The following is a 262,387-nucleotide window of genomic DNA, read 5'->3' as shown; positions in this document are numbered from 1 at the left end:
ATGTACATATGTATATGTGTATATATATATATATATATATATATATATATATGTATATATATATATATATATATATATATATATATATATATATATGTGTGTATATGTGTATACATATATGTGTATAAATAAATGTAACAGGAACTTTGCATAGACTTTCCAGGACAAAGTATACAATAACATTGTTTCTGAAAATAATTTATATTTAAAATTGTGTTGACTTTCTATGACTCAGGTTTGTTTTCAAAGATGCACCTCATTATATTCACAGTTAGATCTATTTAAACAAGCGTTTATAATCCGTACAGTCACTTTATTCATATTTTATTGTTGCTGGATATTTTTATGAAGTGTAAAAAATGGTGTACTTAAAGTGATATTTATATTAGTTATACACACACACACAGGAGCTAAGTGAAGTTTCTCAGTTTGTGTCACTTAAACCTGAATAAACTTTACAGTTTATTGACATCAAACGTGCTCTACTTTATACTTTACACTCGTCCTAATGACAAAAGCAACTTTAAACTTGAACAATCAGTGACCAAACAGAGTTTAAATGTTAAAAGTCCAATACTAAATGGGGGAAACCAGACGTGTGTGTCTGACGTGAAGCATCGTACAGGTAACAACCGACGTTTGTGGGGTTAAAGGTCACAGCCCAACTTTGATCACAGTGAAGTAAAACTCACCAACTCATCTATTTATGCTTGATTTTTATTCATCATCATCATCATCATCATCATCCTCCTCATCATGTGTGCTCAGCTGCCTCCTCCGTCTTCACCTTCCTGATGAAGTTGTCATTAAGTTTCTGTAAGTGCTTGTTACGGTTCTCCAGACGCACCAGCCACTCGTCTCTCAGCCTGAAAACACACACACAAATAATCCTGATCAACAGGAAGTTTGGCACACACACAGAGAGCTTTTTTTAAACCTGCATTTACACAGGACCATGTGCTCGCTCTGATGGTTAAAATATAGCCCGGTGCCTTTCAGCTTTGTCCACAAGCACAAGGTGTATTTAAAAATATCTCCAGTCTCTGGGAACAAACAGTGAAGCCAATGTGGAAGTGCTGTGGAAAACCTGTATTGTCTTAAAGACACAAAGATATTTTATAACGACACGCGGAAACACATGATGTCACTCACTCTGACAGCTGACGTCTATTTTAAAAGGATTTAGAGTAAAACAGATCATAAAGCAGGGCAGCTGTGCTGTGATTGGCTCCATCACACCAGGTGATATACTGGTTATATACTCGTTATATACTGTAATACTGGTTATATACTGGTTATATACTGGTTATACTGGTTAGATACTGGTTATATACTGATTATACACTGTTATACTGGTTATATATTGGTTGTATACTGATTATATACTGGTTATATACGTTATACTGGTTATATATTGGTTGTATACTGATTATATACTGGTTATATACTGTTATACTGGTTATATATTGTTGTATACTGATTATATACTGGTTATATACATTATACTGGTTATATATTGGTTGTATACTAATTATATACTGGTTATAACGTTATACTGGTTACATATTGGTTATATACTGATTATATACTGGTTATATACGTTATACTGGTTACATATTGGTTATATACTGATTATATACTGGTTATATATTGGTTATATATTGGTTATACTGGTTATATACTGGTTATATACTGATTATATACTGGTTATATATTAGTTATATACTGGTTATATACTGGTTATACTGCTCCATTAATATTTGACAAATATAAATGTTGTGCTGATCTCTCTGACCACAGCTTCTCATCCTCTGGTCTCAGTGAAAGTATAAAATCTCAGCTGGTCGTCTGAAGGTGACCGTGTGTGTGTGTGTGTGTGTGTGTGTGTGTGTGTGTAATGTAATATTTAGTGTTTAATAAAGTGTCTACTTGTGGACTTTGAGTCAGCAGCAGATCTGGTATCTTGCTGACAGCTGCTGCGTTATCACTGTCACAGCAGCATTTATTTCGCCCACAAATCAAACATCAGCGCACGCACGCGTGTTTGTCTGTGGGGTGGAAAAATGTCAACGTGCACCAGTGAGCACAGAAGACAATAAGACAGAGTGGACACGAGTGTTTACGCGTAACCCGACGCTCACTGTGTTCGCGCCACCTTCCTGTCGAGTTTTCTGGATTATACCATTTGTCCTCTCAGCTGCTGATAATCCTCCTGACCACACACACATATATAGACGGACAGAGAGAGGTTTTTGTTTAGTGTTTTTCTGTTACTTGTCCCCTGTTTGATCAAATATGTGCTGCTGTAAAGGCAAAGCCTCTGAAATCCACCACATCTGACCTAAAACAACACATGAACGACTGTAAAATCACAGGTTTTCCCCTAAACTTCAGTTAAAGCAGCAAACGTATTCTTAAGAAATCGACCATGTTCCCCGTGTGCTTGTATCTCATACAATCACACTGGAAATAACCTCAAGTATCACTGTAATATAAAGGAATTTCAGTCTCATGTCTTTGTTTTTCCCGCCTTACATTAACGGTCTGCGAGCTGACTGATCGTTTCTGTGGATTTTAGACACTGACAGCACGGTGGATTAGTGGTTCTGTTCAGTTATAAACCTGACACTTACTAAATGACATAAACATCTAAAGAGTGAGATGAAGCCTGATCATTTTATCCTGGACATTTTAAACCTACGCCGACTGCTTCAAGACAGGAACTCCGAAATGTTAATGAGCAGCTGATAATCCCAACATCAAAGGGAACGACAAAGGCCACATGACTTAATTAAGCCTAACCCTAACCCGGAGCTGGAGCCAATCCCAGCCAACATGGGGTGACATTTGAAGTTCACCCTGGACAGATCACCAGCCCACAGAGAGCTCAGTCCTGAGAACCAACAGAGAACTCAGTTATGAGAACCCACAGAGAGCTCAGTCCTGAGAATCCACAGAGAACTCAGTTATGAGAACCAACAGAGAGCTCAGTCCTGAGAACCCACAGAGAACTCAGTTATGAGAACCCACAGAGAGCTCAGTCCTGAGAACCCACAGAGAAATCAGTCCTGAGAACCCACAGAGAGCTCAGTCCTGAGAACCCACAGAGAACTCAGTCCTGAGAACCAACAGAGCGCTCATTCCTGAGAACCCAAAGAGAACTCATTCCTGAGAACCCACAGAGAACTCAGTCCTGAGAACCAACAGAGAGCTCATTCCTGAGAACCCAAAGAGAACTCATTCCTGAGAACCAACAGAGAACTCAGTCCTGAGAACCCACAGAGAAATCAGTCCTGAGAACCCACAGAGAACTCAGTCCTGAGAACCCACAGAGAGCTCAGTCCTCAAACCACAAACCTTTCTCTGTGAGACGTTTTTCTTCAAACAAATTTCTCCTACAAATGAAGTGATTTCTTTCTTCACTAAAGTAACTAAGTATAACACTAAAATATAAATCTTTGACGTGACCGACTGAAGACGTCATGAAGTAAATTTGTTTTCTAATTTCAGCCTGTGTGTATCTGTGTTTTCTATCAGTGTGTCAGTCGCCTCCATCACTCACCACGCTGTGATTATCACCTCCGCCCTCCTGCAGCACTCTGCAGATAGTTGTGCGGCGGTGGGGCACAGGATCACACATAGCCGGGGATTAAGACAGACATGGTATCGATGGGCAGGGGATTAGGGCTGAGAGGTAATGGATAGCCGAGGGATTAGCTGTGATGGGCCGAGGAGTTGGTGTGAGGTTAAAGTGCGATAAAGGAGGAAGAGGCTGGAGTTAGGAGGGATCCAACATAATGCTGGAGGTCTAAACACAGCATAACGTGAGTGAGATGATCGCAGTGATAACACACAAATCAAAGAACCACAGGTTTGACTTTATATTGTTATCAAGCTGGATTAGATAGTTTCCTACATGAGGCATCAAGTGTGCTGCAACCACGATGAGATTCAAACCCACACGTGCAGAAGACGATGGATTAGTCCACATCATCCGTTTCAAAGTAACCACCTCATGTGTTTTTCTACAGCCACGTTCCAAACTGGAAAGATGTGATAAAGTACAGTCAAAGGACTGAGACGTGAAATGAAACCTCAGGTTTTGAACGGACCACATTACGCCGAGTGACATTCACTTCCACATAAAACATAAATGTCTTCACATACGACTGAAGCAGACACATCTGCACAGCTCCGAGGTCCTGAAAGACTGAACATATTTAACAAAAGTCTGACATGAAATCATCAGACAGCGTGAACATCTACTCACAGCTCACTGATGTCTCTGGTTTATGTTTCAGTGCAGTGATGGCGTGAGGTGAGGTTCAGGTTCAGGTTACAGCTCAGCTGATGTTTCAGCTCATTAATGAGCATCAGACCTTTAACAAGCAGACTGTGTGTGAGGGTCAAGTGCGACGCTTGTCCTGGTATGTGATCCACCTCCCTGGGACATGATTCTCTTGGTGTTGAGACGCTGTTTTTAGACGAGTCTGTGAGCCAGACTCTCAACTCCACCACAACTGAGACTAATCATTGTCCCGTTGGTCTCACATCATCATTCTCACATAACATGGAGAAAGGTGAGAACCTGTAACTTTTCCATGATACAGTTCTAACACTACTGAACTGAAATACCACTGAACGCGGTCGTAATTGGGTTTGAGTTCAGCGTTGTTCTTGGATTTGCTGAGGCTGGTTCTGACTGACAGGTACCAGGTTCTATCACTGATGGAGAAAAAGAAAAACAGCAGGTACCCGGTTCTATCACTGATGGAGAAGAAGAAAAACAGCAGGTACCAGGTTCTATCGTTGATGGAGAAGAAGAAAAACAGCAGGTACCCGGTTCTATCACTGATGGAGAAGAAGAAAAACAGCAGGTACCAGATTCTATCACTGATGGAGAAGAAGAAAAACAGCAGGTACCAGGTTCTATCACTGATGGAGAAGAAGAAAAACAGCAGGTACCAGGTTCTATCAGTGATGTAGAAGAAAAACACCAGGCACTAGGTTCTGTCATTGATGGAGAAGAAGAAAAACAGCAGGTACCAGGTTCTATCATTGATGGAGAAGAAGAAAAACAGCAGGTACCAGGTTCTATCACTGATGTAGAAGAAAAACAGCAGGTACCAGGTTCTGTCATTGATGGAAATGAACAAAAACAGCAGGTACCAGGTTCTATCATTGATGAGAAGAAGAAAAACAGCAGGTACCAGGTTCTATCAGTGATGTAGAAGAAAAACAGCAGGTACCAGGTTCTATCACTGATGGAGAAGAAGAAAAACAGCAGGTACCAGGTTCTATCAGTGATGTAGAAGAAGAACAAAAACAACGGTACCAGGTTCTATCACTGATGGAGAAGAAGAAAAACATCAGGTACTAGGTTCTATCACTGATGGACACGAGTAGATTGGAGTAGTGCTAGAACTTTTGAAGTTTTAAAAAGGTAAAGTGGTCAGGGTCCAGGTCAGGGTCAGGGTCAGGGTCAGGGTCAGGGTCCGGGTCCAGGTCAGGGTTATTTAAGTGTGGACTGTGTTGTGTGTGATGATGACGAGCAGGTGTTTGACTGACTTTTTGAGCGCACTCTTGTTCCTCCTCTGCTCCTCGTTCTCAGCATCCTGACCCTCACAGTGAATCTTCTTCTCCCAGAACGTCTTAATGTGCAGTCTGTCATGGATCAGAGCCAGGTTCATCTGCAACGACACAAAACTCACGTCCGTACTTCTGACTCTGACTCTGTGGACATTCATACAACATATCAAGAAGAGTTACCCATAACATAAATATACATCTATAATATAATAAGTTCATTCACACAGATACTGACGGCGTGTGTCCAGATAAAGAAGAGATTCTTTAGATTCAGAGCCTGAAACTTCACACAGTGCCTGATTATGGCGTCGCCCCTCAGTACAGTACATACATTATTATGCTTTGTTTGCCTGAACAAAGACTTTAGTCTGTGCTCGGCTGAAGTGTCGCAGCTGTTTTAGGATTGTGATGATCGGCTGTAACGATTTTTACATGAAACATTTTTAAATGATTTCTGTTCAATAAAGGAAACACAAACCTTTCTTTAGTCTTTCAGCGTCCGTCCGTCCGTCTGTCAGGGATCAGCTGAGCGTCTGTCAGTCAGTCAGGGTGGATGAGTGTGTGTGAGTACCCAGAACCCCCCCCCCCACAGATGAATGTATGACATTATTAATCTACTCAGTAAATGTGTTACTGTAACACCTCCCTCTCTCTCTCTCTCTCTCTCTCTGTTCAGTGTGCTGCTCTCTCATCCATGAGTGAGTGAGTGAGTGAGTGAGTGAGTGAGAGACAGAGGTGTGATCAAGGTGTGAACTTATCTATTTATAGATACACTTGCCAAGTAAACTTTCATATTTGCCTGGGTTTTTTTCAACATAACAGACACTGGTCGTTTTTGTAAAGACGCTAAATGTGATTAATGTAAAAGAATAATAAGAATATAGTCACCACTTTATCATGAGTAAAAATAATAAACCAAGTTGATTGATTATAATTCAAATGTGTGATTTTCACCTGCAGAGAAACAGGAGATTATGGTCTGTGTTTGTCACTAATCTAATCGAATTAAGGCTGCCGCGATTATTCGATGAATCAATTATTAATCGATTACTAAATTAATCGGCAACTATTTTGATTTCTCGATTTATCAGTTTGAGTGTTTTTTTCAATAATTATAACAACCTTTCTGATTTTCCAGCTTCTTAAATGTAAATATTTTCTAGTTTCTGTCATTTTTAGTTTCTTAAATGTGAATATTTTCTATTTTCTCTCATTTTTCAGCTTCTTAAATGTGAATATTTTCTACTTTCTGTCATTTTTCAGCTTCCTAAATGTGGATATTTTCTACTTTCTGTCATTTTTCAGCTCCTTAAATGTGAATATTTTCTATTTTCTGTCATTTTTCAGCTTCTTAAATGTGGATATTTTCTACTTTCTGTCATTTTTCAGCTTCTTAAATGTGGATATGTTCTACTTTCTGTCATTTTTCAGCTTCTTAAATGTGGATATTTTCTATTTTCTGTCATTTTTCAGCTTCTTAAATGTAAATATTTTCTACTTTCTGTCATTTTTCAGCTTCTTAAATGTGAATATTTTCTATTTTCTGTCATTTTTCAGCTTCTTAAATGTGGATATTTTCTACTTTCTGTCATTTTTCAGCTTCTTAAATGTGGATATTTTCTACTTTCTGTCATTTTTTATCTTATTAAATGTGGATATTTTCTACTTTCTGTCATTTTTCAGCTTCTTAAATGTGGATATGTTCTACTTTCTGTCATTTTTCAGCTTCTTAAATGTGGATATTTTCTATTTTCTGTCATTTTTCAGCTTCTTAAATGTAAATATTTTCTACTTTCTGTCATTTTTCAGCTTCTTAAATGTGAATATTTTCTATTTTCTGTCATTTTTCAGCTTCTTAAATGTGGATCTTTTCTACTTTCTGTCATTTTTTAGCTTCTTATTACAGAAACTAGAACATATTCACATTTATGTCCAATGTTATGTCCTCTGAAGACATGGAGACCAGACTGTGTGTGTGTGTGTGTGTGTGTTGTGGACATATATATCCTGTAGAAGTATGACGGCAGCTGACTGTGTCCTAACAGAAAATGATCTGCTGTGACAGTGATGTCATGAAATTCAGAGCACATTTTACGAGAGAAGTGTGTGTGTGTGTGTGATTGTGTGAGTGTGTGTGTGTTTAACAGCCTTGGAGAGCATCAGATCACGCCCCAAGAGGTTTTGAAATGTCAAACATTATCACCCAACTGACCAGGACACGCAGTGTTATAATTCCAGTGTGGTGCCAGCGTCAACAGTCAGGCTGAGGATGTTAAAAATAAATACATACATGTTGATAGACGTCTTAATCCACCTTTGTTTTTGTTTTGTTTCTCTTTAATCCTAATCTCACCATTAATGATTGTTTCCATAGTGAGGCATTATTTTCTTACTACAGCCCATAATCTGAAGACCAGAGGCCAGAACAGGATTATATTATATATGGTACCCCGCCCCACACAGACGCAGACACACAGACGTACTATTATTATTATGATAATAATAACAACATTATGTGATATTATATAATCATATTTTAATAATAATAATTATACTACTACTACTACTAATAATAATAATAATACAAATGAATATGATGCTCTTGTTTTCATCAGAATTCACTTTATTTTATAGAAATTAAAGTCAAACATCAATGACTGTAACTCAGAAGCAGAATTGTCAATAGATCGATTTTGAATAAAATCAGAAAATAAAGATTTAACATCAGAAAAAGACTTCACTTGGATTCTGTCTCGCTTTAACACTTTTTTTTAAATGATTGAACAAGTGATTTCACAGAATTCTTAAAGGATTCACTGAAATATAATAAAGTCAAATTTAAATAGAGTCGGACAAGTGAACAAGGGTTTGTGCAGCTATGATTTGTTTGGTCTAAAGTTATATTATTATTATTATTATTGTTGTTATTATAATATTATGAAGCTTTGGTGGTAAATCCTACGACACACTGGACCTTTAACACATCAACATTTATTCTTCATATAATCCAGAATTAAGATAAAAATCCATTCTTCCATTTTTAACAGGACAAATAATCATCTGAATAATCCTGAGGTTTTACTTCAACATTTTTCTGATCATAAAATATAGATATTTTTGAGCTGCTGCACTAACCCATCAAACTGTAATTTAAGACATTTAAAAAAATCCCTGAGATAAAACTCAATTTCAAGATCAGGATCCTCAGGAGAGGTTAAGTACAAATATAGATATTTCTAAGACCATTTTTCTTTCGGCTGTTCCCTGGACATTATGGGATGTTCAGATGTCACTCCTCCACGCAAGGTCCAAGTGCTGCTGAACAGCGCTCTCTGCTGTCTCCACTGAGACACACACACACACACACACACACACAAAGACACATGGACAAGTTCAACGACCTTTTTCACTGCGATGGCGTCACTTGTACGGGGGAAGATGTGTGTGTGTGTGTGTGTGTGTGTGTGTGTTACCTTGAATGTCGATGTAGAGAGCAGCGAGCCTCGTCACCACGTCCTCCTCTTCCTCTGCGAGGACGTTGGCATAATGGACGCCGTCGTAACCTCCTCTGTCGCTGCAGTACTGGATGAAGCTGTAGACACACACACACACACACACACACACACACACACACACAAACAGACACTTTATGAACATTAAACTAAAGTTGTGTGTGTGTGTGTGTGTGTGTGTGTGTGTGTGTGTGTGTGTGTGTGTGTGACACCCACCGAGCCCAGGTAGGATCTGTGTTCAGCACTCTGGGGTTTCCCACCACAATCATCAGGGCTTTGGCTCGAGTCAGAGCCACATTGAATCTCTGGAGAAGTAAAGTGTGTGTGAGAGAGCAGCACGAATGTACACACGCACACATGCACACACACACACACACACACATGCACGCACACACACACACACACACACACACACAGAGCAGCAGGTACCTTCTCATTCTTGACAAAGCCCAGGTTGAAGTGTTTGTCTATGTCCGTGTATTCAGGGCTGCTGCGGACTGTGGACACCAGGATGACTCTCCGCTCCTGACCCTGGAACTCCTCCACAGAACCAACCTGACACACAATCACACACACACACACACACACACACACACATCATGTGACATCATGTGACCTCATGGACAACGTGCTCTTTTGTGACTTTGGTGGTAATTTAAATCATTCATCAAACTGCCCAACACTGCACTTTCAGATACTCCACTTTGTGGCCAAAAGAAGAAAGCACACCTCTCTGTATGTGACATAAAAAAACTAACTAAACTTAACATTTGAAATGAAATAACTTGAAAAATATATAGGAAGGGGGGTGTGGCTTATGTAGTCATGTTTCCATCATCTGTTTTTCTTTCTTTTCTTTTTAAAAATAACAGTTTGCAGTGCAGTTGCAGTAAATACAGTTTCATCGTTGCGTCGTCCATTTGAGTCAGGAGGCTACTTTTAGTTATTCATACCTTCAGTGCGCCCATGTGCTTAAATTTGAGCTCTTTCCCGACTTTGTCCAGGGCCTGACGGATCTTCTGCACCTGTGCAAACGTGCAGGAAAAACATATGGTTAGTGTACAGTGTGTATGTGTGTGTGCGCGCTGAACTGAACTGGTTTCCTGCCTGTTTCCTGTAGGGGGCGATGATGCCTATGTCCTTGGGCGAGATGGTTGCCAGGCCCTTCTTGCCGTGTGTCTGCAGCAGCTTCTTCACGTAATTCATGAGCTCCTCCACCTCGGCTCTGTTGAAGAAGGACGGGCTGCTGGCCTCGCGCTCGTCCACGCCGGTGATACCGTGGAAGATCAACGGAAAGCCCTTAAAGGTTCAAATAAAGACAAAGGGACATGATGGACCGATGTTTTCTTCTTCTACTGTCAAACATTCATCAGTTAGCATAAACAAAGTGGCATTTAAAAAGTAACATTTGAGCACTTGTTTGTGTAGCTGACGTAAACTTGAAGCAGTTAGCAGGGAGTTAAGCTAACCAACTGGAGGTAAACACAGCAGATTTCCTCGTTTTATTTCCTGACAGTCGCAGGACGTGTATTAGCTAACAGCTAGTTAGCAATACTGTCACCCATTACTCCTAACCCTGTTAGCGTCAGGCCTGTCTCCACCCACACCTGCACCGCCACTGAACACAAACGAGGACTGTCGATACGTTCTGGCTCCACTCAAATTCTGCCGTGTAAATTTCATACAGTCTATGGTTCATTTTATCAGGAGGAAAGTACCAAGTGCTAATGGATTAGCCCAACCCACTAGAGACAGATCGATTAAAGAACGTCCGCTACAGTCAGTCGTCCTCTAACATCCGTGTCAAAGACATCGACAGTGTGGCAGCATTTCACAAAAACAGATGGCGGGAAAAAAGTTTTCATTATCACAGCTCGACTACAAACATGGCATATCGTATAAAAACAGTAAGCTAACGTGTCTGCGTTAGGCTGCTCCGTCTGTTTTCAGTATATGAACATATCAGAATATCAGAATTGGCATATTGCAAATGTTTTAGTCTAATAATCGTTGATTTGACGAATTTTTGTCGAAATTTCAGGGCTTCAGTCGACCAAGAATTTCTTCGCTTACTTACTTTGTTTGAGATGAAGCACGCGGCATCAGAATACTAATATATATACTAATAATAACGTCAACAAACGTCTCAAAAAGTTACGCACCGCAGCTTTAAGAGTAAGGCAGCAGTGTTGTGAGATACCATGCAGCATGACATCGATTATTATATCATTAAAGTACACAACTGTGTCTTGATCATGGCGAACCAAAGGGTGGGCTGAGTTATTACCGGGTAACCAAAAATAATGATCAGTCATGCGTCTGTAAAGGTGTAGTGAAATATGAGGTGCTTACACTCTTTGGTAGATATTGCCAACTGCAGTAGGAGTTTCTTAGATATTCATCTGCGCAACACTGAAGTTCCCCATCGTAGAAGAGCTCATTGGGGACGTGAAGGATGTCCGGATGGGACCTTAGAAAGGACACGTGTCAAGGAAACGGACGAGAGCAATGACAGAACAATCCGATACATGGAGTAGAGCGATGACATCGCACCTGTAGTTACGCAGCAGTTTGGTGACAAAGCGACTGTCGAACGCGTTCTCCTGTTTCCGGTACAGAGGGCACTCCTTCATCAAGCGCTCCAGGAGAGAAACCTCTGCAGAGACACATGCGACAGCGTTATACACACACACACACACACACACACACACATGATCATGCATCTTAAGTGTGACCGGGTCTGCACGCACCCATGCCGTATTTCAGAGCAAAAGGAGATCTAAGAATTGGTCCGAGCTGCTCGGGGTCTCCGGCGAGAACAACCTGACCGGTCTGTGCGTCTAACAGCCCTTTGTTTCCGTGGGTAAAGACAGAGAAATACACAAAGTTAGTTTAGTACAAGTTACAAACTCACTGATACTCAGTGAAGACAGAAATGGTTCAGATAGATACGGATTGATGACATAAAGTTTTCACCGCAGCTGAATTATGTTACACACAGAAGATTGTGAACATTCTCCAGAGTTTGTTCTGGACGAGTTTCAGCGGGAGAATCTCCAGGAGTGATGCCCGGCTCGAGCAGGGGATTATCCAGAGATTCTCCTGCTGCATTCTCACATCAGCTCACTTACTAAACTAACAATTATATTCATAATCGATTAATCTGTCGAATATTTTCTCAATTGGTCCATAAAATATCCCTGTTCGTCAAACCTTTTATGGACCAAGCGATTCATTGAGAAAATATTCATCGATGATGAAAATAACCGTTAGTTGCAGCTCTACTGCAGTCTATTCCCGAAACCCTGGACTTTGATCCCATTACCTGCCAGCGGGACTAAACACTCAGTCTCGACAGCGTGTCCTGCCTCGTCCACAAACACATGCGTGAAATGACCGACAGGAAGTCCTCCCGAGACCAACCTGGAGAGAACGGAGACAAGGTGCGTGGTGACGGGGGAATTCCTACGTCAGCTCTCCGGAGGAAACGAGAAAACAAATAAAGAGGAAGTACTGCACCTTCCAGCAGTTATCAGGGTGGTGACGATGACTCTGAACTCCATCAGCTCCTCTTTAGGAGGAAAGACGTAGCAGTTGCCCACCAGGTTCGAGCTCTCCTGAAAGCACCACAGATCCCATTCATACTAGACCTTGGCGAGACTACAACCCAGCAGAACTGACACTGACCTTCAGGTCTTCAGGGATCAATCTCGGGTCCCGGCTGGTGGCGTACATGCGGAACACCTTTCGTTTCTCCACGTGCTCCACAATCTTGGAACAGAGCAGGTCAGCGGCGCTGTTGGACGGAGCGCAGGCCAGGATGTGGCAGGAGGCCTGGGTCTTCTCGATTTGCTTGATGGCCTCAACCATAGTCACAGTTTTACCTGCGCAGAGAAGCAACAGAATTCCATGTTTGGTTTTTGTCAGATACAGGCAGGATAATCACAGCGTATTTTATAGTTCTATAGTGCTGTGTGCACCTGTTCCAGGTGGACCAAAGATCAGGTATGGGGCAGGTTTGGACGAGCCAGCTACAATGTGTCCAACTGCTTGAGACTGTTCAGAGTTGCTCTCCAACTTCCGGTCAAAAAGGCTGTCAACAATAACAACACAAAATAATCGCAGGTAAATTAAGCACCTGGTCTGGCTGAGGACGTTTTAATTAAAGATTAAGAGAAAAATCGTATTTTTTAAATAAAATTACAGCCAGTGAATGAAATACACTTACATTACAGTTCTACATGTGAAATGCTTTGTTATTACATTGTAGATTTTTGTCATGATGGGAGACAAGTGTTTATTACAGAGATTTGATTATTAGGTGAGCCGACCAAGGATGGAGTTTCTGGAGTCAGAAGGTGAAAAGCTTGAGTGGAAGCAGCTCAGATCTGAGGAGAACGCCCTCTCTCAGTCTGCCTGTGAGTCCCAGAGTTCTGCTGATACATGGAGCTGACCTTCGGGAGGACTGCACAGCTGAGTTATCAGTCCTAAACAGGCACATTTTGTACATAAATGACTGGTACCAGTGCTTCTCCGAGGCCTTGGTGATTAGAGAGTTGCAGCTGTTGTTGTTGAGGTTTGTGCTTAGGAATGTAATCAGCTAGTTTTAGAATAATACGTTTTTCTCTTACAATTAGAGTCGGTGGCTCTTCATCATGTTACCGGGATCTGTATCAAATACTTTGGGTTAGGGTTCCAATCGTTGATCATTGGAACGTGTTTCACCTGTTTATTATTCTACTCTCTGACGTTTTTCCTTTTAAAATGTTGCTTTTCCAGCACAGGCAGTTGTGCACCTGTCTGAGTATGAGCTGTACACTGTAAAAAAATATCCGTAGATTTTACAGTGAAAAACTGTCAAACCATGACAGAAAAAGACTGTAAACTTAAAAAGAGTTTATTACAGTTTTTGTAACAGGGAAATACCGTAAATATATATAGTTGCCGAAACAGTAATTTTTGCATATTTTTTGCTGTAAAAATTACATTAATCTACTATTAAATAACTGCACCATATTAATTATGGATATATCCCAAACCTGTATCTTTTTTGTAAAAAATACATTTTCTTACTGTTAACCTTATTAACCATTGTGTTAATTACATAAAAAATACCATAATATTTATAAGAGCCAAAACTTCTGGCAACCACAGCTGCCAGTTTTACCGTAAAAACAAGGTTTTTTTTTTTACAGAATAAAGTAGAATTTTATGTTAATAAATGCTGTTTTATTTCATGGAGAAATCCTTTACTTATCCTTAACTAATACTTTTACTTTCAATTAAAAAACAATGTAATTTATATGATAGAATATAAACCTCCAACCTTTACCGTAAAAACAGCAATACTCATATCCTTTTACCGCAATGTAAGAAAAAGTTCTACCCTATTTATTACGGTAGAATTCTGGCAACCACAGTAAAAGCAACAGTTGTTGGAACACTGCAGACATCACTGACCTGAGGTTGGGCAGCTGCGTGTGTTGAGCGGCTGCGTCAGGGAACAGAACCTTCTCCAGCCCGTGGTCCACTGCCAGCTCCGCTGCTCGATGCTGAAGACGCACGACGAGACGGTTGATGGTGAACTCCACGCTGAACTTCATGCCGTCGACGAAGCGACTCAGCAATCTGTGAGGAACCATGTTTTCCTTGTTAAATGTCACTGACGACAACAATGTTGTTATGATGCTGTGTTGTGTGGATCGTACTCGGAGCTGAAGCCCAGTTTGACTCTGTCCAGCTCCACACTGTGAACATAGCCTCGGTACTTGACGCCCGTTTCTCCCGCCGGACGAACCAGCAGCTGATCTCCCCGCAGCACGGACGGCCGGTTCTCCGACACGCCGGGCACCTGACAGGTGAGCGGAGATGAGCAGAGGTGATTCCATGATTTGAACTCATAATAGATTAGATCCCATCATGTGCAGGTGTGACACTAGTGTCACATGTACATTATTTACCTCAAGGACGAGCAGTTTTGTGTTGACGGTGTCTCTGAACATGGGGGCGTGTTCTTTTGTCTCACTGTTGGGGATGTTGTACCTCCTGATATCCACCTCCATCTGCAGCTCCTCCAGATACAGCAGCAGCTGAAACTTCTCAGCATAGTTGTCCCAGCTTAACGGACTCTTCAGCAAAGTCCTTCTGAACACAGTGGATATAAGGTTGTTTCATGTAAACCATTCACGAGAACACGGGTTTCAGACACTTCCACACTCCAGACCAAGTGATGATCGTTCTAGTTCAAGTTTTTTTGTTTTTCCTTTCAAAGTAAACGTGTAAAATGTCCATATTTAACAGAGGAGTCTGGTGTGTCTGTGCTACGGTCATGCAGGAAGTACTGTGGACAAATCTGTCTAATAAACTCATTCTAATGATTCAGTTAAGACCCAAAAGAACTGCTTTGCCGGTCACTAACGGCCTTTTTCCACCTTATGGTCCCGCCTCGTCTCGCCTCGCCTCACCACGGTTTAGGTTGCTTTTCCACTACTCAATGTGGGCGGAGTCATCACTGCTCGGCTGCATGAAACTGCCGTGACTTTCACAGACTCAGTCTCTTTGTGTCTTCCTCTGACACATGTTACAGATGAACTGTGTGTGCAACAAGAGTGTGAGAATTACCTCCTGTCACAGACCGGTGCAGGCTGCTTCAGTGACTCGATGAGCTGGTTCATGTACGGTGGGATACGATACTCATGGAGTGGAATCACGTACTGCAGGCGCATCACTGACATCCTGGTGCGAGGAGAAGAAACATTTCAGTTGTTGTGTATTTACTGTATTAAATGAAAGGTCTTTGCGGGCGTGGTGGAGCAGCGTTACCCTTCTGGTCGCTGCCCGTCCACGATGGTGCACTGATCTTGAGGCGTCCAGGCAGGGAGGGAGCGAGGGGCGTAGGGAGCTACAGGTGCCAGCTCTCGTCCTAAGGAAGTTACGCGCTCAGCCTTGATATAGCGCACAATATGGAAGGCGGCTGAGGACGGCTGCAGGTCCGGTTTGAATTCAAAAGCCAGCGTGGCGGGATAAATACCAACCCAACCACAATGGATGTTAACCTGGACTTCATAGCTGTCGCCTGAGAAGAGAAGACAACAGATGACAGTGGTGCATATACAGCAGATGCTGGGTCTGTGTGAGTCCTGTGTGTTACCTGCTTGAAGCGTCAGAGGGTTTGCTTTGGTCACTTTGCGCTCGTCGGTCAGAGTTAAATATCGGAGCCACTGCAGTGGAGTGTAGTAGGTGAAATACACCGGCTCTGCTCCAGTGTTGGTCACGCTCAGCTTCACCTCGCACTGTTCACAACAGGAACAAAACAACAGTACGTCACGAACGCAGCGGCGGCTGCGACGCGCTGTGTGCAACAACCCAGTCACATACCTCATGTGTGTCTTCCACACACAGGTGAATCTTCCCATCGTCAAACTGGTGGTCGGCGGTGATGCTGACATTATGTTTGTCTGAGATGAAATCAGCTCTGAGGAGGTGGAAAGAACCACAGTGAGACCCGGGAACTGAGGTCGAGCTGAGGACAATGTCATCAGGACCCATCAGGACCCATCAGGACCCATCAGGACCCCCATGTGTGGTGGTCTTGTTACCTGTCTGTTTTCAGTCTCGTCATCAGACAACTGGCCAGCTTCCTGCGAGCTCGAACACCCGTCTCTGCTTCGTCAGGAGAAGTCGCGGTCTGGACTGGACCAGGTCTACCCAGTGTGCCCGGGGCAGCCTGTGGCTGACGGGTCCTCGGTGTGTGCCACTGGTCCACATACAGAGCCTGGACCTGTGCATATGATCAGCAGCAGTGTTTGTGTCTGTGTTTCTCATGTTCATCTCATTATCATATCTGTTCACCCCACAAATACATTTCAGACGATGTAAAACAATAAAATGCAGAAATAATTCAATGTTTTCAACAAAAAGCTGACATTTTATCCCAGTTTTCACCAATTCTGAGCTTTTACACAACGGAAATAAAGACTTTCTTTTCTTTTCAACTACAGCGTCGATATCATTCAAATGTATGACTGAAGACTCCCTGTTGGGATGTTTCATTTACACACCGGGACGTGTCTATATTCAGGAGAAAAACAAACCGTCGCATTGAAGCGGATCTTATCTTTTCTTCTTGTTATGTTGCCGCTGGTTTTCAGGGAGTAAAGAATCGAACCGAAGTTCGGGTCTTTGGACCCAGAGTTCCTGAAACAAAAAACAATGTTGACACATTACGAGGATGAGGAGGAGGAGGAAGAGGAGGGGGATGACGATGAAGACTCACCTGCTCCTGAACTCGATGTTGTAAATGTCTCTCAGTTCAAGTCTTTCAGTGATCGATGTTCGACCAGTTTCCCTCAAAAACTCGAAGAAGTCGAGTCCGACCTGGATCCGCTGACTAAACTTCATATCGATCACGATCAAAAATCCCGATAATCGGTGAGCGGAGCGATGACACCGTCAGAGGCGAGCGCCAGTGTGGACGCAGTGTCACGGCTTGTCACGGCTTGTCACGGTTTGTCAGGTGTTTCATCCGGACTTCGTCTTCAGGAGAAACCCAGAACAACACTTTCTTCACTTTGTACTGAGGCGCGGTCCGCGTGGGCGGTGTCTGTGAGTGTGTACGGCACGGAGCGTCACACTGAGCCCGGGGGTTGAAAACAAACGAAACCACAGAACAACTCCCTTTCAGCAGAAACGAAACTCAGGCCCCGGTAGTGGACAGTGGACAGTGGACACTTCATCATCCGTCCATTATCTACCGCTCTGTCCTCCACCGGGAGGTGCTGTGCATTTATATAAAGATGATTCATCTATATATTCATAAATAATGATAGAATTAATAATAATTACAACAACAATAAATCTAGTTATAATAGTATTAGTATTAGTAGAAGTAGTAGAGGAGGTAGTAGTAGTAGTAGCACTAGTAGTAGTAGTAGTAGTAGTAGAAGTATTATTGTTATTAGTAGTAGTAGTAGTAGTAGTAGTAGAAGTATTATTATTATTATTAGTAGTAGTAGTAGAAGTATTATTATTATTATTATTAGTAGAAGTATTATTATTAGTAGTAGTAGTAGAAGTATCATTATTATTATTATTAGTAGTAGAAGTTTTATTATTACTATTATTATTATTAGTAGTAGTAGAAGTAGTAGCAGCAGCTTTTCATCATCCATCAGTTGTTTCAAAAGGCACAGGTTGTGTTGTAGTACACATGTTACTCCACATGGGAGCGCTGTGACACAGACAAACTCAGACCACTCAGTTTCCCAGTGTCACCAAAAAATAAAAAAATACAAAATATCATAAACAATGTTTTACACTTTAGAAGCAAATAAGTGACTTCCAACCAGCAGGGCCCACTAAGAAGTGGGTGGGGTCAGTAGGGGCCACTGAGCAGTGGGTGTGGTCAGGAGGGTTATTGTTTTAAGTACAATATCTTTAATGAATTTTAAAACAAAAGCAATGATATGGAACAATATATAACTATAATATATATATATGTGTGTGTGTGTGTGTGTGTGTATAAATATATGTGCGTATATATGTATGTGTGTATATACATATGTTTATTTATTTATATGTTTATTTCAGTCATGTCAGTTAGATCACTCATCAACACACATCATCTTAGTGTAGTTCACACAATACACATAACCGAAAGGGAAAGCGGGAGAAGCAAAAGCTTATCTAGTCCCGCCCCTATTATCCACAGAATACATATTTTCATCATACAATACATAATTATTCTTTTTCTTATGACATTTTGATAAAAACATGTTTCAGCATCAGGTAGCACTCAGAGATGTAGTCTAGCTCTAGACAGTCAATCAGACTCCTTGTGTGTCTGTATATATATATATATATATATGTATTGCATGGAGGGCCACATGTGTGAGGGTTTTACAGATGTCTGGGTCCTGTCTTTGTGTTTGTATCCTCACAACTGTTAAAATGTGTCATGGTGATAATGAGACAAATGTCACTGCTATCATGTGACAAACACACACACACACACACACCAGGGGTCACATCACTAGTGGTAAAAATAGCATGTTGTGTCACTGGCACCCACACACACACTCACACACGGCTCATAGTTTGATTTGTGTTTTAGTCTCAGTAAACAAGCTGCTGGACGTGAACAGTCAGGGCGACGGAAGCAGGTAAGAACACACACACACAGAATATTTAATCATAATTAACATGCTAGTATTTGCTCTCATTTAACCTCAGGTGAAGTCAGGTCGCACTAGAGCATTCATTATCACTGTCACAGGATTGTTCCTCTGGGGATCATGAATACATGAAGCGTCATTCATGTCCTGTAAAACACAGATCTCTGCAGGCCTACAGCTGACATTCTGCCCTCACGTTACTCTGAAAGTGAACGGTGATGTTGGCAGGTGCGTCATCGACAGCCTCTACCAGCAATCATGTTTTATTTTAATATCCTGTTGAGTGATGGCACTCGCTGCTCAATGTAGGTCAGCACCAATATCACTGAGACCAAAGAGCAGGAACAACTTTGACCTTAGACCCACAGCTCACATGACCGTTAGCCTCACCCAAACACCAGCGTCACTGACTGTGTGGATGTATGAGGTGCTGACACATATCAAGAGAACCAGAACCTGGAGAAACAAGGAAACCTAAGAAACTCTACACCACTTTAAGATTCACTATCTTATGAAGACAGTTCCACTCACTCAGCTCCACTGTGCACTCAAGTTCTTCAAGACTTATAGTCTAGTCTTTGTCCAAAATGTCTGAAGCGTTCACTTGGCCATTGCAGCAGAGATGGGTTTGGAGAAGAAGTTGGACGTCCCGGTCTACGAGCTGTCTCTGATCCGAGGAATGTGGGAAACACGGGCGAAGAAACACAGACAGAAACAAAAGAAGGAGCAAGAAAGGATTGAGAAGAGTGCCCTGGCCAGGTCAGTGTGGTTACCACATCCATCTTGAGATGAGTTTGTTTTTATAAACCCAGGTCAGAGAGGTCACGTGATCAACGATGTGTGTGATATGTAATCAGTGCGATGCTGTGACGTCTGTCCATGTAGGATCGACCAGGAGTGGCAGTACCGCATATACTGTAAGACTCTGAGTTGTAAAGAACGCAACCTGCTGCACCAGTACCTGGAGAGATCTACGCTGACTAATAAACAGCTGTACACAAGTGAATACATCACAGGTAAATACAGGTGTGCACAAGTAAATACAGGTAAATACAGGTGTGCACAGGTAAATACAGGTGTGCACAGGTAAATACAGGTGTTCACATGTAAATATAGGTGTGCACACATAAATATAGGTGTGCACAGGTAAATATAGGTGTGCACAGGTGTGCACCGGTAAATATAGGTGTGCACAGGTAAATACAGGTGTGCACAGGTGTGCACCGGTAAATATAGGTGTGCACAGGTAAATACAGGTGTGCACAGGTAAATATAAGTGTGCACAGGTAAATACAGGTGTGCACAGGTAAATATAGGTGTGCACAGGTAAATACAGATGTGCACAGGTAAATACAGGTGTTCACAGGTAAATACAGGTGTTCACAGGTAAATATAGGTGTGCACACATAAATATAGGTGTGCACAGGTAAATACAGGTGTGCACAGGTAAATATAGGTGTGCACAGGTAAATACAGGTGTTCACAGGTAAATATAGGTGTGCACAGGTAAATACAGGTAATACAGGTGTGCACAGGTAAATACAGGTATGCACAGGTAAATACAGACATAAATAGGTAAATACAGGTATAAACAGGTAAATAAAGGTGTGCACAGGTAAATCAGAATCAGAATCACAATCAGAATCACAATCAGGTAAATACAGGTAGATACAGACATAAATAGGTAGATATAGGTATAAGCAGATAAATACAGGTAAATACAGGCGTGCACTGGTAAATACAGACATAAATAGGTAAATACGGGTATAAACTGGTACATACAAGTAAATACAGGTGTGCACAGGTAAATACAGGCAAATACAGGTAAAAACAGGTTACAAACACAGATATTATATTAATGTTCTGCTGAATGCAGTATTTTTGTGTCTCTATCGTTGTTGTGTTGTTGTTGTTGTTGTTGTTGTGGTGTTTGTTGCCGACTGTTACCTGTTGATGTTTGTGACGTTACCACTTATTCGTCAGAACCAGAGGAGCAGCAGCAGAACCACAACCAGCAGGATCATCAGGATAATCAGGATAATCAGGATCAGGGCAAACTCCACTTTCAGCTGGAGGGAGATCATTGGACGGTGAGATGGTTCCTGATGGTTCTGGAGGAAAAAAGAGGTCAGAACATCTGTGATAACACACTAGTGTTTTTCAGGACTTTCCCAAGGAGCTGCAGTGGATGACGTACCTGAAGGAGTGGCATATCAGAGGTACAAAGATCCGGCAGCTGCCTGATTACCTGGCTCTGTTCACCCAGCTCACTGTGCTCGACATGCCCAAAAATGCCATCACTCAGCTGCCGCCTGAGATTGGTGAGGCTGAGACGAGATTCAAAATCCATAATCCAGCTTCTGGACCAAATGACATCTGGTTTTTTCGATGTTGTTTCTAATCCCATCTCAAGTTTTCTGCCATTAGCAGTTTGTCTTTGACCTATAGAGTGTATTTGTTAATTCTGCAGACATCTGTCACCTGTCCCCTCAGGTAAACTGACCGGCTTAAAGGAGTTAAATGTCAGCTACAACCGTCTGTTCAAAGTTCCTCCAGAGCTTGGAAACTGTGAGAATCTGGAGAGACTTGAACTGGCAGGAAACTTCAACCTGTCGGAGCTGCCATTTGAGGTGAAACACTGAGGGGATTGATCATCCTCTGCTTTAAGTCCAAAATGATGCTAGGCTGACAAATACCAAATATCATCAAACAGAGGTCGCATAAGGTCACATCACTACTCTACTGTACATATATCTAGGTAATATGTGTTTCCTGGCTTGTTGTCAGGCTGAATGTTGCATGATTAAAGAAAGACACGTCTTCTGTACTTCTAACACGTCAGTGGTAAAAATAAAAAAGTGATTGTTAAAAATGACAACTGTGGAGACGAGATGTTAATCTTATGATGTTATGGCCCCAGTGAAGTCACCCTGCGACTTGTGTCTGCAGCTGAGCAGCTTGAAGCGACTGACTCACCTGGACATCGCAGAGAACCGCTTTGTGTCGATCCCCATCTGTGCTCTGAGGATGAGCAGCCTGCAGCAGCTGGACCTGAGCAACAACAGTCTGAGCGACCTGCCGCAGGACATGGACAGGTAACTGTTGTTAATCCATCATCTGATCTGCCACAGCTGATATCTGAAGCAATCCTCCTTAAAGACCATTTGAACTATGTCATACTTGCATCCTGTCTTGTCTTCATCCATTTATCTGACGCTGGTTGAAAGTTTCAGCAGGGACTCCTAGATACTCATACTCCGAGGCCACATCCACTGACTCCTCAGAGGGGATTACTGAGGCAGCCAAGATGTAATCCCTCCAGTTTGTCTTGGGTCTACCCCAGGGTTTCCTTCCAGATGGGGCATCCTCCCCAGACCAGATACTCAAAACACCTCAGCTGACTCTTCTTGACGTGGAGGAGGAGCAGTTTCACTTCGAGCCCCTAGGTATCTCAGCTGCTGCTCTGAGTCACCTCTGTGTGTTTGTCTCAGGTTGGAGCAGCTCGTCACACTGTTCGTTCACAAGAACCAGCTGTCTTACCTCCCTCACTGTCTCACCAACATCTCTACGCTCAAGATGATCGTCGTCAGTGGTGACGAGCTCACCTGCATCCCGACCAAACTGTGCAGGAACCCTGAAATCAAGTAACAACCCGCTCCTCCTACACCACACCTTACCTGGTGCTCATTTATGTTCAATGTAATCCACACACAGAGATTAAATTCATGACAGGTGACTTTTGTTTCTGTTGTCGCCGTGCAGATTCATCCGACTGTGCGACAACGCGGCAAACTCAGAGAAGAAGAAGAAGAAGAAAGAGAAGAGCAAGAGAAGGAGGTGGAGAGCGCCTGCAGAGGAGGAGGAGGAGGTGAAGAAGGACAGTCGAGAGAAAGAGTTCATACAGGCGTACATCGACACGCTGACGGACAGAGGTGAGACTCCGCCTCCGCCTTAACTTAGCCTTCATGATTATGATGATGGTGAAGATGATGGTGATGATTGTGATGATGATGACGATGATGGTGGTAGTAACGATGATGCTGATGATGATGAAGGTAAAGATGATGGTGATGAGGGTTATGATGATGGTGATGATGATGATGATGATGATGATGATGATGATGATGACGATGACGATGATGATGGTGATGATGATGATGAAGATGCTGATGGTGAAGATAATGATGATGCTGATGGTGAAGATGATGATGATGATGATGTGATGGTGGTGATGGTGACGATGCTGATGATGGCGATGGTAACGATGATGGTGGTGGTAACGATGATGCTGATGATGATGAAGGTAAAGATGATGGTGATGATGGTGATAAATGACGACGATGATGATGATGAAGATGCTGATGGTGAAGGTGGTGATGATGATGAGTGATGGTGGTGATGGTGACGAGGAAGATGCTGATGATGATGATGGTGAAGATGACGATGATGATCATGATGAAGATGGTGATGAAGATGAAGACGATGGTGGTGATGATGAAGATGAAGACGATGGTGGTGGTGACGATGATGATGATGAAGACGAAGGTGGTAGTAATGATGATGATGATGAAGATGAAGACGATGGTGATGAAGATGATGGTGATGATGATGAAGATGCTGATGGTGAAGATGATGATGACGGTGATAATGGTGACGATGATGATGATGATGATGGTGAAGATGACGATGATGATCATGATGATGATGGTGATGATGATGATGATGAAGACGATGGTGGTGGTAATGATGATGGTGATGATGAAGATGGTGATGATGATGATGAAGACGATGGTGGTGGTAATGATGATGGTGATGATGAAGATGAAGACGATGGTGATGATGAAGATGACGATGATGGTGATGATGATGATGGTGCAGTCAGTCTCCTGTGATCACCAGTCTTTGCCATGGACCGACATGTTTTTGTCTCCGGGTAAATGACCTGCTTTGTTTCCTCAGACAAACCTGCTAATATGTCGTTTGTCCCTCACCAGACACCGTCCCATTCTCCACCACCAAGGTGTCCATTTCCTGTGAGCTGTGAGGATAAAGACCATGAAAGTCTGACACCATGTGAGTGACAGGAAGATGCTTTGATTCAACGCTCTAAGACAATAAAAGATTTTTAAAAGTCAAATTCATAGTAATAATTACAAAAATGACACAATTCTAATCTAAAACTCATGGTATTTCATGGGCAATTAAAATGAGATTAAATCAAATATTTATTATTAGATATTTATTAGAAATGTTGACAATGAAATAATATTTTCCTCTACATTTCAAAGCTTTTGAATGTTGTGATTTGAATATATCAGGAGCTTTTTTAGTTTTCCAGTGTATTTAAAACATAGATTGTCATTCCATATAAAAAACTACTTTTTTTTTTATGTAAATCAAAAATCAAAGAATCTTTTTACATCTATAATTGAACTATTTCATATTTTACACACTGATGAAGGACTCGGGCTCAGAGTCACTTTCACCTGTTGTGACCGTTTTCTTCATCATGATTAAGTTGAAATGATATTTGACATAAAGTGGATTTATGACCAAACAGACGGCTAAATTTATTATTATTTTTTAAAACTTTAAAATGTAATTGTTCCATTGGTTCATAATTCAGTGCAAACCGACTTAGTTCATGCATTATATTTATTTTTTTTAGTCTGGATTATAAAGATTACAGCAACTAAATGTCAATACAATACAGTAAAGACCTTTTTTGATTACTCTGATTATTTTCTTTTCCATATTCAACCACGCCAGTATTTTCCAAATGTAACAAAGGGTTTGACTTTTGTTTAAATGCCGTGGCTGCTTTGATACTGAAATGTGTGTTTTTAACATTTTGTGATAGAATAAATGTTTGTGAAATATGAAATGTTCCCTTTTGAATTTCTTAAATGGAATATATTTGTTTTTTTTATGCCAAACAAAAACCGGTGTTACAAATAATCTACAGTTCTTTATGAATAAAAACAAATATGAGGTCAATTAACTCAACATGTGAAATTCCATACATTTCTCTTTATTGTCATTATTATAATAGATATTAATCAACATTATGTTCTTAAGATAAAAGCAAATGCACACAAACGTCTCTTGGTTTCTATAGAAAACAGATATGAACATGAGAATGATTAGAGGCACATGTTCAGAGAAATTAAAGTGCAGCATCAGCAAATACTCTGCATCATGTCGTGTTGTGTTCGTGTCTGCATCAGTTCTTTCTCATCATCAGATGAAATAAAAGCTTCGGAAACCTCCTCAGTAATCTTTTCAAAGCTCAAGTGTAAAATCCGTGTGAAGATTTGATAAAATTCAAGGTGTTTTCTCAGTAAAATGTTACATACACAAGCTGCTGGATGACAACTTAACAACTTAACTTCCAATAAAAGTGAAGTCAAATGAAGCCGATCGACAAAATATTCTCTCACAACATTTGGATCAAGTAACTCCGAGTGTGAAGACAACTTTTTCAAGGCCTAAAGATTCATGCTAATGGTGCGTTCACACCAAATGCAACATCATCATTATTAATCTTATTATTATGGGATGATATTGCATATAAAGTTAATACAAAGGGGGGGAAAAAAAGCGTTAGTTGTGCTGTGTGACACGTGAAGATGTGAAGATCTGTGCGGTTCATGTTAATGTCCAGAGGAAACTGGAGTGAGTGACTTCCTTTAAGCTGCGGTTGGTTCTCAGATGTGAACCCTGAGCGAGAAGTCGCCGAGTAACGCACGTAAAAGACAGGGAAAAATAACTTTAGTACGGATGAAAACGCCATAAAAGTGTGTGTTATGTTTGAATCTGGGTTGAATATTCAGTCAGACGCGTTTCTTTGTTTTCTTACAGGAAAACTGCAGAGATTGACGTTTAAAAAAGAATAAAAACAGGGAGTATTGCTGAGAGAAGTGAGTGTGAATGTTTGAGAGTAAAAACACACTGTGCAGACATTAAACGTGAACACAGTTTCCTGGTGAATACGATGAAGCACAGATCTTCCACACTTGAGCATCAATGAATTTCTCTCTTTTTTTTGGAATGTGATGTTTGAACTTTGTAAACAAAGAAAAAAAAAGAAGAAGAAAAATGTCAAAAACAAACATGGCACCATTTGGTTTTTTAACACCTACTGATTGTAAAAGGTTTACACTCAAACTGACCGTTCACACCATGTGACCTGGACTGGATTCTACATCAGTAACACTTCTTGTATCTGACAGGCTGGTCAGAGGGAGAGGAGCATTTATTTGAATGTATTTAAAACAGAAGAGGGAAGAAGAGACGTTGACAGATGAGACTGTGAAAATAATCTCTCGGAATAATGGGAGGAGTCAGTTCAAATCTGTGTTAAATAGAGTGACATCATTCCCACGTATAAATCGTCTAAATTAGAGATTGAAGTAACTGGATCTCAAACTTTAGTGACCAAACTGAAAGGTGACAGTGTGAGTGAGACGAGACAAAAAAGTCTACTAATCGATAAACCTGGAGGCTTGATTGTCTGAATCAGGACCCACTGTCACACGTGTGATCACAGTCTCGTCTCAACGCGTCTAAAACCCCGTCAAACTGTTTAAATTCATTCTCTCCTCCGCCTCAGACACCAAACAACAAACAAACGAACAAAGCTTCACGTGTGAGGAGGAGAAATAAAACAGAACCTGTCGATGTGACCTGACTTTACCTGACTCTGGAGTGAACAGTCTGAAATCTGAAGGGGAAATAAATTTATTTTTGAAATTGGTGGAACCTGCAGAGCGGAGCTCAGGCCACAGCGCTGCGATTGGCCGGGCTGGCCGTCAGTCACATGCTGCTGTCCTGTAGGAGTGGCTCAATGTCCTCTGTGTCACTGGTGGGCGAGGCCAGGGGGCCGGCGCTCTGTGCGTGTGTGGCCGCCGCGGCGCCGCTGGACTTGCGCGCGGAGCAGGTCTTGATGTCGACCAGGTGGTGGTGGTGGTTGTCGGGAATGAAGACGGCAACAAGGAGGGCCAAGAAGACGGCGCACGCTCCGAACAGGAAGGGAGGGCCAGGGATGACGGACTTCTGCAGAGAAAAATTCAAATCATCCTTTGAATGTTTGACAGTTTTACCAAATACTGTCAATGAAAAGTAACTAAAGTCTGAAAAGACACTGGACGTGACGAGAACACGTCCTTCTTTAGAGATTTCACCCAAGTGTTGAATCTAAAATAAACGAAGGAGAAAACCAAACCTATTTTTACTTGAATAAACAAAACAGTCTGCTGCACATCTACAGCTCGTTCTTAACCATTTATGTAGCACGGAGCTTCTCTCTGCGTGTGTGTGTGTGTGTGTGTGTGTGTGTCTGACTCTCTGCTCGCAGTAAATAGTGTGTTAGATGGCTCTCACTCATTTTGTGCATGACCTTCTTGTTTGTAGGTTTATGACAGAAAGTTGCTAGTCGCTTTTTTAAAAAAAACTTAAAAAGTCTGTGAAGTCGTTAAATATGCACTCGGAAACGGCACAAAATGTTATTTCCCTTTCTTTTCCATTTTCAGTTATTAGATCTAATGTTTACAACGTCTTCTCCGTCTTTTGGTGTAATATTACTGCTCAACTTACAGTCCTGGCATATTTTAGATTTCCTGAAACGATGCCGTCTTTACGGGGAACAAAAAAGAAGAAGAAAGGAGAGCGTTTAAGTTTTGTGCCGTTTCCGTCTGGATATCTAAGAATACTGTATGTGCGGCATTAAATATGCATGGCTGGAATTGGGTCGTCAAACATATTTTCTAGTGTAAACTCTGGCTGTCACATCACATATATGTACACACACACGTTTGTGTTTGAGTCACGTCACGTTTTAACATGTGTATTAAAAAAGAAAACACATTTGAATAGTAACTACAGCATTCGATTATTATTCGAATGACACTCGACTCCCTAGTGTGTACCTCTACGTTGGCCGTGGGTCGTCCTGCCCCTGGGTCTATGTCGTCCAGCTCCACATTGAAGAGGAAGAATATGAAGCCGTAGAGAGCTGGACCAAGACCGTTACAGAGACCTCGGATACCCGTGATCATGCCCTGAGCCACACCTGAACACACACACAGAACATGACAACAAGTTACAACGATGTTTGTTTCCCTATCATCTTCCCTCCTTCCCTCTTTCCTTCAGACAGACAGACAGACAGACCTTGTTGGTCAGGTGACGCGCTGTGTGACACCAGAGCAGAGACTGCTGGGAAGGTGATGGAGGACAAGGCTGCTACTGTTCCTGCTGCCCACATCATCCTGAAACAGAAGACAGGTATAATATATATAATCAATAGCTTCTTTATTAATCAATTTGGTGTAAAAACATTTTTAACAACGTGTAAAGTTTAAATCAGTGACATCACAGGTGTGGACTCACCAGGGCTCGGAGCCAAAGCCGTACCAGGCCAGCTGGAAGAGCTGAAAGCCCAGACCCAGGAGAACTGTGTTCTTATTACCAATGGTCCTCATTAAAACACTAAGGAGGAGAGTCTGACACACACACACACACACACACAGAGTCAGATTATAGGACATTATAGCTAAATAGATAAATGTGGACATAAATGTGTCTCTTGGAGCTAGAGCAGACTAAAGATCAGACAAGATCTTCATCTTCACAGGACCGTCTGAGCGACACCAGCAAGTTGTTTCAGTACCTGAGCAATGATGGAGAGGATTCCCACCATGGCGATGAAGGCAGCGATGGCTGCAGGAGAAAACTCGATCACCTGAGGCAGAAACATGAGTGTGAGAAGAGACTGGGTATTCCAATAACATGTAAAGAGCGTGTGTGTGTGTGTGTGTCTCACCTGTTTCAGGTAGAGGAAGAAGCTGGAGTACTGTCCAGCCTCAGGCAAGTAGGACAGGAACACTGTGACACATATGAGCAGCACTGTGGTGTCTTTGCCCACGCGACGCAGAGACTGAACACACGACACACATACACCTGTGAGTTCTTGACACGTGCTGCACACATTTCTACAAAAGCACCTGACAGTGAACTTTGAACTCACAGCAAAGGGGTCAGCTTGTTCCCAGGAGATGGGGAAGCCCCAGGACGTCAGCCTCATCTTGTCCGGCAACGACTCCGGGACGATGAAGAACACGAAGGCGATGTCTGCCACTGCAATCACTGTGGCAATCAGGACCACCAGGCTGTTGCCGTACTGGGCTGACAGGTAGGCCCCGATGGCAGGGCTCGTCACCAGACTGGCTGCGAAGGTCGCAGAGACCTGATGAGTGAAAGAAGACGTGTGAATGAAGAGACAGACTGACAGTTTCTGTTTCAGCTGCTGGAGCATGAAGAACCCTGAATAACGAAGCAGGGCCAGACACCTGTGACATGATCTCCAGTGACCTCTGAACCTCAACATAAACCATGCACCAACAACTCAAGATCCATTTGGTCTTGTACTTCCTGTTTGGGCTGTGACCACGCCTCACTGTAGATGTTTACACCGACAAGAAACTGCTGTGTCTCCATCAGGCTGTTCACCAAGAGGCTAAACGCTGCCCTCTACAGTTCAAAGTCCTGAATCACAGACTGTTGATTTAAGACAAAACATCTGCTATATTTAGACATATCTTATGTTAAATAAACACATTTAAAACATATTTTATGTTTGAACACAGTTGAATAAAATAATAGAAGAACTTGGTGATTTTCGTGATTATTAGTTTTGATGGAGCCTCCAGTTAATATTATTTTTGTAAATGTGACGTGGACAAACTATTGTCCTTAAATGTCACAAACCTGGAATATGATTTCCATTTGTACAGAGGTTTGTTAACGCTTGTCTTTAATCAACCAATAATAATATTAATAACTCACTAATATTAAGAATCATCCGAAATAACTTACTCGAAATGTCCAGATATCTAATTAAATCATGATTGTAACTTATTTTTCTAATGCTATTATTTCATTTATTGAATCTTTTTTTTTTTGCATTTGTTTGGTTTATAATTATCCGTGCTCCACCGAACGCATGTTTGTGTTTTTTTTAATAAAGTTTTACAAAAACAAACAAACAAAAAGCCTCTGCCGCGCATGTATCCTTCAAAAACATCGGCCGCAGGAGAAGCATGAGACGCGGCTACTATGAGAAAGCTCAGTGAGTGAGTAACTGTGTGTGTTTCCTGCCACTCTGTGGTCTGCAGTGCTCATCAGTTTGTTCAAAGATGCATGACTCTTCCACACTCTGTTGTCAGACTCCACTTACCAGGCCGTAGGCCGTGCTCCTCTCTTGTTCCTCCGTGATGTCGGCGACATAGGCAAAGATCACCGAAAAGGTCACGGAAAAAATCCCGGAGACTGAGATCAGAGCAAAATACCACCTACGGGCAGGAAAAAAAACATTTTATGATGTTGTAACTTCTTTACATTTGATACATTTTATTATTTATTATTTTTGATGTGAACACAATCTTCTTATTTTAGATTCCTTATTAAAAAAATCTACTACTAATTTCACAGTGACCTTGAGCCCTGACCAAAGTCAATTCATTGTCGAGTCCAAGTGAAGAATGGAAAGACTGAACAACCTGAGAACATGACAACGCAATGACAACAAAACAGTTTATTCAGCACTGATTGAAGTCAATAATAAAAGTTCAGCCATCTTGATCAGTTAGTTTACGTAAGCAGTGACCCAGACAAAGTTAGCTGGAGGGCTGGAGAAACTTTATGCACAAACCACGACGTGACCAATCTTAGCTCTGAAACATCTGATATGAGCTGATCAAGAAGAGCCTCAAACACAGAATCTTCAAACATTAGTCTGAGGCGACATCTGGGGGGTGAAAAAGATTCCCTTTCTAAAGTTAACCTGAACTGTGACCTAGATTTCACACGTCATCTTTCGCTGTAACCCAGAATCAAACGGATGATCAGCATCTGCACCATGAACCTTCTACAAAGACGACAAACACCACTGCTCTCAGACAGGAACCAGATGGTCCTTAAACGAACAGGCAATGTTTGAGGTATTCAGCAAAGCTTGCCGTCTACATTTCTATTTCAACTTTCTTACTTTTGCACACAAACCAGACTCTCCTCAGCTCCACTGAGTGAGTCATGTGGCATCAACAGTCACACAACTTAATTTAACTCCAGCAAAGATCCATAAAAGGACACAAGAATGCATCATAATCTCAACCGATGGAATTAAAGATAAATCTGTATTATTTACAGCTTAATGATCATATCACCTCTTTTTTTCTTTTGTTTTACCGATTTATCACATTCCCGTAACAGTTCTCAGTTTTTTGTGATATGACAACGCTGCCGGACGAGACTATAGTGAAGTAAAACTCAGTTGGAGCCTCGGGGGACTGAAGCTGTAGCTGGTTTTTGGTTTAACACATTTGTGGCCTGACCGGCTATTTTCTGATCCTCGGCTGCTCACATGAACAACATGTGACTGGTCAAACTCCATCAGGATCCAAAAGACTGCTGCAGAACACTGGCACCTGATGTAGCCCTTTTCTACCAGAGTAAAGCTGGTTCTCCTGCCGGTTCAGAGCTGGTTTAACCTGCACTGACCCCAATTGTTCACTGCACTCTTCCCTCAATATTTTATATTTTGTATCCCTCATTGCCCCATGGTTATAAATGACATTTTCTGAATCTGAATCCACATTGCTTTTCCATCGGCTCCAGCCACCACAAAGCCTCATTACATCATTATTCTATATGTGCCAAGGACAACAACAGCAGACTACACACTGCACAAGAATTGTGTGCACACACAAAAGCTCCACATCGTCTATTTTATTTTTATAGACAGCAACAGTTGAAGATATATATATATATATATATATATATATATATATATATATATATATATATATATATATATATATATATACATATAATGTCCAGTGTAACGAAGATATTTGCTACAGCATAAAGTTAAGGTTAATGTTGCTGCTTGACGTGTTGGCCACGATTAACTCCACCGCCACTCAGCAATGCAAGTGGTTCTTACTTTAGACCGGCAAAGAGTGGAACATGGAACTGGTTTTTCTGGCCTGAAGCCTTTTCTTTGGCAGTCAGAAAACAAAAGAACTCATTCCAAATGAGACACCAGGAGAGAACTTGCCCTGGAACCACCTCAATGCATAAGAGGAAAGAGTAAACCCACCAACCAACAAAGAATTTTCAAACACTTTAGTCACAAAATAACACGTTTGACCTCACTGATGGAGGTGGCATTGGACCGACAGCTCCTTTACGTTGTGATATAAAACTGCTGATTCATAAGTGTTGCCTGTTGTGGTAGAAACCTTGTGAGTTGGACGAATGAGGTTCCAGAAAATAAATGATATCGTTTGCAAAAGCATTTATTTCAGGTTTCATATGTCAAGTAGAGAAATGACACAGACGTTAACAGTAGTAATTAAATGCCACTTCAACATGGAGTAACTTTTCCTGAACGACAACAAGGGCTGTCACTTTCACATTCAAGCTTTAATGACCTGTTCAAAAGTTATGCTGTTGTCTCACAGACCATTTGAAGTAGTGCCCTTCACGAGGGCACTCATAAGGTTTCCTATCATATCATATGACATTGACTGTGCACAAGAGGGACCTGTACAAACCAAGTGACCAGCCGCAGCAGTGCCAGCACGTTGGAGACGCAAGCCTACATGAAGGAGACTCAACAAGTGACCACAAGTCTCTTTGCTGGCTCATAAATATCATTGTGTTATTACATTTTAGCAAGAAGCTATTGGAGCTTCCCCCTGTTGTCAGTGATTTCCTGTTCAGGGAGTGTTTATTCCACCCCTACTCTGTTGTATACTAACTGTAGCAGCATTGTAAATAAAGTAAAACATCCAAATTGTTACAGCCCTAATGCCAACTCACACTGACTCAAATGTTGGACAGAAAAGACTCAAAACTTTGACATTTTCCTTCAAAGACAAAGACAGAAAATGATCATCTCACCAGGGGCTGATCCTCATGAAGGGAATGGGCGCACACGTGAAAAACACTGTCATAAGCAGGAAGGACTTTCGGCCCCAGATGTCTGACAGAGCACCAATCAGAGGAGCTGACAGGAACGACAAAAAGCCCTGTGAAGGAGGACAGACAATTAAGACACAGACACAGTCTTTTGACTTTTGATGATAACTGAAGGCTATATTGCTTCTCCAACACATTTAGAAGGGAAGGGTGAGGTGAGGCATATTCAGCTACAACATCCAACCCCACCAGCGGATGTTGATAGATTTTGCACACTACTACTACTACTTCAAAACACTCAACACTGAGTTTCTTTTGCGACATTTGCCTGAAGTTTAAACTCAAGGGACTGAAGCAAACAATGTGAATTTCGTGACTAGGCCAAGAAGGAAAGGGAGGAGCAGAGAGTCTTTACTTTTGGTGCTTGGACAATTCATTTGAGTAAACACTCACTCACTGTTAATCTTCAATGCTCATTCTTTCGTGGGAAAGAAAAATAACAAAGGCATTGTGCTGCTTCCAACTTTCCATCTGATCGGTTTACAAGCAAATATAGCCAAAAGAATAACCATAAGATACCTTCCAACAGGGCAATATGCAAATATACGGTGATGTCACAAATGTGCAAATGAATGTATGACGTGTTCTGGCAACATCTAGCTACTTTCCACTGAAAGTAGTTGGCAACACTGTGGTCTGCAGCTCTCCATCATTCCATGCATGTGTACTTGATTTAACAAACCATTCCAGTAGTGGCAGAAACTTTGCTAGGATTTTTCCCTCATTTCTATTTCTCTTTGCATTGTTTGAGTACCAGGTTGAACCAAGGTGTGTGGGCACCAGCGGACCTCTGTGCATAATCTCAAGCAAGTTCCCAATGGTTATCATCTTCTTCATTGTCTCTTTTGACCAAAAAAAGATTGGGCCACCAACTGGACTATAAAGTGTTATGTTAACCGAGACCATGCCCAATACGTTTCAGTGAGGTCATAAAGTGTGGAGGTGCTCGCATTAATCCACCGATGATAACATTTAGGCCTCACAGACCAGAGTAGACCTCTGCAGACCCGCGGACATGGAAAGTGCTGAGCGATCAGATCTTAAAATGTTGTCACATCTTAACTCAGAGCTGTCCTATGCTGGTGAAATGAATGTGACGGAGTTCTCACCTTCACTCCCTGAACCAGGCCGTTCATCAGGAAGGTGTGCTGAGGAAATGTCTCACGGAGGACCTGAAACAACAACATGTCACTGAGGTAACTCATTTTGCTCAATGACCGGTTGACTGGAGGAAGTCCACCTTAAAGCTGACACAATAGCGCATCTTACTGTACAAAACAAGGACTGACCCAATACGATACTAAGTATTGGGCCAAAATTGGTCAACATCACTAGATCTTATGTTAGAAAAAGAAAAATGTTAAATCTATTACAATGCAAAAAAACTTCCACAAGACTGTAAAAATGTGTGTTTACTTCTTTTTTGTGTACATTGATGTATTTGTCTATAGTGTGTTTACTTACAGTGAGCATGGGTGTAGTCAGAAGTCCCCAGGCAAAGAACTCCAGGAAGATCACCACCACAGCGTGGGTGACTCTGGCTCGGCCTCGGCCAGGCTGTGATGAAAAGAGAGGGAACAATAACAACTGAACTATGGGATGAATAATGCGGTGTTCTATCCCTTGTTACATCAGTGGGTCCATCACACGGGGACATGGAAAATGTGGACATTTTTTAAGATTTAACAAAACAAGTAGAGTCTGTCCTTGATTATTGTGAACACAAAATGACTCCACGTCTGGATTGTTTGATTATTTTCAATATGGAATATTTTTCAGCCTTCCAAGTTATCTGACACATACTGTATGAAAACTGATTTTCTCCATTTTCATAATTACTTCTACACTGCAGTATAAGTACATGTAATAAAGTGCTTTTACACTGCAGTATAAGTACATGTAATAAAGTGCTTCTACACTGTAGTATTAGCAGTGAAGTATTTCTACACTGCTGTGGAAGTATTTATAATTAAGTACATGTTTTACATGGTGGTAGTAGCAGTGACATACTTTTACACTACAGTATTAGTACTTGTAATGTACTTCTGCACTGTGGTATTACAACTTCTAATGAAATTCATCTATACTAAGGTATAACTTGTAATGAAGTACATCTACACTGAGGTATAACTTGTAATGAAGTACATCTACACTGGAGTATAAATTGTAATGACGCACATCTACACTGAGGGTATAACTTGTAATGAAGTACATCTACACTGAGGTATAACTTGTAATGAAGTACATCTACACTGAGGTATAACTTGTAATGAAGTACATCTACACTGAGGTATAACTTGTAATGAAGTACATCTATACTGAGGTATAACTTGTAATGAAGTACATCTACACTGGAGTATAAATTGTAATGACGTACATCTACACTGAGGGTATAACTTGTAATGAAGTACATCTACACTGGAGTATAAATTGTAATGACGTACATCTACACTGAGGGTATAACTTGTAATGAAGTACATCTATACTAAGGTATAACTTGTAATGAAGTACATCTACACTGGGGTATAACTTGTAATGAAGTACATCTACACTGAGGTATAACTTGTAATGAAGTACATCTACACTGAGGTATAACTTGTAATGAAGTACATCTACACTGAGGGTATAACTTGTAATGAAGTACATCTACACTGAGGTATAACTTGTAATGAAGTACATCTACACTGGAGTATAAATTGTAATGACGTACATCTACACTGAGGGTATAACTTGTAATGAAGTACATCTACACTGAGGTATAACTTGTAATGAAGTACATCTACACTGGAGTATAAATTGTAATGACATACATCTACACTGAGGGTATAACTTGTAATGAAGTACATCTACACTGAGGTATAACTTGTAATGAAGTACATCTACACTGAGGTATAACTTGTAATGAAGTACATCTACACTGAGGTATAACTTGTAATGAAGTACATCTACACTGAGGTATAACTTGTAATGAAGTACATCTATACTGAGGTATAACTTGTAATGAAGTACATCTACACTGAGGTATAACTTGTAATGAAGTACATCTACATTGAGGTATAACTTGTAATGAATTACATATATACTGAGGTATAACTTGTAATGAAGTACATCTATACTGAGGTATAACTTGTAATGAAGTACATCTACACTGAGGTATAACTTGTAATGAAGTACATCTACACTGAGGTATAACTTGTTTTGATGTACTTCTACACTAGTGTATAACTTGTAATGTTGTGACATTATAACTTGTAATAAAGTAATTCTACACAGTGGTATTAATAGATGTAATTAAGTTCTATTATACAATATCTACATGTTATTATATTTGTAATGTAGTGACATGAGTACTTTTACTTCATCACTGATAAACTTGCCTCCAGGAAACGTCAGTACTTTTGATTGACACAGGACAAACAACTGACGCACGAAACTGACCGACTATTTAACTGTTAAACTGTGGTTTACCTATAGTCGTTACCCTGTGGTTAACCTATGGTCGCTAACCTGTGGTTAACCTATGGTCGTTAACCTGTGGTTAACTTTAACTAAGTGAATGACGACAGAGCGACTTAGCTAGTTTGACTTACCAATGACATCACACGAAAGCTGTCTAAATTAGCTGCTAGCTGAGGCTAACGACGTTAAACCGTGGTTGTTGCCCCACAGCAGCTGCCGATGTTTTCACTTTAGTTTAAACAGACGTTTTAAGCCGTTGGTGCTAAACCAGGCCAGCTAGCGCTCCACTCACCGAGCCCCGGACCAACATGGTGTCGTTGGCCTCGGTCGCTGTTTTCTCCCGGTCCATCTCACATATTGCCGCAACGATTCTCACATCGAAGCCGCGTTGTCCGGCATCCTCCTGCTGTTTCTCCGTCTGTTCCAGGGTGTCCCGCCGTGTGGATTAAAGCTACGTCTCTGTTGCGCTACCATGGACCTGTGTTAAGTCACCCACAGAGGTAAAAAGCGGCGGACTCTCGGCTCTCGTTTTCTCCTAAATTCCTCTGCTCTGATTGTAATTCAAGGCTGACACCTCAGTTTAGTCATCTGTATCTCCCGAGTGAGCGGCACCGTCGCCTCGTGTAGATCAAAGAAGCTTAAATTGGTAAACACCGCCCGGATGTAACGCCTTTGTGAATAAATCGAATGCACGTTCCCTAGGCGCTCTGTGTTGGCAGGTTCCAGATCAGCTTTTATCCAGCTTTAAACGTCCACCACACCGTTAAGGGCGAAAACATCGGACTCTGGATCAGCACAGACATTACCACTCATTCTTTCTCTCTGTGTATGAAGTGCGCCACCTTCTGAGCCGTCGTGTGAACTACAACACAACGAGTCTTTTATTTAACATCGTCTGAGACGCAAGGTGTCATTTACGTTTAACATCTGCGCTCAAAATAACCTTCACATTCGAACAAGTAAAAGATCGCGTCGTCACCGCTGAGCCGCTGAACAAGAAGATAATCAACCGAAAGGCTCAGTATTTGGCAGGAAGTCACATAGGCAAATCTTGCGGCCGACATTCGCTGGATGACTATATAGCAAGAGCAAGAAAGGCGGGACTCGGCGGTGCAAGAATTTTCTGCAACAAGCAGCGTCAAAAAAATCATTGTAACATGTCACACATCCGGCCAAGGTTTTTCAAAATAAAACCCAAACTGACTTCTGCCAAAACATGATTTACATTATTAACATTATTTATTTTTATTACACGTCGAATGTATTTTTAGATTCGTCTTACTTTTGTCATGGCACTTTAAAAGCAGAATGGATATTATGGCCTTGTCTTGTATAAAAACCTGTTGGACAATGATTTAATTTAATCTCAATTTTGATTATTTTCAAAAGAAATGCGTTCATCTTTTTTACGTTGGAATCAATCATTTGAGATGTATGCTTCGCTACTGATTATTTCTGTGTTTCACTCTAGTTTTTTCCATTTCATTCACACTTTGAAGGCCGCGTCGCTTGGTTTCCGGTCGCCCTCCGCCTTGGCACGGTTAACTTGACGCAGCGGTAGACCAAAAGAAGGCAGAACGGATCAATTTGGAGCCTCGGCTGTTGATCAGGATTGTGTAGCGACGCTGATTGATTTATCGGTAAGTAACTGCGGCCTCTGCCGCCGTCGAACGACCCGTTTATCGGAGCATTTGTCCGCTTATACGCGTTAGCGCAGAGCCGCTGGCTGTGCGCCAGTGTTTCTCTGCTCACACAGCTCCCTGCTCTCTTTGTTCGTTTGCGCCTTTTCGCAGTGATGCGGGATTGTAAATACCGGCGCAATATGGCCGCTGTCTGCGGACTGAGACGTCTTACCTGGACACATAGACCAGAGTAGGCAGAGGGACAGGTGATCGTGTAGTGACGAGGGTAAGCTTTGACCTCTGGCTGCTCATCATCATCATCCTCCTCCTCATCATCACTCACCTGAACAACAACCAGCAACTCACCTGAGGACACTGGAGTGGGTGTGTGTGCGTGCGTGCGTGAGTGAGTGAGAGAGAGAGAGTTGCTCTTGGACATGTGTTCACCTGGTAATGTGTCTCTCAGTCTCTGAGTCTGTCCGTCTGTCCGTCTGTCTCTCTCTGTGTGTGTGTGTGTGTGTGTGTGTGTGTGTGAGAGAGACAGTAACCCTTGGACATGTGTTAACCTGACAGGGACACATTATTTGTCTGTCTGCATGTGTGTGTGTGTGTGTGTGTCTGTCCCTGTCTCTGTGTCCGTCTCTATCTCCCTCTGTCCGTCTGGGTGTATTTGACAGTTGCCTGGACATGTGTTGACATGACATGGACACATTGTGTGACTCTGCTGCTACCCCACTGTGTCTCTCTCTCTTTCTGTCTCTTGTCTCTATGTGTGTGTGTGTTTGACAGTTGTGCTTGGACATGTGTTGACCTGCTGACACACCCTGGACATGGACACAACGTGTGTTTTTGTTGTTGTGCAGTGCAGTGATGCAGTAACAATAACTGCGGTTGTTTTGTCACGTGGTTGACTATTGATCATATTCATAACTGATCCACTTTGTACATGACGATTATTCGTCGTTTCAGGATTCAGTCAACGAACAATCGAGTTGCAACGATTCAACCATTGTTTCATCCATCACTGCTTCATCGATTGTCAAGTCAACTATTTTGATAATGGATCAATCAATTTGAGTCTGTGATTTCAGCGTGAAAGTGAACAGGTTGTGGTTTGTTGCTCTGTGACCGTAAGTTAGAGTTTTCATCATTTTCTAACATTTTGACACAATCTGTTAGTAAAGTGAAGTGATTGAGTTATTCAGCTCTAAATGCAGTGAGAAAATACAGTTAAAAAGCAGAAATCACAGAGCTGAAAATGTCAATATATCAATGAATGCATTGTTGCAGCTTTAGTAAATTCACACTTTATTCTCTAATGTGCAAAAGGAAAGTACGTTTCTAAAATCCAATTTTATAGGTGGAGATGGTTAAATTCATCCATCTCTTAGTTTGTGCAAATATAAAACTTGGTATACCGAGGAGACGCACTACGTCACCATTTACACGGAGATTCTGTAATGTGAGATATCAAATATTAGTCTTTCTTATGACTCAGATTGCTGCGGCTCTATTGGAAACAGATTTGATTGTGGATTAAAACATCAAACAGCATCTGGTCTTTGTGATCATGGTGTCTAATGTGTTCGGGCTGAACTGCGGTGTTGTTGTCGATCGTGCGGCAGATAGAGCGACACTGAACTGCTCTGGTGAGGAAAAAGTTCAGGATCAGCTGATGTCACAAGTTCAGAGACGTGGAAACAATACCAACGGTGGTTTTAGTTTGAATGATCCCAGGATTGTGTTTTAGTGGGAGTGATTGTTTAATAAATACATTTGGATGTGTCCTCCCAATACGCCACAAACATCAGTTTTCAAGGCTTTTTAAAACCTAAGCATAGAACACAGATGGAATAAACCTGTGGTTGTAAAAATAGTTAAAATGCTCACGTTATTGTTCCAAATGTAACATGAATTCACATGAAGGTGAAATCATGAGGCTGATTGTCGATCATCGATCGTGAGTATAACACGAGCGGCAGGTGTGACTCATGTTTTCCCTCCTCAGGCTCAACACATCATTCCATCATCGAGTCCATCAGGTGCAGCTTCAGTCTCCAGGGCTTTCGTCTGTATCCAGCCTGTATGCAGCCTGTCCAGGGCCCGGCCTGATTCCTGGTGCTCCTTCATTCCCACCACCTCCTCCCTCCTCCTCTCCCCACCCTTTCCCCTCCCCTCCCCCTCCCTGCCCCCTCCCTCCGTCCTCCGTCCATCCTTTCGAAAACACTCAGCGATCAGCCTGAACAGGCAGCGTAGGCTGCCCTCTACAGGTGGATGAATGAAGACTCCATTCAAGAGCCCAGCGGCCCCCCGGCCACGAGCGGATGGCGGTGAGTTCACTCTGACCAGAGGAAACGTCTTTTAGGTGCATTTTACTTCAAATGTGAAAACTAGCATCAAACCAGCGCTGTTGTGTTTCAGGACATTCAGGCGTGTCTGCAAACATGATGAAGAAGAAGAACTCGCACAAGTAAGTCATCTTTGAACTTCATTTTCATTCCTTCTTTTCTTTTCATCTCTTCTGCTTCTGCACAATCTTCTTCTCTGCCTTGTTCCTTTCAGGAAACAGAGGACCAGTGTTGGTCCTAGTAAGACTCTGGCTCCACCCAAGAGGAGCATAGTCGGCTACAGGATCCAGCACATTTGGAAGGAGGGCAGTAAGTTGCATTGATCCGTCTGTTCATCCGTCTTGTCGACTCATTAGCAATTATACGAACCATCCAGTTGCTCGCTTGCACACAAACATCTGATCAAACCTTTTAGGTTTTCTTTGTTTTTGTTCCCGTGTCTCATCTGGAGGCTCAACCAATGTTCCTTTTCAGGAAGAAGAAGTCTCAGATTTTACCCTTTTGCTTCCTCTTAGGTAAGTCATCTCAGTGGAAGGGGACAGTCCTGGACCAAGTCCCCGTTAACCCCTCCCTCTTTCTCATCAAATACGATGGCTTTGATTGTGTCTACGGCCTGGAGCTGTACAGAGATGAGCGGGTGGTGGGGCTGGAGGTGCTGCCCGACAGAGTGGGTGAGTTTCATCTGGTGAAAGTGAGAAGTTTGGATTTATTTTCTCAATTTAATCTACAGTCTGTACATTTGCATGCGCAGTTTAATTGAGCTATGGTCATAGTCCGACTAAGTGTGTACATGCAGGAGTAATCTGAGCTATGGTCATAGTCCAACTAAGTGTGTACATGCAGGAGTAATCTCAGCTATTGTCATAGTCCGACTAAGTGTATATCTGAGCTATGGTCCTAGTCCGACTAAGTGTGCACATGCGGGAGTAATCTGAGCTATGGTCCTAGTCCGACTAAGTGTGCACATGCAGGAGTAATCTGAGCTATGGTCATAGTTCAACTAAGTGTGTACATGCAGGAGTAATCTCAGCTATTGTCATAGTCCGACTAAGTGTATATCTGAGCTATGGTCCTAGTCCGACTAAGTGTGCACATGCGGGAGTAATCTGAGCTATGGTCCTAGTCCGACTAAGTGTGCACATGCAGGAGTAATCTGAGCTATGGTCATAGTTCAACTAAGTGTGTACATGCAGGAGTAATCTCAGCTATTGTCATAGTCCGACTAAGTGTATATCTGAGCTATGGTCCTAGTCCGACTAAGTGTGCACATGCGGGAGTAATCTGAGCTATGGTCCTAGTCCGACTAAGTGTGCACATGCAGGAGTAATCTGAGCTATGGTCATAGTCCAACTAAGTGTGCACATGCGGGAGTAATCTGAGCTATGGTCGTAGTCCGACTGAGTGTGCACATGCGGGAGTAATCTGAGCTATGGTCGTAGTCCGACTAAGTGTATACATGCGGGAGTAATCTGAGCTATGGTCATAGTCTGACTAAACGGTACATGCAGGACTAATCTGAGCTATGGTCATAGTCTGACTAAGTGTGTACATGCAGAAGTCATCTGAGCTATGGTCATAGTCCGACTAAATGTGTACACGCGGAGTAATCTGAGCTATGGTCATAGTCCGACTAAGTGTATACATGCGGGAGTAATCTGAGCTATGGTCGTAGTCCGACTAAGTGTACATGCAGGAGTAATCTGAGCTATGGTCATAGTCCGACTAAGTGTGCACATGCGGGAGTAATCTGAGCTATGGTCATAGTCCGACTAAGTGTGCACATGCGGGAGTAATCTGAGCTATGGTCCTAGTCCGACTAAGTGTGCACATGCAGGAGTAATCTGAGCTATGGTCATAGTCCAACTACAGGATACGGTCGGGCACTCTTTCAGTAATATAACTGACCACACATGATGAAAACCTGTACGTGTAAACTGTTGTGGAATATAAATAAATGTCACCTCCACATGTGTCTGGTCCAGCTCCAGCCCTCGTCAGCGACTCACTGCTGGCCGACACGATGATCGGTAAAGCGGTGGAGCACATGTTTGAGACGGAGGACGGGCCGAAGGAGGAGTGGAGGGGCATGGTTCTGGCCCGGGCTCCCATCATGACGTGCTGGTTCTACATCACCTACGAGAAAGACCCGGTTCTCTACATGTACCAGCTGCTGGACGACTACAAGGAAGGAGACCTGCGCATCATGCCCGACTCAAGTGAGTCATTGTGACATGATGCCTTTGCTTATATTGCAGAGGAGAAGGTCACTCAATAGAACAATGCTTACACACATTAGGGTTTCAATGTTGCTCTTGGTTAAATTGTTCTTTTTCAGCGTGTAAATGCTGGGACTAAAGTCAAAAGCACACATAAACATATGACGGAGTATTAGGGTCACATTGAGAGAACAGATTTTCACAGACTTTGAGAATAAAGTCTTAATTAACGAGAATAAAGCCGTAATATTCTAACCTGTTGTTTTACAAGAGGAGAGTTGTTCAAATGAGGGCCGTGGAGCATTTCGTGGATTTGTACTTTAGAATAAGTTTCACAAATGAGGAGATACTTCATCTTCTGGCACATATATGCAAGAAAATGCATTTTCTCTGCAGAAAGAACCAGGCAGACCTGGAGGAAATGGCTGCTTTTGTGGAGGGGGAAATGGCAGGATTATTGGTGGATGCATCAGTGGGCCATTCAGAGGGGTTTTTGTGGTTTCTTAAAGAAACAATCCGACTGATAATTAAGATTTTGGATCCAGGAGGAGTCGAGGTCTGGCGAGCACCTGTAGAGGCCCAAACACCTTATAGAATAAGGATTCATATGATAAACTAGAGAAACCACAAAACCCCTCTGAATGGCCCACTGATGCATCCACCGATGACCGGTTAGAATATTCCGACTTTATTCTCGTTAATTTACCACTTTATATACCACTTTAAGTCTGTGAATTGTTGTTCCCCTCAGTGTAGCCCCAATACTCCGTCCTCTGCAGCAAAGGCCACTAACCCGCTCTTCTCTGTCTGTAGACGACAACGTGCCGACGGAGCGGGAGCCCGGCGAGGTGGTCGACAGTCTGGTGGGCAAACAGGTGGAGTATGCCAAAGAAGATGGCGGCAAGCGCTCTGGGATGGTCATCCACCAGGTGGAGGCCAAGCCCTCCGTCTACTTCATCAAGTTTGACGACGACTTCCACATTTACGTCTACGACCTGGTCAAGACCTCCTAAGACCGAGAACTCCAGAAAAAACGTTCACATCCTGCCCAGATCCACCATAAACACAACCCCGCCCCCTCCTCTCTCCCCCCCCTCCTCCCCCTCGACCTGTGGAGACAGATAATATCACAGGAGAAGATGCCAACTGTTCCCAAAACAACAAGTAAAAGCTGTTACAGTTCGATCCTGAGACCAAATGAATAATAAAAAAAAAAAACTCATCTGAAAGCAGGAAGAACGACAGAAGGACGTCGCTCCCCTTTTCCTGAAACCCTGTCGGACTGTTTGAAACCTCCATCGTGTGTGTGCGGGGGGGAGGGGCTCTGCTGAGGTCAATGAAGGAACACAGACGTAGATTTGGACCTGGTCTCCATCGTGCATCTGCTTTTTCATTCAAGGCGTGAACAGACGTTGAAAACCTGGAGAAACCGTCGGACGTCGACTCTTATCGTTTCTCTTTCTCATGTGTCGGTTCCTACATCATTTCCCGTCATTAGCTGATTTATACGTTCATTTTAAAGCAGCGTTCTCTGTTCTTTCCTTCCTTTCTTTTTTTCTTTTATTGGAGTTGTTGTTTGTTGCTTGACCTTGTTTCCGATGCTGCGTTGCCTCCCTAAATTTCAACCTGAAGGTTCGACCGATAACTTGTTTTATAAGGTTTTAAACTTTTTTATATTGGTGCCAAAAAGATTCCAGAAAAGTATTGACAGGAAGCAGAATCGCTCGCTGAGATGACGAAGTGAAAAATATTGAATCTTTCCCTGTTTTATAAACATGTTCTGTTTAATATAATACAAGGCAGTTTACTATCATTTAATAGCACTTAGGTGAAAACAAGGTTAACGGGAAAAATAACAAATAGAAAGAAAAGAAATAGGAAAAATCAAAGTGTTGAAATTCAGTTTTATTGAATTTCAGTCTGCATTTTATTTTCTCATCTGTTTTGGATCCGATTTTAAAGGGATAGTTCAGGTTTTTTTGAAGGTACTGAAGTTTATAAACCTCTCACTCCCCCACACCAAAGTCGTCCCTGTCACTAAGTTAAAATGTATGAAGTTCTTTGTTCACATTTAACTTTTAAAGACACAAACTTACTGAAGAGAGACAGTAGTGGACTTTGGTGCTTTTATATCAGTTTTCCTTGGTGTATAAGTTTCAGTTTCCTGTCGACAGCAAACCTAAAGATATCATAGACTTAATTGGACATTAACCTTCTGTTTTCCTTGTGTTAAACAGAAGGTCTGTGTGATTAAAAAACCCTTAAATATCCCTTTAATATCAGAACGAGACACATGATGTTGTTCATAAGTGTTTATTAATGTTCATTATTTGTTTTGCATCGTTGCCTTGTTTCACTGTGTTGTTCAGTTTCCGCCTCAGTTGTTTGTTTCGCTTTAATAAACACTTAGACGTCATTAATATCAATTATTATTCAAAGAGCTGCCTGAAAATGTAAACTACGGGGGTTAAAGTCAAGTTGCCATCACATGGAGGGTGTCGCACCTTATTTTCTCCCATCGTCGTCTCTCCTTTGTTTGTTTCTCCTCTTCTGTCCAGTGGAGACTGCACGCTCTCCGTCGTGAGGAAGTTTTAAAGTCAAAATATCCTCTTCGTTGCTCTGACCACCAAACATCTGAATCTAAATGTTTTAAGAGGCGTGGCTGTCTCTGTCCACATCACATTCCCAGTGTGAGTCCGTGTAGCGCTGAACTTGTACAGTTGGAGCAGCTTCTTCCATATTTTTGTTCCTTTTTTTAAGTAAAACTCGCTGATTGTAGCGTCTTGATTCCCTTAAAATGTCGACTTAAGATTCTAGAACCTAATTTTGAAGACAAACATTTGACTTCCATTGTGATGAATCTCTGTTCCCACATCTTTTGTGTGTTCTCCAGAGCTTTCAAGATCCTGTTTTTTTCTTCTTTGTTCAAAACACAAAATTCACAGCTTCGGGTTCTGGAACGATAAGGATTTTGTATGGAAAAAAAAAAAAATACGAGCGTTGTTTGTGATTGAATTAAAGAGTGTGGTGTCGTCGTAGAATTCATCCCATTCCGACGTCGTTTGTTGTTCCACAGGGTTCTGAACGTGCGGAGACGAGAACGTCGTGGAACCCTCACATTGTGATTCTAGAATCATCTCTTCTCGACAGAATCTGTTTGGTTTTCTACAATACATTTTTTTTTCCTCCATAAAAAGACACCACAATGCATCACAGCTTTGGATTCTATATATACATATGTATATATATGTATATATAGAATATACATATGTATATATCTATCCAGAGTAGAAATCACCACCTACTTCGTCACAAACTCGATGACCAATCGATGAGTTGAGTATGTGGTTGTGTGACAAGGCAGGTTCAATATGACCCGGGTGTTTCCCACAATGCATCTCTTCAGGGTGAGAATGGCAGGATGTTAGGGTTGTGACGAGCCTCCTGGTGTTTGGTGGGAAATCAGGGTGAAATCAAACTGACCTTTGCCTCTATGATGTGGACATGAGTCGTTGTATGTTCAGGAGGCGAAATGGCGTTAGTGACCATGGGTGTGTGTGTGCGTGCGTGTGCGTGTGCGTGTGTGTGTGTGAACCAGCCCCTGTTCACAGCTGTGTTGTTTTTGCATGCCTATATAGCTCAGTGTAAATCGATGTGCGTTGCATGTCTGTGTAGCTTTCAGTTCTTCAGCTGGTTCTGTCCTCTGTGGCTTCTGGTGCCTTTCATTTGGTTCCCTTGTCTTTTATTTCTCCGGTTCTATTTAACGTTTCTATCTCCGGTCAGAGGCTGCTGGTGCTTCTGGTATTTTAGGGTTATATTAAAGGACAAAACATGACATCATGGTGCCTGTGATTTCTGTTTTTGGGTGGAGTGTCCCTCGAGTGCCAACTAGAGATGCCAGTGTTGTACAGCAGTGAAATGCTCATACTATTTACTAAAATAAAAATGTATGTTGTTTTTCACCAGTGAGTCTCGCTTGTTTTTTTTGTTTTTTTTGCTTCATCTGCATAAAAACAAGAATCAGTTTTAAAATCAAAGTCAGGCTGAAGTTTCTGACAGACGAGACAAATCACAAATCAACCACAATTACTACTGACCCTAACCTTACCATAACCCTAACCACAACCTAACCTTAAAACATATTTTCACCTTAAAATGTAGTCATTTACGTTACGTCATTTACCCCATAATGTGACTGTAAACAGGTTTAGGTCCCCACAACATGAGTAATACCTGGACACACATTACACACACACACACACACACTTGGCGGTAGTGTTGCAGTTCCCCTCCTGACCACCAGATGTTCTCGGTTCCCTCGTATTCACAGCAGATACTCCCAAAATGCACCTCTTTCCTTGTGAGAGGAATCTTAAACTCTGTTTTAGTCAAACAGGCATTTTCTAAAGTGTGGTTATTTGGGTTTAGTTGTTTAGTTGTTAAGTTTTACTTATGTTTTGTCGTCACTTGAATAAAAACAGCACGTGGTCGATGAAGTTTAGTCACCGTCACTGACTGAGCTGAGGAGCTCGTACAAAGTGTTTGAGCGCCTGGTGTCAGGTCTGATCCTTCGGTTCATGAATGTGATGATCGGATTAATCACGGACTGATCCGTGATAGGTGCTGCCTCACTTGTTACGCTGTGCGCCTCAGCCGTTCTGATCCTGAATCGATAACAGATTAATATTGACTCAGTTTAAAACAAAAAATAAACTAAATAAATTTTAAAGTTTAACTGTTAATATTAGTGACGTGTGTGTGTGTGCAGATCATCACCAGTGGAACAACAAACACTGTAATTGTGAAGTGAATATTGAATTTGTTCTTGTGAAACAAACTTCAGATAGAGCGACCTCTCCTGGCAAAGTGCAAGGCTGCAGTCAAATTAGGCAGACTGTAACAAAAGCGGTTTTATTTTACTAATAAATTCGAATTTACATAAAAACAACATAATAAGTACAAGTGAATCCTTAATTAAATCAGCATTATTAAGTGAAACATTCCCTCAAAAGGCAATACTGTGATTGTGTGTGATTTACCGCTATCGCGATATTTCCACACGCTGACTCGCGACCTCGGTAGGGGGAGGGGCCAGTGTTGGAAAGAAAGATGGCAGCTCTGTGAGGAAGTGCACATGTGGCGTCACAGACACAAAAAACACTTTATATCTTTATGTTGAGATAGTTTAACCTTTTTAAAACCAACAACACTTTCCGCTGTGACTGAGATTATCTCTACGAAGAAGCGAAAATGCAACACGACGACGTAAGTGTGATATATGAGTACGAACGTGCTAAGTCTGATGTTAGGTAGCGTTAGCTTCCCGGTACAAACCATTAATAATACACTTACTTCTGATTTCCCTCCGATAGTTCGATCTACAGGGGAACGAGTAACCGACCATAATCGCAGTTATCTCTATGCAGTAACCGTGGATTGTATGATATAACAACTGGTTATATAGTTTAAAGTGTAATGCTAAATGAAATGAACACGTGTTGTCTTGTTAATCGTCTCACTACGTCAGAAGTTTTCACTTTTCAACACATGTGCTCACTTACTGTGTTCATGGCTTCATCAAAGATATTAATAATAATTCATATACGAGTTAACTTCTGCAACATTTGTCTAACGATCATTTGTTAATTGTTAATGTATTCAGGCTTGATATAACATTATATATAATATATATATTAGGGATGCACCGATATGACTATTTCCACCGATACCGATATCCGATATTAATATTGCTGCTATGGCCGATAACCGATATTTACCGATATCGATATATGTTTTTTAAAAAAAGTTTCTGAGATGATAAAAGTTTGTACAGAATGAAAATCATGCAAGCTGAATTTTTGAATGTCTTTCTTTATTTTCAAAACATGTTTTACCTCCAAATAACAAGGTCACATAAGACACAAGTAACCAACTACAAGTAAAGGTTTTTAGAAACCTTTACCACTTGTAGCAAGTGTGTAACTAAATTAAAGTACAGTTTAACTCCCTCAACTCACTAAACTCCTGTGAGAAAGTTTGGATCATAAATTACAAACATGAACATAAATAAAAATAATACCCTGCCAAAGTTACTGTAACCGAGATAAGGGCGTCTATACTGGGTACGTAAATAAAGTCAACAACCCTTCCTCCCGGCAACAACAACCGCGCCACTTCCCTTCACAATAAAACTACACAACAGATATGAGAAACAATACCTGACAAGCTCTACTAAGAGCTGCCATAATTAAAAAAAATCATGTTAAAATACTTTATCAAACGTGCCAGTATTCATGGCAACCAGATATTTATTCAATTGCAAAACATCGGAAAAGTAGCGCCGACTTGGCAGGTTGTTGCGGGGTTCAATATGCGCTATCAACCGTCGGAACCCTCGGCTGGTCGTCAAGAGCAATCATTTCCATTACCTTGATCGTTATTGCCCTGGCCACTGTCTTCCTTTGGTCGAGTCCCAGCTGCGCTGCTTTCTTTTTGTCTGCTGCCTAATGTTACTAGCGTTAGCTTCCTGCCGTTGTTTGTGTACTTCTGGGTGGCGGTTTTTCAAATGACATGATCAAATTTGTGGTATTGAATGACTTGACGCGGAACCCTCCTCGACTTTGCAAGTGTTGCATAATGCTTTTCGCGTATCTTCTATTGACACCCTGAAAAATCGCCCACACCGCTGACATTCTCTCTCCTCCACACACACACACACACACACACACCTTGTGCTGCGCTTGCGTCACTGACGCTGTCCCCTTCCCGACACACATACACAAACAGCAATTAGACGGGTATAAACATCGGTTGTTAAAATCGGCGCAGTTTTACTCATTGCACCGATGCCGATATGTTAAAAAATGACGAACATCGGCCGATACCAATATTAATGCCGATATATCGTGCATCCCTAATATATATATATAACATGTCTTGCAATTATCATTATGGAATAGAATAGATTCTTTATTGTCGTTGCATTGGTGGACAGTACAACACAACTCAGATAGCAGCTTCAGAACACTAGTAATAATTATATATTATATGATATTTTGACCCACCCCTAATCTCTATTCCCTCTCCATCATGTGGACACTTGATTTAGTTGTCGCTTATTAATCGTTTGTTCTCAGTACTATTGTAAGATCGGTGAACATTAAACAGCTTGTTCAACAGCAGAAAATAAAGGGAATGTCCTCCAGTGTCGTAAACTGTATCGCCGTGTGGAACACCTTGTTTTTGTGTGTGGCTAAACTGAAAAAGCAAAACAACAGTTTCTTTATTCCGCCTCCTGCAGGTTATCTGGGACATTATTGGAAACAAACAGTTCTGCTCCCACAAAGTCAAGTAAGTTGCAGATGGAATCGACATCATTGTTTTAATGTACAATTATTGATTATGTATTAATAACATATTTACTCTCTGCCTTAGGACGAAGAGTCAGAACTTCTGTCGTAATGAATACAACGTCACAGGGTTGTGTAACCGCTCGGCCTGTCCACTCGCCAACAGTCAGTACGCCACCATCAGAGAGGAGAAAGGTACCAAAACCTACAACCTGAAATGACACAGAGGATGAAAGTTTCATGAATAGAAGAAATTAAATTAGGACATGGACATTACATTTTAATAAAAAAGTGATAGTGATCAAAAAAAGGAGAAAAGATGAATGTAAATGGTGTTTTATGTGCAGGTCAGATTTTCCTCTACATGAAGGTGATTGAGAGAGCTGCTTTTCCTGCCAGGATGTGGGAGAAGGTGAGTTTGAACTAACTGGGACACAGGGATACACCTTTTTTGTATATTTTTAATTTATTGTTCCATGTTCGTCCTCAAACCTGCAGCTGTAACTCGACAGTGAAGCCTTTTTGAATAAACTCTGTACTAATGGCATGTTTCTTTTATTGTGTGTGTGTGTGTGTGTGTGCAGGTGAAGCTCAGTAAGAACTATGAGAAAGCTCTGGAACAGATAGACGAGAATCTGATTTACTGGCCTCGATTCCTGCGACACAAATGTAAACAGAGATTCACCAAAATCACCCAGTATCTGATCCGTATGCGCAAACTGGTCCTCAAGAGACAGTAAGTTGATCAAAATGAGATGAAAAGAGTTTGAATTACAAAAAAAAACACACACGCCCTGAGACTTCACTTTGACTAAACGTTGTCTTGACTGATTTTTAGGAGGAAGTTGGTTCCTCTGAGCAGGAAGGTGGAGCAGCGGGAGAAGAGGAAAGAGGTAAGTCGATGCCACCAAATGTCTCCCGAGTCTGAACCTGTGGTCGACTTCCAACTTTCACAAAGTTCTCGTCCTCTTTGTCCCGCGTTTGTAGGAGAAAGCTCTGATTGCTGCTCAGCTGGACAACGCCATCGAGAAGGAGTTGCTGGAGAGACTCAAACAGGGAACGGTGAGTTTGTGTTAATTACGCTGTCAAAAAAAACAAAAAAATCAATCAATCTACATTTCCCTCATTCTGATTTTCACTTGTGTGTGTGTGTGTGTGTGTTTTCAGTACGGTGACATCTACAATTTCCCCGTCCACGCCTTCGACAAAGCTCTGGATCAGCAGAATGAAGAGAGCGAGTCAGAGTCCGAGTCTGAGGAGGAGGAAGAGGACGAGGTAGCGGACGGTTCTCAGTTTGTTTGTTAGTCAAAAATGTTTAAAGTCGTCCCTCTGATGCTTCACGTCTTTTGTCCGCAGGATGTTGGGAAGAGAGAGTTTGTGGCAGAAGAAGAAGTGGAGGAGAGTGACCTGAGCGACTTTGAGGTAAATCAGCGACGTTGAAATGCACTCAGGGTTCAGGGCTTTGTGAATTTTTAGATCATAAACAAATCTGGACTGGGTGGTGTTTTGGTTTCAGGACATGAACAAGCTGAGGACGAGCAGCGACGAAGAGGAAGAGGATGAGTCGAGTGACGAAGATGAGGAGGAGATGGAGGCGGAGACCAAGGCCTCTAAGATAAAAGGCAAATCTCCGGCCAACGGCGCAGTGGCGAGGAAGAAGCGGGCTTACGTGGAGATCGAGTACGAGCAGGAGACGGAGCCTCAATCCAAGAACAGAGCGACGTAACGACGACGACGATTTCTAGCACAGACTCAGCGGAGGACTTGCTCCTGTACGTACCACCAACACACTCACAGGAAAAAAACAGTGACCCTCAGGTTGTTCTGTCCATGTTTGGAGAGACACGTTACGTTTTCTTCTTTCTTCCATGAGCGTTGTCGTTCGCTCAGATCCTTGAACCAGCGTCCACTCGGAATGAGATTTGACCCAAAAATGCTTTTTAACTTGGTTTCTTTTCCTTTGGATCTGAATAATTAAATGACAAAATGTTTGAAGTCGCAAGAACGCAATGGAAGCAAGACTCGTGTCTCAGCTGGAATCCTGATTATGTTTCAATATAACAATAATAATCCTTTTATTATTATAATAATAAAATCTTAATGGACATTTTATTTCCTTGCAGCTGTTTTGCTGTTTCTGATTGTCACGTTTTTGCTCAGTTTGATTCCAAATATTTTTGTCCTTTTATTAAAATGATCTTCCTGGAAAATGAAATACTTGTAACATTCTCAGACGACGCTGCGGTGATGAAACCACAGGGACTCGAACAAGAGTTTCTTTCTGTTCTTGATTCTGAACTGCTTGCCTAACACAGTTATATGATGAACTGATGAATTAAATCTTTACAGTATACACTCTATGTTCCTGATAAATCTAAATACTTATCCGTTTGCAATGTTTAGGCCAAAGACACAGAAAACAGACCTTAAATAAGTCCAAGTGTGTGGACAGTCTCTGTGCCTCAGTAGCAGTACTTCAGAACACCACCAGTGGGCAGTTTCAGCCTGTGGTTCATCTACAACTACACAGTAGTTTATGTTCATGTTTATTTTGGTTTGTACAGATTCCTGTAAACATTCTCAAGAATAAACTGTGAGCACAAAGGTTACACAACTCTGCGCAACTGCTTTAATAAATTAAATATGAATTATAGACAACATATGCTGTATTTTTCTTTAATTTCTTTTGACAGAATAAATGTTTTTGTTCAGTGGTTAAATTATCTACACAAAGGATGAAGAGCACAGAATAAAAGGAAATGGCAAACGCTTGAATGGCTATTCAAGGAAGTAGGTCGCACTCAGTTTATATTATTATATATTTGCTAGACGAGGATTTAATATGTGTACAAATAGCAAAGTGTCACAGAATTAAAAAGAGATGGAAGAGGACAGAATAGCAGTGATTCTTTAAACAACATCCCATCATTCACTCCTCCTCACTGGCCTTGTTTGATGATGATATCCGACATGTCATCAACCTTCACCGACTCCAAATTCTGTTGAGGGAAAAACAAAAAGAAGAAAACACTCACATGGAACTACAATAGCAGGGTTCCCACACCTTGGTTGACCGCAATCTCAAGGATTTTTCAATGACTTTCCAGGACTAATTCTCTCAAATTCAAGGAACAAAAACAATCCAGATGTAAATACCTGGAAGTAAAAGCTAAAATGTTCATCCAAATGTTTTGAGTCAATTGCAAAAATAAAGGAATTTGCCTCGCTGTTCTAATATGTACCTCTGGAGGGCACTGCACAATAATAATCCTGTCATTTAGAGTTCAACACCAGCAGCGGGTTGTGGGATCCAGCCAAAGGTGTTAAAACACATTTGAAGTTCATTAATGCCGTGTGATGGCAGTTGTGGTCGGGGGTCTGATGGCACCTTTGAAGCAGCGTCTTTGTAGTTTGACTGAACACCTCGGGTTCCTCCCCAGTCTCCACCTCCTGCGGAGAACATGAAGGCACAGTTAATGACACGGACACAAAATCAAAGAGAACGCAAGCAGACCACGGGCGAAAGGCCTTTTCAAAACCAAATTGCTGAATCTAATATCTATATTTCTCGTTTCAGGTAACTTGCTCCTTCCCCTTGTGTTTTCCTGTCAGTGTGATTGTCTGCCGCGCCCTGATTGTTTCCACCTGTTCCCCATGACTGTGCATATTATGGTCTGTGTCTCCATTTTGTCTGTTGCCACTTCGTCTTGTCTTGTGAACCAGGGAACCAGCGTAACTCCCGTGCCTGTGAATGATCTTGTTTTTTTCTAGTAGTTTTTCTAGATGTTTTTTTGTTCCGCTTTGAAAATAAAAGTTTGTTTTATTTTTCACTTTGTCTCCCGAGTCGTGCAATTGGGTCCAAGTCCTTGTCCCGGTGTGACAGTAGCCTGCTATTGCAACCTTTTAACTTAAGTGTTTGGTGGGTATGTGATCAAAGAGAAATTCAACCATTTGTTGAAAAGTGGATACCAAAATGTCCAAGGGCAGCTAAATACAGAGTCTTTATAAAAAAAAAAGGTTGATATAGTCTTTTGGTTTGCAGGGTTAGAATCGGGGTCTATGGGAAAATAAGCCAATTCTCACTTGACCTAAAATCAGTCTCAATTACTAGTTTCAGCTCTTCAACAGAACATGATGTCAATTTTATAAATGATGTTCCCATTTAGAGTGCACCCCGTGACTGACCGCTGGTATTGTCCGAGTATTGTCCAAATCGTCTAATCCCTCATGGGTGGCGTCACACCCAGTTGTGTTGTGTTTGGGTGATTCCATAAACAAATACCTGCAGGAAAACTAAAACATGGGCAAACATCACCAGGGAATATTCAAGTTATCTTATGATATTGAAAAAGTTGAAAAGTTCAGTCACTTTCACTGAAGGATTTCTCACAGCGTGTTAAAAATGCATGCGTATCTGTTCCTTTCATTTTCAAAGTCAAACCTCTGGGAACCAGATATTTAAAGGGCGAGATCTCCCATCAAGTTCAACAACATCAGATTAAAACTTTAAAAAAAGGCCATTTGAAGTGGAATCCATCACTTTTATTAGAGCCGAAGGACTAAAGTAACTTATTTAGTACGGATAATGTCTGTAGACATAAAAGCTGATACAAGGCCAATCTGTCAGTGTAACTTTACATCTGAGGGTTTTTCTGGGCTTTCTGTGAGAAGACTCCATATGCTGTTCTCCAGCCTCTTCATATTCATTTTCTTTGCAGTCTTCTTTGCATAGTCGATCTTAATGTTGTTGACCTACGGGAGGAAGAAGCACAACTGAATATCATCTGCTTATTCACCACGAGTACAATCTGTTTTTATAAAATGAGCTTGTAGCCTTGAGGCTTCCTGCACGTCGTGTTCTTTGAGAGCTACTGACTGCAACTCATGTCATTTACTTGGCTTGCTACGTTTGAAGGATCTTGTGGCTCATTATAAGATCATAAAACAACTTTATTTATAGATTGTGACTTAACCCTTTTCAGCACTCAAGCAGTTCAAGTCTGATGACCTGTTTCATATTTTTAATATTTAGTTTTACATACATATATATATCTATCTATCTATATATATATATATATATATATATATATATATATATATATATATATAACATATAAGTAATAACACCACTTATGGTCTATATATATATATATATAGACCATAAGTGGTGTTATTACGTATATGTTATCAGATGGAGGAGGAAAGTGACCCGCCACTGCAAAATTAGCAGAATAAGAAACAAGTCGTCCCAGCGCAAAGCCAAAAAAAACCACAAAGAAAAGGAGATTTTTGAGGTTGAAGTTGAAGTTTCGAAGAAGCCAAATATTGTGGCTATTAAAACCATACACTTTGTAGGTGAATTAGTGTCGTTATCACATTCCAGTGCTTTAATTGTTGATTTTTTCGGCCAATCAGCTGCGCCTCACAGACGAAACACATGGCTAATTAATATGCAGCAGCTGCAGCTGCGCTACTTCAGAAGTTGCACGTGTTTCCACCGTTGAACGAAACTGGACAAGGACAAACAAACCGCAGAAGAACTAAATTGTCGCTGTTACAGCGCAAGTATTTACTTGTCTGTCCTTCTTAACGAAGGTCATGCCAACGCCAATCTCACTTCTGCTAGCGGACTTTATGCTAACACGTTAGCGGACTTTATTCGTACGCATTAGCATTTAAAGTAGCTCCACTAGTAAACTTCTCCAGAGTTTAAACACAAAAGAAGTATTTAGCGGCCAAAAGAGAGTGGCAGGACCCGAGAATAACTGGACACCTCGAGGCAAACAGACGCAGAAGTTACTTCTGAGACGACGACGTGACGCCAGCGATGAAGATACAGCACCGCGAACCGCGTATGAACCTTCTATCTTCTTATGGGTGAGTTTTTATTAACTTTAATGTTAGTATTAAAGTTATTAGTATTCATTCGAAGTCTCATACAGGGATTAAAAAAATGTTTTTTCATGCTGGACGCTGTCTTTTAATAATTCACTGTGCTTCATAACGTTGTGTGGCTACATTATTTCTGCATTCAGCTCAGTATTGTTGTTTTAATGCTAATGTGACGCACATTGAAACTTGTGTTGTTATTATAAACATTATAAAGGAAACCAAAAACAAAATAATGTGTGAATGACACAGCTTTGTGTATGAAGTTATGACTGTGATACTAATGACATGAATTACAGACTCAACCGTCCACACCAACACAGAGCCATTTAAATTTTGTATTTTGGATTATGGAAATTGGATTATGCAACGATGAAACTGTATTTTAACTGTATTTTTTGCAAACCATGGAAATATGACTACACTCAAGCCCCCCCCCCCCCACCCCCATATACTTTTAATCTCATAATTTCGACTTTTTTTTCATTTCACACACAAATGCCTTCAATTAATAAAATAAGAAATAAAAATAAGACTGACCGGTTTTGGTTACGACACATTCTCACCAGGATATTCATTATGTTCTTATTAATTAATTAAATATTTACTCTCCTGGTGAACAAAACATTACATTCACCAGTGTGAATATGTGAAGCATATCTTAGTGTAACACTTCAATAGGTATTAACGAGAAGAGACTCGTTCCTGAGTAGAGCTTAATGAAGGCCTTCCTCTCATCGTAAATAAGGGTCTTAGCTTTTAAGAATACAAGGAAGGGAAAAGTGTGGAACATACACACAGAGAAGCACTAGAAGCTTTTGCCCATTTGCCTCCTTAATCACAAGGTCGGCATTAAAAGGCTAAATTGTTGCGTCCTTCTGAAGAAAAATTAAATTCCCTCTTCAAATGCACATTCATTACAGTCACCGGGTCCGTCCTCACAGTAAGCGTCAAAGTCAGGGACAGTCGTCCTCTTCTGGTTCAGACTCATGCTCAGCTTTCTTCATCTTCTCCAGGAGCTAATTCATAGTCTGAGAAAAGATGCGCAGAATAGAATCAAATAGAAATGAATTGTGTTTAATAATATATGTAAATACAAACAATAAATATGATAAGATTGTGGATTGGATCATTGGATCCATCAGTCCAGTCTTATAGCGTTCCTCAGCAAAGCCTGTTTTCAGACGAAGGATGCAGGACAACAGCTTCTGCACTGCAAGTGCAAGTTCCTCACACAATTAAACTGAATTGTGAATGAGAGAGGTGGCAGACATGAGCATGGAAATGAGGATGATTGTATAACCATTACTTTGTTACTGCGGCCACATGTGGTAGATTTTAATTGGTAGGAACACCACGATAAGATGCCCTCTTATACTATAAGATCTGTTTGATGAAGGCTTGAGACCTAGATATGTCAGCATGTGCATGTACTTTAAAGAGTTGAACTTAATAGTTTAAAAGAGTGCATCAGAGTTTGTTTCTGTAAACAATGTTTTTATGAACTTTCTTGCATATTTCGTGCAATTTGCCAAAAATATGGCCGTTTGGGGAGAAAAATAATAATATTAGTGGAGGCAAAATCCACTGAACCTCGGTGTTCATGCCCTAATTAACATGTGTATGAATATGATGGTACTTATTACTTAGATTAGAATTGATTATTGATTTGAGTGGCTCATTGATTTCAACTACTGATGTTTTAATCCATATTAGCAAAGCCATAACAGCAACAGTTGATTGGCATTTAGACAATGTGTACATGTTTGTCTGTGCTCTGCTCGGCTCTTAGTCAAGGACGTATAACACATGCACAAGGAGAAGATGAAAGAAGACAGGGAAGGAAATGGAGGCATGGGCAGAGTGACAGGACGTTCAAACTATTTATAACGACATGGAAAGCAAAAGGAGATTGAAGGGCTGGGGGAGGGGGTTTGAAGAGGTGAGGCACGAGATGACAAAAAGAAAAAAGAGAGACAAGAAGGAGTAAAAATTGAAAGAAGAGGTCATGCAGCTGGAGGACAGAGCGAGGGTACAAAATCCCTGCTGCCACAATAGCGACAAATTCTTGTCAATTACACATTGTTAGTGTTCAAAAAGACAAATTAGAGGCAGAACAATAACAACAACGATCGCCAGAAGTTACGCACTGCACGCATTTAAGGCTCTTAACTTTATCAATGCCCAAAAGGGAAATTAAATTGTCATGTTTCATCAATTTATTTCAAAAGTAAATGACTGTATATCTAAAAAAAACACAGGGCGAGAAGGAGTCAAAAAGAAGAGTGCAAGAGCACATCCTAATGACAATACACGACACTTACATTCTCAGTGGAGAGTTTTATGCTCCGAGATCTGTGCATTCGACAACTTGGGCACGGCAGCAGGAGTCCCTGTGGCGCTGCATACAAACATGAGATTATCCTCAGGCTTTCAGGAGGAATATGACATGGCAGCAAGGAGTCATGATTTAACAGGTTATCAGGAATCAAAGTCAACTCTTCCTCTGTTATATGTTGCAAAGAAAGCAGAACATAACCTGATTCATGATTCATTTAGCCATTCATTAATAATGTGTGAATAGTTAGAATTAAGGTGGGAATTATGGTTCAGTTAAAGTTAGGGTTAGGAGTTCAGAGGTTATCACCCAGGTTAGCGATAAAGCTTTGGAGAGGTAGTCATGGAATGAAAGTGCAGTATCTCAACAATAATAGCTGTGCAAATCTGTGTGTGTCATTATTATTATTATTATTATTATTATTATTATTATTATTATTAGTGAGTGCATAATCATATGATTTGTAAAAATAAATTAAATAACAGTGATCAGCCCCTACATTAAAACCAGTTGTCTTTAATGCTGTGGCTAATCTGTGATTATCTGGGTCCTGTTTTGAAAGATGACGATGATGAAGAAGAAGATGAAGATAAGTGCCCATATCACCGATTGTGTGGTGTCAAACTTAGTTTTTTCAGTTATTCTCCACATCTTTATGGCTCGAGTATAAACAAATGTGCTGCAGCAGTAAAAGCAGCTGTAATGTGGCGGCTGTTTGGTGTTTATTGTAATGAGAAGTATGATTGCCTCTCTGACTGTTGGATCTGTTCTTCCACCAGAGCAAGTGCTGGAACATATTTGAGTGTTTTTCTTGCGCGCACACGGCTGCTTCACTCGAGCAGTGCTTGTTGTAATCCTGCAGGATCAGACACAGCAGTAGTTGCCTGAGGTTGGAGAAGAACACTCAGCTGTGACTCAGTAAAATGGATTAATGAAAGTGGAATTAGTGTCTTGGAGCTTCCTGCCTCTCTATAAATTCATACACAAGTGGGGAGATCTGATGCTCATCTTTGAGGGAACTGATGCGTTGCTGTTTCTCTATCTGTTGTATATGAAAGTACACACATTTAATCTTTTGCAAAGTGGGAAAGAATGCTATAACAATTACAGCCTGGAATGATGGTACATTATTTTCCTGCCAAGCAGTGATAAAATCTGATGAAACGGAGGTTGGTAGCTGAGCGTGGGTCCATTAGTCCTACTTTGTGGAAAGGAATTGTGTGAAATTAGAGTGGAGCGGATGAGCTGACGACAATCATTAACAGCTGCCCACTAGATGGCAGTAAAAACAAGGCTCCAATACTGAGAAGTCCTGCAACCTTGTCATTCAACAGGTACTTTTGTATTTGTTGCAGTTTTCCCTGTGGTAAGCAAAATTTAAGAGATACTAAGTCATAATTATGAGATACTAAATCATATTTATGAGATACTAAGTCATAATTATGAGATACTAAATCATATTTATGACCTACGTTCTCATAATTATGACTTACTAATATATTTTTTTATATTTTCTTTAGTGCTGTCAGTTATTAATGGCGTTATCACAAACCCATTTTAGCGGCGTAATTTTTTTTTATCGCAAGATTAACGTTCTTTTTGGCCTAGCAAACTGTAGTTTTTTTCACCTGCCGTTGCAACAACTAGTAACGTTACTTCTGAAGGTCTGCCACATCCGATTATTTCAATAATCGAATAGTCACCGATTATTTTTGCGATCAGTCGACTCATTGGATCATGCGTTAATTGCAGCTTATCGCACCAGCATGCAGCTGCACTTATATAACCATCATTAGCTTCCAGCTTGAAGTGTTTAAGGTGTGTGCTAACTAAAATAAAGACAATTAAGATGATAGCTCATTCAACTTTTAATGAACTTTGCAGCTAGTAGCAGCATTTTGGTAAAATGCTCCCAAACTTTCGAGCTCCGTTGCCGGCTAGCCATGATACTGTTAGGGCATAACTTTTCCGGTGTCATCATATTTGCACAAAGCAAGCCGATCCACTTTTCTATGTTGATAAGAGCATTAAAATGAGAAAAATAATGGGACAAAAAGAAATCAAGGGACGTTTAGAATAGTTATAAATGTGTGATTAATTGCGAGTTAACTATGACATTAATGCAATTAAAAAAAGTAAATTGAATAAATCATAGAGTAAAGTAGTCAAATAAAACGCACATAAGATGAAGAGGTAAACCAGCAAAGCCTTTCAGAATATAAAAACAAAACAATTGTTTCTGTTTAATTGACAGTGAGAATAAAGAGTGAGTGTTAGATAATTTGGGGGCAACAGTCTGAATCCCTCTGTACCTCTAGCTTCACAACAGGCCCTTGTAATATAGACTGGGTGATGTGAAGGGCAGATTTAATGTGTAGAGGACAAGGAGTTGAAAAGTTAAAACAAGATGAGTAATGAACTGTTTGCTTGTGTAAAGGAGGATAAAATCAGCATAATATTGGCTCTTTTATTTGAGTGAGTGTGTGTGTGTGTGTGTGTGGTGTGTGTGTGTGTGTGTGTGTGTGTGTGTGTGTGTGTGTGTGTGTGGTGTGAAACGTGTGCTGCCCCCCCCCCCCCCCAAAGACAAGCACTTCAGTATGATGTATGATTATGGCATTAAAACTGAAATGACAATATACGTATGTATTATATATGTGCATGAATTATATTTAAATATATTATATTAAAACCGTTGTGTGTGCATAAACACACACACACACACACACACACACACACACACACATTTGCATGTATGTTAATGTAAGCATGCAGCCATGCCTAACAAATGAAAATCATTTATCTCTCCGGCAGAAGCTCCCGTTTGTTGAAACTCTCCAGGACCTTTTGATTAATTTCTTTCCCGTCTGGTCACTGATTGGAGATGATGAGTTTTAACAAATGACTGTATTTGTCTGTCTCTGCGCTCTCTGCTCCTCACTCATCCTAATTCTCTCCATCTGTACTTGTTAACTCCGAAGTTACTTTCTAAACAAATGCTGCCTTGAACACATTTTGGTCAGGTTACTTTGACTCTATGCTCTGGTTAGTTCTGGATTAATGATGCCTTTAATGTCCAGGCACAGGGAGGAACTTTGGCAGAGGATGATGAAGATGGGCTTCCGTCCAAGTCAGTAAAGGAGATACGATTGTATAAATATAAATACCGTACTGATCCAACACTTTTACTGGAATTACAAAGCTGAGTTGGGCTGTGAATGTGTAGACAGGGCTGTTAAAATCTGACTCCACTGAAGCAATATGGAACAAGGTCAAAGACTGGAGTACGGGTCGTTAGATTTGACATGCCGGGGAGGACAGAAGGACCAGGGTCAGGACGAGAGTGAATCACAATAAGTAATTCGTTATGATTATTCTGCCAAAGCTGCAACAGCAATTGCCCATTTCATGATGTAAGACACTAACAGGGAATTGTTGCTTGCTCTGTGGTGGCGTGAGATTCTAATTCCTCACCTCCACTGTGGTCTGTGTCTCACATTTCATCACCTTTTCACCTCCTCCAGCTCAGACCTGTGACTGTCACAGAACCAGAGGAAAGTTGTTGACCCGGTGAAATGAAATCATATGTGACAGAAACACTTTTTTTTTTCTTCTTTACCTTTGGACCGCTTGCAAGAATATTTCTCTCTGTCTCTCTCTTGCACAGGGAGCCACATGTGACCCACACTCAAACCTTTCAGACTCTTTGCCTAGTTTCATGCGGCTCTTGCGTTCATATCAAATGATGCGTTTTTGTTTATTTTTTTATTCATGTTCCAGAAAAGCTCTTATATGGCGGAAAACAGAAGTTGCCCTGCATTAACCAATAGACGAGCGAGCTTTCGTGTTCTTCGCTTGTCTTGTCTTCTCCTACAGTAAGTCTCGATGCAGCAGAATCCGTTATTCCAAGGGTTCGGTTGGGTTCGTTTTCACTAAAGTGAAGACGACCTGAGTTGCAGCAGTGTGAGGTTCTTAGTGAGACAAGCTTCTGAATCACTCACACCGCGCTTGGAGAGAGAAAGGCAAATTCATTCAGAACACATCCTTTCAAGTATCTAAAGTAAACACGTATATTTCAAATACAAAATATTATTTTTCCACTTCTATTTTATGAGAAATACTTTCATATTGTGTATCAAAATACTTCATTGTCATGTATTTGTGTATTATTATTATTATTATTATTATTATTATTTTTTTTTAATACTTTAAAATACTTTGACAGAAGAATACAATACCTGAGGTTGTGCTGCAGATTGGACGTCATGGTGTTTGGTGCCTACTTTAATTTGCCTGGATTTATTAGCTTTCAGAGCCACACTTGAGTTATTTATTTATTTTTTTGTTCTCCATTTAGTGATTGGAGTTGTAATAATTGATCTCTCCTAGACTTCGAACTTGTGTATGCTCGCAATCCTTCAGCAAGTGCTCATGTCGTGATTATTGGCTTCTCAGTGATTGTTGTATTGGATGGTAATACTGTTCTGATTTTTTTGTTTTTGTTTTTAATAGACTTGAATAGAGGTTGTGGACACACCAATGACAGTTTCAACTGTAGATTAAATGATGATCAGTGTAGTCCGATCATCCGTTTGGATTGTATGCTGATCCATTGTGGGCCTCATCTGTTACTGCACAGTATTTTATTTTGATACCTGTGTAGCTGCTGTATTTTGTATTTTATTCTGATACATTTATTAGTTGGGTGTTTGTTATTTTATTTTAAACTACATTTGGATGGTGTAGAAGGGATTCGGTGAATACTGACGGCTCACATCAGGGAGAGCAGGTGGCTGTAATCCTGGATTATGGATTTCACTTCTCACTTTATTGATTAGCCGTAAAACGTGACCGGAGCTTATTTACACTTCATCCTCGGATTCTCTTTTATAGACTTCCCTACAGCTGATCACGCGGTCGTTTTGTATGCCGCACATAAACGTGAGGATCGATGACACATTTGTGTGCCTCGTAGAACTCATTAACAAAAAATCTGAGCGGTGCTGCCTGGAATTTATCGATGATGTGATCGACATATCTGACAGAGAACATGTGTCCGTCGTCACAGGTGCCTATTGGGAATGTGCAAAAACAGGCTTTTTCTATTGTTGCTGTTACACAAAGGGAGGGTATTTGAAAAGATATAAGAGGTATGGGCCTCAAGCCTAAAATTAAATAAAGGTAAATTACCTCTCCTATAGAGGACTTCGCCAAATCCAGTGCGTAACAGAGAGTTTTAGTTCCCAGGCAACGGAGACATCCAATTGTCTTGAGTGTGTGTGGGACAGACCAGTAATGGAGCATCCACAATTTCACATCAGAGGAGGAAGGTGGGAGATAAAGAAAAGCCCTATAGGCACTGACTGGGATGTAATGATGCAGAGAAAGAGAGAGACAGAATGGTGTGCAGCTTCTCACCACAGGAAGCGCTTCAAAACCTGCCGTCCCCAAGGAATAACATCAGCCCCGTGGTGCAGTCCTTTTAATTAAAGTACAATGAGACACGTCAAAACAACAACATCATCAACAACAAAAGTCAAGCACACATTAGATTACCCAGGTGTGACCGCATCAGCGAGTCTGGCCGCTGCTGGGAGCAGGCATTGGCATGTTGTAGGCACAGAAAAGATCGACAGGTTCGTTTATGGATGGGTGGAAAAACATTGGCAGAATCTGAAAGGTCCATGGTACAGGAAACAACAAAGGCCCAGTGACAGGAACACTATGAGCAGCCACAGCATCAACTCGACCTATATTTCTACAACGCTGTCAATCAAAAATGGTTCCTCCAATCGTCGTGCGTCACTCCATCATCCCACTGCTCCGTTGACTCTCAGACACACTGAGCCTCCCTGGAAGTGACGATGTTGCCACATTTATATGACATATTCTGTGCCATATCATAGAGATCAATTGAAGCTTGCTTTCTTAGAGAAATCTCCTCTAGTCCACACAAATATAACCCTAACCCTAACCCTACGACCCTTGAAAGAAGGTGATATCATAATCCCACCTCTTTGTTGTGCTTGCATTTGCTGTCACTTTGTCGTCTTCCTCGTCTTATACTTGAATATTGTCTGTTTTCTTCATGATGTGTGTCTCCTCTTTCCTTGGTTACGTTCATTCGTCAGTGTTGAACGGCTCAGCGTCTTCTCCAGGTTTTTGGCGACATACAGGCCTGATATATGTACTACAGCGTTTACAGTTTACAGAGGAATAACAACAGAAAAAAAACAGAATAATATAAAAAAAGTTCCTTATGACTAATTGAAGCTAATGGAAAGCACATTTATAAAATTGTTTTCAAGAGTAGTTTAAAAGGAAAGGAGGATGTGATGTCTGCTGATGTTCTGACCAGGTTCTCACAGCATTTTCCGTCTATTTTATATACTTTATATACTTTAACCAGAATAATCATCCATCATCTAACCTTTTTCTCCACCCCATAGTTTCAGATTCAAAGGTCGAAAACCTGTAAGAAAAAAATATTCTTCTGCTTGCTTTGAATGTTGCCGATGCTGAGGTGAATGACTCTCTCGCCTTCATTAAGAAAAACAAGCTTTGTGTGTCACAGTGTGAGGATGCCCTGTATTTAAATTTAATCGGTGTGATGTTGATAATTACACCAGACTACATAGATGCAGGATTAATTGAAGCATTTGGGGTTTTTTTGCGCAGCGAGAAAATATTATATTACGCATCAATTTGTGTCAATCACTCATTCCCCACTGACTGGGAGGCTCAGTGCTAATGAACCACACTCCCTGCTATATTCACCTGCCCAGCTGACACCTCCACCGTGCCAGTGTGCTCACTTATCTTCTGAAAAGACATCTCCCAGTGCTGTTCAGAGCTGTTCAGTGCTGTCATTTCCCCAGAATCAAATGCATGTAGTCAGGATAATGGTATGTCGGAGGCAGCGATTTTCTGTCTTAAAAATCAATTGAGGAAAATCATCACATCCCCGTCAGGCTGGCCTTCGCCACGCTTGGCCAATCAGCTGTCTATAAAAAGGCTCTCAGAAGACCGAGGGAGCACCGTGAAAAAAAGAAATCATGCGTGGCACTGTATATACTTTTGAGTGCAGTGTGAAGTGGATTATCCTCTTTATATTTCACTATGAGGAGGAGAACTCTTTATGTCAGGTTTAACAGTGATCTTTATCAACTCTCCAGGTAACATCAGACGAGGGCCCAGTCCCAATTCTCACTTTTAGCCCTACTTGTGACGTAGGCCTGGGTCATAGCCCGTTGCCGTGGTTTCCATTGAAGTGGACGTTTGTGAGCAGTTTAAGACCCCCTCCACACAGAAATAAAAAGGAAATAATATTGTCATTTCGAAAAGTGAAAACCCAGTCCAGCTTTTTGTGAAATGAAATAATAATATTTATTGGATGATATTTCACTTCATTTCAAATAAAAATTGTTGAATTTTATATGCCGGAATATGCAGAACTATAAGTTAACAGAAGAAAAACTTGCTTTATTTTATTAAAAAATGGTGGAATTTGCAGAAAATAGGTTTAAAGGTTCATCAATTTTCTTCAAGTCAGAGACTCTTTCATTGAATTTAATCTTTGCTTGATGCAATGTGCATAAAGTTAAAAGATTGAAACTAATAAAACAAGTTTGGTTTTATTTGATTCACTTTTATATGATGGAATATGCAGAAAGAATAGAATTAGGCTCAAGGCTGTTTTGCTCTACAGCGTATCCAGGTTTTCATAAGTAACATAATTAGTAAAGTAACTAGTTACTTTTCAAAATAAGTAATCAGTAAAGTAATGCCCTTATGTTTTTCATTAAAATACTTCAATGTTGTGTATTTTTGTTGAAGTTATAACAACTGAACCCTCAGCAAGTGCTATGGTGTGTAACTTAGAACATATTGGCAACCCGTGCAGGGTGTACCCCACCTTTCGCCCTATGTCAGCTGGGATTGGCACCAGCGCCCCTGTGACCCTCGTGTGGAGGGTAAAACGGTCGAAAGAAGTCCTGAATCACAGGTCTTCCCGCCCCCTTGAAACCTAACTGTTGGTTTCACCCCTAATCAGCCGAAACATCCTAAAAATCAGATATATTTAAACGTCAGCCTTTGACGACTGAGACACAGCTACTCTCGCTCCATCTCTCACACACACACACACACACACACAAACACAAACAAACAAACAAACAAACAAACACGCTGCACGGCCTGTTCCTAGCACATTTAAAACAGCCTACATGCTCCACACACCGGGACAATTAAGACAGAGCAAAATAAATATTTCAGCACTGCATAATAATTATCTTGAATGCTTGAAAGGGCAAGCATCTTAACATGAACTAAACACACAGCTTATCTTCAGAACGGCTGCAGGCTCTTGTGTCCATTTTGTTTACCGCTTATTTTGATCAACTCAGAAGGTCGTAGGTTAGACCAATCCACACCAATGTGTTTTTTTTATGACAATTATTTTATTTCATTTAGCAAAACTGTTTTCATTTGACCTTTTAATGTGATAAATGAATGCATGAAATACAAAATGGGCGGTTGGTGCATGACCCATGAATGCCCATGAAGCAGACTCCAAGTGACAGGAGAGATGAGAAAAACTGCCTCGGGGTGTGAAAGTATATTTAGTATTTTGAAAATACAATACTACTGTATTTTATTTTTGATACACAGTGTGGCTACTGTGTTTTGTCGCTTATTTGGTTACATTTAGTAGTTGGACATGTGGTTTTTTATTTTAATTTGTATGTATTTTTAGCCATGGGTGCAAACGCCATTAGTGTAGAAAAGAAAAAATCACTCTAATGTGCGTCCGTCACCACTTTTATCTTAAGAGCAGTGAGAGACTGAGACACAGTCTCATCACCTGCTACTCAAGTCTGCACAAAGAGCACTGACTGACTGTCTGTCTGACTGTCTGTCTGTCTGTGGAGCTGCTGTGGCAAAACTCCCATGTGCCTACAATAATGTTATGTATGTATATAAATGGAAAAGCTTTTAGCTAAATGCTCTGTGTGTAAACATATTACATTTAAACGTACAGCATATACATATAGAGTGTTTTAAATCCTTTTTTTCAGCACAACCCAGGCAATCTGATGAAAAAACTATACTATCAACTATACTTAAAAACACCTGAGCAAAAAGTTCTCGAAATGTTTAACGTCGGATTGAATTATTTAAAAAATTGGAAATATGTCGCAGTTCAAAGTTCTCTTGGCCTCGTTTTTATGAACGAAAAGAAAAGAAAAATTTCTTTTTTGTGACTTCTTCTGCACAGTTATTGCAACTTTATATCCTGCGATATAAAATGAATCATAACTTTAACTCAACGACACATAAGAAGACGAAAGGGTTAAAGTTGGGATGGGAGATTATTTTCTGGAGCATTTTTTAACTGTGTTGCTTAACATCCCCTTCACACCCCAATTGTAACCAATTAATGAATGCATTTGTCACAGAAATAAACAAATCAATCACCTGTGGAGCGGACAGGCCTGTAAAAACACCATCCAATAATAAATGCAATTCCTTAAATCATCTGTATAATAACCTATATATGTGCAATAACTCAAATTACAACCGTCTCCAGATTATTCATTCAATACTGTATATAGTGTCATCTCTCCTGCATACGTTATGCATATTGACACTTTATTTTAATTTTTACATAAGAGTGCATATGTTTACTCTTGTTTGGTTTAGTTAGTTTTTTTATTTTATTATTCTCATATTTTTCTGTCCTTTTTTTCATGCTCTTTGAACGGGTGCAGCGATAACTCAGCTACTGCCATGAAAAAGACCAGAGTGAACATCGGTGCTGCTGCGTTTTGAACGGTGGCGGCAAAATGATGCCACGGTGGCTCTGCTTCTACTGGACCGGTAGGTTCACTTTGTCTTTGTGACCTTTTGAGCGTATTTGTTGTTTTTCTGCATCACGTTTGTCATTTGAACAAGTGTCCATAAAAGCTAGCGTCCCCGGAAAGAACCGAAAGTCAGCGATGCTGCGCACTGCTCGTGAATCTGTGTTCGTTTGCACGTTCCTGTGCTCTGGAGGTGTAGCTTCGGAGGTCTGAATTAAAGGGGCTGGATCTCCAACCCCACCTTTAATAAGCATGACAACATATTACTGAAATTGTTGATTTGTTTATTATTGCTTCCTCTCTCCCACCATCCTCCCTGCCCTTTAACTGCCTCTTGTTGTCTGTCCTGTCCTTCATTTATCAAAGTGTTTTGCAGACACACACCATGCCCCTGTTATTAATTGGAGGATATTCAGCCCCTCCCTTCTGACATTTAAGCAGCCTTTGTTAAAGAAAAAATAATTATCCATGAATTTCCCTCATCTGCCCTCGATCCTTCGTCAGTCAAACCTCAGCACACACACACACACACACAGTCTCTCACTATAAAATGAAGTAGCCCACTTGTATCTGTAATGATGGAGTATCACAGAAACGTGTTCCGACTCTTGTTCATCAATCTTTATGTGTCTCTACAGATATATATCTATGGTTTTAAGGTGTTATCCGGCTGGTCTTGACCTTTTCATTGTAAAAAAAAAAGGTAAAAAAAAAAGGCAACTACAAAAGCCTGCAATAAAACCTGAAGCTGCTATTTTCATTAGTGTTAGTAAAAAAAAAAAGATTCCTTGGACAAAAATGAATTCCTTCATTGAAAACACTGTAGAAGTCTTAACACTGCAGAAAAACTAGATGGTATTGATATCACCTTGTGTGTGTGTGAGGGAGGAGAAGGTCTGAAAAAAAGTTATCCTCCACACGAGGGCCGTGGGTTGCTGGAGCCAATCCCAGCTGACAGGTCGCCAGTGCATCGCACCCTAACCCTAACCCCCACAGAGATGAACAACCATTCACTCTCACATTCACCACACCACGTAGAGAAACCCAGCTGTGACACTCGCTCCCATAATCCTTTGAACCGCGCTGAATTACTTTGATTGGATTGACGGTGTGACACGTCCTCCTACACGACGAACAACTAAATCCCGCCGCAGTCAAACGGGGCCAAGTGGTGTTGTGCTCCATTTCAGTGAGGTCTGGATTTGAAAAAGCTGTTTTTCCGTTAGCCTCCTAGACCAGTCAATGGCATCGACATGTCCTGTGCTCTTTGTGCTGCCGGGGTGACGTAATTAAGATGTAATTAACAGGCGTCTCATTTCATGACCTACGTGATCTGCTCTGAATGTGCTAAATGCAACGGCGAGAATGTGCACAGCTTGACAAGTGCTCCATTTTTGTAGAAACCTGGCAGGAAAGTGACAAGGTTTTAATATTGTATACAGTACTGTGCTAAAAGGGATAGGGCACTGTTCCACTGTAATGCTTTTGCTTTAATAATCATATGTAATTATTCCCCTATCTCTTCCTTAGAATACAACCAGGAAATACAGGAAATATGTGTGTCGTATTACAATAACAGAACATTGTCAGTAAATAACAGCTTCTTCAGACTTACACTTCACAGTCACAGAACATCTGGCTCATTCTGTCGTTGGTAACACCTGCATTTGCACCTGCTGTTGTGGAAAAGGTCATCTATTCCAGGTCCATTTGACACATTTTTTACATTTTACATACATATGTTGTATATTCTAATTGGAAGCTTTTCATAACCCTCTTATGACTTTATGAATGAAGCTGAAGGATATCTACATCCGGTTTTCAAAATAAAAGAGCACTGTTTCTCTTTGTCAGCTGTCATAGATGTCCTGAACACAACCTAGTCTTGTCCAGAACTTATGGAAAACGTAGTTTTTATTACATCTTAAAATGTACATTATGTTCGGTTTAAAAAGTGTGGGCCAATGTGGGACTTTTAACTTGAAATTTCTTTAAAACTGTAGTGTAAAATATCTATTTTAGTAGATATCAATGTGCTGAATGCAACTTTATCCATCTTGTTCAGAACTTAAAGAGAACTCTCTTTATTCAGTTGCTCAAAGTCCAGTTATTAAGTGTGAGGATTGTCATTATTTTTCCATTCAAAGATGTGTTTTAAACTCAGACCTTGTAAGGAAGGCATTAAAATCAGTAATATCAAGAAGCTCCTGGTGGTGGGAGAGATAAAGTCAAGGGATGAGTCAAAGTCGATAGGATTTATTCTCTGGGTAACATGAATGTCTGTGACGCCATTATAGAATAATTCCTATGATAGATGGCAATGATGCTGATGAGACATGAGAATATGATACCTTACAGATCAGCATCTGCTGTTTCCCCCTCATTGTGCTGTCTCATACACTATCTATCAGTTGAAGTGTCTTCTTTAAATGTTGTCTCTGACATGTTCAAATATAAAATGAATGAAAAAATCAGTCTGTCCCTCTGGGAAGTATTTGAAGAAAAGTCAATAGAGACAGAAAATCGACACAGGCAGGGAAAGATTTTCATTTGAGTGTCCAGAAAACAGCCATCACATTTCTCACTACATAATTGATCTCCACCCTCCGATCCCTCTGGAGATGTGCACGCCTCATCTCTACTTTCACCTTCAAATAGGATATCAAGTAAACCTTCATTTAAAATGTTCTCTCATCACTTTACGTGAATAACATGTCATCAAACTCTGGGAAAATCAATTTGAAGTCTGAACAGATGATGTTAAATGTACATTTATTTTTGTAGCTGTAGACACAGAATACAGTGTCTACAAGTGTAAAAAATGCATTCACCTCCATTCATGTTTCATAGGCTTCACCTCCACCTGGTCAGCTGACCTGATGGTCCACAAGAGCCTGTGGAGCCTCCCCTCATTAAGCAGACGCCTGACTGATAATGACTGGCAGCATGATGGTGATGCATGTGTGTGTGTGTATGTGTTTTATTTATATCTGTTTGAGGTCCAACAAAACATACTTTTTGTTAGTCTTTGTGGGGACATTTTAAAGTGCTTTTTTTCAGGGTTAAGACCTGGTTTGCGGTTAGGGTGAGGGTAAGATTTAGGGTTTGGCACTTAGTTGTGATGGTTAGGGTAAAGGGTCAGGGAATGTAAGGTGTCCTCACTCGAATATAAAAAAAAGGTTTGTGTTTGTGTGTGTGCACGTGAACTCAAATTTGTTGTCCTTTTTAGGACCTTTTCTGGCATAAACACTGACTTTGCCAGGACCAGTTGTCCTCGTGGAGACCAAAACCTGGTCCTAATGAGGCAGAATGAAATTTCTGAGAAACTGGTTAAGTTTTGGCCTCGGATTTAAATTTTAGACAAGTTTAGAGTTACATATTAACTGGTTAAGGTTAGGGTTAATTCTTTGTTTAGGCTGACTTCCAAATGAAAGGAAGTCAGTGCTGTGTGTGTGTGTGTGTGTGTGTGTGTGTTCTTCCTTTTCTATAAAACGATCCTTGTAACACACTAACCAGCAGCAGTGATAATCACAGGTGCAGTCAATGCCATGGAGCGCGATCCCCACAATACTGGAGGTAATAGTTATGCTCTGTATTGCAGCATGATGCTTTCCATTTAGCACTGAGGAGCAAGAAAGGAGGAAATCCCTGAGCAGCCGTTTTAGGAAGAGACTTTAATGAGTGTGAACTGTCCTGCGGTGATGTGGCACTTTAAGAGGCAAAGTTTCTTGGTGTTTGCTATCGTCACTGCAAAGACGGAGGCTCCAGGGCTTTGAGGGTCATTATTATCTACTGAAAGTTGAGCATACTGTATGTCGTAGCGGAGGGTCGCACAGATAAGCCCCATTTACACACTTGGATGCAGTTTGCTTAGATTTCACAAATAACTGCGTTGCGGTTGTCAGACGTTGTGGAGGGCTGATGAGTGTATTGCATTTAAGAAAAGAAAGGAGAAACCCGAGGCTAGTGGCGCAATGGATACCGCGTCTGACTACGGATCAGAAGACTCTAGGTTCGACTCCTGGCTAGCTCGTGTTCCCTCTAACATGGCAGGTGAACTTTGTCTTCAACTTTCTACTGTGAACATTGTCAACACTTTCCAGCTAATAGTAGTCAAATGACCAAATCATGCTTGTGACAAACCACAATCCAAAACTGATCGTATATCAAGTCACTGTGTATCTTGTCAAAAAACATCCACCCTTTCTTAAAAGGGCTTTTGTGGAAACATCTCAATCGATTGCTTCATATCAGCCACAGGTATTTGTGAGCCTGTTGTTTTGCTGATATTCACAGCGGGAAGAGGACAAACAGTCAGCCGTGATCGTATAGTGGTTAGTACTCTGCGTTGTGGCCGCAGCAACCCCGGTTTGAATCCGGGTCACGGCAATGAGAAATGCAGGATAAACTTTGGATGATACACCAAATGCCTTTTTCCACAAAAACTTGATAAAATGTAATTTTTGACAGAATTGAGGTGCACTAGAAAGTAGCAATCCAGGGCTAGTGGCACAATGGATAACGCGTCTGACTACGGATCAGAAGATTCTAGGTTCGACTCCTGGCTAGCTTGTGTTCCCTTTAACATGGCAGGTGAACTTTGTCTTCAACTTTCTACTGTGAACATTGTCAACACTTTCCAGCTAATAGTAGTCAAATGACCAAATCATACTTGTGACAAACCACAATCCAAAACTGATCGTATATCAAGTCACTGTGTATCTTGTCAAAAAACATCCACCCTTTCTTAAAAGGCCTTTTTTGGAAACATCTCAATCGATTGCTTCATATCAGCCACAGGTATTTGTGAGCCTGTTGTTTTGCTGATATTCACAGCGGGAAGAGGACAAACAGTCAGCCGTGATCGTATAGTGGTTAGTACTCTGCGTTGTGGCCGCAGCAACCCCGGTTTGAATCCGGGTCACGGCAATGAGAAATGCAGGATAAACTTTGGATGATACACCAAATGCCTTTTTCCACAAAAACTTGATAAAATGTAATTTTTGACAGAATTGAGGTGCACTAGAAAGTAGCAATCCAGGGCTAGTGGCACAATGGATAACGCGTCTGACTACGGATCAGAAGATTCTAGGTTCGACTCCTGGCTAGCTTGTGTTCCCTTTAACATGGCAGGTGAACTTTGTCTTCAACTTTCTACTGTGAACATTGTCAACACTTTCCAGCTAATAGTAGTCAAATGACCAAATCATACTTGTGAAAAAACACAATCCAAAACCGACAGTATATCACATCACTGTGTATCTTGTCAAAAAAACCCCACCCTTTCTTAAAAGGTTTTTTTTGGAAACATCTCAATCATTTGCTTTATATCAGCCACAGGTATTTGTGAGCCTGTTTTGCTGATATTCACAGTTTGTGCCATTCACTCCTGATGGCACAAATGTTATGCCATACCCTTACTGTAGTAAACTGAGTGGCTTTGGTGGAGGTTTGGGCTTTCTGAGCGCTTTCTCTAGTTTCTGCGTGTTTACATTTTAGTGTAACTTGAATTATTTTGATGATGCACAGAGTGGGAATGTGGTTTTAGGATAACTGGAAACATGCTGGGCTGAGATAAAAGTCCCAGCGTGAAATGGATTAGACAGTCTCACACACACACACACACACACACACACACACACACTCACACACTGCCCTACCCTGCCTGATGATAAAATTCATATATGAAAAAGTCTTTAAAGAATCTGTGAGGGGAGCTTGTGGAAGAGTCATTTCATTTATGACAAACATGAAATTAATACCTTCTAAAAATACAAGTGAGAAATTAAAGATATTCTCATGAGATCAATTCCCTTCTGTTATGTGTAAAAGTGAATGAAGTAGAATGATCACTGAAGCAAGACTACTCTTTACAGGCTACTTTATTCGCTGTTCACACGCCTTGAACATCTTGCTGCTCTTCTTCTTCTCTTCTCCTTGTCAGGCCACACTCAGCAATACTATGCCACCTAGTGGCAGACACAACACCTTCCTGCTAGAAAGGAAATGGGATGTTTTGTGTCCCACATCTGACTTGACTTGATTTTGACAAACTACAACTAATTGAGGAGAAACTGACTTGCAGAAACATAAGGATCCTGAGACTGTTACCAAGGAACATATAACTGGTTTTGTACAAGGGTTACACTGTTGGAAATTGTTGCACTAATGCATTAATTGCATATGTTAATTGTATTTTAGTATAACTTGTTATTCACACCTTGTGGCTCCAGTTACATTTGTGTGTCCTTTTCCCTAACCCCTCCTTTGGATCTAGACACTGGTCCAATGCATTTCTCTTTCGGTTACATTTGCTTATCTTTCTGGTCTTATTATTATATACATTATTAATGATGACATTATATAGATAGAAACAAGATGCTGAATTCTACACGTTCCAAGAAAGATGCTATTTTTTTAATAGTTATTAAGTATAACTGTCAGTGTTCAGTTTGCAGGGGCAGACTTAAACATGACGCTAAAATTAATGATTTTGGGGGGAATAAATGTGCTTAGATGAAAAGTGAGAATTTTGTGTCCAAAAAAAGAGCAGCTTTCATGAGACCACACTCTGACAGAGACAGATTGTTAGCTATTAGTGAGCTAATTGGTGAAAAAGTTGAAAGGAGGATTTGTTAAAGTCGCCTGGAAGTACGCAGGCAAAGTCAAAGTGCCAGTTAGTGTTAAAAAAACTACAGAAAGAAGATTACAGAGAAGACATTTAAAAATGTCTTCTCTGGCCTGTGATGATGATTCATCATCATCCTCATCATCGTCACTACCATCTGACATAGATATCTTGCCAAAGAGAAATCGTACCAGCCAAGGAGCTTATTGTGATATACGAGTCCAATAATATATTATGTCCCTCAAAGGATTTTATGTCTCTTGACAAGGACCAGGTTCTCAACCCCTGAATACTCACTGGCTGACTGCCAGTCTGGTAACAGAGATGATTTACACTCAGTCTCTGACCACCTATCTATCTGACTCATTACTAATTGCAGACTTTGCCTCAGTGTGTCAACAGGTACTTGTTTTCTATACGTTTGACATGTGTAACGACTCAATGATGCTCCTAATATATGACAACTTCATTCACTATTAAAACCTCACAGCATTATCATGAAAACAGAAGAGAAGAGTCCACAGAGCATGGATAATATTCAAGGTCCTGATCCAAGCAGCAACAAACGGAGTTTGACATGAGGCCAATGTCAAAATCCAAAAGTGTCACAAGGCTGAATGGAAATAGGATTATAGAGGCACCAGTTGGAGTAAGATTATGATCAAATAATTCTGAAAGAGTCGTAGAAGTTAATGAGAAGAGAAGCAAGCATGCAGAGGGTCAGTACTTTCTTACTGCTGTGAAACTAACAAAGCATGACATCACATCATTTTTAAGCCATAATACACATATCTATGTCTTGCGGATCTACGTAATACTTATACCCTAATTTAACCACTTGAGAGTCATAGCGATGGTTAAATGTCTTGTCGTGGGGAGATTGGGGGCTGTCTCCACTCCACCTACACTGTAACAAATTTCTGTAATTTCTACAGTAAAAAATTACAGAAGCTTGTTGTCCTATCCTTTTACAAGGTGTAACTGTAAATTGCAATGTATTATGGGTAAAAAACAATTACAGTAATTTAAAGCTGTAACACATTTTAAAATTACAGCATGGTTATGTCTTCACTTGGTTCTGACTGTAAATGATACATTTACAGTTAAACACTGTTAGGCTAATATTGGCAGTTTGCAAGAGGATAGGCATTTGATGGCGGGAGGAGGAGAGCGAACCCAGCATTCATCCACTCAATAAAGAGTAAGTAAGTATTATGTTATTAGTCTAAACTATTAAAGAGAAACTAGGCAAGATTGTATGCATGGTTATGTTACATTTTACCCGAATTAAACAGTAATTATTTTAGTTTTTAACAATATGACTTTAGTAACCTTTTTTGAGGCTATGCCTTTCACCTGGCATATCATGGCTGGAAACCAACCTTGCTAGTTTCTCTTCAAAATGTGATTCAAGTAATAACATGCAATATGATTTAATCGTGTGTCAGCCTGGTTTGCACTTGCCTAACTAAAAATAAAGTTAGCTCAAGAATATTTTTCAAACGAGTGTAATCCCAGGCTCTGCAGTTTAATGGAAGGCTAAAATGTTAGGCTAACATGCCGCTAGCTAAGGTAGTTAGGTGCTACTGTACGTTGTCGAAACTCGGTGTGAGAAAGTTACGTGTGTCGCCGACAGGATCGAATCAACCTTGAAGTGAGGTGAGGAGAGAAAGCTGCAAAAACAACATTTTGGTAAGAATAATGTTTCCTTATTTATTTGTGTGACTAACAGCATTTGGCATCATTTTATTCGCCTTAGTTGGAATATACGGGGTGTGGGACTCAAAACTGCACTGTTTTTTGAAGATGTTAACCAGCAAAAACCACAGAACAGCAAGATACACTAGAGTGTTGTAACTGCTGGATTGTATTATGAAGATTTGTGTGGTACAATTTAGTATTATGGGAATTATTATTACGATTCTTTGTCGCGAACTAGTTCTCCTCGTTCAGTTCATTAAAAGGACTTGCGAATCACGAATGAGCCATTCTCTGACTGCTTCGTCTGGTTCACTTCTGTAACTACTTTCAGACCAAGAATACATCAGATGTTTCAGTGCAGTAGGCTTTGGAGCAGTGTGTTATGTGCACAAAACATTTTTTTTTCACAGTAATATCGACCACTATCATCATTTATCTGGTGAAGGTAGTTAGTCAGAAACTTCCTATCGTTCACGAATCGTCCATGAACTCAGGGTGGCCGCAGGTCCTTAAAAAGTCGTAAATCAATTTTCCTAAAAATAAGGCCTTAAAAAGTATTAAATTGTCTTAAATTCAGATGGCATGGGTCTTAAATATTTGTGTGTCATGTCACCGCGAAAATGCAGTCAATCTGTTCTGCTATTTCGATTTTTTTTTTTCCGGTAGCCGCTGCGTTGTCTATGGGCTGGTTCAGAGGCTGTAATGCTACGCACCGTTGGGTGACAAGTGAAAGACGAGACCCAATCACTACCGCTGATAGAGTCTGGGTCTCGTCTTAAACTCGTCTCTAGCCTAGCCTGCACAGCTTTTGATGACTTAAGCTAAAGCGGTGGTCGGGGAACGCAGGGGAGATCTATGGGTTTTGTCTTTTGTAAACAATGTATTTCATTAAGTGTCTTTTTCCTGATTTTGTGACTTCAGATGCTTCCTGGGGATCAACCCAACGTCTGGCACAAAGGCCACAAAGTGGATCAGTCCAAGAAGTGGGAAGGTGCAAGAGAAGTGGAACAGCAATGTCAACCTTCATGTCTCTGCACTTCTAAAAAGGTTAATGGACTTTGAATGGCTTTGAGCCCATTTGCAAAAGAAACAATAATGGCACACTGTTTTGTATAAAAAAAACAAAAAAACAATGGTTCCAAGATGTGGTTATTTTTTACACATTTGACTTTGTTGCTGCAAATTACAGTAGTTAATTTAAAGTTACACTGTGTGGCTGCAAGTCTTGTGCAGTCTGGTGTATGTTTATGTGAGTTTGTTCATGTCTGTGTGAGTTTGAAAATATACACATCGGGTATTGAGTGTTAATAAATGTTTTGTATTGTTGCAGCACTGACTCTTGTTTTATTATTATTGTTAATAGCTGAAAATAATTACAATTACAAAAAAATGACCGTGCTTAATTTGCAAAACATGACAAGCAAACCTATATTAGCTGTAAAAACATTCTACAATAAAATAATGAATTATGAACAAGTAACAGCTATTTAGTGGCAAAAATAGTTGGCAGGTAACTCATGTAATTTGAATGGGATACAAGATAATATTGTAAATTAAAATACAATAAATGGTTGTTTATCATATAAAACAATACATTGTTGTGTTTTATATACGGCAAAAACCTGTAAAACGTATCCAGTAATATGTTGTAATTAATGTTTACAGTAATTAACAACACTTTTACAGCACTTTATGGGCAACTTTTTTGCCTGTTCTTTACTGTAAATTCTACAGGAAATTTGTTACAGTGTACTGTCTGTTAGTGGAAGACCAGCCTTGCAAGATCAGGGCTGCCGACCCGGAGTCCTCAGAATCTGTAGGGTCTCATGAGTATTGTTTTATGGCACTAAACACATACACACACACCTTAACCAAGTACCAGCTACAGCTAGCTCAGATTTACAAAAGTATGAACCCCAAAAGAGTGTGTGAGGGATAGCACAGTTCTGCTAAAGACAGTATGGTTGCTGGTGCCGGACAGGCTGGCCTGAGTATTTCAGAAACTGTTCTACTATCTACTGGGATTTTTCACGTACATCTCTACAGAGAATGTTTACAGAGAATGATCTGAAAAAGAGAAAAGCAGCCAGTGATCTGCAGGAGAAAATTGTTGACACCAGAGGTCAGATGAGAATGACCAGACTGCTTCAATAATGATAGAAAAGCAACAGAAACTCAAATAACCACACATTCAAACCAACAAGTCCATCGTATTGCAAACCTTGAAACAGATGGGTTGACAGCAGCAGAAGAACCACAGTGAGTGCCACTCCCACCACTTTATTAGGTGCTGTGTGTACCTGCTAAATTGGCCAGTGAGTGTATTTTTTTAGCTATGTTAGCAGCAATTTGAAAAAGTCAGTTTTTTTTGGAACATCTCAAAAGTCTCAAAAAGTATTGAATAGATTTCCACAGCCATGCTGCCAAAAAGAAGGGTAACACTTTATTTTAATAGTCCATTGTTGACTCTCCATCTGTCATAAGCAGATATTTCATATTTCAAGCAGATACAAAATATGTGCAGTGTAGATTGTGTCTTTGTGCTCATCTCATTAGTTGACGAACTACTTCTAATTAGTAGATAATCTGTCACTTGAAAGTTATGTTTATTTTCAAGTAAACATCAAATCATAGACTATCCTATAGTTGACAGATTACCAGATTACCTGTTGATTACTTGTAGAGAGTCAGAAATGACTATCAAACTAAAGTGACACCAAAAGAACAAATGTCTTGTTTTTCTGTTTATTAGTTTGGACTGAATTGTGTGAGCGTGAGGTGTCTTGTGATACATAAGCATCATTGGCCACTTTGAATCCCTGAACTCATCTTTAATACGATCGTGAGTAATATAGATCTTTCTTTCAAAACAAGCTCTGCTAAAGCGCCCTTGAGCATGATGCTCAAACCCTGGCACGCCTGCTGCTGCTGGCTTGAGGCCAACAGTTAATGTGATTAAATTGTTCCACTGTTACGTGAACTTGAGAAAAATCAAGGCAAAGCTCATCTTCTCATACTGTAAAATGACAGACTTGAAGGTATTTTTATTTAGTGCGTAACTTCACTTCAAACCTTAAGTGCTTTTCTATATCATGAAATATTGATGAGATCTTGAACATTTCCTGTCCCCATGTGCGTTTGATTATCTGCCTCATTCTGAATAGATTCACTTGTATCACCTTAGCTACTTCTTCTTCTTCTCATATATATATTTTTGCTGCTTCTTGTTTTATGTTCTACGTTACCTCTTGTTTGTAGCTCATGGTGCTTTTGGGACTTTTGATTTTTGACTTCACCTTGTCGACCCTGCATCTAGCGGAATGATTTTGTACATTTGGCTCGCTGGATTAGATTTTGTGTATCGACTTTTGCCTGCATTAAAGATCTAGTGTGGAGGCTTTATTGGCAGAAACAGTCTGAGTAGTAGTAGCAGTAGTAAAATATTGCTGCTACCTATACTTGTATAAGTATATAATCACTCTAAAAGAAAGAAAGTTTGGTTTTCATAACCTTAGAATAAGGCTCTTATATGTACTTTAGGCCAGGCTTGTGCTTTAATGAAGTCCACCCTCTTGCGGCCTCATAAATAGAAACATATTTATGGATAGTATATTCAATTTCTGGCAATAAACCTAAACCTTTAACATAAAGAATTAATATGGGTGTGGCACTGTGAGTCTCTTCCTCATCTTAGTTGCTGGTCGTTTGTAACACGAGATCTGCAAATTAGAAGACCAGATTAAATGGCTTTAATGAATTAATGAGCATCATTAGTATTACTGTAATTATACCGACGGGATTTTCAATTGCAGCATGAAACAACATTACAAACTGATTGAAGAGGATAATAGAATACTCAAGTCTTTGTTGGAATACGTTAAGAGCCAAGAGTTAAGAGTTTTATTTCACTTTGGTGTGCGTTAAAATGGGATGGGAAACACCGTTGTTGTTATGATTGAATGGTCCACTTGTGTCCAGAACAGTTTACACAATGCCAAGGTTCCTTCTTGTATGAAAATGACTCTCTGCCTCTAAATATAAGGAGCTAATCTGTCCAGGTATCAAAGAAGATTATTGTGGGCGAGACAAAAAGAATAATTGAGAAAAGAGAGAGAAAAGAGTGGGCGTGTGATTACGAGGTGTGAAAGGAAGCTGCTGGAAATCACTCGAGCAAATGTGCGAAAACCTCCTTGAGAAATCACTGTTCTGCGAATCTAAAAACAGACGATGTTTCAAAAGTTGTTTTGACTGTTATCTCCGTGTGGTTTGTGTTTCAGCTTCACCGAGCAGCTTTTCTATCGACACAGCCTTGGTAAATGTTTTTCCACATTAAGAAGCATTTTGACTTTGAGTCTTTTGTACTGGATGTAGCAGCTCGCTGCATTTGTAATTGCGGTTGCTTTAAAGCTGTGAAAATGAAGGTCAGCCTGTAAGAAGCCTGCTTTGAAGTTCAATGTGTTCAGAAATGGTTTTTCATCACACTGAGGTCGTAACCAGTGGTTATTTGAGTTACTGTTGCCTTTCTAACATTTTGAAGCTGGCTGCTCATTCTCCTCTAACCCGCGGCATCAGCATGGTGTTTTCTCCCAGAGAACTGCTGCTTGGTAGATATTTTCCTTTTTGTCCATCCTGGAGATGGTTGTGTGTGAACATCCCAGTAGATGAACAGTTTCTGAAATACTCAGACCTGCAACTGTGCCACATCCAAATTTGTTTAAATCAAGTTTCTTCCAAAGTCTGATACTCATTTGTTTATAATAAATGATTTTTAATTATGCTAAAAACTGATCAAGGGTTATGGATTTCCCTCACAATGACCTAGGATTCAATAAGTGGCATCGTACAGTCTGCATGCATCATTCTTGATGCTAGGTTCATTAGATCCATGTTGCACAGTGTGATTTATAATAATCTTTTCAGGTTACTGAAATTTCAGTCTGTAGGAGGCATAAGATAAGATAAAATAGTCCTTTATTAGTCCCACAGTGGGGAAATTTACATAGATAAAGAAAATACATTATAGAAAGATATTAACAATAAGACTATAAAAAGTAAAAAAAGAATCTACATTATAGACAGTTTCCAGAATATATCCAGTACTTTTTTACAGTGCATCTTTCAACATTTACATGAACCTCTCAAGAAATAATGAAGAGATTATTATAAAAGCAGGCATGCTGTATGCTGTGCTAATATCTGAAGAGGTAAAACATTGTTGCAGATCTAGGTAATGATTTAAATTTTTATGAGCACAATGAACACTTTCCTCCTGTTGCTTTTGTTGTTGTTGGCGCACAATCATGAGCCACAGGTTGCCTCACAGTGTGTAGAGCAGATTAGTTGCTCCCGCGACTGAAGTGATGCTGGCTAATCTGTTGGATAGCGTTGGCATAAAGAGGAGGGGAGCGAGCCCTTTAGCTTTGTTAGCAGTGTGCGTGCTCTGTATGAGAATATGAGTAGTAGTAGCTCAAACTGAAAGAACACAAAATGCGTTTAAAGCCACATCATTATAACACGCACACACGCTTACTTTAAAGCCTAAATGATGCATCACTCTCCACACATTTAAAATGCTTCTTCTCGATTAGTTTAATGCATATGTTTACGACTGCAGGGCAGATTTTAATCTCAACCCTTCAGTGTGTGACCTCTGACTTGATCATTATCTTTAACTTTCATTCATTTAACCACACACTTTGAGTCTATTTAGCACAATTTATTCCCTCATTGCGCTCATTTGGGTGCACACATTAGGCCAACTTAATGTCAGTTTGCAGGGTTTTTTGTCAAAAGACCTGAGGTCTTAGGAGACGCCCTTATATGACTGCATGTAGGAAGTGGAAAGAGCCAAGCCACAGGCAGACACAATTCATTTTTAATTATTTATTTAATTATGAATTTTCTTGGTTTGATAGATGCTTGAGTAGATATAATGTGCATTCACACCTAATAGTCTGCTTCGTTGGTTTACAGCTGATTTGAAATTGGATGCATTGGTTCAGTTCACATTCACAAATCCCTTTCAAGTTTTACGTCATAGAGCATCGGCAATCGTTCATTTGCCCTGCTGCTCTGGTGATGAGCAGCGCTCCAAAGGTCAATAAAGACAACAGTGCTAGCCACGTGTGCCATTGTGTGGCTCGGTTTGAGGACCAAAAAATGTAGCTGAGCGGCATGAGATTTGCTGACAGGCTGATTCAGCACTTCTGTTTCAAAACTCTGAAAGGTTTAATTGTGGAAATAAATTACCTGTAAACACTTACTAATATACTATTAATTGCTTTTCTTGACTCAATTAAATAGATTTATTGGGAGTGAGGACAAAAAAAGCAGCCCATTTTCCTCTCAATGGCTCATAACACCTAGGTGTCTATGTTTTTATGGCTTCAGTGATCGATAAATGCAAAACAGGATTTATCATGTTTGTTTGTTTGTATCTCATTATGTGCGAAATTAATATTGACTCTCGGGAAATGACCTTTAACTTTTTAAGATGCTAATTAATTACAATTACACACTTGATCTCACCTTCTCTACCTGCATTTCACACAGTCTGCTTCTCACGGCTAGTCCAGTTCAATAGGGGGCGCAAGGGAGCCACCCCACCTGTTCTACATACATATGAAGAAGAATCACAGACCTGAAGTTTTAAGATAAATATTTTTTTAAATGTAGTGTAGTCATGGAGATCAGAGCAAAGTGTGATTGAGTGGCTAAAACAAGAAAGAAAGAAATCTTATGTTATGCACAAATGTTTCATTGGGTCAGATAGATTGTCATGTTTGGGTCCCGGTATTAAAAGTGTGAAAAGTTGGGCTCCAAACATTGTTCCAGAGTATGAGAGTATAATATTGGTTTACGGCACATCTGAAAACTGACTTTTACACGCTGCGTCCACCCCAAATAAAATCTCGTCAGCCCCCACTGGTGTGGTCGTGTTCAGTGTATGAAAGGCACAAAAAGCCCAGGCTCATTTGTGTATTTCTGATGAGATGATACGTGTGTTTGCTGAAGCAAATCAGCTCTTGATGTGTGGGTGATAATGGTAATAATAGGCAAACACACAAAAGGCATTTGAATGACTCTGAATTAATAAACTCTTATTTGATTTGGCAGGTTGAACGGAACACATTCTCATTTACACACAAAAAAAAAGCAGTGAGGGAGGTGTGTGTGTGTGTGTGTGTCAGCTTTAACTCGATAAATTAAGTCATAACACTAAATTATACATGAGTGATGTTCATTTGCTATAATGGTTTGATGATAAAAAGTCAATCATTGGGGAAAACTCCATAATGAGGGAAAGATCATCCATTCATCCGTCTCATTTTCAAATCCAACATTTTTACTCCTGCTATGCAATGACAAGAAGGCTGATCCCTCCATTAGTGACAACGTCGTTCATCTCGGTAGAAGACAGCTCTCGAAACAAATTTGTTTCACAAAGCAGTCAAAATAACGCCTCAGATCATAGATCATGACATTCAGCAAACAACATGTTATATGGAGGGAGGAGAGGAAAACAAGTAAGAGGAATGGAGGTTCCTTTCATTATGTTTTTATTCGATTAATATTTTTCTTCTTGCACCACAGTTGTGAAATAGTAAAATCTTTTTTTCAACATTTAAAGAAGTTTCTCCTCGTAGTCCTTTATTGTTAATAAAAGACATTTACATTTTACAAAAGCAATAAACTCAGTGCTGCCCTGTGGTTATTTTTTATTCTCTCATTAAGAAATATTATTCTATAGTTTAAATCATTTAACTCTTCATTTGAGACAATGTTTCTAACTTTAGATATTTAATTATTTATTTTTATTTAATATGTGGAACGCTGGAACCGGAGTCTGAATGGATTCCTGTGAAAACTGAACGCTTTTTTTTGCACATCTCAGTTTTTCCAACTTAAAGCAAATCAGAGCAGTTTGTGCAGCAACGTTGGCTCTAGTCTGCATCAACAAGAGACCGATCGACAGCTTTACGGCTGGTTCAGCCATCGTTCAGGTGGAATCATTGATAATTACCCTCATTCTCATTCAAAGCTGCAGTGCGTAACTTTTGGTTTTTGTTGACGTTATTATTCTGCCTCTGTTTGGTCTTCGTTCACAGAAATGGTTGTAAATGGTCTGTATTTATAGCACTTTTCTAGTCTCATCAGTCTCATTACTCATCAGCTGCTATAAGGTAGTTGCTATAATTATTGTGGTGTGTCATCACTGGTCACATTTCTTTGCCGTCGACCAAGTGTCCTGCACTTGAGGTCCATATGTGGGGTAAAAGTAAACCGGACGACCTGATAAAGTCTTACTATTTCCATAAAATGACAAAAATCTAAGAGAAACATTTATGTTTTTCTTATTTTTTTTGACATGAAAGTGAAGCAATTTACTGAATTGGGAGGTTGGGCAGACGCTAACCGTGCTGAGAGCCAGCTGCTGCTGTGCATTTGTAATTAAATGTGATGGAAAATAGAAATAATCTCCTCACACATTGCTTTGTATTTGCAGCGTCTGCCTTGTTTGTGTGGTGTAGAAATTGCTGGGCTGTATGGAACTCCACAAAGGAACTCAGATGACACTGATGTTCCGCACCAATGCAGATTTTTCTGCATTAAGGTTGCTGTATAGTGGTGATAATAGTCAAAATAGGAGACTTACTGTAATGCTCCTGTGTGCCAGTACCTCATAATGAATAATCACTCATTGTCTATTACTTTATCCACCACATGAGGGTCACAGGGGGAGCTGGAACCAATCCGGGTACTGCGTGTTTTGTGTCTGCGGGAGGAAGAACTCGAAGGTCCTTCTTGCTTTGCGGCAATAGTGTATGTAGCATCAAATGTATTAATAATAATAATAATAATAATAATAATGATAATATATATAATATGTTAAAAAAAGTGGCCTTTTCATTGTATTTAGCATGAACACTACAACTTCACCCTCTGCTCATGTGCTCTTTCTGATTAACTGAAGGCTAAATCTGTCTGACCTGTTTCTTGTTGGAAGTTGTAGACGTTTACAGTCAACTGCTCATCTGTTGGTGAGTAAATCTGGTACCAAGGAAATTACTTTTACGAGAAATAATAAAAACCATCCTTTTCTTGGACAAAGCCTCCATATAAGCTTTGACTTACTGTGCAGCAAAGGAGACCAGTGTTTTCAGCAGACGCTCTTTGAATGAAGGAGTCTGAAACAGCCTCCCCTGACAATAGGCTGAAGAAGAAAGAAAAGAAATTGCATCGGTCCTTTTGGACTACAGTCTGCAGACAGAGGCCAACTGTGTTCTAATCTCTGCATGTAAGGTGTTGGGAGGATGTGAGGAAAACAAATGGATGACAGGAGGACGTGTGATGTGTTCAGTCAGAATTCACTCGCTCTGTCTCTCTCCATTTTATTCCCTTTATTTTTTTTAAAGGGATTCTATTTGGCTTTGTGTCTGCCTTCCTCATGTCACAGCAGAGAGTCAGTGCTAAACTGTCATTTTTGTTTTCTAAGAAAAAGATTGTCTCTCAAAGCTTGGCAGCATTAATACATCTTTGATTTCTTTAGTTGAGCAAAACTTTTAACAGAGCACTTGGTGAGTGAGTTTAGTCAACAGCCAGCAAACGTTATCAAATATAAGACCTCCATTTTTACGACAGTGATAGTTAAGGTTTATAAAGTCTGGTTGTATAAGTTATTGACGTTATGATCAACGAATGACTTAGTTGATCTGGAAACTTGCTCTGATTAACAACATGGCTGCTTGAAGCGATGTATTTTATGTATGTATGTATTTTAGCAAGTTTAACAAAAAGCTTAACCACTAAAATCCACTAAAGCCTCCTTATCATAAATATATGATATCTTGAGAATGTGTTTGCTGCTTTTCGTCATTGTCAGACAGCTTTTGTCCGTCTGGAAACTGACATTTGTAAACCACTCAGAGATTTTACATCAGTGCACACAGGAGTTGTTAATCCACTTCTGCTTCTGTCAGTTCAGTGTGTTGTTTTTTGACTTTGGTGTTTGAAATTCTTTGTTTGGATTTACCTAAGAGACACAAACATACCAAATGAGGCAGCAGAATTCCAGCAAATACTGTGCAAAGCTGCTTTTCTTTTTGGACTTTGGTGCATTTATAGCTTAAAAATATTGTCTAACTGTGACATAAATTGTCAAACATATTCCTAGACTTAAGCCTTTTGACAACTTAAACCCTAAAGTCCCTATTGACTCTTAGCAAGGCCCACCTTTATCAGTGTTGTGTTACTGTCTGTCACGCTTTGTTTGTGCTTAGCACATAATGTACTTGGAATTCTCAAAATCCAGTCTAATAATATCACAGCTGATGCAAAAACTAAGTATTTGAAAACTGTTCATAGGTTAAGGTGAATTTGCCCAATGAGGAAATTTGTCCTCTGCATTTTACCCATCCTGTATCGGGGACCTTCCTAGAACTAGGGGCAGTGGGCAGCACCCAGGGACCAGCTCAGGATAGAATGTCAGTGCCTTGGTCGTGGGCTCTGGCAGCATTATTACTCTAACACATATGTTGATGGTCTGAGGAAACCAGAGTACCCAGAGAAAACCCACTCAAACACAGACAGAACAGAAAGAAAATAGATAAAACATGAAGGGAAAGTCATGATTTACCATCCGTCCCCAGTAAAACCTGATGGTACTGAACTACAAGATGTCAACTCAAATAATTCAGATAATCTTCCTTTGAACAAAAAGTCCTGTGTCAAATCAGGCATCCTCCTCAAAAGGTCGTCTTTATAAATAGATCTGTGCAAATTAATATGCAGAAATTGGAGCCACACGGTTGGTGTAGTGGTTAACACTTTGCAGCAAGAAGACCTGCGTTCACGTGGAGTTTGCACATTCTCCTGTGTATGTGTGTGTGTGTGTTTGCTCTCGTTTCCTCCCACTGTCCAAAAACATGCAGATTTGGGGATTAGGCAAATTAGACACTCAATATGTAACTGTAGGTGTGAGTTTGAGAGTGGATTGTCTGTTGCTTTGTGGCCTTAGGATAAGGCAGGAGAAGATGAATGAATGAATATGCAGAACTTTGCATTGTGCAGGCTTTGGCTGCACGATGATAAGACAGTCCGCACAGAAAGCTCCAGATGTGGAACACACAACAGACTGAAATGCATGTGTTATTGGCTTGCTTTGGATCTACCTTTACGTGCAGATAACTGAGATTAGCCAAACACTCACTAGTTGCGAGAACAGCTTTCTTTCCAGCCAGGTGCATGTACGTGCTGGTTCCTCATTGGCTGCAGCTGATGCTGTGTGTGCAAAGTAGCACATGTGACGTGTGTGGTACTTGGTGGTCCACAAAGGAATAGAGACAACACTGATGTTCTGCACCACTGAAGACTTCAGAGATCAAAGATCTGGAAAACCCAGATTGAAGTACATTAACTATTGGCAGAGCCGGCCCAAGGCATAAGCAAACAAAGGGCTCTGTGGCCACCAGGAGGCCCCCTAGAGCATTTCATTATATATATATATTTTTTTTACATGAAAAGCCATGGCATTGTTGAAAAATAGAAAAAACTCAATAGGCCAGATAATGTTATTCATTGACTTTCATGTGCATGTGCACACTGAGCTGCACATCAGTGCTTGTATCTGATAAGAGGGAGGAGCATGCAAAATGTCTTGGTTAAAGAGATAAAGGTGTGTTTGAATCATAGAATTCATCTTGTAATTTACTGCTTTATTACTGGCGTTGATAAAGGGCCCCAAAATCAAATTTTGCTTAGCACCCCATAAAGGCTTGGGCTGGCCCAGGGTATCAGATCTCTATAATAGAGTTTATTCAAACACTAGCTCGTTGGAAAGAAACAAACTGCTGTAGATGTGGTTGCTTATCTACTATTCTACTCTCGTGTCTTGTGTAATCATTACACAGCAAATGGAAAACTCAAGTTTTTGCCAGTGTTATTTCCACCAAAAGCCCCCAAATATTAGATTGCTTGACTTATAACCTATGACTCATAACCTTAAAACTTTTGTAACTTTTAAAACACAGGCCACCTAATAAATGTTCAGGAATAGCACACAGTGTGGTCTTTCGCTGATGTAGCCAGTCTGCTTCAACGTTTTAAATCATCCACAGATGGTTTTCTTTGTATCTTGGTTGTAAGTAGCATTTTTTTTAGCTGTTGTTGCCTTTCCATCAATTTGAACCAGCATGGTCATTCTCCTCTGACCTCTGGCATCAACATGGACTGCTGTTCATTGGATATTTCACTTTTTTTTGTCGGACCATTCTCTGTAAATCCTGGAGATGGTTGTGTATTAAAAAAAATCCCAGCACATCAGACCATGCATTCCTTCTGGCACATTTAAATCTCCTCTGACCTCTGGCATCAGCAACACATTTTCTCCCAGAGAACTGCTGCTCGCTGATTATTTTTTTGATTCATTCTGGAAATCCCTGAGATGTTTGTGCCTGAAAACCCCATTACATCAGCAATTTGTGAAATACTCAAACCAGCCTTTCGGGTTCAAAGTCACATAAATCCGCTTTCTTGGTCTGTCTGAACTTCAGCAGGTTATGTTGACCATGTCTACAGATCTAAATGCATTAAATGGCTGATTAGATATTGGAATTTTTGAGCAAATAACATAGAGTACATTTATATAAATTCACTATATTGACACATGTAATGAGCCTAATGTGGACACAAAAGCTTTACTGTTTATCTTGGATGGAAATAACAGTTATGAGGCATAAACTGGATATTTTACTGCGGCATTATTCTCGGCACACACTTTCAGGAGTGTGGCCAAATGTTTGAATAAAGGCCAACGTAAAAATATGTACATGAGGAGATTATCAATCGTGTGTTTGTTTGATATTATTACCTGGCTGACTGGCAAAGCCTCTCAAACAATGAAAGAAATGTTTTCATGGGCGACACGTTGTGAAATGAATAATGGAGCCTTGGCTCCACACTCTCCCTCAGTCGCTGAGTACTTCTTCCTTGACTTGACTTGTGTATAATAGGGTTGAGCTTTGTGGGAAGGCGGTGCAGGTGGAGGAGGCTGATATCCAAATTGAATTCAGTTTCATTTAATCGAAACAATTCTAGAGAGAGAACATTGCATTACAGACACAACTGTCTGTAATAAGTGAATTGTTTCAGCTCCAAAAAACTATTCAACCTAAAAACTGATCCCAGGTTATCATAGAGCTCTTTTGCATTTATATTTGTAATCAACAGCACAATGGAAACTGCAAAACCCCCACCAAATGTTCATACTTTATTTCATCATATCTTTTTGGTTTTATCAGCACAGACTGAACATATGTGGATATGTCTGATTTAAAGTACAACACATTGTTGTATATCAACAAATACTTTTCTATATTTGAAAAAAAAACACCACATTTTATTACCTAAAGTTCCATTTTTTTCTTAACCGTTTTTATGCAGGAATCTCATTGAGACCCAGGGTCTGAATTCAAAAGAGAGACCTGTTTTAAACAGACGTGGAACAGCATTTTCTTAGATAGACTTTAAAGCTGAAAAACGACTTAAAAACAAGTTAATGTTTCCAAAGAGTCTCTCTCTCTCTCTCTCTCTCTCTCTCTCTTCCCATTGATCTTAGAATGAGTTTAAAATCCCAGAGTGGGATCAATTAGTGACCTCTAATGGTGAGACTGCAGAGACGGCTCCTCTCTCCTCTCTTTCCTAAACATTTTGGCACACTATGGTTGCCTTTGCAACCAAACAATCGTCTATCAGCTGACTGTTCCCACAGAATCTCAGAGGCCTGTTGCGTGAATGGGGTGACGTCTGCCATCTCTGATTGCCTTGTTTTTATTTATAAATAATACAACAATAAAACTTTATTTATAAAGCACTTTTCAAAACAAAGTTACAAAGTTTCAGATCTTAGGCAAACAAAATCAGGCATCTTATGTAAAACAGAAATTACATGGGGGAAAAAAACCAAACAAACAAAAAATAAATAAATAAAATCCAATGAAGTTTTGAGAAGTGATTTAAAAGATGTCACCGATTCTATTTGTTTACATCGGCAAAGTTTTAAATGTCCCATTGTATTTTAATGCACCACTCAGTTCACGTAACCCCACGTGGGCGGTACCGAGCCTCAACAGCCAATCAGGGGCTACGCAGGCCAGGTCAGCTCAGAGGTGAAGTGCAGGTGCGATGATAACCGTTCTTTTCCAATCTCAGTTACTGACGAAGGATGAAAAGAAGGAGAAAAACCCAGAGTTGAACTGTGATAGGAGAAAGAAAAGGCCAGTGCACGAGTGACTAAATTAGAGGAGTTACGTCGGTGAGACGAGATGTTTATCGGCTGAGCGCGAAATTATTTTTTATTTTGTAAATACAAGCTATTGAAGGGATTTAATTCATTTCAATTGTGAGTTCAAAGTAGGTGGGTGATTTTTTGTGCAGTTTAAGTGCAGAGCACTTAAGCACATTTTTTTGATACCTCTGAACACAACTCAGTGTATTTACTGTTATTTTATTTGCATGTTATGTTATCCTGGTTTTGATATGGATATGATATATTTTGAATGTTAAGGGCTACTCACCGTAAGTATTATTGAAACACGTTACAATACATGTTTACACTTTACACTAAGGGTCCAAAAAACATTCACTAATGTCTAACTACGGTTAATTAATGCTTATGAGGCACTTATTAAGGGTTAGGTCAGGTTACTCATGTTAATACCGTACGTAAGGTTAGTTAAGGGCTACCTGATAACATACACAGCACAGCATTAGTGAATGATGAATTAAGACTTTAAGAAGATTAATTGTTTATTAATGCTCATCCAGGTAACATGTACACCATACAGCGAATGATTAGTAGATGCATTAGTTAGCTGTTACTTAATATTCTTCACACAATACTTCAATATTATTCACTCCAAACACCATTAGTAAATGATTACTAGAGACATTAACGGCTTACTAATATATTAACTAATATGTTAATTAATGCTGAGTAATGCATACATAATAATAACTAATTACATTGAACTTGTATTAATGCTTAATAATTTATTAACTTTGATATTAAATTGAGTAGTAACTATTAATTAACTGCTTATTAATGCATTACCTAATATGTTAACTAATGCTAAATAATGCATGATAATGATTGTTAATATATTATTAAACAGTTAATTCATGCTTAATAAAATACTAACTAACGTTAATTAAGGGACCCTTGGGTTGTTTTTTGTATGGTCTGACTGGGGTGTTGATGTGGTATTTTTTCATAGTGGAGAGAATCTGACGGGAAGATCACGCCTCTGCAGCTGATGAGACACGTCATCACCGAACGTCAGGGGACAGCTCTGAGGAGGGCGGAAGACACACGCTGAAACTGGTTAACAAGGTAAAGGAAAACTTCCAGTTCTCTAAAAAAACAAACCAAAAAAACAAGTTCAATCAGTAGACAGAATGAATTTTCACAACATAACATAACAACCAGCACAGGGAAGAGTGGCCCGAACAAATGAGTATTAGGAGCAGGTGTGTGGCTGACAGTGAGCAGTGATTGGAGGGCAACCATGGGTGCAAAACCAATCAGGCAAAGGGCAGAGCAGGCACACATGAGTTGCAGCCACAGGGGCCTGACCAATCAAGGGTGAAGCTGTGGAGATCTACAAGGGAAGGATCCACACCAGAGAGCACACTGATCCACACTGCTTTGCATAATGTACAGCAGAAGTAAACAGAAGTGTGTTCCACTTCTGCTAATAAACCCTCCTAAATGTTAATACTGGACCTTTAAAGCTTACTCACTCGTTCATTTTCTACCACTTTATCCTCCGGTGTCGGGGGGTGAGGGAACTGGAGCCATGTTTTTGGACTGAGGGAGGCAACCAGTGTAATAGAAAATATTTCTAGTATAAACTTTCAAACACACCTGCAGCAGCGTGTGTCTTAACTTTCCTTCCCGGGGTTCTTCTGTCTTTGTCTCTGTGCCTGATATCAGCAGGTTCACACACTCTGTCTCACCAACTGCTGTCCATAGAAATGTTGGGGGCTGTTCCAGGCGATAAAAACCCAAACACTGACAGCCTTGATCCTCTGTCTGTTCCTCTTGCAAGAAGAATAAATTTCACACAGACAGCTTATAGCCTTTATTTCTACACTCACCACAGTATAATGAAGGTACTTCAGTCAAACTTTTTGTGGTTGTTTAATGTCTGTTTTTACTCTTTACGCCGTCGTTGTAAAACAAGTTAAAGGTCAAACTGACAACAACGGTGAAACTGAATCTGAAAGGTTGCAGTTGAATGTTGTTTGTTTTGTGGATTTGAGTGTTTGTGTGTCTTTCAATAGACTCTTTATCTCTTCATTTGATGTGGGAGTAGGTGGCGGCTAGGGATGTCACAAAAAACGATACTTGCGAGACCTTTCCATTCTAAAATTTAAAAAACACAGACGATGCCTATTATTTTGAGGCACCGAGGAAGTTTTAGTGCTGTGACTCTTCTGGAACAAATGGGGGCAGTAGAAGGCTTCAGAGTGTTTCAGTTAATACTTGCATTCCGAAGAGGTCACGAAGAAGTAGAACTCCCATGTCATAACAAACCCGATGTGAAAGATTATCAATTATCAATCCACTGAAGCCAATATGTGAACGTTGCTACCGTGGTCTTCAGACCGAGGGATGCAATACTTCCAATTTAGCGAAGCATCTCCGAGCCCGGCATCCGGATTTGTTGAAAGAATTCAAGGTAAGTTTTTATTTCATATTATAACAACATCCAAACATTTGAACGAGTTTTTAACGAGTTATCGTTTTCTTTTTTAATATGCCATACTGAAATACGTGTTACACGATGTTTGGGATGGCTCGCGGGCACATCTGTTGCAATGTCTTATGTAGCGCCTTCGTTGAGGAGCAGAATAGAAAAAATAAAATTTATATTATAATATTTTAATTAGTAATTAGTATCCCATATTTTAATGAGATTTACGGATCGACGAACTGCAACCCGCACTGTTTTTTCTGTCTTTCTTTGTCAGCAAATCTTTATTTAAAATTAAGTTGAGGATTTTTTGTGAAATAGTTCATGATTTCTTTATTCTCTTTATCTTCTATCTATTTAAATCTGAAAATGTATAAATTATTTTTATATGCACATATCTTCATGTTTATTTAACAGATGTTTTTGGTTATCTTTATTTCTAAATTGTTCAAGAGAGATAAAGTCACCGCAGTCACTGTGTTTTTTTTAATTTTTTTTTTTTACCCCCAGCCAAAAGTGCTTTGCGTTGGTTAGGGGGTATGACTGGAAAAAACTTTGATTAGCACTGGTCTAGAGAAAACATCCAGTGAGCAGCAGTTCTCTGGGAGAAAATGCTTTGTTGATGCCTGAGGTCAGATAAAATGATAGAAAGGCAACAGTAACTCAAATAACCACTTGTTACAACCAAGGTATGAAGACGGATTATCTTCGAAAACCACATCATCTAAGTCATTACAAATAAGTCATAACAACACCCACATAATGGGCTTAGGTGTGACGCCTCATTTTATTTCTCTCCACACAGACATCTGCAGACGTGGGTGCTGATAACACAGAAGAAAATGCTTTACAGCAAACTCTCTCATGGAGTTACCTGTTTTAAAATGAATGTCACATCTCTGACAGAAGTGACACAGTTTTGATTCACTTTATATTCGCTATAAAATGCAATGCTGAGCGAACAGTTTGAATATTTTAAATTTGGTAAACAGCACTGAAAAGTAAACAAAATAACCCAATAACTTCTGCATCGTACAAAGAAAAGAACGGAAATGCTGACTACAACATGTTTTTGAGATCAGATATATTCTAGTCTGTCTGCCCTTACATTTTGGACGTCAGCAGTATTCTAGCAGACTCACACAAAACTGGAACTGTAGCTGAGGAGCTGGGTAGCAGAGTCAGAATCTCACAGAAAAGCAGTGTAAGCGCGACGTCGCACCGGTGCGACGACAGCTAACGATGGCGATTGAATAAGAAGTAACAGACAACAATGGAGGACATCCAGCTGCTCTTACTTGCTGCTCAGTTTGTGGCTGTTTGTCTCAAGAAGGCGTCAAGGTTTGAATGAGAATAGACTTTGGATGTACCATTGTTCTGTGGTACTCTCAAGGGAAGGGCCCCCAGAAAATGGACTAATGGTCTAAATAAATTGGTTATAAATGGAAGGGTTGCATCAGCAAGCACATACGGCATTAAAAGACAGGTGATCTGCTATGGCAATCCTCCAGAAAAGGAAGAAGCTGCAAAAGACCCTGGAGGGCACATTTGAGCAGTGAAAAGACCACACATTTCAGCAAAACCAAAGACAACATGAAAAAACAACCATTTTCCTTTTCCCTACCTTTTTAAAGGTTTAATAAAAACAATCAAGAATGTTCTCTGGCAGCCGGGCTGTGAGCGGCTCAAGGGAGGTCCACCTACCTTTGCCAGCAGATTCTGGCTGGCCTCTTGTACTAAAACCTGCCAGTCATCCCCCAGGATTCACTGAAACACACACACACAGTCAATCAAACATGCACACCTGCAGCCACACACACAGAGAGAGACACACACAAGGAAAGGGCGAGTACAACGGTGATCAAATAACAGTCATTGTGAATTGTTCAACAGAACAGTGGAGTTCTTAGGTTCTGATTAGTGCAAAAATAACTCTAAACATGCAGCGAATCAGAGGACATCAGCTGACGAGCTGTGTCCTGAGGATGGATCGCGTTCATGCACCTCAGGAATGTGTCCTCAAACCATCACCAACGTGGAGCTAAAGTTTCAGGATGCACTGGGAGTATTCAGACCTGTATCTAGAGCGGTCTTCATGAGATCGGATCACTCAGGACGGATATTAATACCAGGTGTGAACAGAGTGTGAAGATAATATGTTGCTTTTTTACCTGACGACTTGAAATCAAGATGACAGAAACAGAAGATGCTGTTGTGACGTGCACAGTCTTGTTGCCTGGCAACATGACGTCAGCTACCAGAGCTCTATATTTCTCTATAATACTCTATTACTTTCCTTTGACTGAGTCTTTGAAAACTGGGTTGAAATTTGACATAATGGAAACCTTGTATTGATCTACAGTTTCTTGCATTCTCCCTTGTCCACAAGCTGGGTCCTTAACTGGATTCATTTGAAGCTTTTTCCTGAGATCCTACTTTTTGTGGGTTCAGCAATCCGTCTGAATCTGGATGTCAAGGGTGACAGCACCACTTCCTCCTGGTTGCAGACTGTCACATTTTTTGACAACTGTATTGATTCAGCATGTCAGGATCCTCGCTCATTAGTGAAATCCCTCCTCTCTTTGAGGTAGTTTGGTTGTCAGGGTGAACTGGCGACTGTGACCGGCTCTCTCCTGCAGTGGTCAAGACTGATCATCAATACAAATGATGACACAATGCCATTTCCAGCAGGCACCTGTGAATAACAGTCTCAGGAACTCCAAATGAAAAACACAGTCAATGAACATGCAGTAATTAATCAAGCATTATCAACATACTGATGTTGATGCATGATTAAATGCATGATTGATGATTAAATGAACAGTTTTTAATGCATAATGTAAATGATAGATCTGACATTTGGAAACACAAGAAACCACAACACCAGCCATGACCTCTCTGCTAAAATAAGACCGTAGTTCTGTTCATATGTGCAAAATTTCTTCATTTTGCATATGTGGGAGGAAACTGGAGAACATAAACAGAAAAACCTGGACCGGCCCACAAACCAGCAACCTTCTTGCCATGAGGCAACAGTACTAGCCATGTGTGCCAGTGTGTGGCCTGAATCCAGCACCCACCCGGTCAATTCCGTGGCATCTGGAGCTCTATTGGTAAGAGACGTTCGCAAAGCAGCCGCCCACAAGATTTGTTGTGGTGACAATCCTGTGTTTTTAATAGCAGATGCTGCAACGTTATGCAACGTGCCACTGGTTTTAATGCACTGTGCTGCTACGGGAATGCATGAGAAGAAATTTGCTTCAGGTGATCTGTGATAACCAGCTGATTCTGAACAAACTAGTCATAGTTGATCACAATCGTTTATTTCATTTTAAAGGAAGCAGAGCTTCCCTTGCTGTCTTACAGTCGCCTCTGCTCCAGACTGTTTCCTGCTTCCCACACTAACGCGCTCTGAGAATTTTGTGTCATTTGCAATGAACCGTACAGTATCCTGTGCATGCTGATAGCAGCACACATTTCCACAGTCTCTTTTCTGGAGCATTAATGGGGTTTGTTTGCTCTCAGTTGTACATGTGGAAAGTGAGATATACAGTACGCTTGAAGACAGAGAAGAGTGGAAAAAAAGTGAGAACCCGGCCTCCTCTCGGACATCTACATGTCAGGCCAGACGCTACGTGAAGTGGATGTGTCATGTCGGTCATGTTGTCTGTTTTGGGAAGTTATGAAACTTGGCAAAATCCTTTTTGCCCTGCCAGAAAATGAGGTTTCAGACAATGTTAGATGATCCGCCAAGCACTTCATATAAGGCACAGTTGGACCCTAAAAGGCTCTTGTTAGTGTTTGCTGCCTGCAAAAAGATATGCTGTGGAGAGCCTGGATATTTGTGTGCCTGAAGGCTTTTCAGCAGAAAATACTCCACATTTTATGACTTGTATTTGTAATTATTTGCAAGCAGTGTCTCAAAATTCTTGTTTCATTCGCAGTAAGTCCACAGTCAAAATCCACAATATCACTCCGTATGTTTACATGCACAGTTTAATCGATAAGGCTGTAGTCTGACTAAGACAGTAAATTGTGTCAAAATTTATGCATACTTGAACTTAAACTTAAAGCTGCAGTGTATAATTTTTAAATATAAACAAAAATGTAGCAGTGTTAAGCTCTTGTGTCGCTCAGCAACATTACCACAATGCACACAGGAAGTGATTTGTTTCATATCAAGACTGACGGAGGCAGCAGCAACATTACAGTAGTAAGAGTAAGGCAAGACGACTGAAAACAGGTGAAAACCTAGTTTTTCAGTAATTGGACAGGATAAATGCTTCTTGCCTCCATCCACGCCTGCCTGGCTGCTGTATACAGTCAAGGCTGATAGTTTTGCTTCACAGAGCCCATTTTCAGACGAAGGACAAAGCATACAAATAATGTTACATTGTTTCAAACAGGCAGAATAATAACCTAAAAGGATACATTTGAAAGTTAATTGATCTGTATTTAGAGAGCTTTTCTGGTCTTGCACTCAAACCTGCTTTACAGTACTTTCACCCATTCATACCATTTCATCTCATTCATACAGTGCATCTGTATGCTTTTTCTATTAAACATCTATCATGCCCATTTATGTGTTGCCAGGACAGCCATGGGGAGCGATGACAAAAAAATCACCAAACATTACACACTACAGCTTTAACATTTGTTTAGGTTTTATTTTGTTCATTTGTTGGAACCTGTAAATGAATATGGAGAAAAAGAAGGATGCTTATTTGTTTGTTCAGGGTATATTTTTAATGTGTAAAGACATATAATACAACAAACACAGCCACAGTATCAGATCAAGACAACACCTGTGTGTGTTCATGTGCCCTGCAGGTCCTGAAGTGTCTTTGAGTCTACAGTGAGTAGAGCAGATCAAATGCAAGTGATGCTGCTGACTCTGTGATTGATGTGTGTGCAGATTCAACATCATACATCTGCTGGATGTCAGGAGTTCAGTAAGAGGTGTGTTAAAAGTGGGGTTTCTGTTGGTCTCTGTGTTGAATCTTTTTTTTTTATTATTTGGTAGAGTCAAGATAAAGAAGCACCATACCATCCAGCCCTCTCACTCAAGTGTGCGATACACTGGACTAGAAAACTGAGGAGGAGGGCAGAAAAAACTACAAATACAAACACAAAACAAACAGGGGATAAATAAAGACATCACAAAAGGAATATGTACAAATATTGCTCATATGCACATAAATACCCGACTGGTTTCTGATTTGGTGGCAGCTCAACAGTCTCTCCTTCCCTGGTTTTATTAATTGTTATTTGCACGTGGACATTCAGGATCACATTAAATTAAGTCAATAATTCCTTGATCTTTTGAAAAAAAGTCATATTCAGTAAAACTCAGTTTTCTGTTTGAAAAGGCTGCTGTAAGGTAATGCAGTTTTATACAAGAAAGCAGACAGATTTTCTTTTTTATCAGGTAATCACTTTTGACACATAGAACACGACTGCACAGTTGTACTGTTACTTTAACTCAAGGATCTGAGAAGGTTTATTTTTGTAGAAAACCTTTAATGCATGCCCCACTTTTCCGCCATTTATTTCTCCCATTTAATGCATCTGATTTGACCTTTTTGATCTTGATTCTTTACTTTAACATACACTATATGGACAAAAGCTTTAAAAAACAGCTTTTATCGGTTGAGGTTCTGTCTAGTGTGGACTTTGAAAGGCTTTTTCATGACCTGTCTGGACTATTGTAATGCCCTTTTTGTTGGGGTTAGCCTGGCCTCCCTTTCATGCCTTCAGCTTGTCCAGAATGCACAGGAAACACATACGTGAGCACATCTCCCCCATTCTGGCCTCCCTCCATTGGCTCCCAGTATGGTACAGGATAGATTTTCACCCTACCGCTCTGATTTGCTGCAGCCATTTGTCCCTCTTACAAAGTTGGAAGCATAGCATTGTCCAAAATGTCTTGGTATACTAAAGTGTGGTCCTTCATTGGAGATGAGGGGCCTAGCCTAAAGCCTGAATTCAATACATTGCATGTCATTTAGCAGACACTTCCAATTCAATCCAAAGCACCTTACAAGGGAATTGAACCTGCCAGAGGTGGTGTTGAACCGGTGACCATGATGTCTCTGCACACAGGGGTAGCGGTCTTAACCACTCCACCCCCCTCAATACTTTACAGGCGTGTCCAAATACTTTAATCCATATAGTGCCGATACACACTCTTGTCTCACACACGACTTACCATGCTGCTTAAGGGCTTATCCACACAGAAACAGAAACAAAACCTGTACACTGTAGTATACAGTATATGCCAGGCCTGTATGTGGCGCTGTAATGCTGCCACAAAATACATCAAAAATGGAGAAGATGATATGGGGCATATTGGTTGTATACATGCAAGCACAAGGGTGACAATTTGATGATTTATTTTTCATTCTTGCACCAATTTTTCTGAAAATAGTGATTTAGGGCTCCCTAAATGCTGGTTCGGTGTGGATTAAAAGCCGCTACGACAGAAAACATTTTGCTCATTCTCCTAAACCTTTTGTTTTGTGTTTGGCTGATAAATCTTCATGAGGCCATTTTGTTAAGCACCTAATATCTTCAAGTGGCTTTATAAACACAGGCCTGTTCATGTCTCTCATGCTCCCAGGCACAGTGTATGCAAATGAACAAAAGAAAGAGCAGAATAAGAGGCAGATCACCTCCTCTCAGGCAGGTTCTGCACAGCCGAGTGTGTTGCATTAGTCTCAGTGGTAACTGTCAGCAGGCACAATGCATTTCCATAAACTCACTGAAAGCTTTTGATTAAAGTAATTGGCTTAGCTTCAGTCACTTCACTTTTATGAATTTACAGTTGTATCAAGGGGACAGCTGCTGTTTGACACATTTCTTTACCAGCCTTTATCGTGGGTGATTTAATGTATACAATTGTCTCCATAATGATGTATTTAATGGGTCTCTTGTACAATAAGCAATAGATCATCAGGATGTATGTGTGGGTAGATGGTACCCACATCAAAAGGCAAGAATCTAAATATAGCTCCACTTATTGCAGTTATTTATTCAACAAAATTTGAACTGGAAGATTGATAGTGCTCTTGTGGCTAATGAAGCTATGATTAGCATAGCATTGCTAGGAAGATGGAAGCAGGGAGGAGGGGACTGTTGACCAAATGTGACTCACTGTAAGAAATAGATTAATACATGTACATAAAAGAATTTCATTATTAAATATACAAGTTTCTAGTCTTAAGGCTGAGCTGAGACTGTGGGTTAGCTCAGTGGTTACGACTGGTACCCTGTGTGCAGGGACATCATGGTCACAAGTTCAATGCCACCCCTGGCAACTTGTGCTTAATCCCTTATAAGATGCTTTGGATAAAAGTGTCTGCTAAAATGACATGTAATGTAATGATTTAAATGTCCAGTTTTTAAGAATGAGGGATGTCTAATGGTTAAACTACAGAACTACAAAATTCTGCAGCAAATCTTTGATCTTGCCTGCTCTTTGCTGCCAATTAAGGTAGACTGAACCTTTAAAACTTGAAGTATTTAGACGTAGTATTTTTGTGGAAAACATGCACACTAATAACTAAGTCCACACACGTATGAAATTTTAGTTTGTTCAGACTTGAGAGGGAGAATGAGCAGAGGATGGTAATGGTGTGCATGTCAGCGATGCTGCTGACAGTGAAGTGAAATGATAATCCTGCAGTTTGTCTCGGGAGACACGCCTTCCAGGATCTCAAGACTACACTTAGCTGTCCACCTGCCACCTGCCTCTGCTCACAACACACATGCTTGCATGCGCACGCAAAAAACACACACGGGATTCAAGACAGAAATGATCCATCTCATTCTGACACCCACGTGTGCTGGTAAGGGAGTGATCCAACACGTGAAATTTGATAAATTGTCTTGAGTGAAAAGCTCATCTTTTGTCCCCCTCTCTTCCTCCTGCTACATTTCCGCCAAACCTCTCTTTTCACTTCACCCCATGGAGTAATCAATTGCACGTCGGCCACTGTCCTCCCATGATTTTATGCAAAGATGTGAACATAATGTGCCCCGTGTGAGGATTGAACTCACGGCCTTCAGATTATGAGACTGACGCGCTGCCAACTGCGCTAACGAGGCCTCCTCCCCTGTAGAGCACGCACATGCATAGGACACAATGGACCCAGCTTCGCACTGGGTTCAAAACAAAATTTTGAACATTTAAAACAAGCTGACAACAAGATTCATGAAGAACCTCCAAATGAATTTCCAACTGAGCTCGCTCCAGAATTAAAATAATGATAGAGGGTCGGAAGCACATCCTGACTAAAACACCACAATGACATGTAGGGAGAAGCGGAGGAAAAGCTAAGCTGCATTGGCCGGGAATCGGACCCGGGTCTCCCGCGTGGCAGGCGAGAATTCTACCACTGAACCACCAATGCCCACGTTGTCTCAGTTTTGAGCCACTCGGCTGACAGCGCCCACTTACGGAAACCAATATTGTGTCTGGGCTGATTGTCTCATGGTCATAGCACTTCAAAGATCCTCCACGCTTTTCAGACCTTAGCTTGAGAGGCAGGCTTGTCACCACTTTTCAGCTGTACTGTCATGATTGTTCTGTTGAAAGACGCCATCGACCTGGAGAAACCATCACTCAACGGAGGAGGTGGTCGAAGACACCAACTATCAGCCACCTACAATGCTGCCCTGAGCTATAGCATACGCACGCACCCATGACAGGGCTAAAAGCCCAGCTTGCCCCGGCCAGCTTCGCACTGGATTCAAAACAAAATATTTGAACATTTAAAACAGGCTGACTGCAAGAGTCATGCAAGAACCTCCAGATGAATTTCCAACTGAGCTCGCTCCAGAATTAAAATAATGATAGAGGGTCGGAAGCACATCCTGACTAAAACACCACAATGACATGTAGGGAGGAGTGCTGGAAAATTTTGATGCATTGGCCGGGAATCGGACCCGGGTCTCCCGCGTGGCAGGCGAGAATTCTACCACTGAACCACCAATGCCCACGTTGTCTCAGTTTTGAGCCACTCGGCTCAGACCGCCCACTTACGGAAACCAATATTGTGTCTGGGCTGATTGTCTCATGGTCATAGCACTTCAAAGATCCTCCACACTTTTCAGACCTTCAGCCGAACTGTCATGATTGTTCTGTTGAAAGACGCCATCGACCTGGAGAAACCATCACTCAACAGAGGAGGTGGTCGAAGACACCAACTATCAGCCACCTACATTGCTGTCCTGAGCTCTCTTCCAAAAAGGATGGACAGTCCAACAAAGATGAACTCCAACACTCGCAGCCGGCTTATCATCATCATTGACCCTAACCATGCCCTTTCACACCTCGACTCAGGTAAAACCAACAAGGTTAAACTGGCTAAGGTGTGAACGACCTGCATTGTTTGACATAGTGACTCTCTCAACAAGTATTTTGCCAACATGGGCTAAAGACCAGGATTATCCCACCTGTCTTGCCGAAGTGAAGAAGCCTCTTGGATGAGAAGTTGAAGTACCCTCAACTAACCACAAGCAAGTGCCGCTGCAGCGAACAACTGAAGGAACTTCACAGACACTGTTAGCCATTGCTCGTCCACCACTTTCCTCCCATGATTTTATGCAAATGTGTGATGAATGTAACAATATAGGTTTTGCCCCGTGTGAGGATTGAACTCACGGCCTTCAGATTATGAGACTGACGCGCTGCCAACTGCGCTAACGAGGCCTCCTCCCCTGTAGAGCACGCACATGCATAGGACACAATGGACCCAGCTTCGCACTGGGTTCAAAACTAAATTTTGAACATTTAAAACAAGCTGACAACAAGATTCATGAAGAACCTCCAAATGAATTTCCAACTGAGCTCGCTCCAGAATTAAAATAATGATAGCGGGTCGGAAGCACATCCTGACTAAAACACCACAATGACATGTAGGGAGAAGCGGAGGAAAAGCTAAGCTGCATTGGCCGGGAATCGGACCCGGGTCTCCCGCGTGGCAGGCGAGAATTCTACCACTGAACCACCAATGCCCACGTTGTCTCAGTTTTGAGCCACTCGGCTGACAGCGCCCACTTACGGAAACCAATATTGTGTCTGGGCTGATTGTCTCATGGTCATAGCACTTCAAAGATCCTCCACGCTTTTCAGACCTTAGCTTGAGAGGCAGGCTTGTCACCACTTTTCAGCTGTACTGTCATGATTGTTCTGTTGAAAGACGCCATCGACCTGGAGAAACCATCACTCAACGGAGGAGGTGGTCGAAGACACCAACTATCAGCCACCTACAATGCTGCCCTGAGCTATAGCATACGCACGCACCCATGACAGGGCTAAAAGCCCAGCTTGCCCCGGCCAGCTTCGCACTGGATTCAAAACAAAATATTTGAACATTTAAAACAGGCTGACTGCAAGAGTCATGCAAGAACCTCCAGATGAATTTCCAACTGAGCTCGCTCCAGAATTAAAATAATGATAGAGGGTCGGAAGCACATCCTGACTAAAACACCACAATGACATGTAGGGAGGAGCGCTGGAAAATTTTGATGCATTGGCCGGGAATCGGACCCGGGTCTCCCGCGTGGCAGGCGAGAATTCTACCACTGAACCACCAATGCCCACGTTGTCTCAGTTTTGAGCCACTCGGCTCAGACCGCCCACTTACGGAAACCAATATTGTGTCTGGGCTGATTGTCTCATGGTCATAGCACTTCAAAGATCCTCCACACTTTTCAGACCTTCAGCCGAACTGTCATGATTGTTCTGTTGAAAGACGCCATCGACCTGGAGAAACCATCACTCAACAGAGGAGGTGGTCGAAGACACCAACTATCAGCCACCTACATTGCTGTCCTGAGCTCTCTTCCAAAAAGGATGGACAGTCCAACAAAGATGAACTCCAACACTCGCAGCCGGCTTATCATCATCATTGACCCTAACCATGCCCTTTCACACCTCGACTCAGGTAAAACCAACAAGGTTAAACTGGCTAAGGTGTGAACGACCTGCATTGTTTGACATAGTGACTCTCTCAACAAGTATTTCGCCAACATGGGCTAAAGACCAGGATTATCCCACCTGTCTTGCCGAAGTGAAGAAGCCTCTTGGATGAGAAGTTGAAGTACCCTCAACTAACCACAAGCAAGTGCCGCTGCAGCGAACAACTGAAGGAACTTCACAGACACTGTTAGCCATTGCTCGTCCACCACTTTCCTCCCATGGTTTTATGCAAATGTGTGATGAATGTAACAATATAGGTTTTGCCCCGTGTGAGGATTGAACTCACGGCCTTCAGATTATGAGACTGACGCGCTGCCAACTGCGCTAACGAGGCCTCCTCCCCTGTAGAGCACGCACATGCATAGGACACAATGGACCCAGCTTCGCACTGGGTTCAAAACAAAATTTTGAACATTTAAAACAAGCTGACAACAAGATTCATGAAAAACCTCCAAATGAATTTCCAACTGAGCTCGCTCCAGAATTAAAATAATGATAGAGGGTCGGAAGCACATCCTGACTATAACACCACAATGACATGTAGGGAGAAGCGGAGGAAAAGCTAAGCTGCATTGGCCGGGAATCGGACCCGGGTCTCCCGCGTGGCAGGCGAGAATTCTACCACTGAACCACCAATGCCCACGTTGTCTCAGTTTTGAGCCACTCGGCTGACAGCGCCCACTTACGGAAACCAATATTGTGTCTGGGCTGATTGTCTCATGGTCATAGCACTTCAAAGATCCTCCACGCTTTTCAGACCTTAGCTTGAGAGGCAGGCTTGTCACCACTTTTCAGCTGTACTGTCATGATTGTTCTGTTGAAAGACGCCATCGACCTGGAGAAACCATCACTCAACGGAGGAGGTGGTAGAAGACACCAACTATCAGCCACCTACAATGCTGCCCTGAGCTATAGCATACGCACGCACCCATGACAGGGCTAAAAGCCCAGCTTGCCCCGGCCAGCTTCGCACTGGATTCAAAACAAAATATTTGAACATTTAAAACAGGCTGACTGCAAGAGTCATGCAAGAACCTCCAGATGAATTTCCAACTGAGCTCGCTCCAGAATTAAAATAATGATAGAGGGTCGGAAGCACATCCTGACTAAAACACCACAATGACATGTAGGGAGGAGCGCTGGAAAATTTTGATGCATTGGCCGGGAATCGGACCCGGGTCTCCCGCGTGGCAGGCGAGAATTCTACCACTGAACCACCAATGCCCACGTTGTCTCAGTTTTGAGCCACTCGGCTCAGACCGCCCACTTACGGAAACCAATATTGTGTCTGGGCTGATTGTCTCATGGTCATAGCACTTCAAAGATCCTCCACACTTTTCAGACCTTCAGCCGAACTGTCATGATTGTTCTGTTGAAAGACGCCATCGACCTGGAGAAACCATCACTCAACAGAGGAGGTGGTCGAAGACACCAACTATCAGCCACCTACATTGCTGTCCTGAGCTCTCTTCCAAAAAGGATGGACAGTCCAACAAAGATGAACTCCAACACTCGCAGCCGGCTTATCATCATCATTGACCCTAACCATGCCCTTTCACACCTCGACTCAGGTAAAACCAACAAGGTTAAACTGGCTAAGGTGTGAACGACCTGCATTGTTTGACATAGTGACTCTCTCAACAAGTATTTTGCCAACATGGGCTAAAGACCAGGATTATCCCACCTGTCTTGCCGAAGTGAAGAAGCCTCTTGGATGAGAAGTTGAAGTACCCTCAACTAACCACAAGCAAGTGCCGCTGCAGCGAACAACTGAAGGAACTTCACAGACACTGTTAGCCATTACTCGTCCACCACTTTCCTCCCATGATTTTATGCAAATGTGTGATGAATGTAACAATATAGGTTTTGCCCCGTGTGAGGATTGAACTCACGGCCTTCAGATTATGAGACTGACGCGCTGCCAACTGCGCTAACGAGGCCTCCTCCCCTGTAGAGCACGCACATGCATAGGACACAATGGACCCAGCTTCGCACTGGGTTCAAAACAAAATTTTGAACATTTAAAACAAGCTGACAACAAGATTCATGAAGAACCTCCAAATGAATTTCCAACTGAGCTCGCTCCAGAATTAAAATAATGATAGAGGGTCGGAAGCACATCCTGACTAAAACACCACAATGACATGTAGGGAGAAGCGGAGGAAAAGCTAAGCTGCATTGGCCGGGAATCGGACCCGGGTCTCCCGCGTGGCAGGCGAGAATTCTACCACTGAACCACCAATGCCCACGTTGTCTCAGTTTTGAGCCACTCGGCTGACAGCGCCCACTTACGGAAACCAATATTGTGTCTGGGCTGATTGTCTCATGGTCATAGCACTTCAAAGATCCTCCACGCTTTTCAGACCTTAGCTTGAGAGGCAGGCTTGTCACCACTTTTCAGCTGTACTGTCATGATTGTTCTGTTGAAAGACGCCATCGACCTGGAGAAACCATCACTCAACGGAGGAGGTGGTCGAAGACACCAACTATCAGCCACCTACAATGCTGCCCTGAGCTATAGCATACGCACGCACCCATGACAGGGCTAAAAGCCCAGCTTGCCCCGGCCAGCTTCGCACTGGATTCAAAACAAAATATTTGAACATTTAAAACAGGCTGACTGCAAGAGTCATGCAAGAACCTCCAGATGAATTTCCAACTGAGCTCGCTCCAGAATTAAAATAATGATAGAGGGTCGGAAGCACATCCTGACTAAAACACCACAATGACATGTAGGGAGGAGCGCTGGAAAATTTTGATGCATTGGCCGGGAATCGGACCCGGGTCTCCCGCGTGGCAGGCGAGAATTCTACCACTGAACCACCAATGCCCACGTTGTCTCAGTTTTGAGCCACTCGGCTCAGACCGCCCACTTACGGAAACCAATATTGTGTCTGGGCTGATTGTCTCATGGTCATAGCACTTCAAAGATCCTCCACACTTTTCAGACCTTCAGCCGAACTGTCATGATTGTTCTGTTGAAAGACGCCATCGACCTGGAGAAACCATCACTCAACAGAGGAGGTGGTCGAAGACACCAACTATCAGCCACCTACATTGCTGTCCTGAGCTCTCTTCCAAAAAGGATGGACAGTCCAACAAAGATGAACTCCAACACTCGCAGCCGGCTTATCATCATCATTGACCCTAACCATGCCCTTTCACACCTCGACTCAGGTAAAACCAACAAGGTTAAACTGGCTAAGGTGTGAACGACCTGCATTGTTTGACATAGTGACTCTCTCAACAAGTATTTTGCCAACATGGGCTAAAGACCAGGATTATCCCACCTGTCTTGCCGAAGTGAAGAAGCCTCTTGGATGAGAAGTTGAAGTACCCTCAACTAACCACAAGCAAGTGCCGCTGCAGCGAACAACTGAAGGAACTTCACAGACACTGTTAGCCATTGCTCGTCCACCACTTTCCTCCCATGATTTTATGCAAATGTGTGATGAATGTAACAATATAGGTTTTGCCCCGTGTGAGGATTGAACTCACGGCCTTCAGATTATGAGACTGACGCGCTGCCAACTGCGCTAACGAGGCCTCCTCCCCTTTAGAGCATGCACATGCATAGGACACAATGGACCCAGCTTCGCACTGGGTTCAAAACAAAATTTTGAACATTTAAAACAAGCTGACAACAAGATTCATGAAGAACCTCCAAATGAATTTCCAACTGAGCTCGCTCCAGAATTAAAATAATGATAGAGGGTCGGAAGCACATCCTGACTAAAACACCACAATGACATGTAGGGAGGAGCGCTGGAAAATTTTGATGCATTGGCCGGGAATCGGACCCGGGTCTCCCGCGTGGCAGGCGAGAATTCTACCACTGAACCACCAATGCCCACGTTGTCTCAGTTTTGAGCCACTCGGCTCAGACCGCCCACTTACGGAAACCAATATTGTGTCTGGGCTGATTGTCTCATGGTCATAGCACTTCAAAGATCCTCCACACTTTTCAGACCTTCAGCCGAACTGTCATGATTGTTCTGTTGAAAGACGCCATCGACCTGGAGAAACCATCACTCAACAGAGGAGGTGGTCGAAGACACCAACTATCAGCCACCTACATTGCTGTCCTGAGCTCTCTTCCAAAAAGGATGGACAGTCCAAAAAAGATGAACTCCAACACTCGCAGCCGGCTTATCATCATCATTGACCCTAACCATGCCCTTTCACACCTCGACTCAGGTAAAACCAACAAGGTTAAACTGGCTAAGGTGTGAACGACCTGCATTGTTTGACATAGTGACTCTCTCAACAAGTATTTTGCCAACATGGGCTAAAGACCAGGATTATCCCACCTGTCTTGCCGAAGTGAAGAAGCCTCTTGGATGAGAAGTTGAAGTACCCTCAACTAACCACAAGCAAGTGCCGCTGCAGCGAACAACTGAAGGAACTTCACAGACACTGTTAGCCATTACTCGTCCACCACTTTCCTCCCATGATTTTATGCAAATGTGTGATGAATGTAACAATATAGGTTTTGCCCCGTGTGAGGATTGAACTCACGGCCTTCAGATTATGAGACTGACGCGCTGCCAACTGCGCTAACGAGGCCTCCTCCCCTGTAGAGCACGCACATGCATAGGACACAATGGACCCAGCTTCGCACTGGGTTCAAAACAAAATTTTGAACATTTAAAACAAGCTGACAACAAGATTCATGAAGAACCTCCAAATGAATTTCCAACTGAGCTCGCTCCAGAATTAAAATAATGATAGAGGGTCGGAAGCACATCCTGACTAAAACACCACAATGACATGTAGGGAGAAGCGGAGGAAAAGCTAAGCTGCATTGGCCGGGAATCGGACCCGGGTCTCCCGCGTGGCAGGCGAGAATTCTACCACTGAACCACCAATGCCCACGTTGTCTCAGTTTTGAGCCACTCGGCTGACAGCGCCCACTTACGGAAACCAATATTGTGTCTGGGCTGATTGTCTCATGGTCATAGCACTTCAAAGATCCTCCACGCTTTTCAGACCTTAGCTTGAGAGGCAGGCTTGTCACCACTTTTCAGCTGTACTGTCATGATTGTTCTGTTGAAAGACGCCATCGACCTGGAGAAACCATCACTCAACGGAGGAGGTGGTCGAAGACACCAACTATCAGCCACCTACAATGCTGCCCTGAGCTATAGCATACGCACGCACCCATGACAGGGCTAAAAGCCCAGCTTGCCCCGGCCAGCTTCGCACTGGATTCAAAACAAAATATTTGAACATTTAAAACAGGCTGACTGCAAGAGTCATGCAAGAACCTCCAGATGAATTTCCAACTGAGCTCGCTCCAGAATTAAAATAATGATAGAGGGTCGGAAGCACATCCTGACTAAAACACCACAATGACATGTAGGGAGGAGCGCTGGAAAATTTTGATGCATTGGCCGGGAATCGGACCCGGGTCTCCCGCGTGGCAGGCGAGAATTCTACCACTGAACCACCAATGCCCACGTTGTCTCAGTTTTGAGCCACTCGGCTCAGACCGCCCACTTACGGAAACCAATATTGTGTCTGGGCTGATTGTCTCATGGTCATAGCACTTCAAAGATCCTCCACACTTTTCAGACCTTCAGCCGAACTGTCATGATTGTTCTGTTGAAAGACGCCATCGACCTGGAGAAACCATCACTCAACAGAGGAGGTGGTCGAAGACACCAACTATCAGCCACCTACATTGCTGTCCTGAGCTCTCTTCCAAAAAGGATGGACAGTCCAACAAAGATGAACTCCAACACTCGCAGCCGGCTTATCATCATCATTGACCCTAACCATGCCCTTTCACACCTCGACTCAGGTAAAACCAACAAGGTTAAACTGGCTAAGGTGTGAACGACCTGCATTGTTTGACATAGTGACTCTCTCAACAAGTATTTTGCCAACATGGGCTAAAGACCAGGATTATCCCACCTGTCTTGCCCAAGTGAAGAAGCCTCTTGGATGAGAAGTTGAAGTACCCTCAACTAACCACAAGCAAGTGCCGCTGCAGCGAACAACTGAAGGAACTTCACAGACACTGTTAGCCATTGCTCGTCCACCACTTTCCTCCCATGGTTTTATGCAAATGTGTGATGAATGTAACAATATAGGTTTTGCCCCGTGTGAGGATTGAACTCACGGCCTTCAGATTATGAGACTGACGCGCTGCCAACTGCGCTAACGAAGCCTCCTCCCCTGTAGAGCACGCACATGCATAGGACACAATGGACCCAGCTTCGCACTGGGTTCAAAACTAAATTTTGAACATTTAAAACAAGCTGACAACAAGATTCATGAAGAACCTCCAAATGAATTTCCAACTGAGCTCGCTCCAGAATTAAAATAATGATAGAGGGTCGGAAGCACATCCTGACTATAACACCACAATGACATGTAGGGAGAAGCGGAGGAAAAGCTAAGCTGCATTGGCCGGGAATCGGACCCGGGTCTCCCGCGTGGCAGGCGAGAATTCTACCACTGAACCACCAATGCCCACGTTGTCTCAGTTTTGAGCCACTCGGCTGACAGCGCCCACTTACGGAAACCAATATTGTGTCTGGGCTGATTGTCTCATGGTCATAGCACTTCAAAGATCCTCCACGCTTTTCAGACCTTAGCTTGAGAGGCAGGCTTGTCACCACTTTTCAGCTGTACTGTCATGATCGTTCTGTTGAAAGACGCCATCGACCTGGAGAAACCATCACTCAACGGAGGAGGTGGTAGAAGACACCAACTATCAGCCACCTACAATGCTGCCCTGAGCTATAGCATACGCACGCACCCATGACAGGGCTAAAAGCCCAGCTTGCCCCGGCCAGCTTCGCACTGGATTCAAAACAAAATATTTGAACATTTAAAACAGGCTGACTGCAAGAGTCATGCAAGAACCTCCAGATGAATTTCCAACTGAGCTCGCTCCAGAATTAAAATAATGATAGAGGGTCGGAAGCACATCCTGACTAAAACACCACAATGACATGTAGGGAGGAGCGCTGGAAAATTTTGATGCATTGGCCGGGAATCGGACCCGGGTCTCCCGCGTGGCAGGCGAGAATTCTACCACTGAACCACCAATGCCCACGTTGTCTCAGTTTTGAGCCACTCGGCTCAGACCGCCCACTTACGGAAACCAATATTGTGTCTGGGCTGATTGTCTCATGGTCATAGCACTTCAAAGATCCTCCACACTTTTCAGACCTTCAGCCGAACTGTCATGATTGTTCTGTTGAAAGACGCCATCGACCTGGAGAAACCATCACTCAACAGAGGAGGTGGTCGAAGACACCAACTATCAGCCACCTACATTGCTGTCCTGAGCTCTCTTCCAAAAAGGATGGACAGTCCAACAAAGATGAACTCCAACACTCGCAGCCGGCTTATCATCATCATTGACCCTAACCATGCCCTTTCACACCTCGACTCAGGTAAAACCAACAAGGTTAAACTGGCTAAGGTGTGAACGACCTGCATTGTTTGACATAGTGACTCTCTCAACAAGTATTTTGCCAACATGGGCTAAAGACCAGGATTATCCCACCTGTCTTGCCGAAGTGAAGAAGCCTCTTGGATGAGAAGTTGAAGTACCCTCAACTAACCACAAGCAAGTGCCGCTGCAGCGAACAACTGAAGGAACTTCACAGACACTGTTAGCCATTGCTCGTCCACCACTTTCCTCCCATGATTTTATGCAAATGTAACAATATAGGTTTTGCCCCGTGTGAGGATTGAACTCACGGCCTTCAGATTATGAGACTGACGCGCTGCCAACTGCGCTAACGAGGCCTCCTCCCCTTTAGAGCATGCACATGCATAGGACACAATGGACCCAGCTTCGCACTGGGTTCAAAACAAAATTTTGAACATTTAAAACAAGCTGACAACAAGATTCATGAAGAACCTCCAAATGAATTTCCAACTGAGCTCGCTCCAGAATTAAAATAATGATAGAGGGTCGGAAGCACATCCTGACTAAAACACCACAATGACATGTAGGGAGGAGCGCTGGTAAATTTTGATGCATTGGCCGGGAATCGGACCAGGGTCTCCCGCGTGGCAGGCGAGAATTCTACCACTGAACCACCAATGCCCACGTTGTCTCAGTTTTGAGCCACTCGGCTCAGACCGCCCACTTACGGAAACCAATATTGTGTCTGGGCTGATTGTCTCATGGTCATAGCACTTCAAAGATCCTCCACACTTTTCAGACCTTCAGCCGAACTGTCATGATTGTTCTGTTGAAAGACGCCATCGACCTGGAGAAACCATCACTCAACAGAGGAGGTGGTCGAAGACACCAACTATCAGCCACCTACATTGCTGTCCTGAGCTCTCTTCCAAAAAGGATGGACAGTCCAACAAAGATGAACTCCAACACTCGCAGCCGGCTTATCATCATCATTGACCCTAACCATGCCCTTTCACACCTCGACTCAGGTAAAACCAACAAGGTTAAACTGGCTAAGGTGTGAACGACCTGCATTGTTTGACATAGTGACTCTCTCAACAAGTATTTTGCCAACATGGGCTAAAGACCAGGATTATCCCACCTGTCTTGCCGAAGTGAAGAAGCCTCTTGGATGAGAAGTTGAAGTACCCTCAACTAACCACAAGCAAGTGCCGCTGCAGCGAACAACTGAAGGAACTTCACAGACACTGTTAGCCATTACTCGTCCACCACTTTCCTCCCATGATTTTATGCAAATGTGTGATGAATGTAACAATATAGGTTTTGCCCCGTGTGAGGATTGAACTCACGGCCTTCAGATTATGAGACTGACGCGCTGCCAACTGCGCTAACGAGGCCTCCTCCCCTGTAGAGCACGCACATGCATAGGACACAATGGACCCAGCTTCGCACTGGGTTCAAAACAAAATTTTGAACATTTAAAACAAGCTGACAACAAGATTCATGAAGAACCTCCAAATGAATTTCCAACTGAGCTCGCTCCAGAATTAAAATAATGATAGAGGGTCGGAAGCACATCCTGACTAAAACACCACAATGACATGTAGGGAGAAGCGGAGGAAAAGCTAAGCTGCATTGGCCGGGAATCGGACCCGGGTCTCCCGCGTGGCAGGCGAGAATTCTACCACTGAACCACCAATGCCCACGTTGTCTCAGTTTTGAGCCACTCGGCTGACAGCGCCCACTTACGGAAACCAATATTGTGTCTGGGCTGATTGTCTCATGGTCATAGCACTTCAAAGATCCTCCACGCTTTTCAGACCTTAGCTTGAGAGGCAGGCTTGTCACCACTTTTCAGCTGTACTGTCATGATTGTTCTGTTGAAAGACGCCATCGACCTGGAGAAACCATCACTCAACGGAGGAGGTGGTCGAAGACACCAACTATCAGCCACCTACAATGCTGCCCTGAGCTATAGCATACGCACGCACCCATGACAGGGCTAAAAGCCCAGCTTGCCCCGGCCAGCTTCGCACTGGATTCAAAACAAAATATTTGAACATTTAAAACAGGCTGACTGCAAGAGTCATGCAAGAACCTCCAGATGAATTTCCAACTGAGCTCGCTCCAGAATTAAAATAATGATAGAGGGTCGGAAGCACATCCTGACTAAAACACCACAATGACATGTAGGGAGGAGCGCTGGAAAATTTTGATGCATTGGCCGGGAATCGGACCCGGGTCTCCCGCGTGGCAGGCGAGAATTCTACCACTGAACCACCAATGCCCACGTTGTCTCAGTTTTGAGCCACTCGGCTCAGACCGCCCACTTACGGAAACCAATATTGTGTCTGGGCTGATTGTCTCATGGTCATAGCACTTCAAAGATCCTCCACACTTTTCAGACCTTCAGCCGAACTGTCATGATTGTTCTGTTGAAAGACGCCATCGACCTGGAGAAACCATCACTCAACAGAGGAGGTGGTCGAAGACACCAACTATCAGCCACCTACATTGCTGTCCTGAGCTCTCTTCCAAAAAGGATGGACAGTCCAACAAAGATGAACTCCAACACTCGCAGCCGGCTTATCATCATCATTGACCCTAACCATGCCCTTTCACACCTCGACTCAGGTAAAACCAACAAGGTTAAACTGGCTAAGGTGTGAACGACCTGCATTGTTTGACATAGTGACTCTCTCAACAAGTATTTCGCCAACATGGGCTAAAGACCAGGATTATCCCACCTGTCTTGCCGAAGTGAAGAAGCCTCTTGGATGAGAAGTTGAAGTACCCTCAACTAACCACAAGCAAGTGCCGCTGCAGCGAACAACTGAAGAAACTTCACAGACACTGTTAGCCATTACTCGTCCACCACTTTCCTCCCATGATTTTATGCAAATGTGTGATGAATGTAACAATATAGGTTTTGCCCCGTGTGAGGATTGAACTCACGGCCTTCAGATTATGAGACTGACGCGCTGCCAACTGCGCCAAGGAAATAGCTCGTTTGTCGCGGTCCTAGAGCTAGAAGTGTCAACACCCTACCATGATATGCCGTTGCGGTTACCGGTTCGCGTCCCGTGTCTCCCGTCACTTTCGAAGCGAACTGAATTGTAAATTGGTTATGGTATTAATTAATTAAGCCGTTTTTGGTGTTTGTAAACATTTCAGTATCTAGTTTATCACAATTAATGACTGTTAACGTTATAATACAACATGTATAAGCTTACCAACATTGTGTGCTGTATGTTAACATTGAAATATCGTTTAGCACAATTATTGACTACTATTACCAGTAATATGAGAGGTATACGGTTACCATTTTCTTTTTATGTAAAACTTATATATTGTCTATCACAAGCATTTGCTGTAAAATAAAAATGTGTATACTTACCATTATGATTAAGCAATAGACAATCATCAAGTAATTAAATGATGAATGTCATATAACTTGATTTTGATGAGTGAAGCAATATTACACACACGTCTGTTGCAGAATTACAATAACTTGCAACTTGGCCCTTTGATATGATCGATAATGGCTAAATTATTATCTCTGGTGTGATAATACCCCCCCCATGTGGTGTGTGCGAACATTTCCTGTGCATAGGACTAATAAAGGATTATCTTATATTATAATGTATATTGTATTTGAATGCAAAATAACACTTGATGGACAAAGCCATCTGAATACAAATTTATTACAAACAAATAAAAACAACCAGTGCAGTAATAAAATCAGTAAAAAAAAGAGTGAGCATTCTAATAAATATATACACATGTAAACAATAATGCAACTCCAGTGAAACAGTGTATATAACAGATAACAAATAGCAATATACAATAATATATACATATAAAACAGAACAGAATACCTTATATACACACACATAGTACCACAACAGAATATAATCGAAAAAATAGAATAGCTTATTATTTACACAGCAAACTAGAATAGAATATATATAATATTAGATAAGTGAAACAATAAATAAATATAAAATAAAATACAATAAAATACAAGTACAAAATTATTGTGGTGGCGCATCTTTCTTTTTGCCATAACCCCGGGCTTCAAATGAGGCCTTCCACTCAGCCAGAGTTGTAGTGGCTGTGGCTTGGCAGTACCAATTTCCGAAGTACTGCTGGTGGGTGGCAGGTTCCCGCTCTCTCTTGCACTGCTTGCAAATGATGGCGTCACTCTTTTTAGTGTACTTCCGCTTTTTAACACCACTCTCCTCTTGCTGCATCTTCTTTTTATGGTACTGCTGTGTGGTGTATGGCACATCAGCTGCCGGTTTGGTAATAACCACAGGGAGCAGAGGTTGTGGTGCAGGCAGGAGAGGTTGTGGTGCAAGCAGAAGAGGTTGCGGTGCAGGCAGGAGAGGTTGCGGAGCAGGCAGGAGAGGTTGCGGTGCAAGCAGGAGAGGCTGCGGTGCAAGCAGGAGAGGTTGTGGTACAGGCTGGGGAGGATGAAGAGGTTGATCGAGAGCTGCAAGGAATGGTGGCAGAATTGCAGCTGGAGCCACTGGCAGGTTCCGTCGCTGTTTCAGCTGCGCCGTCCCTGCCGTGTTAGGAGGCAGGACAAAGATGTGGGGATTTGCCACACTGCTGGTCGGGACACAGGGTCTGTCTTTACTCAGAACTGCAAGAGGCAAGCTCTCTGGGCTCACATTAGTGTTCTTTGGAGTAGAGAGGCCTTGCTCCAGCATGCTCTTCTCCTGTTTTTTTTGAAGTTTACAGTACCTAAAAATATTCAAAGTATACATTTGTTTGTATACCATAGTGTATCATATATATGCAATATATCTACACAGAACAGAGCACAGATACTATGTTATTCCCTTTTATTAACTCACCAACTAGCGATGGTTGCAGTATTCATCACCGGGAGCTGGATGGTGGTCTTCTCCATCACCATGGCATTATTTAGAATGACTTGGCGGATGTGAAGATATGCCTTGGTGACAAGGCTCCAACGCTCTTTCCTGACTCCATCGATGCGCCTGGGTCCACGATACTCCTCGCAGAGCTGAACAAAAAGTGCCTCACACACACGATTGCAGTCAGGCCACTGCGCTGGGCTTTTCCCTCCTGCAAAGCATCTGCAAAGGTATGGGCAGCATTAGTGTTCATAAAAGACATTATATAATAGTATTTAGCATTGTCATACGTACCGCTTTGTACTCTCCACACCAGGTGCAACATTTTTTTTTGTGGCCCTGAATCTCCCTTTGGGGATTGTGTCTTGATAGCGTGGAGGGTAGACTGTTTTTTTTTTGTCATACTCTGACAAACACTCCCATAGGGCAATAATATGTGCAGCCTCCTCTCTTGACAGGGCAAGACTGTGGTCTTTTAATTTGAACAAGTGTCCCGTCAAGTCCTGGACAGCTTGGAAGCCCTCAATGTTGTCTGGTCCAACAGAGTCCTACATTAAACAAAATAGTGATAAAAAATATATATATATTTTCAAATATTACACCTATTTGATTTTATTACAGATGTAACCCGACAGAAGTTAAAAACATCATCAAAATGTTAACCTACATCATGACTGGTGGAGCATGATGATGTGGAAGGCTGTTCCTCTGCCACACTGGGAGCATCTTGCTGGGGAGCTAATTTAGAACACATTTAAGCAAAGAGCAATTTTTATGATGGATAAAACAAGTATGCACTAACAATGTGTTTTAGACTGCTATGCATCTGTCTTTTAAGTATGCAACAGTTTGATTAGGACATGCTTTGACCTCTGACCTTGATGAGTGCAGAGCATTGCCGCATCCTGAGAGGTTTGAGGAGTGTCGGTTTGGAGCTGGGGACCAAGGCTGGGATTAGATCCAGCAGGTCTCCCACTGTCCTCACAAACTGGGGGGCACACAGGTACAGCTGCTATGGGAAGGTACACAGATAAACAGTGTAATGAACAGTGTTGTTGCCTCTATAGTGAGACAGCCTCCAATCTAAACATGTTTTATGTAAGTCATTATTATTGGAAACTTTACACTTAACAATTAAAAACTTACCACTCTGCATAGTGGCAACAGTGACGGAAGCAGAAGGTTCGCTGAGTGGTGCGCTAGGCAGTGCAGCCCCAGTTGCAGTAGGTGCAGCTGTTGTGGCACTGTCGCTAACTGCTCCAGCTGCAGCTGGAGGTGCATTTGATGCAGGAGCTGATGGAGTGGGCTGTTGTGGAGGCCAAATTGTGTCCAGGGTGGTAACAGTTGGATCCTCCACATCAAATTGCTCCAAAAGAGAGTCTCCCTCGGCCACAGTGATGTCCTCAGTTTCAAGGGTTGCCAGGGCCAACTTATAGTCCTCCATGGCAACATTGTTTTGGCTGTATAGGTATTCAATACCTATAAGCTCTCCTGAAACAATAAAATAAGCCTCATTAGATACTGACAAAGATATGTACCTGCCTGAAGTGTATTACAAATAATGAATTACGTTCATACCTGTGTATTTCCGGGGGGCTTTGTACTCCACCAGTTTTTTCCCAAGCACCTCCTCTGACAGCTGGTTGGCTGCATGCCTAAGTAGGCCACTGTATGAGTGTGGCCCTGCTGTCCCCTCTGCTGTCATGGTCCTATCCTCATTCCACCTGGCAAGACCATCAACCAGATATGCCTGGAAAAAGGTGTCACTTGCGAGGGTTCCTTTAAAAAAATTTGAAATATTGACATTGTGTTTCCAAGCATACAAACGTTATATTAAACAAATTAATAAATATCATTCTACACCTAACATGGAAACCTAACAATGTGTACTGTTTACCTGGGATGAATCTGTTCATGTGCAGATGGAAATTCTCCAGTGAGGTCGAACCTCTGGCACACCGGAAAGTTTGCAGCACATGACCACCCTTCTTCATTGTCCCAGTCTGTGTGTACAGCTGGAAACCTGGAGGGTCCTGGAGGCAGGGGATATGTTTGCACTGGGCCTTCCAGATTTCTGCCATCCTTGCAGAGTTGATCAGAGGCACACCGAGCGTGTTGCAGCCTCTCTCTCCATCATATGCCTCAATCAACTCCTTCAGCATGGCTTCCATCTCCCTGCTTTCCCGGACGGTCCTCCGACAATGAAGCTGCATCTCTGCCTTGCTTATATGGCGTATCACATCTCCCTCTGTGGGACGCATGAGACTTGCCTCCAGCTCTGCTCGCTTGGCTGCCTTGAGTCGCTGCAGGTCACTCTCATCCCACACGAAAATGCACCGGGTTAGCTGGGCCATGAAGCTGGTGTATAGAGAATGAGAATCAGTTGTGCACCCGGTCGCAAACCTCCTCATAAAGTGCCAGATATCCAACTGAATCCTCATGCCCGGCCATGCTCCAAAGATTTTTTTAAGGTGCGAGTTCCCACAGCAGTCACGGTCCACATATAGGATCTCGGGAGGTGGCACCTCTGCGTCCTTGTAGCGCCTCACAAGACCCTCTGCCATCTTCATTAGGCCCCAGCCCTCACTCGCTGTGAGAACGGACATGATCACATGCCCATGTTCATTTCCGATGTTGGTGGCCCGAGCAGCTGTGGACCGGGCCTCACCTGCCAGCTTCCTCACAATCTTTTTGGTCGAGTCCATCTTCAGTACCTGGCCAAAGAGTGAGGTGATGGAGGCCTTCACTTCATCCAGCCTGCTGAGGACATCCTGGGCATAAACCTGCATCAGCCAGCGATGTTTAGCCACTGCAGGCATAGCTGGCAAGTCCCCCAGCGGGACAGGAGTAATCAGGCCAGAGGAGATGGCACGTGCAACTCCTCTGTACTCAGTGAGAAACTGAATTTGTCTCCCAAGCCAGCTCTCCGCATGCTGCTCTTCCAGCTGCTTCTGAAGCTGGCTGCTGCTGTTGCCCAAGCCCCGCTGACGCATGAGGCGCACGACCTGCATGTCGCATCCCAGCTTGAAAGTCAGGAGACATGGGAACTGGATGCGGTGGCCTATGTCTAGCTGGGAGACGATGGCATGGCTCCAACCGATCACCTTTCGTTTGCAGCTTTTACAGGCAAGATATTCAGATGCCAAGAAGTAAGAGCTGCTGACTCCAAACACCTGCCTGACTCTCTGATGTAGTCCAGCAGAGGTAAGCTCTGACTTGCCACAGTCTGGATGTGGACAGAGCAACCGCACACGCCAAAGCTTCCTTGGCATCCACAGGAACAGGGGGTGACCGAAGAACTGCTCCAATGTTGGTGTACAAAAGATCATACATGTCAGCATGCTTTGTTAATCACCGTGCGTGGAAATTCCCACCCTGCTGATGTCCTTGAACGCACCGTCAGTGCTGCTCGTCTGAGAGCGATCGTCGTCTAAACGATCTGTGGTGTGTGCGTCTATGAAGCCGTGAGTTGCAATGTTTTGCTTGTGTATTGCACTTTGTTGGTGTTTGTGTTTATTCATGTGTCTTTTGATGACCTGGAAGTTGTGTTTTTTCCATCAGTTATGTGATGTAATGACTAATTAGTCCCTAATTAGTGACGTGAAGCTAGCTGCTAACTGGTGATCAGAGACGTTTATGTTGCGGTATTGATCATCTGCATTGCTGGTCCCTGTTGCTTGTGAGTTGATGATTGATTAATGACTGTCTGTCCATCCATCTTATGTTTTTATGTTGCATAGAAACCAATCGATGACAGTTCATTTAGTTTATTTGAGTAATGTTGACGCTACATTCACTACTTATCTGAAGCTGTATTTTCCTTTGTTACCTTTGGATAGCTCAGTGTATTTCTATGTTAGTTTTGTTATTTTCTAATCAGACAGTATTGTGTTGTGCTTGTATTGCAGCAACCACACACCCTCACGCAAAAATTGATAAACAGCTTGAACCTTATTAAAGGACTCCGCCTCTTTTTCATGCACTCAGAAGAACTGTACAAAAGTGTCCTGACCCGACACCCTGTAGTGATTGCTACCACCTAAGATCCCTATAGTCTACCGTACAGTTGGAATACCACTGGAGTTTAGTGATGGCCGAGGTGGATACCACCACATTCTGTCCACCTTTTCAAGGTCCAGCTCAGGTTGGTTAAACCGTGACCACCGGAACAGGGCCTTAGAAATCCAGCGCTGGTCAACTTCTGGCAGGGCAGGGATCCAACCAGCGGGCAGGCAAATTCTGTTCTCTGTTAAACAGATATGAGAGAATGAAGGAATTAAGGAATATATAAATAAAACCACAGTCTCTTAAGTTTGAAGAGAATAGTGTTGTGGGGAAAGATATGCCCATCCGTCATATTCTTTCCTGTCCATAACTAAAAACTTTTGTAGATGACATATATAAAGAAATAAGTATAATAACGGTATGATAAATGGTTATAATTGTTTACTTTTTATGAAAATGCCAAGAGAATTTGTGGATGAAAGAGACTAATAGCATTTAAGAAGTTAAGAGTGATGGCTCCTCAATTACAAAAACGTAGTTACAAAAGACACAGCCACAATTTCCAAAATGGATAGAAAAGAAAGCAAATCTGTATGTATGTATGTATGTATGCTAAGGTCAAATTCTATTCACGACTGTTATCATGTCCTCATGTATTGACACACTTAGCATTAATTTAAAAACAAGTATACTAAATAAACATATAATAATAACTTTATTTATATAGGACTTTTCAAAATCGAGCTACAAAGTGCTTTACAATAAAACAGATAACATAATGAGTTAAAAATCCAAACAAAGATAGAACATATAAAATAATATATAGAGAAGAGGAGAGTGTGTGTAAGTATTTCTTAAAAATACATACGTGGCATTTGTGACTCCATCTCTTGAACTGACAGCAGAAGTTCGCTGTCAGTGGGCTCATGCTCACTGGGAGCTAAATCTGCTGGCACCGTGTCTGTGGGCTCTGTTTTCATGGTGGATCCAGCAGGGGACACAGTAGGAGCAGCTGAAAAAAACATACACATCAGAATACATTACAAATATGAAAACATCTACAACTCCATGTTACACAGAAGGCTTTTTCTAGTTGTATACTTACATGGATGAAACTTTGGTGGCATAAACAGCCTCTTGACAGACTTGTGGATGCTCTGCTGGGACACGCCTTTCCCTGTCAACAATGACCGCAGGGAGGATACAGGCACTGAGGATGGTCGCGGTGAGGTGGATGGTCGTGATGAGGTGGATGGATGTGATGAGGTGGATGGTCGTGGTGAGGTGGATGGTTGTGATGAGGTGGATGGATGTGATGAGGTGGAGGGCTGTGATGAGGTGGAGGGCTGTGTGGAGGTGGCTGGTTTACGCTGACTTGTGGATCTCGCCTCCATCTTAAACTGAATGGCATAACGTCCCTCCGGATACAGCGAAATATACTTCAGCAAGGCTCTTTTATTGACGAGGTGGTTATGAGAATCAGAGCTTCCTGATTCCTCCGACATTGATGCCACCACATATCCAGCATAGCCCAGCGCATTCTCAGCCAACCACTGAAACGTTTGACCCCGGAAAATTCCAAACTGCAGCTGATATTGGCCCAGGAGATGCTTCTCATTGTTGGTGTCTCCACCACGACTCAGAACAGCCACCCTTGCTGCCTCTTTCACGCGATCTGGGGACAAAGCTCGGGCCCATGGCCTTTTCTCTCCCTTAATTTTCTTGGCATCATCTGTATCACAGAGGCTGGCAAGACCGTCTCCCCTCTTCCTAAATTTAGGATCCATTCTCTATGGTTGAAAAACAAACAACAGTTAAAATAAGCTTGGTCTGATCTCTTACTGCAAATACATTTATAGAATTTTCACTCAGTCTTCTTCAGTAATGCATAGATGGAAGCATGCATGCATGCATATGTGTGAAAGTAGAAGTAGGCCTATGCATATATGAATGTGTGGGGACATGAATGTATGTTTGTGTATTCACTGTTGCCCATAAAGTTGGAATAAAATATTTGTTACCTCTTCTCATGAAATGACAATGTGACAATGTGATTTATTCTTCATAGATAAAGTGTATATCTATTCAAAACTTTATTGATCAATCTCTTATAAACATATCAGTGAAGATTCAAGCACATATAAATAAAATTAAAAGATCAATGTGTCTGAATACAAAATCATTCCAACTTTAACAGTGTATCTGTCTTAAAAATATATTTTTCTTACATTATATATTATATTTTAAATGCTTTATCTTCTTTTTTAATTTAATAATTCAATTCTTAGCTGTTTGTATACTTAATACAGAATATAATAAGTTACCATAACACTCAAACTATATTGACTTATCTATACATATCTGTTTTGGCCTCTTTTTGATCCAAATAAGCAATAAAAGCAAATATTACGTTGGTAAACTGTGTGATACGTCGCCAGCCCGTTATTAACAGTGTAGTAGCGTTACACGATTTCCTATGCAAACAAGCATACAGTTGTGACTGTTGTAAGCGTACTGAAGTAAATGACAGTCATTATCGGTAGCTGAAAAAGTTAAAAAAAATGGAGAATTGTCCGTCTGTTAGCGCGTTACAGTCGTTCGTATGTTGTCACTGTCAGCTAGGTTACATGCAACGCAAATAAATGAAATGTTCATCATTAACGTTAGGGGGTGCTAGCTAACTGGCACCGGAAGTATACTTTTATTTGTATAATAAATATATATATATAACAATGTGATATAAACACTTTGAAACGTTAGAGTGGCACGGTTCTTACTGTAAATGCAGCAAAAGATGACGGTCTGGACGAAATAGCGTCTCTCAAATCTCGGTAGCGATACCGATTGCGATTGGTCAAATCTTGGTAGTCCATGACGAGAGGTGATTGGTTCTCGCAATTTTTGGTAGTAGGACGCCACCCGATTGGTCAATTCTTGGTAGAATTCTTGGTAGCGAGGAGCGATTTCATTGGCTCTCACATGACGGCCGGAGTTCGACTGACAGGTGACAGGGAGCGCCAACGAGGCCTCCTCCCCTGTAGAGCACGCACATGCATAGGACACAATGGACCCAGCTTCGCACTGGGTTCAAAACAAAATTTTGAACATTTAAAACAAGCTGACAACAAGATTCATGAAGAACCTCCAAATGAATTTCCAACTGAGCTCGCTCCAGAATTAAAATAATGATAGAGGGTCGGAAGCACATCCTGACTAAAACACCACAATGACATGTAGGGAGGAGCGCTGGAAAATTTTGATGCATTGGCCGGGAATCGGACCCGGGTCTCCCGCGTGGCAGGCGAGAATTCTACCACTGAACCACCAATGCCCACGTTGTCTCAGTTTTGAGCCACTCGGCTCAGACCGCCCACTTACGGAAACCAATATTGTGTCTGGGCTGATTGTCTCATGGTCATAGCACTTCAAAGATCCTCCACACTTTTCAGACCTTCAGCCGAACTGTCATGATTGTTCTGTTGAAAGACGCCATCGACCTGGAGAAACCATCACTCAACAGAGGAGGTGGTCGAAGACACCAACTATCAGCCACCTACATTGCTGTCCTGAGCTCTCTTCCAAAAAGGATGGACAGTCCAACAAAGATGAACTCCAACACTCGCAGCCGGCTTATCATCATCATTGACCCTAACCATGCCCTTTCACACCTCGACTCAGGTAAAACCAACAAGGTTAAACTGGCTAAGGTGTGAACGACCTGCATTGTTTGACATAGTGACTCTCTCAACAAGTATTTTGCCAACATGGGCTAAAGACCAGGATTATCCCACCTGTCTTGCCGAAGTGAAGAAGCCTCTTGGATGAGAAGTTGAAGTACCCTCAACTAACCACAAGCAAGTGCCGCTGCAGCGAACAACTGAAGGAACTTCACAGACACTGTTAGCCATTGCTCGTCCACCACTTTCCTCCCATGATTTTATGCAAATGTGTGATGAATGTAACAATATAGGTTTTGCCCCGTGTGAGGATTGAACTCACGGCCTTCAGATTATGAGACTGACGCGCTGCCAACTGCGCTAACGAGGCCTCCTCCCCTGTAGAGCACGCACATGCATAGGACACAATGGACCCAGCTTCGCACTGGGTTCAAAACAAAATTTTGAACATTTAAAACAAGCTGACAACAAGATTCATGAAGAACCTCCAAATGAATTTCCAACTGAGCTCGCTCCAGAATTAAAATAATGATAGAGGGTCGGAAGCACATCCTGACTAAAACACCACAATGACATGTAGGGAGAAGCGGAGGAAAAGCTAAGCTGCATTGGCCGGGAATCGGACCCGGGTCTCCCACGTGGCAGGCGAGAATTCTACCACTGAACCACCAATGCCCACGTTGTTTCAGTTTTGAGCCACTCGGCTGACAGCGCCCACTTACGGAAACCAATATTGTGTCTGGGCTGATTGTCTCATGGTCATAGCACTTCAAAGATCCTCCACGCTTTTCAGACCTTAGCTTGAGAGGCAGGCTTGTCACCACTTTTCAGCTGTACTGTCATGATTGTTCTGTTGAAAGACGCCATCGACCTGGAGAAACCATCACTCAACGGAGGAGGTGGTCGAAGACACCAACTATCAGCCACCTACAATGCTGCCCTGAGCTATAGCATACGCACGCACCCATGACAGGGCTAAAAGCCCAGCTTGCCCCGGCCAGCTTCGCACTGGATTCAAAACAAAATATTTGAACATTTAAAACAGGCTGACTGCAAGAGTCATGCAAGAACCTCCAGATGAATTTCCAACTGAGCTCGCTCCAGAATTAAAATAATGATAGAGGGTCGGAAGCACATCCTGACTAAAACACCACAATGACATGTAGGGAGGAGCGCTGGAAAATTTTGATGCATTGGCCGGGAATCGGACCCGGGTCTCCCGCGTGGCAGGCGAGAATTCTACCACTGAACCACCAATGCCCACGTTGTCTCAGTTTTGAGCCACTCGGCTCAGACCGTCCACTTACGGAAACCAATATTGTGTCTGGGCTGATTGTCTCATGGTCATAGCACTTCAAAGATCCTCCACACTTTTCAGACCTTCAGCCGAACTGTCATGATTGTTCTGTTGAAAGACGCCATCGACCTGGAGAAACCATCACTCAACAGAGGAGGTGGTCGAAGACACCAACTATCAGCCACCTACATTGCTGTCCTGAGCTCTCTTCCAAAAAGGATGGACAGTCCAACAAAGATGAACTCCAACACTCGCAGCCGGCTTATCATCATCATTGACCCTAACCATGCCCTTTCACACCTCGACTCAGGTAAAACCAACAAGGTTAAACTGGCTAAGGTGTGAACGACCTGCATTGTTTGACATAGTGACTCTCTCAACAAGTATTTTGCCAACATGGGCTAAAGACCAGGATTATCCCACCTGTCTTGCCGAAGTGAAGAAGCCTCTTGGATGAGAAGTTGAAGTACCCTCAACTAACCACAAGCAAGTGCCGCTGCAGCGAACAACTGAAGGAACTTCACAGACACTGTTAGCCATTGCTCGTCCACCACTTTCCTCCCATGATTTTATGCAAATGTGTGATGAATGTAACAATATAGGTTTTGCCCCGTGTGAGGATTGAACTCACGGCCTTCAGATTATGAGACTGACGCGCTGCCAACTGCGCTAACGAGGCCTCCTCCCCTGTAGAGCACGCACATGCATAGGAGACAATGGACCCAGCTTCGCACTGGGTTCAAAACAAAATTTTGAACATTTAAAACAAGCTGACAACAAGATTCATGAAGAACCTCCAAATGAATTTCCAACTGAGCTCGCTCCAGAATTAAAATAATGATAGAGGGTCGGAAGCACATCCTGACTAAAACACCACAATGACATGTAGGGAGAAGCGGAGGAAAAGCTAAGCTGCATTGGCCGGGAATCGGACCCGGGTCTCCCACGTGGCAGGCGAGAATTCTACCACTGAACCACCAATGCCCACGTTGTCTCAGTTTTGAGCCACTCGGCTGACAGCGCCCACTTACGGAAACCAATATTGTGTCTGGGCTGATTGTCTCATGGTCATAGCACTTCAAAGATCCTCCACGCTTTTCAGACCTTAGCTTGAGAGGCAGGCTTGTCACCACTTTTCAGCTGTACTGTCATGATTGTTCTGTTGAAAGACGCCATCGACCTGGAGAAACCATCACTCAACGGAGGAGGTGGTCGAAGACACCAACTATCAGCCACCTACAATGCTGCCCTGAGCTATAGCATACGCACGCACCCATGACAGGGCTAAAAGCCCAGCTTGCCCCGGCCAGCTTCGCACTGGATTCAAAACAAAATATTTGAACATTTAAAACAGGCTGACTGCAAGAGTCATGCAAGAACCTCCAGATGAATTTCCAACTGAGCTCGCTCCAGAATTAAAATAATGATAGAGGGTCGGAAGCACATCCTGACTAAAACACCACAATGACATGTAGGGAGGAGCGCTGGAAAATTTTGATGCATTGGCCGGGAATCGGACCCGGGTCTCCCGCGTGGCAGGCGAGAATTCTACCACTGAACCACCAATGCCCACGTTGTCTCAGTTTTGAGCCACTCGGCTCAGACCGTCCACTTACGGAAACCAATATTGTGTCTGGGCTGATTGTCTCATGGTCATAGCACTTCAAAGATCCTCCACACTTTTCAGACCTTCAGCCGAACTGTCATGATTGTTCTGTTGAAAGACGCCATCGACCTGGAGAAACCATCACTCAACAGAGGAGGTGGTCGAAGACACCAACTATCAGCCACCTACATTGCTGTCCTGAGCTCTCTTCCAAAAAGGATGGACAGTCCAACAAAGATGAACTCCAACACTCGCAGCCGGCTTATCATCATCATTGACCCTAACCATGCCCTTTCACACCTCGACTCAGGTAAAACCAACAAGGTTAAACTGGCTAAGGTGTGAACGACCTGCATTGTTTGACATAGTGACTCTCTCAACAAGTATTTTGCCAACATGGGCTAAAGACTAGGATTATCCCACCTGTCTTGCCGAAGTGAAGAAGCCTCTTGGATGAGAAGTTGAAGTACCCTCAACTAACCACAAGCAAGTGCCGCTGCAGCGAACAACTGAAGGAACTTCACAGACACTGTTAGCCATTGCTCGTCCACCACTTTCCTCCCATGATTTTATGCAAATGTGTGATGAATGTAACAATATAGGTTTTGCCCCGTGTGAGGATTGAACTCACGGCCTTCAGATTATGAGACTGACGCGCTGCCAACTGCGCTAACGAGGCCTCCTCCCCTGTAGAGCACGCACATGCATAGGACACAATGGACCCAGCTTCGCACTGGGTTCAAAACAAAATTTTGAACATTTAAAACAAGCTGACAACAAGATTCATGAAGAACCTCCAAATGAATTTCCAACTGAGCTCGCTCCAGAATTAAAATAATGATAGAGGGTCGGAAGCACATCCTGACTAAAACACCACAATGACATGTAGGGAGAAGCGGAGGAAAGGCTAAGCTGCATTGGCCGGGAATCGGACCCGGGTCTCCCGCGTGGCAGGCGAGAATTCTACCACTGAACCACCAATGCCCACGTTGTCTCAGTTTTGAGCCACTCGGCTGACAGCGCCCACTTACGGAAACCAATATTGTGTCTGGGCTGATTGTCTCATGGTCATAGCACTTCAAAGATCCTCCACGCTTTTCAGACCTTAGCTTGAGAGGCAGGCTTGTCACCACTTTTCAGCTGTACTGTCATGATTGTTCTGTTGAAAGACGCCATCGACCTGGAGAAACCATCACTCAACGGAGGAGGTGGTCGAAGACACCAACTATCAGCCACCTACAATGCTGCCCTGAGCTATAGCATACGCACGCACCCATGACAGGGCTAAAAGCCCAGCTTGCCCCGGCCAGCTTCGCACTGGATTCAAAACAAAATATTTGAACATTTAAAACAGGCTGACTGCAAGAGTCATGCAAGAACCTCCAGATGAATTTCCAACTGAGCTCGCTCCAGAATTAAAATAATGATAGAGGGTCGGAAGCACATCCTGACTAAAACACCACAATGACATGTAGGGAGGAGCGCTGGAAAATTTTGATGCATTGGCCGGGAATCGGACCCGGGTCTCCCGCGTGGCAGGCGAGAATTCTACCACTGAACCACCAATGCCCACGTTGTCTCAGTTTTGAGCCACTCGGCTCAGACCGCCCACTTACGGAAACCAATATTGTGTCTGGGCTGATTGTCTCATGGTCATAGCACTTCAAAGATCCTCCACACTTTTCAGACCTTCAGCCGAACTGTCATGATTGTTCTGTTGAAAGACGCCATCGACCTGGAGAAACCATCACTCAACAGAGGAGGTGGTCGAAGACACCAACTATCAGCCACCTACATTGCTGTCCTGAGCTCTCTTCCAAAAAGGATGGACAGTCCAACAAAGATGAACTCCAACACTCGCAGCCGGCTTATCATCATCATTGACCCTAACCATGCCCTTTCACACCTCGACTCAGGTAAAACCAACAAGGTTAAACTGGCTAAGGTGTGAACGACCTGCATTGTTTGACATAGTGACTCTCTCAACAAGTATTTTGCCAACATGGGCTAAAGACCAGGATTATCCCACCTGTCTTGCCGAAGTGAAGAAGCCTCTTGGATGAGAAGTTGAAGTACCCTCAACTAACCACAAGCAAGTGCCGCTGCAGCGAACAACTGAAGGAACTTCACAGACACTGTTAGCCATTGCTCGTCCACCACTTTCCTCCCATGGTTTTATGCAAATGTGTGATGAATGTAACAATATAGGTTTTGCCCCGTGTGAGGATTGAACTCACGGCCTTCAGATTATGAGACTGACGCGCTGCCAACTGCGCTAACGAGGCCTCCTCCCCTGTAGAGCACGCACATGGATAGGACACAATGGACCCAGCTTCGCACTGGGTTCAAAACAAAATTTTGAACATTTAAAACAAGCTGACAACAAGATTCATGAAGAACCTCCAAATGAATTTCCAACTGAGCTCGCTCCAGAATTAAAATAATGATAGAGGGTCGGAAGCACATCCTGACTAAAACACCACAATGACATGTAGGGAGAAGCGGAGGAAAAGCTAAGCTGCATTGGCCGGGAATCGGACCCGGGTCTCCCGCGTGGCAGGCGAGAATTCTACCACTGAACCACCAATGCCCACGTTGTCTCAGTTTTGAGCCACTCGGCTGACAGCGCCCACTTACGGAAACCAATATTGTGTCTGGGCTGATTGTCTCATGGTCATAGCACTTCAAAGATCCTCCACGCTTTTCAGACCTTAGCTTGAGAGGCAGGCTTGTCACCACTTTTCAGCTGTACTGTCATGATTGTTCTGTTGAAAGACGCCATCGACCTGGAGAAACCATCACTCAACGGAGGAGGTGGTCGAAGACACCAACTATCAGCCACCTACAATGCTGCCCTGAGCTATAGCATACGCACGCACCCATGACAGGGCTAAAAGCCCAGCTTGCCCCGGCCAGCTTCGCACTGGATTCAAAACAAAATATTTGAACATTTAAAACAGGCTGACTGCAAGAGTCATGCAAGAACCTCCAGATGAATTTCCAACTGAGCTCGCTCCAGAATTAAAATAATGATAGAGGGTCGGAAGCACATCCTGACTAAAACACCACAATGACATGTAGGGAGGAGCGCTGGAAAATTTTGATGCATTGGCCGGGAATCGGACCCCGGTCTCCCGCGTGGCAGGCGAGAATTCTACCACTGAACCACCAATGCCCACGTTGTCTCAGTTTTGAGCCACTCGGCTCAGACCGCCCACTTACGGAAACCAATATTGTGTCTGGGCTGATTGTCTCATGGTCATAGCACTTCAAAGATCCTCCACACTTTTCAGACCTTCAGCCGAACTGTCATGATTGTTCTGTTGAAAGACGCCATCGACCTGGAGAAACCATCACTCAACAGAGGAGGTGGTCGAAGACACCAACTATCAGCCACCTACATTGCTGTCCTGAGCTCTCTTCCAAAAAGGATGGACAGTCCAACAAAGATGAACTCCAACACTCGCAGCCGGCTTATCATCATCATTGACCCTAACCATGCCCTTTCACACCTCGACTCAGGTAAAACCAACAAGGTTAAACTGGCTAAGGTGTGAACGACCTGCATTGTTTGACATAGTGACTCTCTCAACAAGTATTTTGCCAACATGGGCTAAAGACCAGGATTATCCCACCTGTCTTGCCGAAGTGAAGAAGCCTCTTGGATGAGAAGTTGAAGTACCCTCAACTAACCACAAGCAAGTGCCGCTGCAGCGAACAACTGAAGGAACTTCACAGACACTGTTAGCCATTACTCGTCCACCACTTTCCTCCCATGGTTTTATGCAAATGTGTGATGAATGTAACAATATAGGTTTTGCCCCGTGTGAGGATTGAACTCACGGCCTTCAGATTATGAGACTGACGCGCTGCCAACTGCGCTAACGAGGCCTCCTCCCCTGTAGAGCACGCACATGCATAGGACACAATGGACCCAGCTTCGCACTGGGTTCAAAACAAAATTTTGAACATTTAAAACAAGCTGACAACAAGATTCATGAAGAACCTCCAAATGAATTTCCAACTGAGCTCGCTCCAGAATTAAAATAATGATAGAGGGTCGGAAGCACATCCTGACTAAAACACCACAATGACATGTAGGGAGAAGCGGAGGAAAAGCTAAGCTGCATTGGCCGGGAATCGGACCCGGGTCTCCCGCGTGGCAGGCGAGAATTCTACCACTGAACCACCAATGCCCACGTTGTCTCAGTTTTGAGCCACTCGGCTGACAGCGCCCACTTACGGAAACCAATATTGTGTCTGGGCTGATTGTCTCATGGTCATAGCACTTCAAAGATCCTCCACGCTTTTCAGACCTTAGCTTGAGAGGCAGGCTTGTCACCACTTTTCAGCTGTACTGTCATGATTGTTCTGTTGAAAGACGCCATCGACCTGGAGAAACCATCACTCAACGGAGGAGGTGGTCGAAGACACCAACTATCAGCCACCTACAATGCTGCCCTGAGCTATAGCATACGCACGCACCCATGACAGGGCTAAAAGCCCAGCTTGCCCCGGCCAGCTTCGCACTGGATTCAAAACAAAATATTTGAACATTTAAAACAGGCTGACTGCAAGAGTCATGCAAGAACCTCCAGATGAATTTCCAACTGAGCTCGCTCCAGAATTAAAATAATGATAGAGGGTCGGAAGCACATCCTGACTAAAACACCACAATGACATGTAGGGAGGAGCGCTGGAAAATTTTGATGCATTGGCCGGGAATCGGACCCGGGTCTCCCGCGTGGCAGGCGAGAATTCTACCACTGAACCACCAATGCCCACGTTGTCTCAGTTTTGAGCCACTCGGCTCAGACCGCCCACTTACGGAAACCAATATTGTGTCTGGGCTGATTGTCTCATGGTCATAGCACTTCAAAGATCCTCCACACTTTTCAGACCTTCAGCCGAACTGTCATGATTGTTCTGTTGAAAGACGCCATCGACCTGGAGAAACCATCACTCAACAGAGGAGGTGGTCGAAGACACCAACTATCAGCCACCTACATTGCTGTCCTGAGCTCTCTTCCAAAAAGGATGGACAGTCCAACAAAGATGAACTCCAACACTCGCAGCCGGCTTATCATCATCATTGACCCTAACCATGCCCTTTCACACCTCGACTCAGGTAAAACCAACAAGGTTAAACTGGCTAAGGTGTGAACGACCTGCATTGTTTGACATAGTGACTCTCTCAACAAGTATTTTGCCAACATGGGCTAAAGACCAGGATTATCCCACCTGTCTTGCCGAAGTGAAGAAGCCTCTTGGATGAGAAGTTGAAGTACCCTCAACTAACCACAAGCAAGTGCCGCTGCAGCGAACAACTGAAGGAACTTCACAGACACTGTTAGCCATTGCTCGTCCACCACTTTCCTCCCATGATTTTATGCAAATGTGTGATGAATGTAACAATATAGGTTTTGCCCCGTGTGAGGATTGAACTCACGGCCTTCAGATTATGAGACTGACGCGCTGCCAACTGCGCTAACGAGGCCTCCTCCCCTGTAGAGCACGCACATGGATAGGACACAATGGACCCAGCTTCGCACTGGCTTCAAAACTAAATTTTGAACATTTAAAACAAGCTGACAACAAGATTCATGAAGAACCTCCAAATGAATTTCCAACTGAGCTCGCTCCAGAATTAAAATAATGATAGAGGGTCGGAAGCACATCCTGACTAAAACACCACAATGACATGTAGGGAGAAGCGGAGGAAAAGCTAAGCTGCATTGGCCGGGAATCGGACCCGGGTCTCCCGCGTGGCAGGCGAGAATTCTACCACTGAACCACCAATGCCCACGTTGTCTCAGTTTTGAGCCACTCGGCTGACAGCGCCCACTTACGGAAACCAATAGTGTGTCTGGGCTGATTGTCTCATGGTCATAGCACTTCAAAGATCCTCCACGCTTTTCAGACCTTAGCTTGAGAGGCAGGCTTGTCACCACTTTTCAGCTGTACTGTCATGATCGTTCTGTTGAAAGACGCCATCGACCTGGAGAAACCATCACTCAACGGAGGAGGTGGTCGAAGACACCAACTATCAGCCACCTACAATGCTGCCCTGAGCTATAGCATACGCACGCACCCATGACAGGGCTAAAAGCCCAGCTTGCCCCGGCCAGCTTCGCACTGGATTCAAAACAAAATATTTGAACATTTAAAACAGGCTGACTGCAAGAGTCATGCAAGAACCTCCAGATGAATTTCCAACTGAGCTCGCTCCAGAATTAAAATAATGATAGAGGGTCGGAAGCACATCCTGACTAAAACACCACAATGACATGTAGGGAGGAGCGCTGGAAAATTTTGATGCATTGGCCGGGAATCGGACCCGGGTCTCCCGCGTGGCAGGCGAGAATTCTACCACTGAACCACCAATGCCCACGTTGTCTCAGTTTTGAGCCACTCGGCTCAGACCGCCCACTTACGGAAACCAATATTGTGTCTGGGCTGATTGTCTCATGGTCATAGCACTTCAAAGATCCTCCACACTTTTCAGACCTTCAGCCGAACTGTCATGATTGTTCTGTTGAAAGACGCCATCGACCTGGAGAAACCATCACTCAACAGAGGAGGTGGTCGAAGACACCAACTATCAGCCACCTACATTGCTGTCCTGAGCTCTCTTCCAAAAAGGATGGACAGTCCAACAAAGATGAACTCCAACACTCGCAGCCGGCTTATCATCATCATTGACCCTAACCATGCCCTTTCACACCTCGACTCAGGTAAAACCAACAAGGTTAAACTGGCTAAGGTGTGAACGACCTGCATTGTTTGACATAGTGACTCTCTCAACAAGTATTTTGCCAACATGGGCTAAAGACCAGGATTATCCCACCTGTCTTGCCGAAGTGAAGAAGCCTCTTGGATGAGAAGTTGAAGTACCCTCAACTAACCACAAGCAAGTGCCGCTGCAGCGAACAACTGAAGGAACTTCACAGACACTGTTAGCCATTGCTCGTCCACCACTTTCCTCCCATGATTTTATGCAAATGTGTGATGAATGTAACAATATAGGTTTTGCCCCGTGTGAGGATTGAACTCACGGCCTTCAGATTATGAGACTGACGCGCTGCCAACTGCGCTAACGAGGCCTCCTCCCCTGTAGAGCACGCACATGGATAGGACACAATGGACCCAGCTTCGCACTGGCTTCAAAACTAAATTTTGAACATTTAAAACAAGCTGACAACAAGATTCATGAAGAACCTCCAAATGAATTTCCAACTGAGCTCGCTCCAGAATTAAAATAATGATAGAGGGTCGGAAGCACATCCTGACTAAAACACCACAATGACATGTAGGGAGAAGCGGAGGAAAAGCTAAGCTGCATTGGCCGGGAATCGGACCCGGGCGAGAATTCTACCACTGAACCACCAATGCCCACGTTGTCTCAGTTTTGAGCCACTCGGCTGACAGCGCCCACTTACGGAAACCAATAGTGTGTCTGGGCTGATTGTCTCATGGTCATAGCACTTCAAAGATCCTCCACGCTTTTCAGACCTTAGCTTGAGAGGCAGGCTTGTCACCACTTTTCAGCTGTACTGTCATGATCGTTCTGTTGAAAGACGCCATCGACCTGGAGAAACCATCACTCAACGGAGGAGGTGGTCGAAGACACCAACTATCAGCCACCTACAATGCTGCCCTGAGCTATAGCATACGCACGCACCCATGACAGGGCTAAAAGCCCAGCTTGCCCCGGCCAGCTTCGCACTGGATTCAAAACAAAATATTTGAACATTTAAAACAGGCTGACTGCAAGAGTCATGCAAGAACCTCCAGATGAATTTCCAACTGAGCTCGCTCCAGAATTAAAATAATGATAGAGGGTCGGAAGCACATCCTGACTAAAACACCACAATGACATGTAGGGAGGAGCGCTGGAAAATTTTGATGCATTGGCCGGGAATCGGACCCGGGTCTCCCGCGTGGCAGGCGAGAATTCTACCACTGAACCACCAATGCCCACGTTGTCTCAGTTTTGAGCCACTCGGCTCAGACCGCCCACTTACGGAAACCAATATTGTGTCTGGGCTGATTGTCTCATGGTCATAGCACTTCAAAGATCCTCCACACTTTTCAGACCTTCAGCCGAACTGTCATGATTGTTCTGTTGAAAGACGCCATCGACCTGGAGAAACCATCACTCAACAGAGGAGGTGGTCGAAGACACCAACTATCAGCCACCTACATTGCTGTCCTGAGCTCTCTTCCAAAAAGGATGGACAGTCCAACAAAGATGAACTCCAACACTCGCAGCCGGCTTATCATCATCATTGACCCTAACCATGCCCTTTCACACCTCGACTCAGGTAAAACCAACAAGGTTAAACTGGCTAAGGTGTGAACGACCTGCATTGTTTGACATAGTGACTCTCTCAACAAGTATTTTGCCAACATGGGCTAAAGACCAGGATTATCCCACCTGTCTTGCCGAAGTGAAGAAGCCTCTTGGATGAGAAGTTGAAGTACCCTCAACTAACCACAAGCAAGTGCCGCTGCAGCGAACAACTGAAGGAACTTCACAGACACTGTTAGCCATTGCTCGTCCACCACTTTCCTCCCATGATTTTATGCAAATGTGTGATGAATGTAACAATATAGGTTTTGCCCCGTGTGAGGATTGAACTCACGGCCTTCAGATTATGAGACTGACGCGCTGCCAACTGCGCTAACGAGGCCTCCTCCCCTGTAGAGCACGCACATGGATAGGACACAATGGACCCAGCTTCGCACTGGCTTCAAAACTAAATTTTGAACATTTAAAACAAGCTGACAACAAGATTCATGAAGAACCTCCAAATGAATTTCCAACTGAGCTCGCTCCAGAATTAAAATAATGATAGAGGGTCGGAAGCACATCCTGACTAAAACACCACAATGACATGTAGGGAGAAGCGGAGGAAAAGCTAAGCTGCATTGGCCGGGAATCGGACCCGGGTCTCCCGCGTGGCAGGCGAGAATTCTACCACTGAACCACCAATGCCCACGTTGTCTCAGTTTTGAGCCACTCGGCTGACAGCGCCCACTTACGGAAACCAATAGTGTGTCTGGGCTGATTGTCTCATGGTCATAGCACTTCAAAGATCCTCCACGCTTTTCAGACCTTAGCTTGAGAGGCAGGCTTGTCACCACTTTTCAGCTGTACTGTCATGATCGTTCTGTTGAAAGACGCCATCGACCTGGAGAAACCATCACTCAACGGAGGAGGTGGTCGAAGACACCAACTATCAGCCACCTACAATGCTGCCCTGAGCTATAGCATACGCACGCACCCATGACAGGGCTAAAAGCCCAGCTTGCCCCGGCCAGCTTCGCACTGGATTCAAAACAAAATATTTGAACATTTAAAACAGGCTGACTGCAAGAGTCATGCAAGAACCTCCAGATGAATTTCCAACTGAGCTCGCTCCAGAATTAAAATAATGATAGAGGGTCGGAAGCACATCCTGACTAAAACACCACAATGACATGTAGGGAGGAGCGCTGGAAAATTTTGATGCATTGGCCGGGAATCGGACCCGGGTCTCCCGCGTGGCAGGCGAGAATTCTACCACTGAACCACCAATGCCCACGTTGTCTCAGTTTTGAGCCACTCGGCTCAGACCGCCCACTTACGGAAACCAATATTGTGTCTGGGCTGATTGTCTCATGGTCATAGCACTTCAAAGATCCTCCACACTTTTCAGACCTTCAGCCGAACTGTCATGATTGTTCTGTTGAAAGACGCCATCGACCTGGAGAAACCATCACTCAACAGAGGAGGTGGTCGAAGACACCAACTATCAGCCACCTACATTGCTGTCCTGAGCTCTCTTCCAAAAAGGATGGACAGTCCAACAAAGATGAACTCCAACACTCGCAGCCGGCTTATCATCATCATTGACCCTAACCATGCCCTTTCACACCTCGACTCAGGTAAAACCAACAAGGTTAAACTGGCTAAGGTGTGAAAGACCTGCATTGTTTGACATAGTGACTCTCTCAACAAGTATTTTGCCAACATGGGCTAAAGACCAGGATTATCCCACCTGTCTTGCCGAAGTGAAGAAGCCTCTTGGATGAGAAGTTGAAGTACCCTCAACTAACCACAAGCAAGTGCCGCTGCAGCGAACAACTGAAGGAACTTCACAGACACTGTTAGCCATTGCTCGTCCACCACTTTCCTCCCATGATTTTATGCAAATGTGTGATGAATGTAACAATATAGGTTTTGCCCCGTGTGAGGATTGAACTCACGGCCTTCAGATTATGAGACTGACGCGCTGCCAACTGCGCTAACGAGGCCTCCTCCCCTGTAGAGCACGCACATGGATAGGACACAATGGACCCAGCTTCGCACTGGCTTCAAAACTAAATTTTGAACATTTAAAACAAGCTGACAACAAGATTCATGAAGAACCTCCAAATGAATTTCCAACTGAGCTCGCTCCAGAATTAAAATAATGATAGAGGGTCGGAAGCACATCCTGACTAAAACACCACAATGACATGTAGGGAGAAGCGGAGGAAAAGCTAAGCTGCATTGGCCGGGAATCGGACCCGGGTCTCCCGCGTGGCAGGCGAGAATTCTACCACTGAACCACCAATGCCCACGTTGTCTCAGTTTTGAGCCACTCGGCTGACAGCGCCCACTTACGGAAACCAATAGTGTGTCTGGGCTGATTGTCTCATGGTCATAGCACTTCAAAGATCCTCCACGCTTTTCAGACCTTAGCTTGAGAGGCAGGCTTGTCACCACTTTTCAGCTGTACTGTCATGATCGTTCTGTTGAAAGACGCCATCGACCTGGAGAAACCATCACTCAACGGAGGAGGTGGTCGAAGACACCAACTATCAGCCACCTACAATGCTGCCCTGAGCTATAGCATACGCACGCACCCATGACAGGGCTAAAAGCCCAGCTTGCCCCGGCCAGCTTCGCACTGGATTCAAAACAAAATATTTGAACATTTAAAACAGGCTGACTGCAAGAGTCATGCAAGAACCTCCAGATGAATTTCCAACTGAGCTCGCTCCAGAATTAAAATAATGATAGAGGGTCGGAAGCACATCCTGACTAAAACACCACAATGACATGTAGGGAGGAGCGCTGGAAAATTTTGATGCATTGGCCGGGAATCGGACCCGGGTCTCCCGCGTGGCAGGCGAGAATTCTACCACTGAACCACCAATGCCCACGTTGTCTCAGTTTTGAGCCACTCGGCTCAGACCGCCCACTTACGGAAACCAATATTGTGTCTGGGCTGATTGTCTCATGGTCATAGCACTTCAAAGATCCTCCACACTTTTCAGACCTTCAGCCGAACTGTCATGATTGTTCTGTTGAAAGACGCCATCGACCTGGAGAAACCATCACTCAACAGAGGAGGTGGTCGAAGACACCAACTATCAGCCACCTACATTGCTGTCCTGAGCTCTCTTCCAAAAAGGATGGACAGTCCAACAAAGATGAACTCCAACACTCGCAGCCGGCTTATCATCATCATTGACCCTAACCATGCCCTTTCACACCTCGACTCAGGTAAAACCAACAAGGTTAAACTGGCTAAGGTGTGAACGACCTGCATTGTTTGACATAGTGACTCTCTCAACAAGTATTTTGCCAACATGGGCTAAAGACCAGGATTATCCCACCTGTCTTGCCGAAGTGAAGAAGCCTCTTGGATGAGAAGTTGAAGTACCCTCAACTAACCACAAGCAAGTGCCGCTGCAGCGAACAACTGAAGGAACTTCACAGACACTGTTAGCCATTGCTCGTCCACCACTTTCCTCCCATGGTTTTATGCAAATGTGTGATGAATGTAACAATATAGGTTTTGCCCCGTGTGAGGATTGAACTCACGGCCTTCAGATTATGAGACTGACGCGCTGCCAACTGCGCTAACGAGGCCTCCTCCCCTGTAGAGCACGCACATGCATAGGACACAATGGACCCAGCTTCGCACTGGGTTCAAAACAAAATTTTGAACATTTAAAACAAGCTGACAACAAGATTCATGAAGAACCTCCAAATGAATTTCCAACTGAGCTCGCTCCAGAATTAAAATAATGATAGAGGGTCGGAAGCACATCCTGACTAAAACACCACAATGACATGTAGGGAGAAGCGGAGGAAAAGCTAAGCTGCATTGGCCGGGAATCGGACCCGGGTCTCCCGCGTGGCAGGCGAGAATTCTACCACTGAACCACCAATGCCCACGTTGTCTCAGTTTTGAGCCACTCGGCTGACAGCGCCCACTTACGGAAACCAATATTGTGTCTGGGCTGATTGTCTCATGGTCATAGCACTTCAAAGATCCTCCACGCTTTTCAGACCTTAGCTTGAGAGGCAGGCTTGTCACCACTTTTCAGCTGTACTGTCATGATTGTTCTGTTGAAAGACGCCATCGACCTGGAGAAACCATCACTCAACGGAGGAGGTGGTCGAAGACACCAACTATCAGCCACCTACAATGCTGCCCTGAGCTATAGCATACGCACGCACCCATGACAGGGCTAAAAGCCCAGCTTGCCCCGGCCAGCTTCGCACTGGATTCAAAACAAAATATTTGAACATTTAAAACAGGCTGACTGCAAGAGTCATGCAAGAACCTCCAGATGAATTTCCAACTGAGCTCGCTCCAGAATTAAAATAATGATAGAGGGTCGGAAGCACATCCTGACTAAAACACCACAATGACATGTAGGGAGGAGCGCTGGAAAATTTTGATGCATTGGCCGGGAATCGGACCCGGGTCTCCCGCGTGGCAGGCGAGAATTCTACCACTGAACCACCAATGCCCACGTTGTCTCAGTTTTGAGCCACTCGGCTCAGACCGCCCACTTACGGAAACCAATATTGTGTCTGGGCTGATTGTCTCATGGTCATAGCACTTCAAAGATCCTCCACACTTTTCAGACCTTCAGCCGAACTGTCATGATTGTTCTGTTGAAAGACGCCATCGACCTGGAGAAACCATCACTCAACAGAGGAGGTGGTCGAAGACACCAACTATCAGCCACCTACATTGCTGTCCTGAGCTCTCTTCCAAAAAGGATGGACAGTCCAACAAAGATGAACTCCAACACTCGCAGCCGGCTTATCATCATCATTGACCCTAACCATGCCCTTTCACACCTCGACTCAGGTAAAACCAACAAGGTTAAACTGGCTAAGGTGTGAACGACCTGCATTGTTTGACATAGTGACTCTCTCAACAAGTATTTTGCCAACATGGGCTAAAGACCAGGATTATCCCACCTGTCTTGCCGAAGTGAAGAAGCCTCTTGGATGAGAAGTTGAAGTACCCTCAACTAACCACAAGCAAGTGCCGCTGCAGCGAACAACTGAAGGAACTTCACAGACACTGTTAGCCATTACTTCCACCACTTTCCTCCCATGGTTTTATGCAAATGTGTGATGAATGTAACAATATAGGTTTTGCCCCGTGTGAGGATTGAACTCACGGCCTTCAGATTATGAGACTGACGCGCTGCCAACTGCGCTAACGAGGCCTCCTCCCCTGTAGAGCACGCACATGCATAGGACACAATGGACCCAGCTTCGCACTGGGTTCAAAACAAAATTTTGAACATTTAAAACAAGCTGACAACAAGATTCATGAAGAACCTCCAAATGAATTTCCAACTGAGCTCGCTCCAGAATTAAAATAATGATAGAGGGTCGGAAGCACATCCTGACTAAAACACCACAATGACATGTAGGGAGAAGCGGAGGAAAAGCTAAGCTGCATTGGCCGGGAATCGGACCCGGGTCTCCCGCGTGGCAGGCGAGAATTCTACCACTGAACCACCAATGCCCACGTTGTCTCAGTTTTGAGCCACTCGGCTGACAGCGCCCACTTACGGAAACCAATAGTGTGTCTGGGCTGATTGTCTCATGGTCATAGCACTTCAAAGATCCTCCACGCTTTTCAGACCTTAGCTTGAGAGGCAGGCTTGTCACCACTTTTCAGCTGTACTGTCATGATCGTTCTGTTGAAAGACGCCATCGACCTGGAGAAACCATCACTCAACGGAGGAGGTGGTCGAAGACACCAACTATCAGCCACCTACAATGCTGCCCTGAGCTATAGCATACGCACGCACCCATGACAGGGCTAAAAGCCCAGCTTGCCCCGGCCAGCTTCGCACTGGATTCAAAACAAAATATTTGAACATTTAAAACAGGCTGACTGCAAGAGTCATGCAAGAACCTCCAGATGAATTTCCAACTGAGCTCGCTCCAGAATTAAAATAATGATAGAGGGTCGGAAGCACATCCTGACTAAAACACCACAATGACATGTAGGGAGGAGCGCTGGAAAATTTTGATGCATTGGCCGGGAATCGGACCCGGGTCTCCCGCGTGGCAGGCGAGAATTCTACCACTGAACCACCAATGCCCACGTTGTCTCAGTTTTGAGCCACTCGGCTCAGACCGCCCACTTACGGAAACCAATATTGTGTCTGGGCTGATTGTCTCATGGTCATAGCACTTCAAAGATCCTCCACACTTTTCAGACCTTCAGCCGAACTGTCATGATTGTTCTGTTGAAAGACGCCATCGACCTGGAGAAACCATCACTCAACAGAGGAGGTGGTCGAAGACACCAACTATCAGCCACCTACATTGCTGTCCTGAGCTCTCTTCCAAAAAGGATGGACAGTCCAACAAAGATGAACTCCAACACTCGCAGCCGGCTTATCATCATCATTGACCCTAACCATGCCCTTTCACACCTCGACTCAGGTAAAACCAACAAGGTTAAACTGGCTAAGGTGTGAACGACCTGCATTGTTTGACATAGTGACTCTCTCAACAAGTATTTTGCCAACATGGGCTAAAGACCAGGATTATCCCACCTGTCTTGCCGAAGTGAAGAAGCCTCTTGGATGAGAAGTTGAAGTACCCTCAACTAACCACAAGCAAGTGCCGCTGCAGCGAACAACTGAAGGAACTTCACAGACACTGTTAGCCATTGCTCGTCCACCACTTTCCTCCCATGGTTTTATGCAAATGTGTGATGAATGTAACAATATAGGTTTTGCCCCGTGTGAGGATTGAACTCACGGCCTTCAGATTATGAGACTGACGCGCTGCCAACTGCGCTAACGAGGCCTCCTCCCCTGTAGAGCACGCACATGCATAGGACACAATGGACCCAGCTTCGCACTGGGTTCAAAACAAAATTTTGAACATTTAAAACAAGCTGACAACAAGATTCATGAAGAACCTCCAAATGAATTTCCAACTGAGCTCGCTCCAGAATTAAAATAATGATAGAGGGTCGGAAGCACATCCTGACTAAAACACCACAATGACATGTAGGGAGAAGCGGAGGAAAAGCTAAGCTGCATTGGCCGGGAATCGGACCCGGGTCTCCCGCGTGGCAGGCGAGAATTCTACCACTGAACCACCAATGCCCACGTTGTCTCAGTTTTGAGCCACTCGGCTGACAGCGCCCACTTACGGAAACCAATATTGTGTCTGGGCTGATTGTCTCATGGTCATAGCACTTCAAAGATCCTCCACGCTTTTCAGACCTTAGCTTGAGAGGCAGGCTTGTCACCACTTTTCAGCTGTACTGTCATGATTGTTCTGTTGAAAGACGCCATCGACCTGGAGAAACCATCACTCAACGGAGGAGGTGGTCGAAGACACCAACTATCAGCCACCTACAATGCTGCCCTGAGCTATAGCATACGCACGCACCCATGACAGGGCTAAAAGCCCAGCTTGCCCCGGCCAGCTTCGCACTGGATTCAAAACAAAATATTTGAACATTTAAAACAGGCTGACTGCAAGAGTCATGCAAGAACCTCCAGATGAATTTCCAACTGAGCTCGCTCCAGAATTAAAATAATGATAGAGGGTCGGAAGCACATCCTGACTAAAACACCACAATGACATGTAGGGAGGAGCGCTGGAAAATTTTGATGCATTGGCCGGGAATCGGACCCGGGTCTCCCGCGTGGCAGGCGAGAATTCTACCACTGAACCACCAATGCCCACGTTGTCTCAGTTTTGAGCCACTCGGCTCAGACCGCCCACTTACGGAAACCAATATTGTGTCTGGGCTGATTGTCTCATGGTCATAGCACTTCAAAGATCCTCCACACTTTTCAGACCTTCAGCCGAACTGTCATGATTGTTCTGTTGAAAGACGCCATCGACCTGGAGAAACCATCACTCAACAGAGGAGGTGGTCGAAGACACCAACTATCAGCCACCTACATTGCTGTCCTGAGCTCTCTTCCAAAAAGGATGGACAGTCCAACAAAGATGAACTCCAACACTCGCAGCCGGCTTATCATCATCATTGACCCTAACCATGCCCTTTCACACCTCGACTCAGGTAAAACCAACAAGGTTAAACTGGCTAAGGTGTGAACGACCTGCATTGTTTGACATAGTGACTCTCTCAACAAGTATTTTGCCAACATGGGCTAAAGACCAGGATTATCCCACCTGTCTTGCCGAAGTGAAGAAGCCTCTTGGATGAGAAGTTGAAGTACCCTCAACTAACCACAAGCAAGTGCCGCTGCAGCGAACAACTGAAGGAACTTCACAGACACTGTTAGCCATTGCTCGTCCACCACTTTCCTCCCATGATTTTATGCAAATGTGTGATGAATGTAACAATATAGGTTTTGCCCCGTGTGAGGATTGAACTCACGGCCTTCAGATTATGAGACTGACGCGCTGCCAACTGCGCTAACGAGGCCTCCTCCCCTGTAGAGCACGCACATGGATAGGACACAATGGACCCAGCTTCGCACTGGCTTCAAAACTAAATTTTGAACATTTAAAACAAGCTGACAACAAGATTCATGAAGAACCTCCAAATGAATTTCCAACTGAGCTCGCTCCAGAATTAAAATAATGATAGAGGGTCGGAAGCACATCCTGACTAAAACACCACAATGACATGTAGGGAGAAGCGGAGGAAAAGCTAAGCTGCATTGGCCGGGAATCGGACCCGGGTCTCCCGCGTGGCAGGCGAGAATTCTACCACTGAACCACCAATGCCCACGTTGTCTCAGTTTTGAGCCACTCGGCTGACAGCGCCCACTTACGGAAACCAATAGTGTGTCTGGGCTGATTGTCTCATGGTCATAGCACTTCAAAGATCCTCCACGCTTTTCAGACCTTAGCTTGAGAGGCAGGCTTGTCACCACTTTTCAGCTGTACTGTCATGATTGTTCTGTTGAAAGACGCCATCGACCTGGAGAAACCATCACTCAACGGAGGAGGTGATCGAAGACACCAACTATCAGCCACCTACAATGCTGCCCTGAGCTATAGCATACGCACGCACCCATGACAGGGCTAAAAGCCCAGCTTGCCCCGGCCAGCTTCGCACTGGATTCAAAACAAAATATTTGAACATTTAAAACAGGCTGACTGCAAGAGTCATGCAAGAACCTCCAGATGAATTTCCAACTGAGCTCGCTCCAGAATTAAAATAATGATAGAGGGTCGGAAGCACATCCTGACTAAAACACCACAATGACATGTAGGGAGGAGCGCTGGAAAATTTTGATGCATTGGCCGGGAATCGGACCCGGGTCTCCCGCGTGGCAGGCGAGAATTCTACCACTGAACCACCAATGCCCACGTTGTCTCAGTTTTGAGCCACTCGGCTCAGACCGCCCACTTACGGAAACCAATATTGTGTCTGGGCTGATTGTCTCATGGTCATAGCACTTCAAAGATCCTCCACACTTTTCAGACCTTCAGCCGAACTGTCATGATTGTTCTGTTGAAAGACGCCATCGACCTGGAGAAACCATCACTCAACAGAGGAGGTGGTCGAAGACACCAACTATCAGCCACCTACATTGCTGTCCTGAGCTCTCTTCCAAAAAGGATGGACAGTCCAACAAAGATGAACTCCAACACTCGCAGCCGGCTTATCATCATCATTGACCCTAACCATGCCCTTTCACACCTCGACTCAGGTAAAACCAACAAGGTTAAACTGGCTAAGGTGTGAACGACGTGCATTGTTTGACATAGTGACTCTCTCAACAAGTATTTTGCCAACATGGGCTAAAGACCAGGATTATCCCACCTGTCTTGCCGAAGTGAAGAAGCCTCTTGGATGAGAAGTTGAAGTACCCTCAACTAACCACAAGCAAGTGCCGCTGCAGCGAACAACTGAAGGAACTTCACAGACACTGTTAGCCATTGCTCGTCCACCACGTTCCTCCCATGATTTTATGCAAATGTGTGATGAATGTAACAACATAGGTTTTGCCCCGTGTGAGGATTGAACTCACGGCCTTCAGATTATGAGACTGACGCGCTGCCAACTGCGCTAACGAGGCCTCCTCCCCTGTAGAGCACGCACATGCATAGGACACAATGGACCCAGCTTCGCACTGGGTTCAAAACAAAATTTTGAACATTTAAAACAAGCTGACAACAAGATTCATGAAGAACCTCCAAATGAATTTCCAACTGAGCTCGCTCCAGAATTAAAATAATGATAGAGGGTCGGAAGCACATCCTGACTAAAACACCACAATGACATGTAGGGAGAAGCGGAGGAAAAGCTAAGCTGCATTGGCCGGGAATCGGACCCGGGTCTCCCGCGTGGCAGGCGAGAATTCTACCACTGAACCACCAATGCCCACGTTGTCTCAGTTTTGAGCCACTCGGCTGACAGCGCCCACTTACGGAAACCAATATTGTGTCTGGGCTGATTGTCTCATGGTCATAGCACTTCAAAGATCCTCCACGCTTTTCAGACCTTAGCTTGAGAGGCAGGCTTGTCACCACTTTTCAGCTGTACTGTCATGATTGTTCTGTTGAAAGACGCCATCGACCTGGAGAAACCATCACTCAACGGAGGAGGTGGTCGAAGACACCAACTATCAGCCACCTACAATGCTGCCCTGAGCTATAGCATACGCACGCACCCATGACAGGGCTAAAAGCCCAGCTTGCCCCGGCCAGCTTCGCACTGGATTCAAAACAAAATATTTGAACATTTAAAACAGGCTGACTGCAAGAGTCATGCAAGAACCTCCAGATGAATTTCCAACTGAGCTCGCTCCAGAATTAAAATAATGATAGAGGGTCGGAAGCACATCCTGACTAAAACACCACAATGACATGTAGGGAGGAGCGCTGGAAAATTTTGATGCATTGGCCGGGAATCGGACCCGGGTCTCCCGCGTGGCAGGCGAGAATTCTACCACTGAACCACCAATGCCCACGTTGTCTCAGTTTTGAGCCACTCGGCTCAGACCGCCCACTTACGGAAACCAATATTGTGTCTGGGCTGATTGTCTCATGGTCATAGCACTTCAAAGATCCTCCACACTTTTCAGACCTTCAGCCGAACTGTCATGATTGTTCTGTTGAAAGACGCCATCGACCTGGAGAAACCATCACTCAACAGAGGAGGTGGTCGAAGACACCAACTATCAGCCACCTACATTGCTGTCCTGAGCTCTCTTCCAAAAAGGATGGACAGTCCAACAAAGATGAACTCCAACACTCGCAGCCGGCTTATCATCATCATTGACCCTAACCATGCCCTTTCACACCTCGACTCAGGTAAAACCAACAAGGTTAAACTGGCTAAGGTGTGAACGACCTGCATTGTTTGACATAGTGACTCTCTCAACAAGTATTTTGCCAACATGGGCTAAAGACCAGGATTATCCCACCTGTCTTGCCGAAGTGAAGAAGCCTCTTGGATGAGAAGTTGAAGTACCCTCAACTAACCACAAGCAAGTGCCGCTGCAGCGAACAACTGAAGGAACTTCACAGACACTGTTAGCCATTGCTCGTCCACCACTTTCCTCCCATGATTTTATGCAAATGTGTGATGAATGTAACAACATAGGTTTTGCCCCGTGTGAGGATTGAACTCACGGCCTTCAGATTATGAGACTGACGCGCTGCCAACTGCGCTAACGAGGCCTCCTCCCCTGTAGAGCACGCACATGCATAGGACACAATGGACCCAGCTTCGCACTGGGTTCAAAACAAAATTTTGAACATTTAAAACAAGCTGACAACAAGATTCATGAAGAACCTCCAAATGAATTTCCAACTGAGCTCGCTCCAGAATTAAAATAATGATAGAGGGTCGGAAGCACATCCTGACTAAAACACCACAATGACATGTAGGGAGAAGCGGAGGAAAAGCTAAGCTGCATTGGCCGGGAATCGGACCCGGGTCTCCCGCGTGGCAGGCGAGAATTCTACCACTGAACCACCAATGCCCACGTTGTCTCAGTTTTGAGCCACTCGGCTGACAGCGCCCACTTACGGAAACCAATATTGTGTCTGGGCTGATTGTCTCATGGTCATAGCACTTCAAAGATCCTCCACGCTTTTCAGACCTTAGCTTGAGAGGCAGGCTTGTCACCACTTTTCAGCTGTACTGTCATGATTGTTCTGTTGAAAGACGCCATCGACCTGGAGAAACCATCACTCAACGGAGGAGGTGGTCGAAGACACCAACTATCAGCCACCTACAATGCTGCCCTGAGCTATAGCATACGCACGCACCCATGACAGGGCTAAAAGCCCAGCTTGCCCCGGCCAGCTTCGCACTGGATTCAAAACAAAATATTTGAACATTTAAAACAGGCTGACTGCAAGAGTCATGCAAGAACCTCCAGATGAATTTCCAACTGAGCTCGCTCCAGAATTAAAATAATGATAGAGGGTCGGAAGCACATCCTGACTAAAACACCACAATGACATGTAGGGAGGAGCGCTGGAAAATTTTGATGCATTGGCCGGGAATCGGACCCGGGTCTCCCGCGTGGCAGGCGAGAATTCTACCACTGAACCACCAATGCCCACGTTGTCTCAGTTTTGAGCCACTCGGCTCAGACCGCCCACTTACGGAAACCAATATTGTGTCTGGGCTGATTGTCTCATGGTCATAGCACTTCAAAGATCCTCCACACTTTTCAGACCTTCAGCCGAACTGTCATGATTGTTCTGTTGAAAGACGCCATCGACCTGGAGAAACCATCACTCAACAGAGGAGGTGGTCGAAGACACCAACTATCAGCCACCTACATTGCTGTCCTGAGCTCTCTTCCAAAAAGGATGGACAGTCCAACAAAGATGAACTCCAACACTCGCAGCCGGCTTATCATCATCATTGACCCTAACCATGCCCTTTCACACCTCGACTCAGGTAAAACCAACAAGGTTAAACTGGCTAAGGTGTGAACGACCTGCATTGTTTGACATAGTGACTCTCTCAACAAGTATTTTGCCAACATGGGCTAAAGACCAGGATTATCCCACCTGTCTTGCCGAAGTGAAGAAGCCTCTTGGATGAGAAGTTGAAGTACCCTCAACTAACCACAAGCAAGTGCCGCTGCAGCGAACAACTGAAGGAACTTCACAGACACTGTTAGCCATTGCTCGTCCACCACTTTCCTCCCATGATTTTATGCAAATGTGTGATGAATGTAACAACATAGGTTTTGCCCCGTGTGAGGATTGAACTCACGGCCTTCAGATTATGAGACTGACGCGCTGCCAACTGCGCTAACGAGGCCTCCTCCCCTGTAGAGCACGCACATGCATAGGACACAATGGACCCAGCTTCGCACTGGGTTCAAAACAAAATTTTGAACATTTAAAACAAGCTGACAACAAGATTCATGAAGAACCTCCAAATGAATTTCCAACTGAGCTCGCTCCAGAATTAAAATAATGATAGAGGGTCGGAAGCACATCCTGACTAAAACACCACAATGACATGTAGGGAGAAGCGGAGGTAAAGCTAAGCTGCATTGGCCGGGAATCGGACCCGGGTCTCCCGCGTGGCAGGCGAGAATTCTACCACTGAACCACCAATGCCCACGTTGTCTCAGTTTTGAGCCACTCGGCTGACAGCGCCCACTTACGGAAACCAATATTGTGTCTGGGCTGATTGTCTCATGGTCATAGTACTTCAAAGATCCTCCACGCTTTTCAGACCTTAGCTTGAGAGGCAGGCTTGTCACCACTTTTCAGCTGTACTGTCATGATTGTTCTGTTGAAAGACGCCATCGACCTGGAGAAACCATCACTCAACGGAGGAGGTGGTCGAAGACACCAACTATCAGCCACCTACAATGCTGCCCTGAGCTATAGCATACGCACGCACCCATGACAGGGCTAAAAGCCCAGCTTGCCCCGGCCAGCTTCGCACTGGATTCAAAACAAAATATTTGAACATTTAAAACAGGCTGACTGCAAGAGTCATGCAAGAACCTCCAGATGAATTTCCAACTGAGCTCGCTCCAGAATTAAAATAATGATAGAGGGTCGGAAGCACATCCTGACTAAAACACCACAATGACATGTAGGGAGGAGCGCTGGAAAATTTTGATGCATTGGCCGGGAATCGGACCCGGGTCTCCCGCGTGGCAGGCGAGAATTCTACCACTGAACCACCAATGCCCACGTTGTCTCAGTTTTGAGCCACTCGGCTCAGACCGCCCACTTACGGAAACCAATATTGTGTCTGGGCTGATTGTCTCATGGTCATAGCACTTCAAAGATCCTCCACACTTTTCAGACCTTCAGCCGAACTGTCATGATTGTTCTGTTGAAAGACGCCATCGACCTGGAGAAACCATCACTCAACAGAGGAGGTGGTCGAAGACACCAACTATCAGCCACCTACATTGCTGTCCTGAGCTCTCTTCCAAAAAGGATGGACAGTCCAAAAAAGATGAACTCCAACACTCGCAGCCGGCTTATCATCATCATTGACCCTAACCATGCCCTTTCACACCTCGACTCAGGTAAAACCAACAAGGTTAAACTGGCTAAGGTGTGAACGACGTGCATTGTTTGACATAGTGACTCTCTCAACAAGTATTTTGCCAACATGGGCTAAAGACCAGGATTATCCCACCTGTCTTGCCGAAGTGAAGAAGCCTCTTGGATGAGAAGTTGAAGTACCCTCAACTAACCACAAGCAAGTGCCGCTGCAGCGAACAACTGAAGGAACTTCACAGACACTGTTAGCCATTGCTCGTCCACCACTTTCCTCCCATGATTTTATGCAAATGTGTGATGAATGTAACAATATAGGTTTTGCCCCGTGTGAGGATTGAACTCACGGCCTTCAGATTATGAGACTGACGCGCTGCCAACTGCGCCAAGGAAATAGCTCGTTTGTCGCGGTCCTAGAGCTAGAAGTGTCAACACCCTACCATGATATGCCGTTGCGGTTACCGGTTCGCGTCCCGTGTCTCCCGTCACTTTCGAAGCGAACTGAATTGTAAATTGGTTATGGTATTAATTAATTAAGCCGTTTTTGGTGTTTGTAAACATTTCAGTATCTAGTTTATCACAATTAATGACTGTTAACGTTATAATACAACATGTATAAGCTTACCAACATTGTGTGCTGTATGTTAACATTGAAATATCGTTTAGCACAATTATTGACTACTATTACCAGTAATATGAGAGGTATACGGTTACCATTTTCTTTTTATGTAAAACTTATATATTGTCTATCACAAGCATTTGCTGTAAAATAAAAATGTGTATACTTACCATTATGATTAAGCAATAGACAATCATCAAGTAATTAAATGATGAATGTCATATAACTTGATTTTGATGAGTGAAGCAATATTACACACACGTCTGTTGCAGAATTACAATAACTTGCAACTTGGCCCTTTGATATGATCGATAATGGCTAAATTATTATCTCTGGTGTGATAATACCCCCCCCATGTGGTGTGTGCGAACATTTCCTGTGCATAGGACTAATAAAGGATTATCTTATATTATAATGTATATTGTATTTGAATGCAAAATAACACTTGATGGACAAAGCCATCTGAATACAAATTTATTACAAACAAATAAAAACAACCAGTGCAGTAATAAAATCAGTAAAAAAAAGAGTGAGCATTCTAATAAATATATACACATGTAAACAATAATGCAACTCCAGTGAAACAGTGTATATAACAGATAACAAATAGCAATATACAATAATATATACATATAAAACAGAACAGAATACCTTATATACACACACATAGTACCACAACAGAATATAATCGAAAAAATAGAATAGCTTATTATTTACACAGCAAACTAGAATAGAATATATATAATATTAGATAAGTGAAACAATAAATAAATATAAAATAAAATACAATAAAATACAAGTACAAAATTATTGTGGTGGCGCATCTTTCTTTTTGCCATAACCCCGGGCTTCAAATGAGGCCTTCCACTCAGCCAGAGTTGTAGTGGCTGTGGCTTGGCAGTACCAATTTCCGAAGTACTGCTGGTGGGTGGCAGGGTCCCGCTCTCTCTTGCACTGCTTGCAAATGATGGCGTCACTCTTTTTAGTGTACTTCCGCTTTTTAACACCACTCTCCTCTTGCTGCATCTTCTTTTTATGGTACTGCTGTGTGGTGTATGGCACATCAGCTGCCGGTTTGGTAATAACCACAGGGAGCAGAGGTTGTGGTGCAGGCAGGAGAGGTTGTGGTGCAAGCAGAAGAGGTTGTGGTGCAAGCAGAAGAGGTTGCGGTGCAAGCAGGAGAGGCTGCGGTGCAAGCAGGAGAGGTTGTGGTACAGGCTGGGGAGGATGAAGAGGTTGATTGAGAGCTGCAAGGAATGGTGGCAGAATTGCAGCTGGAGCCACTGGCAGGTTCCGTCGCTGTTTCAGCTGCGCCGTCCCTGCCGTGTTAGGAGGCAGGACAAAGATGTGGGGATTTGCCACACTGCTGGTCGGGACACAGGGTCTGTCTTTACTCAGAACTGCAAGAGGCAAGCTCTCTGGGCTCACATTAGTGTTCTTTGGAGTAGAGAGGCCTTGCTCCAGCATGCTCTTCTCCTGTTTTTTTTGAAGTTTACAGTACCTAAAAATATTCAAAGTATACATTTGTTTGTATACCATAGTGTATCATATATATGCAATATATCTACACAGAACAGAGCACAGATACTATGTTATTCCCTTTTATTAACTCACCAACTAGCGATGGTTGCAGTATTCATCACCGGGAGCTGGATGGTGGTCTTCTCCATCACCATGGCATTATTTAGAATGACTTGGCGGATGTGAAGATATGCCTTGGTGACAAGGCTCCAACGCTCTTTCCTGACTCCATCGATGCGCCTGGGTCCACGATACTCCTCGCAGAGCTGAACAAAAAGTGCCTCACACACACGATTGCAGTCAGGCCACTGCGCTGGGCTTTTCCCTCCTGCAAAGCATCTGCAAAGGTATGGGCAGCATTAGTGTTCATAAAAGACATTATATAATAGTATTTAGCATTGTCATACGTACCGCTTTGTACTCTCCACACCAGGTGCAACATTTTTTTTTGTGGCCCTGAATCTCCCTTTGGGGATTGTGTCTTGATAGCGTGGAGGGTAGACTGTTTTTTTTTTGTCATACTCTGACAAACACTCCCATAGGGCAATAATATGTGCAGCCTCCTCTCTTGACAGGGCAAGACTGTGGTCTTTTAATTTGAACAAGTGTCCCGTCAAGTCCTGGACAGCTTGGAAGCCCTCAATGTTGTCTGGTCCAACAGAGTCCTACATTAAACAAAATAGTGATAAAAAATATATATATATTTTCAAATATTACACCTATTTGATTTTATTACAGATGTAACCCGACAGAAGTTAAAAACATCATCAAAATGTTAACCTACATCATGACTGGTGGAGCATGATGATGTGGAAGGCTGTTCCTCTGCCACACTGGGAGCATCTTGCTGGGGAGCTAATTTAGAACACATTTAAGCAAAGAGCAATTTTTATGATGGATAAAACAAGTATGCACTAACAATGTGTTTTAGACTGCTATGCATCTGTCTTTTAAGTATGCAACAGTTTGATTAGGACATGCTTTGACCTCTGACCTTGATGAGTGCAGAGCATTGCCGCATCCTGAGAGGTTTGAGGAGTGTCGGTTTGGAGCTGGGGACCAAGGCTGGGATTAGATCCAGCAGGTCTCCCACTGTCCTCACAAACTGGGGGGCACACAGGTACAGCTGCTATGGGAAGGTACACAGATAAACAGTGTAATGAACAGTGTTGTTGCCTCTATAGTGAGACAGCCTCCAATCTAAACATGTTTTATGTAAGTCATTATTATTGGAAACTTTACACTTAACAATTAAAAACTTACCACTCTGCATAGTGGCAACAGTGACGGAAGCAGAAGGTTCGCTGAGTGGTGCGCTAGGCAGTGCAGCCCCAGTTGCAGTAGGTGCAGCTGTTGTGGCACTGTCGCTAACTGCTCCAGCTGCAGCTGGAGGTGCATTTGATGCAGGAGCTGATGGAGTGGGCTGTTGTGGAGGCCAAATTGTGTCCAGGGTGGTAACAGTTGGATCCTCCACATCAAATTGCTCCAAAAGAGAGTCTCCCTCGGCCACAGTGATGTCCTCAGTTTCAAGGGTTGCCAGGGCCAACTTATAGTCCTCCATGGCAACATTGTTTTGGCTGTATAGGTATTCAATACCTATAAGCTCTCCTGAAACAATAAAATAAGCCTCATTAGATACTGACAAAGATATGTACCTGCCTGAAGTGTATTACAAATAATGAATTACGTTCATACCTGTGTATTTCCGGGGGGCTTTGTACTCCACCAGTTTTTTCCCAAGCACCTCCTCTGACAGCTGGTTGGCTGCATGCCTAAGTAGGCCACTGTATGAGTGTGGCCCTGCTGTCCCCTCTGCTGTCATGGTCCTATCCTCATTCCACCTGGCAAGACCATCAACCAGATATGCCTGGAAAAAGGTGTCACTTGCGAGGGTTCCTTTAAAAAAATTTGAAATATTGACATTGTGTTTCCAAGCATACAAACGTTATATTAAACAAATTAATAAATATCATTCTACACCTAACATGGAAACCTAACAATGTGTACTGTTTACCTGGGATGAATCTGTTCATGTGCAGATGGAAATTCTCCAGTGAGGTCGAACCTCTGGCACACCGGAAAGTTTGCAGCACATGACCACCCTTCTTCATTGTCCCAGTCTGTGTGTACAGCTGGAAACCTGGAGGGTCCTGGAGGCAGGGGATATGTTTGCACTGGGCCTTCCAGATTTCTGCCATCCTTGCAGAGTTGATCAGAGGCACACCGAGCGTGTTGCAGCCTCTCTCTCCATCATATGCCTCAATCAACTCCTTCAGCATGGCTTCCATCTCCCTGCTTTCCCGGACGGTCCTCCGACAATGAAGCTGCATCTCTGCCTTGCTTATATGGCGTATCACATCTCCCTCTGTGGGACGCATGAGACTTGCCTCCAGCTCTGCTCGCTTGGCTGCCTTGAGTCGCTGCAGGTCACTCTCATCCCACACGAAAATGCACCGGGTTAGCTGGGCCATGAAGCTGGTGTATAGAGAATGAGAATCAGTTGTGCACCCGGTCGCAAACCTCCTCATAAAGTGCCAGATATCCAACTGAATCCTCATGCCCGGCCATGCTCCAAAGATTTTTTTAAGGTGCGAGTTCCCACAGCAGTCACGGTCCACATATAGGATCTCGGGAGGTGGCACCTCTGCGTCCTTGTAGCGCCTCACAAGACCCTCTGCCATCTTCATTAGGCCCCAGCCCTCGCTCGCTGTGAGAACGGACATGATCACATGCCCATGTTCATTTCCGATGTTGGTGGCCCAAGCAGCTGTGGACCGGGCCTCACCTGCCAGCTTCCTCACAATCTTTTTGGTCGAGTCCATCTTCAGTACCTGGCCAAAGAGTGAGGTGATGGAGGCCTTCACTTCATCCAGCCTGCTGAGGACATCCTGGGCATAAACCTGCATCAGCCAGCGATGTTTAGCCACTGCAGGCATAGCTGGCAAGTCCCCCAGCGGGACAGGAGTAATCAGGCCAGAGGAGATGGCACGTGCAACTCCTCTGTACTCAGTGAGAAACTGAATTTGTCTCCCAAGCCAGCTCTCCGCATGCTGCTCTTCCAGCTGCTTCTGAAGCTGGCTGCTGCTGTTGCCCAAGCCCCGCTGACGCATGAGGCGCACGACCTGCATGTCGCATCCCAGCTTGAAAGTCAGGAGACATGGGAACTGGATGCGGTGGCCTATGTCTAGCTGGGAGACGATGGCATGGCTCCAACCGATCACCTTTCGTTTGCAGCTTTTACAGGCAAGATATTCAGATGCCAAGAAGTAAGAGCTGCTGACTCCAATCACCTGCCTGACTCTCTGATGTAGTCCAGCAGAGGTAAGCTCTGACTTGCCACAGTCTGGATGTGGACAGAGCAACCGCACACGCCAAAGCTTCCTTGGCATCCACAGGAACAGGGGGTGACCGAAGAACTGCTCCAATGTTGGAATACCACTGGAGTTTAGTGATGGCCGAGGTGGATACCACCACATTCTGTCCACCTTTTCAAGGTCCAGCTCAGGTTGGTTAAACCGTGACCACCGGAACAGGGCCTTAGAAATCCAGCGCTGGTCAACTTCTGGCAGGGCAGGGATCCAACCAGCGGGCAGGCAAATTCTGTTCTCTGTTAAACAGATATGAGAGAATGAAGGAATTAAGGAATATATAAATAAAACCACAGTCTCTTAAGTTTGAAGAGAATAGTGTTGTGGGGAAAGATATGCCCATCCGTCATATTCTTTCCTGTCCATAACTAAAAACTTTTGTAGATGACATATATAAAGAAATAAGTATAATAACGGTATGATAAATGGTTATAATTGTTTACTTTTTATGAAAATGCCAAGAGAATTTGTGGATGAAAGAGACTAATAGCATTTAAGAAGTTAAGAGTGATGGCTCCTCAATTACAAAAACGTAGTTACAAAAGACACAGCCACAATTTCCAAAATGGATAGAAAAGAAAGCAAATCTGTATGTATGTATGTATGTATGCTAAGGTCAAATTCTATTCACGACTGTTATCATGTCCTCATGTATTGACACACTTAGCATTAATTTAAAAACAAGTATACTAAATAAACATATAATAATAACTTTATTTATATAGCACTTTTCAAAATCGAGCTACAAAGTGCTTTACAATAAAACAGATAACATAATGAGTTAAAAATCCAAACAAAGATAGAACATATAAAATAATATATAGAGAAGAGGAGAGTGTGTGTAAGTATTTCTTAAAAATACATACGTGGCATTTGTGACTCCATCTCTTGAACTGACAGCAGAAGTTCGCTGTCAGTGGGCTCATGCTCACTGGGAGCTAAATCTGCTGGCACCGTGTCTGTGGGCTCTGTTTTCATGGTGGATCCAGCAGGGGACACAGTAGGAGCAGCTGAAAAAAACATACACATCAGAATACATTACAAATATGAAAACATCTACAACTCCATGTTACACAGAAGGCTTTTTCTAGTTGTATACTTACATGGATGAAACTTTGGTGGCATAAACAGCCTCTTGACAGACTTGTGGATGCTCTGCTGGGACACGCCTTTCCCTGTCAACAATGACCGCAGGGAGGATACAGGCACTGAGGATGGTCGCGGTGAGGTGGATGGTCGTGATGAGGTGGATGGATGTGATGAGGTGGATGGTCGTGGTGAGGTGGATGGTTGTGATGAGGTGGATGGATGTGATGAGGTGGAGGGCTGTGATGAGGTGGAGGGCTGTGTGGAGGTGGCTGGTTTACGCTGACTTGTGGATCTCGCCTCCATCTTAAACTGAATGGCATAACGTCCCTCCGGATACAGCGAAATATACTTCAGCAAGGCTCTTTTATTGACGAGGTGGTTATGAGAATCAGAGCTTCCTGATTCCTCCGACATTGATGCCACCACATATCCAGCATAGCCCAGCGCATTCTCAGCCAACCACTGAAACGTTTGACCCCGGAAAATTCCAAACTGCAGCTGATATTGGCCCAGGAGATGCTTCTCATTGTTGGTGTCTCCACCACGACTCAGAACAGCCACCCTTGCTGCCTCTTTCACGCGATCTGGGGACAAAGCTCGGGCCCATGGCCTTTTCTCTCCCTTAATTTTCTTGGCATCATCTGTATCACAGAGGCTGGCAAGACCGTCTCCCCTCTTCCTAAATTTAGGATCCATTCTCTATGGTTGAAAAACAAACAACAGTTAAAATAAGCTTGGTCTGATCTCTTACTGCAAATACATTTATAGAATTTTCACTCAGTCTTCTTCAGTAATGCATAGATGGAAGCATGCATGCATGCATATGTGTGAAAGTAGAAGTAGGCCTATGCATATATGAATGTGTGGGGACATGAATGTATGTTTGTGTATTCACTGTTGCCCATAAAGTTGGAATAAAATATTTGTTACCTCTTCTCATGAAATGACAATGTGACAATGTGATTTATTCTTCATAGATAAAGTGTATATCTATTCAAAACTTTATTGATCAATCTCTTATAAACATATCAGTGAAGATTCAAGCACATATAAATAAAATTAAAAGATCAATGTGTCTGAATACAAAATCATTCCAACTTTAACAGTGTATCTGTCTTAAAAATATATTTTTCTTACATTATATATTATATTTTAAATGCTTTATCTTCTTTTTTAATTTAATAATTCAATTCTTAGCTGTTTGTATACTTAATACAGAATATAATAAGTTACCTTAACACTCAAACTATATTGACTTATCTATACATATCTGTTTTGGCCTCTTTTTGATCCAAATAAGCAATAAAAGCAAATATTACGTTGGTAAACTGTGTGATACGTCGCCAGCCCGTTATTAACAGTGTAGTAGCGTTACACGATTTCCTATGCAAACAAGCATACAGTTGTGACTGTTGTAAGCGTACTGAAGTAAATGACAGTCATTATCGGTAGCTGAAAAAGTTAAAAAAAATGGAGAATTGTCCGTCTGTTAGCGCGTTACAGTCGTTCGTATGTTGTCACTGTCAGCTAGGTTACATGCACCGCAAATAAATGAAATGTTCATCATTAACGTTAGGGGGTGCTAGCTAACTGGCACCGGAAGTATACTTTTATTTGTATAATAAATATATATATATAACAATGTGATATAAACACTTTGAAACGTTAGAGTGGCACGGTACTTACTGTAAATGCAGCAAAAGATGACGGTCTGGACGAAATAGCGTCTCTCAAATCTCGGTAGCGATACCGATTGCGATTGGTCAAATCTTGGTAGTCCATGACGAGAGGTGATTGGTTCTCGCAATTCTTGGTAGTAGGACGCCACCCGATTGGTCAATTCTTGGTAGAATTCTTGGTAGCGAGGAGCGATTTCATTGGCTCTCACATGACGGCCGGAGTTCGACTGACAGGTGACAGGGAGCGCCAACGAGGCCTCCTCCCCTGTAGAGCACGCACATGCATAGGACACAATGGACCCAGCTTCGCACTGGGTTCAAAACAAAATTTTGAACATTTAAAACAAGCTGACAACAAGATTCATGAAGAACCTCCAAATGAATTTCCAACTGAGCTCGCTCCAGAATTAAAATAATGATAGAGGGTCGGAAGCACATCCTGACTAAAACACCACAATGACATGTAGGGAGAAGCGGAGGAAAAGCTAAGCTGCATTGGCCGGGAATCGGACCAGGGTCTCCCGCGTGGCAGGCGAGAATTCTACCACTGAACCACCAATGCCCACGTTGTCTCAGTTTTGAGCCACTCGGCTGACAGCGCCCACTTACGGAAACCAATATTGTGTCTGGGCTGATTGTCTCATGGTCATAGCACTTCAAAGATCCTCCACGCTTTTCAGACCTTAGCTTGAGAGGCAGGCTTGTCACCACTTTTCAGCTGTACTGTCATGATTGTTCTGTTGAAAGACGCCATCGACCTGGAGAAACCATCACTCAACGGAGGAGGTGGTCGAAGACACCAACTATCAGCCACCTACAATGCTGCCCTGAGCTATAGCATACGCACGCACCCATGACAGGGCTAAAAGCCCAGCTTTCCCCGGCCAGCTTCGCACTGGATTCAAAACAAAATATTTGAACATTTAAAACAGGCTGACTGCAAGAGTCATGCAAGAACCTCCAGATGAATTTCCAACTGAGCTCGCTCCAGAATTAAAATAATGATAGAGGGTCGGAAGCACATCCTGACTAAAACACCACAATGACATGTAGGGAGGAGCGCTGGAAAATTTTGATGCATTGGCCGGGAATCGGACCCGGGTCTCCCGCGTGGCAGGCGAGAATTCTACCACTGAACCACCAATGCCCACGTTGTCTCAGTTTTGAGCCACTCGGCTCAGACCGCCCACTTACGGAAACCAATATTGTGTCTGGGCTGATTGTCTCATGGTCATAGCACTTCAAAGATCCTCCACACTTTTCAGACCTTCAGCCGAACTGTCATGATTGTTCTGTTGAAAGACGCCATCGACCTGGAGAAACCATCACTCAACAGAGGAGGTGGTCGAAGACACCAACTATCAGCCACCTACATTGCTGTCCTGAGCTCTCTTCCAAAAAGGATGGACAGTCCAACAAAGATGAACTCCAACACTCGCAGCCGGCTTATCATCATCATTGACCCTAACCATGCCCTTTCACACCTCGACTCAGGTAAAACCAACAAGGTTAAACTGGCTAAGGTGTGAACGACCTGCATTGTTTGACATAGTGACTCTCTCAACAAGTATTTTGCCAACATGGGCTAAAGACCAGGATTATCCCACCTGTCTTGCCGAAGTGAAGAAGCCTCTTGGATGAGAAGTTGAAGTACCCTCAACTAACCACAAGCAAGTGCCGCTGCAGCGAACAACTGAAGGAACTTCACAGACACTGTTAGCCATTGCTCGTCCACCACTTTCCTCCCATGGTTTTATGCAAATGTGTGATGAATGTAACAATATAGGTTTTGCCCCGTGTGAGGATTGAACTCACGGCCTTCAGATTATGAGACTGACGCGCTGCCAACTGCGCCAAGGAAATAGCTCGTTTGTCGCGGTCCTAGAGCTAGAAGTGTCAACACCCTACCATGATATGCCGTTGCGGTTACCGGTTCGCGTCCCGTGTCTCCCGTCACTTTCGAAGCGAACTGAATTGTAAATTGGTTATGGTATTAATTAATTAAGCCGTTTTTGGTGTTTGTAAACATTTCAGTATCTAGTTTATCACAATTAATGACTGTTAACGTTATAATACAACATGTATAAGCTTACCAACATTGTGTGCTGTATGTTAACATTGAAATATCGTTTAGCACAATTATTGACTACTATTACCAGTAATATGAGAGGTATACGGTTACCATTTTCTTTTTATGTAAAACTTATATATTGTCTATCACAAGCATTTGCTGTAAAATAAAAATGTGTATACTTACCATTATGATTAAGCAATAGACAATCATCAAGTAATTAAATGATGAATGTCATATAACTTGATTTTGATGAGTGAAGCAATATTACACACACGTCTGTTGCAGAATTACAATAACTTGCAACTTGGCCCTTTGATATGATCGATAATGGCTAAATTATTATCTCTGGTGTGATAATACCCCCCCCATGTGGTGTGTGCGAACATTTCCTGTGCATAGGACTAATAAAGGATTATCTTATATTATAATGTATATTGTATTTGAATGCAAAATAACACTTGATGGACAAAGCCATCTGAATACAAATTTATTACAAACAAATAAAAACAACCAGTGCAGTAATAAAATCAGTAAAAAAAAGAGTGAGCATTCTAATAAATATATACACATGTAAACAATAATGCAACTCCAGTGAAACAGTGTATATAACAGATAACAAATAGCAATATACAATAATATATACATATAAAACAGAACAGAATACCTTATATACACACACATAGTACCACAACAGAATATAATCGAAAAAATAGAATAGCTTATTATTTACACAGCAAACTAGAATAGAATATATATAATATTAGATAAGTGAAACAATAAATAAATATAAAATAAAATACAATAAAATACAAGTACAAAATTATTGTGGTGGCGCATCTTTCTTTTTGCCATAACCCCGGGCTTCAAATGAGGCCTTCCACTCAGCCAGAGTTGTAGTGGCTGTGGCTTGGCAGTACCAATTTCCGAAGTACTGCTGGTGGGTGGCAGGGTCCCGCTCTCTCTTGCACTGCTTGCAAATGATGGCGTCACTCTTTTTAGTGTACTTCCGCTTTTTAACACCACTCTCCTCTTGCTGCATCTTCTTTTTATGGTACTGCTGTGTGGTGTATGGCACATCAGCTGCCGGTTTGGTAATAACCACAGGGAGCAGAGGTTGTGGTGCAGGCAGGAGAGGTTGTGGTGCAAGCAGAAGAGGTTGCGGTGCAGGCAGGAGAGGTTGCGGAGCAGGCAGGAGAGGTTGCGGTGCAAGCAGGAGAGGCTGCGGTGCAAGCAGGAGAGGTTGTGGTACAGGCTGGGGAGGATGAAGAGGTTGATTGAGAGCTGCAAGGAATGGTGGCAGAATTGCAGCTGGAGCCACTGGCAGGTTCCGTCGCTGTTTCAGCTGCGCCGTCCCTGCCGTGTTAGGAGGCAGGACAAAGATGTGGGGATTTGCCACACTGCTGGTCGGGACACAGGGTCTGTCTTTACTCAGAACTGCAAGAGGCAAGCTCTCTGGGCTCACATTAGTGTTCTTTGGAGTAGAGAGGCCTTGCTCCAGCATGCTCTTCTCCTGTTTTTTTTGAAGTTTACAGTACCTAAAAATATTCAAAGTATACATTTGTTTGTATACCATAGTGTATCATATATATGCAATATATCTACACAGAACAGAGCACAGATACTATGTTATTCCCTTTTATTAACTCACCAACTAGCGATGGTTGCAGTATTCATCACCGGGAGCTGGATGGTGGTCTTCTCCATCACCATGGCATTATTTAGAATGACTTGGCGGATGTGAAGATATGCCTTGGTGACAAGGCTCCAACGCTCTTTCCTGACTCCATCGATGCGCCTGGGTCCACGATACTCCTCGCAGAGCTGAACAAAAAGTGCCTCACACACACGATTGCAGTCAGGCCACTGCGCTGGGCTTTTCCCTCCTGCAAAGCATCTGCAAAGGTATGGGCAGCATTAGTGTTCATAAAAGACATTATATAATAGTATTTAGCATTGTCATACGTACCGCTTTGTACTCTCCACACCAGGTGCAACATTTTTTTTTGTGGCCCTGAATCTCCCTTTGGGGATTGTGTCTTGATAGCGTGGAGGGTAGACTGTTTTTTTTTTGTCATACTCTGACAAACACTCCCATAGGGCAATAATATGTGCAGCCTCCTCTCTTGACAGGGCAAGACTGTGGTCTTTTAATTTGAACAAGTGTCCCGTCAAGTCCTGGACAGCTTGGAAGCCCTCAATGTTGTCTGGTCCAACAGAGTCCTACATTAAACAAAATAGTGATAAAAAATATATATATATTTTCAAATATTACACCTATTTGATTTTATTACAGATGTAACCCGACAGAAGTTAAAAACATCATCAAAATGTTAACCTACATCATGACTGGTGGAGCATGATGATGTGGAAGGCTGTTCCTCTGCCACACTGGGAGCATCTTGCTGGGGAGCTAATTTAGAACACATTTAAGCAAAGAGCAATTTTTATGATGGATAAAACAAGTATGCACTAACAATGTGTTTTAGACTGCTATGCATCTGTCTTTTAAGTATGCAACAGTTTGATTAGGACATGCTTTGACCTCTGACCTTGATGAGTGCAGAGCATTGCCGCATCCTGAGAGGTTTGAGGAGTGTCGGTTTGGAGCTGGGGACCAAGGCTGGGATTAGATCCAGCAGGTCTCCCACTGTCCTCACAAACTGGGGGGCACACAGGTACAGCTGCTATGGGAAGGTACACAGATAAACAGTGTAATGAACAGTGTTGTTGCCTCTATAGTGAGACAGCCTCCAATCTAAACATGTTTTATGTAAGTCATTATTATTGGAAACTTTACACTTAACAATTAAAAACTTACCACTCTGCATAGTGGCAACAGTGACGGAAGCAGAAGGTTCGCTGAGTGGTGCGCTAGGCAGTGCAGCCCCAGTTGCAGTAGGTGCAGCTGTTGTGGCACTGTCGCTAACTGCTCCAGCTGCAGCTGGAGGTGCATTTGATGCAGGAGCTGATGGAGTGGGCTGTTGTGGAGGCCAAATTGTGTCCAGGGTGGTAACAGTTGGATCCTCCACATCAAATTGCTCCAAAAGAGAGTCTCCCTCGGCCACAGTGATGTCCTCAGTTTCAAGGGTTGCCAGGGCCAACTTATAGTCCTCCATGGCAACATTGTTTTGGCTGTATAGGTATTCAATACCTATAAGCTCTCCTGAAACAATAAAATAAGCCTCATTAGATACTGACAAAGATATGTACCTGCCTGAAGTGTATTACAAATAATGAATTACGTTCATACCTGTGTATTTCCGGGGGGCTTTGTACTCCACCAGTTTTTTCCCAAGCACCTCCTCTGACAGCTGGTTGGCTGCATGCCTAAGTAGGCCACTGTATGAGTGTGGCCCTGCTGTCCCCTCTGCTGTCATGGTCCTATCCTCATTCCACCTGGCAAGACCATCAACCAGATATGCCTGGAAAAAGGTGTCACTTGCGAGGGTTCCTTTAAAAAAATTTGAAATATTGACATTGTGTTTCCAAGCATACAAACGTTATATTAAACAAATTAATAAATATCATTCTACACCTAACATGGAAACCTAACAATGTGTACTGTTTACCTGGGATGAATCTGTTCATGTGCAGATGGAAATTCTCCAGTGAGGTCGAACCTCTGGCACACCGGAAAGTTTGCAGCACATGACCACCCTTCTTCATTGTCCCAGTCTGTGTGTACAGCTGGAAACCTGGAGGGTCCTGGAGGCAGGGGATATGTTTGCACTGGGCCTTCCAGATTTCTGCCATCCTTGCAGAGTTGATCAGAGGCACACCGAGCGTGTTGCAGCCTCTCTCTCCATCATATGCCTCAATCAACTCCTTCAGCATGGCTTCCATCTCCCTGCTTTCCCGGACGGTCCTCCGACAATGAAGCTGCATCTCTGCCTTGCTTATATGGCGTATCACATCTCCCTCTGTGGGACGCATGAGACTTGCCTCCAGCTCTGCTCGCTTGGCTGCCTTGAGTCGCTGCAGGTCACTCTCATCCCACACGAAAATGCACCGGGTTAGCTGGGCCATGAAGCTGGTGTATAGAGAATGAGAATCAGTTGTGCACCCGGTCGCAAACCTCCTCATAAAGTGCCAGATATCCAACTGAATCCTCATGCCCGGCCATGCTCCAAAGATTTTTTTAAGGTGCGAGTTCCCACAGCAGTCACGGTCCACATATAGGATCTCGGGAGGTGGCACCTCTGCGTCCTTGTAGCGCCTCACAAGACCCTCTGCCATCTTCATTAGGCCCCAGCCCTCGCTCGCTGTGAGAACGGACATGATCACATGCCCATGTTCATTTCCGATGTTGGTGGCCCAAGCAGCTGTGGACCGGGCCTCACCTGCCAGCTTCCTCACAATCTTTTTGGTCGAGTCCATCTTCAGTACCTGGCCAAAGAGTGAGGTGATGGAGGCCTTCACTTCATCCAGCCTGCTGAGGACATCCTGGGCATAAACCTGCATCAGCCAGCGATGTTTAGCCACTGCAGGCATAGCTGGCAAGTCCCCCAGCGGGACAGGAGTAATCAGGCCAGAGGAGATGGCACGTGCAACTCCTCTGTACTCAGTGAGAAACTGAATTTGTCTCCCAAGCCAGCTCTCCGCATGCTGCTCTTCCAGCTGCTTCTGAAGCTGGCTGCTGCTGTTGCCCAAGCCCCGCTGACGCATGAGGCGCACGACCTGCATGTCGCATCCCAGCTTGAAAGTCAGGAGACATGGGAACTGGATGCGGTGGCCTATGTCTAGCTGGGAGACGATGGCATGGCTCCAACCGATCACCTTTCGTTTGCAGCTTTTACAGGCAAGATATTCAGATGCCAAGAAGTAAGAGCTGCTGACTCCAATCACCTGCCTGACTCTCTGATGTAGTCCAGCAGAGGTAAGCTCTGACTTGCCACAGTCTGGATGTGGACAGAGCAACCGCACACGCCAAAGCTTCCTTGGCATCCACAGGAACAGGGGGTGACCGAAGAACTGCTCCAATGTTGGAATACCACTGGAGTTTAGTGATGGCCGAGGTGGATACCACCACATTCTGTCCACCTTTTCAAGGTCCAGCTCAGGTTGGTTAAACCGTGACCACCGGAACAGGGCCTTAGAAATCCAGCGCTGGTCAACTTCTGGCAGGGCAGGGATCCAACCAGCGGGCAGGCAAATTCTGTTCTCTGTTAAACAGATATGAGAGAATGAAGGAATTAAGGAATATATAAATAAAACCACAGTCTCTTAAGTTTGAAGAGAATAGTGTTGTGGGGAAAGATATGCCCATCCGTCATATTCTTTCCTGTCCATAACTAAAAACTTTTGTAGATGACATATATAAAGAAATAAGTATAATAACGGTATGATAAATGGTTATAATTGTTTACTTTTTATGAAAATGCCAAGAGAATTTGTGGATGAAAGAGACTAATAGCATTTAAGAAGTTAAGAGTGATGGCTCCTCAATTACAAAAACGTAGTTACAAAAGACACAGCCACAATTTCCAAAATGGATAGAAAAGAAAGCAAATCTGTATGTATGTATGTATGTATGCTAAGGTCAAATTCTATTCACGACTGTTATCATGTCCTCATGTATTGACACACTTAGCATTAATTTAAAAACAAGTATACTAAATAAACATATAATAATAACTTTATTTATATAGCACTTTTCAAAATCGAGCTACAAAGTGCTTTACAATAAAACAGATAACATAATGAGTTAAAAATCCAAACAAAGATAGAACATATAAAATAATATATAGAGAAGAGGAGAGTGTGTGTAAGTATTTCTTAAAAATACATACGTGGCATTTGTGACTCCATCTCTTGAACTGACAGCAGAAGTTCGCTGTCAGTGGGCTCATGCTCACTGGGAGCTAAATCTGCTGGCACCGTGTCTGTGGGCTCTGTTTTCATGGTGGATCCAGCAGGGGACACAGTAGGAGCAGCTGAAAAAAACATACACATCAGAATACATTACAAATATGAAAACATCTACAACTCCATGTTACACAGAAGGCTTTTTCTAGTTGTATACTTACATGGATGAAACTTTGGTGGCATAAACAGCCTCTTGACAGACTTGTGGATGCTCTGCTGGGACACGCCTTTCCCTGTCAACAATGACCGCAGGGAGGATACAGGCACTGAGGATGGTCGCGGTGAGGTGGATGGTCGTGATGAGGTGGATGGATGTGATGAGGTGGATGGTCGTGGTGAGGTGGATGGTTGTGATGAGGTGGATGGATGTGATGAGGTGGAGGGCTGTGATGAGGTGGAGGGCTGTGTGGAGGTGGCTGGTTTACGCTGACTTGTGGATCTCGCCTCCATCTTAAACTGAATGGCATAACGTCCCTCCGGATACAGCGAAATATACTTCAGCAAGGCTCTTTTATTGACGAGGTGGTTATGAGAATCAGAGCTTCCTGATTCCTCCGACATTGATGCCACCACATATCCAGCATAGCCCAGCGCATTCTCAGCCAACCACTGAAACGTTTGACCCCGGAAAATTCCAAACTGCAGCTGATATTGGCCCAGGAGATGCTTCTCATTGTTGGTGTCTCCACCACGACTCAGAACAGCCACCCTTGCTGCCTCTTTCACGCGATCTGGGGACAAAGCTCGGGCCCATGGCCTTTTCTCTCCCTTAATTTTCTTGGCATCATCTGTATCACAGAGGCTGGCAAGACCGTCTCCCCTCTTCCTAAATTTAGGATCCATTCTCTATGGTTGAAAAACAAACAACAGTTAAAATAAGCTTGGTCTGATCTCTTACTGCAAATACATTTATAGAATTTTCACTCAGTCTTCTTCAGTAATGCATAGATGGAAGCATGCATGCATGCATATGTGTGAAAGTAGAAGTAGGCCTATGCATATATGAATGTGTGGGGACATGAATGTATGTTTGTGTATTCACTGTTGCCCATAAAGTTGGAATAAAATATTTGTTACCTCTTCTCATGAAATGACAATGTGACAATGTGATTTATTCTTCATAGATAAAGTGTATATCTATTCAAAACTTTATTGATCAATCTCTTATAAACATATCAGTGAAGATTCAAGCACATATAAATAAAATTAAAAGATCAATGTGTCTGAATACAAAATCATTCCAACTTTAACAGTGTATCTGTCTTAAAAATATATTTTTCTTACATTATATATTATATTTTAAATGCTTTATCTTCTTTTTTAATTTAATAATTCAATTCTTAGCTGTTTGTATACTTAATACAGAATATAATAAGTTACCATAACACTCAAACTATATTGACTTATCTATACATATCTGTTTTGGCCTCTTTTTGATCCAAATAAGCAATAAAAGCAAATATTACGTTGGTAAACTGTGTGATACGTCGCCAGCCCGTTATTAACAGTGTAGTAGCGTTACACGATTTACTATGCAAACAAGCATACAGTTGTGACTGTTGTAAGCGTACTGAAGTAAATGACAGTCATTATCGGTAGCTGAAAAAGTTAAAAAAAATGGAGAATTGTCCGTCTGTTAGCGCGTTACAGTCGTTCGTATGTTGTCACTGTCAGCTAGGTTACATGCAACGCAAATAAATGAAATGTTCATCATTAACGTTAGGGGGTGCTAGCTAACTGGCACCGGAAGTATACTTTTATTTGTATAATAAATATATATATATAACAATGTGATATAAACACTTTGAAACGTTAGAGTGGCACGGTACTTACTGTAAATGCAGCAAAAGATGACGGTCTGGACGAAATAGCGTCTCTCAAATCTCGGTAGCGATACCGATTGCGATTGGTCAAATCTTGGTAGTCCATGACGAGAGGTGATTGGTTCTCGCAATTCTTGGTAGTAGGACGCCACCCGATTGGTCAATTCTTGGTAGAATTCTTGGTAGCGAGGAGCGATTTCATTGGCTCTCACATGACGGCCGGAGTTCGACTGACAGGTGACAGGGAGCGCTAACGAGGCCTCCTCCCCTGTAGAGCACGCACATGCATAGGACACAATGGACCCAGCTTCGCACTGGGTTCAAAACAAAATTTTGAACATTTAAAACAAGCTGACAACAAGATTCATGAAGAACCTCCAAATGAATTTCCAACTGAGCTCGCTCCAGAATTAAAATAATGATAGAGGGTCGGAAGCACATCCTGACTAAAACACCACAATGACATGTAGGGAGAAGCGGAGGAAAAGCTAAGCTGCATTGGCCGGGAATCGGACCAGGGTCTCCCGCGTGGCAGGCGAGAATTCTACCACTGAACCACCAATGCCCACGTTGTCTCAGTTTTGAGCCACTCGGCTGACAGCGCCCACTTACGGAAACCAATATTGTGTCTGGGCTGATTGTCTCATGGTCATAGCACTTCAAAGATCCTCCACGCTTTTCAGACCTTAGCTTGAGAGGCAGGCTTGTCACCACTTTTCAGCTGTACTGTCATGATTGTTCTGTTGAAAGACGCCATCGACCTGGAGAAACCATCACTCAACGGAGGAGGTGGTCGAAGACACCAACTATCAGCCACCTACAATGCTGCCCTGAGCTATAGCATACGCACGCACCCATGACAGGGCTAAAAGCCCAGCTTTCCCCGGCCAGCTTCGCACTGGATTCAAAACAAAATATTTGAACATTTAAAACAGGCTGACTGCAAGAGTCATGCAAGAACCTCCAGATGAATTTCCAACTGAGCTCGCTCCAGAATTAAAATAATGATAGAGGGTCGGAAGCACATCCTGACTAAAACACCACAATGACATGTAGGGAGGAGCGCTGGAAAATTTTGATGCATTGGCCGGGAATCGGACCCGGGTCTCCCGCGTGGCAGGCGAGAATTCTACCACTGAACCACCAATGCCCACGTTGTCTCAGTTTTGAGCCACTCGGCTCAGACCGCCCACTTACGGAAACCAATATTGTGTCTGGGCTGATTGTCTCATGGTCATAGCACTTCAAAGATCCTCCACACTTTTCAGACCTTCAGCCGAACTGTCATGATTGTTCTGTTGAAAGACGCCATCGACCTGGAGAAACCATCACTCAACAGAGGAGGTGGTCGAAGACACCAACTATCAGCCACCTACATTGCTGTCCTGAGCTCTCTTCCAAAAAGGATGGACAGTCCAACAAAGATGAACTCCAACACTCGCAGCCGGCTTATCATCATCATTGACCCTAACCATGCCCTTTCACACCTCGACTCAGGTAAAACCAACAAGGTTAAACTGGCTAAGGTGTGAACGACCTGCATTGTTTGACATAGTGACTCTCTCAACAAGTATTTTGCCAACATGGGCTAAAGACCAGGATTATCCCACCTGTCTTGCCGAAGTGAAGAAGCCTCTTGGATGAGAAGTTGAAGTACCCTCAACTAACCACAAGCAAGTGCCGCTGCAGCGAACAACTGAAGGAACTTCACAGACACTGTTAGCCATTGCTCGTCCACCCTCCCATGGTTTTATGCAAATGTGTGATGAATGTAACAATATAGGTTTTGCCCCGTGTGAGGATTGAACTCACGGCCTTCAGATTATGAGACTGACGCGCTGCCAACTGCGCTAACGAGGCCTCCTCCCCTGTAGAGCACGCACATGCATAGGACACAATGGACCCAGCTTCGCACTGGGTTCAAAACAAAATTTTGAACATTTAAAACAAGCTGACAACAAGATTCATGAAGAACCTCCAAATGAATTTCCAACTGAGCTCGCTCCAGAATTAAAATAATGATAGAGGGTCGGAAGCACATCCTGACTAAAACACCACAATGACATGTAGGGAGAAGCGGAGGAAAAGCTAAGCTGCATTGGCCGGGAATCGGACCCGGGTCTCCCGCGTGGCAGGCGAGAATTCTACCACTGAACCACCAATGCCCACGTTGTCTCAGTTTTGAGCCACTCGGCTGACAGCGCCCACTTACGGAAACCAATATTGTGTCTGGGCTGATTGTCTCATGGTCATAGCACTTCAAAGATCCTCCACGCTTTTCAGACCTTAGCTTGAGAGGCAGGCTTGTCACCACTTTTCAGCTGTACTGTCATGATTGTTCTGTTGAAAGACGCCATCGACCTGGAGAAACCATCACTCAACGGAGGAGGTGGTCGAAGACACCAACTATCAGCCACCTACAATGCTGCCCTGAGCTATAGCATACGCACGCACCCATGACAGGGCTAAAAGCCCAGCTTGCCCCGGCCAGCTTCGCACTGGATTCAAAACAAAATATTTGAACATTTAAAACAGGCTGACTGCAAGAGTCATGCAAGAACCTCCAGATGAATTTCCAACTGAGCTCGCTCCAGAATTAAAATAATGATAGAGGGTCGGAAGCACATCCTGACTAAAACACCACAATGACATGTAGGGAGGAGCGCTGGAAAATTTTGATGCATTGGCCGGGAATCGGACCCGGGTCTCCCGCGTGGCAGGCGAGAATTCTACCACTGAACCACCAATGCCCACGTTGTCTCAGTTTTGAGCCACTCGGCTCAGACCGCCCACTTACGGAAACCAATATTGTGTCTGGGCTGATTGTCTCATGGTCATAGCACTTCAAAGATCCTCCACACTTTTCAGACCTTCAGCCGAACTGTCATGATTGTTCTGTTGAAAGACGCCATCGACCTGGAGAAACCATCACTCAACAGAGGAGGTGGTCGAAGACACCAACTATCAGCCACCTACATTGCTGTCCTGAGCTCTCTTCCAAAAAGGATGGACAGTCCAACAAAGATGAACTCCAACACTCGCAGCCGGCTTATCATCATCATTGACCCTAACCATGCCCTTTCACACCTCGACTCAGGTAAAACCAACAAGGTTAAACTGGCTAAGGTGTGAACGACCTGCATTGTTTGACATAGTGACTCTCTCAACAAGTATTTCGCCAACATGGGCTAAAGACCAGGATTATCCCACCTGTCTTGCCCAAGTGAAGAAGCCTCTTGGATGAGAAGTTGAAGTACCCTCAACTAACCACAAGCAAGTGCCGCTGCAGCGAACAACTGAAGGAACTTCACAGACACTGTTAGCCATTGCTCGTCCACCACTTTCCTCCCATGGTTTTATGCAAATGTGTGATGAATGTAACAATATAGGTTTTGCCCCGTGTGAGGATTGAACTCACGGCCTTCAGATTATGAGACTGACGCGCTGCCAACTGCGCTAACGAGGCCTCCTCCCCTGTAGAGCACGCACATGCATAGGACACAATGGACCCAGCTTCGCACTGGGTTCAAAACAAAATTTTGAACATTTAAAACAAGCTGACAACAAGATTCATGAAGAACCTCCAAATGAATTTCCAACTGAGCTCGCTCCAGAATTAAAATAATGATAGAGGGTCGGAAGCACATCCTGACTAAAACACCACAATGACATGTAGGGAGAAGCGGAGGAAAAGCTAAGCTGCATTGGCCGGGAATCGGACCCGGGTCTCCCGCGTGGCAGGCGAGAATTCTACCACTGAACCACCAATGCCCACGTTGTCTCAGTTTTGAGCCACTCGGCTGACAGCGCCCACTTACGGAAACCAATATTGTGTCTGGGCTGATTGTCTCATGGTCATAGCACTTCAAAGATCCTCCACGCTTTTCAGACCTTAGCTTGAGAGGCAGGCTTGTCACCACTTTTCAGCTGTACTGTCATGATTGTTCTGTTGAAAGACGCCATCGACCTGGAGAAACCATCACTCAACGGAGGAGGTGGTCGAAGACACCAACTATCAGCCACCTACAATGCTGCCCTGAGCTATAGCATACGCACGCACCCATGACAGGGCTAAAAGCCCAGCTTGCCCCGGCCAGCTTCGCACTGGATTCAAAACAAAATATTTGAACATTTAAAACAGGCTGACTGCAAGAGTCATGCAAGAACCTCCAGATGAATTTCCAACTGAGCTCGCTCCAGAATTAAAATAATGATAGAGGGTCGGAAGCACATCCTGACTAAAACACCACAATGACATGTAGGGAGGAGCGCTGGAAAATTTTGATGCATTGGCCGGGAATCGGACCCGGGTCTCCCGCGTGGCAGGCGAGAATTCTACCACTGAACCACCAATGCCCACGTTGTCTCAGTTTTGAGCCACTCGGCTCAGACCGCCCACTTACGGAAACCAATATTGTGTCTGGGCTGATTGTCTCATGGTCATAGCACTTCAAAGATCCTCCACACTTTTCAGACCTTCAGCCGAACTGTCATGATTGTTCTGTTGAAAGACGCCATCGACCTGGAGAAACCATCACTCAACAGAGGAGGTGGTCGAAGACACCAACTATCAGCCACCTACATTGCTGTCCTGAGCTCTCTTCCAAAAAGGATGGACAGTCCAACAAAGATGAACTCCAACACTCGCAGCCGGCTTATCATCATCATTGACCCTAACCATGCCCTTTCACACCTCGACTCAGGTAAAACCAACAAGGTTAAACTGGCTAAGGTGTGAACGACCTGCATTGTTTGACATAGTGACTCTCTCAACAAGTATTTCGCCAACATGGGCTAAAGACCAGGATTATCCCACCTGTCTTGCCCAAGTGAAGAAGCCTCTTGGATGAGAAGTTGAAGTACCCTCAACTAACCACAAGCAAGTGCCGCTGCAGCGAACAACTGAAGGAACTTCACAGACACTGTTAGCCATTGCTCGTCCACCACTTTCCTCCCATGGTTTTATGCAAATGTGTGATGAATGTAACAATATAGGTTTTGCCCCGTGTGAGGATTGAACTCACGGCCTTCAGATTATGAGACTGACGCGCTGCCAACTGCGCTAACGAGGCCTCCTCCCCTGTAGAGCACGCACATGCATAGGACACAATGGACCCAGCTTCGCACTGGGTTCAAAACAAAATTTTGAACATTTAAAACAAGCTGACAACAAGATTCATGAAGAACCTCCAAATGAATTTCCAACTGAGCTCGCTCCAGAATTAAAATAATGATAGAGGGTCGGAAGCACATCCTGACTAAAACACCACAATGACATGTAGGGAGAAGCGGAGGAAAAGCTAAGCTGCATTGGCCGGGAATCGGACCCGGGTCTCCCGCGTGGCAGGCGAGAATTCTACCACTGAACCACCAATGCCCACGTTGTCTCAGTTTTGAGCCACTCGGCTGACAGCGCCCACTTACGGAAACCAATATTGTGTCTGGGCTGATTGTCTCATGGTCATAGCACTTCAAAGATCCTCCACGCTTTTCAGACCTTAGCTTGAGAGGCAGGCTTGTCACCACTTTTCAGCTGTACTGTCATGATTGTTCTGTTGAAAGACGCCATCGACCTGGAGAAACCATCACTCAACGGAGGAGGTGGTCGAAGACACCAACTATCAGCCACCTACAATGCTGCCCTGAGCTATAGCATACGCACGCACCCATGACAGGGCTAAAAGCCCAGCTTGCCCCGGCCAGCTTCGCACTGGATTCAAAACAAAATATTTGAACATTTAAAACAGGCTGACTGCAAGAGTCATGCAAGAACCTCCAGATGAATTTCCAACTGAGCTCGCTCCAGAATTAAAATAATGATAGAGGGTCGGAAGCACATCCTGACTAAAACACCACAATGACATGTAGGGAGGAGCGCTGGAAAATTTTGATGCATTGGCCGGGAATCGGACCCGGGTCTCCCGCGTGGCAGGCGAGAATTCTACCACTGAACCACCAATGCCCACGTTGTCTCAGTTTTGAGCCACTCGGCTCAGACCGCCCACTTACGGAAACCAATATTGTGTCTGGGCTGATTGTCTCATGGTCATAGCACTTCAAAGATCCTCCACACTTTTCAGACCTTCAGCCGAACTGTCATGATTGTTCTGTTGAAAGACGCCATCGACCTGGAGAAACCATCACTCAACAGAGGAGGTGGTCGAAGACACCAACTATCAGCCACCTACATTGCTGTCCTGAGCTCTCTTCCAAAAAGGATGGACAGTCCAACAAAGATGAACTCCAACACTCGCAGCCGGCTTATCATCATCATTGACCCTAACCATGCCCTTTCACACCTCGACTCAGGTAAAACCAACAAGGTTAAACTGGCTAAGGTGTGAACGACCTGCATTGTTTGACATAGTGACTCTCTCAACAAGTATTTCGCCAACATGGGCTAAAGACCAGGATTATCCCACCTGTCTTGCCCAAGTGAAGAAGCCTCTTGGATGAGAAGTTGAAGTACCCTCAACTAACCACAAGCAAGTGCCGCTGCAGCGAACAACTGAAGGAACTTCACAGACACTGTTAGCCATTGCTCGTCCACCACTTTCCTCCCATGGTTTTATGCAAATGTGTGATGAATGTAACAATATAGGTTTTGCCCCGTGTGAGGATTGAACTCACGGCCTTCAGATTATGAGACTGACGCGCTGCCAACTGCGCTAACGAGGCCTCCTCCCCTGTAGAGCACGCACATGCATAGGACACAATGGACCCAGCTTCGCACTGGGTTCAAAACAAAATTTTGAACATTTAAAACAAGCTGACAACAAGATTCATGAAGAACCTCCAAATGAATTTCCAACTGAGCTCGCTCCAGAATTAAAATAATGATAGAGGGTCGGAAGCACATCCTGACTAAAACACCACAATGACATGTAGGGAGAAGCGGAGGAAAAGCTAAGCTGCATTGGCCGGGAATCGGACCCGGGTCTCCCGCGTGGCAGGCGAGAATTCTACCACTGAACCACCAATGCCCACGTTGTCTCAGTTTTGAGCCACTCGGCTGACAGCGCCCACTTACGGAAACCAATATTGTGTCTGGGCTGATTGTCTCATGGTCATAGCACTTCAAAGATCCTCCACGCTTTTCAGACCTTAGCTTGAGAGGCAGGCTTGTCACCACTTTTCAGCTGTACTGTCATGATTGTTCTGTTGAAAGACGCCATCGACCTGGAGAAACCATCACTCAACGGAGGAGGTGGTCGAAGACACCAACTATCAGCCACCTACAATGCTGCCCTGAGCTATAGCATACGCACGCACCCATGACAGGGCTAAAAGCCCAGCTTGCCCCGGCCAGCTTCGCACTGGATTCAAAACAAAATATTTGAACATTTAAAACAGGCTGACTGCAAGAGTCATGCAAGAACCTCCAGATGAATTTCCAACTGAGCTCGCTCCAGAATTAAAATAATGATAGAGGGTCGGAAGCACATCCTGACTAAAACACCACAATGACATGTAGGGAGGAGCGCTGGAAAATTTTGATGCATTGGCCGGGAATCGGACCCGGGTCTCCCGCGTGGCAGGCGAGAATTCTACCACTGAACCACCAATGCCCACGTTGTCTCAGTTTTGAGCCACTCGGCTCAGACCGCCCACTTACGGAAACCAATATTGTGTCTGGGCTGATTGTCTCATGGTCATAGCACTTCAAAGATCCTCCACACTTTTCAGACCTTCAGCCGAACTGTCATGATTGTTCTGTTGAAAGACGCCATCGACCTGGAGAAACCATCACTCAACAGAGGAGGTGGTCGAAGACACCAACTATCAGCCACCTACATTGCTGTCCTGAGCTCTCTTCCAAAAAGGATGGACAGTCCAACAAAGATGAACTCCAACACTCGCAGCCGGCTTATCATCATCATTGACCCTAACCATGCCCTTTCACACCTCGACTCAGGTAAAACCAACAAGGTTAAACTGGCTAAGGTGTGAACGACCTGCATTGTTTGACATAGTGACTCTCTCAACAAGTATTTTGCCAACATGGGCTAAAGACCAGGATTATCCCACCTGTCTTGCCGAAGTGAAGAAGCCTCTTGGATGAGAAGTTGAAGTACCCTCAACTAACCACAAGCAAGTGCCGCTGCAGCGAACAACTGAAGGAACTTCACAGACACTGTTAGCCATTACTTCCACCACTTTCCTCCCATGGTTTTATGCAAATGTGTGATGAATGTAACAATATAGGTTTTGCCCCGTGTGAGGATTGAACTCACGGCCTTCAGATTATGAGACTGACGCGCTGCCAACTGCGCTAACGAGGCCTCCTCCCCTGTAGAGCACGCACATGCATAGGACACAATGGACCCAGCTTCGCACTGGGTTCAAAACAAAATTTTGAACATTTAAAACAAGCTGACAACAAGATTCATGAAGAACCTCCAAATGAATTTCCAACTGAGCTCGCTCCAGAATTAAAATAATGATAGAGGGTCGGAAGCACATCCTGACTAAAACACCACAATGACATGTAGGGAGAAGCGGAGGAAAAGCTAAGCTGCATTGGCCGGGAATCGGACCCGGGTCTCCCGCGTGGCAGGCGAGAATTCTACCACTGAACCACCAATGCCCACGTTGTCTCAGTTTTGAGCCACTCGGCTGACAGCGCCCACTTACGGAAACCAATAGTGTGTCTGGGCTGATTGTCTCATGGTCATAGCACTTCAAAGATCCTCCACGCTTTTCAGACCTTAGCTTGAGAGGCAGGCTTGTCACCACTTTTCAGCTGTACTGTCATGATTGTTCTGTTGAAAGACGCCATCGACCTGGAGAAACCATCACTCAACGGAGGAGGTGGTCGAAGACACCAACTATCAGCCACCTACAATGCTGCCCTGAGCTATAGCATACGCACGCACCCATGACAGGGCTAAAAGCCCAGCTTGCCCCGGCCAGCTTCGCACTGGATTCAAAACAAAATATTTGAACATTTAAAACAGGCTGACTGCAAGAGTCATGCAAGAACCTCCAGATGAATTTCCAACTGAGCTCGCTCCAGAATTAAAATAATGATAGAGGGTCGGAAGCACATCCTGACTAAAACACCACAATGACATGTAGGGAGGAGCGCTGGAAAATTTTGATGCATTGGCCGGGAATCGGACCCGGGTCTCCCGCGTGGCAGGCGAGAATTCTACCACTGAACCACCAATGCCCACGTTGTCTCAGTTTTGAGCCACTCGGCTCAGACCGCCCACTTACGGAAACCAATATTGTGTCTGGGCTGATTGTCTCATGGTCATAGCACTTCAAAGATCCTCCACACTTTTCAGACCTTCAGCCGAACTGTCATGATTGTTCTGTTGAAAGACGCCATCGACCTGGAGAAACCATCACTCAACAGAGGAGGTGGTCGAAGACACCAACTATCAGCCACCTACATTGCTGTCCTGAGCTCTCTTCCAAAAAGGATGGACAGTCCAACAAAGATGAACTCCAACACTCGCAGCCGGCTTATCATCATCATTGACCCTAACCATGCCCTTTCACACCTCGACTCAGGTAAAACCAACAAGGTTAAACTGGCTAAGGTGTGAACGACGTGCATTGTTTGACATAGTGACTCTCTCAACAAGTATTTTGCCAACATGGGCTAAAGACCAGGATTATCCCACCTGTCTTGCCGAAGTGAAGAAGCCTCTTGGATGAGAAGTTGAAGTACCCTCAACTAACCACAAGCAAGTGCCGCTGCAGCGAACAACTGAAGGAACTTCACAGACACTGTTAGCCATTGCTCGTCCACCACTTTCCTCCCATGATTTTATGCAAATGTGTGATGAATGTAACAATATAGGTTTTGCCCCGTGTGAGGATTGAACTCACGGCCTTCAGATTATGAGACTGACGCGCTGCCAACTGCGCTAACGAGGCCTCCTCCCCTGTAGAGCACGCACATGCATAGGACACAATGGACCCAGCTTCGCACTGGGTTCAAAACAAAATTTTGAACATTTAAAACAAGCTGACAACAAGATTCATGAAGAACCTCCAAATGAATTTCCAACTGAGCTCGCTCCAGAATTAAAATAATGATAGAGGGTCGGAAGCACATCCTGACTAAAACACCACAATGACATGTAGGGAGAAGCGGAGGAAAAGCTAAGCTGCATTGGCCGGGAATCGGACCCGGGTCTCCCGCGTGGCAGGCGAGAATTCTACCACTGAACCACCAATGCCCACGTTGTCTCAGTTTTGAGCCACTCGGCTGACAGCGCCCACTTACGGAAACCAATATTGTGTCTGGGCTGATTGTCTCATGGTCATAGCACTTCAAAGATCCTCCACGCTTTTCAGACCTTAGCTTGAGAGGCAGGCTTGTCACCACTTTTCAGCTGTACTGTCATGATTGTTCTGTTGAAAGACGCCATCGACCTGGAGAAACCATCACTCAACGGAGGAGGTGGTCGAAGACACCAACTATCAGCCACCTACAATGCTGCCCTGAGCTATAGCATACGCACGCACCCATGACAGGGCTAAAAGCCCAGCTTGCCCCGGCCAGCTTCGCACTGGATTCAAAACAAAATATTTGAACATTTAAAACAGGCTGACTGCAAGAGTCATGCAAGAACCTCCAGATGAATTTCCAACTGAGCTCGCTCCAGAATTAAAATAATGATAGAGGGTCGGAAGCACATCCTGACTAAAACACCACAATGACATGTAGGGAGGAGCGCTGGAAAATTTTGATGCATTGGCCGGGAATCGGACCCGGGTCTCCCGCGTGGCAGGCGAGAATTCTACCACTGAACCACCAATGCCCACGTTGTCTCAGTTTTGAGCCACTCGGCTCAGACCGCCCACTTACGGAAACCAATATTGTGTCTGGGCTGATTGTCTCATGGTCATAGCACTTCAAAGATCCTCCACACTTTTCAGACCTTCAGCCGAACTGTCATGATTGTTCTGTTGAAAGACGCCATCGACCTGGAGAAACCATCACTCAACAGAGGAGGTGGTCGAAGACACCAACTATCAGCCACCTACATTGCTGTCCTGAGCTCTCTTCCAAAAAGGATGGACAGTCCAACAAAGATGAACTCCAACACTCGCAGCCGGCTTATCATCATCATTGACCCTAACCATGCCCTTTCACACCTCGACTCAGGTAAAACCAACAAGGTTAAACTGGCTAAGGTGTGAACGACCTGCATTGTTTGACATAGTGACTCTCTCAACAAGTATTTTGCCAACATGGGCTAAAGACCAGGATTATCCCACCTGTCTTGCCGAAGTGAAGAAGCCTCTTGGATGAGAAGTTGAAGTACCCTCAACTAACCACAAGCAAGTGCCGCTGCAGCGAACAACTGAAGGAACTTCACAGACACTGTTAGCCATTGCTCGTCCACCACTTTCCTCCCATGATTTTATGCAAATGTGTGATGAATGTAACAATATAGGTTTTGCCCCGTGTGAGGATTGAACTCACGGCCTTCAGATTATGAGACTGACGCGCTGCCAACTGCGCTAACGAGGCCTCCTCCCCTGTAGAGCACGCACATGCATAGGACACAATGGACCCAGCTTCGCACTGGGTTCAAAACAAAATTTTGAACATTTAAAACAAGCTGACAACAAGATTCATGAAGAACCTCCAAATGAATTTCCAACTGAGCTCGCTCCAGAATTAAAATAATGATAGAGGGTCGGAAGCACATCCTGACTAAAACACCACAATGACATGTAGGGAGAAGCGGAGGAAAAGCTGTCAAAAAAAAAGTTAAGCTGCATTGGCCGGGAATCGGACCCGGGTCTCCCGCGTGGCAGGCGAGAATTCTACCACTGAACCACCAATGCCCACGTTGTCTCATTTTTGAGCCACTCGGCTCAGACCGCCCACTTACGGAAACCAATATTGTGTCTGGGCTGATTGTCTCATGGTCATAGCACTTCAAAGATCCTCCACACTTTTCAGACCTTCAGCCGAACTGTCATGATTGTTCTGTTGAAAGACGCCATCGACCTGGAGAAACCATCACTCAACAGAGGAGGTGGTCGAAGACACCAACTATCAGCCACCTACATTGCTGTCCTGAGCTCTCTTCCAAAAAGGATGGACAGTCCAACAAAGATGAACTCCAACACTCGCAGCCGGCTTATCATCATCATTGACCCTAACCATGCCCTTTCACACCTCGACTCAGGTAAAACCAACAAGGTTAAACTGGCTAAGGTGTGAACGACCTGCATTGTTTGACATAGTGACTCTCTCAACAAGTATTTTGCCAACATGGGCTAAAGACCAGGATTATCCCACCTGTCTTGCCGAAGTGAAGAATCGGCAGATGAGAAGTTGAAGTACCCTCAACTAACCACAAGCAAGTGCCGCTGCAGCGAACAACTGAAGGAACTTCACAGACATTGCTCGTCCACCACTTTCCTCCCATGATTTTATGCAAATGTGTGATGAATGTAACAATATAGGTTTTACTCCGTGTGAGGATTGAACTCACGGCCTTCAGATTATGAGACTGACAAAACAAAAATATTTCAACATTTAAAACAAGCTGACAACAAGATTCAAAGAAGCACATCCTGACTAAAACACCACAATGACATGTAGGGAGAAGCGGAGGAAAATCTAAGCTGCTTTGGTCGGGAATCGGACCCGGGTCTCACCTGCCATGTTAAAGGGAACACGAGCTAGCAAGGAGTCGAACCTAGAATCTTCTGATCCGTAGTCAGACGCGTTATCCATTGCGCCACTAGCCCCCGTTTTCTCCTTTCTAGGGCACCTCAATTCTTCCAAAAATTACACTTTATCAAGTTTTTGTGGAAAAAGGCATTTGGTGTACCATCCAAAGTTTATCCTCAACTTCTCATTGCCGTGACCCGGATTCGAACCGGGGTTGCTGCGGCCACAACGCAGAGTACTAACCACTATACGATCACGGCTGACTATTTGTCCTCTTCCCGCTGTGAATAGCAGCAAAACAAAAGGCTTACAAATACCTGTGGCTGATATGAAGCAATCGATTAAGATGTTTCCAAAGAAGCCCTTTTAAGAAAGGGCTGATCTTTTCTGACAAGATACACAGTGATGTGATATACTGTCGGTTTGGGATTGTGTTTTCACAAGTATGATTTGGTCATTTGACTACTATTAGCTGGAAAGTGTTGATAATGTTCACAGTAGAAAGTTGAAGACAAAGTTCACCTGCCATGTTAAAGGGAACACGAGCTAGCCAGGAGTCGAACCTAGAATCTTCTGATCCGTAGTCAGACACGTTATCCATTGCGCCTCTAGCCCCTGTTTTCTCCTTTCTAGGGCACCTCAATTCTTCCAAAAATTACACTTTATCAAGTTTTTGTGGAAAATGGCATTTGGTGTACCATCCAAAGTTTATCCTCAATTTCTCATTGCCGTGACCCGGATTCGAACCGGGGTTGCTGCGGCCACAACGCAGAGTACTAACCACTATACGATCACGGCTGACTGTTTGTCCTCTTCCCGCTGTGAATATCAGCAAAACAACATGCTCACAAATACCTGTGGCTGATGTGAAGCAATCGATTGAGATGTTTCCAAAAAAGCCCTTTTAAGAAAGGGTGGATGTTTTTTGACAAGACACGCAGTGATGTGATATACTGTCGGTTTGGGATTGTGTTTTTTCACAAGTATGATTTGGTCATTTGACTACTATTAGCTGGAAAGTGTTGACAATGTTCACAGTAGAAAGTTAATGACAAAGTTCACCTGCCATGTTAAAGGGAACACGAGCTAGCCAGGAGTCGAACCTAGAATCTTCTGATCCGTAGTCAGACACGTTATCCATTGCGCCACTAGCCCCCGTTTTCTCCTTTCTAGGGCACCTCAATTTTTCCAAAAATTACACTTTATCAAGTTTTTGTGGAAAAAGGCATTTGGTGTACCATCAAAAGTTTATCCTCAATTTCTCATTGCCGTGACCCGGATTCGAACCGGGGTTGCTGCGGCCACAACGCAGAGTACTAACCACTATACGATCACGGCTGACTATTTGTCCTCTTCACGCTGCGAATATCAGCAAAACAACAGGCACACAAATACCTGTGGCTGATGTGAAGCAATCGATTGAGATGTTTCCAAAAAAGCCCTTTTAAGAAAGGGTGGACGTTTTTTGACAAGACACACAGTGATGTGATATACTGTCGGTTTGGGATTGTGTTTTCACAAGTATGATTTGGTCATTTGACTACTATTAGCTGGAAAGTGTTGACAATGTTCACAGTAGAAAGTTGAAGACAAAGTTCACCTGCCATGTTAAAGGGAACACGAGCTAGCCAGGAGTCGAACCTAGAATCTTCTGATCCGTAGTCAGACACGTTATCCATTGCGTCACTAGCCCCTGTTTTCTCCTTTCTAGGGCACCTCAATTCTTCCAAAAATTACATTTTATCAAGTTTTTGTGGAAAAAGGCATTTGGTGTACCATCCAAAGTTTATCCTCAATTTCTCATTGCCGTGACCCGGATTCGAACCGGGGTTGCTGCGGCCACAACGCAGAGTACTAACCACTATACGATCACGGCTGACTATTTGTCCTCTTCACGCTGCGAATATCAGCAAAACAACAGGCTCACAAATACCTGTGGCTGATGTGAAGCAATCGATTGAGATGTTTCCAAAAAAGCCCTTTTTAGAAAGGGTGGACGTTTTTTGACAAGACACACAGTGATGTGATATACTGTAGGTTTGGGATTGTGTTTTTTCACAAGTATGATTTGGTCATTTGACTACTATTAGCTGGAAAGTGTTGACAATGTTCACATTAGAAAGTTGAAGACAAAGTTCACCTGCCATGTTAAAGGGAACACGAGATAGCCAGGAGTCGAACCTAGAATCTTCTGATCCGTAGTTAGACGCGTTATCCATTGCTCCACTAGCCCCCGTTTTCTCCTTTCTAGGGCACCTCAATTCTTCCAAAAATTACACTTTATCAAGTTTTTGTGGAAAATGGCATTTGGTGTACCATCCAAAGTTTATCCTCAATTTCTCAATGCCGTGACCCAGATTCGAACCGGGGTTGCTGCGGCCACAACGCAGAGTACTAACCACTATACGATCACGGCTGACTGTTTGTCCTCTTCCCGCTGTGAATATCAGCAAAACAACATGCTCACAAATACCTGTGGCTGATGTGAAGCAATCGATTGAGATGTTTCCAAAAAAGCCCTTTTAAGAAAGGGTGGACGTTTTTTGACAAGACACACAGTGATGTGATATACTGTCGGTTTGGGATTGTGTTTTTTCACAAGTATGATTTGGTCATTTGACTACTATTAGCTGGAAAGTGTTGACAATGTTCACAGTAGAAAGTTAATGACAAAGTTCACCTGCCATGTTAAAGGGAACACGAGCTAGCCAGGAGTCGAACCTAGAATCTTCTGATCCGTAGTCAGACGCGTTATCCATTGCGCCACTAGCCCCCGTTTTCTCCTTTCTAGGGCACCTCAATTTTTCCAAAAATTACACTTTATCAAGTTTTTGTGGAAAAAGGCATTTGGTGTACCATCAAAAGTTTATCCTCAATTTCTCATTGCCGTGACCCGGATTCGAACCGGGGTTGCTGCGGCCACAACGCAGAGTACTAACCACTATACGATCACGGCTGACTATTTGTCCTCTTCACGCTGCGAATATCAGCAAAACAACAGGCTCACAAATACCTGTGGCTGATGTGAAGCAATCGATTGAGATGTTTCCAAAAAAGCCCTTTTAAGAAAGGGTGGACGTTTTTTGACAAGACACACAGTGATGTGATATACTGTCGGTTTGGGATTGTGTTTTCACAAGTATGATTTGGTCATTTGACTACTATTAGCTGGAAAGTGTTGACAATGTTCACAGTAGAAAGTTAAAGACAAAGTTCACCTGCCATGTTAAAGGGAACACGAGCTAGCCAGGAGTCGAACCTAGAATCTTCTGATCCGTAGTCAGACACGTTATCCATTGCGCCACTAGCCCCTGTTTTCTCCTTTCTAGGGCACCTCAATTCTTCCAAAAATTACATTTTATCAAGTTTTTGTGGAAAAAGGCATTTGGTGTACCATCAAAAGTTTATCCTCAATTTCTCATTGCCGTGACCCGGATTCGAACCGGGGTTGCTGCGGCCACAACGCAGAGTACTAACCACTATACGATCACGGCTGACTATTTGTCCTCTTCACGCTGCGAATATCAGCAAAACAACAGGCTCACAAATACCTGTGGCTGATGTGAAGCAATCGATTGAGATGTTTCCAAAAAAGCCCTTTTAAGAAAGGGTGGACGTTTTTTGACAAGACACACAGTGATGTGATATACTGTCGGTTTGGGATTGTGTTTTCACAAGTATGATTTGGTCATTTGACTACTATTAGCTGGAAAGTGTTGACAATGTTCACAGTAGAAAGTTAAAGACAAAGTTCACCTGCCATGTTAAAGGGAACACGAGCTAGCCAGGAGTCGAACCTAGAATCTTCTGATCCGTAGTCAGACACCTTATCCATTGCGCCACTAGCCCCTGTTTTCTCCTTTCTAGGGCACCTCAATTCTTCCAAAAATTTCATTTTATCAAGTTTTTGTGGAAAAAGGCATTTGGTGTACCATCCAAAGTTTATCCTCAATTTCTCAATGCCGTGACCCGGATTCGAACCGGGGTTGCTGCGGCCACAACGCAGAGTACTAACCACTATACGATCACGGCTGACTGTTTGTCCTCTTCCCGCTGTGAATATCAGCAAAACAACATGCTCACAAATACCTGTGGCTGATGTGAAGCAATCGATTGAGATGTTTCCAAAAAAGCCCTTTTAAGAAAGGGTGGACGTTTTTTGACAAGAAACACAGTGATGTGATATACTGTCGGTTTGGGATTGTGTTTTTTCACAAGTATGATTTGGTCATTTGACTACTATTAGCTGGAAAGTGTTGACAATGTTCACAGTAGAAAGTTAATGACAAAGTTCACCTGCCATGTTAAAGGCAACACGAGCTAGCCAGGAGTCGAACCTAGAATCTTCTGATCCGTAGTCAGACGCGTTATCCATTGCGCCACTAGCCCCTGTTTTTTCCATTCTAGGGCACCTCAATTCTTCCAAAAATTACACTTCATCAAGTTTTTGTGGAAAAAGGCATTTGGTGTACCATCAAAAGTTTATCCTCAACTTCTCATTGCCGTGACCAGGATTCGAACCGGGGTTGCTGCGGCCACAACACAGAGTACTAACCACTATACGATCACGGCTGACTATTTGTCCTCTTCCCGCTGTGAATAGCAGCAAAACAAAAGGCTTACAAATACCTGTGGCTGATATGAAGCAATCGATTAAGATGTTTCCAAAGAAGCCCTTTTAAGAAAGGGTGGATCTTTTTTGACAAGATACACAGTGATGTGATATACTGTAGGTTTGGGATTGTGTTTTTTCACAAGTATGATTTGGTCATTTGACTACTATTAGCTGGAAAGTGTTGACAATGTTCACAGTAGAAAGTTAATGACAAAGTTCACCTGCCATGTTAAAGGGAACACGAGCTAGCCAGGAGTCGAACCTAGAATCTTCTGATCCGTAGTCAGACACGTTATCCATTGCGCCACTAGCCCCTGTTTTCTCCTTTCTAGGGCACCTCAATTCTTCCAAAAATTTCATTTTATCAAGTTTTTGTGGAAAAAGGCATTTGGTGTACCATCCAAAGTTTATCCTGAATTTCTCATTGCCGTGACCCGGATTCGAACCGGGGTTGCTGCGGCCACAACGCAGAGTACTAACCACTATACGATCACGGCTGACTATTTGTCCTCTTCACGCTGCGAATATCAGCAAAACAACAGGCTCACAAATACCTGTGGCTGATGTGAAGCAATCGATTGAGATGTTTCCAAAAAAGCCCTTTTAAGAAAGGGTGGACGTTTTTTGACAAGACACACAGTGATGTGATATACTGTAGGTTTGGGATTGTGTTTTTTCACAAGTATGATTTGGTCATTTGACTACTATTAGCTGGAAAGTGTTGACAATGTTCACATTAGAAAGTTGAAGACAAAGTTCACCTGCCATGTTAAAGGGAACACGAGATAGCCAGGAGTCGAACCTAGAATCTTCTGATCCGTAGTCAGACGCGTTATCCATTGCTCCACTAGCCCCCGTTTTCTCCTTTCTAGGGCACCTCAATTCTTCCAAAAATTACACTTTATCAAGTTTTTGTGGAAAATGGCATTTGGTGTACCATCCAAAGTTTATCCTCAATTTCTCAATGCCGTGACCCGGATTCGAACCGGGGTTGCTGCGGCCACAACGCAGAGTACTAACCACTATACGATCACGGCTGACTGTTTGTCCTCTTCCCGCTGTGAATATCAGCAAAACAACATGCTCACAAATACCTGTGGCTGATGTGAAGCAATCGATTGAGATGTTTCCAAAAAAGCCCTTTTAAGAAAGGGTGGACGTTTTTTGACAAGAAACACAGTGATGTGATATACTGTCGGTTTGGGATTGTGTTTTTTCACAAGTATGATTTGGTCATTTGACTACTATTAGCTGGAAAGTGTTGACAATGTTCACAGTAGAAAGTTAATGACAAAGTTCACCTGCCATGTTAAAGGCAACACGAGCTAGCCAGGAGTCGAACCTAGAATCTTCTGATCCGTAGTCAGACGCTTTATCCATTGCGCCACTAGCCCCTGTTTTTTCCTTTCTAGGGCACCTCAATTCTTCCAAAAATTACACTTCATCAAGTTTTTGTGGAAAAAGGCATTTGGTGTACCATCAAAAGTTTATCCTCAACTTCTCATTGCCGTGACCAGGATTCGAACCGGGGTTGCTGCGGCCACAACACAGAGTACTAACCACTATACGATCACGGCTGACTATTTGTCCTCTTCCCGCTGTGAATAGCAGCAAAACAAAAGGCTTACAAATACCTGTGGCTGATATGAAGCAATCGATTAAGATGTTTCCAAAGAAGCCCTTTTAAGAAAGGGTGGATCTTTTTTGACAAGATACACAGTGATGTGATATACTGTAGGTTTGGGATTGTGTTTTTTCACAAGTATGATTTGGTCATTTGACTACTATTAGCTGGAAAGTGTTGACAATGTTCACAGTAGAAAGTTAATGACAAAGTTCACCTGCCATGTTAAAGGGAACACGAGCTAGCCAGGAGTCGAACCTAGAATCTTCTGATCCGTAGTCAGACGCGTTATCCATTGCGCCACTAGCCCCTGTTTTCTCCTTTCTAGGGCACCTCAATTCTTCCAAAAATTACACTTTATCAAGTTTTTGTGGAAAAAGGCATTTGGTGTACCATCAAAAGTTTATCCTCAATTTCTCATTGCCGTGACCCGGATTCGAACCGGGGTTGCTGCGGCCACAACGCAGAGTACTAACCACTATACGATCACGGCTGACTGTTTGTCCTCTTCCCGCTGTGAATATCAACAAAACAACAGGCTCACAAATACCTGTGGCTGATATGAAGCAATCGATTGAGATGTTTCCAAAAAAGCCCTTTTAAGAAAGGGTGGATCTTTTTTGACAAGATACACAGTGATGTGATATACTGTCGGTTTGGGATTGTGTTTTTTCACAAGTATGATTTGGTCATTTGACTACTATTAGCTGGAAAGTGTTGACAATGTTCACATTAGAAAGTTGAAGACAAAGTTCACCTGCCATGTTAAAGGGAACACGAGCTAGCCAGGAGTCGAACCTAGAATCTTCTGATCCGTAGTCAGACGCGTTATCCATTGCGCCACTAGCCCCTGTTTTCTCCCTTCTAGGGCACCTCAATTCTTCCAAAAATTACACTTTATCAAGTTTTTGTGGAAAAAGGCATTTGGTGTACCATCCAAAGTTTATCCTCAATTTCTCAATGCCGTGACCCGGATTCGAACCGGGGTTGCTGCGGCCACAACGCAGAGTACTAACCACTATACGATCACGGCTGACTGTTTGTCCTCTTCCCGCTGTGAATATCAGCAAAACAACAGGCTCACAAATACCTGTGGCTGATATGAAGCAATCGATTAAGATGTTTCCAAAAAAGCCCTTTTAAGAAAGGGTGGATCTTTTTTGACAAGATACACAGTGATGTGATATACTGTCGGTTTGGGATTGTGTTTTTTCACAAGTATGATTTGGTCATTTGACTACTATTAGCTGGAAAGTGTTGACAATGTTCACATTAGAAAGTTGAAGACAAAGTTCACCTGCCATGTTAAAGGGAACACGAGCTAGCCAGGAGTCGAACCTAGAATCTTCTGATCCGTAGTCAGACACGTTATCCATTGCGCCGCTAGCCCCCCTTTTCTCCCTTCTAGGGCACCTCAATTCTTCCAAAAATTACACTTTATCAAGTTTTTGTGGAAAAAGGCATTTTGTGTACCATCCAAAGTTTATCCTCAATTTCTCAATGCCGTGACCCGGATTCGAACCGGGGTTGCTGCGGCCACAACGCAGAGTACTAACCACTATACGATCACGGCTGACTGTTTGTCCTCTTCCCGCTGTGAATATCAGCAAAACAACAGGCTCACAAATACCTGTGGCTGATATGAAGCAATCGATTGAGATGTTTCCAAAAAAGGCCTTTTAAGAAAGGGCTGATGTTTTTTGACAAGATACACAGTGATGTGATATACTGTCGTTTGGGATTGTGTTTTCACAAGTATGATTTGGTCATTTGACTACTATTAGCTGGAAAGTGTTGACAATGTTCACAGTAGAAAGTTGAAGACAAAGTTCACCTGCCATGTTAAAGGGAACACGAGCTAGCCAGGAGTCGAACCTAGAATCTTCTGATCCGTAGTCAGACGCGTTATCCATTGCGCCACTAGCCCCCGTTTTCTCCTTTCTAGGGCACCTCAATTCTTCCAAAAATTACACTTTATCAAGTTTTTGTGGAAAAAGGCATTTGGTGTACCATCCAAAGTTTATCCTCAATTTCTCAATGCCGTGACCCGGATTCGAACCGGGGTTGCTGCGGCCACAACGCAGAGTACTAACCACTATACGATCACGGCTGACTGTTTGTCCTCTTCCCGCTGTGAATATCAACAAAACAACAGGCTCACAAATACCTGTGGCTGATATGAAGCAATCGATTGAGATGTTTCCAAAAAAGCCCTTTTAAGAAAGGGTGGATCTTTTTTGACAAGATACACAGTGATGTGATATACTGTCGGTTTGGGATTGTGTTTTTTCACAAGTATGATTTGGTCATTTGACTACTATTAGCTGGAAAGTGTTGACAATGTTCACAGTAGAAAGTTGAAGACAAAGTTCACCTGGCATGTTAAAGGGAACACGAGCTAGCCAGGAGTCGAACCTAGAATCTTCTGATCCGTAGTCAGACGCGTTATCCATTGCGCCACTAGCCCCCGTTTTCTCCCTTTGTAGGGCCCCTCAATTCTTCCAAAAATTACACTTTATCAAGTTTTTGTGGAAAAAGGCATTTGGTGTACCATCCAAAGTTTATCCTCAATTTCTCAATGCCGTGACCCGGATTCGAACCGGGGTTGCTGCGGCCACAACGCAGAGTACTAACCACTATGCGATCACGGCTGACTGTTTGTCCTCTTCCCGCTGTGAATATCAACAAAACAACAGGCTCACAAATACCTGTGGCTGATATGAAGCAATCGATTGAGATGTTTCCAAAAAAGCCCTTTTAAGAAAGGGTGGATCTTTTTTGACAAGATACACAGTGATGTGATATACTGTCGGTTTGGGATTGTGTTTTTTCACAAGTATGATTTGGTCATTTGACTACTATTAGCTGGAAAATGTTGACAATGTTCACAGTAGAAAGTTGAAGACAAAGTTCACCTGGCATGTTAAAGGGAACACGAGCTAGCCAGGAGTCGAACCTAGAATCTTCTGATCCGTACTCAGACGCGTTATCCATTGCGCCACTAGCCCCCGTTTCCTCCTTTCTAGGGCACCTCAATTCTTCCAAAAATTACACTTTATCAAGTTTTTGTGGAAAAAGGCATTTGGTGTACCATCCAAAGTTTATCCTCAACTTCTCAATGCCGTGACCCGGATTCGAACCGGGGTTGCTGCGGCCACAACGCAGAGTACTAACCACTATACGATCACGGCTGACTGTTTGTCCTCTTCCCGCTGTGAATATCAACAAAACAACAGGCTCACAAATACCTGTGGCTGATATGAAGCAATCGATTAAGATGTTTCCAAAAAAGCCCTTTTAAGAAAGGGTGGATCTTTTTTGACAAGATACACAGTGATGTGATATACTGTCGGTTTGGGATTGTGTTTTTTCACAAGTATGATTTGGTCATTTGACTACTATTAGCTGGAAAGTGTTGACAATGTTCACATTAGAAAGTTGAAGACAAAGTTCACCTGCCATGTTAAAGGGAACACGAGCTAGCCAGGAGTCGAACCTAGAATCTTCTGATCCGTAGTCAGACGCGTTATCCATTGCGCCACTAGCCCCCGTTTTCTCCTTTCTAGGGCACCTCAATTCTTCCAAAAATTACACTTTATCAAGTTTTTGTGGAAAAAGGCATTTGGTGTACCATCCAAAGTTTATCCTCAATTTCTCAATGCCGTGACCCGGATTCGAACCGGGGTTGCTGCGGCCACAACGCAGAGTACTAACCACTATACGATCACGGCTGACTGTTTGTCCTCTTCCCGCTGTGAATATCAGCAAAACAACAGGCTCACAAATACCTGTGGCTGATATGAAGCAATCGATTGAGATGTTTCCAAAAAAGGCCTTTTAAGAAAGGGCTGATCTTTTTTGACAAGATACACAGTGATGTGATATACTGTCGGTTTGGGATTGTGTTTTCACAAGTATGATTTGGTCATTTGACTACTATTAGCTGGAAAGTGTTGACAATGTTCACAGTAGAAAGTTGAAGACAAAGTTCACCTGCCATGTTAAAGGCAACACGAGCTAGCCAGGAGTCGAACCTAGAATCTTCTGATCCGTAGTCAGACGCGTTATCCATTGCGCCACTAGCCCCCGTTTTCTCCCTTCTAGGGCACCTCAATTCTTCCAAAAATTACACTTTATCAAGTTTTTGTGGAAAAAGGCATTTGGTGTACCATCCAAAGTTTATCCTCAATTTCTCAATGCCGTGACCCGGATTCGAACCGGGGTTGCTGCGGCCACAACGCAGAGTACTAACCACTATGCGATCACGGCTGACTATTTGTCCTCTTCCCGCTGCGAATATCAGCAAAACAACAGGCTCACAAATACCTGTGGCTGATATGAAGCAATCGATTAAGATGTTTCCAAAAAAGCCCTTTTAAGAAAGGGTGGATCTTTTTTGACAAGATACACAGTGATGTGATATACTGTCGGTTTGGGATTGTGTTTTTTCACAAGTATGATTTGGTCATTTGACTACTATTAGCTGGAAAGTGTTGACAATGTTCACATTAGAAAGTTGAAGACAAAGTTCACCTGCCATGTTAAAGGGAACACGAGCTAGCCAGGAGTCGAACCTAGAATCTTCTGATCCGTAGTCAGACGCGTTATCCATTGCGCCACTAGCCCCCGTTTTCTCCCTTCTAGGGCACCTCAATTCTTCCAAAAATTACTTTTCACAAGTATGATTTGGTCATTTGACTACTATTAGCTGGAAAGTGTTGACAATGTTCACATTAGAAAGTTGAAGACAAAGTTCACCTGCCATGTTAAAGGGAACACGAGCTAGCCAGGAGTCGAACCTAGAATCTTCTGATCCGTAGTCAGACGCGTTATCCATTGCGCCACTAGCCCCCGTTTTCTCCCTTCTAGGGCACCTCAATTCTTCCAAAAATTACACTTTATCAAGTTTTTGTGGAAAAAGGCATTTGGTGTACCATCCAAAGTTTATCCTCAATTTCTCAATGCCGTGACCCGGATTCGAACCGGGGTTGCTGCGGCCACAACGCAGAGTACTAACCACTATACGATCACGGCTGACTGTTTGTCCTCTTCCCGCTGTGAATATCAGCAAAACAACAGGCTCACAAATACCTGTGGCTGATATGAAGCAATCGATTAAGATGTTTCCAAAAAAGCCCTTTTAAGAAAGGGTGGATCTTTTTTGACAAGATACACAGTGATGTGATATACTGTCGGTTTGGGATTGTGTTTTTTCACAAGTATGATTTGGTCATTTGACTACTATTAGCTGGAAAGTGTTGACAATGTTCACATTAGAAAGTTGAAGACAAAGTTCACCTGCCATGTTAAAGGGAACACGAGCTAGCCAGGAGTCGAACCTAGAATCTTCTGATCCGTAGTCAGACACGTTATCCATTGCGCCGCTAGCCCCCCTTTTCTCCCTTCTAGGGCACCTCAATTCTTCCAAAAATTACACTTTATCAAGTTTTTGTGGAAAAAGGCATTTTGTGTACCATCCAAAGTTTATCCTCAATTTCTCAATGCCGTGACCCGGATTCGAACCGGGGTTGCTGCGGCCACAACGCAGAGTACTAACCACTATACGATCACGGCTGACTGTTTGTCCTCTTCCCGCTGTGAATATCAGCAAAACAACAGGCTCACAAATACCTGTGGCTGATATGAAGCAATCGATTGAGATGTTTCCAAAAAAGGCCTTTTAAGAAAGGGCTGATGTTTTTTGACAAGATACACAGTGATGTGATATACTGTCGTTTGGGATTGTGTTTTCACAAGTATGATTTGGTCATTTGACTACTATTAGCTGGAAAGTGTTGACAATGTTCACAGTAGAAAGTTGAAGACAAAGTTCACCTGCCATGTTAAAGGGAACACGAGCTAGCCAGGAGTCGAACCTAGAATCTTCTGATCCGTAGTCAGACGCGTTATCCATTGCGCCACTAGCCCCCGTTTTCTCCTTTCTAGGGCACCTCAATTCTTCCAAAAATTACACTTTATCAAGTTTTTGTGGAAAAAGGCATTTGGTGTACCATCCAAAGTTTATCCTCAATTTCTCAATGCCGTGACCCGGATTCGAACCGGGGTTGCTGCGGCCACAACGCAGAGTACTAACCACTATACGATCACGGCTGACTGTTTGTCCTCTTCCCGCTGTGAATATCAACAAAACAACAGGCTCACAAATACCTGTGGCTGATATGAAGCAATCGATTGAGATGTTTCCAAAAAAGCCCTTTTAAGAAAGGGTGGATCTTTTTTGACAAGATACACAGTGATGTGATATACTGTCGGTTTGGGATTGTGTTTTTTCACAAGTATGATTTGGTCATTTGACTACTATTAGCTGGAAAGTGTTGACAATGTTCACAGTAGAAAGTTGAAGACAAAGTTCACCTGGCATGTTAAAGGGAACACGAGCTAGCCAGGAGTCGAACCTAGAATCTTCTGATCCGTAGTCAGACGCGTTATCCATTGCGCCACTAGCCCCCGTTTTCTCCCTTTGTAGGGCCCCTCAAATCTTCCAAAAATTACACTTTATCAAGTTTTTGTGGAAAAAGGCATTTGGTGTACCATCCAAAGTTTATCCTCAATTTCTCAATGCCGTGACCCGGATTCGAACCGGGGTTGCTGCGGCCACAACGCAGAGTACTAACCACTATGCGATCACGGCTGACTGTTTGTCCTCTTCCCGCTGTGAATATCAACAAAACAACAGGCTCACAAATACCTGTGGCTGATATGAAGCAATCGATTGAGATGTTTCCAAAAAAGCCCTTTTAAGAAAGGGTGGATCTTTTTTGACAAGATACACAGTGATGTGATATACTGTCGGTTTGGGATTGTGTTTTTTCACAAGTATGATTTGGTCATTTGACTACTATTAGCTGGAAAATGTTGACAATGTTCACAGTAGAAAGTTGAAGACAAAGTTCACCTGGCATGTTAAAGGGAACACGAGCTAGCCAGGAGTCGAACCTAGAATCTTCTGATCCGTACTCAGACGCGTTATCCATTGCGCCACTAGCCCCCGTTTCCTCCTTTCTAGGGCACCTCAATTCTTCCAAAAATTACACTTTATCAAGTTTTTGTGGAAAAAGGCATTTGGTGTACCATCCAAAGTTTATCCTCAACTTCTCAATGCCGTGACCCGGATTCGAACCGGGGTTGCTGCGGCCACAACGCAGAGTACTAACCACTATACGATCACGGCTGACTGTTTGTCCTCTTCCCGCTGTGAATATCAACAAAACAACAGGCTCACAAATACCTGTGGCTGATATGAAGCAATCGATTAAGATGTTTCCAAAAAAGCCCTTTTAAGAAAGGGTGGATCTTTTTTGACAAGATACACAGTGATGTGATATACTGTCGGTTTGGGATTGTGTTTTTTCACAAGTATGATTTGGTCATTTGACTACTATTAGCTGGAAAGTGTTGACAATGTTCACATTAGAAAGTTGAAGACAAAGTTCACCTGCCATGTTAAAGGGAACACGAGCTAGCCAGGAGTCGAACCTAGAATCTTCTGATCCGTAGTCAGACGCGTTATCCATTGCGCCACTAGCCCCCGTTTTCTCCTTTCTAGGGCACCTCAATTCTTCCAAAAATTACACTTTATCAAGTTTTTGTGGAAAAAGGCATTTGGTGTACCATCCAAAGTTTATCCTCAATTTCTCAATGCCGTGACCCGGATTCGAACCGGGGTTGCTGCGGCCACAACGCAGAGTACTAACCACTATACGATCACGGCTGACTGTTTGTCCTCTTCCCGCTGTGAATATCAGCAAAACAACAGGCTCACAAATACCTGTGGCTGATATGAAGCAATCGATTGAGATGTTTCCAAAAAAGGCCTTTTAAGAAAGGGCTGATGTTTTTTGACAAGATACACAGTGATGTGATATACTGTCGTTTGGGATTGTGTTTTCACAAGTATGATTTGGTCATTTGACTACTATTAGCTGGAAAGTGTTGACAATGTTCACAGTAGAAAGTTGAAGACAAAGTTCACCTGCCATGTTAAAGGGAACACGAGCTAGCCAGGAGTCGAACCTAGAATCTTCTGATCCGTAGTCAGACGCGTTATCCATTGCGCCACTAGCCCCCGTTTTCTCCTTTCTAGGGCACCTCAATTCTTCCAAAAATTACACTTTATCAAGTTTTTGTGGAAAAAGGCATTTGGTGTACCATCCAAAGTTTATCCTCAATTTCTCAATGCCGTGACCCGGATTCGAACCGGGGTTGCTGCGGCCACAACGCAGAGTACTAACCACTATACGATCACGGCTGACTGTTTGTCCTCTTCCCGCTGTGAATATCAACAAAACAACAGGCTCACAAATACCTGTGGCTGATATGAAGCAATCGATTGAGATGTTTCCAAAAAAGCCCTTTTAAGAAAGGGTGGATCTTTTTTGACAAGATACACAGTGATGTGATATACTGTCGGTTTGGGATTGTGTTTTTTCACAAGTATGATTTGGTCATTTGACTACTATTAGCTGGAAAGTGTTGACAATGTTCACAGTAGAAAGTTGAAGACAAAGTTCACCTGGCATGTTAAAGGGAACACGAGCTAGCCAGGAGTCGAACCTAGAATCTTCTGATCCGTAGTCAGACGCGTTATCCATTGCGCCACTAGCCCCCGTTTTCTCCCTTTGTAGGGCCCCTCAAATCTTCCAAAAATTACACTTTATCAAGTTTTTGTGGAAAAAGGCATTTGGTGTACCATCCAAAGTTTATCCTCAATTTCTCAATGCCGTGACCCGGATTCGAACCGGGGTTGCTGCGGCCACAACGCAGAGTACTAACCACTATGCGATCACGGCTGACTGTTTGTCCTCTTCCCGCTGTGAATATCAACAAAACAACAGGCTCACAAATACCTGTGGCTGATATGAAGCAATCGATTGAGATGTTTCCAAAAAAGCCCTTTTAAGAAAGGGTGGATCTTTTTTGACAAGATACACAGTGATGTGATATACTGTCGGTTTGGGATTGTGTTTTTTCACAAGTATGATTTGGTCATTTGACTACTATTAGCTGGAAAATGTTGACAATGTTCACAGTAGAAAGTTGAAGACAAAGTTCACCTGGCATGTTAAAGGGAACACGAGCTAGCCAGGAGTCGAACCTAGAATCTTCTGATCCGTACTCAGACGCGTTATCCATTGCGCCACTAGCCCCCGTTTCCTCCTTTCTAGGGCACCTCAATTCTTCCAAAAATTACACTTTATCAAGTTTTTGTGGAAAAAGGCATTTGGTGTACCATCCAAAGTTTATCCTCAACTTCTCAATGCCGTGACCCGGATTCGAACCGGGGTTGCTGCGGCCACAACGCAGAGTACTAACCACTATACGATCACGGCTGACTGTTTGTCCTCTTCCCGCTGTGAATATCAACAAAACAACAGGCTCACAAATACCTGTGGCTGATATGAAGCAATCGATTAAGATGTTTCCAAAAAAGCCCTTTTAAGAAAGGGTGGATCTTTTTTGACAAGATACACAGTGATGTGATATACTGTCGGTTTGGGATTGTGTTTTTTCACAAGTATGATTTGGTCATTTGACTACTATTAGCTGGAAAGTGTTGACAATGTTCACATTAGAAAGTTGAAGACAAAGTTCACCTGCCATGTTAAAGGGAACACGAGCTAGCCAGGAGTCGAACCTAGAATCTTCTGATCCGTAGTCAGACGCGTTATCCATTGCGCCACTAGCCCCCGTTTTCTCCTTTCTAGGGCACCTCAATTCTTCCAAAAATTACACTTTATCAAGTTTTTGTGGAAAAAGGCATTTGGTGTACCATCCAAAGTTTATCCTCAATTTCTCAATGCCGTGACCCGGATTCGAACCGGGGTTGCTGCGGCCACAACGCAGAGTACTAACCACTATACGATCACGGCTGACTGTTTGTCCTCTTCCCGCTGTGAATATCAGCAAAACAACAGGCTCACAAATACCTGTGGCTGATATGAAGCAATCGATTGAGATGTTTCCAAAAAAGGCCTTTTAAGAAAGGGCTGATCTTTTTTGACAAGATACACAGTGATGTGATATACTGTCGGTTTGGGATTGTGTTTTCACAAGTATGATTTGGTCATTTGACTACTATTAGCTGGAAAGTGTTGACAATGTTCACAGTAGAAAGTTGAAGACAAAGTTCACCTGCCATGTTAAAGGGAACACGAGCTAGCCAGGAGTCGAACCTAGAATCTTCTGATCCGTAGTCAGACGCGTTATCCATTGCGCCACTAGCCCCCGTTTTCTCCCTTCTAGGGCACCTCAATTCTTCCAAAAATTACTTTTCACAAGTATGATTTGGTCATTTGACTACTATTAGCTGGAAAGTGTTGACAATGTTCACATTAGAAAGTTGAAGACAAAGTTCACCTGCCATGTTAAAGGGAACACGAGCTAGCCAGGAGTCGAACCTAGAATCTTCTGATCCGTAGTCAGACGCGTTATCCATTGCGCCACTAGCCTCCGTTTTCTCCCTTCTAGGGCACCTCAATTCTTCCAAAAATTACACTTTATCAAGTTTTTGTGGAAAAAGGCATTTGGTGTACCATCCAAAGTTTATCCTCAACTTCTCATTGCCGTGACCCGGATTCGAACCGGGGTTGCTGCGGCCACAACGCAGAGTACTAACCACTATACGATCACGGCTGACTATTTGTCCTCTTCCCGCTGCGAATATCAGCAAAACAACAGGCTCACAAATACCTGTGGCTGATATGAAGCAATCGATTAAGATGTTTCCAAAAAAGCCCTTTTAAGAAAGGGTGGATCTTTTTTGACAAGATACACAGTGATGTGATATACTGTCGGTTTGGGATTGTGTTTTTTCACAAGTATGATTTGGTCATTTGACTACTATTAGCTGGAAAGTGTTGACAATGTTCACAGTAGAAAGTTGAAGACAAAGTTCACCTGGCATGTTAAAGGGAACACGAGCTAGCCAGGAGTCGAACCTAGAATCTTCTGATCCGTAGTCAGACGCGTTATCCATTGCGCCACTAGCCCCCGTTTTCTCCCTTTCTAGGGCCCCTCAATTCTTCCAAAAATTACACTTTATCAAGTTTTTGTGGAAAAAGGCATTTGGTGTACCATCCAAAGTTTATCCTCAACTTCTCAATGCCGTGACCCGGATTCGAACCGGGGTTGCTGCGGCCACAACGCAGAGTACTAACCACTATACGATCACGGCTGACTGTTTGTCCTCTTCCCGCTGTGAATATCAACAAAACAACAGGCTCACAAATACCTGTGGCTGATATGAAGCAATCGATTAAGATGTTTCCAAAAAAGCCCTTTTAAGAAAGGGTGGATCTTTTTTGACAAGATACACAGTGATGTGATATACTGTCGGTTTGGGATTGTGTTTTTTCACAAGTATGATTTGGTCATTTGACTACTATTAGCTGGAAAGTGTTGACAATGTTCACATTAGAAAGTTGAAGACAAAGTTCACCTGCCATGTTAAAGGGAACACGAGCTAGCCAGGAGTCGAACCTAGAATCTTCTGATCCGTAGTCAGACGCGTTATCCATTGCGCCACTAGCCCCCGTTTTCTCCTTTCTAGGGCACCTCAATTCTTCCAAAAATTACACTTTATCAAGTTTTTGTGGAAAAAGGCATTTGGTGTACCATCCAAAGTTTATCCTCAATTTCTCAATGCCGTGACCCGGATTCGAACCGGGGTTGCTGCGGCCACAACGCAGAGTACTAACCACTATACGATCACGGCTGACTGTTTGTCCTCTTCCCGCTGTGAATATCAGCAAAACAACAGGCTCACAAATACCTGTGGCTGATATGAAGCAATCGATTGAGATGTTTCCAAAAAAGGCCTTTTAAGAAAGGGCTGATCTTTTTTGACAAGATACACAGTGATGTGATATACTGTCGGTTTGGGATTGTGTTTTCACAAGTATGATTTGGTCATTTGACTACTATTAGCTGGAAAGTGTTGACAATGTTCACAGTAGAAAGTTGAAGACAAAGTTCACCTGCCATGTTAAAGGGAACACGAGCTAGCCAGGAGTCGAACCTAGAATCTTCTGATCCGTAGTCAGACGCGTTATCCATTGCGCCACTAGCCCCCGTTTTCTCCCTTCTAGGGCACCTCAATTCTTCCAAAAATTACTTTTCACAAGTATGATTTGGTCATTTGACTACTATTAGCTGGAAAGTGTTGACAATGTTCACATTAGAAAGTTGAAGACAAAGTTCACCTGCCATGTTAAAGGGAACACGAGCTAGCCAGGAGTCGAACCTAGAATCTTCTGATCCGTAGTCAGACGCGTTATCCATTGCGCCACTAGCCTCCGTTTTCTCCCTTCTAGGGCACCTCAATTCTTCCAAAAATTACACTTTATCAAGTTTTTGTGGAAAAAGGCATTTGGTGTACCATCCAAAGTTTATCCTCAACTTCTCATTGCCGTGACCCGGATTCGAACCGGGGTTGCTGCGGCCACAACGCAGAGTACTAACCACTATACGATCACGGCTGACTATTTGTCCTCTTCCCGCTGCGAATATCAGCAAAACAACAGGCTCACAAATACCTGTGGCTGATATGAAGCAATCGATTAAGATGTTTCCAAAAAAGCCCTTTTAAGAAAGGGTGGATCTTTTTTGACAAGATACACAGTGATGTGATATACTGTCGGTTTGGGATTGTGTTTTTTCACAAGTATGATTTGGTCATTTGACTACTATTAGCTGGAAAGTGTTGACAATGTTCACAGTAGAAAGTTGAAGACAAAGTTCACCTGGCATGTTAAAGGGAACACGAGCTAGCCAGGAGTCGAACCTAGAATCTTCTGATCCGTAGTCAGACGCGTTATCCATTGCGCCACTAGCCCCCGTTTTCTCCCTTTCTAGGGCCCCTCAATTCTTCCAAAAATTACACTTTATCAAGTTTTTGTGGAAAAAGGCATTTGGTGTACCATCCAAAGTTTATCCTCAACTTCTCAATGCCGTGACCCGGATTCGAACCGGGGTTGCTGCGGCCACAACGCAGAGTACTAACCACTATACGATCACGGCTGACTGTTTGTCCTCTTCCCGCTGTGAATATCAACAAAACAACAGGCTCACAAATACCTGTGGCTGATATGAAGCAATCGATTAAGATGTTTCCAAAAAAGCCCTTTTAAGAAAGGGTGGATCTTTTTTGACAAGATACACAGTGATGTGATATACTGTCGGTTTGGGATTGTGTTTTTTCACAAGTATGATTTGGTCATTTGACTACTATTAGCTGGAAAGTGTTGACAATGTTCACATTAGAAAGTTGAAGACAAAGTTCACCTGCCATGTTAAAGGGAACACGAGCTAGCCAGGAGTCGAACCTAGAATCTTCTGATCCGTAGTCAGACGCGTTATCCATTGCGCCACTAGCCCCCGTTTTCTCCTTTCTAGGGCACCTCAATTCTTCCAAAAATTACACTTTATCAAGTTTTTGTGGAAAAAGGCATTTGGTGTACCATCCAAAGTTTATCCTCAATTTCTCAATGCCGTGACCCGGATTCGAACCGGGGTTGCTGCGGCCACAACGCAGAGTACTAACCACTATACGATCACGGCTGACTGTTTGTCCTCTTCCCGCTGTGAATATCAGCAAAACAACAGGCTCACAAATACCTGTGGCTGATATGAAGCAATCGATTGAGATGTTTCCAAAAAAGGCCTTTTAAGAAAGGGCTGATCTTTTTTGACAAGATACACAGTGATGTGATATACTGTCGGTTTGGGATTGTGTTTTCACAAGTATGATTTGGTCATTTGACTACTATTAGCTGGAAAGTGTTGACAATGTTCACAGTAGAAAGTTGAAGACAAAGTTCACCTGGCATGTTAAAGGGAACACGAGCTAGCCAGGAGTCGAACCTAGAATCTTCTGATCCGTAGTCAGACGCGTTATCCATTGCGCCACTAGCCCCCGTTTTCTCCCTTTCTAGGGCCCCTCAATTCTTCCAAAAATTACACTTTATCAAGTTTTTGTGGAAAAAGGCATTTGGTGTACCATCCAAAGTTTATCCTCAATTTCTCAATGCCGTGACCCGGATTCGAACCAGGGTTGCTGCGGCCACAACGCAGAGTACTAACCACTATGCGATCACGGCTGACTGTTTGTCCTCTTCCCGCTGTGAATATCAGCAAAACAACAGGCTCACAAATACCTGTGGCTGATATGAAGCAATCGATTGAGATGTTTCCAAAAAAGGCCTTTTAAGAAAGGGCTGATCTTTTTTGACAAGATACACAGTGATGTGATATACTGTCGGTTTGGGATTGTGTTTTCACAAGTATGATTTGGTCATTTGACTACTATTAGCTGGAAAGTGTTGACAATGTTCACAGTAGAAAGTTGAAGACAAAGTTCACCTGCCATGTTAAAGGGAACACGAGCTAGCCAGGAGTCGAACCTAGAATCTTCTGATCCGTAGTCAGACGCGTTATCCATTGCGCCACTAGCCCCCGTTTTCTCCCTTCTAGGGCACCTCAATTCTTCCAAAAATTACACTTTATCAAGTTTTTGTGGAAAAAGGCATTTGGTGTACCATCCAAAGTTTATCCTCAACTTCTCATTGCCGTGACCCGGATTCGAACCGGGGTTGCTGCGGCCACAACGCAGAGTACTAACCACTATACGATCACGGCTGACTATTTGTCCTCTTCCCGCTGCGAATATCAGCAAAACAACAGGCTCACAAATACCTGTGGCTGATATGAAGCAATCGATTAAGATGTTTCCAAAAAAGCCCTTTTAAGAAAGGGCGGATCTTTTTTGACAAGATACACAGTGATGTGATATACTGTCGGTTTGGGATTGTGTTTTTTCACAAGTATGATTTGGTCATTTGACTACTATTAGCTGGAAAGTGTTGACAATGTTCACAGTAGAAAGTTGAAGACAAAGTTCACCTGGCATGTTAAAGGGAACACGAGCTAGCCAGGAGTCGAACCTAGAATCTTCTGATCCGTAGTCAGACGCGTTATCCATTGCGCCACTAGCCCCCGTTTTCTCCCTTTCTAGGGCCCCTCAATTCTTCCAAAAATTACACTTTATCAAGTTTTTGTGGAAAAAGGCATTTGGTGTACCATCCAAAGTTTATCCTCAATTTCTCAATGCCGTGACCCGGATTCGAACCAGGGTTGCTGCGGCCACAACGCAGAGTACTAACCACTATGCGATCACGGCTGACTGTTTGTCCTCTTCCCGCTGTGAATATCAACAAAACAACAGGCTCACAAATACCTGTGGCTGATATGAAGCAATCGATTGAGATGTTTCCAAAAAAGCCCTTTTAAGAAAGGGTGGATCTTTTTTGACAAGATACACAGTGATGTGATATACTGTCGGTTTGGGATTGTGTTTTTTCACAAGTATGATTTGGTCATTTGACTACTATTAGCTGGAAAATGTTGACAATGTTCACAGTAGAAAGTTGAAGACAAAGTTCACCTGCCATGTTAAAGGGAACACGAGCTAGCCAGGAGTCGAACCTAGAATCTTCTGATCCGTAGTCAGACGCGTTATCCATTGCGCCACTAGCCCCCGTTTTCTCCTTTCTAGGGCACCTCAATTCTTCCAAAAATTACACTTTATCAAGTTTTTGTGGAAAAAGGCATTTGGTGTACCATCCAAAGTTTATCCTCAACTTCTCAATGCCGTGACCCGGATTCGAACCGGGGTTGCTGCGGCCACAACGCAGAGTACTAACCACTATACGATCACGGCTGACTGTTTGTCCTCTTCCCGCTGTGAATATCAACAAAACAACAGGCTCACAAATACCTGTGGCTGATATGAAGCAATCGATTGAGATGTTTCCAAAAAAGCCCTTTTAAGAAAGGGTGGATCTTTTTTGACAAGATACACAGTGATGTGATATACTGTCGGTTTGGGATTGTGTTTTTTCACAAGTATGATTTGGTCATTTGACTACTATTAGCTGGAAAGTGTTGACAATGTTCACATTAGAAAGTTGAAGACAAAGTTCACCTGCCATGTTAAAGGGAACACGAGCTAGCCAGGAGTCGAACCTAGAATCTTCTGATCCGTAGTCAGACGCGTTATCCGTTGCGCCACTAGCCCCCGTTTTCTCCTTTCTAGGGCACCTCAATTCTTCCAAAAATTACACTTTATCAAGTTTTTGTGGAAAAAGGCATTTGGTGTACCATCCAAAGTTTATCCTCAATTTCTCAATGCCGTGACCCGGATTCGAACCGGGGTTGCTGCGGCCACACCGCAGAGTACTAACCACTATACGATCACGGCTGACTGTTTGTCCTCTTCCCGCTGTGAATATCAGCAAAACAACAGGCTCACAAATACCTGTGGCTGATATGAAGCAATCGATTGAGATGTTTCCAAAAAAGGCCTTTTAAGAAAGGGCTGATCTTTTTTGACAAGATACACAGTGATGTGATATACTGTCGGTTTGGGATTGTGTTTTCACAAGTATGATTTGGTCATTTGACTACTATTAGCTGGAAAGTGTTGACAATGTTCACAGTAGAAAGTTGAAGACAAAGTTCACCTGCCATGTTAAATGGAACACGAGCTAGCCAGGAGTCGAACCAAGAATCTTCTGATCCGTAGTCAGACGCGTTATCCATTGCGCCACTAGCCCCCGTTTTCTCCCTTCTAGGGCACCTCAATTCTTCCAAAAATTACACTTTATCAAGTTTTTGTGGAAAAAGGCATTTGGTGTACCATCCAAAGTTTATCCTCAATTTCTCAATGCCGTGACCCGGATTCGAACCGGGGTTGCTGCGGCCACAACGCAGAGTACTAACCACTATGCAATCACGGCTGACTGTTTGTCCTCTTCCCGCTGTGAATATCAACAAAACAACAGGCTCACAAATACCTGTGGCTGATATGAAGCAATCGATTGAGATGTTTCCAAAAAAGGCCTTTTAAGAAAGGGTGGATCTTTTTTGACAAGATACACAGTGATGTGATATACTGTCGGTTTGGGATTGTGTTTTTTCACAAGTAGGATTTGGTCATTTGACTACTATTAGCTGGAAAATGTTGACAATGTTCACAGTAGAAAGTTGAAGACAAAGTTCACCTGGCATGTTAAAGGGAACACGAGCTAGCCAGGAGTCGAACCTAGAATCTTCTGATCCGTACTCAGACGCGTTATCCATTGCGCCACTAGCCCCCGTTTCCTCCTTTCTAGGGCACCTCAATTCTTCCAAAAATTACACTTTATCAAGTTTTTGTGGAAAAAGGCATTTGGTGTACCATCCAAAGTTTATCCTCAATTTCTCAATGCCGTGACCCGGATTCGAACCGGGGTTGCTGCGGCCACAACGCAGAGTACTAACCACTATGCAATCACAGCTGACTGTTTGTCCTCTTCCCGCTGTGAATATCAACAAAACAACAGGCTCACAAATACCTGTGGCTGATATGAAGCAATCGATTGAGATGTTTCCAAAAAAGGCCTTTTAAGAAAGGGTGGATCTTTTTTGACAAGATACACAGTGATGTGATATACTGTCGGTTTGGGATTGTGTTTTTTCACAAGTATGATTTGGTCATTTGACTACTATTAGCTGGAAAATGTTGACAATGTTCACAGTAGAAAGTTGAAGACAAAGTTCACCTGGCATGTTAAAGGGAACACGAGCTAGCCAGGAGTCGAACCTAGAATCTTCTGATCCGTACTCAGACGCGTTATCCATTGCGCCACTAGCCCCCGTTTCCTCCTTTCTAGGGCACCTCAATTCTTCCAAAAATTACACTTTATCAAGTTTTTGTGGAAAAAGGCATTTGGTGTACCATCCAAAGTTTATCCTCAATTTCTCAATGCCGTGACCCGGATTCGAACTGGGGTTGCTGCGGCCACAACGCAGAGTACTAACCACTATACGATCACGGCTGACTGCTTGTCCTCTTCCCGCTGTGAATATCAGCAAAACAACAGGCTCACAAATACCTGTGGCTGATATGAAGCAATCGATTGAGATGTTTCCAAAAAAGGCCTTTTAAGAAAGGGCTGATCTTTTTTGACAAGATACACAGTGATGTGATATACTGTCGGTTTGGGATTGTGTTTTCACAAGTATGATTTGGTCATTTGACTACTATTAGCTGGAAAGTGTTGACAATGTTCACAGTAGAAAGTTGAAGACAAAGTTCACCTGCCATGTTAAAGGGAACACGAGCTAGCCAGGAGTCGAACCTAGAATCTTCTGATCCGTAGTCAGACGCGTTATCCATTGCGCCACTAGCCCCCGTTTTCTCCCTTCTAGGGCACCTAAATTCTTCCAAAAATTACACTTTATCAAGTTTTTGTGGAAAAAGGCATTTGGTGTACCATCCAAAGTTTATCCTCAACTTCTCATTGCCGTGACCCGGATTCGAACCGGGGTTGCTGCGGCCACAACGCAGAGTACTAACCACTATACGATCACGGCTGACTATTTGTCCTCTTCCCGCTGCGAATATCAGCAAAACAACAGGCTCACAAATACCTGTGGCTGATATGAAGCAATCGATTAAGATGTTTCCAAAAAAGCCCTTTTAAGAAAGGGTGGATCTTTTTTGACAAGATACACAGTGATGTGATATACTGTCGGTTTGGGATTGTGTTTTTTCTCAAGTATGATTTGGTCATTTGACTACTATTAGCTGGAAAGTGTTGACAATGTTTACATTAGAAAGTTGAAGACAAAGTTCACCTGCCATGTTAAAGGGAACACGAGCTAGCCAGGAGTCGAACCTAGAATCTTCTGATCCGTAGTCAGACGCGTTATCCGTTGCGCCACTAGCCCCCCTTTTCTCCTTTCTAGGGCACCTCAATTCTTCCAAAAATTACACTTTATCAAGTTTTTGTGGAAAAAGGCATTTGGTGTACCATCCAAAGTTTATCCTCAATTTCTCAATGCCGTGACCCGGATTCGAACCGGGGTTGCTGCGGCCACACCGCAGAGTACTAACCACTATACGATCACGGCTGACTGTTTGTCCTCTTCCCGCTGTGAATATCAGCAAAACAACAGGCTCACAAATACCTGTGGCTGATATGAAGCAATCGATTGAGATGTTTCCAAAAAAGGCCTTTTAAGAAAGGGCTGATCTTTTTTGACAAGATACACAGTGATGTGATATACTGTCGGTTTCACAAGTATGATTTGGTCATTTGACTACTATTAGCTGGAAAATGTTGACAATGTTCACAGTAGAAAGTTGAAGACAAAGTTCACCTGGCATGTTAAAGGGAACACGAGCTAGCCAGGAGTCGAACCTAGAATCTTCTGATCCGTACTCAGACGCGTTATCCATTGCGCCACTAGCCCCCGTTTCCTCCTTTCTAGGGCACCTCAATTATTCCAAAAATTACACTTTATCAAGTTTTTGTGGAAAAAGGCATTTGGTGTACCATCCAAAGCTTATCCTCAACTTCTCAATGCCGTGACCCGGATTCGAACCGGGGTTGCTGCGGCCACAACGCAGAGTACTAACCACTATACGATGACGGCTGACTGTTTGTCCTCTTCCCGCTGTGAATATCAACAAAACAACAGGCTCACAAATACCTGTGGCTGATATGAAGCAATCGATTGAGATGTTTCCAAAAAAGCCCTTTTAAGAAAGGGTGGATCTTTTTTGACAAGATACACAGTGATGTGATATACTGTCGGTTTGGGATTGTGTTTTTTCACAAGTATGATTTGGTCATTTGACTACTATTAGCTGGAAAGTGTTGACAATGTTCACATTAGAAAGTTGAAGACAAAGTTCACCTGCCATGTTAAAGGGAACACGAGCTAGCCAAGAGTTGAACCTAGAATCTTCTGATCCGTAGTCAGACAATTATCCATTGCGCCACTAGCCCCCGTTTTCTCCTTTCTAGGGCCCCTCAATTCTTCCAAAAATTACACTTTATCAAGTTTTTGTGGAAAAAGGCATTTGGTGTACCATCCAAAGTTTATCCTCAATTTCTCAATGCCGTGACCCGGATTCGAACCGGGGTTGCTGCGGCCACAACGCAGAGTACTAACCACTATGCGATCACGGCTGACTGTTTGTCCTCTTCCCGCTGTGAATATCAACAAAACAACAGGCTCACAAATACCTGTGGCTGATATGAAGCAATCGATTGAGATGTTTCCAAAAAAGGCCTTTTAAGAAAGGGCTGATCTTTTTTGACAAGATACACAGTGATGTGATATACTGTCGGTTTGGGATTGTGTTTTTTCACAAGTATGATTTGGTCATTTGACTACTATTAGCTGGAAAGTGTTGACAATGTTCACAGTAGAAAGTTGAAGACAAAGTTCACCTGGCATGTTAAAGGGAACACGAGCTAGCCAGGAGTCGAACCTAGAATCTTCTGATCCGTAGTCAGACGCGTTATCCATTGCGCCACTAGCCCCCGTTTCCTCCTTTCTAGGGCAACTCAATTCTTCCAAAAATTACACTTTATCAAGTTTTTGTGGAAAAAGGCATTTGGTGTACCATCCAAAGTTTATCCTCAATTTCTCAATGCCGTGACCCGGATTCGAACCGGGGTTGCTGCGGCCACAACGCAGAGTACTAACCACTATACGATCACGGCTGACTGTTTGTCCTCTCCCCGCTGTGAATATCAACAAAACAACAGGCTCACAAATACCTGTGGCTGATATGAAGCAATCGATTGAGATGTTTCCAAAAAAGGCCTTTTAAGAAAGGGTGGATCTTTTTTGACAAGATACACAGTGATGTGATATACTGTGGGTTTGGGATTGTGTTTTTTCACAAGTATGATTTGGTCATTTGAGATGTTTCCAAAAAAGCCCTTTTAAGAAAGGGTGGATCTTTTTTGACAAGATACACAGTGATGTGATATACTGTCGGTTTGGGATTGTGTTTTTTCACAAGTATGATTTGGTCATTTGACTACTATTAGCTGGAAAGTGTTGACAATGTTCACAGTAGAAAGTTGAAGACAAAGTTCACCTGCCATGTTAAAGGGAACACGAGCTAGCCAGGAGTCGAACCTAGAATCTTCTGATCCGTAGTCAGACACTTTATCCATTGCGCCACTAGCCCCCGTTTCCTCCTTTCTAGGGCACCTCAATTCTTCCAAAAATTACATTTTATCAAGTGGATAAAATGCTAGCCAAGTACCACCTGAGAAAATTTGAGCTCTTGAAGTAACACCATTATCACCACTTTTAAAATACGACTAACTAACGTTTGAGAATTATGGACGTAAATACATACACAGATGTGTATTTTAGGCTTCACAGGCAGATGCAGGGGAATAAGGCAAACTGTTGGGTATGTAAATATGTAGGCAGTGGAGAGGAACAGGCAGGCAAAAGGTGCAGTCTAAATATAGCAAGATTAATGCAGGCAAAGAGGGGAAGAAAACCTGAAAAGCTATAGCATGGAAACCAGGAGAGGCACGGGATGAGTGTGCTGGTATTAAAAATACTAAGTGCTGATTATAGAATTATCAATAGTACACAAACAAGCCCCATGTGGCTGAGAGGTAAGAAAGCTTGGGTCAGGAAGCAGTGGAAAGGTCTGAAATGATTGGAGAGTTATTATAATGAAAAGTAAGACAGAGAATGAATGAATGAATGCCTGGATGAATTGAGGAGAGGAAGCCAAGGGAGAGAGTGTTGTTTGGTCAAGTGAGAAGCAGGTATTTAGGGAGGATGTACAGGTGCAAAACAACACACTCCAGCCACTTTATTAGGTAAAGCTGTTCAACTCGTTAACGCAAATATCTAATCATCAAAGTATTGACAATGATTTGCATATTTTAAAAGTTAAAACTTTAATACTTATTGCATCTAGTAGAGGTGTGGTAAAACAGTGCAGGTGCACCAAATTAAAGTTAAAAAATATATAGATCATGTTTACACTTGGTTTTCTGTGACGACAGAGCCGATTCCCGTCGGACACAAGTTCTTTAGAGTACAGACAACCATGGCAGTCATGCGCAAAGTTGGTTAAACAGGCAAATAAGGCTGAAAGGCTTCAGCACAGAAACACAATAGACAATCTAGCAGGGGATTCAATATGTGCAAATGAGTACAAGTACTAAGAATTGATGAGGGAGGGATGAGTAGGTGGGTGAGGAAGAGTCAGGTTACTGTAAAGTGAGAAGGTCTGGATTACTGCAAGGCATGGATGGATGGCAAGGCTTAAGATGACGTTAAAGTTTGTAATATGCAAAAGTGCTAGGAGGGAATGAATGAATGCATGCAAGTGTGAGAGTCATTGTCACCTCTGATTGACATTGTTGCTGATTCCTTCTGTTTTTCATTCAAAAATGGCTCAATAATTTCTTTCATGATAGTGTTACTTTTTCATTTTATTGCATAAAACATGTATTGCATCAAATCATCATTACATCCTTTCCTTTCCTAACAAGATAAAAAAGAACAAGTACAAGGTGTTCATGTTGTTTCATAAACAACAGATGACTAAGCATCTCTGCATTGAATCTGACAGAAGGTTCAGTTCCATAAAGGCTCCTCAGCTGTGGTTTATTATGGATGCAGTGTGCTGAAGGTCCAGTGCTTTTCATGGGTTTTCATCTGACACCAACACACTCAGCCCCTGTTCTTTTTCACCCATTTAACTACACACAAGCAGACACACACATGTGCACACCGAGCCACCTGTGCTTGCTGCTGTCTTCCTCAACAACACCCTCACCTCTCCCCACCCCACCCCTCTCTGTGCACTCACACTGCAGGTTAGGGACCTACAAAGAGAGTGGTTTGGGTTGTATATTGAACAATGCTCAGACCATGCTACACGTCCTGCGCCAGATCAATTCCTTTGTCATAATTGTTATTTGAGTGATTTGGTGATATATCGTCGTCCTTCCTTGTGCAATATGATAATTGATACACCAGGGTAAATTACAATATTTTAATTCACAAATGACGCTCTAAAGTAAAGTTTCACGTCACTGGATCCGGACATTGCTCCATGATGTCTCATCAGGTATATCGATGCCTGGCGAATGAGGGAAGCTTAGGCAGAAGAAGAGGGAGCTTACAGCAGAATAATGGTGGAGAAATCTACGTTAAAGGCCCAGATTTTGGAACCGCGCAAAGGCTGCGTTGGGGTGTGTGTGAACAGAATGCGCAAACTGAATTCCAGTGGAGTATTAAGCCCCGCTCAATAAGCAGAAAGAGTCTACACTGACGTGCCAGGGTCCGTGATATGTGACGCACACTTCAGCGTGTATGACATGTGCACGGAAGTATACCAGGGCCTTAAGAGATGCCCCATCCACGTTCAATACATAGACTTTGTCCTTTGTTCTCTGTGTTGTGTGTTGTTCTTCAGTTACACAGATATCATGATGTTTTGCTATAATCATTGTATCGTAATAGTATTGGTATCATGTACCATGTATCTCGTATCGTATCATGAGGTACCCTGTGATTCCAACACACACACGCACACACACACACTCACTCATTCACTCTTGAGTACCCTTTGTTGAAATAAATGAAAACAGAGCCCATGTGATTGAATAATCTAACTTCTGTTTTCCTTTATTAGAAGACAATAAAATTGATGATTCAATTTTGGCAAAAGAACACAGATCAAAACACTCACTGAATAGTAACAGTAACAACAGAGGCAGTAACAGGTACACAGTCACCTTGGAGCAGAACTCACATTGAGAAAAACACATAAAATTCACTGTCATGGTTTTGAACTTTTGGAGAAACAAATATTTAAAAAAGTCTCTTAAGCCGACTTCTCTTGTAGATATAAGCAGGCACGATAGAGATAGAAGCAAGCACAACACCAATACAATACAGAGGTCAGACTGGCTTTCCTGGCTATGTCAGAAAAACTATCCACACAATACTCATGTATAATCAAATGTGTTTTTTTTCATGGACTTTCGCAGCATCACATTATTCCAGCACATTATACTTAAAATTAAATGCTCTCTTTCAGCTTAACAGTATTTAAAGGGAACAAAAAAATGTAAATATATTAGCTGTAACTTTGGGGGTATATAGATTAATTATTCATTCTACTAATGTGTAAATAAGTGTAAAAGTTGTACTTAACTGTTAACTGATACATATTTGCAGGGCCGGCCCAAGCCTTTATGGGCCCCTAAGCTGAATTTGTTTTTGGGGAGGCTCCCTCCCACTACCTCGGAGTAGCCAGTGCTTGACTATTAAATCGTGTTTCCATCATAGTACAGTTCGGTTTGGTAGAGTGTGGTTGCGTGTTTCGACTGTTTGTTTCTACAAGGCGTCTTTGTATGAGAATATAGACTGTGGACATTGAAGAGACACTGGTCGCAAGGGAGCGACGCCTTTCTGTCGACCAATTAGCTGACTGTTATGGGTCTAGCTCCAACCATAATGTACCGTACCATTACTCTGGTACGTCAAGGGAAGGGTACAGAAAAATGAAACCGTTGGGGCCGTTTATTTTGGTACTATTCCTAATGGAAACGTAAAAAAATAAGTGTCGCACTGAGTGTGGTGACACTTTTTTCTGCACACACCACTGCTTAGTTCACTTATGCCTTGGCCGGATCGGAATATATGGTGTTTCCAGCATCTGAGTGTGTGAGTGTGTGAGTGTTTCTAGCAGCAAGACGTTGTCTTTGGAATTAAAGTAAAATCAATTAGAGTTTTTTTTTGTGTTCAGTATAATGGAGGAACACAGAGATCTGTTTAACTCGGCTCCAGACCTCTGACATTTTGAGGCGATGTGTCTGCTGAAGGCTGTTTCTGACATCAACCTATCATCAAGTAGATGGGACTGAAAACAGGAATGGGTCATCTCAGAATTATAATAAGCAGCTGTACAGTTCTTGGTCAATATACATACATAAGTAGCAGTTTTACATTGTCCTTTGTGTGTTTGATTGTTGAAAAAAAATGCTTCAGGTAGCTGCCCCTATTAATCACTAGCACAGCTAGTAGAAAATACCGCTGATGCACCACAGGCTACTGATTGCTGTGATCATACTGAATTGGGCTGTATCATTTGCTTACCCTGCATGTGGCAGAAGTTGAGAAATGTTCAACTTTCCAAGAGGCCAGTAAAACGATGTGTATGTGTTTAAACTCAAATATTACACTGTTCAAACAGAGCTCGTGGACAAGACTGTTTACCCCGTCGCCAGCGTCGCATGCAACAATGTTGACCATGACAGATAATGCTCTGCTAATGTCCACCATCAAGTTTCAATTAAAGCAATGTCTATGTGTGAGTCCCACCCTTAAGAGTTTGCATTACAAATTAAAATAACAGTCTGACAGTCAATATTCAATTTAAAACCCGGGAAAATAAATAACTAAAATGTTAAAGCTGTGGCATGACAAACCAGTTCAAGGCTACTTATTAGGACTGTCACTTTTTCCAAAAATCAAGTTTGAATTAATATTATATGATATGTTATGGTATGCCTTTGAAGATATTGGTATATTTCCCTCGCTCTGACCTGTACACACATTTTTGTAATGGGCCACATGGTGAGCCTCTGTTAGACTGTTAGAAGATCACCAGTTTCAATCCTGGTTTTGGCCTTGGTTTTCTCAGGATTTTTGGGTTTCCTTTTCCTTTTTTTGGAGCAAAGTCAGCTATAGACTTTTCACAGGAGGCAGATTTATTCCCGATAAGATCATTTGTTCGCTCATCATCCTCTTCCTCAAATATACTTCAGACACTGGTATAGTGAAATTAAATTAAGATGGAGCAAGAGATAAGGTGACTCTAATTTTTATTATTTAATTTTTAAAAATGTTCCTCAGCTCCAGTGCGTCACACATCCTGGTATAAACAGTAGAACAATATTTCTGATTTTCCTTCAAGTACCACTGCAGGGAGCTTGCGTACCACTGGTGGTATACGTACCACAGTTTGAGAACCATGGCTCTAGATTGACCATGGGTGTGAGTGTGGGAGTAAATGGTTGTGTGTCTATATATGTTGGGAGGACAGAGTTGTAGACTCTTACTATTAGTCACGTGAGTTTGAAACTTGCTCTGCTGGACTCTGATGTCTCCTCAGCAGCTGCACTTGAGTGAAGCAACCGCTCACGGGTGATTTTTATGATTATAATTTGGTGTTGTGTGATTTCACAACACCATCTGGAGCCGGAAACAACGCTGTAAGTTTCTCTCTTTACTTCGGGAGCTCTGTATGGATGTGAAGCACTTCCAGCGATACTTTTCTGCCGTCCGTTGACGTTGTATGTGAACTTGTTGTGCGTCAAATTTGCGTCACCTCCTGTGTGAACACAAAATAAGTGTGAACAGATACTGTATCCAACGTTCTGATAAAAAGTGACAGCCCTAGTATATAAAGAAGTGACTAAAAAAGAGGTTTGCTTCACTCATGTGGCAGGTAAAGCAAAATCAGTGACATTCACAGCCGTGCAAAACAGAGTCCAATTATCTTTTCAACAAGGACACAAACATTCAAAAAATCTAAATTGTGTGATTCTGTAAACATCTCTCTACACTGTGTGTAAAGTCATTGTACAACACAACACAAATACAGTTAATTCCACTTCACTGCTCAAGGTGAGTTTTCAGTTCAGAAAAAAAGGATCTTTTTGTACAGGATGAATATTGTAAACACACTATTTTCACAAAGCAGCAATACTGAGACTGACCACGGCAACATTTCCTATGTAACACTGGTTGTATTCGTCTGAGGCTGATTTCACTGCAGTTGAGTTCAAACACAATGTGAACGCTTCATATGTTGGCTAATATTTCGACTAGAACAGTGGTTCTCAAACTTTTTACAATAAGAACCACCTGGAAAATATTGAGCTCTCAAAGTATCACCATTATGGCAAATGTCAAAATACAGTTTCAGTTTGAATTCACAAATTCTAATGAGAATGCATCGCGAATGCTTCTCCTGTTATCACATGAGATTGGATCTCGCTTCACCTGCATTGTATTCAAATACACAGTGATGTCATGTCTGACTGTACAGGAGGAGCACTACACAAGCTGCTGTAACATGAAATACCATTTTAACTATGAGGAAACCAAAGAAATGACGATTAGTGTTGATATAGTGGCCGTGACTACAAATAAATGAATGTCTGGGCGCTCCACTGTGTTTGAATGGAAGTCTATGGGAAAATTAGCTTTTACTTCTCACTTGATTTATAATGTTAGTATAAATGTTCCTAAGGTATGTTCATTTGTTCCTATTTAGATGAAAATAGATGACAAAATATGGCACATGTGAGTGGACACCGGTGTGAGTGACAGCTGGTACCGTGGTTGCAGGTGACGCCTCTGACCTTTCGGTGGCAGCGGGTAAATCAAGATTTTGGAGGCTTCAAAACATGAGTTGACTGCTTAAGTGACACAGAGTAAGAAACAGGGGGATCACATTCCCTATAAAGTGAATATTTATGATGGTCCTCAAAGCACCACTACAAAGAGCTCAGTTTGAGAACCATGGCTCCAGATAAAGCAGCATAGTTTGTATATGTTATGGCATTGATATAAATAACACGTTTTTATAAATCAAGTGCTTTGCAAGAGATGCATGAATGTAAGAACACTGAATGACTTGTGTTGTGTGTGGCTCTCGTGACTAATTGGCTTGAGCATCCATGCATGTCACCGCCGTGGCAAACCTTTAGAATTTCCCCCTATTTATTGATGAGTCCGGTAAGCACATGTAATTGTGCACTTGTGTGTGGGGTACGTGTGTCCTCCTCTGTAATTAGCATGATTGGAGAGTGACGGATGGATAGAAACACAGGAAGAGATGGTGCTGATGAGGCTATTCACCCCGCTGTGGAGTCTGCCTGGCGCCTCTTCTCGCCAACGAGACGGCATCGTTTGTCTGCACCGCCACAGCTCTCATCAGCGACGTGTGTGTGTGTGTGTGTGTGCGTGTGCGTGTGCGTGCCTGGTGCGCGTTCATTTGAGGAGCTCTCATTGAACAAAGTTGATTACACATTCAATAAAGCCCCCCAGCCTCTTGTTCACTCACTCCACTTAACCCATCCAAGTGATGGCACATGCGGAAACATAATCAGGTGAGGATTATTCCTGCTGATGCTACATTAAATCCATCATATTAGAGCTGTCATTTGGACCCAGAATAACATCTGTTAGTACTGTTGATGTTTAAACTTCTCAGATGATTCTCAGGGCCTATCCCATTTCTACTTTTGACCAAGGGGCAGTCGTTAAAATCTAGCCCTACATTTGAAAAATGTGACCTGCCATCATGACATGAAAGATTCAATATGCTGCCTTCCGAAAAAAACAAAAATACCAGTGGATCAGGTATGTACTGTAGACTGAAAACCGCGTCTTTGACGTTGGTTAATCTGGTGTGCCACTGATTCTATATACACACTATATACCTATAAGAATCTGCAAAACGAGAGGGTTTGACTAAGTGTTATAGGCAAGTGCTGAAAGGGGATTGAGCCTCAACCTTAATGACGTCATCATTTATTCCACTTTGTACGGATTAGAGTAGGTGAATCAAGTCCTCAGCTTTATACTGACACAGGAGACCAACAAAACTTGGTCAAAACAAATCATATAGATAATGTAGTAAATAATAATAATAATAATAATGCAAAAAAAGAATTTGAATATAATTTGATTAGGTTAAACTAAGAGGATTGTCACCAGCAGCCCCACAATACGGGGTAGACGATGAATGAATGAATGAATGAATGAATGAATGAATGAATTATTAAGATTGTAGAAAGAGACAATGCTTCTCAGCAGACAAGAAGAACAGTTTTCTTTGGCATCAGCACATCACTATCTTCAAAGTAGCATCCAGTAATAACAGTAAATTACCGAGCCACTGGCTGAGTTTTCTGATGGTCAAAAGCACAACCAATTTCCTCTGCCTCAAGATAGTAATACACCAACAACTCGCCTGGCCAACAGGCTCATGGGTACTTGGATTGGTTGAAGTGAATTTGCTGTATAAACCATGTGGGTCCTGGACAGGAAAATAAGATTTGCAGTGGTCTGGAACTTGTAAAGACACAGTGGTGAAATCACCACTAAATGGATACTACTCCAGCAGAGACGAGAACATTATGTCCAGTCGACTGTTTGACAGATGCCTTTCATATCATGTTCATAAATCCCACTGAGCTTAGGTTTCTCTCTGGTGCTGTAATTAGGCGTAAACGAGTCTGTGTTGTTCTCATGATGTTCTGAGAAACAAATCTGTCTGCACATCACACGCCGCTTTTTTAGATTCATTTCAGCATCCATAACCCTCTGGCTCATACACTGCACTTAATTAATACTTATTTGTTTAAAAAAAAGTTTAGACTTTGACTTTCTTCTTGTAAATTTTATGCCAAATGGTGTTACTGGAAAATCCACAATGGATTGTTACCATCATTACACTTCACTTTAATTATCTGTTTTTTAGCAGCATAATACAAAAAAGTAAAGGACAGATACTGATTACTAAGGCTGCAACGATCAATCGTTTATTAATCGATTACTAAAGTACTATATTTGAATTAAAACAAGGTCAAGGTTTTTCTTCAAAGTGAATATTTCCTGGTTTCTTTGCTTCATTTAATAAAGAAATCATTAAGACTGAGGCATTTACTCGATTCATCGAGATAATTATTGACAGATTATGAAAATAGTATGTAAATAATTGTTGAGATGAAGATTATGAGATTATTAGATTGTTGTTGGTAATGTGGATACCAATCTGAATTCAGGATTAAAAACAGAAAACGTTAACCTTGGGTTATCTAACCTTTGCGTTATCTGAGTGCTTTCTCTCGTTTGTTTGTTAAAAGGATTATGGGATGATACTTGGGCAGACCAAGCCTCCATGGGAATAAGTCGCTTTTTATTTTACGTTTTTGTTTTATGTCCATTTTCCCCCTGCGTCCCGACTGTGAACTTGCTTTCTTGCTTTCTTTGTGATGTTGATTTGTTTCCATGGTGCTAAGACTGGCTTCTGTGTGTTAGTTAAAGTTATCCAGTACTGTTTGTCATTGTGGTTCCGATAAAGTCATGTTGCTTCATGTCTGCTCTTCAGTTTCATGTCAGCTGACTGTGGAATTTATAACAACAGGCTTTGTGTGCTGAAAATAGACAGGGAGTCAAAAGGGCGAGTGTGTGTGTGTGTGTGTGTGTGTGTGTGACGGCTGTCAACAGGTGATCATTCTCTGCATGTGTTTGTGCAAAGAATATCAACCAGGAAATGTGATTTAATCATGTAGTGAGTGTGAAGACATGTCTCGTGTATCTTACCCGATAATAATGTGAGAATACAGATTTGATTTCTGCAGAAAAACAAGTTTCTCTCAGAAAACCAAAGAAGAATTAGCAAAATATGTCGCAGTGATTTATTAAAATGGATCCTGTGCCCTTTTATTACCTCTAATGTGTCATTGTCTGACAAAATACAGCATCACGCTGTATTTAAAGCTGATAAGCCTGCGTGTTTGTTCTGTACACAGCAAATATGCAAATCATGTGGATTTAAATTTTTAGTCTGACTGAGGGATATTTGTGGGAAAATACTTCCAATAATTAACTGCTTAGTAGAGAAGGTGAAATAAAGTTGATGAAGATGATGTTTTCTTTATCTCAAACTATAAAAACTTGTGACTCAAGCTTAACAAACAACAAATTTGTCATTTGTTACAGAGGTGTTTCAAATCGAGGAGCTGGCTTCATACTTGATTGATTATTGTCTCTTGACAAACCTTTGAAAACCTGGATTTGATGAAGTTGTTAATATAAATGTAGAGACAGAGACTTTTTGAATTCACTATTACTGAGATGACAACGAGAGTGCGATAAACGGTGTTGGTCAGTGCACACTGATCTTGGTGCGACGGTTAAAGATGAACCAACAATCACACTGCATGACAAAATATCACATTGTCCACAATAGAAGAGAATTCTACAGCGGAACAACAGGAAAGTGTCCTACAGAGTATAAATCAGGCTTAAAGGACACTTTTCACCCTCATTTAACAGCTTTAGAGTCAGCGTGACGGTTTAATGGCTTGTTGTGTGTCTCCATTCATTCTGTCTGTTAACAGAAAAGCATACTTAGACCAAATACTGTAGGTCAAAGTGGTCTTCACTCTGAAGTCAGCGCGTGACCCTCGAAGTGTTTAAAAAAAACACTTCCACATGTTTTTCTTTATGTGTTCTTGGGCGCTAAATGTGAACTGCTGCTTAAACAGAAGAAAGAACAGCGATACAACATCAAAAACCAGGACAGAAAGCACAGACAGCACTAAAAACAGTCATTTCCCTCGTGTGTTTTCATGATCACGTCAGATCAAGAGACTTAATACTTATTTTGTGAGTGTGGATCTGATCACACACATTTAACACAGTGGATCAGTGGTAGAACAAGTCTTTTTTTTCAACTGGAAAGTTGTGGGTTTGATTCCCAGCTCTGCTAGTCTACATGCTGATGTGTCCTTGGGCAAGACACTTAACACTTAACCCCAGCTCCTGATGGCTGTGTCGACAGTGTGTGATTTAAAGATGTGTGTTTGAAAAATGCACTTTATGGATGGGGGTGAATGGATAAAACTGTAGCGTAAAGCAGCTTTGAGTGGTCATCAAGGTTAAAAGTGCTATATTTAATACAGACCTTTTACCATTTAACGTTAACTACAGCGGAAATGCGTACCAGGGGTGTAAGAAAATAAAATATTGTGATATTTGGTGGTGATGGTGTGATACGGTGTTGATTCCGTGGTTTTCTGACAGTGGTGGAGCTAGGCGATATGGGACGTCATTCGATATCAATATATATCATACGATAAATCAAATCAATATTTCTGTATAAATAATATCTCTATATTTTTAGGCTATATCCTCACAAAGCTGCACACAGGTTGTTTCTCAGGACTCATGAAAGTTTTCAATTCAGATGTTTGTGCTTCTCAAAGGAGAGTGACAATACACTGCAAAATAAAATATCTACTGTTTATGATCTGTGTTACATTATTTTAAAATACCTTTCTTTTCAGATAATACCTGCTTTATTTCTTTGGTTATTTAATTTTACGTAAAGGTTATGTGTGTTAGAAACATGTTCAAATTCAGCAATAGCACAAATAATTAGGCTTGAAATGTGTCATTAAGTGACGTTTTTAAAATATAACTTTTTTATATATATGTATATATTCACTAATGTATTCAATATAATTAATGTGATGATTATCACTGCAACAGCCTTTAAAACCATGAAAAGTCACCACAGATACCTTATCACGATGTGACGCTATCGAAAAAGGATATCTTGTCTCATGTCACGATATAGAAGTAGTGGTGTATTGTTGTTGTATTAAAGCCTCCGACCACTAGTTGGCAGTAGGCTTTTGGCCATTTGACACTCTAATCCCATAACCACTCCTCTCTCACAAGACAAAGAAAAAAAAATATCTAGAGCACATGTTACTGACAGGCGTGACAGAGCAGCTACATACAGAGAGCAGCAATTACACAAATATTTGACCTTTTGAAAGTGGCATCTTGTCATTCAGGTCATGAAACCTTGTGTCGCGTCTGATCGACAGGAAGCAGCCTTAACCTACACAGTTATTACTGTGAAACTCAAGTGTTTCTCCAGCAAACCAACACATTTCTTCTGCTACACTTTGCCAATCAATCCATCGGCTGCTGCTGCTTGAGGACTGAATCTGGGATTTACGCCTCACACTGGGCAGTTTAGCTTCAGGTAGTAAGCTTGTGTTCGCTTGTGTTCGCTTGTTACCTCCCCAGCGTCTGGAGCACAACCACCACTTTCAAAGATGACGCTTCCTGCTGCTGGAGTCAATGTTTAGTCAGATGAAAGCTGAGCTGCCGCTGTTTGAAGCGATTTGGCAAAGCATCACGTCAGAGCAACATGCGTGTTCTTTTCACTTTGGATTGAGGAACTCTTGCTCTGGGAGATTTAATCAGTTTCCATGCGCGCACACACACACACTAATATATACAAGAGCCTTTCTAGTGAAACGTGTGTTATTTCAACACAAAACAAACATCAGGGTGACATATCTACATCCATTGTGTCCAAGCTCTGTCTCTCCTCAGAGAACTACTCTGTTGAAACAAGAAGCTGCAGTGTGTCACAGCACACTGTTCTCCATGTGTAGCTCCTCTCCAAAATAGACTGTGTGTGAAATCACACAGCTTGTGTGACAGAGGATGTGTGAACCTTCTCTCTGCACTGGGAGGAACGCTGGTGCTGTGACAAGCAGGAGCTGTGAGAACTTGGTCGAGGCCAGTGCCTGCTTCACTTTAGCTTTTGAACTGGAATGTGCTTGAGCCAGTGAAATGCTCCTCATCTTTTTTTTTTCTTTGGCACGGACCAAACATTTCAAATTGATCACTAACTGTGGGAGTAGTTGACACAAGGTCGCTGTGGGGTGAAGATGGTGCTCAGTGAAATAGGATGTAATCTCACTTGCCTACCAGTGAACATGCTAGAAATGCATTCATCAGAGATTCCACAGTCAAACTCACATTCACACATTTAGCATGAACACAGGCAGGCAAGGTGAGCAGTCAACGCAAACGCTCCCTCTCCTCTCCAGCAAAAGGCCACCTGTGTGAGTGTGTGAGGTCTAGTCCTGCAGGTTGTTACTGGAGTAGAAACTGGACGTCTCGGACACTGTTTTGGAGACGCTCCTGGACGATGACCCATTCGAAGTCAGGTCCAGGGAAGAGCTATGTGGCCTGGCCCCGACCGCTGCTCCGCAGATCCCTGGACCCACTGCCGCCTTGACCTTGGCCTGCTCCATGTCATCTCCAACCTGTAGAACCGTAGACACGGTGGTCTCCATCCGGCTGGCCTTGTAGACGCTGGTCTGGGTCTGAAGGTACCGAGTGGACTTCAGCTCCAGGCCTTCATAAGAGCCTCGAGGGACACAGGGGCAATAGTGGAAGGCTTGTTTAAAACCAGCACGAAACCTAAGACAGGAATCATAGATTAGTCTTATTGAGTTTGGTTTACTAATGCAAACATAACAGTAACCCATGCAGACATGGTTCACAGTTCATCTGAAGGTAGAAAGAAGCTCCTGTAGGTCATCATCTGCACCAAACTGTTACTCTTTAATAAAACAAAAAGCCAAAAACAACCTAAAGCAGGAGGGAATGGCAAAAAGTAAAACACATACTGAGAAATACACACAAGAAACAGGACCAGAAACTCACTGGAAAACCCAGGAACTGAACAGGTTGGGGGCGCACCAATACTGATACCAGTACTGGGAACGATGCTGCCTTTGTGTATTCTTATTTGTATCCATAAAACGCAACGTCAGCAGTTTGGAAATACAGCAATGCCGGTCCTGTTTTTATATTGTGACTTCCTGTGTTTTATTTTGAAAGTAACTTTCCTCTCATTTCAGACCACTTGCCCTTGCTGTCACCAGCCTGATCACCTCCCTTGATTGCCCCGATTGTTTCCACCTGTTGCCCCACTCTCATGTGTATTTAGTTTCTGCATCTCGTTCATGCCACATCCAGCCTTTGTCCACGTCATTGCCTTATTTCACGATCCTTGCCTTGGTTCTGATTTTATGCTCTCGTTTTCAAGTGAGTTTTTTGTTGATAAGTTTTGTTACTTCGAACCTGTTACGTTATCTGTAGTTTAGCCTCCTCGAGAGTGATTTTTGTTTATCGTAGCATTTTCATAGCCTGACTATTTTTGTACTTGAGAAGAGGTTCACTAAGATCAGAATCAATGAAGTTTGATTACAAAGTACTTCCTCTGCGTTTGAGTCCTGACCTGACACCCAAATGTTTTACAGTAAAAATAATGGAATTTTCCTTCTGTTTCTAGCCCTGAAACGACTGTCCCACAGTGAGATCACGTGGCAAGCACATCCTGAAGATGTAAACTTCAGCAGGCAGAGATCTTATGAGGTGAGGAGCCTTTTGTTCAGTGTAGAAAAATCTGTGTTTTGCGGGTCCCAGACAGACTCAAGTGTGTACTTTCATGATCATGAAATCCTCTTTACATATGGATTAACATAACTGGATTAGCATATATTGTAGTGATCCTAAACCAAATCTGTGTTTATATCTTCAGTTGACAAATTCCTTTTAATATCACACATCAAAAGCAGCCAGTTTGGAAATCTTCCTAATTTGACATCACTGTTTACTCTGCGCCACAGCTTGACATGGAACCACAACAGACTGAGTGAGAAAGTGACTGACTCAGTGATTATATTCTAATAAGGTTATATGTTGCAAACGGTGATAAAATATAAAACATGGAGCAGTTTGTGTCCTAAGCAACGTAGTGTTTCTTCACATAAAATGCAGGTGGCATTTACTGATGACACGTTTGACGAGCTTTGGATGTTTGACTTTTCTGCAATTCTAGTATTGACATTCAAATGGAATCACAGGAAGACCATTTTGCATGTGGAATGTAGAAATCACAGATAGCTGACAACCCACAGAGACAACACTTCACCTCAGCAAACACAGCAACATAAAAAAAAAGAAGAAAAAACCTGACAGAGAAGGAAAGAAGGGGGGGGGATGGAGGAAATGTCAACGGCAGAGAGCAGAAGAGACGAGGTGAGACTGATGGAAAAGACGAGGAGAGGGCCACCATCAGCCGTGCATTTGAATTTAAATCAGCCAAACAAAAGCCAGTCAATATCCTGTACAGAATGACTAAACCTCAGCTCACTGTGGTTCAACACACACATTTGCATTTTTCAAATTTCAGAACTGAGAACAACCAAGTGTGAAATCTCATCTCTCTGACAGCACAAAGACAATTACCAGGTGGTGTGGAGACAATGGGAGATGATTGATTACAGACAACAAGCAGAGCTGACCATCTGCCTTTATTTTGCCACATAACCATCATTAAGTTCATTAACATTTTTGCCGACAGACCGGCTGCCGATCACGTTCAGTTTGAGAGTGAAGTGTTCGGCACAGACGTGTTTCAAAATGTGTTGATAATATTAGAGTTTTGCCTAACGTCAGTCCATGTGGTGAAGCTTCTCAGGTGGTTTCTCCTCAGACAAATGTTCTCAAAGTGAGGATGAGCAGCTTTTCTCTTTTCCCCTGCTGATCATTAAGGGTGCAGCTGTGTGCATTTAGGTGTGTATGTGTGTAGTACATCAACGGCTGAACTCCTGAAGGTCAGTAAACACGAAAGGAAATGTCCTTCCTCTGACAATTTGCAAACTTTTCTAGAAACAACAAAACAAAATGGTCTACAGAAAAGTTTTTAGGTGTCCATAGTGGTTCACAAAAGTTCAACACATTAAGTGATTAATATGAATAGACACTGTGGAGTGGAACGAGTGCAACAAACAAAACTTTATTTGAAAAGTAGACAAAAATTATTTTTTTGTGATCAAAGTCATACTGAACCCTGTGAATAGATTATTTCCACTGAATGAAACAAAGGATTGTGGACAGTGACTCTTATTTCTGCTCGCGTGGCAGTTTTAATTTTGATTCAGTTTTAGTTAACGTCTTATGACTAAAATACTATTTAGTTTTAGTCATGTTTTTGTCAACTGAGATGATTTAGTTTCAGACAACTGAATATAATCCTATTTTAGTTGACTAACCAAAAAAAGCGAGTAGAGTCGAGTCAAACCGAGTAGTACTAGAACTGTGTAATGGACAGGCACAATACTTCTTCTAGTCCAGTTGATGTCACACTTTGATTTTGGCCAAAAGAGACAATGAAGGAGAAGGTAAATGTGGATTCTTGTCTGAAATTGTGCGAGGAAGTCCACTGGTCCCCACATGTGCAGCTCAACGTTCAGGGAAAACAAACCAATCAAATGCCTAGTGAGAATTTGCCGCTTCTGGAATGGAATGTGAGATACACTGACTTCTTTAGTATGAATGGAACCACTGCCATGCGCACACATGCAGAAATGATAGCGACTCAATGTGGACACGGATCATGGAAAGTATGACCCAGACTTAAATATTTAAGACTTACAGTTGAGTGTGTCAGTGAGTGTAGGGGCTGCTGACTGACCTGTCGTTGAGGCAGCAGTAGATGATGGGGTTGTACATGGTGGAGCTCATGGCCAACCACATGATGGCCAGGTAGACCTGCTGGATGAACCTCTCTTCAGACATGTCAGGAAAGAACTCGTGCAGCAAGAAGTAAACGTGGTAGGGCAGCCAGCAGATGGCAAACGTACACACCACCACAATCATCATCTTCACCACCTGTTGGACACAAAATGTCAGAGTATTTATGTCATTATTAAGCGGTTATGTCTTGATGACTTTAAAGGGCAATGCAATTTAACAAACCCATTTCCAGTTTCTGTGAGTACATTTGGAGCAGGAAATGAGAATGCAGAGAGTACCAGTTCTTTTATGCATAACACAGAGACACCCAGGTAAAATGAGGCTAATAATCTTCATATATGTGTGTGTGTGTGTGTGTGTATATATATATATATATATATATATATATATATATATATATATATATATATATATATATATATATATATATATATATATATATATATACACACATACATATATAGAAATGGTGCTTTTCCACCATACAGTTTGGCACGGCCCAGTACCAGGTGCTATCCCTAATGGAAACGCACAAAAAACCTTGCACAACAGTGGAAAAGAGTCTAAAGTTAAGACTTCTGCTCTTCTTCTGTTTATGGTCATTTTGCAAAGAAAGAAAGAAATGTCAAAATGAGTGTCAATATCAGTGTATTCTTTCATAGATGGAGAGATTGCCTTAGGTTATATGTTTATCTGTCGATGTTAATCTGGTGGGAAGAGTTTAGGACAACAACAAGAAGAGTTTTCATTATAACTTAATATACTGTAAGTGAAATCAATTGAGGGGCCACATGAGGCCACATAAAGATTGTGATATTGGTGCCATCCCTATTATTTACTAGTATTTTTTTACGAGACCTTGCTTCATCTGTAAGTGAATCAAACATATTGTATACAATCTGTCTCAGAAAACCATTGAACACAGCTGTGTCACAACAGGTACTGTCACTTGTGTTGCTCCTTGGATGTTGGGACTGCTGTTGTGCAGTGATTGCCTCTAAGAACTCAGACTTCAGCTTCTCTTCCTGTTAACAAGCCCCATGTCTGCTGTCCAGACAAATGGCAACAAATCTGTCTGTTCAGAAAAAAGGCTCTTTGAACTTTCTATCCGTCAAAATGGAAACATAATCCTCTGGGACATGTCATTAGTGTCATCACTAACAGGCAGTCAACTGAAAATAATGTACAAAGACAGACGTTAACAGACAGTGCCTCATTGAAGTTGGAGGTGTTTATCAGGTGTAATCAATCACAGACTGAAGACTGGAGAAGCAAGAAAAGACGCTGCTCCAGCTCTCTTATTGTTTCAGCCTTTGAGTAAACAGAGGAATTAGTAGAAAAATGTGATTCAAGTACATATAACATATTAGCGTGTAAGCGCTAACATTACCGTGTGATGATATGTTGAGTTTTGACAGGTGTTTACCATGTTCATTATAGTAGCATCAGCATTTTAAACTTGAAATTGGTTCTAAATTAAATTGACAGGACCACCAGGGTTAATAGAGTTTATCCAGAGCAAGGCGTGAATACCACTGTCAAGTCTAATAACAATCCGTCCAGTATCTGAAGTGGAAGGTTGGGGTTCTTCAGTAGAGGCCTAAACAGAAAAATAGACAATGACTCCAAACATATATCTAAGATGGCACACCACTATTAAGCAGTCACAACAAAATACATTTTACTGAAACGGCCCAATCGTTTTGGTACCAATCCAGGAAAAGCAAGAGTTTGGTTCCACATCTGAGCTGTGTATCAGTTCAGCCAATACTGTTTCTAAAACTATTATAGTTGAGTTAGCCAGGCTAGACCGTCACAGCAAAAATAAATAAATAAAATAAGGTAAAATCTTAAGTTAATCGAGTCAATCCAAAATACAAATGTATCAAAGCAAATGTGATGGACTGACCATTGGTGCCGGGAAAAACACAGACACCACAAGAAATGTCTGTAGAAAGCTTCACAATGCCCTAGTGTCAAAAAGACAAGTCTCTTCAGGTGTCTCAGTTTGACATTTTGACACCAAAACTGTGAACACACCTAACTTGTACTGACAGGAAAGATTGTCACAAACAGGTAGTGGAGCACAGTTGACCTGGACAACCACCAAAAGGCGAGTAAAAGAAAAGTGGGGGATGGGAGTCATCCTGGTTCCTGCTGTTCAGATGATAATTTCATTGTGAACATTTTAACAACAACATAAACATTTGAGCCACACCAGATCAGGGCAGCAGCGACGTGCCAAAGGGCCAAAAAGCTGTGTCATTTCCTGCCATCTGAAGTGCATTACCTTGCGTTTGGCGGTCAGCTGCTCCTTGTAGCGATCAGAGGAGTCTCCGGGGATCTCACTCGCCCACAGGGTCAGTCCCACCACCAGATAAGCACAACCCATCACCAGCAGAGGAAGGAAGTAGATCAGGATGGCCACACACACGTAGTACCTACAACAAAACATACAGCCCCATGTCACACACTGTATAAATCATAGAAATGGTTCACTGATAGGAAAATCTATAGGTGAGTTATGGGAACCACTGCTTCCCATGTCTCCTGAGGGGAAGTGCATTTCTTAAGGGGGCAGTGAACAGCTATGCACTATAGGTATGCAGGGTTTTAAACAACAAATTTACAACCAGTCACTCCCATCTATGACTTAATTGTCATGTTTATGGGCAACTCAGTTTTCTGTAATTAGGGAAGTGGATAAGAGAAACATGATTTCCCTTGGTAGAAGAAATAATTCATGTGCGTGTGTGTGTGTACTTGTGAACCAGTAGAACAGGGGACTTCGGTGTTGTTGCACACTCACAAACAGGGGACTCCACGTTGAACAGGGGACATTTTTCAGGTCCCCTGTTAGTCATGCTTTGTCGATCCTAATGACAGTATATATGTTCCAACCTGAATGAGAGAGATTGTATAAAAGATAAAATATTAATAATGTGATTTAAATGTGTAACTACTGTTGTTATCGGTCTGGGTTTTTAGTCTTTTTTCTTTTTAATTGCTTTTTTCTATTTCTGTCTTTTGGTCCCTGCATCACTGCAGCTTACTGCAGAATTTCATAAATGATCTCCCTGACATCTGAAAGGCTCTACAGATCAATACAATTGATCCAAGAGGATTTACCAAGAAGTAATTCAACACAACACAACAGCAAACCAGCATGAATTTAGCAAGCTTTCTACCTTTGTGTTTCGACTCAGTGTGACACAATTTGTCACACTTCTATCGCATGTCAAGCGCCATGGGAGCATTTTTGAAGCCGCTGGCGTCGCTGGTATTTGATTTGTGATTCAGAAACTGAAACTGTTGGTTTGAGAACATCATCATTTTGAGGTTTGAGAAAAACTGATCAACATTTTCTAAAATCTGTTTGTTTTGTTATTTACAGATTGATTTTGTGTCATAAATGTTATTAATTGTGAACTAAACATTGTTCCAAACCAAAACAAAAGTAATTTTTCTTTTAATTCTGTTAAATATAGTCATGAACAAAGTTATTGTGATATCGTGACAGAATGTCTTGATATAATTTTGACCTCATATTGCTCACCAGGACTGGTACTAAGGCATGATTGGTTTCTAAGTGATTTTCCCTGAAAACAGCTGCCTACTGCTGTGTGTGAGATGAATCAAATGAGAGCAGGGAGTGAACCACAAACAGTGAAGTTGTGGCCATGGAAACCAAATATATCAGCCAAAAGACGCTGAACTGCTTTAAAAAGCAGGTAACAGAGGAAACAGATGCTAGTAATCTGTGGGATGACACTATAATGTTTCATTCACACTAAATCTGTTAGAAAAAAAAAAGGCAATTAACACCATTCCCATTGCCAGTGATTGGTCCGCCTTAAGTTTTTTCACACACTGAAACAAAATGAGTCAGATGAAGTAGAAAACAACAGCAACACAATGAATAGAGTTCCAGTGACAGTTACAGTCTTTACTATCTCAGTCTCTCTGAAAATCCATTCATTCATTCATTTATTCATTCATTCATCGTCTCCCGCTTTATCCACTTTGAAGGTCGGTAGGCGGGATGTGGGCCGTAGCATGACGTCGTACCAGCGCGGCGTCTACGAACGACATCCAGCATTTAATTGTCGTGTTTATGCGTCCACCACAAGACGTCAAGTGCTGTATGAGAATAGACAGCGGGCGTTTGCCTAGACTTCCATGGGATATTTATACCGGTCACAAGGGTTTTACGTGTTACGTTTTTCTGTCACGCAATCAGCTGACTGTTGTGGGAAGATTCAGTCTATTGTTGCGCCACCCTGACTGTACTATACCATTTAACTCCTCAAGGGAAGGGTGCCAAAGAATGGAACACAAGATATGTACCATACAGTACCAAACCAAATTGTTCCACTCAATGGAAACGCGGCTATAGTGTTGCACCGGGAAAAAAAAGAAAGAATAAAAAATGAATTTGAAGAAGAAAAAAGAAAAAAGAATACAGCACATTCAACGCCAGTCTGACTGAAGCCCGTGCATTGCCAAATTCAAACTCGGGGTAAAACATAACAGCTCTCATTCATCCATTCTTAAAAGACATTAAGCACTAAATACTGTTTATTACGAGCATTTTCCTTCATGCAGAGCCCAGCAATGTGATTTATTTTGAGGGCAATTCAGTGGCAGTGAGCATATCCTCATTAATAAAAGCCTGTGAATCTATTTTCCCGCCTGTCAATCCCCTCCAACCCTGAAGCACTGACACAGCATGTAGCAAAATGAAAAGTTATTAACATGAATCATGGTCATTAGTGTGTTAGCTATGCTAATGTAAAGACCGTTTTTGCTTGTAACACTATTAAAGATGTGCGGGTCAGCGGTGAAGACCTCCGCTTCAATCACTGTCTGAAAATCTTAAACCGCTTATGAAATAATTGAGTATGACAGTTTCAGTATGGAGCTAATGATTTGCTAATCCATCACAGACACAGTGTTTGATCTCGTTAACTGCCTGTAAAATGTGTGCGCAGTAATATGCCTGTTAATTTACAAAATGCCAGAACATACGCGCGCATGCATGTGTGTGTGTGTGTGTGTGCATTAGTGTCCTTTATCATGCGGGACATTCTGAGGTTGAACAGAGAATGTTTATTGTCTGTTGCTATGCTCGTACAGGGTTGATGACCTCCTGACTGCAGCATCCCTAGAGGGACAATCAATTTCCTTCCCTGTCGTTGCAGTAAATGGGCCTCACAGGCTCTTTCCTTGGCAAATAACTACAATTATGATAATCCCACTGATGAACAGGAGCTTTCATCAGAGTATAAATAACACACTGAGACCTACAGTACATACACTGCACTAAATGTTTCATCAGATTGGCAAACAAAATTGCTTTGGACCAACTCCTGTCCTCTAGGGGGAGCTTTAGACCCGGGTCACTCAGAGAGCTGCTTTACATCTCTGTGTGCGTACATAGCTCGAGGTCCATTCATACTCAAATGAAGGTCCACGTCAGTCAGTAAGTGGACCAATATTCCGGAGACCACGATCAATAACCTGGTCTCTTTGAAGTTCTCTATGTGAAGCTTCAGCTCAGTGTCTTATTAAGGTGTTTAATTTTTAAATGTAAACCACTCATTTTAAAGCAGTTTATTGTGAATATTGCATTTAGGAAATCGTTCACCTTTTACTTCAATTCATGAAATGGGAGCAAGAACAATTGTGTTGCATTTCTGCTTTTGTTGTGTATAATTTTCATTAGCGATGCCTCTTAACACCCTGCTGTGTGAAAATAGTATTTGACATCTTTTCTTTTTTGGACTGTGCTTCTTCTTCAGAACTCTGTAATCCAAATGACTATTGGCCTGCTGTGACACTAAGTGGCTGAACACTGGGGGAAATCATTCAAAGTCAAAGGATTTTGTTGTTGGGAGGTTTTCTTGGCCATTGTATATGATATATTTCATTTTTCTACATTTTCTATGACAGACACACAGACAGATATATTCACTCATGCTCCATCAAATCACCTTAACGAGGAGGTCATTAAAACATATGTTCACACAAAGGGGAGTTGTTTTTAACCCTCTCATGACAATCAAGATAATGAGGCTGTCTGGATTTATATTGATTTTATGTAGTATTGTCAAAAAATGTCCGAAGAGTGAGTGCTTCAGAGCTTTCTGCTCCTTTTTCCAAGATAACTTTAACTCTTTAACTTTTGATATCAGGCAGTTATTCAACTGTTTAGGAATAAACTGTGAGAGTGAGGGAGAATCAACTCACTGCTATCAGGTGTGTGTGTGTGTGTGTGGCACTGATTGGCGTTGATGAAGCTCAGGTGTGGGGAGTGTTCATATACCCTGAGTCTCATTGTCTCACCTTCAGAGGTAGTGAGAGGTTCTCCCTGTGGCTTCTTAAGTTGTTGGTGTATCTATAAACACCAACTCAGATCTTTGTGTGTGTTTGTTTGTTGTGACTTCAGCCTTTTTGGTTATCAAAGGTCTCCCATGCAGCCTCTAGACAATTTTGGTTTTGAGTCAGTCGCTTGGCGGCGGTGGTTTAGTGAATCATTTTAGTGGTTTATTTCATTAAGGAAGCCTGTAGTGGCTCTATACAGTTTTGTTGTTTTTTTTCTCTCCCCTTCTCAATCTATCACTATTGCGATTTTGTGGTTCTCCCTCTGGTTAAACTTTGACACTCTGACGAATCTCCTAAAAATGAAAACCAATCACAAACAGAGTTTTTGTCCGACAGGCAGACTGAACACGATGACGACAGAGAAGCGATGCCTGGCAGCTTTTGTTTACATCCAACGTTGTTGCCACTGAAGAGCAGCTGTCTTTCAATTCGCCTGTTGCTTCCATTTTAAGCAACTTGGTCCACGAAGCTCCCCCGGGCAAGAAATGATATATCTAGACAGCCATCACTTGTAAAACTACAACAAGCACGTTTTCTGTCACTGCATACATCATCCAGATCGTTGGTCTAATTGGTTGTAGGTCAATCCAATTGGGTATGGAAGGATTTTGATCTGCTGGTCACGCATTTTGGCTCTTTCCAGACTCATACTCGATCTCAAATGAGGTTGAGATGCAGTTTGGCGTTAGCTTGGCTAATTGTTTGGTGAAAACAAAGAGAAGTGTTTTTGTCGGCCATTTAAGAAATTCATTTTATAATTGTGTCTACATTTACTGCACTGTGGTCACAGTGGCTACTTTAAAATGAACAGTGAAATCATAAGATTCTGTCCCTGAGAACCTTAAGGGGGGGAAGGACTTCTGCTCCCTCATTAGATTAATGGGCAAGAGCACTCCACAGCTCAGTGGGAGAAAGAGACGGCAGCGGTGGCTGAGTGATTGTGACAGAAGAGAGTAAGTGACACTCGTGAGGAAAAAGTACAAAGATGAAACAATAAAAGTCATTTTCTGATTGATACATTCTATTAATAAACTTTGCACAACCGTGCAGTAAAGGATTTCCATGTAAATGTGACTGCTGAACCACATGCTTTATCCTGTACTTTTATACAGAGAAAGTTCAAAGTGTTAAACTTGATTTATACACATTTGATATTTGGCGTTTTTTGCTTCAGTGAAAGGTTTCAGTCGTCTGCATAGAAAACACTGTCCATCAGCTGCCGCTTTCATTTATATTACAATGTCCCATCCTGACCAGTATATCTGAGAGGACAAATCAATGATATTTCACCATTCAAAATATCTGGAGTGAGATCTTGCGTGTTCCGCTCAGACGCTGAAAAGTTCATGCTTTTCATTTCCAGACCAGATGCACTGACCTTCAAAATCATTCCTGTTCTCTCAGTCTCACTAATTCCCACCTCTGTGTGTCTGTTTTGATGTGTTTACCCTTGCTACACATCATGCTAACCAATGTTAAAATAGTTTTGTTGTATTTAAAAAGAAAAGCCTCGACTTCACCCTACTCTTCATAATGTTGGGGAAAGGGTTGAAACGTCTTACTAACACACTATCTGTGTGACAAAATGTGACAGTTTCCATGATATGAGAGGAAACTGTAAAGCAACACATTTACCAAAATGCGTAATTTCTTTTCCTCAACACATTTTAAATGTGTCAAGCATCAGAGAATAAATCAGGCTTTAATTAACTGAGAAAGCAGATGTGAGTGTGCTGTTAAACCTAATTCACACATGCAAAGGAACATTGTCAGGATTTCCAAGTTTGCTTCTAGTCCTACTTCTACCCAATCATATCATGAGCCTAGCGATTATTCACACCTACACATAATAACTCCAACGCTAATGAAAAAGGTGAACGACAACAAAACAGTGGGTTCCTTTTGAAATTCCCTTCACTTCCCGCGATCAGTAATCTCCATAACAGTGAGCTACTTAGCTCTGAGAGCCACTGTGGCTATTTCTCAAATCAACTATGTCACAAATCACTCCAGGTTGATGTTATGCTGCACCGTGTTTGCCATAAATATGTCACAGTACTGCAGCACTTTACAAAATGGATCCACTACCCTCAAATTCCCCATCAACCAAAAACGACGGTTGCCATGCAATGAGTAGTATGTTTATTTCATTACTTAAAAGGAAAGTAGCTCCTGTTCTACACTCTAACACTAACTGAATAGAGTAACTCACTCAGCTCTCAGCCCACTTCTTGGCATTAAAAAAAAAATCAGGCATTGGGCGGAAGAGGAGGTTTAATTTTCAATTGTTATTTTAGCGGCGGATTTTCAGTCCTGGCCCTTCGATGAGCCGGGTTTTCTTCTTCCTCATGCTTTTTCCTTCCTGGTCAGTGCAAGTTTCACGCAATATGGCCCCAAACAAGCAGCTGTTATAACTGTGACGTTGTCCAGGCGGTCGGGTTTGGTCCGCTTACAGAAGCGCAGTTTGAAAGTGAACCAAACCGTCATTTCGCGCCCTGGACTATCCTGGTGTGAATGTGCCCTAAATTGAATTGATTTCCTCCCGTGTGTTATGTTATGTAACTGCGTCACTCGCACTGCACTCAGGTGGCTCGGCTAAATGCAACAGTGCCTTTGTTAATACTATAAGTGACACCTGTGCCTTTGTTCACGCGAGTGGAGGAGGGAAACGCAGGAAAGCTTAATCTTGTCTTTAATTAAACGGAGAAGATGAGCATTTTTAAACCACAGCGGTTTAATGAAACACGACTCAGTGTTGAGTACAAGCCACAGAGAGCGTTTAACCATAATGCCGAGGAAAATTAATTCACAGTAAATGGAAGCTGCTACCATCCACTCAGCAGAGGAAAAAATGTGATTTGTATATACACAAGTGCTCATGGTAATGAGCTCAGAGGGAAATGATTAATTCTACTCAATGTTTGAGTGTGAGTTTAATAGGTTGGACAAGTGTCTATCACATTTATTATTTACACAACACAGTTTAATGTAGCGGAGAAAAACTGACATCTGGTATTGAACCTAAAAAATGAAACAACTGGAGCAACTTTTACATTTCTTTTGTCTGATTAAAACCAGCCTTGCCGACCCAGAATCCTCAGGATCAGGAGGTCTTGCAAAGTCTCGGGTTTCGCAAGAAACACAAATTGCTTCACGGCACGACACATAAGGCTTTAAGATCATGGCTGATTTGATTTTGGATTTCAACACAATGAAGCCAAAGAGAGAAAGAGTTGGACAACTGAATCAAATAAAATCAGACCATGTGAATCCGTCTTGAATCGATTTGAGAATACAGTGAAGAAACTAAGGGCCATTTGTCAGCGTGAGCTGTCAGTTGTCTGAGGGATGGAGAAATCTCAGTTTACTGTGTCCTCTACACCAGAAACACTGCACGCCACAGCGATGATGAAAATGACACACTCATGTCCATCTAAGTGGCATATGGCATATTCCTCAAGCGCTCCTTCATCCTAACTCCTCCAGACAGTGAATCATCATCATCACAAGTGTGAATCCTGCAGAGAGAGATGATGGATTGATTTACTCGTCCAACTGATTTGCATGATTAAAGTGGCTTTGCAGTGGTGGAGAATCAGTTCCAGCATCCCAGAAAAAAAGGCTTTTCTGGGATTAAAGACACAATTGGTGCCATAAAAAAACTAATCCAGCAGCTACGGTGTGTTGTTTATGTTTAAGTAAGAGACTGACAAGCTCCTGTCATCACATATGTTTGCCCTTGATCAATCCAAAAATGTAAACGCTTCTTAAAGTGTTGGTTTCTTGATAATCACTTTAAACTTTGGGTAAAGATTATATTAATTTTTTTTAATTATAGGTTGATAAAGACCAAATTGTGTGATAATGATGACACTAAAAAATAAAACTGTAATGGTAAGAAATAACAATATATCTGAGAAGCTGAAAAATGACCAGATGTGATGAGACCTCAGCGACATTAACCTCACGTTTTTAACTGAATAGTTTTATCATTTTAGAAAGGTTTTTTTAATGAATAACTTCATTCTTATTTCTATAGTTTGAAGAATTCAGGGAACACCTATAATTTGAACATCACTACACAAGCCTGTAGAGAAGCCTCAGGTCTTTTATTTATTCCTAAAACATTTCAGTGAAGTCTCCTTCAGTTATTATGGACTCATTTATTTATCTATTTCATTTTATCCGTTACTGTTTACCTTCAACTCCTTATATAGACATCCTGGGGGTGGTGTGTGTTAATAGGTCACATACTCGGGCTTTAAATAAATGCCTTTTTGATTCATTTTATATCACATTTTTGGTCGTGATATAAAGTAGCAATAATTGTGTAGATGTCACAAAATTGACCGAGTAAAACATTCAACTGTGACTTGTTTCCAAATTTCACAAATTCTGTCTGATTTTAAAAATCATGAGTACTTTTTGCCTATAGGTTGTGCTGGAAAAAAAAGGATATAAAGCACTCTATATTGCACATTCTTACCACTGTACGTTTAAACATAGTAATGGGAAAAAGCAGCTGAAATGCTGTGTGTTCCTAGGGTTAACACTCTGTCAGTGTACCTGGATACTGAGTGCCAGCCTCGGAGCATTCTCTCCCCAGCAGCACCTGGCGTTCTCTCCTCTCCCTCGCTCCACCGTTGTCTCCACCTCCTCATACTCTGCACCGTGATTACGTTTCAGATGCCTGACAAGGTTGGCGGTGTTGCCACAGAAACTCACGGTGCTTTGACAGAGTTCACACAGACACATGTTGTTTTCAGAACTAAAAAAGCACTGTGTGTGTGTGTGTGTGTGTGTGTGGGAGAGGCTCATTTATACAACTATAGCGTGCATAAAGTTGGAAGTAAAAGTAATTCCTGTCAACAAGTTTCTTTTGTTATGAAAAAATACATGTTTACCCCAAATTAGTGTAAATACTGACACTTTTGTGTGAGAATTGATGCTAAAAAATGAGGTTTGGTGTCAATCCACACAACACTACTCTCATATAAGGGAGGTGAGATATTTTCAACAAATCAAGGGCTGCAACGATTAATTGATTACAAAATATGTGGGTTTTTAAAAAGAAAATTGAAATTAAACAGCTATTTGAAGTGAATATTTTCTGGTTTCTTCACATAACAACAATCATCATTAAAACTGAATCATTATTGAAACATCAATATTTCAAGGTTTGGGAATGGACCAAACAACAACTCGAAAATAATCAGCAGGTTAATGAATGCTGAAAATAATTGTTATTTGCAACCCTTAATAAATCTACAATTCAGTATGAATGAGAATCTCCACGGACACTAAGAATATCTTTGCTCAGTCTTAGTCCTTATTGTTGTGTGTGAATATATTATTATTATATATGTCTGTCTAAGTTCTGCATCTACTAGTAAAGTTTGCACATAATTAAAGTGTGAGAGCTATGAAAGGGCTTCATGAGTTGGATACTAGAGTAGTTCAGGGAAACATGTGGTAGTATTGTCTCTGGAGATTCACATGGACCACTGCTTCTCGTTGTCTTGTCTAGGTTTTCTGAGATGCTCAGGAATTAGATTCTGAGTTGTCCTTGACAAGGACACAGCAAGTTAGCACTGAACTGGATCAACTCCTTATCCTGTGGAAGAAGATCAATATCCCCTTTTGTCAGAAAGGACAGAGCAGGCTTTTTTCCATTGTTCATCACTCCACTCGACATGACCTTACTGAATCTAGCTGAACTGAACTGTGATGAAAAAGCACGAGGGATCTTAAACTCTTGCTGCGCACCAAGGATATTTTTCCCTGATTTAAGTTAATCTTCTTAAAGGTCTAGAATGCAAACATGCAAACTCCATGCAGAAAGGCTAATGTTCCAACCGGGTTGCGAAACCGGGTCTTTTTGCTGCACAGCACTAACCCCTAGAACAACCATGTTTGTATGATCCCTTTAAAATAAAATAAAAAGTTTGGTTTTCGTTGCCTCAGAATAAGCCCTTTATTTGGACTTTAGGGAAGGAAGGGTCTTGTCTTATGGAGGATGACATTTTGTGCCATCACATTTCTACAGCAGCCTGCTATGCAAATGTGACACCATAAATGTATGATCATAACTCTATTATATATATATTTTTTTTCATGTGTTGAGTCAGTACAGACGTGTTTTTTTTACAGTGTATTATTATTTTGGTGCAATTTTCTGGTGCAACTTCTATTTGGTGAAGTTTGGTGAAATAAAAGACTTGATTAGGATGTGCACATCTATGCAGTTAGCTCCCAATGCTAGCTCCGGTGTAAATGAATTAAACTAACATTTCTTTGTGTAACATGTGGAAACTATAAGCAATGGTAAATTTTAAAAGTGGTTTGGAGTCCTCAGTTGTGATGCTGATGTCATTTATCATATAGTTGATGTAAAAGATGTTGTAATAGACAGTTAGTGACTATACTTTTCCTCCAGCCTATCGTCTAACCCCTCCTTTGGATCTAGATACCACTTCTAGTTCTATTAGATTTCTCTGTGAATCTCAGGTGAGTTACAAAATTAAAGAAGTAAATTATCAAAAGCTTGAACAAAACAACTCAAATAATCAATGCAGTTGCTCTCCTCTGACCTGCCAGTGTGGGGTTGTAACGGCACCAAACACAGGGAAATGGACTATAATGAATTAAATCCAATCACTTGTTAGTGCTGCCTGATTTTATAGTCAGACATTAAGGTTTAACTTGTTCTGAATGGACTTTCCTCCACAAATCGATGACTCAGTGAACCCAACAAAGCTCAGTTGTCACAAAGAACATTGTCCATGAAGTACTTCACTGCAAAGATACACATGGCTCTTAGAGGTGGTGCACTGCCTCTGTGGCCCATCTGCTCTAAAGTTATTTAGAGTTATTTGAGTAATTGTTGCCTCTCTGTTTTCAAACCACTCTTTCTCCTCCGATGTCTGGCATCAACAAGGCATTGCGCTGATGCTCAGTGTATCAGAATATTCTCTGTAAACTCTGGAGATGGAAGTGTGTGAGAAAATCTCAGAGGATCAGCAGTTTCTGAAATACTCAGACAAAGTGGCAACCGATCATGATGTCACCCTTTAGGATCTAAACCCCGTTATTGAAGCCTCCAGAATCACTGTTTGGCTGGTGCTATATAGACGTACTGCAACCCATAGTTTAGAGGCATCACCTGCAACCAGCTATCAATCACCCTGGTGTCCACTCATATGCAGCATTCTATTGTCTATTCCCCTCTAAATGGGAACATCATTTACAAAACTAATATCATGTTCGACTGAGGTAAAGCGCAGGATTGAGATCATTTGTGTGTTTTATGTATTTATGCGATGTACAGCACTTTGGTCAACTCGGTTGTTTTTAAATGTGCTATAGAAAGAAATTTGTATTGGAATGGATTAACTCCTGAAGAGGAGTTTATTGAGGTTATAAATCAAAAGGGAGGTAGGTTCATTTTCCCACTTCTATTCAAACTAACTACTTTTTGCAATCAGAGAAGTTGCCCCCTGGTGGCTATTCAATATAATGTTACTTCCTGATTGACTTCACTAAAGAAACTAGAAGACACTGTGACTGTTTCCCATTTTTTGGAAAATACTGGTGTATGACTCAGACTCAAACCACTATACCATCATCAAGTCCCTTAAATCACCAAGTTATTGGCTGATTAAATACAGTATTTTCCATCAGCAGGTGCACTAATGAAGTGGCTGCTGAGTGTGGAAGCGTAATTAAAAATGGAAACACTTAAGAAAAACACGTAAGTGCATGCACATCACATTTGATTATAGTGCTTGATTACATTTCTTAATATTTTATTGTCATAACTCTGGCGTACAACCAATACTGGTCCCACCACGTTTCATTATTCTGTGAATGGCACTTTTCAACTTGCCCATTTATAGTGAACCAGATCCTGTCTCCCTGCAGGGCCCCAGGAGACCTGTAGCCCCCACTGATGGATGATGCTTTAGGGAATAGTGGCTGTACTATTTCACCTTGCTGTCATACAAGCTCAGTCAATGAAGGCACTCTCAGTGGAGGTCACAGGCACTGAATTATACACCGTAGCTGATATTGTTTTAATTTCTTAAAATGAGCTGTATCAGTGTAGGCTACAGTATATAAAAGAAGGTGATTCATCAAATACCTCATTTAAAAAAAAGGCAGGTCTTTGGATCAGTATGCATAATTCATGAATGTGTGTTCGGAGGAAGGGCAGCTGCTTTTTTGACTTGGCCTGCCAACAGATGCAAAAGAATACTGGAGGGGGGTAACAGGACGCCCTGCTCTACGTCGTCTTCCTGGCACTAACCACCGGTCCGTGTCATGCAGAGCCCAATTTAGTGGGTAGAGATCACAGAGTACAAGGTGTGCTCAGACTGTGATTAACTGTGTGCGTGAGAGTTTGAATGTGCATCCAATACCATAAATTATAGCCCTGTTTCCAATCGAGCAGCACAGTTGGGTTCAGTCCAGTTTGTTACTCAATTATTTGGATTTTCTTTGTATAAAAGTTGCTCAGGGTACCAAAAATAATGGACCCACTTTTTGGCACCCAAGCTGCATTTTCCCACCAAGCAGTGCAGTGCAGTTTGGACTGTAAACCCCAGCTTGTTTTCATACAGCACCGCTCAGAGTCGCCTTACAGACGCAGCAGCACATTTACATGCTCACACATTAAACAGTGATGCCAGTCTTTTTGGTGAGGTTACTCAAAGACAAAAATGGTGAGGAAGAGTTTTCAAAAATAAGACTCAGATAAATATTTATTTTAGAGTAAGAACTCAAGGATTCAGGAAGGTCAGAGTGGAGCACACATGGTTACAGGTCAATGAAAATCCTATTAAACCAGCTGCCACGCTCGATGGCAAAGACTCAACAAGGATAATTGCACAAGCTTAGGCCCCAAGGTTTTAGACCACAGTAATATAGTCAGTCAGTTTCATCCGCTTACTTTGAATCATTTGTGGTTGACCCCTGCACTGTGACACCAAGTGTTAAAAGCACCAAAACCCTCGGGGCAACGTGAATGAGGTGGACATACGAAGTCTGGTGTTAAAGATCGACTCACGAAGCGAGAGGCTGAACAGTGTGAAGAATGGACCTCATGGGAAACCACCCGGCCCATTAACACCTCTGCCACTGTGGAGCTGTAACCTGTAAGATTACTCTATCATGTGGCTCTATCACGATAATGTTACAGTTAGAACCAGAATGCATCCACTGGTGTTATGGAACTTTTCCTGCCAGCACAGATCAAATTCAACTCACACACTGAACTTGTCTGTATTTGAAAACAAAAACAACTCTTCTGTAGTAGACTAAACACCAAGGGAAGATACTTTTAAATATTGAACGATTTGATACAATGTGATGCAATACAATACTTACAACCACTGTCTTTCACATTTAGACATTCACAAACAAACATTTGTCAACGGTGATTAAGCTTATCCACTCCACACAACTCTCTCTGTTCCCACGCTGCGCACAGGAAGTGCAACGTTGCATAATAAGTAACGCGAGACAACTGTAAACAGGTTGGAGTTTGAATGAAAACACAAAAAAGCGCCCACAAAAACATTCTGAAGTGAAGTCTACTGCCATGTGATTGGCTGACTCCATGTTTCTATCAGCATGCAATGGAACTGGTGTACTTAATAAAGTGACAATGTGTGTACAGTATGTCCATATTCTCCTCTGACACATTGCTTACACATTCTCACTGACTGTGTGAAGGCAGCAGTACACTGCAGACACAGGAGAAGCATGTGGGACGCGACCCAAGGTCAACTTTCATCATATGTCGCATTTACAGCTCGAGCAGCTGAGCCCGACGACGACCGGCTTCTCGCTCGACTCCTATGTGTCACTGATTAGAGTTTCATTAAAAAAGTAATATGTGCGGCAGCCATCCCATCATGAACAATGAAATTGCTGTCGCTGGGTTCAAAACAAACTATAATTCCATGGAGAAATGTGACACAGGCTGTTGAAAGGGAAGGCAATCGCAGGCTGGCAGCAGAGCAGAGTAAACACTGTTGCAGATGAGCTGAGAGGTTTCCATCAGTGGAGCTGTGATCAGAGCCACAGCCGCTGAGTGCCTGCATATGCACGCCGTTGCTCGGAGTGCTTTTTCTGTGTTGGCTGAACTAATGTTTTGTGTGTGCATTTTGTGGAAGTGTGCCTGTGCGTGTCTGTGCGTGTCTGTGTGTCGGGCAGTTGTGCTGCCAGTGGGATTACGAGAAGACAAATGGAAGGAATCGGAGATTCCTGCGGCGGTGTCACGTGACAATAAATTACTTGTCGACATACTGCACTTGCGTCAAGCACAGCAGGGGTTCCACTTTGTGTGAGGGGAACATTTAACACGTGCACTCGCGATGCTTTTCATCGCCTCGCTTTCTGATTATAGATCACGGCGCAACGGGAGATGAAAATTGGTGCAGCAATGATAGCGCCTGCTATTTCCTCCGCACGAGCCATGCTAAAATATAGGCTGTTAAAATGATGCCCATTAATGCTTAGTCACTGGTGTGAATTGAACAGGCCCTTGGTGCTATTTTAGCAGCTGTAGGAAAGATGATATGTGGAGGAAAGGTGACCGGTCAAGCCTGAATGTCGTGAGCCGCCCCACCAGGGCTGCGTGGTGCCCCAAATCATTCACAGTGCTTGCGGTAAATTTCATTTACCCTGTCACACCACATTAACTTACATGATGTCAGGCAAGCATTCTGTCAGATGTTTTATGGTTATACAGTTTCCAGAGAGGGCTTCTTTGACCCAAGAGGAAGAATAATGGTGAGGTTTTTCTAGAGCAGTGGTTCCAAAAGACTGGGCTGGGACCCACAGGTGGGTCGCGGGGGGTTTATTTTTTTCTAGTCTAATCTTCCACGTGCATTCCTATAGTTTCAGTCTATTTAAAATAAACACAATGGTAGACAGAAATCTGTGCCTGTGCAGCAAACTGTCTTCTGATTTTCATACTATTGTCTTCCAATGTGTCGATCATTTAAACGCCTCCAATTCACTTCATTCTCTCCGGATCTACGTCATTGTTGTCCCCCAAATGCGATATGGTGTCAACACGGGGGGTTTTACTCTGACAAAAAAAGATGATTAATGTTATATCTGTGTTTGACTTCCTGTCCTGCTCGTGCTGAATTGAAGTGTTGTGTTCCATCATCTGGCAAAAATAGAACACTTGCATATATTCTGCAGGAGCAACGGTCTAACGGAGCCGGTACGTGATGCAGGTGGAGTCTGTGGAAGCGTATCCACATCACGACTGATGTGCATTCAGTGAAATCCCAGGGGAAGATGTCAGTGACCGAGACCTTCAGATTGAGATATGCTTAAAAATCCAATTTGGGCAGCAGTCTAAACAAGTGATTTAAGTCACAATAACTTGCCATGCCTAAAAAGTGAATCCCCAGTTTTGGAAATTGTCATCTTTTACTGCCAGGCCAAAAAACCAGTCATATATCATATTGGTTTGAATATGGCAGACATTCACTGTGGCTTTGTTTCAACAAGTTGATGCAGTTTATGTTGTGCATTTATTTCTGTCCATGGTTAATTTTTGAGCCAAGCTCTTGTGCTGATGATGGGAGAGTTGGACGACTGCTTTAAATCTTCTTCAGCACATCCTCAAGATTCTCACTCGACTTCAGGCCTGGACTCTGGGATGGCCAATCCATGTGTGAAAATAATGACTCATGATCCCTGCATCATTCTTTCCCCCAGTATACTTTGGTCGTCATTTTTATTTATTATTTTTACCCAAAAAAAGAACGACCCATCTTTGGGTCCTGACCCAGGCTTTGGGAACCACTGATCTATAGGACAGTGATGGACACAACTACTTAAAGCTCCTTAATGTTGCTTATAGTTTAGAAATATACATTCTGTGCAGAATCCTGGCTGAACACTACATCAGGGCCTGTGCACCTAAGGGGAAGATTGAAAGGCCTCTTTCATTTAGAGAATCAAGGCGAAATTACAAAGTGGAATGGGCTGACGTCCACAGAGACTAGAATCAATACAGCATAAAAACATTGAGGCCTTTTCCTCTGACGTACGCCGCAGGGTCCTCCCGTCTGTTATGGTGTAATGGAAAAGCTAAAGCTCCCCAGGTGAGCTCCCCGCTCTCTATTCACACGAGACTTTTCATTTAAATCTTATTCTGCTGTGGACAGAAAACACACACACACACACACATATAGGTACTGTATAGATAGAGCTTGCTAAGTGATGCTTAAAGCAGTGGTCATGTACTCGTGATCTAACATGAGTGTGAAAAGCTGAACTAAGTCATTGTTCTCACCTCCGATCTGTGAACGTCAAAAGTAAAGAACTTTTTAATGGATTTATAATGTTGATTTTACATGAAATGTAAACAAAAATAAACCCTAGCACAGAACGTGTCGATTAACCAAAGAGTAACAGTTTACATCTAGAGCATCATTTACATTATTGTTTAAGTTAAAGTTACGTCAAAGGGGACAATGTAAAAACAGACCATAGAGACGATGTTCAAGAAGGGACTGCATTATATTTTAAAATATACACTTGTTCCCTTATAAAATACCACTGAAATATTCCTGAAGATGGACGGACCTTAAATGTTTCTCTTAAAGTGGAACTGTGCAGAGTTGTTACCATAATTTAACAGTTTAGGAGTTCTTGTGATGGATTATTGGCTTGTTGAGGGGAGATTGGACGCTGTCGTCGCTCCATGCATTTACATGTGTTTGCTGTTGTTGTAAAGGTGTTTGCTCAGCCTGTGAGGGCACGCAGTCTTCTGGCTCTGTGAGAGTCATGGGAGAATCAACTCACTGCAATTAGGTGTGTGTGTGTGTGGCACTGATTGGTGTTGATGAAGCCCAGGTGTGGGGAGTGTTCATATACCCTGAGTCTCACCGTCAGAGGTAGTGAGAGGTTCCCTCTGTGGCTTCTTAGGTTGTCGGTGTATCTATAAACACCAACGCAGAGCTTTGTGTGTGTTTGATGTCAATTGCCTGTTGTATAACTTGTGGTGCTGGAGAGTTTGTTGTGACTTTAGCCTTTTGTGTTTTAAAAGGTCTCCTGGGCAATTCTGGTTTTGAGTCAGCCGCTCAGCAGTGGTGGTTTAGTGATCAGTTTAGTGCTTTATTTTATTAAGGAAGCCTGTAGTGGTTCTATACTGTTTTGATGCCTTATTTTCTCCCCTTTACAATCTAACGCTATTGCAATTGTGTGGTCTCTGGGATAACTTTGAGACACCCCACCTGCGTCCCAATTCTCAAGTTTCTTCTTTCTGCATTCTGTCGTCGACCAGATAATTTTTTTCACATATTTATATCACAGTTATCAAGATAAATCTAAAGGTAAACCATTGAAAATAGAAAAAATATATATTGGTCAGCCTCGATAATTCTGAAGTTTATTCTGAGACCACCACACAAAACCTGCTCGAGGCAAATGGCTGCACATGTTTGAGTTCTGGTTCTGATAGAACTTTTCTCTCCACTCTCCACTAATGCCTAGTGCTGCTCATTGCGTAAATAAAATTGAATTGAAAATGTAATAGAAAACAAAGTGTTTCCATCTTTTTATGATTGATTTATGCAGATTTAGTTTTATTGTTTTCATGGTGTTGCTCTTCCGAGCACTTGGCAAACTCTTTCAAATCAAATCATTATTTTGTCTTGTCCATCTTCAAGTCTTTACTTTCCAGAGAATGAGCAAACATTCCCTGATGAAGCATCTTCACTTCCTTCAGTAGAAAAACACATTAAGCATCTGTGCTTCTTCACTGTGCTCTCCCATTTACGCTGAATACCAACCGCATGCTCCCACATTTGCTGTCAGTTCCATAGTAATTAACAGTTCTTGCTGACTGAGTAAAAACTCACATCTTTTTGAAGTTGCACACGGTGTATTCAGGCCACTCGATGTAGCAGACCACGCGCCCGGGCAGCTGGTCCGTGGTGGAGTAGTAGTACTGAGGGAAGGCCAGGAGCAGAGCCAGGACCCAGATCACACCCACCACCACTTTGGTCTCTGTGGATGACATGCGCTGCTGCAGGGGGTGGATGATGGCCATGTACCTGCAGACAGAGCAGAATGAATGAATGAATGAATGTTTTATATTATCATACAATGTCCCAGTTAGGTATATATTTGAGGAGTCAGTGAAGCACTTATTTTTGTCATTCATTTTCATTGATTTCATGTGTCGCCCATTTCATTGAATGTATTTCGTCAATAATGTTTTAGTAACACTCATTTTCCACCACTGTGTCCTCCACATGAGGGTCTGTTGGGGGCGTGCCCATAAAAAGATAGTTCTACTGCCCAAAAAGTCTGGTTGTTCATTTTCCTTGCACGACAGCTGTATACACACAAACGCTCCCTCAGTCAGGGCTGATAGTATTGCCTGACAGAGCTTATTGTTTTCAGATGAAGGACACAGAATACAAATAATATTATGTCCTTTATATTCATAAAGCCCAAACAGAGGCAGAATAACACCATAAATAAATAAATTACTTACACAAGTAAGCTCATTCTTAACAAAAGTATTTTTGATTAGCTGTGCACGAGATTCATTAGACTGTGTTTCTGCACGAGGATCTCAGTGAAGGGATTTGCGACTATTCACAGAGAAACGGGAACAAAGTAACGAGAACAAAGATAATAGTGATGAGCCCACACTGTGTCACACGGTTAATCACCCTTTAATTAATTTGTATCTAAATGAATTTGATTGCTCATTGAAGTGTGGAGGACTGCTGTGGGCGAGCGTAAAAGAAATGTATGAAAGTGTAGATAAAAAGCTAATTATGAAAGAGTCATTCGTTTAAAAATAGAGACCCCAGAAGGGTTAGACGCACACACACACACACACACAGTAACACTTTTATTTTAGAAGTTTGCCTGTGTGTCAAACCACACACACTAAAGAAAAAACACATGCATTTTCAAAGGCAACATGGCACGACGCTGTCTGCAGACCAGAGAGCATCTGAAATGATGGCGACTTCTAATCAAGTGATTCCTCTCAGCGTTATAATCGTGCTCGTAATCAGAGCGATGGCGGCGCACATAAATAAGTGAAAGTGGCCTTGTACGTCATTAACGTGAGCCTCATCAGGAGGCTGGTTTGAAACACTTGTGCTGACTGTTGAGCATTTGAGGAGAAAACTCACTGAACTTAAATCCTCTGCAAAGATTTCAAACAAGCCCTTTAAAGACTGTTTATCTCTTTCTTAACAAATCATTAAAATACATTTAAATAGATTTAAATTATACATCCTATTTAATATTGTGTACACATAAATGGCGTACAGTATATGGTCTGGAAACCAGTTCTGTCTGCTGTGTAATGTACTGAGCATCAACATCAACTGTTCTTTTCCAGCTTCCTTCAAATTAGGAAAATGCTACCACGAGCCAAAGAGGTCCAATTAAAGACTTAATCCCACTAATAACCAAAATGAATCTGCCAAATGAACTAATTATATTAGAGGTAAGATGAGGCCTTTGAAATCAAACGCTCCCCTCGGTCTGCTAAAAATGTGGGATCACTGTTTGTTTTACTTCGGCTCCACTTCAAACCGTGATGGCAGTCACCATGTATGTTTGTTCATGTGTAGGTGAGTCATAGTCGGGGTGTTGATGTCAGAATCAAACGCACACCTGCACAGCAGTCTGCCCACCTGGCTGACCTGGCCATTATCAAGCCTATGAAAGCACTACATTTAGGTTTAATCCACAGGTTTAAATAATACAGTGTGCATGAGACCAACTTTTTAAGGATGACAATCCATCACGACCTAATTAACGACCATGAAAAATCAAGACACGGGCATATTTGTGCATAATATAACATTTCTGACCATTTTTTCTGCCCTTTTCTGTCACATCTAAAATGACTTAGGGACAACGTCAATTTATTTTATGCAAGGCTGGAAAGAATTGACGTGACTTGAATTCAATACTCTAATTAATAATAATATTAATAATTAGCTGTTGATGTAGATGCTTTTCTTTCAACCCGGCATCAACAATCAGAACACACAAACGGTCTTTCTGTCGATTCATTTGATGAAATTTAAAATGTAGAACACTGGCCCAAACTATAAAAGAGATGCTAACGGACAGACGATGAATGCACTTCATAGCGTTGTACTGGAAATGATGCAGGAAGAGAAGTATGTCCTGCATGTTCACCGATCGGAGCCATTACAGAGCCATTTGTCCTGAGAGTGAATTCTTATTAAATACATTCCCAGTGGTCAAAAATCTGGTTTAATGTTTTATTCTAACCAGGATTAATTGGAATGACATACACACTATCACATTGTTTCTTCAATATGGGCTAAAGTGTAACAATGGTAAATTTGTTATTATATCAAATGTTATGGTGCTGGGTAATTCATTTATTCCAGGCAACCAGCAAAGACTGGCCCCAGTAGCCAAAACACCTGGTTTCCTGTGTCCACATGTCGATGTGTCTTTGTGTAAAAGACACACATTACAAGATTTAAGCGGACATCTAAGCTGTGCAAAGGAAAAAGAAGCGAAAGGCAGCCACATGCAACATTAAGAAATCCAACTGTCGTAAAACACCAAAGAAGAAGAGCAAGATAAAAGCAGCCGCGGGAGTCCAATTGCCAAGTCTGTCAGGGTTTTTGAAGTGTTGTACCGACAGACAGGCAGCACTGTGTGTTAGCTATGCGTGCCGCCAGGACCAGCCGTAGACTTAGATCCTTGCTGTCACTGAAAACACGGCTGACAGCAAGGACTAATAGAATCTACACCAGCTTAAGTCTGTGGTGTCTTTAAGAATAATATTTTAATTTATCCTGCTGTTATACGACCATTTGCAAGTGAAAAGTGAAGTTTGCTGATACAGCCACACAGCACTGACCCCAGGTCGGTTGTAAACTGCAGAGAAAGACGCAATGTCGGGACACCACCTCAAACCCCAACAAGAAAACCCCTTAGAGGGTTCAAAGACGGCCCCCAGAGACCCTGGAAACAGCTCAGACGGTCTGTTGACCAATCACAGGAATGCTGAGTGTTTATATTCACACTTCAGGTGCCGAACCAATGTGCGAGGAAGTCCAACAGCAGAGTGCTGGTGATGGTATTGACCAGGTATTTTGATGCCCTTCACAAGAAATAGGGCATTTCTATTTCAATGTTGCTGAGAGTCTCGGGAGGAAATTTTGTTATGCTTGCATAATGACAATAAAGAATCTTGAATCTTGAATCTTGAAGAAATTACAAAAAAAAATAGCAAGTGGAGCCAAGTTATGGAACAAGAGTGACTTTGCTGTTGGAAGCTCATACTAGGTTTCAGTGCCTCATACAACCACACTTGCAAAAACAAAACAAAAAACCCTGAACCATCCCCTGGTTCAGGGTTTAACAACTGCTGAGAATGAAATGCATTTTTCCTCCACGTTCCATCCAAGTGTTACTGTTTGTATGCATCACTTATGTTTGATGAAATCCCGTGCCCTCAAACAGAGGAAGAGGAAATAATCTATAGCCCCCAGCAGAACCCAACATGAACACTGCTTTTATTCAGTCGCCCTCTGTATTCTAATGTCTCCACAGCCACTGCTACAGCTGAGAGGTATTTCATTTTTATGGATTTGTCGGTAGAGAGCTCTGCCTCCCTGTGTTCTCCTCCCTTTCAATTTCATTCCCTTTCATTTCACATCTTGGTAAGCACACCTCTGAGACTTTGGTCTATCTGTTGGCAATATCTGATTCATCTCAACAGGAGACCTCTCACACGGTGGCAGCCAGCATGGGCAACCTGTGCTCGACTGCATGGGTGAAATACACCTCCAATTATCCACAAGTAGAACTTAAACTGCTATGGCAGTGCGATGGTTCAATATAAACACCATGAGGCTGCTGCTATGCTCTCCTGAAGAGAAGTAAGTGATTAAGAAGGAAGCAGCTAAAGCAACGGATGAAATTGCCTGCCTCCGAGCCTGTCTGTGCGCATGTGTTTGTGTGCTTTCAATTGCATTTGAAAGTAGGCTGTGGTAATTTGATCATGAATTTGTTTCCTCTGCTTTATTGGCCTCTTGGGGGATTGTTGTTGTTTCGCTGAATATTACGTAAAAACTGCCATCAGTTGGGAGGCAACAGGCTGGGAAAAGACAACTGTCAGTGAGTGAGTGAGTGAGGGAGTGAGGTAGAGCCTGCCCCAAATTTGACTTGATTTTAAAAACATGGGAGACCACAGACACAACAAACGTTGTAATTGATTTTCATTGTTTTAATCCTGAGAAAGCATAGACTAGACGCATCCAGTCCAGATGCAGGACTTGAGGTGTGTATATATACTGTATATACATATATATATGTATATGTAAATAAGTTAATAAAAACGAAATAAGAACACGTACTGAAAGAGAGCCCGGCGATTCCAACGACAGCCACCAGTCGGCCAAGTTAAAAAAGGCCGTTTCAGCCTTGCAGCCATGTTTTCAGAGCTCTGTTTGGAGTTCAGTGACACAGAATGACAGGTGTTGATTGGAGTGTTGTTTATGCAGCCAGAGGTGAGTTAGCTCTGAGGCCTGTGTTTAACGTCATCTAAATGTCTCACTCATGCTGGCTGGTGATGCATCTCTGAAACACCGATTACATCCTCCCTGTTACGTCTTAGGGAAGATGACGTGAACTTAAAATTGCATCTGGCATCTGTTCCGTAAATGACACGGATAACTCTGGACCGCTCGCTCTCTTGCCAGTCTGCTGCTGAAATATAATGACTGGCGGTTATGTTTTTGTCGAACAGCATGAGGCGCTGCGAGCGTGACATTTCTATAATTACACGTCTCGTCCTATCATTGATGCAGTGTCATTTTGTTTTTTGTGGGTATGGTGATACAATAACATCATCTATTATTTACTGAATACATGTTGGGGTTGTCGACTTCAAAAACATGAGACTGTTGCCTCCACAGCTCAGGGAGGAACAACACAAATTGTACATTTTGATGTGTACTGAGTTTTACCTGCGTATAGCTATTACCATCTTACATAAGCTTGCACTGGCTAATGGCAGAGTGCATCAGTATACAAAATGGTAAGCCCGCCTCTAGCACACGGAATTGGGCACGTAACCAGACGGTTGCTCGATCTAATCACCGCCAGGTCAAGGTCTGGGTTACCCAATCCCCATTGCTTATTTTTATTTGGATACTCTAAATAAACCCAGCTCCAGAAGATACATCCAGCGTACTCTCCGTGCCAGTCCCAAGCCTGGATTAAAATCTGCCTTAAAATATCTGCCAATTTCAACAATGGACATCATCTGCTGTGCCGACCTCTAGAGAGGGAGAAGCTGAAAGAACCATGCCTTCTGAGGAGTCCTCCATTGTTACAGACGGCAGTCTCTCCATTATTTGTCACTAATTCTTTCACACTGTAGCCTATTTTTCTGTTTTTGACACTATACACTGATCTATTTCAAGACTGTATTTTGCTATTAGCTAAGGGGTTATTTACAAGTTTTATTTGAAGTTTTATCACATTTCTTTGTCACCTTATTGCTGAGTTCTAGTCATGTCACATATCCTTTTTTTGTGGGGAGGAAACACATTCTTGCCACTTTCCAAGGCACAGAGCAATGAATCACAGGGAGAATCAGAAAGACAAGGGGGACAGGGAGCAGAATAACTGCTCGTGAAAATCCCTCCGGGGACAGCAAACGCAGGAGGGAGAGGGGGAAGTGAAGATTGGTGGAGGAAGGTGAGAAAGCTGGAGAGGAGGCCGTCATAAGCTGTTGTTAATATGCCGTGCAGTCGGTTCACTGTGAGCCGCTCTGTGTGCAGACGGTTTTTAGCCACAGAAGGTGGATGATCCCGTCTCAACCAATCGCGCTGTCATTTGTTACTGAAGGAGTTCCTTTATTGTGTAAGTGGCAACATACAGAGCTTCAGATGTCAGAGATGCAGGAGGCCGCCAAGATTACGGACCACCATTCCCTTTGTGATTTATTAACTCTCCTTATTCTCTAGACCATGAACACTGAAGAGCCCTTGAAGAAGCAAGACACTTATGAGCAGTCTCGCACTGATATGATTGACCTGTGACACTCGGCTTACTGCAGGGATCACAGAGCAGACTGTAGAGAGAAGTGGACAGAAAACTGATCAAGTTTTATGTCATGTAAAGGCATACATGTTGTTCAGTTTGGTTTGGTTCAGTATGGTATGGGGTAAATGGTGAAGTCCTAGCGTGATGTCGTACCAGTGCAGCGACAACAAACGACGGCATTGAATGCTTCCCAACAGACAACAGTGGAGGACATCCAGCAGCTCTTTTTTGGTTTGTGGCTTGAATGTATGAGAATAGACTGAGGGTGTTTGCCTCAACTGTCTCCCAATCAATCAGCTGACTGCCGTGGATGCAGCCGGTCTACCTCCACCCTGGTGCCAAAAAATGCAACGATTGGGGGTTTATTAGTAGTTTTTCTAATGGTAACATGAGAGAAATACTTACCCTACATTACCAAACTGAACCATTCCACGTGGTGGAAACATGGCTTTAGATCAGAGATCCACAAGAGGCCACCAGTCAGTTTTATGCAGCCCACCATCATTCACTCTCATTTCACTACTAAGGCCAATTTAGAGTGTCCAATCTGCTTAATCCCCAAATCTGCATGTTTTTGGTCTGTGGGAGGAACCGTCTCAAAAAATGACTTTGAAAATCTGTGAAATATCATCATGAATATCATCACTGCCATATTATGATGGAACATCGTTATATCATTTTAAGCCCATACTGAATAGTTGATTTTTCCCAAACTGTTGGAACTTCTAACACTTGACTTTAAATCTCCTGACCAGACCAGCAGGTCATTTGATTTTGAGACCCCTGTCTTAGATGCTGGATTTCAGGAATCAGATGGTGGTCCCATAAATATTTATCTTAGGTGCACAAGATAAAAAAAAAAAAAAATCACCTAGGGCTTAAGGGTCCGTGTCAAAAAGAGATTTAATGGTTGGCACAAAGTACAGTTTTTATCCTGGGATCTCACTGGCACAAGAAGAGTTTATCTCGCCAAACTGCTGAATGACTGGGCTTTTTGAGGAGTAGAAACTTTTAATGGGCACTTCTTTGTATTTTCACTTGTGCTGCAACCTGTTTGCAGTCGTCTCACTTTACTAGCACAAAGTTTCTGTTGCCTCCATCAGTCTGGACAGAAAACCAATAACTTCCTATGTGCAGTATATGAATAGAGTAGGATATATATATATATATATATATAGATATATATATTATTTATCCTCCACTTGTCTGCTCACTCAAATGCCATCTGCTCAGACAATACGATATTTTCGATCACAGTGCATGGATTCTTGCCATGTCTTCTTCAGGGGACTGGTAACACCACAGTTATGACCCTGACCAATCATCTTTTACAACACTGTGCAACTTCATAAGTCATCGGGGAGACGAGGCAAGGAGTTGTCAATCATGGCTACCGAAGTCTTGCGCTCAAATTCCAAAAAGATTGGACCAATTCCTTGGTGGAGGACAGGATGGACGGTCAGTACGTCCTTCAGAGAGAACTTGAGGTTATCCTCTTTGCCATGTTTATATCAGTATGTTACGCCGCATCAGAGCACTCTGTTCTCCTATTGGTCAACGTCCAGGAGCACGTTGTAGGAGATGTCAGACGATAAAGAATTCTAATATGCGAGACTTCTTGTCCCAGATGCAAAATCTCTGTTCTTCAATTATGTTACACTACAGACTTCAGAGTTTATTATAATCCGGTCTGACACTGCCTTTGGGCAAACACGGTTTATTTGCCTGTTGTACGTCTAAAGGAAAAGCTTTTGTATCCAAAACTTCAAACTGTCTCCACAGAGTAAATTATAACCTTGTGTTATCAGTTCAAGTGTCTCTGAAGACTCAACCTATGAGGCAATGATCATCTGTCATTCATGTGAAGCAGACATGAACGAATGAACACAGATGATATTCAGTCCCTCGCTCCTCACTGATATATTTTCACTATTGGACAACACACATCAGTCTGGGACCTGGAGCCTATTCCTCCAGGCGTCTGGAGATATGTAAAGGAATGTCATCAATAGGTCAGTCTCCTCTCCTGCAGGGACATTTGATTCTATACATATACATGAATATATATTTCATACACATTTCCATTTAGCTGGAGCCTCCCATCTGTGGACAACATGAGACTGGTGCGCCGGTAGAGACCCACATAAGGTCTCCATATTGATATAATTACACATTTTATCAATAATGTATAATATTTGCATTGATGCGTACTGTATATACTGGATAAATGCTTTCCTGGTCCCAAGAAGATGCAACCTCAGAGCTGTGTCTGCTCTGAGGTTATTAAAATTACATAGTTACATAGTTTCTATTCTTTGGCCTGTTTTTCAATCAAATTTTTTTACTGTAAATATGTTTTATACTGTTCAAATTTCAAATTTAACTCGCAAAATCTGTTGTTCGTGTACAACTGCAGTGTTTTTCCAAATAAACCTTTTTGTTTTTCTTCATTTAAAATTGTTAAAATAGCATTTTAACATGCAGTAAATTGTTAATACCAGATATTAGACATTATTCATGTTTCTCATGTGCCAAAGACTCACTGGTATCATAAAAGAAACCCATTTGTATCCATATACACTGTGAGAAGTGGAACAGAAACCTACTACTGCTGCTTATTTTTGCATATATATGTTTGTAATTATTCAGTTAATTATTTTGGTGTGTGTGTGTGGACAGAGGTGCAGGTTGGGGGGCCTGATTTGTCTTGAACCACTGATTCAGAGTGTCCAATTTGCCTAATCCCCAAAATCTGCATGTTTTTGGAAGGAGGGAGGAAACTGGAGAACCCAGAGAGAACCCTCACACACACACACACACACACAAGGAGAACAAACTCCATGTCTCGCATCCATTTGTAGAAAATTCAGGACGTTTATTTGTGTTTAACAGACGATGAATCCTACGACCTTTCGTTGGATCAGCTGGGTTTTTCTGTAGCGCCACCTTAAGGTTGACCTTTATGATTTTGAATGAAATTCTCCTTAACCACGGCTGTCATTCATTTCAGATGTGACTCCCGTTGGGATAGATTTCAGTTTTTTTTCAGACACAGAGTTCAGAAGCAAAGTTTGTTTTAGCAAATCTACTTTTGAAACTTTCTCTTCTTCTCTTCTGACCATTTTCAGCCAGCATTTCCACTTTGTCTCCGTCAGTCTTGACATAAAACAAATCACTTCCTGTGTGCAGCGCGGGACACGAAAAACAAACCAGAACGAGGCATGTAAGTCATAACCTATTAATGACACTTTTTGTGACATCTTTTAAAGGGTCGGGGTGATATGAACAAAAAGTTATTACAATGAAAAACTGTTACCAGGACTAAAGTTACCAAGACTATTTCAATTATAGAATTTAGTGGCTGCAAACAGAGGAATTCATCAATTAATTGCGTCCTTGTTTGGTCTGCAAAATAATGTGTTTACCAAACCTGGAAATGATGATGTTCTCAAACGTCTTGTTTTGTCCACAAACCAAAATGATTCAGTTTTAATGATTTATTAATTCCATGGTGCAAAGAAACCAAAAACTATTCACACTTTCTGGTTTCTGATTATTCAGAAGCTGGAAAATCTGAATCCTTGTTTTAATTTTCAATTTAACAACTACTAAAAGAAAATGCAAATGTTTTTTTTATTGGTTGTTAATGTCACTGTACAAAGTTTCCCCTTAACTTGACACTTCAACAGCTTTCTTACATTTTAGCGGAAAGTTAATTAAAGACACTCACTTTTGACAGAATATAAAAAGGAACAGGAATGAGGAAGAACTGCATTAACCAGGTTATTTAATCCTGTGGGCATTTATGATGAGATCTGAAATCCCTCAGTAAACCTTCATTTGTGTAGCTTTGTTTTTCTTTTATCGACAATTACTGTCCAGATTGTTTGTTGTAGCCACAACTAACAGACCTGCTTTCAGTCATCTGTCCTGGACACCAGCCCCGTCTAAGCTCTCCATCGCTCTGATTTATAGTAATACAGGGAACTGAGGTACATATTTGTCTAAATCAGCATCAGACCCAGCACGCTCTGCCAGAGAGGTGATGTGGGTTGTGAAGTGTGAGTGCACCACAGGGATAATCATAGCATTTATGGGGATAAAAATATGTCCAATCAATGGTCGCTCTGAGCTCCAGCCGCCCTGAGGAGATCCTGTGGCTTTGCTCTATTTACACATTATTGGTTATTGGATGTCTGGTTACTAACAGGAAGTCGGTCGCTCACGCAGTAAACAGTGACTCAAAGTGAAAAGAATAAGCAGAGGAAAACTCAGCCACTGCACGTCCACCTCCACCTGCAACCACTGTCAATCACATGGTGGCGACACCCCCAATCCATGTCGTACTGTATTATGATTTGAAGAAGACCTGAAACGGTTTATTCATTTAAGACAAATTTCTCTTTCTCCAACTTTCTCAAAGACTTACATGAGTCATGATGCTCTCACAGCCACTTTATTAGGTACACCTGTTCATCTCCCCGTATCGGCCCAGCTAGTACCTGGTACAAGGTATTAAAAAAAAAGCTGGATGCAGCCTTTATGTGGCAGTGTGAATCACACATGCAAAACTGACAATACACATATGCTCAGAATTGCACACGGAGAGTGATATGCACATTAAAAACAAGCATACATGCATTAAGGCAAACATAACCACCTGCCACCACACACACATATGCATATGCTAAAACCTGGCTATCACAGATGAAGACGCATTAATGAGACCCACTGTGAATGTATAATGTGCAGTGACATCACCACCACACATACACAGGTTTGGGACCAGGTTTTGGTCAGGATTAGTCCTAGTCCACACACACACACACACAGACATTCCATTGATAAATAAAGCTTCTACTCACTCTAACCCCATATTTTCACGTGTGACATGGTCAGACTTTTTTTTTTATGACACGATCAAACAAGCCTCAAACCATTAGCTTCGGCTGTGATTATGGGATGTTCCACTCACAGAGAAAACAGAGCACTGCATTACGGGTGCACTTTCGTGTCATTTAAAGTTACAAGGAAGAAAATGAAATGAAAGTTTTGTATTGACTTTTTTTTATTTCTTTTTTTGGTTATTATTCACAGACCACTCAGCCTTTAATAACCTGAGTAACATCCGCTCTCCTTCACCTTCTTTATGATGCTCTTTGTTATCACAAGTCCTCCAAACCTGTGCAGTGCAGAGCAAGTGAAAAGTCATTGAGTATTTATCGTGATGGTGTCTCTCAATCTCCATCTTTTTTCTCTCTCTCTTTTAGCACCGATGGTTCTGTCATTTCCAGACTTGTCTAGTTTAGTCTCGGATCATTGGTTTTATGTCATGATAACTCATTTAACTTTTAATTCCTATTTTGATTGTCTACACAGTGTCATGCGTGATGTTCCTCATTTATTCGCAGTGTACCACACTATGGGCTTATTGTCAAATTGAAATCATTTATGAACAATATGAATGTAGCAAAAACCAGTAAATTTAGCACGTCTAAAGGAGGGGGCGTGGTTAAATCCTCGATTCCTCCCTAATTAATCGATTACTGCTCCATGTAACAAAGAAATGATTCAAACTGAACCATTTTAGTTTGTGGACAAAATAAGACATTTGAGAACATGATCATTTCCAGGTTTAATAAACCCTGATAAAAATGTTTTGAACATTTCTGACATTTTATGGACCAAACAAGAAATAAAATAATCAAAAGATGAATTGATCGTACAAATAATCGTTAGTTTCAGCCCTGCACATGGCCAAATCAGGCTATATAAATATATAGTTTTATTTTTACTTGCAACATTCCAGTATACGATACTGCAGTGTATGACGTGATTTTTCCCTTGTATGTTTCAGGGACACATGTTTATTATTTACTTACAATTTCACTGTCTTACAAACCTCTTAAGAGTCCAAACAGCCTGCGTGTAACTGAGACCTGAGTCCGAGTCTTCTCTTCTCCTTGATGCTTCTGCATCACCTTATTTTTCCAATTTGGACCTCTGTGATCCGGCTGGAAACCTTAAACCTCTGTTGTTCTCACTCACAAACATGAAGTGAATGCAGGGTTTTCTAAATTGATTCGACCAATAAAATCAAAAGGGCTTCATTTCATGATTCTCTGTGGAGATTTGTGGCCCTCCAGTGGGGGTTGGAGGTCAAGTCATGCTTCAGCTCAGTAGTGTTATAGATTTAAAGGGTGACGGAGCATTACCACATGAGGTTCTGCACTATAATGCAGGAATGAGAACATGAATGGAGCTGTATGTTTGTAACGTACTGACTGAGTGTCATGATGTGCTCAAATAAAATAGTACTTTCACTGAGATCAACATTTAAAATGTTATCTACAGCCTGATCTATCTATAGAAAAGTGTAGGTCGTTTTTTTGGGTTCATGCAGAATTGGGTCCACAAACGACCGCCCAACCTCGAGGGTTGAGAGCTGAGGGAGGGGGAGCAGCGCAGGGGGCGTGGTCTGGGAGAGAATGGTGAAGAAGTGAGAGCTTCTGTTTATAAAAAGGGGAGGAGTCCTGCTGATTAGACAAGAGGCTGATAAAACGTGCACCAGCGAAGCTGATGGCAAAATGTAAATGCAGTAGCTGGTGTTGAACCACAGAGGGCAGCACATGTGCCCATTTTTATCGATACTTTAAAATGTGAAGATATTTGGCATTACTAGATACCCATATACACACCTGAAAAAAGTTGTTTAGGGGTTTAATAGGTTTAGTTAATTCATAAAACGTGCATTCATTTATACTGCAGCACCCGTTTGCTGCTGCTTTTCCAGACATACACTCTGCCCTCAGCTCTCAGAGCCTCTGCATCTTACATATTGCTCCTTTAATGATATTATTTACAACATGTGGTGTATGTACAGATTTGAACAACTAAAATATAACAGTGAAATTAGATTGACATGTAAATGCTTTCACTATATGTGTAGTTTGATGATGCACAGGTTGTATTATATTTCATATTTTCGTCTTTTTGTGCCATTTCTCACACTTTTACTGTTGAGATGAAGAGGAGAACCTGTGGCACAGCAGCTTACCTGTCCAGGGCGATGGCAGTCAGTGAGTAGATGCTCGCAAAAACCGCTGCGATGGGGAAGAAGTTGTGGAAGCGGCAGTAGACCAGTCCGAAGTACCACTCGTTGTGCACGGCGTAGATGAAGTTGATGACCGTGTTGAAGGCGGACATTGAGGCTTCGGCGAACGCCAGATTCAGCAGGAAATAGTTGGTGACGGTCCTCATGCGTTTGTGTGCCATAATAATCCAGATGACTGTCACGTTACCTACCACTGACACTATGACTATACCACTGTACGCGACGGCCCAGAGGACGATCCTCCACACCGGCTGGACAAACTGATTCCCGTACTCGGTCCCGTTATTAGTGTCATTGACGCTGCTGGTCCAGTTTGGCACATCGGTTGAATTGAATAAAGGATCCATGTTGTGGTTTAAGACTGAAGAGTAGCGCGGGGTGTAAAACCTCTGGATATCAACCTAAATCATTACTCTACTAAGTTAAAGACTCCGTTCCGTCTTTACGCGGAGACGTAAGTTTCAGAGAAACGTCAGCGTCGCGCGCTCTCTGACTGCGAACACAACAGTGGACCGAGGCTGTTATTAAACACGTCTGTCAGTCGTGGCAGGAAAAAAAAAATCATTCACTCAGTGAGAGCTTTCAGTGGAAATCTCCGTCACAATCTATGCATCGCTTCAACTTTTCTCCGTGCGTAAAAGCGAAAACGCGCAGATTTTACGCACAGAGCGGCGCAAGAAGAACTGTCTCCTTCTTCACCTCCCTCTGCGGCTCTGCTCGCTCTCTCTCTCTCTCTCCCCCGCTCTCTCCCCTCTCTCTCCTCTGCTCTGAACGAGCGCCTGCACGCGCGACTCATGGAACGAGCCACTGAGCACAACGTCCAATAGACAGCCGCTGTAATTATGACTATGGATGAGCCAGGTGCGTAAATCATCCATTCCGCGTCAGAGCGCACGGGGAAGCTGCCTGTATTATAGCTTTTATTTGATTTAACTCGCGCTGGAAAACAAAAACCAGGATGAATTATTATTACTACTACTACTACTACTATTATTATTATTTATTTATTACTCAATAAAAGGCCTGAAGCATAATTAGATTTTGGGGCCCTTTATCATGCAGTGCCATTAATAAAGCAGTAAATTACATCATCGTCATCAAAACTTCAGTGTCATATTATTATGTCAATATCATAGCAACCACATCTTTGCTAATGTTTTTCTCGATAAGAAGTAAGTTATCCAAAGTCCATAGTATTGTTGGCTTGTTAGCTCAATGAGCAGGCTAACTAGCAGTAAATACTTTCTTGACTTTCTTCATGTCAGCTACCACTGTAAACATGCTTGCTAACAAAATACTTCATTTATCTAATCTAAAATGCAATCAAATAAAATTATAGTGAAATGCTCTAGGGCGCCCCCGGTGGTCATGGGGCCCTAAGCAGGTCCTTAGCTTGCTTATGCCATTTTCTTGAGTCCAATATCGATACCACAGCTTTGAATAGTGATACCAATATCAGGTGTGTGTAGTGTTGGTTTTCATGTATTTATTTAAAATAAGTCGTGTTTCCACCCAGAGGTGCACGGACAGGACAGGCCCACCGGGCGTCCAGGATCGACTCTGTTTCCATCAGGAATAGTAGCAACATAACCAACCTTCAGTGTGGCGCTAGACTGGCTCCACCCACGACAGTCAGCTGACTTGGCGACAGACTTGACTTTTTTTACAGACGCCCACAGTCTGTGGTTATAAAACTTGACGTCTTGTTGAGACAAACAGCCACACACCGAGCAGAGCGAACGGTTGTCCTCCATTGTTGTTTGTTGTGTCTCATTCATTTCATCGTCACGCTGCATATCTCGCTGACACAGACATCCGTGGTACAGCAGCCACTCCCACCCTCTCCACACACCTGTCTCTCATCTCTAATCGGCCTGCTACACAACCTCCCCAGTGCCAGATTGTTCCTCTGCATTATGCACGACTCTCCAACGTTCACCCGACCCGTCTCCTCTGTCTCGGACCACGAGCGTTGCCTCAGCCCCAGCTGTTTTAGTGCCGGTTTCTGTATGAGAACTGTGATCTGCTGCATGGGTTATGGCAACTAGCACTGTTGCCTCAGTTTCAGGGGTTTGGGCATGTCCCAAAGACACACCACAAGTCCTCGTCACACTCTGTGTTTTATTGACAGGTCTTTTCCGTTTTAAATGTAATTACACAGCGAGTGAGTGAGCGAGAGAGTCAAATTCCCTGCATGTGCACTCATACTTGTCCAATACAGCTGATTCAGATTAGTGAGATTTATCGGTGGTTTATTTGCTCACTCGTGAGTAACTACACCTACTCGTACACTACTGTGTTGTGTTGATAGTGTAATTGCAGTCTAATTCTAATTCTCTCAACACCTCTGTTCTCTCAGTTCTTCACATCTTTGCATGACCTTGTGACATTTTCATCAAGGTAAAGAAAGAAATGATTTGGAAAGCAATTAGGAGGTGGTAATTATTCTGTTTTCACCCCTGCACTCTCTGGATTCCCGTTGTGGGGGAGAAAAAACAACACACTTTAAAGACATTCTTAATAGTTTATGTCTACACAGTTAACTACAGCGGGCACACTTTATAGAAGCAGAGCCGTCTCCGGTATCGTCCTCAGGAGACCGCCCTCTTTATTGTGAGCTGTACAAAGCGTGATATATCCGATCAGAGCCGTGTTTCTGCCTCCTCTTTTCTCGACTGCATTCGCAGGGGTTTCCCCAGAAGAGACGTGCGAGGAAAAAGAATGAGCTAAATTTACAGCTTCTACTTCCAGACTTGCCAACAACCCGTTGACGGCAATAAACAAAAGAGACCCAAACACTAAACGAACCCTTAACACTTTAATGTTTAGCGACTGCTTTTGCTGCTTTGAGGCCGAGGTTTGACACTGTTGAAACTGATATTTTGGCAAATTTGATGACAAAAGAAACAAAAATGGCCTCTGTAGGAAAAGCCAGTGGTGTAGTGTGGTCTACTGTAGTGGGCATACTGTCAGCATGGGTTGCCAGACCAGCAGCACAATAACCTACAAAAAAGCATGATGAATTTTATTATATTTAGTGTTTTTAATGAAAGCAGTGTATAATTTCTGTCAAAAAACAGAGTTGATACATATCAATGCCCATTTTTAAGTGGTTGTACGGAAATCCTGGCCTTTTTGTATCACATGGACTACACCACTGGGAAAAACCTATACTTATCGATGTCAGTATTGGATGTTAGCCCATGCACCCAATACTGTATCTCAGTATATTTGATATCGGCAAAATGTCCGATATCCTGCAACCCTAAATTTTGTGTCTGGTGCCAATTTGTTTTTTTCTGAAATACTGTTCTACTGTTTATACCAGGATCTGTGTATTAGGGCTGTTGGAACGAATTTTAATTTGAATATTAAAAAAAATCAATGATAATCGAATGTGGTAATGACTATTGGAATGTATATATTTGTTTTAATACAAGTGTTAAAACATGGCGACGGAAGCGCGGCCCTCTTTCCTCTTTCTCTTTCCGTGTGAAAAACAAAACGGTCTGTTTCACTCCAGCCAGAGAACCAGAAGAGAAAATGAGCAAAATCTACCTTATTTCTATTGGACATTTGGACACGGCTGCTGTCATACTATCATAACACAGTGTGTAGCTTGATGCAGTGGAGAAAATGAGGCAGCTGAAGTGCTATATCTGTCCCACACTCACCGACAGGGTCTTTCAACAACATGTTTAAAAAACTGCGACAACAGAAAAAGGAAATAGAAATGAAAAACGTCTTTCACAGAACAGGTGACATTTTTTATTCTGACAGGAACATCAAAAGAACAGGTGATACACAGGCCCGTGAGCTTTTCTGGTGTAAACAAGTGGGACAACAAATGTCCTGAATGTGAAGACCCTGGTTTTTGTCTCACAGACTGACAGGACAGAAAAACATCCAAACAACAAATGATCATCTTTGCTCCGTCATCATCCCTGTTTCCGTCAACATGTCACTGATTCACCACGCCATTTACAACACCTGAGCGTCCGTCACCGCTCACACGGCCATCGCTCCAACAAGGTCAACGTGAGCGAAACCAAATGACTGCGAGGACAGATCAATTCCAGGTCCAATTTCCTGCAAACGACCATGTTTTGACAGACTGCATCAGTATTACAGCCTTCTGTGCAAGAACCATGGCAATTCACTCACTCACTCATTGCAAACCCCCTCTACCTGCCACATGGTCTCACCCAGGACAGGCTGCCAGTCACAGGGCCGACGTGTAGAGACGAAGCACCGCTATGGAAAGACCATACAGAAGGACCCTCGCTCGAAACTGAGGCAACAGTGCTAGCCACTACTCCACCGTGTGACCCCATGGCAATTCAATAAACCAGTTTTCACTTTCATCTTAGAAGGCATTACTTTCACAATCAAAAAAAAAGAGCAAATCTATTAAATTCTATTAAAAAAAGTCTAAATTCATCCAAAAACCAACATGAAACGTCGCTGACACACTCTTTACATCTCAAACCTGTTACCCTCTCATTAATATAGCACTTTGGGGATAATTGGCAAGTGTGACACTGCCTTGTGGCAGGAGGCTGGCACAACAAAAAACACAAAAAGAGATTCACAATAACATGACATTTTGTTTTTAAAGATTTAGCTGGAAGAATGCAAACTCCAAATGTGTGAGTGATACCACTCATAATCATGACATTTCATATCTGCCAGTCACTGGTTGTAATTGAAGCGT

At 42.7% G+C, this 262,387-nt stretch overlaps 10 protein-coding genes, 1 long non-coding RNA gene and 182 other non-coding genes across 196 annotated transcripts; 7 read left to right on the top strand and 186 right to left on the bottom strand.

Annotated features, from left to right (window-relative positions):
* Positions 1 to 699: 699 nt before the first annotated feature.
* LOC131463492 (protein FAM240B) lies at positions 700 to 6,165 on the bottom strand. The gene is made up of 3 exons (XM_058635232.1): positions 6,068 to 6,165; positions 5,569 to 5,690; positions 700 to 866 (listed from the first exon to the last, which is right to left on the bottom strand). The coding sequence occupies exons 2-3, from the start codon at positions 5,688 to 5,690 to the stop codon at positions 755 to 757; spliced, it is 234 nt and encodes a 77-aa protein (XP_058491215.1). The 5' UTR covers positions 6,068 to 6,165; the 3' UTR covers positions 700 to 754.
* Positions 6,166 to 8,189: 2,024 nt separating this feature from the next.
* LOC131463455 (putative helicase mov-10-B.2) lies at positions 8,190 to 17,709 on the bottom strand. 2 transcript variants are annotated; one of them, XM_058635168.1, is made up of 23 exons: positions 17,377 to 17,709; positions 17,195 to 17,297; positions 16,700 to 16,881; positions 16,479 to 16,575; positions 16,252 to 16,393; positions 15,924 to 16,176; positions 15,723 to 15,836; positions 15,062 to 15,245; positions 14,810 to 14,952; positions 14,562 to 14,729; positions 13,082 to 13,194; positions 12,789 to 12,985; positions 12,621 to 12,718; positions 12,427 to 12,524; positions 11,852 to 11,950; positions 11,655 to 11,757; positions 11,454 to 11,571; positions 10,209 to 10,400; positions 10,055 to 10,126; positions 9,531 to 9,656; positions 9,318 to 9,406; positions 9,063 to 9,181; positions 8,190 to 8,933 (listed from the first exon to the last, which is right to left on the bottom strand). In XM_058635168.1, the coding sequence occupies exons 1-23, from the start codon at positions 17,499 to 17,501 to the stop codon at positions 8,872 to 8,874; spliced, it is 2,997 nt and encodes a 998-aa protein (XP_058491151.1). In that variant the 5' UTR covers positions 17,502 to 17,709; the 3' UTR covers positions 8,190 to 8,871. The 2 variants fall into 2 exon arrangements, with proteins under 2 accessions (XP_058491151.1, XP_058491153.1); XM_058635170.1 differs by having other exon boundaries at positions 15,062 to 15,242.
* Positions 17,710 to 19,153: 1,444 nt separating this feature from the next.
* Positions 19,154 to 25,157, top strand: lrrc2 (leucine rich repeat containing 2). Its single transcript, XM_058635238.1, has 10 exons — positions 19,154 to 19,261; positions 19,891 to 20,032; positions 20,159 to 20,289; positions 21,257 to 21,363; positions 21,438 to 21,594; positions 21,767 to 21,903; positions 22,223 to 22,368; positions 22,765 to 22,917; positions 23,036 to 23,205; positions 24,268 to 25,157. The coding sequence occupies exons 2-10, from the start codon at positions 19,896 to 19,898 to the stop codon at positions 24,315 to 24,317; spliced, it is 1,188 nt and encodes a 395-aa protein (XP_058491221.1). The 5' UTR covers positions 19,154 to 19,261; positions 19,891 to 19,895; the 3' UTR covers positions 24,318 to 25,157.
* Positions 25,158 to 25,283: 126 nt separating this feature from the next.
* mfsd14bb (major facilitator superfamily domain containing 14Bb) lies at positions 25,284 to 37,844 on the bottom strand. Its single transcript, XM_058635237.1, has 12 exons — positions 37,068 to 37,844; positions 34,781 to 34,873; positions 34,426 to 34,488; positions 33,239 to 33,366; positions 30,510 to 30,624; positions 29,301 to 29,519; positions 29,097 to 29,210; positions 28,944 to 29,015; positions 28,664 to 28,776; positions 28,445 to 28,542; positions 28,201 to 28,343; positions 25,284 to 27,328 (listed from the first exon to the last, which is right to left on the bottom strand). The coding sequence occupies exons 1-12, from the start codon at positions 37,122 to 37,124 to the stop codon at positions 27,089 to 27,091; spliced, it is 1,455 nt and encodes a 484-aa protein (XP_058491220.1). The 5' UTR covers positions 37,125 to 37,844; the 3' UTR covers positions 25,284 to 27,088.
* A 430-nt stretch (positions 37,845 to 38,274) lies between these two features.
* LOC131463499 (spindlin-1-like) lies at positions 38,275 to 46,006 on the top strand. 2 transcript variants are annotated; one of them, XM_058635240.1, is made up of 8 exons: positions 38,288 to 38,415; positions 38,569 to 38,683; positions 40,406 to 40,727; positions 40,819 to 40,867; positions 40,960 to 41,054; positions 41,261 to 41,416; positions 42,728 to 42,961; positions 43,775 to 46,006. In XM_058635240.1, the coding sequence occupies exons 3-8, from the start codon at positions 40,676 to 40,678 to the stop codon at positions 43,972 to 43,974; spliced, it is 786 nt and encodes a 261-aa protein (XP_058491223.1). In that variant the 5' UTR covers positions 38,288 to 38,415; positions 38,569 to 38,683; positions 40,406 to 40,675; the 3' UTR covers positions 43,975 to 46,006. The 2 variants fall into 2 exon arrangements, with proteins under 2 accessions (XP_058491222.1, XP_058491223.1); XM_058635239.1 differs by lacking the exon at positions 38,569 to 38,683 and having other exon boundaries at positions 38,275 to 38,415.
* Positions 46,007 to 47,526: 1,520 nt separating this feature from the next.
* On the top strand, positions 47,527 to 47,625 carry LOC131464735 (small nucleolar RNA U13). Its single transcript, XR_009241233.1, has one exon. It is a non-coding gene; the product is annotated as a small nucleolar RNA U13 (small nucleolar RNA).
* A 423-nt stretch (positions 47,626 to 48,048) lies between these two features.
* Positions 48,049 to 54,140, top strand: mak16 (MAK16 homolog (S. cerevisiae)). Of its 2 annotated transcripts, XM_058637042.1 has the most exons (11): positions 48,049 to 48,226; positions 50,262 to 50,311; positions 50,396 to 50,505; positions 50,658 to 50,722; positions 50,895 to 51,046; positions 51,149 to 51,203; positions 51,298 to 51,372; positions 51,478 to 51,585; positions 51,667 to 51,732; positions 51,827 to 52,082; positions 53,888 to 54,140. In XM_058637042.1, exons 1-10 carry the CDS (start codon positions 48,212 to 48,214, stop codon positions 52,034 to 52,036), a joined length of 906 nt encoding a protein of 301 aa, XP_058493025.1. In that variant the 5' UTR covers positions 48,049 to 48,211; the 3' UTR covers positions 52,037 to 52,082; positions 53,888 to 54,140. The 2 variants fall into 2 exon arrangements, with proteins under 2 accessions (XP_058493025.1, XP_058493024.1); XM_058637041.1 differs by lacking the exon at positions 53,888 to 54,140 and having other exon boundaries at positions 48,050 to 48,226; positions 51,827 to 52,422.
* An 18,571-nt stretch (positions 54,141 to 72,711) lies between these two features.
* trnah-gug (transfer RNA histidin (anticodon GUG)) lies at positions 72,712 to 72,783 on the top strand. The gene has a single exon. It is a non-coding gene; the product is annotated as a tRNA-His (tRNA).
* A 468-nt stretch (positions 72,784 to 73,251) lies between these two features.
* trnah-gug (transfer RNA histidin (anticodon GUG)) lies at positions 73,252 to 73,323 on the top strand. Its single transcript has one exon. It is a non-coding gene; the product is annotated as a tRNA-His (tRNA).
* A 2,826-nt stretch (positions 73,324 to 76,149) lies between these two features.
* Positions 76,150 to 77,769, top strand: LOC131464494 (uncharacterized). Its single transcript, XR_009241180.1, has 3 exons — positions 76,150 to 76,223; positions 76,659 to 76,714; positions 77,645 to 77,769. It is a non-coding gene; the product is annotated as an uncharacterized LOC131464494 (long non-coding RNA).
* A 23,741-nt stretch (positions 77,770 to 101,510) lies between these two features.
* Positions 101,511 to 101,583, bottom strand: trnam-cau (transfer RNA methionine (anticodon CAU)). The gene has a single exon. It is a non-coding gene; the product is annotated as a tRNA-Met (tRNA).
* A 234-nt stretch (positions 101,584 to 101,817) lies between these two features.
* Positions 101,818 to 101,888, bottom strand: trnag-gcc (transfer RNA glycine (anticodon GCC)). The gene has a single exon. It is a non-coding gene; the product is annotated as a tRNA-Gly (tRNA).
* Positions 101,889 to 102,402: 514 nt separating this feature from the next.
* On the bottom strand, positions 102,403 to 102,473 carry trnag-gcc (transfer RNA glycine (anticodon GCC)). The gene has a single exon. It is a non-coding gene; the product is annotated as a tRNA-Gly (tRNA).
* Positions 102,474 to 103,116: 643 nt separating this feature from the next.
* Positions 103,117 to 103,189, bottom strand: trnam-cau (transfer RNA methionine (anticodon CAU)). Its single transcript has one exon. It is a non-coding gene; the product is annotated as a tRNA-Met (tRNA).
* Positions 103,190 to 103,423: 234 nt separating this feature from the next.
* Positions 103,424 to 103,494, bottom strand: trnag-gcc (transfer RNA glycine (anticodon GCC)). The gene has a single exon. It is a non-coding gene; the product is annotated as a tRNA-Gly (tRNA).
* A 514-nt stretch (positions 103,495 to 104,008) lies between these two features.
* On the bottom strand, positions 104,009 to 104,079 carry trnag-gcc (transfer RNA glycine (anticodon GCC)). Its single transcript has one exon. It is a non-coding gene; the product is annotated as a tRNA-Gly (tRNA).
* Positions 104,080 to 104,722: 643 nt separating this feature from the next.
* Positions 104,723 to 104,795, bottom strand: trnam-cau (transfer RNA methionine (anticodon CAU)). The gene has a single exon. It is a non-coding gene; the product is annotated as a tRNA-Met (tRNA).
* Positions 104,796 to 105,029: 234 nt separating this feature from the next.
* trnag-gcc (transfer RNA glycine (anticodon GCC)) lies at positions 105,030 to 105,100 on the bottom strand. The gene has a single exon. It is a non-coding gene; the product is annotated as a tRNA-Gly (tRNA).
* Positions 105,101 to 105,614: 514 nt separating this feature from the next.
* Positions 105,615 to 105,685, bottom strand: trnag-gcc (transfer RNA glycine (anticodon GCC)). Its single transcript has one exon. It is a non-coding gene; the product is annotated as a tRNA-Gly (tRNA).
* Positions 105,686 to 106,328: 643 nt separating this feature from the next.
* Positions 106,329 to 106,401, bottom strand: trnam-cau (transfer RNA methionine (anticodon CAU)). Its single transcript has one exon. It is a non-coding gene; the product is annotated as a tRNA-Met (tRNA).
* A 234-nt stretch (positions 106,402 to 106,635) lies between these two features.
* On the bottom strand, positions 106,636 to 106,706 carry trnag-gcc (transfer RNA glycine (anticodon GCC)). The gene has a single exon. It is a non-coding gene; the product is annotated as a tRNA-Gly (tRNA).
* Positions 106,707 to 107,220: 514 nt separating this feature from the next.
* Positions 107,221 to 107,291, bottom strand: trnag-gcc (transfer RNA glycine (anticodon GCC)). Its single transcript has one exon. It is a non-coding gene; the product is annotated as a tRNA-Gly (tRNA).
* A 643-nt stretch (positions 107,292 to 107,934) lies between these two features.
* trnam-cau (transfer RNA methionine (anticodon CAU)) lies at positions 107,935 to 108,007 on the bottom strand. Its single transcript has one exon. It is a non-coding gene; the product is annotated as a tRNA-Met (tRNA).
* A 233-nt stretch (positions 108,008 to 108,240) lies between these two features.
* trnag-gcc (transfer RNA glycine (anticodon GCC)) lies at positions 108,241 to 108,311 on the bottom strand. The gene has a single exon. It is a non-coding gene; the product is annotated as a tRNA-Gly (tRNA).
* Positions 108,312 to 108,954: 643 nt separating this feature from the next.
* Positions 108,955 to 109,027, bottom strand: trnam-cau (transfer RNA methionine (anticodon CAU)). The gene has a single exon. It is a non-coding gene; the product is annotated as a tRNA-Met (tRNA).
* A 234-nt stretch (positions 109,028 to 109,261) lies between these two features.
* Positions 109,262 to 109,332, bottom strand: trnag-gcc (transfer RNA glycine (anticodon GCC)). The gene has a single exon. It is a non-coding gene; the product is annotated as a tRNA-Gly (tRNA).
* Positions 109,333 to 109,846: 514 nt separating this feature from the next.
* On the bottom strand, positions 109,847 to 109,917 carry trnag-gcc (transfer RNA glycine (anticodon GCC)). The gene has a single exon. It is a non-coding gene; the product is annotated as a tRNA-Gly (tRNA).
* A 643-nt stretch (positions 109,918 to 110,560) lies between these two features.
* Positions 110,561 to 110,633, bottom strand: trnam-cau (transfer RNA methionine (anticodon CAU)). Its single transcript has one exon. It is a non-coding gene; the product is annotated as a tRNA-Met (tRNA).
* A 234-nt stretch (positions 110,634 to 110,867) lies between these two features.
* Positions 110,868 to 110,938, bottom strand: trnag-gcc (transfer RNA glycine (anticodon GCC)). The gene has a single exon. It is a non-coding gene; the product is annotated as a tRNA-Gly (tRNA).
* Positions 110,939 to 111,452: 514 nt separating this feature from the next.
* trnag-gcc (transfer RNA glycine (anticodon GCC)) lies at positions 111,453 to 111,523 on the bottom strand. Its single transcript has one exon. It is a non-coding gene; the product is annotated as a tRNA-Gly (tRNA).
* Positions 111,524 to 112,155: 632 nt separating this feature from the next.
* On the bottom strand, positions 112,156 to 112,228 carry trnam-cau (transfer RNA methionine (anticodon CAU)). Its single transcript has one exon. It is a non-coding gene; the product is annotated as a tRNA-Met (tRNA).
* A 233-nt stretch (positions 112,229 to 112,461) lies between these two features.
* trnag-gcc (transfer RNA glycine (anticodon GCC)) lies at positions 112,462 to 112,532 on the bottom strand. The gene has a single exon. It is a non-coding gene; the product is annotated as a tRNA-Gly (tRNA).
* Positions 112,533 to 113,175: 643 nt separating this feature from the next.
* On the bottom strand, positions 113,176 to 113,248 carry trnam-cau (transfer RNA methionine (anticodon CAU)). Its single transcript has one exon. It is a non-coding gene; the product is annotated as a tRNA-Met (tRNA).
* Positions 113,249 to 113,482: 234 nt separating this feature from the next.
* trnag-gcc (transfer RNA glycine (anticodon GCC)) lies at positions 113,483 to 113,553 on the bottom strand. Its single transcript has one exon. It is a non-coding gene; the product is annotated as a tRNA-Gly (tRNA).
* Positions 113,554 to 114,067: 514 nt separating this feature from the next.
* Positions 114,068 to 114,138, bottom strand: trnag-gcc (transfer RNA glycine (anticodon GCC)). Its single transcript has one exon. It is a non-coding gene; the product is annotated as a tRNA-Gly (tRNA).
* Positions 114,139 to 115,885: 1,747 nt separating this feature from the next.
* Positions 115,886 to 122,828, bottom strand: LOC131463798 (uncharacterized). Its single transcript, XM_058635839.1, has 11 exons — positions 121,848 to 122,828; positions 121,611 to 121,754; positions 120,813 to 120,983; positions 118,635 to 119,963; positions 118,316 to 118,516; positions 117,884 to 118,228; positions 117,615 to 117,749; positions 117,405 to 117,475; positions 117,032 to 117,285; positions 116,714 to 116,959; positions 115,886 to 116,600 (listed from the first exon to the last, which is right to left on the bottom strand). Exons 1-11 carry the CDS (start codon positions 122,527 to 122,529, stop codon positions 115,886 to 115,888), a joined length of 4,293 nt encoding a protein of 1,430 aa, XP_058491822.1. The 5' UTR covers positions 122,530 to 122,828.
* Positions 122,829 to 124,002: 1,174 nt separating this feature from the next.
* trnag-gcc (transfer RNA glycine (anticodon GCC)) lies at positions 124,003 to 124,073 on the bottom strand. The gene has a single exon. It is a non-coding gene; the product is annotated as a tRNA-Gly (tRNA).
* Positions 124,074 to 124,716: 643 nt separating this feature from the next.
* On the bottom strand, positions 124,717 to 124,789 carry trnam-cau (transfer RNA methionine (anticodon CAU)). Its single transcript has one exon. It is a non-coding gene; the product is annotated as a tRNA-Met (tRNA).
* A 234-nt stretch (positions 124,790 to 125,023) lies between these two features.
* On the bottom strand, positions 125,024 to 125,094 carry trnag-gcc (transfer RNA glycine (anticodon GCC)). The gene has a single exon. It is a non-coding gene; the product is annotated as a tRNA-Gly (tRNA).
* A 514-nt stretch (positions 125,095 to 125,608) lies between these two features.
* Positions 125,609 to 125,679, bottom strand: trnag-gcc (transfer RNA glycine (anticodon GCC)). The gene has a single exon. It is a non-coding gene; the product is annotated as a tRNA-Gly (tRNA).
* A 643-nt stretch (positions 125,680 to 126,322) lies between these two features.
* On the bottom strand, positions 126,323 to 126,395 carry trnam-cau (transfer RNA methionine (anticodon CAU)). The gene has a single exon. It is a non-coding gene; the product is annotated as a tRNA-Met (tRNA).
* A 234-nt stretch (positions 126,396 to 126,629) lies between these two features.
* Positions 126,630 to 126,700, bottom strand: trnag-gcc (transfer RNA glycine (anticodon GCC)). The gene has a single exon. It is a non-coding gene; the product is annotated as a tRNA-Gly (tRNA).
* A 514-nt stretch (positions 126,701 to 127,214) lies between these two features.
* trnag-gcc (transfer RNA glycine (anticodon GCC)) lies at positions 127,215 to 127,285 on the bottom strand. The gene has a single exon. It is a non-coding gene; the product is annotated as a tRNA-Gly (tRNA).
* A 643-nt stretch (positions 127,286 to 127,928) lies between these two features.
* On the bottom strand, positions 127,929 to 128,001 carry trnam-cau (transfer RNA methionine (anticodon CAU)). Its single transcript has one exon. It is a non-coding gene; the product is annotated as a tRNA-Met (tRNA).
* A 234-nt stretch (positions 128,002 to 128,235) lies between these two features.
* Positions 128,236 to 128,306, bottom strand: trnag-gcc (transfer RNA glycine (anticodon GCC)). Its single transcript has one exon. It is a non-coding gene; the product is annotated as a tRNA-Gly (tRNA).
* A 514-nt stretch (positions 128,307 to 128,820) lies between these two features.
* Positions 128,821 to 128,891, bottom strand: trnag-gcc (transfer RNA glycine (anticodon GCC)). The gene has a single exon. It is a non-coding gene; the product is annotated as a tRNA-Gly (tRNA).
* Positions 128,892 to 129,534: 643 nt separating this feature from the next.
* Positions 129,535 to 129,607, bottom strand: trnam-cau (transfer RNA methionine (anticodon CAU)). The gene has a single exon. It is a non-coding gene; the product is annotated as a tRNA-Met (tRNA).
* Positions 129,608 to 129,841: 234 nt separating this feature from the next.
* trnag-gcc (transfer RNA glycine (anticodon GCC)) lies at positions 129,842 to 129,912 on the bottom strand. The gene has a single exon. It is a non-coding gene; the product is annotated as a tRNA-Gly (tRNA).
* Positions 129,913 to 130,426: 514 nt separating this feature from the next.
* trnag-gcc (transfer RNA glycine (anticodon GCC)) lies at positions 130,427 to 130,497 on the bottom strand. The gene has a single exon. It is a non-coding gene; the product is annotated as a tRNA-Gly (tRNA).
* A 643-nt stretch (positions 130,498 to 131,140) lies between these two features.
* trnam-cau (transfer RNA methionine (anticodon CAU)) lies at positions 131,141 to 131,213 on the bottom strand. Its single transcript has one exon. It is a non-coding gene; the product is annotated as a tRNA-Met (tRNA).
* A 234-nt stretch (positions 131,214 to 131,447) lies between these two features.
* trnag-gcc (transfer RNA glycine (anticodon GCC)) lies at positions 131,448 to 131,518 on the bottom strand. Its single transcript has one exon. It is a non-coding gene; the product is annotated as a tRNA-Gly (tRNA).
* A 514-nt stretch (positions 131,519 to 132,032) lies between these two features.
* On the bottom strand, positions 132,033 to 132,103 carry trnag-gcc (transfer RNA glycine (anticodon GCC)). The gene has a single exon. It is a non-coding gene; the product is annotated as a tRNA-Gly (tRNA).
* Positions 132,104 to 132,746: 643 nt separating this feature from the next.
* Positions 132,747 to 132,819, bottom strand: trnam-cau (transfer RNA methionine (anticodon CAU)). Its single transcript has one exon. It is a non-coding gene; the product is annotated as a tRNA-Met (tRNA).
* A 234-nt stretch (positions 132,820 to 133,053) lies between these two features.
* On the bottom strand, positions 133,054 to 133,124 carry trnag-gcc (transfer RNA glycine (anticodon GCC)). The gene has a single exon. It is a non-coding gene; the product is annotated as a tRNA-Gly (tRNA).
* A 514-nt stretch (positions 133,125 to 133,638) lies between these two features.
* trnag-gcc (transfer RNA glycine (anticodon GCC)) lies at positions 133,639 to 133,709 on the bottom strand. Its single transcript has one exon. It is a non-coding gene; the product is annotated as a tRNA-Gly (tRNA).
* Positions 133,710 to 134,352: 643 nt separating this feature from the next.
* Positions 134,353 to 134,425, bottom strand: trnam-cau (transfer RNA methionine (anticodon CAU)). The gene has a single exon. It is a non-coding gene; the product is annotated as a tRNA-Met (tRNA).
* Positions 134,426 to 135,228: 803 nt separating this feature from the next.
* On the bottom strand, positions 135,229 to 135,299 carry trnag-gcc (transfer RNA glycine (anticodon GCC)). The gene has a single exon. It is a non-coding gene; the product is annotated as a tRNA-Gly (tRNA).
* Positions 135,300 to 135,942: 643 nt separating this feature from the next.
* On the bottom strand, positions 135,943 to 136,015 carry trnam-cau (transfer RNA methionine (anticodon CAU)). The gene has a single exon. It is a non-coding gene; the product is annotated as a tRNA-Met (tRNA).
* A 234-nt stretch (positions 136,016 to 136,249) lies between these two features.
* Positions 136,250 to 136,320, bottom strand: trnag-gcc (transfer RNA glycine (anticodon GCC)). Its single transcript has one exon. It is a non-coding gene; the product is annotated as a tRNA-Gly (tRNA).
* A 514-nt stretch (positions 136,321 to 136,834) lies between these two features.
* Positions 136,835 to 136,905, bottom strand: trnag-gcc (transfer RNA glycine (anticodon GCC)). The gene has a single exon. It is a non-coding gene; the product is annotated as a tRNA-Gly (tRNA).
* A 643-nt stretch (positions 136,906 to 137,548) lies between these two features.
* Positions 137,549 to 137,621, bottom strand: trnam-cau (transfer RNA methionine (anticodon CAU)). The gene has a single exon. It is a non-coding gene; the product is annotated as a tRNA-Met (tRNA).
* A 234-nt stretch (positions 137,622 to 137,855) lies between these two features.
* On the bottom strand, positions 137,856 to 137,926 carry trnag-gcc (transfer RNA glycine (anticodon GCC)). Its single transcript has one exon. It is a non-coding gene; the product is annotated as a tRNA-Gly (tRNA).
* A 514-nt stretch (positions 137,927 to 138,440) lies between these two features.
* trnag-gcc (transfer RNA glycine (anticodon GCC)) lies at positions 138,441 to 138,511 on the bottom strand. Its single transcript has one exon. It is a non-coding gene; the product is annotated as a tRNA-Gly (tRNA).
* Positions 138,512 to 139,154: 643 nt separating this feature from the next.
* trnam-cau (transfer RNA methionine (anticodon CAU)) lies at positions 139,155 to 139,227 on the bottom strand. The gene has a single exon. It is a non-coding gene; the product is annotated as a tRNA-Met (tRNA).
* A 234-nt stretch (positions 139,228 to 139,461) lies between these two features.
* trnag-gcc (transfer RNA glycine (anticodon GCC)) lies at positions 139,462 to 139,532 on the bottom strand. Its single transcript has one exon. It is a non-coding gene; the product is annotated as a tRNA-Gly (tRNA).
* A 514-nt stretch (positions 139,533 to 140,046) lies between these two features.
* Positions 140,047 to 140,117, bottom strand: trnag-gcc (transfer RNA glycine (anticodon GCC)). The gene has a single exon. It is a non-coding gene; the product is annotated as a tRNA-Gly (tRNA).
* Positions 140,118 to 140,758: 641 nt separating this feature from the next.
* Positions 140,759 to 140,831, bottom strand: trnam-cau (transfer RNA methionine (anticodon CAU)). The gene has a single exon. It is a non-coding gene; the product is annotated as a tRNA-Met (tRNA).
* Positions 140,832 to 141,065: 234 nt separating this feature from the next.
* Positions 141,066 to 141,136, bottom strand: trnag-gcc (transfer RNA glycine (anticodon GCC)). The gene has a single exon. It is a non-coding gene; the product is annotated as a tRNA-Gly (tRNA).
* A 514-nt stretch (positions 141,137 to 141,650) lies between these two features.
* On the bottom strand, positions 141,651 to 141,721 carry trnag-gcc (transfer RNA glycine (anticodon GCC)). The gene has a single exon. It is a non-coding gene; the product is annotated as a tRNA-Gly (tRNA).
* A 643-nt stretch (positions 141,722 to 142,364) lies between these two features.
* Positions 142,365 to 142,437, bottom strand: trnam-cau (transfer RNA methionine (anticodon CAU)). The gene has a single exon. It is a non-coding gene; the product is annotated as a tRNA-Met (tRNA).
* A 234-nt stretch (positions 142,438 to 142,671) lies between these two features.
* Positions 142,672 to 142,742, bottom strand: trnag-gcc (transfer RNA glycine (anticodon GCC)). Its single transcript has one exon. It is a non-coding gene; the product is annotated as a tRNA-Gly (tRNA).
* A 514-nt stretch (positions 142,743 to 143,256) lies between these two features.
* Positions 143,257 to 143,327, bottom strand: trnag-gcc (transfer RNA glycine (anticodon GCC)). Its single transcript has one exon. It is a non-coding gene; the product is annotated as a tRNA-Gly (tRNA).
* Positions 143,328 to 143,970: 643 nt separating this feature from the next.
* On the bottom strand, positions 143,971 to 144,043 carry trnam-cau (transfer RNA methionine (anticodon CAU)). The gene has a single exon. It is a non-coding gene; the product is annotated as a tRNA-Met (tRNA).
* A 234-nt stretch (positions 144,044 to 144,277) lies between these two features.
* trnag-gcc (transfer RNA glycine (anticodon GCC)) lies at positions 144,278 to 144,348 on the bottom strand. The gene has a single exon. It is a non-coding gene; the product is annotated as a tRNA-Gly (tRNA).
* Positions 144,349 to 144,862: 514 nt separating this feature from the next.
* On the bottom strand, positions 144,863 to 144,933 carry trnag-gcc (transfer RNA glycine (anticodon GCC)). Its single transcript has one exon. It is a non-coding gene; the product is annotated as a tRNA-Gly (tRNA).
* A 643-nt stretch (positions 144,934 to 145,576) lies between these two features.
* On the bottom strand, positions 145,577 to 145,649 carry trnam-cau (transfer RNA methionine (anticodon CAU)). Its single transcript has one exon. It is a non-coding gene; the product is annotated as a tRNA-Met (tRNA).
* Positions 145,650 to 145,883: 234 nt separating this feature from the next.
* trnag-gcc (transfer RNA glycine (anticodon GCC)) lies at positions 145,884 to 145,954 on the bottom strand. The gene has a single exon. It is a non-coding gene; the product is annotated as a tRNA-Gly (tRNA).
* A 514-nt stretch (positions 145,955 to 146,468) lies between these two features.
* On the bottom strand, positions 146,469 to 146,539 carry trnag-gcc (transfer RNA glycine (anticodon GCC)). The gene has a single exon. It is a non-coding gene; the product is annotated as a tRNA-Gly (tRNA).
* A 643-nt stretch (positions 146,540 to 147,182) lies between these two features.
* trnam-cau (transfer RNA methionine (anticodon CAU)) lies at positions 147,183 to 147,255 on the bottom strand. Its single transcript has one exon. It is a non-coding gene; the product is annotated as a tRNA-Met (tRNA).
* Positions 147,256 to 147,489: 234 nt separating this feature from the next.
* trnag-gcc (transfer RNA glycine (anticodon GCC)) lies at positions 147,490 to 147,560 on the bottom strand. Its single transcript has one exon. It is a non-coding gene; the product is annotated as a tRNA-Gly (tRNA).
* A 514-nt stretch (positions 147,561 to 148,074) lies between these two features.
* On the bottom strand, positions 148,075 to 148,145 carry trnag-gcc (transfer RNA glycine (anticodon GCC)). The gene has a single exon. It is a non-coding gene; the product is annotated as a tRNA-Gly (tRNA).
* Positions 148,146 to 148,788: 643 nt separating this feature from the next.
* Positions 148,789 to 148,861, bottom strand: trnam-cau (transfer RNA methionine (anticodon CAU)). Its single transcript has one exon. It is a non-coding gene; the product is annotated as a tRNA-Met (tRNA).
* A 234-nt stretch (positions 148,862 to 149,095) lies between these two features.
* trnag-gcc (transfer RNA glycine (anticodon GCC)) lies at positions 149,096 to 149,166 on the bottom strand. Its single transcript has one exon. It is a non-coding gene; the product is annotated as a tRNA-Gly (tRNA).
* A 514-nt stretch (positions 149,167 to 149,680) lies between these two features.
* trnag-gcc (transfer RNA glycine (anticodon GCC)) lies at positions 149,681 to 149,751 on the bottom strand. The gene has a single exon. It is a non-coding gene; the product is annotated as a tRNA-Gly (tRNA).
* A 1,448-nt stretch (positions 149,752 to 151,199) lies between these two features.
* On the bottom strand, positions 151,200 to 157,664 carry LOC131463532 (uncharacterized). The gene is made up of 10 exons (XM_058635289.1): positions 156,684 to 157,664; positions 156,447 to 156,590; positions 154,227 to 155,819; positions 153,908 to 154,108; positions 153,476 to 153,820; positions 153,207 to 153,341; positions 152,997 to 153,067; positions 152,624 to 152,877; positions 152,306 to 152,551; positions 151,200 to 152,192 (listed from the first exon to the last, which is right to left on the bottom strand). The coding sequence occupies exons 1-10, from the start codon at positions 157,363 to 157,365 to the stop codon at positions 151,499 to 151,501; spliced, it is 4,365 nt and encodes a 1,454-aa protein (XP_058491272.1). The 5' UTR covers positions 157,366 to 157,664; the 3' UTR covers positions 151,200 to 151,498.
* A 1,175-nt stretch (positions 157,665 to 158,839) lies between these two features.
* On the bottom strand, positions 158,840 to 158,910 carry trnag-gcc (transfer RNA glycine (anticodon GCC)). Its single transcript has one exon. It is a non-coding gene; the product is annotated as a tRNA-Gly (tRNA).
* Positions 158,911 to 159,424: 514 nt separating this feature from the next.
* On the bottom strand, positions 159,425 to 159,495 carry trnag-gcc (transfer RNA glycine (anticodon GCC)). The gene has a single exon. It is a non-coding gene; the product is annotated as a tRNA-Gly (tRNA).
* A 1,448-nt stretch (positions 159,496 to 160,943) lies between these two features.
* On the bottom strand, positions 160,944 to 167,429 carry LOC131463530 (uncharacterized). Its single transcript, XM_058635287.1, has 10 exons — positions 166,449 to 167,429; positions 166,212 to 166,355; positions 163,992 to 165,584; positions 163,673 to 163,873; positions 163,241 to 163,585; positions 162,972 to 163,106; positions 162,762 to 162,832; positions 162,389 to 162,642; positions 162,071 to 162,316; positions 160,944 to 161,957 (listed from the first exon to the last, which is right to left on the bottom strand). Exons 1-10 carry the CDS (start codon positions 167,128 to 167,130, stop codon positions 161,243 to 161,245), a joined length of 4,386 nt encoding a protein of 1,461 aa, XP_058491270.1. The 5' UTR covers positions 167,131 to 167,429; the 3' UTR covers positions 160,944 to 161,242.
* Positions 167,430 to 168,604: 1,175 nt separating this feature from the next.
* On the bottom strand, positions 168,605 to 168,675 carry trnag-gcc (transfer RNA glycine (anticodon GCC)). Its single transcript has one exon. It is a non-coding gene; the product is annotated as a tRNA-Gly (tRNA).
* A 514-nt stretch (positions 168,676 to 169,189) lies between these two features.
* On the bottom strand, positions 169,190 to 169,260 carry trnag-gcc (transfer RNA glycine (anticodon GCC)). Its single transcript has one exon. It is a non-coding gene; the product is annotated as a tRNA-Gly (tRNA).
* Positions 169,261 to 169,897: 637 nt separating this feature from the next.
* trnam-cau (transfer RNA methionine (anticodon CAU)) lies at positions 169,898 to 169,970 on the bottom strand. The gene has a single exon. It is a non-coding gene; the product is annotated as a tRNA-Met (tRNA).
* A 234-nt stretch (positions 169,971 to 170,204) lies between these two features.
* On the bottom strand, positions 170,205 to 170,275 carry trnag-gcc (transfer RNA glycine (anticodon GCC)). Its single transcript has one exon. It is a non-coding gene; the product is annotated as a tRNA-Gly (tRNA).
* A 514-nt stretch (positions 170,276 to 170,789) lies between these two features.
* On the bottom strand, positions 170,790 to 170,860 carry trnag-gcc (transfer RNA glycine (anticodon GCC)). Its single transcript has one exon. It is a non-coding gene; the product is annotated as a tRNA-Gly (tRNA).
* Positions 170,861 to 171,503: 643 nt separating this feature from the next.
* trnam-cau (transfer RNA methionine (anticodon CAU)) lies at positions 171,504 to 171,576 on the bottom strand. Its single transcript has one exon. It is a non-coding gene; the product is annotated as a tRNA-Met (tRNA).
* Positions 171,577 to 171,810: 234 nt separating this feature from the next.
* On the bottom strand, positions 171,811 to 171,881 carry trnag-gcc (transfer RNA glycine (anticodon GCC)). The gene has a single exon. It is a non-coding gene; the product is annotated as a tRNA-Gly (tRNA).
* Positions 171,882 to 172,395: 514 nt separating this feature from the next.
* Positions 172,396 to 172,466, bottom strand: trnag-gcc (transfer RNA glycine (anticodon GCC)). Its single transcript has one exon. It is a non-coding gene; the product is annotated as a tRNA-Gly (tRNA).
* Positions 172,467 to 173,109: 643 nt separating this feature from the next.
* trnam-cau (transfer RNA methionine (anticodon CAU)) lies at positions 173,110 to 173,182 on the bottom strand. Its single transcript has one exon. It is a non-coding gene; the product is annotated as a tRNA-Met (tRNA).
* Positions 173,183 to 173,416: 234 nt separating this feature from the next.
* trnag-gcc (transfer RNA glycine (anticodon GCC)) lies at positions 173,417 to 173,487 on the bottom strand. The gene has a single exon. It is a non-coding gene; the product is annotated as a tRNA-Gly (tRNA).
* Positions 173,488 to 174,001: 514 nt separating this feature from the next.
* trnag-gcc (transfer RNA glycine (anticodon GCC)) lies at positions 174,002 to 174,072 on the bottom strand. Its single transcript has one exon. It is a non-coding gene; the product is annotated as a tRNA-Gly (tRNA).
* Positions 174,073 to 174,715: 643 nt separating this feature from the next.
* Positions 174,716 to 174,788, bottom strand: trnam-cau (transfer RNA methionine (anticodon CAU)). Its single transcript has one exon. It is a non-coding gene; the product is annotated as a tRNA-Met (tRNA).
* A 234-nt stretch (positions 174,789 to 175,022) lies between these two features.
* On the bottom strand, positions 175,023 to 175,093 carry trnag-gcc (transfer RNA glycine (anticodon GCC)). Its single transcript has one exon. It is a non-coding gene; the product is annotated as a tRNA-Gly (tRNA).
* Positions 175,094 to 175,607: 514 nt separating this feature from the next.
* Positions 175,608 to 175,678, bottom strand: trnag-gcc (transfer RNA glycine (anticodon GCC)). The gene has a single exon. It is a non-coding gene; the product is annotated as a tRNA-Gly (tRNA).
* A 641-nt stretch (positions 175,679 to 176,319) lies between these two features.
* trnam-cau (transfer RNA methionine (anticodon CAU)) lies at positions 176,320 to 176,392 on the bottom strand. Its single transcript has one exon. It is a non-coding gene; the product is annotated as a tRNA-Met (tRNA).
* Positions 176,393 to 176,626: 234 nt separating this feature from the next.
* Positions 176,627 to 176,697, bottom strand: trnag-gcc (transfer RNA glycine (anticodon GCC)). The gene has a single exon. It is a non-coding gene; the product is annotated as a tRNA-Gly (tRNA).
* Positions 176,698 to 177,211: 514 nt separating this feature from the next.
* trnag-gcc (transfer RNA glycine (anticodon GCC)) lies at positions 177,212 to 177,282 on the bottom strand. The gene has a single exon. It is a non-coding gene; the product is annotated as a tRNA-Gly (tRNA).
* Positions 177,283 to 177,925: 643 nt separating this feature from the next.
* Positions 177,926 to 177,998, bottom strand: trnam-cau (transfer RNA methionine (anticodon CAU)). Its single transcript has one exon. It is a non-coding gene; the product is annotated as a tRNA-Met (tRNA).
* A 234-nt stretch (positions 177,999 to 178,232) lies between these two features.
* On the bottom strand, positions 178,233 to 178,303 carry trnag-gcc (transfer RNA glycine (anticodon GCC)). Its single transcript has one exon. It is a non-coding gene; the product is annotated as a tRNA-Gly (tRNA).
* Positions 178,304 to 178,817: 514 nt separating this feature from the next.
* trnag-gcc (transfer RNA glycine (anticodon GCC)) lies at positions 178,818 to 178,888 on the bottom strand. The gene has a single exon. It is a non-coding gene; the product is annotated as a tRNA-Gly (tRNA).
* Positions 178,889 to 179,531: 643 nt separating this feature from the next.
* On the bottom strand, positions 179,532 to 179,604 carry trnam-cau (transfer RNA methionine (anticodon CAU)). Its single transcript has one exon. It is a non-coding gene; the product is annotated as a tRNA-Met (tRNA).
* Positions 179,605 to 179,853: 249 nt separating this feature from the next.
* On the bottom strand, positions 179,854 to 179,924 carry trnag-gcc (transfer RNA glycine (anticodon GCC)). The gene has a single exon. It is a non-coding gene; the product is annotated as a tRNA-Gly (tRNA).
* Positions 179,925 to 180,766: 842 nt separating this feature from the next.
* On the bottom strand, positions 180,767 to 180,839 carry trnar-acg (transfer RNA arginine (anticodon ACG)). Its single transcript has one exon. It is a non-coding gene; the product is annotated as a tRNA-Arg (tRNA).
* A 111-nt stretch (positions 180,840 to 180,950) lies between these two features.
* Positions 180,951 to 181,022, bottom strand: trnah-gug (transfer RNA histidin (anticodon GUG)). Its single transcript has one exon. It is a non-coding gene; the product is annotated as a tRNA-His (tRNA).
* A 466-nt stretch (positions 181,023 to 181,488) lies between these two features.
* Positions 181,489 to 181,560, bottom strand: trnah-gug (transfer RNA histidin (anticodon GUG)). Its single transcript has one exon. It is a non-coding gene; the product is annotated as a tRNA-His (tRNA).
* A 284-nt stretch (positions 181,561 to 181,844) lies between these two features.
* trnar-acg (transfer RNA arginine (anticodon ACG)) lies at positions 181,845 to 181,917 on the bottom strand. Its single transcript has one exon. It is a non-coding gene; the product is annotated as a tRNA-Arg (tRNA).
* Positions 181,918 to 182,028: 111 nt separating this feature from the next.
* On the bottom strand, positions 182,029 to 182,100 carry trnah-gug (transfer RNA histidin (anticodon GUG)). Its single transcript has one exon. It is a non-coding gene; the product is annotated as a tRNA-His (tRNA).
* A 282-nt stretch (positions 182,101 to 182,382) lies between these two features.
* On the bottom strand, positions 182,383 to 182,455 carry trnar-acg (transfer RNA arginine (anticodon ACG)). The gene has a single exon. It is a non-coding gene; the product is annotated as a tRNA-Arg (tRNA).
* Positions 182,456 to 182,566: 111 nt separating this feature from the next.
* Positions 182,567 to 182,638, bottom strand: trnah-gug (transfer RNA histidin (anticodon GUG)). Its single transcript has one exon. It is a non-coding gene; the product is annotated as a tRNA-His (tRNA).
* Positions 182,639 to 183,462: 824 nt separating this feature from the next.
* trnar-acg (transfer RNA arginine (anticodon ACG)) lies at positions 183,463 to 183,535 on the bottom strand. The gene has a single exon. It is a non-coding gene; the product is annotated as a tRNA-Arg (tRNA).
* A 111-nt stretch (positions 183,536 to 183,646) lies between these two features.
* trnah-gug (transfer RNA histidin (anticodon GUG)) lies at positions 183,647 to 183,718 on the bottom strand. The gene has a single exon. It is a non-coding gene; the product is annotated as a tRNA-His (tRNA).
* A 282-nt stretch (positions 183,719 to 184,000) lies between these two features.
* Positions 184,001 to 184,073, bottom strand: trnar-acg (transfer RNA arginine (anticodon ACG)). The gene has a single exon. It is a non-coding gene; the product is annotated as a tRNA-Arg (tRNA).
* Positions 184,074 to 184,184: 111 nt separating this feature from the next.
* On the bottom strand, positions 184,185 to 184,256 carry trnah-gug (transfer RNA histidin (anticodon GUG)). The gene has a single exon. It is a non-coding gene; the product is annotated as a tRNA-His (tRNA).
* Positions 184,257 to 184,722: 466 nt separating this feature from the next.
* On the bottom strand, positions 184,723 to 184,794 carry trnah-gug (transfer RNA histidin (anticodon GUG)). Its single transcript has one exon. It is a non-coding gene; the product is annotated as a tRNA-His (tRNA).
* Positions 184,795 to 185,078: 284 nt separating this feature from the next.
* On the bottom strand, positions 185,079 to 185,151 carry trnar-acg (transfer RNA arginine (anticodon ACG)). The gene has a single exon. It is a non-coding gene; the product is annotated as a tRNA-Arg (tRNA).
* A 467-nt stretch (positions 185,152 to 185,618) lies between these two features.
* Positions 185,619 to 185,691, bottom strand: trnar-acg (transfer RNA arginine (anticodon ACG)). Its single transcript has one exon. It is a non-coding gene; the product is annotated as a tRNA-Arg (tRNA).
* A 111-nt stretch (positions 185,692 to 185,802) lies between these two features.
* Positions 185,803 to 185,874, bottom strand: trnah-gug (transfer RNA histidin (anticodon GUG)). Its single transcript has one exon. It is a non-coding gene; the product is annotated as a tRNA-His (tRNA).
* Positions 185,875 to 186,342: 468 nt separating this feature from the next.
* On the bottom strand, positions 186,343 to 186,414 carry trnah-gug (transfer RNA histidin (anticodon GUG)). The gene has a single exon. It is a non-coding gene; the product is annotated as a tRNA-His (tRNA).
* An 824-nt stretch (positions 186,415 to 187,238) lies between these two features.
* trnar-acg (transfer RNA arginine (anticodon ACG)) lies at positions 187,239 to 187,311 on the bottom strand. Its single transcript has one exon. It is a non-coding gene; the product is annotated as a tRNA-Arg (tRNA).
* Positions 187,312 to 187,422: 111 nt separating this feature from the next.
* trnah-gug (transfer RNA histidin (anticodon GUG)) lies at positions 187,423 to 187,494 on the bottom strand. The gene has a single exon. It is a non-coding gene; the product is annotated as a tRNA-His (tRNA).
* Positions 187,495 to 187,778: 284 nt separating this feature from the next.
* Positions 187,779 to 187,851, bottom strand: trnar-acg (transfer RNA arginine (anticodon ACG)). Its single transcript has one exon. It is a non-coding gene; the product is annotated as a tRNA-Arg (tRNA).
* A 111-nt stretch (positions 187,852 to 187,962) lies between these two features.
* trnah-gug (transfer RNA histidin (anticodon GUG)) lies at positions 187,963 to 188,034 on the bottom strand. The gene has a single exon. It is a non-coding gene; the product is annotated as a tRNA-His (tRNA).
* Positions 188,035 to 188,502: 468 nt separating this feature from the next.
* trnah-gug (transfer RNA histidin (anticodon GUG)) lies at positions 188,503 to 188,574 on the bottom strand. Its single transcript has one exon. It is a non-coding gene; the product is annotated as a tRNA-His (tRNA).
* A 281-nt stretch (positions 188,575 to 188,855) lies between these two features.
* Positions 188,856 to 188,928, bottom strand: trnar-acg (transfer RNA arginine (anticodon ACG)). The gene has a single exon. It is a non-coding gene; the product is annotated as a tRNA-Arg (tRNA).
* A 111-nt stretch (positions 188,929 to 189,039) lies between these two features.
* Positions 189,040 to 189,111, bottom strand: trnah-gug (transfer RNA histidin (anticodon GUG)). The gene has a single exon. It is a non-coding gene; the product is annotated as a tRNA-His (tRNA).
* A 284-nt stretch (positions 189,112 to 189,395) lies between these two features.
* On the bottom strand, positions 189,396 to 189,468 carry trnar-acg (transfer RNA arginine (anticodon ACG)). Its single transcript has one exon. It is a non-coding gene; the product is annotated as a tRNA-Arg (tRNA).
* Positions 189,469 to 189,580: 112 nt separating this feature from the next.
* Positions 189,581 to 189,652, bottom strand: trnah-gug (transfer RNA histidin (anticodon GUG)). The gene has a single exon. It is a non-coding gene; the product is annotated as a tRNA-His (tRNA).
* Positions 189,653 to 189,936: 284 nt separating this feature from the next.
* trnar-acg (transfer RNA arginine (anticodon ACG)) lies at positions 189,937 to 190,009 on the bottom strand. Its single transcript has one exon. It is a non-coding gene; the product is annotated as a tRNA-Arg (tRNA).
* A 111-nt stretch (positions 190,010 to 190,120) lies between these two features.
* On the bottom strand, positions 190,121 to 190,192 carry trnah-gug (transfer RNA histidin (anticodon GUG)). Its single transcript has one exon. It is a non-coding gene; the product is annotated as a tRNA-His (tRNA).
* A 284-nt stretch (positions 190,193 to 190,476) lies between these two features.
* trnar-acg (transfer RNA arginine (anticodon ACG)) lies at positions 190,477 to 190,549 on the bottom strand. The gene has a single exon. It is a non-coding gene; the product is annotated as a tRNA-Arg (tRNA).
* Positions 190,550 to 190,660: 111 nt separating this feature from the next.
* Positions 190,661 to 190,732, bottom strand: trnah-gug (transfer RNA histidin (anticodon GUG)). Its single transcript has one exon. It is a non-coding gene; the product is annotated as a tRNA-His (tRNA).
* Positions 190,733 to 191,014: 282 nt separating this feature from the next.
* trnar-acg (transfer RNA arginine (anticodon ACG)) lies at positions 191,015 to 191,087 on the bottom strand. The gene has a single exon. It is a non-coding gene; the product is annotated as a tRNA-Arg (tRNA).
* Positions 191,088 to 191,198: 111 nt separating this feature from the next.
* trnah-gug (transfer RNA histidin (anticodon GUG)) lies at positions 191,199 to 191,270 on the bottom strand. Its single transcript has one exon. It is a non-coding gene; the product is annotated as a tRNA-His (tRNA).
* A 284-nt stretch (positions 191,271 to 191,554) lies between these two features.
* trnar-acg (transfer RNA arginine (anticodon ACG)) lies at positions 191,555 to 191,627 on the bottom strand. Its single transcript has one exon. It is a non-coding gene; the product is annotated as a tRNA-Arg (tRNA).
* Positions 191,628 to 191,779: 152 nt separating this feature from the next.
* trnar-acg (transfer RNA arginine (anticodon ACG)) lies at positions 191,780 to 191,852 on the bottom strand. The gene has a single exon. It is a non-coding gene; the product is annotated as a tRNA-Arg (tRNA).
* Positions 191,853 to 191,963: 111 nt separating this feature from the next.
* trnah-gug (transfer RNA histidin (anticodon GUG)) lies at positions 191,964 to 192,035 on the bottom strand. The gene has a single exon. It is a non-coding gene; the product is annotated as a tRNA-His (tRNA).
* Positions 192,036 to 192,503: 468 nt separating this feature from the next.
* On the bottom strand, positions 192,504 to 192,575 carry trnah-gug (transfer RNA histidin (anticodon GUG)). Its single transcript has one exon. It is a non-coding gene; the product is annotated as a tRNA-His (tRNA).
* Positions 192,576 to 192,856: 281 nt separating this feature from the next.
* Positions 192,857 to 192,929, bottom strand: trnar-acg (transfer RNA arginine (anticodon ACG)). Its single transcript has one exon. It is a non-coding gene; the product is annotated as a tRNA-Arg (tRNA).
* Positions 192,930 to 193,040: 111 nt separating this feature from the next.
* trnah-gug (transfer RNA histidin (anticodon GUG)) lies at positions 193,041 to 193,112 on the bottom strand. The gene has a single exon. It is a non-coding gene; the product is annotated as a tRNA-His (tRNA).
* A 284-nt stretch (positions 193,113 to 193,396) lies between these two features.
* trnar-acg (transfer RNA arginine (anticodon ACG)) lies at positions 193,397 to 193,469 on the bottom strand. The gene has a single exon. It is a non-coding gene; the product is annotated as a tRNA-Arg (tRNA).
* A 112-nt stretch (positions 193,470 to 193,581) lies between these two features.
* Positions 193,582 to 193,653, bottom strand: trnah-gug (transfer RNA histidin (anticodon GUG)). The gene has a single exon. It is a non-coding gene; the product is annotated as a tRNA-His (tRNA).
* A 284-nt stretch (positions 193,654 to 193,937) lies between these two features.
* On the bottom strand, positions 193,938 to 194,010 carry trnar-acg (transfer RNA arginine (anticodon ACG)). The gene has a single exon. It is a non-coding gene; the product is annotated as a tRNA-Arg (tRNA).
* A 111-nt stretch (positions 194,011 to 194,121) lies between these two features.
* trnah-gug (transfer RNA histidin (anticodon GUG)) lies at positions 194,122 to 194,193 on the bottom strand. The gene has a single exon. It is a non-coding gene; the product is annotated as a tRNA-His (tRNA).
* Positions 194,194 to 194,477: 284 nt separating this feature from the next.
* On the bottom strand, positions 194,478 to 194,550 carry trnar-acg (transfer RNA arginine (anticodon ACG)). The gene has a single exon. It is a non-coding gene; the product is annotated as a tRNA-Arg (tRNA).
* Positions 194,551 to 194,661: 111 nt separating this feature from the next.
* On the bottom strand, positions 194,662 to 194,733 carry trnah-gug (transfer RNA histidin (anticodon GUG)). The gene has a single exon. It is a non-coding gene; the product is annotated as a tRNA-His (tRNA).
* A 281-nt stretch (positions 194,734 to 195,014) lies between these two features.
* trnar-acg (transfer RNA arginine (anticodon ACG)) lies at positions 195,015 to 195,087 on the bottom strand. Its single transcript has one exon. It is a non-coding gene; the product is annotated as a tRNA-Arg (tRNA).
* Positions 195,088 to 195,198: 111 nt separating this feature from the next.
* Positions 195,199 to 195,270, bottom strand: trnah-gug (transfer RNA histidin (anticodon GUG)). Its single transcript has one exon. It is a non-coding gene; the product is annotated as a tRNA-His (tRNA).
* Positions 195,271 to 195,554: 284 nt separating this feature from the next.
* Positions 195,555 to 195,627, bottom strand: trnar-acg (transfer RNA arginine (anticodon ACG)). Its single transcript has one exon. It is a non-coding gene; the product is annotated as a tRNA-Arg (tRNA).
* Positions 195,628 to 195,739: 112 nt separating this feature from the next.
* Positions 195,740 to 195,811, bottom strand: trnah-gug (transfer RNA histidin (anticodon GUG)). Its single transcript has one exon. It is a non-coding gene; the product is annotated as a tRNA-His (tRNA).
* A 284-nt stretch (positions 195,812 to 196,095) lies between these two features.
* Positions 196,096 to 196,168, bottom strand: trnar-acg (transfer RNA arginine (anticodon ACG)). The gene has a single exon. It is a non-coding gene; the product is annotated as a tRNA-Arg (tRNA).
* Positions 196,169 to 196,279: 111 nt separating this feature from the next.
* Positions 196,280 to 196,351, bottom strand: trnah-gug (transfer RNA histidin (anticodon GUG)). Its single transcript has one exon. It is a non-coding gene; the product is annotated as a tRNA-His (tRNA).
* A 284-nt stretch (positions 196,352 to 196,635) lies between these two features.
* On the bottom strand, positions 196,636 to 196,708 carry trnar-acg (transfer RNA arginine (anticodon ACG)). The gene has a single exon. It is a non-coding gene; the product is annotated as a tRNA-Arg (tRNA).
* A 111-nt stretch (positions 196,709 to 196,819) lies between these two features.
* trnah-gug (transfer RNA histidin (anticodon GUG)) lies at positions 196,820 to 196,891 on the bottom strand. The gene has a single exon. It is a non-coding gene; the product is annotated as a tRNA-His (tRNA).
* Positions 196,892 to 197,173: 282 nt separating this feature from the next.
* Positions 197,174 to 197,246, bottom strand: trnar-acg (transfer RNA arginine (anticodon ACG)). Its single transcript has one exon. It is a non-coding gene; the product is annotated as a tRNA-Arg (tRNA).
* Positions 197,247 to 197,398: 152 nt separating this feature from the next.
* Positions 197,399 to 197,471, bottom strand: trnar-acg (transfer RNA arginine (anticodon ACG)). Its single transcript has one exon. It is a non-coding gene; the product is annotated as a tRNA-Arg (tRNA).
* A 111-nt stretch (positions 197,472 to 197,582) lies between these two features.
* Positions 197,583 to 197,654, bottom strand: trnah-gug (transfer RNA histidin (anticodon GUG)). The gene has a single exon. It is a non-coding gene; the product is annotated as a tRNA-His (tRNA).
* A 284-nt stretch (positions 197,655 to 197,938) lies between these two features.
* trnar-acg (transfer RNA arginine (anticodon ACG)) lies at positions 197,939 to 198,011 on the bottom strand. The gene has a single exon. It is a non-coding gene; the product is annotated as a tRNA-Arg (tRNA).
* Positions 198,012 to 198,123: 112 nt separating this feature from the next.
* On the bottom strand, positions 198,124 to 198,195 carry trnah-gug (transfer RNA histidin (anticodon GUG)). The gene has a single exon. It is a non-coding gene; the product is annotated as a tRNA-His (tRNA).
* A 284-nt stretch (positions 198,196 to 198,479) lies between these two features.
* On the bottom strand, positions 198,480 to 198,552 carry trnar-acg (transfer RNA arginine (anticodon ACG)). Its single transcript has one exon. It is a non-coding gene; the product is annotated as a tRNA-Arg (tRNA).
* Positions 198,553 to 198,663: 111 nt separating this feature from the next.
* trnah-gug (transfer RNA histidin (anticodon GUG)) lies at positions 198,664 to 198,735 on the bottom strand. Its single transcript has one exon. It is a non-coding gene; the product is annotated as a tRNA-His (tRNA).
* Positions 198,736 to 199,017: 282 nt separating this feature from the next.
* trnar-acg (transfer RNA arginine (anticodon ACG)) lies at positions 199,018 to 199,090 on the bottom strand. Its single transcript has one exon. It is a non-coding gene; the product is annotated as a tRNA-Arg (tRNA).
* Positions 199,091 to 199,242: 152 nt separating this feature from the next.
* trnar-acg (transfer RNA arginine (anticodon ACG)) lies at positions 199,243 to 199,315 on the bottom strand. Its single transcript has one exon. It is a non-coding gene; the product is annotated as a tRNA-Arg (tRNA).
* A 111-nt stretch (positions 199,316 to 199,426) lies between these two features.
* Positions 199,427 to 199,498, bottom strand: trnah-gug (transfer RNA histidin (anticodon GUG)). Its single transcript has one exon. It is a non-coding gene; the product is annotated as a tRNA-His (tRNA).
* Positions 199,499 to 199,782: 284 nt separating this feature from the next.
* On the bottom strand, positions 199,783 to 199,855 carry trnar-acg (transfer RNA arginine (anticodon ACG)). Its single transcript has one exon. It is a non-coding gene; the product is annotated as a tRNA-Arg (tRNA).
* Positions 199,856 to 199,967: 112 nt separating this feature from the next.
* On the bottom strand, positions 199,968 to 200,039 carry trnah-gug (transfer RNA histidin (anticodon GUG)). Its single transcript has one exon. It is a non-coding gene; the product is annotated as a tRNA-His (tRNA).
* A 284-nt stretch (positions 200,040 to 200,323) lies between these two features.
* trnar-acg (transfer RNA arginine (anticodon ACG)) lies at positions 200,324 to 200,396 on the bottom strand. The gene has a single exon. It is a non-coding gene; the product is annotated as a tRNA-Arg (tRNA).
* Positions 200,397 to 200,507: 111 nt separating this feature from the next.
* On the bottom strand, positions 200,508 to 200,579 carry trnah-gug (transfer RNA histidin (anticodon GUG)). The gene has a single exon. It is a non-coding gene; the product is annotated as a tRNA-His (tRNA).
* Positions 200,580 to 200,861: 282 nt separating this feature from the next.
* On the bottom strand, positions 200,862 to 200,934 carry trnar-acg (transfer RNA arginine (anticodon ACG)). Its single transcript has one exon. It is a non-coding gene; the product is annotated as a tRNA-Arg (tRNA).
* Positions 200,935 to 201,400: 466 nt separating this feature from the next.
* Positions 201,401 to 201,473, bottom strand: trnar-acg (transfer RNA arginine (anticodon ACG)). Its single transcript has one exon. It is a non-coding gene; the product is annotated as a tRNA-Arg (tRNA).
* Positions 201,474 to 201,584: 111 nt separating this feature from the next.
* trnah-gug (transfer RNA histidin (anticodon GUG)) lies at positions 201,585 to 201,656 on the bottom strand. The gene has a single exon. It is a non-coding gene; the product is annotated as a tRNA-His (tRNA).
* Positions 201,657 to 201,940: 284 nt separating this feature from the next.
* Positions 201,941 to 202,013, bottom strand: trnar-acg (transfer RNA arginine (anticodon ACG)). The gene has a single exon. It is a non-coding gene; the product is annotated as a tRNA-Arg (tRNA).
* A 468-nt stretch (positions 202,014 to 202,481) lies between these two features.
* On the bottom strand, positions 202,482 to 202,554 carry trnar-acg (transfer RNA arginine (anticodon ACG)). The gene has a single exon. It is a non-coding gene; the product is annotated as a tRNA-Arg (tRNA).
* Positions 202,555 to 202,665: 111 nt separating this feature from the next.
* trnah-gug (transfer RNA histidin (anticodon GUG)) lies at positions 202,666 to 202,737 on the bottom strand. Its single transcript has one exon. It is a non-coding gene; the product is annotated as a tRNA-His (tRNA).
* A 284-nt stretch (positions 202,738 to 203,021) lies between these two features.
* Positions 203,022 to 203,094, bottom strand: trnar-acg (transfer RNA arginine (anticodon ACG)). Its single transcript has one exon. It is a non-coding gene; the product is annotated as a tRNA-Arg (tRNA).
* Positions 203,095 to 203,559: 465 nt separating this feature from the next.
* trnar-acg (transfer RNA arginine (anticodon ACG)) lies at positions 203,560 to 203,632 on the bottom strand. The gene has a single exon. It is a non-coding gene; the product is annotated as a tRNA-Arg (tRNA).
* Positions 203,633 to 204,099: 467 nt separating this feature from the next.
* Positions 204,100 to 204,172, bottom strand: trnar-acg (transfer RNA arginine (anticodon ACG)). The gene has a single exon. It is a non-coding gene; the product is annotated as a tRNA-Arg (tRNA).
* Positions 204,173 to 204,639: 467 nt separating this feature from the next.
* Positions 204,640 to 204,712, bottom strand: trnar-acg (transfer RNA arginine (anticodon ACG)). Its single transcript has one exon. It is a non-coding gene; the product is annotated as a tRNA-Arg (tRNA).
* Positions 204,713 to 205,177: 465 nt separating this feature from the next.
* Positions 205,178 to 205,250, bottom strand: trnar-acg (transfer RNA arginine (anticodon ACG)). The gene has a single exon. It is a non-coding gene; the product is annotated as a tRNA-Arg (tRNA).
* Positions 205,251 to 205,361: 111 nt separating this feature from the next.
* trnah-gug (transfer RNA histidin (anticodon GUG)) lies at positions 205,362 to 205,433 on the bottom strand. The gene has a single exon. It is a non-coding gene; the product is annotated as a tRNA-His (tRNA).
* A 284-nt stretch (positions 205,434 to 205,717) lies between these two features.
* On the bottom strand, positions 205,718 to 205,790 carry trnar-acg (transfer RNA arginine (anticodon ACG)). Its single transcript has one exon. It is a non-coding gene; the product is annotated as a tRNA-Arg (tRNA).
* Positions 205,791 to 206,242: 452 nt separating this feature from the next.
* Positions 206,243 to 206,315, bottom strand: trnar-acg (transfer RNA arginine (anticodon ACG)). Its single transcript has one exon. It is a non-coding gene; the product is annotated as a tRNA-Arg (tRNA).
* Positions 206,316 to 206,965: 650 nt separating this feature from the next.
* On the bottom strand, positions 206,966 to 207,037 carry trnah-gug (transfer RNA histidin (anticodon GUG)). The gene has a single exon. It is a non-coding gene; the product is annotated as a tRNA-His (tRNA).
* A 284-nt stretch (positions 207,038 to 207,321) lies between these two features.
* Positions 207,322 to 207,394, bottom strand: trnar-acg (transfer RNA arginine (anticodon ACG)). The gene has a single exon. It is a non-coding gene; the product is annotated as a tRNA-Arg (tRNA).
* A 111-nt stretch (positions 207,395 to 207,505) lies between these two features.
* trnah-gug (transfer RNA histidin (anticodon GUG)) lies at positions 207,506 to 207,577 on the bottom strand. The gene has a single exon. It is a non-coding gene; the product is annotated as a tRNA-His (tRNA).
* Positions 207,578 to 210,501: 2,924 nt separating this feature from the next.
* tacr1a (tachykinin receptor 1a) lies at positions 210,502 to 258,422 on the bottom strand. The gene is made up of 6 exons (XM_058636526.1): positions 257,617 to 258,422; positions 244,343 to 244,537; positions 226,360 to 226,510; positions 224,008 to 224,204; positions 220,579 to 220,943; positions 210,502 to 213,243 (listed from the first exon to the last, which is right to left on the bottom strand). The coding sequence occupies exons 1-5, from the start codon at positions 258,018 to 258,020 to the stop codon at positions 220,598 to 220,600; spliced, it is 1,293 nt and encodes a 430-aa protein (XP_058492509.1). The 5' UTR covers positions 258,021 to 258,422; the 3' UTR covers positions 210,502 to 213,243; positions 220,579 to 220,597.
* Positions 258,423 to 262,387: the final 3,965 nt, after the last annotated feature.

The sequence above is a fragment of the Solea solea genome, chromosome 8 (assembly GCF_958295425.1).
Source record: "Solea solea chromosome 8, fSolSol10.1, whole genome shotgun sequence".
Lineage (NCBI taxonomy): Eukaryota > Metazoa > Chordata > Actinopteri > Pleuronectiformes > Soleidae > Solea > Solea solea.
This window is presented reverse-complemented; position numbering and strand designations above follow the sequence as displayed.

Coding starts and splice junctions, on each gene's coding strand:
- LOC131463492 (XM_058635232.1), bottom strand. CDS start 5,690: ATGAACCTGGCTCTGATCCATGACAGACTGCACATTAAGACGTTCTGG. Junction 867..5,568: donor AACAAGAGTGCGCTCAAAAA/GTCAGTCAAACA, acceptor GTGTGTTTTCAG/GCTGAGAGACGAGTGGCTGG.
- LOC131463455 (XM_058635168.1), bottom strand. CDS start 17,501: ATGAAGTTTAGTCAGCGGATCCAGGTCGGACTCGACTTCTTCGAGTTT. Junction 14,953..15,061: donor CAAAACTGCTCGTCCTTGAG/GTAAATAATGTA, acceptor CTCACCTGTCAG/GTGCCCGGCGTGTCGGAGAA. Junction 13,195..14,561: donor ACGCAGCTGCCCAACCTCAG/GTCAGTGATGTC, acceptor TATTGTTGACAG/CCTTTTTGACCGGAAGTTGG.
- lrrc2 (XM_058635238.1), top strand. CDS start 19,896: ATGGGTTTGGAGAAGAAGTTGGACGTCCCGGTCTACGAGCTGTCTCTG. Junction 20,033..20,158: donor GAGAAGAGTGCCCTGGCCAG/GTCAGTGTGGTT, acceptor CTGTCCATGTAG/GATCGACCAGGAGTGGCAGT. Junction 20,290..21,256: donor CACAAGTGAATACATCACAG/GTAAATACAGGT, acceptor CTTATTCGTCAG/AACCAGAGGAGCAGCAGCAG.
- mfsd14bb (XM_058635237.1), bottom strand. CDS start 37,124: ATGGACCGGGAGAAAACAGCGACCGAGGCCAACGACACCATGTTGGTC. Junction 29,211..29,300: donor AACAAGCTGACCCCTTTGCT/GTGAGTTCAAAG, acceptor TCGTGTGTTCAG/TCTCTGCGTCGCGTGGGCAA. Junction 28,344..28,444: donor CGCGTCACCTGACCAACAAG/GTCTGTCTGTCT, acceptor GTGTGTGTTCAG/GTGTGGCTCAGGGCATGATC.
- LOC131463499 (XM_058635239.1), top strand. CDS start 40,676: ATGAAGACTCCATTCAAGAGCCCAGCGGCCCCCCGGCCACGAGCGGAT. Junction 41,055..41,260: donor GCACATTTGGAAGGAGGGCA/GTAAGTTGCATT, acceptor GCTTCCTCTTAG/GTAAGTCATCTCAGTGGAAG. Junction 41,417..42,727: donor GGTGCTGCCCGACAGAGTGG/GTGAGTTTCATC, acceptor TGTCTGGTCCAG/CTCCAGCCCTCGTCAGCGAC.
- mak16 (XM_058637042.1), top strand. Junction 50,312..50,395: donor TTCTGCTCCCACAAAGTCAA/GTAAGTTGCAGA, acceptor TCTCTGCCTTAG/GACGAAGAGTCAGAACTTCT. Junction 51,733..51,826: donor GTGACCTGAGCGACTTTGAG/GTAAATCAGCGA, acceptor TTTTGGTTTCAG/GACATGAACAAGCTGAGGAC.
- LOC131463798 (XM_058635839.1), bottom strand. CDS start 122,529: ATGGATCCTAAATTTAGGAAGAGGGGAGACGGTCTTGCCAGCCTCTGT. Junction 117,476..117,614: donor AATGCTCTGCACTCATCAAG/GTCAGAGGTCAA, acceptor GTTCTAAATTAG/CTCCCCAGCAAGATGCTCCC. Junction 116,601..116,713: donor ACTGCAACCATCGCTAGTTG/GTGAGTTAATAA, acceptor GAATATTTTTAG/GTACTGTAAACTTCAAAAAA.
- LOC131463532 (XM_058635289.1), bottom strand. CDS start 157,365: ATGGATCCTAAATTTAGGAAGAGGGGAGACGGTCTTGCCAGCCTCTGT. Junction 155,820..156,446: donor GATGGAGTCACAAATGCCAC/GTATGTATTTTT, acceptor TCTGTTTAACAG/AGAACAGAATTTGCCTGCCC. Junction 152,193..152,305: donor ACTGCAACCATCGCTAGTTG/GTGAGTTAATAA, acceptor GAATATTTTTAG/GTACTGTAAACTTCAAAAAA.
- LOC131463530 (XM_058635287.1), bottom strand. CDS start 167,130: ATGGATCCTAAATTTAGGAAGAGGGGAGACGGTCTTGCCAGCCTCTGT. Junction 166,356..166,448: donor GCCACCAAAGTTTCATCCAT/GTAAGTATACAA, acceptor TGTTTTTTTCAG/CTGCTCCTACTGTGTCCCCT. Junction 162,643..162,761: donor CATGCTCCACCAGTCATGAT/GTAGGTTAACAT, acceptor TGTTTAATGTAG/GACTCTGTTGGACCAGACAA.
- tacr1a (XM_058636526.1), bottom strand. CDS start 258,020: ATGGATCCTTTATTCAATTCAACCGATGTGCCAAACTGGACCAGCAGC. Junction 244,538..257,616: donor ACTGCCATCGCCCTGGACAG/GTAAGCTGCTGT, acceptor CTCTGTCTGCAG/GTACATGGCCATCATCCACC. Junction 220,944..224,007: donor TACTGCTGCCTCAACGACAG/GTCAGTCAGCAG, acceptor TTCCTGTCTTAG/GTTTCGTGCTGGTTTTAAAC.